This window comes from Capricornis sumatraensis, chromosome 1 (assembly GCF_032405125.1).
Source record: "Capricornis sumatraensis isolate serow.1 chromosome 1, serow.2, whole genome shotgun sequence".
NCBI classification, from domain to species: domain Eukaryota; kingdom Metazoa; phylum Chordata; class Mammalia; order Artiodactyla; family Bovidae; genus Capricornis; species Capricornis sumatraensis.
In genome coordinates this window covers 259,204,477-259,490,171 of record NC_091069.1, presented here as the reverse complement: position 1 = coordinate 259,490,171, position 285,695 = coordinate 259,204,477, and the positions used below count along the sequence as shown (strand labels likewise).

At 50.3% G+C, this 285,695-nt stretch overlaps 1 protein-coding gene across 1 annotated transcript; it reads left to right on the top strand.

Moving 5' to 3' along the window:
• Nucleotides 1–46,293: 46,293 nt before the first annotated feature.
• Nucleotides 46,294–277,979, top strand: RFTN1 (raftlin, lipid raft linker 1). The gene is made up of 10 exons (XM_068972288.1): nt 46,294–46,411; nt 62,497–62,649; nt 133,317–133,503; nt 168,864–168,972; nt 202,518–202,860; nt 211,856–212,059; nt 228,101–228,216; nt 265,704–265,807; nt 266,790–266,871; nt 276,389–277,979. Exons 2-10 carry the CDS (start codon nt 62,505–62,507, stop codon nt 276,788–276,790), a joined length of 1,692 nt encoding a protein of 563 aa, XP_068828389.1. The 5' UTR covers nt 46,294–46,411; nt 62,497–62,504; the 3' UTR covers nt 276,791–277,979.
• The last annotated feature ends 7,716 nt before the right edge of the window (nt 277,980–285,695 follow it).

Sequence of the window (285,695 nt, the reverse complement as noted above, 5' to 3'; positions counted from 1 at the left end):
AGTGGAGGTGATGAAATTCCAGTTGAGGTATTTCAAATCCTAAAAGATGATGCTGTGAAAGTGTTGCACTCAATATGCCAACAAATTTGGAAAACTCAGCAGTGGCCACAGGACTGGAAACGGTCAGTTTTCATTCCAATCCCAAAGAAAGGCAATGCAAAAGAATGCTCAAACTACCACACGGTTGTACTTATCTCACACGCTAGCAAAGTAATGCTAAAAATTCTCCAAGCCAGGCTTCAACAATATGTGAACTGAAAACGTCCAGATGTTCAAGCTTGATTTAGAAAAGGCAGAGGAACCAGAGATCAAATTGCCAACGTCTGTTGGATCATAAAAAAAGCAAGAGAGTTCCAGAAAAACATCTACGTTTGCTTTATTGACTATGCCAAAGCCTTTGTGTGGGTCACAACAAACTGTGGAAAATTCCTCAGGAGACAGGAATACCAGACCACCTTACCTGCCTCCTGAGAAATCTGTATGCAGGTCAAGAATCAACAGTTAGATCTGGACATGGACTGGTTCCAAATTGGGAAAGGAGTACATCAAGGCCGTATATTGTCACCCTGCTTGCTTACCTTATATGCAGAGTACATCATGTGAAATGCTGGGCTGGATGAAGCACAAGCTGGGATCAAGATTTATGGGAGAAATATCAATAACCTCAGATACACAGATGACACCACCCTTATGGCAAAAACAAAGAGGAACTGAAGAGCCTCATGATGAAAGTGAAAGAGGAAAGTGAAAAAGCTGGCTTAAAACTCAACATTCAAAAAACTAAGATCATGGCATCTGGTCCCATCAGTTCATGCAAATAGATGGGGAAACAATGGAAACAGTGACAGACTTTATTTTCTTGGGCTCCAAAATCACTGCAGATGGTGACTGACTGTAGCCATGAAATTAAAAGACACTTGCTACTTAGAAGAAAAGCTATGATGAAGCTAGACAGCGTATTAAAAAGCAGAGACATTACTTTGCTGACAGAGGTCCATCCAGTCAAAGCTGTGGTTTTTCCAGTAGTCATGTATGGATGTGAGAATTGGACTATAAAGACAGCTGAGCACTGAAGTACTGATGCTTTTGAACTGTGGTGTTGGAGAGATTCTTGAGAGTCCCTTGGACTGCAAAGAGATCCAGCCAATTCTTCCTAAAGGAAATCAGTCCTGAATATTCATTGGAAGGACTGATGTTGAAGCTGAAACTCCAATACTTTGGCCACCTGATGCAAAGAGCTGACTCATTGGATAAGACCCTGATGCTGGGAAGGATTGAAGGCAGGAGGAGAAGGGGACGACAGAGGATGAGATGGTTGGATGGCATCACCAACTCAACGGACATGTGTTTGAGCAAGCTCTGGGAGTTGGTGATGGACAGGGAGGCCTGGCGGGCTGCAGTCCATGGGGTCGCAAAGAGTCAGACACGACTGAGCGACTAAACTGAAGTGATAGGGTAGGTACTCCAATCAGTATCCCCATTTCACAGTTCAGAAATATTAATAAGAGGCACAGAGAAGTTCAAAGTCATACAACTGGTAAAGTTAGAATTTGAACCTGATAATGATATTCAGTGTCTTATGATAAAATAGTGGAAAAGAATAGGGTAAAGAATATATTGTACAGAGTATGTGTAACTGAATCACTTTGCTATACAGTAGAAATTAGCACATTGTAAATCAACTATAGTTCAGTAAAATAAATTGAAAAAAATTTGAATCTTGCATAGTAATAAGTTGCATAATAATAAGTTTTTAGGGAGCGGTACCAGCACTGATTGGGTTAGGAGTGAAACCTTATTCAAGAATCTGGACTTTTCTATCTTCTGACATGTAGAAGGTCATCCTGTGATTTCTGCTTTTACTTTCAGAATGTTCCCTCCTGGTCACAAAATGGCTACATCTCTGAGGATCACGTTCTTTCCAAGCAACGTCCAAATGCCAAAAACAGAAGGATTCTTTGATTTCTTCTTCTTTAAGAAATGAGGAAGACCTTCCTAGAAGTTTCTCTGGCTGACTTCTTGTTGGCCAGAATTGTGTCAAGTGCCCTGTCTTCAACCAGTCACTGACAAGGTGTACAGAACTATAGTCTGGGACAGGGACGAATCAAGATTTGCATCTTGACACCCCCATTGGGCCGCCCTCCCAGAACCTGTTGCTGCTCCGTTCCTGAGCAGAATCAGTTTTCCTGGGTTTGTTTTTCAATATTGACCATGTTTAAAGTCTTTACTGAATTTGTTATAATGCTGCCTCTTTTTATCTTTTGGTGTTTTTGTCACGAGGCATATGGGATCTTAGCTCCCCAACCAGGGATCAACTTAGATCCCACACCCCCTGCATTGGAAGGCAAAGTCGTAACCACTGGCCCACCAGGTAAGTCCCTATCTGTTAACCAAGGGCTAGGGCATGGCTACTGGGTTGGTGACCAACAGCTTCTGCAGAATTCCCATTAGCCTCTGTGAAGCTCAAGGTCAGTGACATTTCCCCTTTCCCTGGTGATTCCATGCCCTTAAGATTTCTCCTAAGCCTTCTCTTTGATTCCTTCTAGGACACGCTGCAGCGTATACAGGAGATTTTGAAATCCTGTTACATAGCTATTTGCAAAACCCCGTCTGCCAACTTCTCTCCTGCCTCTGTTTCCCTCTGCGGATCACACGGGCACATGTGCCTGTAGCCTGACCTTGGCGTGTTCACCGTGATTACAGATTTAAACTGTAAGCCCCAACACTCATAAAATCCTAGTCTCCCTGTAAAAAAATTCCCCAAAGTGGTGCTTAATTTCACATGCTTGCCAAATCCTAAATCCCGAAGAAAAAGCTGATTTACCTTTGCGCTGAAACTGTAGTTCAACAAAGCTCTTGGCTTTGGGGACACACACTGGCGTCCCGGGCAGCACCTTACAGCGGTGATTCATGTTAGGGCTCTCCCTGGTATTTTAGTGTCGTTGAACTGTCCTGGCTAAAGAGAAGTGGGCGAAGGTTTCTACCAAAGTGTCTCAGGCAGGCTCTCCAAGTGACCAGAGTGAAGGCGTCTCGGGACAAATCCTTTTACTCCATGTTCAGACGGGGGGGTGTACTGCCTGGGACCTTGTGAATTTTCCTTTTCCTTCCATCTTTCTACACCCTGCCCCAAGCCCATTTTAACGTATTTCTGGTAATGAAAACAAAACCACACACACTTCACCTTCTAAAAGGCCGATAAAAGCCATTCACTTCAGAATCTGAGGCACATATCTGTAAGCAGCTGATCACTGAATCGGGAGGAGAAGGGGACGGCAGAGGATGAGATGGCTGGACGGCATCACTGACTCAATGGGCATGAGTTTGAGCAAGCTCCGGGAGTTGGTGATGAACAGGGAGGCCTGGCATGCTGCAGTCCATGGGGTCGCAAAGAGCCAGACACGACTGAGCGACTGAACTGAACGGAGATGGCCACTGAATCTACACGATGATTGTCCTGCAATGACTCTGGAACGTCTGTGAGGTGACTGCGGCTTCACAAAAGGCCAGCTTTGGTCAGAAAGCTTGTGGGAGTGAGCTTCTTGTTAGAGAAAGGTAGGGAGTTTCCCAGCACACGAAGGATTCAAGCAGAGGGTAGTTGACCTTGTGTCTAGCATTCCTGATTTCAGAGAGGCTGAAGGTAAAGAATTTAAGATCTCTTCCAAAGGATTCTAAGATGAGTCAGAAAAGACTCTTTATCCACGTGATGTTTTACAAATCATAAGACCGTTAGACACAGGTTTTATCTCACTTCACCTTCAAAACAATTCTCGGGGGGATGGGTTTAACACTTTCATTTTAGAGATGGAGAAAGGTTTAGATGGAAGTGAAGGGATTTCTCCAGACTCACATCTTTGAAAAGTGGATGGTCTTAGGACACTGAGGTCAGAAACAGGGGCACATTCACGACGAGAGGTCAGCCAGAAGCCGGCCCATTACTGAGGCACCAGCTCTGTGGCCCAGAGAAACATTTGTCCTGGCCATCCCTCCCTCCCCCGATCTCAGGCTGGGCCTGGGCAAAGCTGTGTGACCTCAGGGCCCCTTCTGGACCCCCGGTTACTAGAGCTCAGCGCTTCCTGTCTCCGCAGAGGTAGGGTGTGCGAAGCCCGTGGTTTAAACCTGCTCCATGCTTCAGCCTATTCCTGGAGTATTTCCTCTTTAAAAGGACCGCGGGCAGAGGCGCCCTAAGAAGGGGACCGTCAAGTGGGCATACGGCCTGGCAGCAGGGGCTGTTTCTGTTAGGGGGTCCTTCCAGCCTCACCACCCTGGCCGCCCCCCCTAGTCTGGGCCGTGAGAGCTCGGAGGACAATGCCTCGGCCCTGGGGTGGGGTGGGGAGAATGCTGGGGCGGGGGACAGGACGTCCGCTTCCAGCCCTCAGCCCCCGGCCTGCTAATGCTGCTGCGGGGACGGGCCCCTCATGTGAGGGCCTGGGAAGCAGGCTTTCTTCCACGCTGGCCGTCCTATCAGATTTTGCCCTATTCTGGTAATTCAATGGGAAATGAATCCACCCAGGAGTCTGGGCTGGCCTCTGAAAGGAAGGTAAACATAACAAAGAGAAAGTCGTTGCCAGTTGGAGAGACCACGCGTTCAGGAATAAACAGGAATACAGCCCAGTGGGAAAGCGGGCGTCTCACCACACCTGCAATCCAGACAGGCAGGGGTCCAGCCACAAACGGGCTTCGTTTCTGCTTTCGTTTCTGCTTTCATTCAGGTTGGTCAGCGGGGATGAAGGAGGGGGCAAAAAGGGGTAAATGGATGGTTTCAAAGATAACAGTGCTGGAGTACACACATATGTTTATTTTATATAAGTTTATATTTACATTTGATATAATTTACGCGTGTATATTTACTTCCAGTCTTGTTAGCTCCTAATGCACCAGGAAGTAGTTCCATTTTCAAAGAATCTGCAAAGAACTTTTTCCCTCTGAGTAGATTATCTTTGACAGAGTACGAGCTCTGGGTCTGTTGGCGGTAGGTTTTCTGACTCCGAGGGCCTGAGGAAACTGGTGTTCAGAGAGAGCTTGAGTGACTTGCCCAGGGATGCGCGGCTTGGGAGTGAGAAGCCAGATTCTCGCTCATTCTCCTGACCCGCCAACAGGGGTTTTTCTGTGTGTCCGGATAAGGCAAGGGGTGAGGGGGCTAGACAACCCCGCTACACAGCAGGGTAGATACATCCATATGAACTTTTGTGATTATTTCACCCCAAGGGCATCCTCCTGCTCAGACTGCCCTGGGGGCACCTGCTGGCTCAGAGGAGGGATGCTCAGAAATAAAAGTAGGCACAGATGTTTTCTGTCTCCCACACCAAGGCATTAGGGATATTGGAGCTTAAAAAGGAGAGCTCTCTGGGACTTCCTGGCAGTCCAGTGGTTAACACTCCATGCTTCCATGCAGCGGGTGTGGGCACCATCCCTGGCAGGAAACTGAACTGGAGCGCCAAAGAATGAAAGCTCTAAGTTTATGCCAGAAACAAGAAGCTTGGAAGGATAACTGAGATTGCAGAGATCGGGGAAGAGAGAGGCTTGCTCACGCTTATGTTCAGTCATGTTTTACTCTTTGTGAGCAAGACTGGAGTGTAGCCTGGAGCCTCCCAGGCTCCTCTGTCCATGAGCAAGACTGGAGTGTAGTCTGGAGCCCCCCCCAGGCTCCTCTGTCCATGGGATTCTCCAGGCAAGCATACTGGAATGGGTTGCCATTTCCTCCTCTTCGGACCCAGGGATCGAACCTGCATCTCTTGCAGGCAGATTCTTAACCCTCTGAGCCATCGGGAAAGACAAAGAGAAGGGCTTAGGGTCCAGGAGAGTCTGGGTGTTCATACATCTAACTGAGAAGGGCGGCTTGGCACATATATTTCACATGTACCCAAGGGGCAGGGGGGACCACAAACCTCACAGCAGCCTTGGAGACAGAGCAAGGAGATGGAGCTCTGCATGGACCAGGGACGGACAGCCTAGGACAGCGAGGACATCTCAGGGCCCTGGCAGAGTGCACACTGACCAGGGACCAGGCGGCCCCTGCCTATGGTCCCCACAGTTCCCCACATGCTCTGTTGCCGTGTGAGCCCCTGGAGTGTAGAAACAGCCCCAGGAACCGAATACACTAGAACCATACACAATCACGGTTATTTTTGTTGTTGTTTAGAAATCCTCAAACAGCTGTAATTTCATGTTGTTCAGTGTGATGTCATAGGAACCCCAGAAATGGCTGCAATTTTGTTTCCATCACCCAGTGCGGGGTGGGGAATGAAACAGAAATCAAATTCAGTCACAGCCAAACAAAAACTTGGACTTGCACCCCCTCCCAACCCCCTCTTGCTTGGGGGCTGCACTGCTCACACCAACACCAAGCAGTTCTTGGGATGCCCAGTGGTTCCGATCTCCCCCGGGAGAGCCTGGGATGTCTCTCCAAGACACTTGGCTCTAATTAGAGTGGATTCTCCTCCACAACCTGCCATTCCCGGCCGTGTACGTTGTTTCCTGTTTTGGATGGAACACTTGCCAAGCAGAGAGGACGCATTCTCCCCTTGTAATTCAGTCCAGCTGACAGTCTTCTCTGCGGCACACAGGAGGACAGGGTTGGAGGATGCAAGTCATTTTAGAGCGCAAGCAGGTCCCTAGAAATCGCCACCGTGGATTTGTAAACAGGGTCAGTTTTGCTGTGGAGGAACGGCAGCAAGGACAGTGCCGGGAAATTCGTCGGCACTCACGCCTGGTGTGACCCTTAGGATGAAGTGTAATGTGAGGCGTCTGGAAGCGATTGCCAGGGAGGTTGGAGGGCGTGGCCCCTCCAGGAGAAGCCGTATCTAGGCGCAGTGCATGACTCATACGGCCAGAGGGCCAAGGACAAGTCGCTAAGGCAGTGGCTCTCAAGTTGCTGCCCCAGTGCATGCGTGGCGGTGCCGCAGGAGAGTTTGGATTTTCAAGGGAAATGTGTGCACTTCTCAGACTTCCCTGGTGGCTCAGACGGTCAAGCATCTGCCTGCAATGTGGGAGACTCAGGTTTGATCCCTGGGTTGGGAAGATCTTCTGGAGAAGGAGATGGCAACCCACTCCAGTACTCTTGCCTGGAAAATCGCATAAGACAGAGGAGCCTGGCAGGCTACAGTCCACGGAGTTGCAAAAAGCTGGACGCGACTGAGCAACTTCACTCACTTTCACTCACTCTCAGATGTTGAATAAAATTTCTAGCTCAGGATAGCATGTGTCTCAACTTTAGATTATGACCTCGTGTCTTTGTGAAGCTGGGTTTCAGATCATGACTTTGCGAATATTAATGTGGATTAGGAAATGACAATGTTTGTATCCAATCTGAGTCCAGGGTCTGAGAAATCAGCCAGTGCCCAATAGGCTCACATAGCCCATGATTAAGAAACTGTGATGTTTTAAAATGAAATTAAAATATTATTGCTTATTTTGATGCATTTGTATTATTTTTTAAAGTCACTACTAAGTTGTTGAGAGACATAATTATTAAATCATTTGAAACTAACTGATTAATAAACAAATTATAGATTATTTCTTTTGACCTATAGGTGTGGTGAGAAATTCCTGAGATGGTACGGGAGCTGTGGACCAGGAAAACTGGGGCATCTCTGCTCTAGAAGCTGGGCAAGCTCAAATGAACCTGGGTCCCTGGATGAACCACCCTGCATTGACGTCTACCTTAGACGGTCATACGAGAGAAAAACAAACTCTATTTTGTTTGAGTCATTGTACTTGGGAGCTCTTCGTTATAGCAGCTCAGCCTGTTTCCTTGCTGACACAGCAGGGCTCAGTAAATGTTTGCTGGTGAATAGACTTGGCATTGATTTCCTCTATAGTTTCATATTTTGGATGTGCTTGTGGAACAGTAATAAGAAATGAATTACGAATATGTGTGTAAATATATGCAAGAATAGGGGCCATGGGAACTATAAAAGAAAGAGGATGGGACAATCACTGGTCATTTGACTTGGGATAAGTTCCTTGAAAGCCAGGTTCTTCCTCTGTGAAATGGAATAACTTATATACCTTGTATCCCTTGTGGAGGTAGAAACTGGATAAGGTAATAATCATGAAAATATTTTGAGGATTATTATACAAATGAAGTAGCCTTCATTATTGTAACATTTATGAAAATACTAATGACTCAAGGGCTATTTTAAAAGGGGCTTGTCTGTAAGAAGGAAAGCTTAAATTAGTGGAAACTCTAAATAACTGGGCTTCTCTAATAGCTCAGAGGGTAAAGAATCTGCCTGCAATGCAGGAGACCTCGGTTCAATCCCTTGTTTGGGAAGATCCCTGGAGAAGGAAATGGCAACCCAGTCCACTCCTCTGGCCTGGAAAATTCCATGGATGGAGGAGCCTGGTGGGTTACAGTCCATGGGATCACAAAGAGTCAGACACGACTGAGCAACTTCACTGGTTAAATAATCGAGTTTTTTCTTTGTGTGTCTGTGTGTCAAACTTCGCTTTACTGAACTAGAGAAAAGAGACAACAGGAATCACTCTTGATGCTGGCAGCTCTAGGTCCCCTGCTCCCAGCCCTCTCAGCCCCGAGGCCTGGGGGGCCGCCTGCCCCCAGGGGGCTCTCCCACTTGTCTGGACCAGGAGAGGCGTCCCCCCTGGAAATCTGCCTGGGGTGGGCACTTTCAATGTGCATTTCACTGCCAGCTTTGCAATGAGCAGCCAGTGCCCACCGTGGCAGCAGTGACAAGACTTGACATCTCGGGAGAGGACCCGTGAAAGAGTAACGCAGAGCCACGGCGCCACACGTTAGCAGCAGACCCACGACGTAGGCACGACTCCGGTGCAGCGGCCGCACAGCAGTAGGGGGCAGGCGGCAGGCCTGCGGGGCCGGCGCCTTCACCCCCAAGATCAGAAAGAGCCCACTGAACGCTGGTGATCACATGCTCTGGGACAGTCAAAAGAAGGCACTGAAAGAGACAACGTTTTGAAAACAGCAAAGGCTTCCTGGCCCTGGGCGGACCCCGGGCCAGACACAGCGGGCAGCAAGCGCCAGCGGGCACCCGGCACCCCCGGGGCCGCTCCCGGGCGCCCCAGGCCTCCCACTGACGGGCCGGCAGCGAGATGAGCCTCGCTGGGATCTCCGCCCTGGGGACAAACAGCGGCGCTCACGGCCCCGGCCGCCTCTGGCCGGGCCACCCGGCGCCTCCCCGCAGTGGTCCAGGGCGACTCGGCCCCCGGGGTGGTGGCCGTGCGCCCCGTCAAATGCCAGGGGCGACGGCCGGCGGTAGCTCCCGAGCGCGCGCCGAGCTCCGGGCGCGGCGGCCATCTTGTAGCCAGGACCGGCCCCTCTGAGGCGGCTCTGAGGCGGCTCTGAGGCGGCTCTGAGGCGGCTCTGAGGCGGCTCTGAGGCGGCTCTGAGGCGGCTCTGAAACTCCGGCAGCGGGTGGCGGACCATGCCTTCTTCCAGGAGGGGGATCTGGGCGCCAGGGAGCAGGAGGGAGCGTTTGGGGGCGCGGGAAGCCCCTGTAGCGCCTGGCTGCGGCGAGCCCACCTTGCAGGCCTGCACGTTCGGCGGGACGCCCAGGGCCGGCGCCTTCCGGGCTCAGCACTGCGCTGGGCCGCGGTGCGCGTCGGTCCCCGACCGCCTGCTCACGGGGGTAGGGGAGCTTGATGCGGCTTGAGGGGATCAGCTCATAGTTCTCCATCTCCCCTGTGGTCCTGTTTGCAGACCCAGCATAGAAGCCTTTGTGGGCAGGCTCAGGTGAGGGCGTGCGTTTCACGGAGGAAAGGGCGGCCATGAGGCGCTGGAGGAAGCAGCGTGTCAGGTAATGTCGAGCAGGTAACCACCGGTGCAGGGGAAGAGCCCTCAGCTGGAAATACTGGTCAAGGAGCCCAGCGTTCTTTCTTTTTCTTTTTCTTTTTCAAACTCAGCTTTATTTGCTCCAAAGCAGGTAAGTGCTGCCATTTACAGGCTCGGTTTTAACATGTAAAGAATCAGTTACTCCAGCCCCAGTAGCTTACCTAATTATGTGGTATCACTACCAATAAATGCATCAGGGTTCCAAAACATTGAATTCTCTTAAATAGTTAAGCGGTCTTAGTGTCAAACTGAAAATGTTAGTCACTCAGTTGTGTCCGACTCTTCAGGATTTCCCAGGCAAGAGTACTGGAAAGTGAAATGAAAGTTTCTCAGTTGTATCTGACTCTTGGAGACTGCATAGTCCATGGAATTCTTCAGGCCAGTATACTGCAGTCGGTAGCCTTTCCCTTTTCCAGGGGATCTTCCCAACACAGGGATCGAACCTGGGTCTCCCGCATTGAAGGTGCATTCTTTACCAACTGAGCTATCAGGGAAGCCCAAGAATACTGGAGTGGGTTGCAGTTTCCTTCTCCAGGGGATTTTCCCAACCTAGGGATCGAACCCAGGTCTCCTGCATTGCACGCAGACTGTTTACCGTCTGAGCCACCAGGGAAGCCTCTAAGTAGTTAAGCAATCTTCCGTTTTATTGATAGTTTTATTTATTAGAAATCTTTCATGTCTTTGTCAATGCCATTGTTAATCCCTACTTTACCTCCCCATGTGGATTCTTGTAATAACAAATTAGCAGGACCCGATTTTATGACATTTTGGGGTAGATAAATCAGATCCAAGGAACCCAGGAAAGAATGATCTGAGAGGTGACCCTAGAGGGGTACCTGGACCAGACGTTGGTCATTCAGAGGCTGTCTGGCATCCACGCCCCTTTGGGACTGCCCCCTTTGAGGGGTCTTCCATCCTGTGGGGCCTTAGAGCTAGGAACACAGTCAATGGATGAGGCTCTGTCGCTTGGGCTCAGCGGCCTTTCCAGGCTCTGAAGCCTGAAAGCCATGGGGCAGCTGTGGCCTGGTGCTTCACAGGCTGAGGAGGGGTGTGCAGGTCATTCCGTGCTTTTCACAACCCCCTTGGTTCTGGGGCCCTAACCTGCCGTCAGGTCAGCCAGCCCCAACGTCCTTCCAATCACAGCCTGCTCTGTCCAAGACACCCAGAGTCAGGTTTTGTTGTTGTTGTTGTTGTTTATTTATTTATTTGCTGTTCAGGTTCTTAGTTGCAACACCTGGGATTGTCTATCTACATTGTCACATGCGGGGTCTTGAGGTGCACAGTGTGCTTGTGAACTCCTTCGCATGTGGGATCTAGTTCCCTGACCAGGAGTCAGTTTTTTGTAAAAAAAAAAAAAAAAAAAAAAGTACAGATGGCCTGCTACAATGCCCTTTTCCGAATAGTTTTTGATCCACAAACACTTTCCGAGCCAATCTACTGTGTTATTGATGCTAAGTGTTTAATAAAAAGGAAGTCAGAGTGATTTTAGAAACAAGAGCACTCAATCCTGTCTTGATTGGGAATTCCTGAGTTGAAGGTTTAAGATGTATCTGGAAAAAGTCTGTGGGCTCTTAAAATGTAGCCATGTTTCCATAATTGATATATTATGCCTTTTTCATATTCTCATCTGTGTGTGGCTGCAAAAATCATAAAGAAATCTTTCTCTTCCCAGAGGAGAACTCCTCTGTGGAAAAGTGTTGTTTTTTTTTTTTTTAAGCCACAATCGTGCTTCTGAGAATGTTTATCTCACTTTACTAAAACCTCATGGGCGTTCTTTATTCTGACACTTATGACTCTGAGTAAGAACACCATCCATCTTGGGAGAAAAAACATAAAGAGAACATTTCTTTCCAAATATGCTTGCTGTTCAATTTCAAGTGTGTATATAGTAGAGAAGGGGGAGGATAGATTTTTCTTGAAACTTTTGAGAGGCTAGTTATTCAACATTGTCTATTCTAAATTACCTTTATCATCTAAAAATATTTAGAATTTAGGTCTTTGAGGGTTGATCTTCTTGATGTTAGTGTTATTTTCAAAGGAAATGGGTATGACACCAATGGCTATGTTTGGGCTGTGATATTTGTTCTGAAGGAGAGACAGTAATTAGGAATGCAGTCTTGCCTTTTTGTGTATGGAATTTTTTTATCTTACTTTAAAAGAAAATTGTTTTTGGCCGCACCTGGTGGCATGTGGGATCTTGGTTCCCAGACCAGGGATTGAACCCACACCCCTTGTATTAGAGGGCAGAATCTTAACCACTGGACCACCAAGGAATTCCCATTTACCTTACCTTCTTAATGTTTGATTCAGCTTTGTCTCTGATGATCACCTGGTTTGATCACTTCCCTGGTCACCTGCTTCTCTCCAACTCCACTGTCGCAATTTGGTTCAGGCTGCTGCCGCCTTCCGCCCATATTAACACCTTTTATCTGCTTTCATTGCCTCTATTCTCACCTTCCACTCCCAATTTCCAATCCATTTTCAATAGCTAGCAAAATCTGCTAAATACACAAATCTGGTCATTTTATCATCTGTCAAATATCATTCAATGTCTTCTCATTATTCTTAGGGTGAAAAAATCCTTAACCGACTGGGAAGGCCAACATTATCACTTTGTTTTTAGCATCTAAAAATGCCTAAAGATGAAAGGGTCCTATAGTTCATTATTGCGAACAAATTCACCAGAGTTGGGTTTTTTTAAATTTCATAACTTGCAATGACTTCATTTTTCAATAACTTTTTATCAGTAAATTATTTCTGTCAAATTTCATACTTTTGAGAAGGGTGAAAAAAACCCTGAAATGGTGAAGCAATAGAAATGACTCATTCATTTCTAGAAAGATGTTGAAACTAAGCAAAAATGTTTAAGTTGGCAAAAGTTAGAGCCAAGAAAAAGTAGAGAAAACAGCCAAAACCCATCCATCAGGAGGTGCCTGGAAGTGCCCACATCCAGACTGGAATAGGCAATCCCAAAAGTTGCAGAATGTGTGGGCAAATATATCTTTGACCTAGCATCATTTATTTTCTTAAGGGAAATGGATCTGTGTGTGTGTGTGTGTGTGTGTGTGTGTGTGTGTGTGTGTGCACGTGCGTGTTGTGTATATCAGTGGGAAATAAAACAATATTTATGTCAATAAAACAAGATTTTGGGATGAGATTGTTTAGCAACTTCCTCGGTGAGCATACATGATAAGAACACTCATAATGAGGGAGCCACAGGCAGACACTTAACGCCAGAAATGAACAACTCTCCTAGTTCGGGACTTCAGATGCATCGGCCATTGAGTACCTTCCTCAATGTCAGCCCCAGTCTGCCTACAAGGAAGGAGTCGTGTAAAACTCTGTTTTTTTATTCTTCTGACGAGAAGTGGTGGATCGAGGTGCACCACTGCCTGCTGTAACTTGAGGTTCAGGAAATCTCCAAAATGGAAGAATTGGCCATAAAAATTCTTCCGTCTGAGCTGGGGGTACATTCTTTAGAGAGCCAGTGACAACACCTTTATTTTCTGGAGGAAAGATCTGGAGACTATCACAGGCTAGGCCCTTCCTGGGAACCACACAAGGGTCTGTGTTTCACAGTGTAGTACATCTACTCCCGCTTCAAAGATGAAGAGATGGAGTCTTGGAAAGAAAGTAGACATTTCCTCTGTGCTCAGCATCCTGCCCCTTTGTCTCTGGTTTTCATTTTGAGGGACGTGCCTCCCTCAGTCGTGGTGGGGATTCGGGGGACGCTACTACTCATGTTCTCCTGCTCTTTTCTAGCCAAGCCTGTGTGCGTCCCAAAGAATCCCAATCTTGGTAAAATACCACATAGATGGAAACTGGTTGGAGCTCTCCTAAAGTGGCAGTTCCCATGAGCTTCCTTCTAGTCTTTCTAAAGCAGGATTCTTCAGCTTTTCATCTGATGCTTCCTTTCTGATCTAATTAGTCCAGAGTCAATCTGTTGCTTGCAGTCATATGTCCTTGGCTGAGACAACAGGCAGGAGCTCGCCTGCACACTTTCACACTGCTAGGCCCAGTCTTTCTGCTTCCTTTGCTTGGTGCTTGTGGTTATGATTTCCATGTACTGCGTGTGTGACGCATGTGGATCTCACCCTCTTTTCCACACCAGGAGAGTGAAGAAGGGGGAGTGTGCTATGCTGCCTAGGCACAGCTGCCCCAGTTCAAGGCCATGGATTGGTGTTTCTCAGTAAAGCTGCACTGCACATGAGCTGAGCTCCCATCTCAGTGTGATTTGAAGGTGACCAGATAGACTGGTAGCCTTCACATATCCATCCCCTGAGCTGCTTCTGTGTCTGAACCTACACCATGAGGATCACTAGCTATTTCTGACAGTTCTTGTCGAGTACCATTAAACTTAAACTAGGGGTTCAACTCTCTTGTGATAGAGGTGTGTATTTAGCATCTGTTGATTGACTGATTGTTGTTGTTCAATCACTAAGTGGTATCCAACTCTTTGTGACCCCATGGACTGCAGCACACCAGGCTTCCCTGTCCTTCACTATCTATCGGAGTTTGCTCAAATTTGTGTCCACTGAGATATTTATCTCATCCTCTGTCGCTCCCTTCTCCTTTTGCCTTCAATCTTTCCCAGTATTAGAATCTTTTCCAATGAGTTGGCTCTTTGCATCAGGTAGCCAAAATATTGGAGCTTCAGTTTCAGCATCAGTCCCTCCAATGAATATTCAGGGTTGAATTCCTTCAGGATTGACTGGTTTGATCTTCCTGTCCAAGGGACTCTCAAGAGTCTTCTCCAGCACCACAATTCAAAAGTATCAATTCTTTGGCACTCGGCCTTCTTTATGGTCCAACTCTCACATCTATACATGGCTACTAGAAAAACCATAGCTTTGACTAGATGGACCTTTGTTGGCAAAGTGGTCTTTTCTTTTTAATATGCTGTCCAGGTTTGTCATAGCTTTCCTTCCAAGGAGTAAGCATCTTTTAATTTCATCGCTACAGTCACCATCTGCAGTGACATTGGAGCCCAGGAAAAGAAAATTTGTCACTGCTTAAACTTTTTCCCTTTCTATTTGCCATGATATCATGGGACTGGATGTCATGATCTTAGTTTTTTGCTTATTGAGTTTCAAGCCAGTCTTTTTACTCTCTTCTTTTACCTTCATCAAGAGGCTCTTCAGTTCCTCTTCACTTTCTGCCATTAGAGTTGTATCATCTGCATATCTGAGGTTGTTGATATTTCTCCTGGCAATCTTGATTCTGGCTTGTGATTCATCCAGCCTGGCATTTCACATGATGTACTCTGAATATGTTAAATAAGCAGCCTGAATATACAGCCTCATCATATTCCTTTACCAATTTTGAATAGCTGTTGCTTCTTGACCCACATACAGGCTTCTCAGTAAACAGGTTAAGTGGTCAGGTCCTCCCATCACTTCAAGAATTTTCCACAATTTGCTGTGATCCACACAGTCAAAGGCTTTAGCATAGTCAATGAAGCAGAAGTAAATGTTTTTCTGGAATTCCCTTGTCATCCATGATTCAGCAATTGTTGGCAATTTGATCTCTGATTCCTCTGCCTTTTCTAAACCCTTTTACACCTGAAAGTTCTTGATTCATATACTGCTGAAGCCTCAGCATAAACTTGCCAGCATGTGAAATGAGTGCAACTGTACAGTAGCTGGAACATTTTTTGTCATTGCCCTTCTTTGGAATTGGAATGAAAACTGGCCTTTTTCAGTCCTGTGGCCACTGCTATTTCCCAAATTTGGTGGCATATTGAGTGCAGCACTTTAACAGCATCATCTTTTAGGATTTTAAATAGGAATTCCATCACCTCCACTAGCTTTGTTCATAGAGATGCTTCCTAAGGCCCACTTGACTTCATACTGTATGTTATCTGACTCTAGGTGAGTGACCATACCATCACGCTTATCCAGATCATTAAGACCTTTTTGTATAGGTTTTCTGTGTATTCTTGCCACCTTTCTTAATCTCTTCTGCTTCTGTTAGATCCATACCATTTCTATCCTTTATTTTGCCCATCCTTGCATATCTCCAGTTTTCTTGAAGAGATCCCTAGTCTTTCCCATTCTTTGTTTTGCTCCATTTCTTTGCATGGCTCATTTAAGAAGGCCTTATCTCTCCTTGCTATTTTCTGGAAATCTGAATTCAGTTGGGTATGTCTTTCCCTTTCTTCCTTGTATTGGTTACCTCTTACTTATGCAGTGCTTTTAAGTTAAATATTATTTATCACAATGGGACATGTATACATCTGAATAATAGTGCCATAACCCTGTGGGAGACACGTAAGAGGCTGAGTTTATGGACGGTATAGCAGGCAGGTGGATTTGAGGTTCTCCTTGCACAAACTGTATGCCCCTACCCGCCAAAGCCTCATGTGCTACAGGTGGGGAACCAGTGTAATTATCCCCGCACTATTTGTTATCACATCAGAAGGATTCACTCATCAGAGAGCAGGGGTCACGAGGAACAGCACCCGGACAGGGCAGTTGTGTTGGCGTCGCCCTGCTAGAGGAAGCGTGTTCTGCAGGCACCTCTGAGAGAGCTTTGAGTTGAGAGGTGGCCCCAAAGACAAATTTTGATGTCTTATGGTTTGTTTGGGTTTCTTGGAGGCAGCTTCTTTGGGAGTGAGCACTGGAAATGTAGTAAGTACCAACTCTGATTTTAGGAACACCAAATTTCTTGCTAAAACTGCCACGTGCTTGAAAACTTGGGTCCACAGCTGGGGTTTGGCAACTGTACCCTGTGTGTTTCAGTGCTGGCTGAGTCTAAGGTGCATAGATTGTATAAGAGATTTGTGTGGGTGGGGTTAGTGGAGGGTGGGAAACCCAGTCTGCAAGGAGAGAAGGCATGTTTGTTTAATCTTGTTTGAGAATTGACCCTGTGGAATCGATTAAAGAAACTCAGCTAAAGTTGGAGTCAGCCAGGCCCATAGGGGGAGCTCTCCTGCCCCACCATGCATCATCAGTTACTCCAAACAGGAAGAGATTTAGACCTAGGACTCCATCAGGAAGGTACTTCTTCTTACTGTCCAGCCAGAAGAAAACTTCCTTCTGTCCCAGGGCAGTCCAGCCGATTGGAGACTGTAGCAGCTTAACCAACGGAGAAGTCTCCATACTTTGGTACCCCAGCTCTTCCAATGGGCTCTTTGGTTATCACAGTCTGCCAACTCCCAAAAGCAAGTTCCTGTTCCTGGTTCTCTGGATTTTCCCATTGTCTGACATATTTCTCCAATCCTGATTTGCAATTACTCTGGTTATTCCAGAATAAATTCACTTTCTCTGGTAACATAACTATTAACAGTTATTACACTATTTAACTTATATGCACAGTACATCATGCAAAATTCTGGGATGGATGAAGCACAAGCTGGAATCAAGATTGCTGGGAGAAATATCAATAACCTTGGATACACAGATGACATCACCCTTATGGCAGAAAGTGAAGAAGAACTAAAGAGCCTCTTGATGAAAGTGAAAGAGGAGAATGAAAAAGTTGGTTTAAAACTCAACATTCAGAAAACTAAGATCATGGCATTCAGTCTCATCACTTCACGGCAAATAGATGGGGGTAACAATAGAAACAGTGACAAACTTTATTTTTGGGGGCTCCAAAATCACTGTAGATGGTGACTGCAGCCATGAAATTAAAAGATGTTTGCTTCTTGGAAGAAAAGCTCTGACCAATCTAGACAGCAAATTTAAAAGCAGAGACATTACTTTACCAACAAAGGTCCATCTAGTCAAAGCTACGGTTTTTCTAGTAGTCATGTATGGATGTGAGAGTTGGACTATAAAGAAAGCTGAGCACCAAAGAATTGATGCTTTGAACTGTGGTGCTGGAGAAGACTTTTCAGAGTCCCTTAGACAGCAAAGAGATCCAATCAGTTCATCCTAAAGGAAATCAGCCCTGAACACTCACTGGAAGAACTGATGCTGAAGCTGAAACTCCAATACTTTGGCCACCTGATGCAAAGAACTGACTCACTAGAAAAGATCCTGATACTGGGAAAGATTGAAGGCAGGAGGAGAAGAAGACAACAGAAGATAAGATGGTTGGATGGCATCACCGACTCCATGGACATGAGTTTGAACAAGCTCTGGGTGTTGGTGATGGACAGGGAGGCCTGGAGTGCCTCAGTCCAAGGGGTCGCAAAGAGTTGGACACGACTGAGTGACTGAACTGAACTTATAGTACTTGAATTGACAGCCCCAAAATGGAAGAAAGGAAGACATGGAAAAAGAAATACTTAGCATGTGACTTCAACCCAGCCCCAGGAGCTAATAATAAAAGCCAGAATTTAGTGATAGTGGCAGACAGCATATCCCCTCACTTAGCTCTCCTAGTGACTCTGTCACAGAAACAGTTACCACTATTGCCATCTTAGAGAGAAAAAATGAGCTTTGTGATGTTAAGGGGCCTTCTCAGACTCACATGCCCAGGTCTGTTGCTCTTAGAGACCCAGCCTCCCCACCACAGTGACTGGAAGCTTCTCCAGGGCTAACTGTTAAGGAAGGTGTGTCCTGCTACATGTATCTGTGGGCACAGGGCCTAGCTCCAGTGAGTGAAACCCAAAGAGGATATTTTTGGCACCTCTATGTTATCAGCTTTGGGAATCAGGGAATCAACCAACCTCAAGGGTGAGGCACTATTTCAAGGAACCAGCATGCATCTCAGCTGTGTAAACTGGAGACTCAGTCTTTTCATCTGTAAAATGGGGACAGCAGTATTTTCTATTTTAGAATCATTTTCAGTTCGAATGCTAGAATTTTTTTCCACAGTTTATTGTGATCCACACAGTCAAAGGCTTTGGCATAGTCAATAAAGCAGAAGTAGATGTTTTTCTGGAACTCTCTTGCTTTTTCCATGATCCAGCAGATGTTGGCAATTTGATCTCTGGTTCCTCTGCCTTTTCTAAAACCAGCTTGAACATCAGGAAGTTCACGGTTCATGTATTGCTGAAGCCCGGCTTGGAGAATTTTAAGCATTACTTTACTAGCATGTGAGATGAGCACAATTGTGCAGTAGTTTGAGCATTCTTTTGCATTGCCTTTCTTTGGGATTGGAATGAAAACTGACCTTTTCCAGTCCTGTGGCCACTGCTGAGTTTTCTAAATTTGCTGGCATATTGAGTGCAGCACTTTCACAGAATCATCTTTTAGGATTTGAAATAGCTTAACGGGAATTCCATCACCTCCACTAGCTTTGTTCGTAGTGATGCTTTCTAAGGCCCACTTGACTTCACATTCCAGGATGTCTGGCTCTAGGTGAGTGATCACACTATCGTGATTATCTGGATCATGAAGCTTTTTTTTGTACAGTTCTTCTGTGTATTCTTGCCACCTCTTCTTAATATCTTCTCCTTCTGCTGGGTCCATACCATTTCTGTCCTTGATTGAGCCCATCTTTGCATGAAATGTTCCCTTGGTATTTCTAATTTTCTTGAAGAGATCTCTAGTCTTTCCCATTCTGTTGTTTTCCTCTATTTCTTTGCATTGATCGCTGAAGAAGGCTTTCTTATCTCTCCTTGCTATTCTTTGGAACTCTGCATTCAAATGGGAATATCTTTCCTTTTCTCCTTTGCTTCACAATAAACTTCACAATAAACTGTGGAAAATTCTGAAAGAGATGGAAATACCAGACCACCTGACCTGCCTCTGGAGAAACGTATATGCATGTCAGGAAGCAACAGTTATAACTGGACATGGAACAACAGACTGGTTCTAAATAGGAAAAGGAGTACGTCAAGGCTGTATATTGTCACCCTGCTTATTTAACTTCTGTGTAGAGTACATCATGAGAAACGCTGGGCTGGAAGAAGCACAAGCTAGAATCAAGATTGCCGGGAGAAATATCAATAACGTCAGATATGCAGATGACACCACTCTTATGGCAAAAAGTGAAGAAGAACTAAGAAGCCTCTTGATGGACGTGAAAGAGGAGAGTGAAAAAGTTGGCTTAAAGCTCAACATTCAGAAAACAAAGATCATGGCATCTGGTCCCATCACTTCATAGGAAATAGATGGGGAAACAGTGGAAACAGTGTCAGACTTTATTGTTTGGGGCTCCCAAATCACTGCAGATGGTGACTGTGGCCATGAAATTAAAAGATGCTTACTCCTTGGAAGAAAAGTTATGACCAACATAGATAGCATATAGAAAAGCAGAGACATTACTTTGCCAACAAAGGTCTGTCTAGTCAAGGCTATGGTTTTTCCAGTGGTCATGTATGGACGTAAGAGTTGGACTGTGAAGAAAGCTGAGCGCTGAAGAATTGATGCTTTTGAACTGTGGTGTAGAAGAAGACTCTTGAGAGTCCCTTGGACTGCAAGGACATCCAACCAGTCCATCCTAAAGGAGATCAGCCCTGGGTGTTTATTGGAAGGACTGATGCTGAAGCTGAAACTCCAGTACTTTGGCCACCTCATGTGAAGAGTTGACTCATTGGAAAAGACCCTGATGCTGGGAGGGATTGGGGGCAGGAGGAGAAGGGGACGACAGAGGGTGAGATGGCTGGATGGCATCACTGACTTGATGGACATGAGTTTGAGTAAACTCTGGGAGTTGGTGATGGATAGGGAGGCCTGGCGTGCTGCGATTCATGGGGTCGCAAAGAGTCGGACATGACTGAGTGACTGAACTGAACTGAGAATGCTAGAAAACACAGACTAATGGCAGCTTAAACAGGAGAAGTGTGTTTTTCTCTCATATAAACAAATTCTCGAGGCGTGCAGTCCAGGACTCACGTGCTGCTCCCTGGTGATCACATACCCAGGCTTCCTGTGTATTTGTTTGGCCATCCCACCACATTTCTTCCACCTCATGGTTCTAAAGGGCTTCTCTATCTCCAGCCATTATATCTGCTTCCATTCATCTGGAAGGAGAAAGGAGCAAAGGTCACTTCCTTTAAGGTCACTCTCTTCCTGGAAATTACACATGCCCTTTCCATTTATATCCCACTGGCCAGAACTCAGCAAATGCCAAATCTAGTTGCAAAGGATGCTGAGAAATGTTTTCCTCCTGTGAGGCTAAAAGTCAGGAGTTCCATTACTAAGAAAGAAGGTGAGAATGGGTATTGAGGTTGCTGGAAGGATGAAATGAGTTGCTGCTGCTGCTGATAAGTCGCTTCAGTCATATCTGACTCTGTGCAACCCCACAGACAGCAGCCCACCAGGCTCTGCCACCCCTGGGATTCTCCAGGCAAGAACACTGGAGCGGGTTGCCATTTCCTTCTCCAATGGATGAAAGTGAAACGTGAAAGTGAAGTCACTCAGTCATGTCCGACTCTTCGCGACCCCATGGACGGCAGCCCACCAGGCTCCTCCATAGTTAAATGTAGGTAAGTTATCCAGCAGAGGATCTTCCTAGCACTCAGGGTATGCTAGGTAAACACCAGTTGTCAATCTTTCTTTCCTTCCTTTCAGTTCAGTCGCTCAGTCGTGTCAGACTCTTTGCGACCCCGTGAATTGCAGCACGCCAGGCCTCCCTGTCCATCACCAACTCCCGGAGTTCACTCAGACTCATGTCCATTGAGTCGGTGATGCCATCCAGCCATCTCATCCTCGGTAGTCCCCTTCTCCTCCTGCCCCCAATCCCTCCTAGCATCACAGGTTCCCTATTAAACATCCCTTCAAAACATTCCAGTGTGGTCATATCTGCTTATTATGAACAAAAGGCCAATCAAACGTATCTTTTGGAGCTCTTATTCTTTTATAATTTTTGTAATTTTGTTGTAGGAAAGATTAATTTTTTAATCTTTTAATTTTTAAAATTCCCTGTTGTTCTTGAAGATTTGTTAGTAAGGAATCCTTTTTCTTCCTAATGCTGTAATCCTTGGCTCTCTGCTTTCCCTTAAGGTAATTAAGGCCCATCATGGAAGACAAATAAAAATGATGTCAGTGTCACAATAAAGTGTGATAACTGCAAAAGTAAAGAACCGCAGTCATCTTTTCTTGGCTTGGAGTCATTATTGATGTTCATGCTGTTTTCCAAAAGGTGAGTAAGGTCTGCCCCGTACAGGCCACTAGAGCTTAAGTGAATCAGTTCCCGCTCTAAGCTTCAGCTCTACTCCAGAGAACAAGACTGTGAGGGCGCGGAGAAGGCAATGGCACCCCACTCCAATACTCTTGCCTGGAAAATCCCATGGATGGAGGAGCCTGGTAGGCTGCAGTCCACGGGGTCGCTAAGAGTCGGACACAACTGAGCGACTTGACTTTCACATTTCACTTTCATGCATTGGAGAAGGAAATGGAAACCCACTCCAGTGTTCTTGCCTGGAGAATCCCAGGGACGGGGGAGCCTGGGGGGCTGCCATCTTTGGGGTCGCACAGAGTCAGACAAGACTGAAGCGACTTAGCAGCAGCAGCAGCAGCAGCAGCAGCAGCTCTCTTTAGACGGGGCTCTGGTCCGCAGGCTTCCCCATCCCTCGCTGGCCACTGTAGCTGTTTCCTTACCTTTCGGCCCCTGCAGGGACTGGAAACCAGAGGATCTCCATAGTCTCCTCCAGAAGCTGAGACTCCTCGACTCAGCATCTTAAAACCTGGAAGGCAAAGACAGAGTCTCAGAGATTCAGGCTCAGTCAGTATTTCCATATAGAGCTAGGAACCATCCAAGTCAAACTAGTAAACAGCAATGTTCTCCGAGAGATGCTTGCCTCTCACAGAGATGTTTTGTCTTTCCCCTTGACACATAATTTACAGTGTTCCGCATCCTCCCTGTGCATTTTTATATTCTGGCTCATTTTTCGAAGGCAGAGACAAAACAAAACCCATGAAAGGGGATGAAGAAATTGCATGGTCAGGAGCACAGAGGACATGGGATAATGCGTACTCAGAAGGACAGTCTGAACTTGCAGAGGAACTATCTGTTCTTCAAAACAAGATAATCTGAAATAAATTCCAGGAAAATATGTCAGGTGGAGGCTGAGTCTGCTGTTGTTTCGCACAGACCACATTCAATAAAACCCTCTTCTCTTGATGGGACGTGATGTTCTCAGGGAGCTGGGAGGTTTATTTAAGAAATTTAAGATGGCCACATAGTCGCTTGAAATCACACATACATGTTTAGGTGCTGTTGACTCAGAGCGCTTCGCCTGTGTGTGCCCAGTCCCCCAGGCATGTCTGACTCCTTACGACCCCGTGGACTGCAGCCCACCAGGCTCCTCTGTCCATGGGATTCTCTAGGCAGGAGTACTGGAGGGGGTTGCCATTTCCTCCTCCAGGGGATCGTCCCAACATAGGGACTGAACTCTGAACCCTCATCTCCTGCATTGGCAGGCAGGTTCTTTACCACTGAGCTGCCTGGGAGCTCTTCATATGGGACGTTAATAAAATACAGCAGCTGGATGGTGATTTTTAGTCCCTCTGACTACTCACAGTTGTCTTTTATGCATTTCCTTCATTTTTTACTGGCCTAATAATGCAAATCGGAGAAGGCAATGGCACTCCACTCCAGTACTCTTGCCTGGAAAATCCCATGGGCGGAGGAGCCTGGGAGGCTGCAGTCCATGGGGTCGATGAGGGTCTGACACGACTGAGCGACTTCGCTTTCACTTTTCACTTTCACGCATTGGAGAAGAAAATGGCAACCCACTCCAGTGTTCTTGCCTGGAGAATCCCAGGGACGGGGGAGCCTGGTGGGCTGCCATCTGTGGCGTCTCACAGAGTTGGACACGACTGAAGCGACTTAGCAGCAGCAGTGAGGGCGAACTGGGAGGACTGATGGAAGGAAAATGTCTCCACAGACTCCTTGGCATCTTGCACACCCACCTCAAGGGATAACTCTTTTATTTTTCTATCCAGAAGACTATCAGGCTTAGTTGGAGATTTTTATTGAGGCTTCAGGTTCAGGACATTTTATTTTCTGTAATGATAAAAAGCAAGTACTTAATTTCTTCAGGATAGCCCCAAACTGGAGATATAGCCCAGTCCCTCAACAAAAGAGTGGGTAAACAAAGCCTGCGTGTTCTTACACAGGCACACTGCTCAGCGATCAAAAGGAAGGATCAACTCACATCCATAGCCACAGGGATGAATCCCGAAGCACTGTGCTGAGTGAAAAGAAGCCAGCCACAAAAAGTACACAGTGTATGATTCCACATATTTGTGGCAAAATTAATCTGTGGCGGAAAAGAAAAACAGAACAGTGGTTGCCTCTGGAGAGTGGCAGCAGGGAGTGACTGAGAAAGGATCTGAGCAAATGTTCTGGAATGTTCCAGGGTCCTCCACTCGGGAGCATTTCTGACAGTGGTTATTCTGCGTATCTGGCGGAATTCTTTCCTCACATCTGTGGCTCCATCAGACTGTGGGTTCCAGGAGCCAGGGTCAGGAGGTTTGGCTAGCACAGTAGCTGGCTTGGAGCAGAGACCACTTAACATTCAATGAAGGAAGGAGAAGGAGGGGGCGGCAGTCACGAGGGTGTACCCAGCTGACCCCCCAGGCACCGGGAGCACAGATGCCCAGGGCCCCCATCGCTGTGCCCAGAGGTGGAGGCCGCCCCATGGCCAGGAACCGAACGCAGCAGGACCCTGAGTCAGTCCTGCTCCTGAGGGAACATGGGACCCCCGTGTGGCCCACTTATTCTCAAAGACTCCCTCACAGAAGCAGCCAAACCTGCTTTGGACCACAGAGCAGCTTCGCAGGCTCCCACCCAGTCTTCCTTCCCTGCCTCCTCCCCCGGGTCTGACTTGCTCCCCACAGGCCCGCTCTCCAAGTCCTTCCCAGTCCATTTCTCCTGTGGGAATTTCCTCTGATAAAAATCTTCGCGAAGTGCACCCTGTCTTGGCGTCTGCTTCCTAGAAGGTCCAGATTCCCGGAGCGGGAGGGAATGCACGTGTGAGGGAGGGAGCCAGCTCTGGCTCGGCCCGCAGATGCAGTGTAACTGCCTGGCGTAGGACGGCAGCCCTGTGCTGACTTAGGTTCCTCTGTGTGGCAGCTCGGTTTCCTGACCTCAGCTCCTGCCTCCACGATCAGCTTCCTGAAGCAAGGAGGATTGGCCGCTGTCCTTTGTGTAGTTTCTGCCTTTTCCAGAATAGGAGAGCAGTACACGGAGGAAGCAAATTTCTAGACCCTCAACTTTAGCCACGCAAAGGATGAGAAAGCACCGTCTTCTAAACTAAGCCACTTCGTAAATGGCTCATGACCCACTGCAGGTCAGCTGAGTGATTCTCAACCACCATTTAAGAAAAAAAAGTGAGAGTCACTCAGTCGTGTCTGACTCTTTGTGATCCCATGGACTATACCATGGAATCTCCAGGCCAGAATACTGGAGTGGGTTGCCTTTCCCTCCTCCAGGGGATCTTCCCAACCTGGGGATTGAACTCTGGTCTCCTGCATTGCAGATGGATTCTTTACCGTCTGAACCATCGGGGAAGCCCAAGAATACTGGAGTGGGTGGCCTATCCCTTCTCCAGCGGATCTTCCCAGCCCTGGAATCGAACCGGGGTCTCCTGCGTTGCAGGCGGATTCTTTACCAGCTGAGCTATCAGGGAAGCCCTAAGGAAACAAGGAAACCAAATTAAACAGAGCAGAGCAAGGTGTAAGAATTAGGATCCATCACAGAGAGGGGCCAGTTTTGTGTGCTGGATGTTGTTTTTATGGACAGGTGTGTTTGTAGCAGGTTGGGGGTTGAAATGTGTTTCTTAGAGGTGGTGAGTCATGGTCCAAAATGTTTAGAAAACTCTGGTCTCCTGGCATCATCTCGTTCAGCGTTGCTCCAGGACACGTTTCTCCACCAAAGTGCTCCTTTCTAAAGGGATTTCCTAGGTAAACTGATACGACAGCTCAGAGCCGACAGCTGACTCAAGGAAAGAAAATCTCCTGGGGTGGCCTCAGCCTGCGTGCAGGCTCACAGGAGTTGGGGATGTTAAAGACTGCATCCGCATCATCAATGTCACTGAATGTGCAGGGCTTTCCAAACCTGTCTGAGCTCTAAATGCTTCCTCCCTCTTATATTTTGAATCATCCCGGAGCACCTATATTTCTCTCCCACAGACAGGACTGTGGAGAGAGACTGACCCAGCTCACGTCCGCTCCGAGGATTCCTCACCACACTGTCCTCATTGGTGGGATGAGGGGACCGGGATGGGGGCTTCTGACCACCCACTCGGATGATAATTGTGTATGCAGCTGCTTCTTGCACTCAGAGACCCACTCAGGAGTGGTGGGCACCTACGGGCTTTTCCCTTTATTCCCCCAAATGCCCCCAGGACATATTTAGGCTTTTCTGCATGAAGTGCATGCATCTGCCTGGCAGTGGCCGTCACTATGTGACCCCTGGACCATGGCTCACCCGGGGGCCCAGCTGTGACCTGTACCTCGTTCCTCTCGCGTGGGAGACGGAGTTAACAGTTAGGTGCTCTCCAACACATGAAAGTCATGCCTGTCGGCCCTGCCACCCTTTCACAGCTGGCAAGAAGGGTGGTCTGACTTTGAGGACAGTCTGGGAGTCAGGAGGTCCTGTGTCTAGACTATGTCTTTGCTGTAGGGCCTGGGCAAGCCCCTAGGCCTTATGGATAAAATCAGGTGTCAGCTTCAGTGGTCACACTGACACAGCAGTAGAGGCGGAGTGGGCCTCAGAAGGCTTTAGTTTATGTCTTTGGTTGAACAGACAAACTGAAGCTCAGGGAGGCCAAGTAATTTTACTAGGCCACACAGCACAGGTGGGAACTCAGATGTCTAAATCCTGATTCAGTCCGTTCCCATCTGACCAGGCTGTCATCCTAAGGTCCCTTCCAAGTATTTTCCAATATATAATCAGAGAAGAGGGACAGGTAGTACACACAGCTCACCTGAGAGGTCTTTAAACGGCCGCTAAAGAAAACCGAGGGGAGAGTTACAGAAACCACACTTGTTTAATAGCAGTGGCTCAGAGGTTAAAGCGTCTGCCTGCAATGCGGGAGACCTGGGTTTGATCCCTGGGTTGGGAAGATACCCTGGAAAAGGCAATGGCACCCCAGTCCAGTACTCTTGCCTGGAGAATCCCATGGACGGAGGAGCCTGGTGGGCTACAGTCCACCGTGTTGCAAAGAGTCAGACAGACTGAGTGAATCCTTAGTAGTAGCAGTATATTTGCATACATGATATTTCTAAGTGCTTTTAAAAATCTCCTAAGCTCAGTATAAGTAAATGAAACATTTTTCTTGTTTCCCTTTGGCAAACTTCTTCTTAATTCCAAATAAATGGCATTTGCCTTGTTGGCTGTTTGTCTAACCTCTTAATTAATCAAGAATCTCAGGTACAGTGGGTGGAAATCCCGCCACAGTAGTTTGGAAAGAAGAGGACCCATGACTAACGTGAGCGGAAGTCCACGCACAGTCAGAGCCAGAGGTGGGGCTGCAGTCTTGCTCTCACAGGAGTGCTGAGCTCTGCACACCGCTACGTGGTCGCGGCGTCCTTTTCTGCTTCTGAAGATGTACTTTCTGCTTTGGGGGAAGACATTTGCCAACAGCCTGTTTCCAGCTCTTTCACCAAAAATGGTGACTTCTTTTTCTCTACCTCTAAATAAACAATCCTAGGGAATAAGTCAGGTTGGTCCTGCTCGGGTCACATGACCCCTCTAAACTGTAGACCAATCGCTGGGGCCAGGTGGTTGGGTTATGATAAATGGCTGGGCCCAGGGCATGTGCCTACACACCTCTGGCCAGGATATCTCTCTCCTGGGAACACTAAGATAAAGAGCCAAATGTGAATGGCTAGTTGACTTAGAAAGTTGAGATGGTGTCGGAGAGACAAGTGTTCTGCCCAAATTGCAGGAATGAACTCCTTGCCTGGAACCAATATTTACTTGTCCACACTATGTTCACAGGTGTGTATTTGTAAAAATAATGCAACACAATGATCAGGTTGGTCTAACTCCCATTCTCAAGCCTTTCCCTATAGCTACTTTTTAGCTGAAGATGGCCAAGTTATGTAATTCTGACCAATAAGACACACATTTGTGTTTATTCTGTGAGTCTTGGAAAAGCATACACTTTCCCCAGATAGGTGTTATTCCTTCCTCCATCCTTCTTTTTTCTTATGGAAGATAGGTGTAATACTTGGAGTTGTGGCAGCCTTCTTGGAAATATGAGGGAAAGGCCAAAAGAATTATAAGCTTCAAACCAGAGCCAGCAAGCTGTTGCCTTGAGACTTTTTGTTAAGAAAGAGAAACAATCCCCTATTTGTTTAAAACACTAAAGTCAGGTTTTTTTGGATACTTGCAGCCAAAATATTCCTAACTGATAAAATGGATAAATGGCATTCCTTGGTAGCCATAAATAAAATCTTAGAAGTTGTAGAATCTGGTATAGGTCTATATATCTTTTGGTTTTACTCTTTGAGGTTTCAGTTATTCACCCTTTCAAACTTTGGGGAAGATGAAGAAGACGCAGTTCTTTTACCCAGAGGAAGCTTACAATTAAATAGAGCTTAAAATTTAGGCCAGTGTTGAACAAAGAATTCCTTATCATGTTTAATTCCCTAATGCTGCAATTAAGCCCATTTGCTTTTTATCTCATCTTCAGTAGAGCTCAAGAATGGCTAGTTACCATCTTTTTAAATAAGGAAGACAACTTAATTAAAAATACACTTCAGTCTCTGTGGTGTGTGTGTGTGTGTGTGTGTGTGTGTGGTATGTGTGTGTGCGTGTGTATATTTCAGTTTGTTTTCCCTGGTTAATTAACACCAAATTTTTTTACTTTCTTCAGAGATTTTATTTTTCAAACCTCTAATCTTAATGTGAGATTTGATCAAGCAAAAGCTACAGTTAAAGAGTTTTTAAAAGTTAGTGCGGTCACTTAGGATCTCTGGTTTCTCTGAAAAATTGTAAAGACTTTTTGGCCTCCTGCTGTCAAGTTCCTTAAACCCCGAAGCTGGAGACACAAAGCCTCTCCCGGGTGATTAAACCTCCATGCTCATGACTCTGGCTCCAAGTCCTGTACTCAAGATCGTCCCTGGATAGAGGAATCAGATGCATCTGACCCTAAATGAGGTCTAATGGCCTTTCATGATCATTTAACCTTGTCCTAGTTCACCAGTGACTGTGTTCTCCAGTCGTGCTCAGGCATGTCCGACTCCTTTCGACCCCGTGGACTGCACCCCACCAGGCTCCTCCGTCCACGGAATTCTCCAGGCAAGAATACTGGAGTGGGTTGTCATGCCCTTCTCTAGGGGATCTTCCCGACCCATGGATTAAACTCTAGTCTCTTGCATCTCCTGCACTGGCAGGCCGATTCTTCACCAACTGCACCACCTGGGTTCTCCACGTGCTCTATAATTTCCCCTGTGAAGGGTATTTCCCAGTCTTGACTTATCCCTCTTCTTCTAGCACCTGTCCCCTGGTCTTCCTGTAGCACTGCCCCTCCTTTACTTCTGATCCTTGTGCTTCCAGGGAGATCAACACCATCTTTCGCTCAAGGGTGAGCATGTGACTCAGGCTGGCCAATCAGAGCCTCATATCACCTTGGCCACGGTAACAGTTCAGGATGCCCATGTGAACCACGTTGGGCTCCTTGAAGCTAATGACGTTTGTTGCAGGAATGATTGATAAAGGAAAGCTCTTTCCCCACAAGGGTTACTGAGAGGAAAGGCTATGGGCCTGGCGTTATTGGCAGCCATCGTGTCACCAGACAGGACACATCTCCTGAGAAGACAACCCGAAAAAGGCAGGAAGAACGGAAAGACAGAGAGCCACATCTTGAAGATATCTTGGAGCCCCGGATCCAGCCTGGATCAGCACTTTCTACTGACTTTCTCATTTCATCATCCAAAACCCTTCCTTTTCAGCTTAAGCCGATCTTAGTAGATTTCCTACCCTGAAACCTGCATGTCTCCTGAGCGGGTCCCCAAATCCTGTTTGGATTTGACACCATGAATGTGGCATGAATGCACCTCCCACTCAACCCTTAGCATCTCCCAACCTAAGGGTGGACTCCTGGACTTACTTGAGACTCAGGCTTTTCCTGCTGGTCCCGATAGACATTAGCCCCTGAATATGCCCGCAGAGGCCCTTACACCTTATTCAGATTCCTAGTGATTCTTCTACTAACGTCTCCCATGGCAACCCTTACCTGAGAAGTACCCTTGGCCACCTGGAGCTGATTCTTTCTGAGGTTCCTGGGAGTTACAACACCGCAGCCACGACTTCTTTGAGCTAGCAGTTGACTCGCGTGGGTGTGCTTCTTGGATGCAATGTGGGCAGACAGCACAGAGCAACGCTGGCTCCAGAGCTCCTCCCAAGACGGGGCAGAGGCTAGAGCTCACATGAAACCACACCTCACCTGGTGTCTCCTTCCCTGTTCCTTCATAAGTGATTGCACAAGAATCCTTGTTTCCAGCTCTGCTTCTAGAGAACCTGGTCTCAGTTTGGTTCAGTTCAGTCACTCAGTCGTGTCTAACTCTTTGCGACCCCACGGACTGCAGCATGCCAGGCCTCCCTGTCCATCACCAACTCCTGGAGTTTACCCAAACTCATGTCCATCAAGACAGTGATGCCATCCAGCCATCTCATCCTCTGTCGTCCCCTTCTCCTCCTGCCCTCAATCCCTCCCAGCATCAGGGTCTTTTCCACCGAGTCAGTTTGTCGCATCAGCTGGCCAAAGTATTGGAGCTTCAGCTTCAGCATCAGTCCTTCCAGTGAACACCCAGGACTGATCTCCTTTAGGATGGACTGGTTGGATCTCCTTGCAGCTCAAGGGACTCTCAAGAGTCTTCTCCAACACCACAGTTCAAAAGCATCAATTCTCCAGTGCTTAGCTTTCCTTATGGTCCAACTCTCACATCCATACATGACTACTGGAAAAACCATAGCTTTGACTAAATGGACCTTTGTTGGCAAAGTAATGTCTCTGCTTTTTAATATTCTGTCTAGGTTGGTCATAGTTTTTCTTTCAAGGAGCAAGCATCTTTTAATTTCATGGCTGCAATCACCATCTGCAGTGATTTTGGAGCCCTCTGGCAACTTGTAATTTCCAAAGATGGCGACCACAATAACTCACCTCACATGTTCTTCTGACAACTCAACTTACCTCATTGAGGGGTGTCGAGGTCCCTCCTCTTGAATCTGGGTGCATGTGTGATTGTTTTGAGTGACAGAGTATGGTGAAAATATGCACTGTGATTTCCAGTGGGGCTTCGGCATTTTGTCGTGATTTGTTGTTCAGTGACAGAGTCCGGAGCCCTAAGACATCTCGGTCCTCAGCCTTTATCCAAGTGCACGTGATGGCCTGATCTTTTCTGGCAGTCCAGACAAACCAAGTTCTGGCAACATCTGTTGGTAGTCCCCCTGGCAAACATGCCTGGAAAACCTGTGGCTTTCCAGGATTCTACCGTCTGGAAATGGGACAACGCTGTCATTTGTGGGTTATCATTGTCATTCCAACACCCAGGAGGATTTATGTATCAGGAATAGATGACGCACTAGTCATTGTGTGGTCAGGCAGATGAGTCAGGGGCTGTATTTTCCCTTCTGAACACATTTCACTTGTAATATTAATAATGCTTTTTCTGGGAAACTCCCAGACATCAAGGTTTGAAAATCCTGAAACAGATGTTCATTATGTCTCAGTTTTGCTTAAGTAAAAATGCTAATGAAAGTTTCTTTTGAGTGTTATAATAAGAACCAAAAATAAGAACTCGTGGGTGAGGTAAGCTAGAGGTTCTCAAAAAGTAACAAGAATGTTTATTGTCATTGTCCCTTTTGTGAGCCAAAGGGCTCTCTATTCAAATGATCTGCAGCTTGAAGGAAACAATATGCAAGTCTCACAAGGTATGCGTGTGTGTGTTTTAAAAGCTTAGTGATTTTTTTCTTGCATATTCTAATGAACATCTTTAAAATAGGAAAATGAGCATCTAAAAAATATAGCTCCAGTTTTAAAAAAGAAAATGGCCTTTCCTTGTGGCTCAGCTGGTAAAGAATCCACCTGCAACGCAAGAGACCTGGTTTTGATCCCTGGGTTGGGAAGATCCCCTGGAGAAGGGAAAGGCTCCCCACTCCAGTATTCTGGCCAGGGGAATTCCATGGATTGTATATCCATGGGGTCACAAAGAGTTGGACACAACAGAGGGACTTTCACTTTAAAAATAATGTAGAGTCACAAAAAATGAGTGCCTCCCCAGACAGAACACCGCCTGACTTCTGGGCTGAGTTGTGTTTTGTAGCAGGGAAAGATGTGGGAAGGCATGAGGGCGATGAGGAAACTGTTGGGGGGTTTCCTTCCAGTTATTAACTTCACACTTAAGAAAACAATCTGTATGCCATTGAAATTCCAAGATTTCCATTCGTTCATTGCCCATTTTCTCATATATCTCTACAGCAGCAGGAACTTGGCAGCATAAAGTCTGGAAGGAGGTGGAGGAAAAAGCCTGGTGAGAGGGTCCTGTTCCTGATCCTTTTCTTATGCCCCTTTGTCCCTGACTGTTTTGGTTAGCTACTGCTACATAACAAGTAACCCCCAAACCTGTGACAAAATAACATTTGGTTTTCATCATGGTTCTTGTGAATAAGGAGGCACAGTCAAGGCCGGGTGGCTCTGGGGGTGTGCAGTGCGGGGCTGGCGTGGCCTGGGTCTGGCTGGGCGTCCCTTCCTCACTCTCCGTGCCCTCAGAGCCTCTCTGCGTGCTCTCTGTGTTGGCTGGTTGGGTTTCCTCACAGCATGGAGGCCTCAAAGCTATTGCACGACGTGCACGGGGGCTGTGTGGTCTGTGAGGGAAGTTAGCTTCTAGCTACCGAAGTCACAGGGCTTCACCTCTGTCACACTCTACTGGTTACAAGTGTGTCATCAACTGCTCAGAGTAGGAAGAGGGAAATTAGACCCCCCATTTGATGGGGGAACGGCAAGGTTCTGGAAGAGAACGAGAGACAGGGGGTAGTGCTGCAGGCCGTCTTGGGAAAACACAGCCAGCTACACTGCCCAGGCCTGACTCCTCGGGGCTCCAACGGGCTCTGTGAGCTGCTCAAAAGCCTTTTTCTGATTTTCTTTTCACTTTAAGGTCGTCAGAGCCCAGAACTCTGGTGTGCAACAGGAACCCTGCCTGGCACCCTTGCAATGATTTAAAATGAACTTTACTTACAGATTCTTGGCTAGAACCTCTAACTGGCATTTAGAGCAAAGACAGAGCAGAGGGGGTGTAGGAGCCAGAGTTTTCCTCCTCAAGATGGTCAGATCTCTCTAATGATCTTGAGAGGAGTGGACAGGTGAGAAGAAGACCTTGCCTGTTGTGTCTTGACCACTGGAGTCTTGCCTGCATGACTTTACTAGCTGTGTTTTTAGGAAGTGATAACACTTGTAAAATTTGATAATTCCTTAATAATAGCATTAGCACAGAAACTAATGCTTGGACAAGAAGGCGGATGTCTGATGCTGGCCTATTGCTGGCCAGTTGTTGCTTACCAAGGCCGCAGACCAAAACCAGGATTTACACCTGTTGAAAGCCTCTCATGCTCTTAACCCAAAGTGCCAGGGCTGTCAACCTGCCTTCTGATACTTGGTCTTGGAAGTGCTAGGGCTGAGAAAACAGGTTCAGTGGTGACTAATAGAGAGCTCTGTTCCAAAACTCCCATCTCAGCTTAGCAGAGAGATGACAGACAATAAGAGGCAGGAAACTGGGCATTTAAACTCTCTACATGTGTATCCAAAAGGGACAGGGAAAACAAAATGAATTAGCAGGAGTAAAAACATGGGCTTTCCAAGAAACATTATTAATCCAACATGTAAGTACCTACTAGCTCCTGGAATGAATGGAGCTGTGGTCTGAAGGTGTACATCCGCTCAAAATTCCTATGTTGAAACCCTAACCCCCAAGGTGATGGTAACAGAAGGTGGGGACTTTGGGAGGTGATTAGGTCATGAGGGTGGAGCCCTCATGAATGGGATTAGTGCCCTTATAAGAGAGGCCCCAGAGGGCTCCCTGATTATTTCCACCATGTGAGGGTATATTAAGAAGGTGGTTTTTCAGGAAGTGGGCCCTCATGTGACAATGAATTTTGTTGAGGGTGGGGAATGATCAAGGACTTCTGAAGCTTCCGGAACCATAAGAAATCAATGCTGTTTATAAGCTACCTGGTCTACAGTATTTAATTACAGCAGCCTAGATAGACTCAGACAAATGGTATTCATCTGTTTATCCTGTTCATTTAGTTTTTCATTCCTTTGCTTATTCATTCACTCATCATATGATTTCATAAGCCAGAGAACTCCAGGAAATGGAGAAATGACTAGTTAAGAACGAGCAGACCCCTTGTGCGGTTGGGGAAATAGGAGAGGAGTAAATGGCTACATATCAGGCAAGGCACTTAAATCTCTGTTAACAAAACCTCTTGAAGGAAACCCTTTTAAAAGAAATCCTATTTGGAAATGTTTTTTAAAAAGCATACATCTTGAGAAGCTGTGCTCCACAGCATACAGCCTGAGCCATATCCTAATGGTCAAGCGTTTCTTTCTATTCAGCCCAGGGAGAAGTCAGAGGAGGACCTTATGTTTGTTTGCTAATCATCAGTGTCAGCCTTCAAGTGTCTAGTCCCCCCTCCATATCACACACACTTATACTATCATAGTAGGCATTCAGATACGCTAAAATAAAACTTGAGCTTCTATAACAACATTTCCGGGGGCAGACGTGGTGGAAATTTATTCCAAATCAGTTTCTGAATTGCTCAGCTCCCTGGACTTGCACAGGGGTTCTGGGGGGTTCACACTGTGCCAAAGCCTGGGCAAGGTTAGTAAACCTGGTCTCGTCATCTGCTTCCAGAATGGCTTCTGCTGGGTCGCTTTCGCATCCTCAGTTGCCTATTGTTTTGTGCTGCTCTCTGCTGTATTAGGGCTTCCCAGGCGGCGCTAGCAGTAAAGAACCCGCCTGCTAATGCAGGAGACCTGAGAGACTTGGCTTCAGTCCCTGGATCAGGAAGATCCCCTGGAGGAGGGCACGGTAACCCATTCCAGTATTCTAGCCTGGAGAACCCCATGGACAGAAGCGTGGCAGGCTACGTAAGGTCCATAGTGTCGAAGAGTCGGACACGACTGAAGCAATGTAGCACACCTGCTGCATTATCCCTAAGATTTGTCGCAAAGCTTCTGTTGGTCCAGGTCTCTCAAATTCTTTCAGTATCTAAAAGCATTTTTGCTGCTTCTGTGACTTCACTTACTACAGCAACCTTTGTGGGGCTTTTTCATCACTTCTGTGCTTCCCTCAGGTCTCAGAGTCATTCTGTTTCTTTCACAGAACGGTATGTTCATGGTTTTCCTCAGATCCATCTGCCCAGACAAACCATGCTGGGTACCACCCTAACCTCAAGCTGGGGAAGAAGCCATGAGACCCTTCTGTACTGGAGTTCTGCCAAACACAACTCAGGTTTCTATTACACAACCCACCATTTTTATTTCAGATATTCAGTTTTAGAATTTTCATTCGGTTCGTTTTTGTAGTTTCTGTTTCTTTGCTGAGACTTCCTATCTGTTCCTTCATTACAACCATATTTTCCTTCATATAGTTATATTAGCTGTAGTATACTTGCAGTGGGGCTTCCCAGGTAGCACAGTGATAATCTACCAGCCAGCGCAGGAGACACAGGTTTGATCCCTGAGTGAGGAAGATCCCCTGGAGAAGGAAATGGCAACCCAGTTCAGTAGCCTTGCCTGGGAAATTCCAAGGACAGAGGGGCCTGGTGGGTCCATGGGTTGCAAAAAGTCGGACATGACTATGTGACGGAGCATGCCACACCCACTGATAGTTATAATAGCTGCTTTCACATCTTATTTCAGCACGTGGCTCATCTTCAGGTTGGTCTTCACTGATTAACTTTTATCTTGGGTATGGATACTTTTTCCTTTTCTAAAAATGTCTAGTAATTTTGAATTGTGTTGTGGACCTTTTGTGAATGATATATTGCCAAGACTCTGGATTCTTCTATATTACTCTCAAGAATACTATTATTATTTTTAATGTTAGCAAGCAGTTAACTTTGCTGAACTAAAATTCCAAACTCAGTCACCTTTGCAATGAGCACTGCTTGGAATCTTGTTCAGGGGTCAGCCAGGGGTCATGCGCAGTTTGCTGCTCCCCAGCCTGTGGCAGATGCATCATGGGAAACGCTGGGTGGGAGGAAGCACAAGCTGCGATCAAGATCCCCGGGAGAAATATCAATAACCTCAGATATGCAGACGCCACTGCCCTTATGGCAGAAAGAAGAGGAACTAAAGAGCCTCTTGATGAAAGTGAAAGAGGAGAGTGAAAAAGTTGGCTTAAAATTCAGCATTCAGAAAACTAAGATCATGGCATCCAGTCCCATCACTTCATGGCAAATAGATGGGAAAACAGTGAGAGACTTTATTTTTGGGGGCTCCAAAATCACTGCAGATGGATTGCAGCCATGAAATTAAAAGACGCTTGCTCCTTGGAAGAAAAGCTATGACCAACCTAGACAGCATATTAAAAAGCAGAGCCATTACTTTGCCAACAAAGGTCCATCTAGTCAAAGCTATGGTTTCTCCAGTAGTCATGTATGGATGTGAGAGTTGGACCATAAAGAAAGCTGAGCACTGAAGAACTGATGCTTTAAAACTGTGGTGTTGGAGAAGACTCTTGAGAATCCCTTGGACTGCAAGGAGATCCAACCAATCCATCCTAAAGGAAATCAGTCTTGAGTGTTCATTGGAAGGACTGATGCTGAAGTTGCTGCTGCTGCTGCTAAGTCACTTCAGTCTTGTCTGACTCTGTGCAACCCCATAGACGGCAGCCCACCAGGCTCCCCTGTCCCTGGGATTCTCCAGGCAAGAACACTGAAGTGGTTTGCCATTTCCTTCTCCAATGCATAAAAGTGAAAAGTGAAAGTGAAGGCACTCAGTCGTGTCCCACTCTATGTGACCCCATAGACAGCCCACCAGGCTCCCCCGTCCATGGGATTTTCCAGGCAAGAGTACTGGAGTGGGGTGCCATTGCCTTCTCTGGATGCTGAAGTTGAAACTCCAATAATTTGGCCACCTGATTCGAAGAACTGACTCATTGGAAAAAAACCCTGATGCTCGGAAAGATGGAGGGCAGGAGGAGAAGGGGACGACAAAGGATGAGATAGTTGAATGGCATCACTGACTTGATGGACATGAGTTTGAGTAGACTCCAGGAGTTGGTGATGGACAGGGAGGCCTGGTGTGCTGCGATTCATGGGGCCACAAAGAGTCGGACACGACTGAGTGACTGAACTGAACTGAGTCTGTTGCTCTCTTATTTCTGCGATTCTGCCTCTCACACTGCAGCTACTGTGATCACTCTGAACTCTGTCCTTTGATCCCTTAGCTGGTTAAGAGTGGATATCTGTCCAAGTTTTGGCTGTCTTGTAGGGGGAGCCTGGCCTCCGGTGAAAAGCCAAAAAAGAATGGAAAACCCACCCATGGGTGTCTGCCTATTTTCAGTTGCTTTCCACTGCCTCCAGAGTTACTTTTTGAGTTTATTTAGAGTTTCTATAGGAGAGTTGGTTCAGTACAAGCTACTATAACATGCCAGAGTAGAATTTGCTGCCTTCCTTTTGAATAAACAGTGAGAAGTGAAAGTGAAAACTGCTAAGTCCTGGCTGACTCTTTGTGACCGCATGACTGTAGCCCATCAAGCTCCTCTGTCCATGAAATTCCCATAAAGAATGCTGGGGTGGGTAGCCATTCCCTTCTCCTGGGGATCTTCTCAACCCAGGGATCAAACCCAGTCTCCTGCATTGTAAGCAGATTCTTTACTGTCTGAGCCACCAGGGAACCCAAATAAACTGCAGGGGCAGGATATTTGGTCTCCCTTTCTCAGGGACTTACAATGTCCATTCATTCCCACTTCTCACATTTTTGTCCCTGCCTGCAGCCTAGGGTTATAGCATATAGTTTGAGAAGTTGGGGAGATTTTTCTCTGCCTAAATTTTTTCCCCTAAATTTTGAGTCCCTTTGGATAAAATTTTCATGACCTCAAAAGGTTTTCTTTGCCACTTTGGTAAAACAACCATTCCCTGGCAACCATAGATGCCTTATAATATATATACTAAATGGTGTGTGTCCTCAGTCGCTCAGTCATGTCCAACTCTTTGTGATCCTATAGACCGTATCTGCCAGGCTCCTCTGTGCATGGGATTTTTCAGGCAGGAGGACTGGAGTGGGTTGCCATTTCTTTCTCCAGGGGATCTTCCCAACCCAGGGGTCAAATCCATGTCCCTGCATTTCCTACTTGGCAGGAGATCTTTACCACTGAGATACGTGGGAAGCCCATATTATACAGCATCTATATGTAAACATATAAAAATACAAATATATATAAATAGAGAAGAGATAACAGGAAGTATTGGGATTGAAAAGAGCATCAATATTTCAAAAAACATTATTCCTCCATATCAAGAATGACACCTATGCGTGGTGGTGCTTAGTACACGTGAGACTGAGGGTACCTGATATTTAAATCAACAGTTGTGTTTAAGCCTTCTTAGTTGATTTATTCATTTAAACATGCTTCACACACACACACACACACACACAAAACATTTGAGAGCCTATTATTTGTTAGGCTTTGTGCTAGGTAGTAATTATGCAATAAAAAGTTGTATTTATTTTAAAAAATTCAGATCTCAGCAAACATTAGGAGGGAGGCATAAGGCAGCCTAGAATTAAATCTCACCTGCTCTATCAAGCAGATGTAAAGCAATACAGATGCTGTTACTTTAAAGTCATTTGGGATAATTAAGATAGCACAAAATTTGGATTAAAACAGCCTAAGTTTAAGCCCCAGTTCACCGTTTATTAACTACTACCTTGGGCCAATCTCTCAGCTGCTGTGAGCTCTCCTTTCATTTTCAATTACTATTAACTGTTGAGCGTTGCTAGACTGGAAGCTTTCTGAGAATAGGGCCTGTTCCTTCCCCACTGTATCTTAGCCTAGTGTTGGCACCTACTAGGTTCTCAAGAAGTGCTTTAACATTAAATGAACAAGTAAACAAGAGCTCTTATTGCTTTTTCAATATGGACCTTTCTAGCTGGACATCTTGAGAATTACCAGGATTCCAGGTTAATATAGGAAACAGTCCTCTAATTGGATTCCCAGCTCCCAGATATACCCGTGATGCCTTCCAGAGCATCTGATGGATTCTAATAGGTAATGATTAGGGTACTGTGTGGAATAAACAAAGGACTTGTAGTCCATTTGTGGACTAGACTGAGGAGCAGCCACCATACGGAATGTTGCCAGTGGCCTCGTGAGACAGAGGCGAGAGCTCTGGAAAGTCTCGTCCTAACCGTTAAGTAATTGCTGTGGAGTGACATACATCACCTCTGCTCGCAACTCGTCTGTCAGAACTAGCCATATAGCCTCTCCCAGCCTCAGTTCAGTTTAGTTCAGTCGCTCAGTCATGTCCGACTCTTTGCGACCCCATGAATCGCAGCACGCCAGGCCTCCCTGTCCATCACCATCTCCCGGAGTTCACTCAGACTCATATCCATCGAGTCCGTGATGCCATCCAGCCATCTCATCCTCGGTCATCCCCTTCTCCTCCTGCCCCCAATCCCTCCCAGCATCAGAGTCTTTTCCAGTGAGTCAATTCTTCTCATGAGGTGGCCAAAGTCCTGGAGTTTCAGCTTTAGTATCATTCCTTCCAAATCCCAGGGCTGATCTCCTTCAGAATGGACTGGTTGGATCTCCTTGCAGTCCAAGGGACTCTCAAGAGTCTTCTCCAACACCACAGTTCAAAAGCATCCATTCTTCTGCACTCAGCCTTCTTCACAGTCCAACTCTCACATCCATACACGACTATTGGAAAAACCATAGCCTTAACTAGACGGACCTTAGTCAGCAAAGTAACAACATCTCTGGTTTTGAATATGCTATCTAGGTTGGTCATAACTTTCCTTCCAAGGAGTAAACATCTTTTAATGTTATGGCTGCAGTCACCATCTGCAGTGATTTTGGAGCCCCCCAAAATAAAGTCTGACACTGTTTCCACTATTTCCCCATCTATTTCCCATGAAGTGATGGGACCGGATGCCATGATCTTCGTTTTTTGAATGTTGAGCTTTAGGCCAACTTTTTTGCTCTCCTCTTTCACTTTCATCAAGAGGCTTTTTAGCTCCTCTTCACTTTCTGCCAGAAGGGTGGTGTCATCTGCATATCTGAGGTTATTGATATTTCTCCCAGCAATTTTGATTCCAGCTTGTGTTTCTTCTAGTCCAGCGTTTCTCATGATGTACTCTGCATAGAAGTTAAATAAGCAGGGTGACAATATACAGCCTTGATGTACTCCTTTTCCTATTTGGAACCAGTCTGTTGTTCCATGTCCAGTTCTAACTGTTGCTTCCTGACCTGCATACAGATTTCTCAAGAGGCAGGTCAAGAGGCCGGGAAAAGCAATCCTACCACGAGAGCGGAAAAAGAGGACCAGAACTATTTGGGGAATGGCACTGATGGTGATCATAGTCCTGCTTGGAAGGAAAACCCTGAGGGTCCACTCACGTCCATCAAAGTACAGGTCTGATGGGAGGCTGGCAGGAGCATCTTCACACTCTTGGATCTCCTAACTCCCCGCAGGGGTGGGGCGGGCGGAGCCCCACTCTCCACCTCAAGGGCTTCACGGCATCCTAGGCCTTCAAGTGAGGACTGAACTGAACTCAGGGAGTAAGAGTCATGTCCCTGGATGACCCGCAGGCCGCGCTCTGGCTGTCGATGGAAGCTCACGGCCGGATGTCCGGTTCTAAGGGTTGCTGTCCGGTTGTATGCAGGGTCTATGGCGTCGCACAGAGTCGGACACGACTGAAGCGACTTAGCAGCAGCAGCAGCAGCAGCAAGTGGCTGTGGATGGATGACTCTCCTTTGAGCGGAGGAGCTGGGTTTCTGATTTCTGACTCTGATCGGTCCACAAGTCCTACAATCTGCCACCCTATGGACACAGCCCCTCTATTTCTGCTCTCTCTGCTCCAGCCTGACAACTTCAGTCTGTTCCTGGAAGGCGTGTGTGTGTGTATGGGGAGGTGATGGGTGGTGGGGAAGGAAAGGAGATATGATAGGGAACAATGGTTCTATCTGGTTTCATATTTTTCCAGAGTTTTTCATTTCATATTTGGACCTTGACTTTGGAAACCCCAAACCCAATAATCTGGCTTTTTTTTCCCTGGTGTTTTCATGATAACTTCCCTTGGTGGGAAAGCTTCTAAATGATGCTTTCTCTGAGCTTCTCTGGTGGCTGAGACGGTGAAGAACCCACCGCAGTGCAGGAGACCCAGGTTCAGTCCCTGGGTGGACAAGATCCCCTGGAGGAGGGAATGGCCACCCACTCCAGTATTCTTGCCTGGAAAATTCCACAGACAGAGGAGCCTGGTGGACTATGGTCCATGGGGTAATAGAGTCGGACTCGGGTGAGTGACTAACACTCACTTTCTTTCTAGCTGTCTAAATCAGTAAGAATAAGGTTGGTAAAGTGTAACAAGAAATGCAGTGCAGTCCAGTGGAGTATTACCCCGCCATAAAAAGAAAGAAATGTTGGCATTTTCAGCAATATGGATGGATCTAGAGATTATCATACTAAGTGAAGTAAGTTAGACAAAGACAAACATTGTATGATATCGCTTACACACGGAATCTAAAAAAAAATACAAATGAACTTATCTACAAAACAGAAACAGACCTACAGACAGGGAGGACAGGTTTATGGCCACCAAGGGGGAAAGAGGATGGGAAAGGATAAAATTAGGGGGTGGGATTAATATATACACACGGCTATATGCAAAGTAGATAAACAGCTATCCTCCGTATCTTTTTATAATCTAAGGGGAAAAAACCTGAAAAAAATATAAACATATATATATATATATATATATATATATATACACACACACACATATATATATATACACATAAAGCTGAATTACCGCCATACATTTGAAACTAACATGACATTATAAAGCAACGATACTAATTTAAAAAAAAAAAAAGAAAAAGAGGGAAAGGTTTCTAAAAAAGGAATACAGTGGAGGAAGGGAAATCAAATCAATTAATACATCAAAATATTACATCATTTATTTAATGAGCTATTTCCACAATCTCCTTTATTTTCTTACATCTGTGGAACATATAGACTTCCTACATATTTGCATATATATATATATATATATATATTTAGGAGGAGAAGAAGACGACAGAGGATGAAATGGTTGGATGGCATCACCGACTTGATGGACGTGAGTTTGAGCAAACTCTAGGGAGTTGGTGATGGACAGGGAAGCCTGGCGTGCTGCAGTCCATGGGGTCGAAAAGAGTTGGACATGACTCAGTGACTGAACTGAACTGACATATTTCTATCTCAGGTAATAAAGTTTGTTCCCAAATGCAAGTAAATAGGTGAGTCCCACTAGTGGGATGACCAGTGCAGAGGTATGGCTCTTAGTAAAGGCCAGCAGTAGCAGTGCGCTTCACACTGTATTCCTGAGTCTTGCACCGCTCTTTGCTCCAGAGAGCAAGTTCTGTCTCAGCCACAGGAGGGCCCTGCTTCCCTGAACTGCCTGTCTGACAGACTGGGAATTCAGAGATAAAACGAGGAGTGGATTCAGGAGCAGAATAACCATTAAAAAAAAAAATACTGGGGTGAATGGAACATTTGGCAATCATTCAAACATTTCCTGAAACTGGTGGTGTCTGCGGGTGGCATTTGCAAAGTACTAGTCTGACTACACTTTGGACAAAAGTCCCTGGCCTTGGCCATCAATGCAAACATACGAAACATCCTGACAGGCTCCCTGCCCCGCCCCAGTGCACACTCCCACGTGGCTGAGCGGCTGCAGGGCACGTCTGGACGCCGGCCTGAAGGGGCCCTGCTCCACTGGGACCAGGGGCGCCATGGACTGGCACGGGGTGTGTCTGCAAGCGTGTGCCCATCGCAGTGAACACAGGGCAGGGGGCTCCTGTGAAAACCACTGGATCTGGTGCGCCTTAGAGAAACTCCTTAAATGAAGCAGTATTGCCCGACACAGGGCCAGCTTTCTGCAGCCATTCAGTGTGGAGTGGCTGGCCAAACTGTGATCTCACTGTGGCTGCAAACCCACTTAAAATACTAACAGTGATGATAAAGATGAATAATCCCTGCACCTCCAGGGCATATATGAGTTTGCTTATCTCTCCTGTCAGCCCTGAAATGTTGCTGTTCAGCTTCCCTGGAGAAGATCTGGTTTTGGTGGTCCTGCAAATAAACAATTAGGTCAGTAGCTCTTCAGGCTCTGTAGCTTCTGATGGGTCTGTTTTCTGCAGAAGTTGCTGCTGCTCTCCACACAAGGACAGGAACCCAGCGTTTTTAAGTGAAGTTGGTGAGAGGGGATGAGTGCAGTGCGGGGGCGGGGGGGGGGGAAATCACGGGCTGGGGGTGGGGGTGGGGAGGGGAGGTGGGCAGGACTGAAGGTTAGCTGGGATTTTCCCTCTCAGCCAGGCTCAGCGGAGCTGCAATGCATCACAAGTGCTCCGGCGGCGGTACCCAAGGCCTTAATCATCTCCAGAGTGAGGCGATGCTGCTGAGGCTGAGGGAGAGAATTGCTCCAGCGGGGGGCTCCGGGAACCAAGCTTTTACAGGAATTGCACAGTCTAGCCATGACTGCTTCTCACGCTTGCCTAGGCTCGCTTAACTCCTCTCCTTTCCACAGCGGGTGTGAGGAGAACCAGTTTCCCCATTAACTTGGGGCCTGCATTTTATCGACTGCAAACGCTCACGATCCCAGCGCTGGGGCCATCTGTGACCTGTCGGGCCATAATAGCTTGGTTTTCCCCGTGTTCGGCTCCCTCCTTGAGTACTTAGTGTTAAATCATAGGGGGAGGAAGTGTGAGCAGAGGAAAAACAGCACCATTACATGACCCCCGATGAGACCGCTGTGATAGAATTAAAAGCTGCCGCCCTAGGACATTCTAACAGATGACATTGTGAGGTTGCCAAGGTAACCCACCAGGATACAGCTCCAGCATCTTTGGGGTTGATGCTGGGTAGATGAGGTCAGTCAGAGGTGAGGCCCAGCTGCCCAGGGTGTATCCCTTGGCTGGCCAGTCCACGGCAGTCAAGAGGAAAATCAAGGCTGACCTCTACGAAATACAAATGAACCCAACCTCGTCCCCTCATTGGCTATTCCAGGTGAAAGAGAAGCATCATACTCCAGGTAACTGATCAGTGTATGTTACACGGGGCTGAAAAAGGTCCGGATATGAATGACTCACCCATCCACTCCATGTATGTGGATTAAACACCTGCTGTGTACATCCACTCCATGTATGTGGATTAAACACCTGCTGTGTACCAAAGAGGAAGCATCAGAATATCTAGGGGGAAAGGTCAGTTTTAGAAAAACCCTAAAAAACTGCAGGTCCAATCAGGGAGACAAGATCATTTAAGACATTTACACACTGTCAGTACTCAGGGAAAGGTTGAGTGGAAGAAAATGAAAACAGAGTAACTTATTAACCCCAAGGACCTAGTGTTTAAAAAAAATGCAAAAATGGTATAGAGTGGAAATGATTTGCTTAAAAGAAATCAACCTTCTCCCCCAAACACAAGTTATGCGGCATTCCTCTTTTTCCCTTTTAAATATTCCGTGTTTACTCTGAACTGCTGGTTAACACCTAGAAATGTTGGTTTCTTTCTCCCATGTGAGGATCAGAAAGATTTCAGACGGACCCTGCCTTGCAATAACTCTAGGCCTCGGGCATATAAATAACAAAGATTCCTCCTTTTGGTCTTATAGGTGGGTGTTCAAAACCGTCCCTGCTCCCAGAGGACACCCTTTCCCGCATGATACTGTCTGAGTGGACCTGGGCTATCGTCTGATCCCGTTTCCTCCCAGATGGCAAGCCAAGCAGGGGAGAGACTGGGAGAGCCAGCGTGGTGGTGAGCGACACCAGCCAGGGGGGCTGGAAAGGGAAAGGGGCAAAAAACACACACACACGAAGTGGGAGGTGGGGGGAAGGAACACAGAGCTGGGATGGCTAGGGCAAAAGCAAACAGGAAAGTCTTCCAGAAACTGTGTTTACAGGAATTCCTGAAAACAAAATAGGGCTTCCTTACCCCTGGGGGTGTCATCAGTACCAGAAGGACACCATTAGAACACTCCGGTGCCTACACTAGCCCTCCATCCTGTGGGCTCCAATGCTTGAAACCCCCTCTTTGCCCAATCAGAAAATGTAGACAATTAATTAGATGATGTCAGTTGGTGACGGACAGGGAGGCCTGGCAGGCTGCAGTCCATGGGGTCGCAGAGAGTCAGACACAAAGTGAACTGAACGGCTGTCTTACTGCAGCCCCCTTAAAACAACAAGAGGGTAACAGCTAAGTTATAGGGTACGTTCCTCAACACTTTACTTATAAAACCCACAGGAAAGTGCTACCTAACAAAGGAGAAAACAGGCCCAACGCCGGTGAGTCACTTACCCACATCACACAGAAGGCAAATGCGGATGGAGGCCCAAGGCCCACCCTGAACCCTGGCTCTATGGCCTGGGTAGTAACCCTGACATTTTAATTCTGCTGTGTTTAAAACGCTCCACGAAAAAAGACTTACAACAGGCCCACGGCCGCCCATCTCGGCTTCACTAAGATAGCCCTGATATTTTATGCATCTAACCGCCTCCTCGGGCGGCCTGAAGTTGGTTCCCTAGGTTTTCCCACATCTTCTGGGCACCTGCAGTACGTGGGCGAGGGAGTGGCAAGCGGACAGTGGCACTAACCGGCTCCCTAGGCACTAAATGCCCAGCAAATAACTCAAGCACCCAGGGACGAGCCCGCCTGCAGCATCGGGAGGCAGGAGGGTCTCTCAACCGTCCTACCTCAGCGCCCTAGGAGGGCACCGGTGGAGTTGGTGGGGGAGGGGGTCCGCGTCCCCTACACGCGCTCCTGATCTTGTGACCTCGGTTACCAGGGGTCGAGGGGGGGCGGGGGAGCCACGGGGCTCGGTGTGGAGGCGCGGCGAGGGTCTGTGGCTCGGGCGCCCGTGGGCAGCGCGCGGATCGCGGGGGCGCGGAGTGGGTGAGGTTCGCGGGGAGCACGGTGGGCGCGGGGCGAGGGCGGGGCGCGGGGCGCGGGGCGCGGTGGCGCTGCGGGCGCGGGGCGCGGTGGGGGCGCGGGGCGTGGTGGGGGCGCCTTGGGGGCAGAGGCGCGGTGGCGCGGCGGGCGCGGGGCGCGGTGGGGGCGCGGGGCGAGCGCGGATCGCGGGGCGCGGGGCGGACGCGGTGGGAGCGCGGGGCGTGGTGGGGGCGCCGTGGGGGCAGCGGCGCGGGGGCGCCGCGTGGGAGCGCGCGGTGGGCGCGGGGCGCGCCGGCGGCTCCCCCGAAGATGCCGCGCGGCGTCTGTTGCCCGTGAGTTCAGAGGAAGAGGAAGTATAGGCGGCGGACGCGCGGCGGCGACGGGGGCGCGTCGGGGCTGCGGGCGGAGCGCGCCGGGCTCTGGGCGCCGCGAGCGGGAGCGCGGCGGCCGCGGGCTCTCGGGCAGGACGCACGCAGCGCTCGCAGGGGGGACGGACGCGCGGGCCCGCCTCGCAGCCCGCCCCGCGCCCACCCCCTGTCGCCCACGCCTTCCCCCGCGCCGCCCCCTCTGCATGGCACAAACTTTCCTCCCGGGACGGAACACGCTGTCTCCGGGAGCCCCTGCGCGCGCCCTCTCGCCGGCTGGCCCCGAGCGGTAGGTGGGCGCCTGCGGGACTCGGGGCGGAGGCGGGTGCAGCGGCGCGGGGACCCCGGCGGGCGGGGATAGCCCCGCGCGGGACGCCTCCCTGCAGGTTGCGGGGGCCTGGGCGTGCTGCTCGGACGCGCCGGGGCCCCCTCGTCCTCTGCGCCCGGACTCGGGTTGGATGGGGCCGGGGGCCGGCTCCGTGGGACGCGGCGGTCTTGGGCCAACTTTTCTGAAAATGAAAGAAAGAAATCAGCCCTGGCGCGCTAGGGTGAGAGGCACCCCCAGAGCGGTCTGTGGGGGGTAATGGGCTCCGCCGGCCCGGGGGCGCCGGGGGAGGAAGCGGAGGGGAGGCTTCGAGGCTACAGGTGGGTCTGGGACACTCTGCACGGCGCCCTCCGCGAGGGGCGGGCGGGCGCTGGCCCCGGAATCCGGGTTCAGGAGGGGAGGCGGCGGGGAGCTGGGGCGGGGTGCGTGCGCCCCCCGAGGCGCGTCCGTCCCGGGGCAGGGCTGACGGCCGCACGGCCCCGGAGGCGCTGAGACTCGGGGCGCCGGGAATTCCCGGCACCGAAAACCGCTGTCTCGCCTTCCGTAGGGGGTTTCTTCCCTCGTCCTCGCCGCTTTCTTAGGCCCCAGAGTGGACCTGGGTCAGGGCAGGGTGGCGGCGGCGGCGGCGTTTATTTCGGGAAGCCCCGCGGGCGCGCATGCCCACCGCGCCTCCTGGGCCCGGGGCTGGTGCCCTTCACCTGCACGGCCGCTGCCTTGGCACCGAGGGCCGCGTGGAGGCCGCGGGGCTGTAACCCGGGGGCGCTGTCTCCTGGCTCCCCTGTGTGGCTGCCGGTGGTCCCCGGGGACGCTGGGTGGTGTCACCGAGTTTGTTAGGGGTTTTCAAAACAAAAAGTTAAAAAAAAAAACCCAACAGTTTGGCACGGGTCCCTGTGTTTGAGTGACTGCCCTGGCTTCCAGCAACACTCCCTTCTTGTAACTGGTGGTACAGCTGTTTTCAGATGCTGGGCGCAGTCTGGCCATGGGGTGTCATCTCAGGATAAGTGAGGCCCGGGCCAGGAAGGAAGGCGGGTGTGGTGTCAGTGACCTCTGCGCCTGTGGGGAGGGTGTGCGCTGCACCCCCGCATGTCCTCATGCCCGGGTACCTCTGCAGGGCTGAATTCCCTACCAAGTTCAAGTGACCCCCCATGTCACCAAACTCGGCAGAGGGATTAAAGCAGCAAGCTGACTGGGACTTTTCGGTGCATGTGTGTGCTAACCTCAGTGAAATCACTTTAACCTCAGAGGGAGCTTTGCTTCCTCTTTTGCCTTCAGTGGGGTTTCTGGTCTGAGAGGCAGGGCGTCATCCCTCTGTCGCTGGGTTAGTTTTTCTTTGTCTTTTGGCTGCTTGGACCCTGGGGCACATGGAAGGGGAGGGTGTTGTGCAGTTAGCTAATTGATCTGGTGCAGGAACCGAAAGAGAATAAATTGGGAATACAAGTCAGTGAGTTCTTTTTCTCCCTCTGGAGCAGGAATTTTTGGCTTCCATTCAAATAATTGCTTTGTCTGTAGGGGAACAGGCAGAAAATCTTTGGCATGAGTGATGTGAGTTCCTGTAAAGCTACTTGCATTCTTCCAGCCTTAACTTTTCAGCAGAACTGAAATTATGTGGGCCCTTGGTTTGGTGGGCATGGGTGTCTTGTTAGATCTCTGAGTTGGTGGGCTAGGGAGACGATCCAGGGACTCATCCAACGCCCAGGTCCTTGTAAAAAATATAGAAAACTTGGAAGAACAGTGGCCAGCCAGACACCGGTATCTAGAGGCCATAATTTTGCAATACTGTATTGGCTTTATTATACGTCTGTCCATCTGTTCATCCTCTGTCCATCTGTCAGTTCAACTTTCTGTTTTATGCATTTTAAATTAAATTACAAACATTGGTACAGGTCACCTCTAGAAGTTTTGTTAGAGTTCAGTATATGTTCATGACTTTCTTAAGGTGAAATTTATACATACATACCTATCTACATATAGTGAAATGCACAGATCTTGAGGGTAGCATTTGCATAATGTTTTGACAGATGCCTATGCCTGTATAACCCTCGTCTGTAATCAAGGTAGAGAATGTTGCCCTTGCCCCCAGAAAGTTCCCTCATCCCCATTCCCAGTCAGTCTGTGCCCCCACCCTTTTTTTTTTTTTTTTTACAATCACTCTAGTTTAGCCTGTTCTTGAACTTCATTTATTGTAGAAATCCACAATATTGTGTAAAGCTTATTTAACTCAGCATGTTTTTGAGATTCACTCATGTTTTATGTACCAGTACTTTGGTCCCTTTTTTTTTTTAATTGCTGAGTTAAGATCCAGGATCAGTTTATACCAGTTTATGTATTCCCCTGTTAATGGACACAAGAGTTATTCCCAGGTTTGGGGAATGAAGCTGCTGTGAATATTTGTTTATGAGTCTTCCTAGGGACATGTGCTGTTATGCCTCATGGGTAAATGGAGTGAAATTGCTGGGTCATAAAAGAGGTGTATGTGAACTTTATAAGAAGCTTTAACTTCTTCCAACATGATTAGACCATTTTACACTCCCATCAGCAAGGAATACATGTGTTGGATTCCAGATACCACAGCTCATTTCCCTAGCTCAAAGTCAAGAACACGATTGACCAGTGTTCTTCTGAGCTCAAAGGTGCCGAAAATCGGGAGCACTCGAGACAGTCTGGAGCGTGTTGTTTTCGTAGATGGAGGAGCTAAGGGAAATCCCTGACTCCTCAGGTAAATGGGTTCACTCTTAAATTATTGTGCATGACCAGACACATGTTTTATTTTTAAAGGTCTTCAGAGAAGGGATTTCCATAGGGGAATGTCCCCTTGGTTGTGAAAGAAGATTGAGTACTTTCTATATAAAGAAAAATACCCCCCCCACTCCAACCTCGCAGAATTCCACCGAAGTTCTGCTTTGACACTCCTGGGGGATTTCTGATGCGTTGGTCTGGCTGCCTGGAATCCGGTGGAGATTCCCGTTGGATTTCTCTGACTGGGGCAGCTGGCTGTTGAAAGGCATCTTGTGTGCTCCGTGAGACAGGTCAGATTTGACTTTTTGAAGGCTCTGAGAACGCTGCTTTTCTGTTAAAGAGATTCGGCCTGTCAGTGAGAAACGCAGCCTGTCAACACCCTTCTTCTTGTCCCGGCTGAGAAAACGGGCCGTTCCCTCTCCGGTCCCCTCTCGTATTCAGCCTTTAAGGAAACCTGGTCTTCGCGATCTGGGAAGCAGGAGTGGGGCGTCCTGCTGACGCGGGCCCCAGGGGGAAGCCTTTACATCTCACCAAGGTGCATCAGTGGGGTCAGGGGACGTGTAAGAGATTGCGAGACATTGGACTATGTTTGGGGACTGTTCCCCTCGTGTGCCAGCCTAGTACAGCGCTTGCCACAGGGCAGAGGCTGTGAATAACCCTCATGGTACCCATCTGGGAGATTACCTCTCTGGAGGCTGACAGGGATCGCCAAGATGTCAGGACCCCAAGGCGTATTTTTACTGGAGGCCACTGTACTACCGCCTGGGAAACAGGTTCAGACTATTAGGAAAACTTAGCCAACTGTAAACTTCCTTTCTAAGTAACACTGTTCTTATCTTAGTATAGATTTTACTATTGTTATTAACAGAATACTAATTATAGCTACCCCGTGCCAAGTGCCCACTTCGAATCTAACTCTCATGAGAGGTGGGCGCTAATCTTATCTGCACTTTGGCTCTGAGGCACCTGAAGCTCAGCAAGGTTAAAGAACTTGTCCCGAGTTCACATTTCCTTCCTATTTCCTGGACATTGAGGGAAGGGACTCTGACGTTCTGGTTTCACAAATGCAGGTCGCGTCCGCAAGCATAGGTTTCCAAGGGCAGGAGGCCCTTGTAGGATAGAATGTAAACTGGAGCGGGGACGAAGCTGCAAGAAACGACGCACTGGACTCACTTTCTCAAGTCTTTTGTCTGTTTCTTCCTGGGGCCCGGATGGAGGTACTTGTTTTGATGACAGTTTGAGGTATTATTAGTTATCTGACTATAATTTTATCGTAGGGAAAGAAAGACGTTGCCAGCTGTTTAGTTTGAGTGTCTCTCACTGAGCCACCCAGTACTGTAGCTGCAGTCTACAGGTGGCTATTTACATCTGAATATCAAGGAATCAAAGTGAAATAAAATTAAAAGTGCAGTTCCACAGTCTCACCGGCCACCTTTCAAGGGCTCTGGAGCCACATGTGGTTGTTGGCTACTGTTCTGGACAGAGAAGTGGAATATTTCCAGCCTTGCTGAAAGTTTGGTTCAATGGCGCTGCTCCACAGTGAGCGGTTCTCTTTTGTCCTTCCGGGTAAGAATTGGCAACACTCTTGGCTAAAGCTTAGGCTGTTTTTCACTGACAAAGAGATAAATTTAGCCAGACGTTTCTTTTATGTTTACCTTTTAAAGGTGTGTGTGTGTGTGTGTGTGTGATCTTTCCTCCCATTCACATTCAGTTTTTGACATAAATTTGAGTTTCCCTTTTCTCCTGGGCCTCTAGAGGGGCTTACGTTATCATCATTGTGTATTTTACCAAGAGGCTTTCTCTGAAAAGATCAGTACAGCGGGCAAGGGATGGCCACGGCTTGAAGCCCTGTTAATTCCTTGCTCTCCAAAGAAGAATTCAGTTCAGCTTTTAAATATGCATTTGTGTTACGTACTCCCTACCTGGGCTGAATTCACGAAGAAAAAGCGTTCTCAGCAGGGCCAGGACCAAAGAGCTAGAAAATTAGGTCACATTCTACGTGTGATGGCTGCCTGCCAGGCCTGAGGTGGAGGAGACACCCTCTGGGGTACCTGAGGGCGCTGTGTGGGGGTTTTCCAGCGTCGAGCCTGCCCCCGTGGGGTAGGGGGTGCTGGAGGGCCCTCAGGTTGTAGCTGGTGGCGCAGGGTGATGGGGAGGGGGCCTGGCTGTCCCCCTTAGGGGCGTCCACTACTCAGGCTGGGTTCAGAGGAGTGGGCACCAGCCCACGGGTGTTAGTGGGAAAGCCAGACCTGCCAGAGCTGGGCAGTCAGCATCAGCTATGAGTGCGCATCTTGTCTGATGCTCACCAAGTCTCACGCCGCTTTATGAAGCTGCGTTGGTTGTTTCCACACCGTTCAGCCAGGAAGCCAGAGGCACTTTACTGACCGTGCTCCTTTGGCTTTTAAAACTAAACTGTCCCTAAACTGTGTTGTTCCCTAGGTGGACCCCGTGGATGGGCAGCGTTTATTCTTTGTAAAGGATTATCAGCTTCCATTTGTGCATATGTGTGTGTTTGTGCAGGTGTGTTTGTGTGTGTGTGTGTGTTGAAACTCCCTACTTTATATTTCACCCCCAAGGAAATTCTTCTAAGGAAGCCTTCAGGTTTTATGGAGTAACTCCCAAATTCCTCAGATTTGGAGAAAGTTTTGTAATAGACCTTATCTGTAAAGGTGAATGAGAAGAAATTAGGTTAATCGCAGACTCTGGTTAAGAGAACGTGATTATATCGTGTCTTATAAAATTTTGAGAATGCAGAGTACAGTAATCAGACTATCCATTTAAACACTTCTTTAATTTGGAGAGGTCTTTGGGGGTCTTTTCCAGTTCTTCGGACACTTTATAAGCACCAAATTACGGCAGGTTAACAGGAATCTTTATCATGGATAACAAGTAATATCCATGATAACAACTAATAGCAACTAATTATTAGATAACAACTAATAAGGATTAACATTCAGACAGTTGTTTTTAGATGCCTGCTGTTGCTGCTGCTGCTAAGTCACGTCAGTCGTGTCTGACTCTGTGCGACCCCATAGACAGCAGCCCACCAGGTTCCCCTGTCCCTGGGGTTCTCCAGGCAAGAACACTGGAGTGGGTTGCCATTCCCTTCTCCAGGGGATCTTCCCAACCCAGGAATTGAACCGAGTCTCCTGCACTGTGCTACAGCGATAGTACCTTGCGTGTACTAAGTGCTCAGAGAAGAAGGGTTTGATGGTTATTTTATGTATCAAGGTGTCTACACAGTGGTCCCCAGTGTTTGGTCAAATAGCGGTCTAGGTGTTGCCCTGCAGTATTTTTTAAAGATGTGATTAACATTTGAATCGGTAAAAGCAGACCTGTCTCCATAGTATGAATATGTCACCGGGATCTCCGAGGGTGGGGCTTCAGCCTTGGGGGCTCAGTGCCGCTCCATCCCCTCTGTCTTTGGCTTCCTGGTCCGTTCTGTAGATTTCAGACTGCCAGCCTCCAAGTCCAAAGACAAGTCCACACAAGAAACCCAGGAGGAAGAGCTGGCTTTGGGGCCAGGATGTTGAGTTCTGTTTGGGGCGTATCCTTCTGGAAGTGCAGGGAAAGAAAGTTCTAGGGGGAGATGTTGGAATGGGAGGGTGAGACTATGAGCTGGAGTTGAAAAGTGGCCAGGTGGAGAGGGGCCTGACAGCTAAGGGGAGAGGAGGCAGTTAGGGAACTTTCTTGAGCGACACGTCCAGTCCTATATTGGAGGGCCCCAGACTCTGTGCTGAGACCTTCCAAGGCATTGCAGCAAGCTTGTTGGATGTCTCTTTCACTGCCAGCCAGAGGTGGTTCACAGTACCAGCATCAAAGGGCCCCACTTCCTTTTGATGATGTCATATCTTTGAGAAGCTGGATTTGGGGTGGTTGCTAAGGTCATTGTGGAACAGGAGATGGCGGGCGGTGGGGCTGTCTAGTGTCATTCTGAGGTCTGAGAAGTTGCCCAGTGCACACTTCCCAGTAGTAAGTAATAATGGTACTTGAAAGATGCACAGAAAGATTTTTTTGTTTGGGTTTATGTATTCTGTTCTTTGCAAAGACTGCTAAGTTGTTTGGACATAATAATCAATTTGTTTGGACTTGACTACTTAATGAATCAAACCTCGCAGCCTAGGGGTGCTGTGAAAAGACATACACGAACACTGGGGATCATACACGCCATGACCTGAAAGGTGTCAGAGCCTTTTCCCTGTATTGTTCTGGGTATTATATGTAGCGTGTTCAGGCGTGAGGAGCAGGGCAGAAGATAGGGGACAAAGGGGCCGGCATGAAGACTGCACCCCAAAAGTGTTTCTGCAAAAATAAAAGCTGAGAGCAAATAAAAGTAAGCATTTGTTAAATCGCGATGGTAGGTGCAGAGATGTCTCATTTTTTCATCCTTGTCCATGTATTTGCAGTGCTTAATAATGAAGGCAGTTTGAAGAGAGAAGAATGAAGGAGGTTCGGGTAGAAATTTGGGGTGCACTTGTGTGGGAGGAAAGCAGAGAGCCTGGAGAGGGATGACATGATATCCTAAGAGGTTCAGGAGAAACGGGCTGAAACCGAGGAGGTCCACAAGACCACCCTCCTGTAGACTGCGGTTCCCAGCCCCTGGCTATGCACTTCAGACTCAGGGCCCCAGAGGCCTGGGTGTTGGGAGGTTGGAGAGGTCAGGAGCGGGAAGAGATGGGGTTTCCTCTGAGCCTGGTGCTTCTTAACCCTGGATGTCAGTTCCTGTCAGTTCGGGAGTCTTAAATAGGGATGGTTGGCGCATCCGAAAGGCCTGGATGTCTGGACATCCAAACAGCTGTCAGGGACCTGGCGGGCAGCCGGGACGGAGAGCCACCTCTGTGGTCCAGGCTCTCGGGAGCTTTCCTGTGGTTTAGACGTTGCTGAATCACATGGAAGTGTGGACTCGGACAGGCAGGTCTGGGTGGGCCGTTCCCATGGGTGGCGGCACTGCTGGTCTGAGGACCCCACTTTGAGTGGCGGCCTCTTGGGAGGGGGCCGTTTTCAGCTAAGGGTGGTTGTGATGGACGCTCGTTGGAGAGCAGAAAGGTAGTCTGGATCTGTCTCCGCCGGGCATTTTCTTTTGATAAATACCCCTCTTTCTTTTTTTTAAATCTTTTTTCCCCCATATTTTTGCTGTGTAGCATTTTACCCCCAAACTTGGGAACGGAACACAGTGAATGTTTATCGCCTCTCGGGGCTCCTGTGAGTCAGGAACCCAGAGGCAGCTGAGCTGGGTGGCCCTGCCTGGGCCCTCTCCTGAGGCTGTGGTCAGGATGCCGGCTGGCCCGAAGGCTGCTGAGCGATGCTCAGTGTGAGTTCGCCCGGGGGCTTCACCGTGCGGTTAAGAGAGTTGCCTTCCCAATACGGCGGGGCTTCCCAGGTGGCTCAGTGGTAAAAAACTCACCTGCCAATGCAGGAGACGTGGGTTCGATCCCTGGGTTGGGAAGATCCCCTGGAGGAGGAAATGGTACCCCACTCCAGGACTCTTGCCTGGGAAATCCCATGGACAGAGGAGCCTGGCGGGCCACAGTCCGTGGGGTTGCAGAGTTGGACGTGACTCAGCGGCTGAGCACAAGCACACGGAATTGGCAGCCGGCTTCCCCCAGGCACGCCCACCCTTCTGCCGCATCCCGCTGGCCGCAGCGGCCAGCCCCAGCCCCGTTGAGTGCAGGGGGTGCTCCCTGGTGAGCAGGAGGATTACTGAGGCCCATCTGGGAGGCTGGCTGTGATACACCTGGATGTCTCCAACTAGGAAAGGAATGCCCGTCCAACACGGAGAACTTGGAAACTATGAAAAGCTGTAAAGTGAATGTCTCCCATCACCTCGTGACCCAGAGGAACGTTCTGTGAGCGTTGTGGTCCCTGTTGTGTCAGTTAAGAAAAAAGAACGCGTGGATTTCATGTGCAGAGGCACACAGGCTCTTGGAAACACCGTGACCCAGTCCCTCTCATACAGATGGTTCTTTTCCTTGGCGTCAAATCTGGCACACTGTCTGTGGGTCCCTTTCAGTTACGCTTGGGTTTCTCTCGTAGACAGTTTGTAGGATATCAAGATTTGACACCATCCAAATAGCTGGTTGGGTTTTCAAATTTTCATACATTTCTGAGTGAAGAGAAATGTTCTCATCATGTAAAAACTTCTTAATTTGGATCATCAGTTCTTGCTTTGGGTGCCTGAATGATGTAATAAACACGCTCGAGTCTTCAAATATAGGATTTGAGTGAAGAAATAAAGAATGAGTTTGCCAGCTGATCCGGCATCATTGCCTGTAATTGCACCATCTCTGGTTACTTGTCATGAGCTGTTGGCAGTTGTTAAAATTAGCTTTACAGTCTGCCTCAGATTAGCAGCAAATGTGGTAAATGAGAGCTCACTCTTAATGAAACTAATTTGTATTTGAAAATATAACTACATTTATTGCCCCCATTATTTAAATACATGCCTGCTAGTTGGTAGTAAAAATGAACTTTAAACTGAGTTGTTTTTTTTTTTCAAATCCCAGATGAAAAATAATCTTTTCAGAAGGTGATCCTTTTCAAAGTGGTTTTCCAGTGTTGTATGGGCATCTGGGCTTCCCTGATAGCTCAGTGGGTAAAGAATCCACCTGCAATGCAGGAGACCCCGGTTCACTTCCTGGGTTGGAAAGATCCCCTGGAGAAGGGAAAGGCTACCCACTCCAGTATTCGGGCCTGGAGAATTCAATGGACAGTATAGTCCTTGGGGTCTCCCAAGAGTTGGACACAACTGAGCGACTTTCATGGGCATCTGGGTAAATATTTAAAAAACAAATTAGAAATACTTTAAAAATAAACATTTCAAACATTTGAAACGACACGGTGGAACTTCTGTGGCAGTCCAGTGGTTGAGACTCCGCCTGCCAGTGAGGGCGGTGCTGGAAGGCAAGTTCAGTCCCTCATTGGGAAGCTGGGATCCTACACGCCTTGTGATCAGGAAGCCAGGGCATAAAAATGGAATCAGTGTTGTAGCAAATTCGATGAGGGCTTTGGAAATGGTTCACATAAAAAATCTTAACAAATGAGTAAAATGATACAGGATATCGTGTCCTGTTGCTGATCTGGTATTTCTGGAACCAGGTCTCTGGGGATGTGCCCTCTGTTTGATTTCACAGTGGATTTCCTCTGAATGCCCTGCACCCCACCCAGACATCTAGAACCACCAGCCTCCCTGTAGCATGTGTATCCCTTTTCTGTCTCCTCCTTTACCTGTGGTCTCCTCGAGGGTATGACCTGATCTTTCCGTTTTTATGTTTCCTAATTCAGGGCAGGACTCAAAGCAGCTTATAATAAGTTTGCACTGAGTGAAAGAATGGGTGAACTTGGAACATAAATTCCCTCCCTCATGGAGCTGATAATTCCTGCACGAAGCTGGTCCCCATATACACCAAAGACACACTTCCTTCTGGGCTTGATTCAGAGGAACTTGCTTTTCCAGAATGTCACCAGTTGGAGGGTCTTTGCTTCTGGGTCATTTGCAGTGTCTAACGTCCTGTCCTTGCAGTTGGGCCTCAGAAGCCCCGGTGGTTATCTGAGTCTCCTCCCCAGTCAGCATCCAGTTCCTAATGACATTTAGCCCGTTTCTAGTAGAGAACTGGAAGGATATTTTGTCTCTTTCCTTGCTGTCTCACCATAGGAGTGGGGAAAGGCTTTCTTTCTTCTGCCTTTGAAGACCTCTCGGATGGGTTTTCTTCATGCCATTAGAATGGTATCGTGTGCATATCTGAGGTTCTTGATATTTCTCCTGGCAATCTTGATTCCAGCTTGTGATTCATCCAGCCTGGCATTTCACATGATGTACTCTCCACAGAAGTTAAATAAGCAGGGTGACAGTATATAGCTTTGAGATACTCCTTTCCCAGTTGTGAACCAGTCCACTGTTCCATGTCTAGTTCTAACTTTTGCTTCTTGACCCACATACAGGTAAGGTGGTCTGGGGTTCCCACCTCTTTAGTAATTTTCCATAGTTGATTGTGATCCACATAGTCAAAGGCCTTAGTGTTGTCAGTGAAGCAGAAGTAGACGCTTTTCTGGAATTCTCTTGCATTTTCTATGAGCCAGGGAGTATTGTCAGTTTGATCTCTGGCTCCTGTGTCTCTTCGAAGCCCAGCTTGCGCGTCTGCAGGTTCTTGCTCCGTGTGCTGCTGAAGCCTCGCTTGAAGGATTCTGAGTATTGCCTTTCTAGAGTGCCAGGGCTTCCCCAGTGGCTCAGACGGTAAAGAATCCACCTACAATGCGAGAGACCTGGGCTTGATCCCTGGGTTGGGAGGGTTCCTTGGAGGAGGGCATGACAACCCACACCAGTAGTCTTGCCTGGAGAATCCCCACGGACCGAGGAGCCTGGCGGGCTACAGCCCATGGGGTCGCACAGAGTCGGACACGAGTGAAGTGACCAAGCAACAGTACGGCATGTGAGATGAGCGCAGTTTCTACAGTAGGTGGAGCGTTCTTTGGCATTGCCCTTCTTTGGGATTGGAATGAAAACTGACCTTTTATGGTGCTCTGGCCACTGCTGAGTTTTCCAAATTTGCTGGCGTATTGCGTGCAGCATATTAACAGCATCATCTTTCAGGATTTGAAATAGCTCAGCGGGAATTCCATCACGTACATTAGCTTTGTTCCTAGTGATGCTTCCTAAGGCCTGCTTTGCTTCACATTCCAGGGTGTCTGGCTCCAGGTGAGTGACCACACCATCACACAAGACGGCAAAGTGGTTGTCTGAGGAGGCTTTACAAATAGCTGGGGAAGGAAGAGAAAGGAAAGGCAAAGGAGAGAGGGAAAGACTCACCCAACTGAACGCAGTTTCCGAGAATAGCAAGGAGTGGTGAGAAGGCCTTTTTCCGTGAAAAAGAAATAGAGGAAAACAACAGGATGGGAAAGACTAGAGATCTCTTCAAGAAAAGTGGAGGCATCAAGGGGACGTCTCATTCAAGGAAGGGCGTGATAAGGGACAGAAATAGTATGGACCTAACAGAAGCAGAAGAGATTAAGAAGAGGTGGCAAGAATACCCAGAAGGACTATACAAAACAGGTCTTGATGACCTGGACAACCACGACGGTGTGGCCACTCACCTAGAGAAATGAAAGCTGCTGTCCACGTAAGAACGTCTCCACGGGTGTCTGCAGCCACTTTGTTTAGCATTGACCCAGACTGGAGAGACTCCAGATGTCCTCCCGGCATGAGTGACTAGAGCAGGCTCGTGACAGCAGGCCAGCGCTCAGCCCCGGAGGCGGCTGGCCGGGATCGTTTGGCCCAGACTCATGTATAGGTTACGTCTGGCCTGACGCATCATGCCCAAACTGAGAGGCCTGAGACAGCCACAGTGGCATATCTTGCTCAGGAATCTGCTGATCGACAGGTCTTGGGGAAACAGCGCATTTCTGCTCTGCGTGGTTTCAGCAGCTTGACTGAGGCAGAGGCTTGCCTTCCAGGGTGGCTCCCTGGGACGCAAGTCGGTGCTGCTGGCTGTCGGTTCCTCCCGACATGGGCCTCTCTTCGGGGCTGCTTGAGCTTCCTCCTGGCATGGTGACCGGGTTCCAAGAGCAAGTTTCCCAAGAGTCGGGCAGTGGGTGCTCCCAGTTTCTTACGGTTCGGGTCCAGAAGCTGGTACTGCATCATCTGACACTTTCTCTGGCAAGCAGACTGCAAGGAGATCTAACCAGTCCACCCTAAAGGAAATCAGCTCTGATTGTCCATTGGAAGGACTGAAGCTGAAGCTCCAGTACTTTGGCCACCTGATGTGAAGACAGCTCTCACTGGAAAAGACTCTGATGCTGGGAAAGATTAAGGGCAGGAGGAGAAGGGGACGACAGAGGATGAGATGGTTGGATGGCATCACTGACTCACTGGACATGAACTTGGGCAAACTCCAGGAGATGATGAGGGACAGGGAATCCTGGCGTGCTGCAGTCCATGGGGTCCCAAAGAGTCGGACATGACTTGTCGACTGAACAGCAACAATAAATGGCAAGCCGACTGCAAGGAGAGCAAACCAGTCCATCCTAAAGGAGATCAACCCTGAATATTCATTGAAAGGACTGATGCTGAAGCTTCAGTACTTTGGCCACCAGATGTGAAGAACCAACTGATTGGAAAAGACCCTGATGCTGGGAAAGATTGCAGGCAGGAGGAGAAGCGGACGACAGAGGATGAGATGGTTGGATGGCATCACAGACTGAATGGACGTGAATCTGAGCAAGCTCCGGGAGGTAGTGAAGGACAGGGAAGCCTGGCGTGCTGCAGTCCGTGGGATCACAAAGAGTCGGACCCGACTGAGCACCTGAATGACGGCAGCAGTGGCCAGCAGTTGCGAGCCCAGATTCAGGGGAGGTGACGGAAGCCCCATCTCTCGATGCAGGAATGTCGGAAGGGCCAGACGTGAAAACAGTCACCCCGTTTACTTTCTGTCCTGCTGGAGACCTTGAGCCCCGAGGGAGACACGCTCAGGCTGAGACCCTCACATGCAGCCCTGCGGACCCCATCTGCCTGAATCCGGCCGGGGTCTGTCCTTCTCCTCCCTCCTCCTCCAGCCTCACTGCCCTGCGAGGCCCAGAGCCAGCCTTGGCCCAGCTCCCTGTGGGGTTCCAGCGCGAGGGAACCACGCATGGGAGATAGTGAAATCTGCGAAACGTGGGTGATGACGGGAGGCACTGCCACGCCTTCATTCTCCGCCTTTCCATAAGCCAGTTTTCATGACTTGCTGGAGCACAGTAGGGGCTGTAATAGCCATTTGCGGGGTGCTGTCCAAGCCTTTCCTATTTTGACAGGGGTTGCGTGAGTGGGAGGACACGGGAAGGAGCTGGGAGGAAAGCAGCAATGCCGGGAGCCGGCCAGGGAGGGCCCCAGCCCGACCGCGAGAGAGGAATGATTCACGCTGCACACTTTTGATGGCGGTGGCTTGGCAGGGTCTCCCTTCCCAGGGAGAACAGTGCTTTAGAAGCGGTTGCTTAACCGGCGCTGCCGGTACCCCCAGAGAAGTGAATGCCTAGAATTGCAGACCTCGAGGACTCACTGAAGCTACAGTGCTGCTCCTGGCTGGTCCAGTGTCTCATCACATGGACGATGCGTTTGCCCAGAGCCTCATCGCGTCCTGGGAGTCAAGCACAGTCCCTTTGGGGTGGACTTGGGGGCTCAAGTTTGGATGGTGTGATTAAAGCTGACAATTCACAGCTTGTGAAATGGGACTTTTTCTAATAGTTTCTGGCACCCCCTCCCTCCAGTATCAGATTTGTCTATCTTGACTCATCCCAGTAACCCCCTCCTCCTTTTTTCCCTGCTGTCAGGAACCTGTCCTGGAGAAAAGAAATTAAATCATACTGAAGTGTTAGGGTCTACCAGGAGCTTGGTGTGGTGTCCTTCCCAGGGAGAAGGCGATGGTGGTTTCAGAGGCTGCTGAGGCAGAGTGTTCTCAAAGGAAGGAGTTTCCAGTGCTAGAATTTACCTAGTAGGATGGCAAGAATGGGAAGACTTTTGAGGAACGGTTTCTTTGCCTCTTGCCCGCGTGTTAAGTCACTCCAGTCGTGTCTGACTCTCTGCAACGCTGTGGACCTTTGCTCACCAGACTCTTCCGCCCATGGGATCCTCCAGGCAAGAAAACTGGCGTGGGCTGCTGCGTCCTCCTCCATGGATTCTTCCCGACCTAGGGATCGAACCCACGTCTCTTACGTCTTTTCCACTGGCAGCAGGTTATTACCACTAGCACCACTTGGGAAGCCCCCCCTTTTTTTCTTACTTTCTTGGAGGCCCCCAAACATTCAGGCCTTTGTAGGGAGAAAGGTGAGTGAGTGACTGGTAAGCCTTCGGGTATTTCCAGTTCTGTTCTGGTGGTGATAGCGCTTATCTCCCCAGCTTACCTGTTCCCCAGCACTTGGGGGCCTCCCTGTCCACTTCTGCGTTGGCCCAGCGGATGCCCGTCAGCTTGCTTTCCAGCAGTTAAATATGCAGCCTCAGTGCATATCAGCTATTATATCAGCAGAACTGCAGAGTATTTTACAAGTAATCAGTTCATGCAGATGGCACATAAATCATGTCTGCTCTGGCCCTTTGGACACTAATGTTCCCTTATTAAGGCATAAGTAAGCCTTCCTGTTCTCATCCATCCTCCCAGACTTTTTTAAATTACTGACAAGTAGCGCCTGGTGGTTGCTCCGTCAGCCCCATCGTCCCTCCCCAGCTAAGTTGCTTTTGTGAGGTTCGTCTTGTTTCTCCGGAGCTGGCCAAGTTGCTGTAGGAAGCGGGGTACCTCCGAATGGCCTGAGCCCGAGGAGACTCTTATCTCTGAGAGGAAGTGGCCGCCGCGTTTCTGTTTGTGAGAGTCTTGACCAGCTCGTGTTTATGTGAAACGTGCCCTGAGGACAGCCGTGGTGCTCCAGGGAGGAGGGATGGATTAGCCAGGCTTGGTCATGAGGGGTAACTGAAGTCCCCGCTGGCATCTGTGGAGTGGACGCGGAGCCGTTTCGCGAACGCCATTCTGCCTAAAGCAACAGAGACCGGGCCCTGTTTCTCAGCCCCTGGAAGACCGGATGCCCGGGCCACCCTCGAGTGCGCTCTGTTTCAACACTTCTTCCTTTTCCTTCCAAACCGTGGCCGCAGCTCTTCGCTCCGACACACGTGGATTTCTGCTTCCAGTTTCTCCTGCCCCGCTGCTCGTGTTCGCCCAGTCTTCACTTTGGTCTGAAATGACTCTCAGAGTCTGGAAGAACCCCTGGGTTCTTGTGGTTTGGTCTCAGAGAGAATAAACGACTTTTAAACAAGGCCTGTAGAAACACCGCCGTCTACTTTGAGAGACGTTTTCTGAATGTGAAACATGTCTAAATAGTTTCTGTTGAGGGTGGAAAGGACTTTGGAAACTGCAACAACAACTTAGGGTCCTCTTTTAGAGACTGCTGCGGAGAGACAGGCTGCCTTGTCTTTTTTCTCGGATGGGCTGACACCGTCATGCAGGACGTTGCTTTTTAGACCTTCTTTTCTAAGATCATGTGTGCAGAGTATAGTGGGGCTGAGGCACTCTGAGGTGGTGTTTTCCTCAGGTAGGGGAGAGAAATGATATGAAACAGGCATGTTTGGGGCGTCAGTTCAGAACCCCAGGCTGGCTGGCAAGGGTGTCTTAGCAGCGAGAGAAGCCAGCCTGAGCAGGGAGCCTCCGGGGTGCAGGTCCTAGATTAGATCCTGCTCTGGATTTCAGCCAGCCTGGGGTCCTTTATGTCTGCTTCCGGGACGTGATGGTCTTGCATACAACGGTGTGGAAGGACAGCATCTCAGAACAGAGATCATTCTCTTTCTCCCTTTCTGCCGGCAGCTGCTGAGATGGGGTGCAGGTTGAACAAGTTGGAGAAACGTGATGACCGACGGCCTGGAAATATCTACTCGACGTTGAAGAGGCCCCAGGTGGAGACCAAGATAGATGTGTCCTATGAGTACCGCTTCCTGGAGTTCACCACGCTGAGTGCCGGTGAGCCCGGGCGCTCTGCCCAGTGTGGGCTGGGGAGCCTGGGGGGCCTGGGAACAGGCTGGGGAGCCTGGGGGGATGGGGGGCTGGGGACAGGCTGGGGGGGCCAAGGGGCCTGGAGGACAGGCTGCGGGTGGGGGGCTGGGGGCCAGGGCGGGGGGCGACTGACGGGTTTGCCAAAAAAGGACTGCTCTCAGGGAGCCAGGTGTCTAGGTGAGAGCTCTCACTTTCTGCAAACTAGCAACTGGTTTAAATGGTAGCGAATTAAAACCAGGTGTGGGCCAACTGGCACCCGGGGCAGGGTTGAACGCGGCCCATGGGCCTGCCCGCTGGCAGAGCGTTTCACGGCAGGCCAGGTGAAGGAGGCCGCGGCCGTGTCTCCTCGTGACCGTCTGTCTGTCCTCCCACCTCCCCCCGACCTTGTCCATCGTGCTTGGCCCTGCCTCACCCCCGCATCCCAGAGGCTCTGCATCCCAGAGGCCCTGCATCCCAGAGGCCCAGGGGCAGCTGATGAGTGAGGCCCAGCGTTTCCATCCGGAGCATTTGCCGAGCACCGGCTGGCTGCAGAGACGCGGGTGGTGCTGCCGGGACGTCACGTGGCCTGTCCTGGTGTCTCTCGTCCCCACGGAGGAACTCGACAAGCTGTGCCTGCAAGGTGGAAGCACGTAAACCAGGCTTTTGGAAGAGGGACTAGGGCGTTCTTCCTTGTGTGTGGGGGGGGGTCCCTTGAAGCGGGGAACCCAAACCGGGCACTTGCTGACATGGACTTCTGAAGACTGACTTTCTCCTCCCTGTGAACGTGTTAAGCTTCTGATAAGAGAGGAGAATTCGTGGCTAGAGCCCTCCGAGGGGTGGGTTCAAGTCCTGGCTCTGCTGTGGACCGGCATCTGTGCAGCGGGTGCTGGCACGGCAGCCGTGGGGGGCAGCAGGGGGCACGCGTGCGGCTCCAGGTGGGCAGCTGGCCTCCCTGCCCACTCCCCTCCTCCCCGCCGCTGCCTGACCACCTCCACGCGGGGCTGACGCCGCTCCCTGAGCCCCGGGCGGGGTGGGCGGCTGGGCGTCTCTGCAGGGGCAGCCTGGGCACCCCTCACAGCCCCCCAAAGCCGACCCCTGGCTGTTCCCCTGATGAACAACCCCCTTTGTCCTCAGCGGCCAGACCCGACACCCCACTCATTGAGAACCGTGCCTTCCCCTCCTCACCCACAGTTTCCAAGCCTCTTAAAGCGTCTTCCGAAAATGCTTGTGATGTCGCTGACGCAGTGTGAACGAAGCTGAACCCAAAAGCATTCGGAGCATTGCATCAGCCAGTATTTGCTCAGTGAGGACTTGAGTGCTTTCGACGTGCTGAGCCTGGTAGAGGGGTTAGGGGAAAGCCAGAGTGTGTGCAGGAGAAAAGACCGAAAGGGAACATAGCAAGATGGTAAACACGGATTGTTAGGTGCTGAGATGAGGGGGTTCTTTCTCTCTCTTTTGCGGTGCTGTGCATCGCGGTTCTGTTCCTTTCATCACCAAGAGGAGTGGCGTTTTGCTTTCCTTGGTGATCACCTCCCCACCCGCGGCCCCTGCAGCCACTCATTCGTGGCTCATTGCCAGAACTACCTTCCTGACCTCCTGGCCTGTTTCTGGGCCGCCCTGTGCTCCAGGCACAGCACCTACACGGCTCTCTGCGGTTGGATCACGTTTTGTTGTCTGAGTATAAAGTGGACATGTGTCCACTGGAAAAGGAAAACCCTGGAACGACCCTCGCTGGTCTCCCTGCTTCTCCCCTCTCCCGCCGCCCTCGGATCTCGCCCCTGCCCTGACTCCCGACCCCGGGGCACCAGCTTCCCTCCGCCTCATCCTCCTGCCGTCTGTCCTGTGTGTTCTGCCGCTTGGGCCTCGATGTTTCTCAGCAAGCCCCCAGGCCTCCTCAGGGCCTTTGCGCTGCCTGTTGCCTCTGCCCGGAAGTCCTCCCAGATACACCTTGGGCTCAAACCCTCAACCCCCTTCTCTGTGAAACCTCCCTGACCCCCTGTTTAAAATGTCTGCCTCCCCCGTCTTCCCACCCCCTTCCCCTCTTGCTTATCCTCCTGGGGAATCCTGCCATCAGCGTGCTCTATGTTTCAGTCGTTGTAATCTGTTTCCTTGTCTGTCCTCTGACTTCCTTCATCGGAAAGCGGGATCCCTTCTAACAGGAGCAGGGCTGTGTCTGTTTCCCTGCTGCTGTATCATCATCGTTTAGCACAGTGCCCGGCGCATAGTGATCACGTTGAATGAATTCTCAGTGTATATTTTTGTCCTGCTTTTACGCAGCTTAATGTTGTACAGTGAGGCACCCCTTGTGGTCCCATGTGTTCCTAAAATATGGTTCAGTGGCCCTAAGAGCTTGAATCACTCAGGGTACCGTAATTTATTTTGGGTCCCCCTTTTTGGACATTTAAGTTATTTTGGGCTTTGGGCTATTATAAATAATGTTGTGATCAGCAGCATTGTACGTAAATCTCTGCGTGCATTTCTGATTATTTCCTCAGGAATACTGAGATGAGAGATGTGGGTGTTGGGACCCTTAGTAAATTGGCACCTTGCCCCCTGGGTGGGACCTGCGGTGCAGCTCAAGTCCCGCCACGCTGAGCCCTTTGGCCGGTTCCCCGGGTGATGACAAGGGGGCTCCCGCTGCTGCTCAGGCCGTGCGGACCCCCTCCCTCGTCTCTGGAGGACCACATGCTGGGGCCCTTAGCTTTGCCCGTTGTCCCCACCAGGACTCCCCCCTCCAGCTTCCATGTTCTGGCGCCATCAGACCACCCTCTGCACAGGGCTTGCCCCGCCCCCTGTTGCCAGCATCCCACCCTGAAGCCCTTTCTTCTGGACAGCCGTCCCGTCAGAGTCACAGTTTTCCGCATGGCTGTCGCTCATCCTCACCGTCTTTACGATCGTACGTTAAACTCTCGTCTTTCCTTCAGGGCAGAGACTAAGCCTTGCCCACCTTTCTGTTCATCCCTCTGGTTCACGCCTTCTGGCCGGGACAGACAGTCGTTCTGGACAGCTGGGCTCCAGGAGGCCTGCGGGGTTTCCCGGCAGCCTGTCCAGGCCCTTTTCCAGAAGGTCTCCTGGGGTCGTCTGTCACTGCTCTGTAATGGAGCCTTCTATGTACCAGCTCCTACAGTGGGGCCATTCACCCCCGATCTCATGTTTTAAACCCTTTTCAAACTTTACCGATGTGTAACTTCAGCACAGCACGCTGCATATCCTTAAAATGCCCAGACCCAGGAAACCGTCACCTCATCAAGACGTTGGGGCATCTTCACTGCCCCCCAAGCGTCCTCCTCCTCCTGAGTCCAGCCCTCTGTCCCCTGACGATATGCTTTCTGTCACTGATTTCATTTTTCTAGAATTTTCTATAAACGAAGTTCTTTCACTCCGCGTATTTTGAGATCATCTATGTTGTCCGGTGTGGCGGTGGCACACCTGTTCTTCCTCCAGCGTGTGGACTCACCACGGTGTATCTTTCTCTTCACCTGTTGATGGACATTTGGGTCATTCTTAGTTTGGGGCTTTTACGAATTAAGTTGCTGGGAACACTTGTCTTTGTGGGCTGCTTTGGTGGTTTTATCACCGCTGTAACCTAGGGAGGTGTGTGGGTACACTTGTTTTTTTCTTTTTTTTTGCAGAAGAGGAAATGGTCATTCAGAGAGGTTAAGTAAGTTTTCTAAAGACGCGGTGCTGGGAACTGATTAGGGCAGAAGCTGACTCTGGGTCTCTTGGGCATCCAAGCTCATGTGCCGTATAAGCTGCAAGGTCCCAGGTGAATAGGCCTGAACAGCAGTCAGCACGTTCTTGCCGTAAAGCTTGTGTTACCGTGTAGAGGGGCTGAGATACCCCTCTTCCGTGTGGGGTTGCCACAGGAGATTTTTGAGGAGCACTCGATGTCCTTTCATTTCATAGACGAGATGCTTGTCCGACTCTCACATTCTCCAAGGTGGGGATAGGGTGCTGTCCACTTCCACCTGCTGCCTTAGGAAGGGGGCCACACGCAATTTAAAAAAACGTCAAGATCAGAGTCCGCCCTGTTTTTTTTGCCCCTCGCTCAGAGCTTGTTGCTTTTGTGGATGATTTTGGAACTTGCAACCTCGCTTGTTGCGCTGACGGAGGCGAAAAGCAGCAGGAAACTCACCGCGAAGCGTGGAAGCTGCCAAAAACCTCAGTTCTGGGTGATTTGATTGGGCCTTCAAGTTTCAATTAACTCTGGTCACCGAGGGGTGAACCTGCCCTGCGACGGGTTTCCTCGCAGGTGGAGGCCCATAAAGCATCACAATTCCTGCAGAACCGTGCCTCATTAGCCCTTTTATGCGTGCGGCTTACCAGCTTCTCGGTGCCAGGCCACTGACACCACTCGAAAGCTACCTGGGAGAATCCATGGTATTTGGAACAGGAGCAGCTGGCACAGTCTGCGACCCATAGGGCGACAGTAATGCCTCGGGCATGACCCTTGCCTGACTGGCCCCGCACTGTCCAGGACAGGAGCCACCAGCCATGAGGCAGTTTAGTATAACAATTAACACTGAATGACAGTGAATGAATGAAATAAATATATGAATACAAGTGAACGAAATGTACGAAAAAAAAAAACATGAATCAAAGTAAAAATCCATTGCTCTGCCACCCCGGGCACACGTCATGCGCTCAGCAGACGTATGTGGCTCGTGGCTGCCGTGCTGGGCATCGCAGGCAGAAGACTCACCCACCAGAGCGGACGGTCCTGTGGGGCGGGGCTCTCCCGGTTGGTTTTCGAGGGAGGAAGAGTCGGTTCCAGCTCCGACTCTGCACGCCTAATCCGGTTAACGTCCCGTTTGCGCTATGCACGCTTGCTCCCGGCTTCACTAGGGGCCGTAGGATGACAGTTCATCGGCGTCACACATATTTACCGACTGTGGACTGGACCCCGCTGTTGTGTCCGGAGCTGAGGCAAAGTGCTCCAGATGATATTTGTTTTTAATCGCGGATCTGGAGGCTGAAGGTTCATGACTGGGGGGCCCGCAGGGCCGGGTTCTGGTGAGAGCTCTCTTCCTGGCCCATGGACGGCCACCTTCCTGCTGCGTCTTCACCCCTGAGTGCGACAGCACGCCCCCTTCCTGGCTATTCTTCCGAGGACATTGGTCTTCTGGGAATAGAGTCCCACCCTTATGACCTCGTTTCCTTAGTTACTTGTGTCGCGGCCTGCTTGGTTGTGTCTGATTCTTTGCAACCTCAAGGAGTGTAGCTCACCAGGCTCCACTGTCCATGGAGTTTTCCAGGCAAGAATACTCGAGTGGGTTGCCTTTTTTTTTTCCTCCAGGGGAACTTCCTGACCCAGGCATTGAACCCATGTCTCCCGTGACCCCTGCGTTAACAGGTGGATTCTTCACTGCTGAGCCACCTGGGAAGCCCCAAAACGTGTCACCTAAGTTACCTCCTTACCCTCAGTACTCTCACCCTGGGAGCTGGAGCTTCAGCATTTGGGTTTCAAAGGGACACCATTCAGTCCATACCACTGGTCTAGCCTACTGGTCTGCATTGCTTCAGCGACTTACAGATGAAGAACCAAGTGACTAGAGTGCTGGTGATGGAGCGGATGTGGTGGAAGTTTCCTTTGTTGGAAGATGTGTGTGTCAAGGGAGGTTTGAGACCTGCAGCTGGATTTGGAGTCAGCCAGGTAGAGAATGCTGGGTGCTGGAGAAGCTCTGAGGGTCCCTCAGCCTGCAAGGAGATCCAACCAGCCTCTCCTAAAGGAAATCAATCCTGAATAATCACTGCAAGGACTGATGCTGAAGCTGAAACTCTAATACTTTGGTCACCTGATGTGAAGAACTGACTATTGGAAAAGACCCTGATGCTGGGAAAGATTGAAGGCGGGAGGAGAAGGGGATGACAGAGGATGAGATGGTTGGATGGCATCACCGACTCGATGGACATGGGTTTGAGTAAGCTCCAGCAGTTGGTGAAGGACAGGGAAGCCGGATGTGCTGTGGTCCACGGGGTCACGAAGAGTCGGACACAACTGAGCGACTGAACAACAGGGTGGGGAATGAGGCTGGGAACCAGTGATCTTTTCAGGCAAAGGGGACAACCTGTAGGAGGGGCCAGAACATACAGGCAACACTGCACACTCGAGAAGCTGTGGGCGGTTCAAGTTGATTGGCGTGTGTCCTTTGAGGGCCAAATGACTGAAGGTCTTAAGTCTTGGACCGAGGAGTCTAGTCTCTCTCAAGAGCTCTAAAGGCTCTTGAGATGGGGCTAGGGTAGGTGACATAATCAGATTCGTGTTCTGGAAAGCTGGCTCTGGGCTGAGAAAGAGAAGGGATGGAAGAGGTAAAACTGGGGGAGAGGAGAGCATCCTGAAGCTGTTGCAGTCATGAGCAGGGAGTGAAGGTGGCTGTCGGGACTAGAGGGTGCGTGGGTTTGAGAGAAGTCAGCGGGTGGGCCCAGGGCCTGACTGGCCAGTGAGGGGGTGTTGGTAGAGGTGGAGGTGGCTTAGCTGGGCACCTGGATGGCTGGCACGGGGGCTGCACAATCAGTGCTCTGATTCTGCTTTAAAGCACTGACTTTTAAAAAAATTCAAATAGAGTTGCTTTACACTGTCATGTTAGTTTCGTCTGTACAGCAGCGTGAATCAGACGTATTCATACCTATCTCCCTCCCTCCTAAGCCTCCCTCCCAACCCCCCTCCCACCCCCCAAGGCCATCACAGAGCACCAAGCTGAGTTCCGTGTGCTGCGCAGCACCTTCCCACTAGCGATCTATCTTACACATAACAGTGCATATATGTCAACAAAGCATTTCCTTTTTAAAAAGTTTGTTTATTATTTATTTTTCATGGGCTGGATCTTTGTTCCCTGGTGGTCCAGTGGATGAGACTTCATGCTCCCAACGCAGGGGGTGCAGGTTCTAACTCTGATCGGGAACTCAGATCCTACTTACCACACCTGGGCCGGTGCACCGCAACTAAAGCGTTTTCAGATAATGCTCGCAAGGAGCCTGAGAGCCGGAGGGAAGGCTCTCTCCCTCTCGCTTTCTCTCTCTCTCTTCAGACAAGGAGATTGCCTTGACAGGTAGTAGTACTAAGTGGGACCAGAATCCAGTGTTTGAACTCCCTTCACACAGGACCTTTCTACTGCACGTGGAAGGGAGCTCTCAGACCTCCAGAGTGATGTCTCAGCCTAAAAAAGAACTTTCCTGGGGTCTAACTTACAAACCGTAAAATGCACCCATGTGAGGTGTATGGCTTGATGAGATTTGGTAACTGACACGCTCTTGTGATTACCACCACACCGAGGATCTAGAACGCTTCCATCGTCCCGAGGATTCCCTGCCCCAGACCGCCGCTGATTGGCCTCCGGTCGCTGTAGATTCACCTGCTCCTTCTAGAATGGTATAGCAGTGTCATCAGACAGCGTGTATGCCTTTGTGTCTGACTTTAACTCGGCGTAGTGCTTCGGGGATTCATCCATGCCGTTGTGTGTATCGAGAGCTCATGCCGCTGCGCTTCTGCGCTGCGTTCCGTTGCGCTTCTGCGCGGCATGCCGTTGTTTGGATGAGCCGCAGTGTTTTTAATCATTTCCTGTTGAACACTTGGGCTGTTTCCAGTTTGGGGCTATTCTCAGATAAGCTGCTATGAATGTTTGTGGACGAGTCTTGTGTGGACCTGAGTTTTCATTTCTGTTGTGTAAATACGAGGGGTGGGATTTCCGGGTTGTGTGGCAAATGTATCGTTTACGTTTATGAGAAACTGCGCAACTGCTCTCCAGAGTAGCTGTACCATTTTACATTTCAAACAATACATGAGGGGTGGTGGGGCTTTCCCAGCTCTGTGGTAAAGAATCCACCTGCCAAAGCAGGAGACGCAGGAGATGCGGGTTCGATCCCTGCATCGGGAAGACCCCCTGGAGCAGGAAGTGGCAGCCCACTCCAGTGTTCTTGCCTGGAAAATCCCACGGACAGCAGAGCCTGGCGGGTACAGCCCGTGGGGTCGCCGAGCTGGACGAGGCTGAGCGCACGCGCCGCACCTGTTTGACGGAGAGCGAACTCCTCTACATGTGATAATTACAGGCGCTGTGTGTTCAGTACCTGTGTGTGTGTTTGGGGAGGTTATAACACGTGACTTGCCGTAGGCCACCAAGCAGCTGGATGTTTGTAGCAAATTCCATCATCTTCCTGAGCAGCAGAGCCTTCACTTTGGTCTGCTTTTGATGCCTGAATTGCCTGCGCGCTGTGGTGGGTTTCAGCTGCATTGAAGGGCTTCACCATGAAACCACGGAGAAGTGCCTCACGCTCCGCTGCGCGTCTGCCTCAAGCGCGTCTTCTGTTTCTCCGCTTAAATTCTTGCTTGTAAAACATTCCCATGACACACATTACAATTTCTAGGATCAGCTCACATTGCCACATTTTTAAAATTCCCGTCTTTGTGGTTTTCCTGTCTCAGAGGTCTTGAAGAGCTGACCTTTGGGGCTTTTTGCTCAGACATTGTGCTGACCAGGCTCATACTTGGGTTTTGACTGCCAGCATTTTAGCCTTAAGCCCTGTGGATAAATTTTGGGTGGTCATGAGAATAACACAGGGTCACATTCATTATTCAAAACATGTATATTGTGCAATGAATCATTTAAGGGTCCAATTTTTACTTCACTTCCAGTCTGAGTAATCTTATCCCTAAGCACGACTGCAGAAGCAGCTGCTAATCATTGTCTCTTTAAGTTGTTCTTTTAATCTCTCCTCCCAACTGGGATAGAGTCACCCAAAAAGATGGATCACAGTTTACTTTAAGGTCTAAAAACTAGCAGGTTAAAGTGTTTTGGGGCCAAGAGCCTGGGTGCTGAGTGACTTGTTATAAATCTTGGTGCTGCTAGCCTGTCGGATTTCATGGGTTGGTGGGGGAGGTGCTAAGAAAATTCTAAAATGTCATAAAAAATGATGTTAACCTCCAGAGAAAGACTCCGGGCCTTAAAAATGAATCATTTTACTAAAGGCATGGTTCTCTAACTTGGTAGTGAGTCAGAGTCACCTGAAAAGCCCTTTGAAACTGAGACTCCTGGGCCCCAGAATTTCTGATTCATTAGTCTGGGGCCGAGCCTGGGAGTACTACTGTCACAAGTCCCCAGGTGAGGCTGATACGACTCATCTGGGGACCACGCTGAGACCCTCCCAAGACCAAGTGGGCTGCAAGTGTCTTTGATTTGAGTGGAGAAGGACGAGAGAAATGATACTGGTGTGACTTTTTAAAGTATGAAATAAACTTTAGTACATATTTGCATATGTAACGATATATTCTGACTAGTTCAGATTTTATTTCCCTGAAGTAGCTTGCCATATATTTGGAAGGACAGGCCATACTCCTTAAACAAAAATGCTACCAGTGGAGCACAATGATTCCAACTTTGGTTAAAAGGTTCCCATGCCGGGCTGCACCCCAGGCCGCTGAAGTCCGTCTTGGGAGAGGCAGCCAGGCCTCGGTGCTTTTTGAGACTGTGGGTGAAGCCGTGGGCAGCCGTGCTGGAGGGTGAGTGGGAGGCACTGGTGAAGTGCCAGGCGGTCAGTCCCAGCCTGGGTGTCCCAGCCTGGATATCCCAGCTGCTCACCATCAGGAGGGTCACCTGTCCTGAGGTTCCGTTTCCCTTCCGCCCTGGGAGATGTGTGTAAGTCCTGCCAGTCACCTCCAGCTCCCTGAAGCCTGGGCTCTTTCCCCAGCGCGCCGAGCAGGAGATACCATGTAGTCTGAGAACATGTTGTTCCCAGGAACAATTGTTCTCCAGCTTTAGCTGGAACGACAGGATCGCCGGGTGGGCTTGCGGGTTCAGACTGCCGAGCCCCTGTCCGTGGTGTTTGCCATCTGGACGTCTGGGGAGAGGCTCAGGAGTTTGCACCTCTCGAAAGTTCCCGGGTGACACTGCTGGTTGCCGTTGCTGCCGCGGGGACCGCCTTGAAACCCACTGGACTGGCCCGTGGGCAGTAGGTTCCCACCAGCAGCTGCAATCATTCTCCTGGCCTGAGTCCCCCACGTCTCCGTTGTCACCAAAACCCAGCCTCCCCAGGGCCTCCACAGACTTCAGTGGTTGGCCGTCAGGAAAGCCAGTGTTTCTAAACTGGCTTCCTCCTCTCCGAGCAGACACGCAACACCACCTCGCTGGTCCTGAGGTGGGCCTTCCGTTTCTCCCCTCTGCCTCGGCGTGAACCATCCACCGTGGAGCACCACCCCCCACCAAACCCGCACACAGCCCAAGGCTCCCCGGGGGTCCCGGCCTGCTTCACGGTCCTAGAGAAGCTCCATCTGTTCTAGGCTGCCTTCCCTGAGAGCTCAGCCCTCGGGGGTGACTGGCCGCTGGGGAGGGGGATGGGAGCGCGTGGGCTTGGGGATGAGAGGCTGTGTGGTTGGGAATGACTGTTTGCCGGGAGGCTGGGCTCAGCTGAAGGCTGAGGAGCGAGAGGGGGCTCAGTCCAGCCGCTCAGTCGTGTCGACTCTTTACGACCCCACGGACTGCTGCACACCCTGCCTCCCTGTCCATCACCACTCCTGGAGCTGGCTCAAAGTCATGTCCATCGAGTCGGTGATGCCATCCAGCCATCTCATCCTCTGTCGTCCCCTTCTCCTTCCACCTTCAATCTTTCCCAGCATCAGGGTCTTTTCAAATGAGTCAGCTCTTCGCATCAGGTGGCCAAGGTATTGGAGTTTCACCTTCAGCATCTGTCCTTCCAGTGAATAATCAGACTGATTTCCTTTAGGATGGACTGGTTGGATCTCCTTACAGTGCAAGAAGTCTTAAGAGTCTTCTCCAACACCACAGTTCTAAAGCATTAGTTCTTTGGTGCTCAGCTTTCTTTATGGTCCAACTCTCACATCCATACATGACCACTGGAAAAACCATAGCCTTGACTAGACGGGCCTTTGTTGGGAAAGTAATGTCTCTGCTTTTTAATGTGCTGTCTAGGACATTAGCTGTCCTGCTGACATTAAATGTGCTGCTTTTTAATGTGCTTCTTCCAAGGAGCAAGAGGTGGGGGTCTAGGGAACAATTTTGTGCTGGCTAACAGGTGTGTTGCCAGTGGTCTGGGGTCTGCAGAAGACCCTTCTTGGACCAGGGTCTTGACTCCTGAGTGTCTGTGCCCTTTCCTCTTGTCCAGGGTTGAGGGGGAGGCGTAGGCCAGCGGGGGGGACAGTCAGTGTACTGTGGGTTGACCAGAACATGCCAGGCATATTAGGGGCCCAGTCACACCCACAGCATCTAAGCAGACCTTTGTTTTCGTTGACACAGCTCGTCACGTCTAGCTGGAAGCACTGCTGCTTAGCAGAAGGTCTGTAGGTGTACTTGGGCCTCGGGCCACATGCCCAGCCTCCTCCTGGTCCTCCTCGGGAAGGCTTTGCTTTGATTAGGTCTCTGCCACCTCTGTTCCCTGCACCCCATTTCTTCAACTTACTGCCCTCGCCAGTGTGACCAGACCCATAGAGATCACCTCGATCCTAGGCATATATTCAGAGAAAGCTGTGATTCAGAAAGATCCATGCACCCCTTTCTTCATGGCAGCACTATTTACAGTAACCAAGATAGGAAAGCAACTTAAGGTGTCCATCGACAGATGAATGGATAGAGAAGATGTGATACACACACACAGACACACATACAGACAGAGGAATGCTACTTAGCCGTGAAAAGAATGAAATAATGCCATTTGCAGCAATGTGGATGGACTTAGAAATGATCACAGCAAATGAAGTGAGCCAGCCAAAGACAAATGTCATATGACATGCTGGTTTGTGGAATCTTAAGGAAAAAAGGGACGCAAGTGAACTTATTTACAAAACAGAAAGAGTCACAAAGAAGATAAACCTATGGTTACCAAAGGTGAAAGAGCGTGGGGGGAGGGGTGAATTGGTAATTTGGGATGAATGTATCCACACTATTGTATGTAAAATAAATAACAGCAGAGACCTACTTGTGTAGAGAGGGATCTATACTCAATATTTAGTAATAACCTGTAAGGGAAAAGAATCTGGAAAAGTATACACACACACACACACACACACACACACACACACACACATACATATGCATGTACGTATATGCAACTGAATCACTATGGTGTATCCCTAAAAGTAACATGGCATTGTACATCAATTGTACCCCAATAGAAACATCAAAGAGAAATGGCCTAGAGGTGATCGCAGAGAACAGTGCTGATGGACTGAGCCTGGGTGCCGTGGGCCAGGGTGCTGGCTGACCCCTGACTGCAGGCAGCTGCCTGCTCTGCAGGTGTGAGCCCCTGTTTCAGGGAAGCCCTCAGCTCCGGGAAGGAAGGAAGAGCCCTGGGGGATGGGTGGTTATTTGCATTACAGGAGGATTCTCTGTTTAAAGTGGCTTTCTCCATGGGGTTCCTTTCCTGGAGCCTGAGTGCCCTGAAGTGTTTGTTTTGCCATCCATAACGAGGTATTTATTACCGCTCTAAGTATGATGCCTGCAGCTTTAGAACGAAACAAATTCGTCTGTACCATTTGCTGCCCTTCCGCAGAATCCAACATGAAGGCTCTGATGTTGATGGTGTATTTTTTTTTTTTTCACGGAAAACAAACAAACAGACCTCGAAGCAAAACATCAAGCCAGGAAGGAGGGTAAACGGAAGCAGCCCTTGAGGCTATGGCATAAGGCAGGGGTTCCCAGTCTGCGTTGGTGGGATGGCTTTTCATGTCTCCCCGAGGTGAAGCTCGTCCCTGAGGGGAGGGTCCTCCTGCTGCAGCCCTGAATCTTGGTGGCAGAAGGCCTGTCTGCGTCTGTGCCCTCTGTGGTTGGCTGAGGTTGTCCGTAGGTGGTGCGGTGTGGACAGGAGCTGCGTGTGGTGATGAGGGTATTATCACCGTGGGTAGTAGTAACAGCGGTGATGACTGCCAGTGAGCCACACACTATGCCTGGGGTGAGTTCATCCTCAGGGCATCCTGACTTTGGAGATGAGGAAATGGGCCTCAGAGAGGTTATCCAGCATGCCCACGGTCACACAGCATGTACGTGGTGGGGCAGGCATCGGAACTCAGACAAATGCTTTGCTTGTAAGCAGAGCTGGCTGTTGGGCAGGCCTCCTGGGCACAGCCCTGAGGCTTGGTAGGCCCCGATCTGTGACCCCAAGACCCCAGCAGCCAGGGCTCTGCCTGGGCCGAGCGCTGCTCTAGGGAGAACTTACGCACATGGTTTGGTGACTCACAGGCAGTGGGGGTGAAAATAGCCGCTGAGTGTGATGCCGCGTGGGTTGCCGCATGGCTTCCTCGTCTTCGTCTCAAGTAACCGGCCACAGCCCTGGAGGTGACTTTCAGTCCCAGGTATGGACAGGGAGGCTCAGGCCCAGGGCGATTCTGTGCCAAAGCGCCGGTCTCCCTGCTGCCGGGGCCCTCAAGACCTGGGGATGGGGAACCACGTCAAGATCACGGTGCCCATGACCTGCTGAGAATCACCAGTGTTTGTGTTTGCCAAGATCACGAATATCGGTCCCTAACCCGCTGCAGTGGAGTGTGGCCTTCCGTTTGTTACTGGTTTTGAATCGGGCTGTTTGACCTCCAGCTCAGGTTTGGAGGCCAAGTGTGAAGCGGGTGCGTGTGGAAGGCTGCCAGGCAGTCCTAGTTTTGTCGGCATGCCAGGCTCGGAGCTCGCCCTCTGCTGAATATAGACTCCTCCTTTGCTGAAAATAGTACGGGCAGTAGGTAGGGAAACATTTTTCTTTCCTGGAAAATCGCTCCCTGCGCCTCTTGGTTGCCTTGACTTCTGTGAAACCATCTGTTCCTTCCGATATAATTTCCAGACTATTAGATTAAACAGTTGCTCCTGCCCCACTCTTCAGCTTCTGTTTCCTTTCTCTGTTCATTAATAAATTGCATGGCGGAGTTTTCATGGCAGGGGCGGGGCAGCGTGGCGTGTGTGTATTTACTTAATTTCAGCTTGGGCAATGGCAATTGTTGGGGCCTGTGAATTTCTTTGATTTCCTACATGTGTTTCATTTTTGTTTTTACTTTCTGTAATTGCTAAGAGTTGGTTGCATTTTTTGTTGTTGTTTTTGTTGTTGTTATTGAGACTCATGAAAGGAAGTCAGTTGTGTGAGTTAGGAGCTGAGGTTCTGGTGGGGAGGCATGCTAAAGACAGATCCTGTTTTTAAACAGAAGATATGAAGAATTGGTAAGGAAATCGGCTCCCATAAAACATGTCTCACTGCAGATGAATACACTCGTACGGAGTCTTCAGGGACTTTTAAAGATAAATGAGAGAATATGCATGACGTGGCTTTAAGCTTTTCTGAGCACAGCTCCTGTGTTCATCTTCTGTATGGCTGTCACTTTTGCGAATGCAACCAAACCTGCTATTAGTATTCATGTTATTGTTAGGTATTCACTAATGGAGGTCATACGATTTAAGAGGGACGAGGGTGTTCTTTGCATTCCTTTCTTAATGTAAAAACTCTTCTTGCTGTTTCCCCAGTCTCTCGGTATCCATGCGAGGAAACAGCACTCAGTCTTGTGTGAAAATGGGCTCAGAGGGCCGTGTGTGTGTGTGTGTGTGTGTGTGTGTGTGTGTGCAAGCAGTAAATCTCAGCAACTTAAGCCTTCCTTCAGTAGAATGAAATTCCTTGGTGATGACTGTGATGTGTCAAAACAAAACCAAATTCTTTTTCTGTAGGGATTCATAAAAGTGGCACTGTGGTCATGATAATAATTTTTATCTCATTTGGTTAAAACAGAACAGAAAACAAGTTAATGTGCTATGCATCCTGTTAACCATGGTTATTAGCTCTATTGCTTCAAAGAATTTTTATAGAAATGCTTTAGACAATGCTTGGACCGGATTTCACGCATGCTTCGGAAGAAAGGTGGCCTGTTGAATTTTATCTATGAAGTGTTTTCAAATAGTGTGAAAATGTAGGTGATTCTGCCTGCAGGTCACTTGTCACTGTCATGAATTCTGGAGAGTCATTTTCTCAGTTCTGTGTTTCAGACATGCCTTAAGCTGTTCTTTGTTTACAGGTCAGATCTCCTGATAAATAAAAATGAGGTATGCAGTTGGTACTTGCTGGAGTCGTCAGCAGCTGAGGTTTATTTCTATTCTGTTGCATAAACATGCTTTTCAGGTACACATCTGATTCATATGGAGGAGGATGCCTTCTTTTGACAGTCTTATTGGGCCCTCCTAAAAGAGGAAGGGGGTTATTTCAGTTGGGCATCTCGGGTGTAAATTCTGAGTTGGTTGTTAAGCGTGAAGACAGTATGGAGCCATATGGAATGCGTGTTGCCTTTGATGGTGATCTGTTCCTAAGGGAGCTGGCATACTTGGTGGGTGGACTTTCTTTAATGGAGAAGGCAGTCCTGTCTGACAGGGTTATTCAACATGAATTCATTGGATATTTATTGATTACCTGCCCTTTCTCTGGCTCCAGGCTGGGCCTGCACAGATGAACGAGATGGCGAGGCCTCCTATCATAGGAACCGGCGTCTGAATCCTCCCTGTGCAATTCAGCCTTGTTACTGTCCCAGCCCAGTGCCCATTTTCCCATATCCGGAAACCAGACCACTGGGGCCACAGCCTTAACAGAGTCTGTGTGTTATCCCGGGAAAGCATCGTCCTTGATTTCCCATGGTTTGTCTTTGACTCGGTGGGCCCTGCATGGCTGGAGACTTGTCTGTTCTTTGGTGGGAACAGGAAAGCCCTGGAGATCTTAGACCAGGTGCGATCCCTTGCCTCACCCCCCCCTGCCGCTTGGGAAACCCTTGGATTAGTGGCACAGCCATACCAGCTTCCTGGGGCTGGGGACTCATCAGGGCTGTTTGTGCCCATGGACTGAGCTTTGCGGGGCTTAAAAGAAGCACCCAGCGTGCCCTGGGCGCGTGCTGCAGGCTTCCAGCCTGCTGTGGCTAAGAACTCTTGGTGAGACACGGTATGTTGGTCTAGAGTGAGATGAACGTTCCTCCAGCAGCCTGGGCTGAGATGGTGCTGGAGAGCTGATGGGCGGGAGGAGGGCACCGGGGCTCTGCTGGATCCGTGCTTTATCTTCGAGGCCGGTGGCCCAGCTTTGCTTGTCTAAAACCAATCTGGAAACTGTAAATTAGAGCAGAAACTTGCTCTTTTTTTTTCTACCTGGTGGTTTATTACCGTGGACTTCATACAAATGGCTTAGACTAAAATTGCTAAAATCCAAGACAGCTTTTCTCTAAGAGTGTTTCCTTTCTTTGCTGTAAGTGAGAAGCCAGAGGCAGCTTAGTCAGGTGATGGGGGCCAGTGCCCCCAGAGAGGTGGGCCAGCCAAGGTTGTGTGCTGGGAACTGCGGCGGAGTCTTAAGAGTCCTGGGCAGGGCTTGGAGTTGAGAGCCAAGTTATTGAAGGTGCAGACAGCTTTAAACTCACCTTTTCTGTGTATTGGGCTTCCCTGGTGGCTAAAGAATCCGCCTGTACTGCGAGAGATCTGGGTTCGATTCCTGGGTCAAGAAGATCCCCTGGAAGAGGGAATGGCCACCCACTCCAATACTCTTGCCTTGGAATTTGCACTCTAAATTCCATGGACGGAGGAGCCTGGAGGGCTGCGGTCCATGGAGTCCCAGAGCCAGACAGCACTGGGCGAGTGATCGTCTTCTGCTTACTGGTTGTATGATACTCAGCAGCATAGGGGTGCCCTCCAAGCTGTCCCCCAGGGCCCCCTGCCTCCTGGGGGCTACCCCTCTGTGGAGCCTGCTGCCCTGGGTGTAGGAGAACCCAGTGACAACTCGCTTCTTGGGAAAGTGAGGGGATGCCACTTCTGAGACTAGATGGTACAAAGACGCTGGCCTGCGTCTCGGTCTCTCTGGCTCCCTTGCTCCTGGCTTCTGAGAGCAGCCAGCTGCCGTGTTGTAAGCGGCCCAGGGGAGAGACTCATGTGGGCTCCTGCCGACAGCCAGTGAGGAACGGGGTCTCGTCCAGCAGCCCTGAGGACGTGCATGCACCAGCACCTGTGTTCGTGAGCATGGAGGTAGGTCTTCTCCCAGGATCACAAGATCCTTCCACCCTGGCTGATGCCTCAGGCCACTCATCAGAGGCCTGGAGCCAGAGGCACGCAGCTGGGCTGCCCCTGGATTCCTGACTCAAAGAGACTGCCAGCTAGTAAATGTTTGTTGTTTTAGGTCACTGTGTTTTGGGATAATTTGCTACGTGTCCCTGCAGGCAGTTTAGGTTACAAGTCTTGCTTCTTGGACTTTCCACGTGGTCCAGGGGTTGGGAATCCACCAGCCGGAACAGGGGACATGGCTTCGATCCCTGGTCTGGGAAGATGCCCCGCGCTGCGGGACAGCTAAGCATGTGTGCCGTAACTGCTGAAGCCCGTGTGCGCGAGAGCCGGTGCTCTGAAACGAGTGAAACGCAATAGTAGACCCCACTCAGTGCAGCTGGAGAAAGTCCGTACGCAGCGTTGTAGACTCAGCACAGCCAAAAATAAAGAAGCAGATAGTTTTTTTAAAAAGAGGTCTTGCTTCTCTATGAGAGGCAGTGTTGTGAGTAGTTGAGAGTGCAGACTCTTGAGCCAGACTTCAAACTCTGGTTCTGCCGCCAGTTAGCTGGGTGACTTTGAGAAGAAGGTCACTTTACCTGTCTGCTACAGGGTCGTCGTCTGTAAAGGGGGCATGTTGATTTCGGCTTCTAGCGTCTTATGTTCTAGGAAAACTAGCTTGAAGAGGGTTGGATGGGTTTAACAGACACAGTCCACTCTTTCTGCCATGATGAGTAGAAAGAGGGGCCACTTGAATAGCTTTCGTGACTCTTCCAGCCTCTTAGACGCCTGTCCTTGGACCTAGGGTGGTTTTCCAGGGGAAGGGGCAGCTGACATGTAGCCCCTGGGGGAGGGGTGCTCGAGTCTCTTAAATAACAGCCGGTGACAGGGATGCTCCCTGCCCTGGGTGACCTGCCAGTCCAGAAGCAGAGGACCACCGCCTGTTTTTCCATCCCTGTCTCTTCTTTGATGCCGTGAGCTGTGTCCATAGCATCTCTAATTTCACGTCGTGGGTCTTGCTGAGCGGAGTGCATCTCTTCTCAAGACTAAATTCTGTGTTTAAGAAAAGCCTTGTGTTTTGCCGTAGTTATTCTTCGGCCTGTTTGTAAATCAGTCTCTAAGCCTGGCTTCCAGCTGTGAAAGTCAGGACTTGTGACATCTTAGCCTGTCGATGAAATGCAAATGGGCCTTCCACAGGGCCCTAGCGCCCAGAAGTTCATGACCAAGAGGAGTTGGAAGACTTGGGTTTCTAGAGCCATGAGCTTGAGAACTGTTCCTCGCTGATACCAGTGTCTTCACCCCCCCACCCCCAGAGAAGGCGATGGCACCCCGCTCCAGCACTCTTGCCTGGAAAATCCCATGGATGGAGGAGCCTGGTGGGCTGCAGTCCATGGGGTCGCTAAGAGTCAGACACAACTGAGTGACTTCACTTTGACTTTTCACTTTGATGCATTGGAGAAGGAAATGGCAACCCACTCCAGTGTTCTTGCCTGGAGAATCCCACGGACGGGGGAGCCTGGTGGGCTGCCGTCTATGAGGTCACACAGAGTCAGACACGACTGAAGTGACTTAGCAGCAGCAGCAGCAGCAGCAGCAGCCCGCCAGCCAGTGACCATGCCTGCCGGTCAGTCGTAATGAGCATCCCTGCTCCTGCAGGTCCCCGGTCCAGGGCGGGCTGTTTAATTGTGACTCCAATATGATTTTTCCTCTTCTGCTTTTCTCTTTCCTCTCTTCTTCCCCACTTCCCTGCTTCCTCACGCCTCCCTCCTTCCCTTTCTTCTCTCCTTCCTTCATCCCTGCTCTGAAAATAAGTACCAAATTTTTGCCCAGGGAAAGACAGAAACATATATAGATGAGACTCTCTCTCCTCAGTGTCTGAGTCGGTCGTGTCTTCTTACTGTTTTTGCTTTCTCTGCTCTCTAGCAGGAAAATGAAATTGCGTTCGATGGACGCGCTCTCCTGCAGGGAACCCAGGGTTCTGTCACACCCTTTATGTGAGCTCCTGGTTGTGATGAAATGGGGGAAGTCTCTGGCAACCTTAGACAGAATCAGCGCTGGCAGTTTATCCACTGTCAGGAAGGAATATAATAATTTACTCATTTTCCCCATTAAAGAAACACCAGAAGAGCTGAAGCAGCTGATGCCTTCGGAAGACGGGTGTGCTTTAATGGAGACGCCATTAATAATTTATTTTCATAATGTAATAGTTGCCATTTTTGTGACCAAAAAATTTGTTTCAACTCTGGCTTTATGGATGAAAGTAGGACCAATTAATACTGAGTGATGACAGCCTCCCTGCAGAGAGAAAATGGGAAATCTCGGTGTCGTCATCCGCCTTGTGACTGAGAAATAGCTTTTCTTAATTGTATGGAACAGAGAAACCCACAGGGATGTAATTCATTTCTCTCCAGCTTGCGATGTAAATTGAAAGTCAGGAGGAATAACCACAGGCTGATGTGGGGACATGGACGCAGCCACTGAACTGGGTCTGACTCGGGGGGGGTTGCTGGAGAGGAGAGGACCACTTCCCCCATGCCGGACCGTCTCGGTCCTCGGCTCCCGTCCGCCGACAGTGTTCTGGAGCTTTCTGCTGGAAGGCTGGCTCGCACGTCTTGGGGCTCGTCGCGTCCCTTCATCCCAGTCTCTGCCAAGTGCCTTCTCCTCAGGGGGCCCTTCTCCTCAGGGGGCCCTTCTCTCAGACTTCCTGCCTGAAGTGGCCCCTCCGCTCGGCCCGTTCACTCGCAGCCTCCACCAGCCGCTTCCCTCCTCCGAGGAGCTCGCCGTCGTCTGAGGTCATACTCTTGAATGCTTGTTGTTACTTGTGGGGCCCCGCCACTAACGTAGGCTCCCCAGCAGCGAGGCTCTACTGACTCACTGCAAGCCTTCCTGATGAGCGCACTTGTTGAATGAATGAACAAGTGATTAATGTAAAATTTCCAGGGTTGCAGAATAATTCAACTCTCTTGAATGCACAGCAGCCTCCCTGAAGGGTGTAGGCAGGCAGCGCAGTCAGAGCTGTGGCTCTGAGTGTGCTCTGGTGCCGTTCTTCATGTGTACCTGAGCGGGTAGCCAGCAGTCCCAGGGTGTAGCCACGCCACCGACGTCCGTCCCCAGACCTCCTGTGACGCGCTTTCCGAGGAGCCTGAACACCTGGTGGCAGTGATCACAGTGCCTGCTTTGTTCAGCGGCTTCTTCTTGTGGGTTTTAAGCGCCTGGAGGATCGTGGCTGTTCGTATCACAGTAGCTGCACTGTCTTCAGCACCTCCTGCTGAGCTCCATGAGGCTGCTTTGGGGAGCAGGGAGAGATGCCAGGTGGGAGGCTGGAGCCAGCTGCCGCCCCCAGGATGAGGCATCATGAGCAGAAGATGGAGGTCCCTTCTCCCCTCACCTGCTGTCCAGTCCCCACCTAGAGCCTCCCCCGCAGACTTGATGGGAAGTTGGCCAGAAGAGGAGGAATGCTGTTTGCAGATTCCAGTTCACAGTCAAGATCGGGGTCTCGAAGGGAGTTGGGAACCGAGGCGGCGATGCAGTGACCAGCACAGTCCACCTCTTCGTGTTTTCCATGTCCACACAGCCTTCTCCACTTTTAACTCAACATGATGACGGAACAGCTCCATTTCTACCTGACAAGTGACAGCGCCGCTTCACACCAGTGGTCCAGCTTGCCCTGTGATCTGGAAGAGCAGACACAAGGCCCCAGGGGCTGTGTCCTTCTCTGGGTGATGGGGGTTATTTTTCTGGTTCAGTCTGAAGGATAGGGCATATTCAGCTGGGACCAGGGGAACCAGGGGACAAGTCAGCCTTGCCGCCACGACTGCGGCGACTTGGCTTTGCCTCTGGCCAACACCTCACCTGGCTGGGGTTCTTTGCTTGCTGTGGTGATCTAGGAATCAGAATTCTTACTACTTCTCCTCTGCCCCCATCTCCCCAGCTGCTTTAGTTTCCCATTAGTGTGTACTCTTAGACAAGAGAAGCTCCAGAGACTCCCCTGGGCTCCATTTTTGATGACGTCCAGTTTCCCCTTGGAAACCAGGATCACTCAGCCCAGTCACTACAGGGGCCGCTTCTTGGCCTCTGGCTTCTGTGGCATTGGTCTGGCTTCTGTGGCGTTTCTGGTCATCCAGAACAGCCAAGGGGTGCTCCTAAATTCTGGCTCAGTGATGCCACGGCTGTGTGGTCTCTCTTGGAAACCTTGACCTCCAAACCGGCAGATCGAAGCTGTGGGACCAGGAAGCAACAATTCCCCATCTGTATATACTAGGTTTAAAAGAGGCAAGGAGCCCTCCCTGCTCCCACCCGTGGTTGCTAGAAATAGAGCCGATTCGGTTTATAGTCCTTGTCCTGCAGGCATGAACTCCAGCTTGCCTGGATGTCTCCCACCTGGCTCCACAGGGCATGCTGGACCAATGCATGGTGTGTGTGTGTGTGTGTGTGTGTGTGTGTGTCTGTGTGTGTGTGTCTGTGTGTCTGTGTGTGTGTATGTCTGTGTGTGTCTGTGTCTGTGTGTCTGTGTCTGTGTGTGTCTGTGTGTGTGTGTATGTCTGTGTGTGTGTGTCTGTGTGTGTGTCTGTATGTGTGTGTGTGTGTTTGTGTGTGCTGGACCAATGCATGGTGTGTGTGTGTGTGTGTGTCTGTGTGAACCATGCACAGGATTTTGCAAACACAGTGGTGGCTGAGGCTCTTTTGATGACATGGCCCTGCATGGTGAACTGCTGGTTTAAAAAATTGCATTGGATGGAAGCCTGTTTTTTCCTCACTTCTCCTGAGTGCTTTGATAAGGCCGTCAGACACCCATCGATGTCCAGGCCAGTGTCTCTCAGTGCTCCAGGGCTGGCTGCCTTTTTGAGGGTGTGCTGGCCTCTTTCTCACGGCCCCAAGATCAGCCTGTGTTTATCTTGGAGAAAAGGGGGCAAATAGCAGCAGCATTAACTAATTAATCAGAGGCTATTTATCAGTCCATCAGCCTGGACATCGGGGAGTCACCCTGGTGGAGTGATTTAAAAGTGTGCGCTTTGGGGGAGCGCAGATCTGGGCCTGAGGCTGCAGGGCTGGTGGAGAGCGGTCTCTCTTTTGCTCTGTGACCTGAGTGAGTTCCTTAGCCCCTCAGGGTCTCAGTTTCGTATCTGTAAAATGCCAGCTGATTCCCCGGGGCTGTTAAAGCTGAATTGAGTTGTCAGATAAGTCCTTGGGTAGCACCATGATCAAGGCTCGGAAGACGGTGGCTGTGTTCATCATGTCAGTGCAGAGTCCGGTAAGAATAGTGTCCAGAAGAGTCCAGCAGGGGTTGCTGCCCAAGATGGGAGTGATTGGAGTGATTCTTTGACCTTCCTTCCCTTCTCTGCAAAACGAGATCGTGTGTCCTTGGTGACCCCTGTCCAGGGTCCCATTCACCTCTAGCCTGGTGGCACACTGGGCTGGGCCACCTGGGGTGGGACTCTGCGAGACAGAGCCGTAGGGGTGTGGTCCAGCCCAGGCCACGGGGCCCGCAGGCTTCTGACGAGACACTCCCCCTCTGAGGGAGAAGCCCCTGAGCGGGAGAGACGTGTGATGCTTGGCCGAGTGGAGAGCTTGCTGGAGAACAGAGCCTCTGTGGACCTTACCTCGGGCGGCTGTTCGGTCCTTGGCAGCTTGAGTCTTGCTTTATCAGCAGGTGTAATGGGCAGGTCTGGTGCCTCCCCAGCATCGTGGCTCGTGGCTAGTGTAGGACCTGAGGCCTTTGCCTCTGGCCAGCAGTGTTGAACCGCTCGGCCGAAGGGTCTGACTGGGGAGCCGTGGGCTTAGAAGCCACACACCCTGGGCTCAAATCTCAGCCTCGTGACACAGAAGCTGGGTTACTCCGTGTGTGTGTGTGTGTGTGCACGCAGGTGATGGGAAGTAGGTGTTATGGATGAAGACGTTCGTGGCCAATGGTTATTTCCCGGGAACATTTAGGAGGGAGGGAGGCCTCTGAGGTCCTTGCAGTTCCAGAACCTTCCAGCTGAGCCCCCTTTGCGCCTCCTGCCATAGCCTTGTCAGAAGTTCCTGGAAGCTTTGGGTTCCTCCGGGTTCTCACCCTCCTCTTTCTGGCGTCAGTTGCCTGGGGCCTCGTGCTGAGGAATTTTTAAGGATGTGACTTCCCCTCTCGAGATGAGGGTGGGGAGTAGGCTCCTGGCTCCGGCTTGAACCTGCCCGTGTAGACATTCTCCACTACTTTCACGCACCCGTGTGTAGTGAATTCCTGGTTTTCGTTTCTTGCTCACAGGGAGACGGAGGGCTCTGTGGGGAAGGATATCGCTTCTCTCTGTGGCTCCCTGTCCCACATTTGTTGGGTTTTTTTTAAAGGCAAAATCTTGAGTTTCATAAACAATGATAATACGCATTATGGCAGGCAAAAAAAAAAAAGAAAAAACCAAAAAAGTGACTTTCGCTTCTCAATTCCCAGGTGGTTTTTTTTTTTTTTAACAGCTTAAACTTCTTAATGTTGTGTCAGCTGTTAGAAAACAGGAAGGAAAAGAAGAGAAAACCAGTGATGCGGGAACTGTAAGCAGGTGGTCCTTGCTGCCCTCAGACCAGAGTCTGCAGTGGGGTCCTGGTGGAGGCGTGCTGGCCGCCGCTCTGAGGCTGGGGTCCTGGAACAGGTGTGCTGGGCCGCCGCCCTGAGGCTGGGGTCCTGGCTGGGCCGCCGCTCTGAGCCTGGGGTCCTGGCGGAGGCGGGCTGGGCCGCTGTGTGTGAGGCGAGTTCTGAGGCTCTGGGTGGCCCTGGAGACAATGCCTGGGAGGAAGGCACTTGTAAACTGCCGTATACGAAACAGATGAACAGGAAGGTCCCGCTGGGTGGCACAGCGAACTCTCTTCAGTATTCTGTAATAAACCATGAGGGCTTCCCTGCTGGCTCAGCGGTAAAGAATTGCCTGCCAGCGCAAGAGATGTGTTTGATCCCTGGGTCGGGAAGATCCCTTGGAGGAGGAAGTGGCAGCCCACTCCAGTATTCTTGCCTGGGAAATCCCATGGGCAGGGGAGTCTGGTGGGCTACAGTCCATGGGGTTGCAAAATCGTCAGACCTGACTTACAGGCTGAACAGCACCAACAATAAACCATAAAGGGGAAGGATATGAAAAAGAACCTATATAGGCATGACTGAGTCACCTTGCTGTACATCAGAAACTAACCCAGCATAGTAAATCAACTCTATTTTAATAAAAAATTTGAGAAATCCATATACATTTCCCAGGATCACCTTCTTAAAACGATGGTTTCCTTCGAAACCACATCCTAAGACCTTCCAAATTCAAAGGAAGAAAAGGAGGATGTTTACAGGACAAACATTCTACTTTTAGATTTAATTTTTGGATCAAACATGTGACATGGCAAGGTTGGCTTTCTATGTATTTTTCACATTTTAGAATTGTGCAGGAACTTGAAATAACCAATTTACTGTGTGTTTGTGTCTGTTTTGTGAACAAGTGGTTGAAAACAGGAGCACGGATCCAGGTGTTACTCCCAGCTCCTGGGCAGACTCGTCAAGTCACCTCCCCTCTCACAACTCCTATTTACTAAGCACTCGACTCTAAGCCACAGAGGCCCTGAATGTGAATTATCACCCTAATCCTGTGAGGCTGATACTATTATGATCAACAGTTTCCAGTAGGAAAAGTGAAAGTGAAGTTGCTCAGTCATGTCCAACTCTTTGCGACCCCATGGACTGTAGCCTACCAGGCTTCTCCGTCCATGGGATTCTCCAGGCAAGAATACTGGAGTGGGTTACCATTTCCTTCTCCAGGGGATCTACCCTACCCAAGGATCAAACCCAGGTCTCCTGCATTGGAGGCAGACACTTTAACCTCTGAGCCACAGGAAACTGAGGTAAAAAGAGGCTACATGGCTCGTGGAGGGAGACCCAGCTTCTGTGTCGTGAGGCTGAGATTTGAGCCCAGGGTGTGTGGCTTCTAAGCCTACAGTGATGGCCACAGTGCACACTGCCCCTCCCTTCTGCACAAAACAGGCTCTGCCACGTGTCTCAATTTTGTTTTCTAAAAAGATGCGTGAAAAAAAATTGGGGGTGGCATATGGGCTTTACAGGCTTTGATTTATCATAACACATTATTATTTGTGTTCTGAAGAGTCTCAAGACTCTTGTCCCTTGGACTGCAAGGAAATCAAGCCAATCAATCCTAAAGGAAATCACTCCTGAATATTCATTGGAAAGGCTGATGCTGAAGCTGAAGCTCCTGAAACTCCAACACCAACTCGATGGACATGAGTTTGAGCAAGCTCTGAGAGTTGGTGATGGACAGGGAAGCCTGGTGTGCTGCAGTCCATGGGGTCGCAAAGAGCTGGACAAGACTGAGCGACTGAACTGAATTGATGTGAAGAACTGACTCACTGGAAAAGACCCTGATGCTGGGAAAGATTGAAGGCAAGAGGAGAAGGGGATGACAGAGGATGAGATGATTGGATGGCATCACCAACTTTATGGACGTGAGTTTGAGCAAACTCCGGGAGTTGGTGATGGACAGGGAGGCCTGGTGTGCTGCAGTCCATGGGGTCACAAAGAGTCAGACATGACTGAGCAACTGAACTGATTATTATTTGTCTTGGTGATTTATTTAAAAACAAGATTTTGATCATAAATTCAGTCCTTGAGTATAACTTGTTCCTTGAGAAAAAGTCATGTATATTAAAATGGTTTCTTTTAATGTATGGTTTCTGGAAACAGGTGTGAGAAGCGGAGGCCACCTAAATTCTTATGTTAGGTAGAGCATATGTGAAACTCTTCAAAGCTCCTTTTCTTGCCTGACCTTGCTTCAGCTTTGAACAACTCTGACGTTGGTTGGACAGTATAGTTCTAAAGGAGCTGCTCTAAAATTCTTGTCTAACTTCCGGGTAAGTGTGGGGTGGGTCCTCGCCGATTGTCTTTTTTTCCTTGAGCGTGAGCCACATATGCACTTGATTTTGGAACAGTTTTGGATGGTGTGCGGGACATTCTGTGATGTTGTGTCACGGAGACTCTAGATTCTGCTGTGTTCGTCTGATGAGGGTCGGTTTTCCTGTTTGTTTCAGCCTGCAGTTTACTTGACTGGTCTCGAGCTGTGAACTCTGTTTCTGAGGTGGGGGCTTCAGGGCTCTGTTCTTCCAGCCTTGACGGGGCTGGCTGGAGAGTGCTTCGGGCACGCGTGGTCCAGGGGTCAGTCGGAGATGTGGACGCAGTTGATACTCAGAATTTGAGATGCCCTCTCTCTGGCTCCCTCCTTCCTGGGATTCCTCCTTCATGTTCCAGCAGCAGAAGCACCCCAGGATTCTGTCTCAAGTTTCTCCAAGCCAGCAGAACTCTGAGTTTCTGGGTTTTAGTTGCCCCTGCGGCAGAGGCCAGGACTTGAACTTGGCTAAGAGCTGTAAATAACAGGAGCTCCTTGAACACCCTCTCTTCCGAGTATCACCTACGCTTCAGTGCCTACTTGCCTTGGCTCACTCTCCAGAGCCCTCAGATAGATTTTCTCTCTTTCCTTGGTTTTGTCCTGTACCTTAGTTGTCGTCTGCGGGAGACTTGATCTGATAGGGGCTTCCTCAGCCTGTATACAGAAGTAGAGCTGGAAGGACAAATATCAGTGTTCACGTTTTACAGATGGACAGATGAAGCACTGAGGAACCCACCCCGGAGCCTGTTAGTAAGGACTGAATACAAGTTTCTGGGGCCGTGGACCGCTCTCATCCACCTCTCTCCTCACGAGGACTGGCTCAGCAGTTGTCCAGGGGAAATTTCCCTTTCTGCTTCAGTGCCTTTGGAAAGACACATGAGGGCTTCCTGCTGATGCTGATAAATCGATCATCCGTGGAGGGCTGGAACTCCGTGTGCTGGATGGGGCATGTTTTAAGGTCTCTGATTGATCCAGGTTTACAGTTCATGCTTCTTGCTGCTAACTCCGTGACCTTACCTCTCTGAGCCCACAGCAACATGGGGTCTCTGCCAGGGTGAAATGAGATGCCGTATCCAGAGGGCCTGGTACAGAGCAGACCTTCAGGAGATGTCTCCGAGTTGACAGGAGGAGTCCTTGGGGTGACTTTTCTGTGCTTCATCCCCCCATCTCCCGCGGCACTGGCCTTGGCTCTGCATCCAGGCGTTGGTGTTGTGGGAGGAAAGAGAGAAAGAAAGAAAGTGAAGCCACTTAGTCGTGTCCGACTCTTGCGACCCCATGGACTGTAGCCCACCAGGCTCCTCCGTCCATGGAATTCTCCAGGCAAGAATACTGGAGTGGGTTGCCATTTCCTCCCCCAGGGGATCTTCCCGGCCCAGGGATCGAACCCAGGTCTCCCGCATTATAGGAGGTTTCTTTACCGTCTGAGCCACCAGGGAAGCTGACATGGGAGGCGGGGAGAAGGGAAACTCCCCTTTCAAGGTGAGCAGGCGTCTGCCAGGCCCAGGGTCTTTCTCTGTGGAAGTCTTGGGGGACCCAAACCCTGGTGTCTGCCCTGAGCTCCCCTCTGTTCCCCTGTCCCCCCGCTCTCCTTCCCTGGGCCAGGCTCGTGCTGAGGGCTGTAGACTTGCCTTTAGAAGGCCTCTCAGCACTGGCTCGTCCCGCTGTTCCTGTGACTGGTGCCCAGTGTTTGTCCTGCCCCAATGACAGTGCCTGGCTGCTGCTGGCAACTTCCGCCATTGTGAAAGCCTTAATAAGAATGATCAGTTCAGTTCAGTCACTCAGTCGTGTCCAACTCTTTGCACCCCTGGCCTCCCTGTGCATCACCAACTCCCAGAGTTTACCCAAACTCACGCCCATTAAGTCGGTGATGCCATCCAGCCATCTCATCCTCTGTCATCCCCTTCTCCTCCTGCCCCCAATCCCTCCCAGCATCAGACTCTTTTCCAATGAGTCAGCTCTTCGCATGAGGTGGCCAAAGTGTTGGAATTTCAGCTTCAGCATCAGTTCTTCAATGAACACCCAAGACTGATCTCCTTTAGAATGGACTGGTTGGATCTCCTTGCAGTCCAAGGGACTCTGAAGAGTCTTCTCCAACACCACAGTTCAAAAGCATCAATTCTTTGGCGCTCAGCTTTCTTTATAGTCCAGCTCTCACATCCATACATGACTACTGGAAAAACCATAGCCTTGACTAGATGGACCTTTGTTGGCAAAGTAATGTCTCTGCTTTTTAGTATGCTGTCTAGGTGATAGACACTGTTGTAGAATACTTGCCAACAACATCCCAGCAGCCACCGGCAGCTTGGACAGCATTTTACTACATGCCAGGCCCTGGTTGAAGCCCTTCACATATATTGACTCCTTTAATCCTCATAACTCTCCAGCTGCCTTGTACTGTGATCATGCCCATTTTACAGATGAGAAAACTGCTAGGGACTTGGGCCCAGGTACCTAACTCCAGAAGCTGTGCCCTTGGCCACTTTGCTGAACAGATTTTTTTTTTTTCACATGCAGCCGGGTGGGCACCTGTGGCGCTGGGACCCTGTTATTCGTTTACTTACTTGGACCTGGAGTAGGCAAGGAACTCAAGGGCCGTGAAGGGCCTGTGGCAAAAGGAAACCCCCACCCCACCGGCTGGGGGCCTGCAGTCGGATGTGGTTCAGGCCGGCCGCGCGGGGGAGGACGGGCTGGCCTCCTGCTCTGGGAGGGGTGGCCGCATGCCGCCCTCGCGGGCCAGCTGCAGGAAGGGGAAGCTCGTGTGCCCTTTTCTGGCTGGGTCTGATTTCGTGGCATTCGCTGTCTCCCTTATAAATATTTAATTGTTCCACTGTACTGGGGCGTCGGGGCCTAAGTCATCTTTTACGACTGGTGAAAATGGGCTCAGCTGGAGTTGGTCTCAGCTCGTACCAGTTTCCTTACCATTTCCAATCCGAGATCTGATTTTAGCCTTATCGTTCCGAGTCAAGTTCTGTTTTGTTTTGAAGCGTGTTTTGAAGCACGAGCTGGGTTTAGTGAAGATATGCTTCAGCCTTTTTCTCCCCACCATCGCTCTACTTGGCTGACTCTGGCACTGAACATCTATTCGAAGGACAGTAAACGTTCGAAAAACATCTGCAAAGCCTGGAATGGGGAAGAGCAGGCACTGACGGGGGTGAGGGCTGCGTTCCAAGCCATGGGGTGGGGCAGACGGCAGAAAGGGAGCCCTGCCCGCCCACGAGAGCTCTGGGCAGACCCCGCACCTCAGGAGTCAGCAGCACGGATTTGCAAAGTCCCACAGAGAAGTTTCCAAATGAAAACGATAAAAAGCCTTGTCGCCTGAAAGGGAGTGAGGTATGAGCCACATCAATTACGCTGATGGGACTTCTGGAAAGCGGGAAGCGTGCCGAGGCATCGCCCACTGTGGTGGAGAAACACGTCTCACCCGGTTGCCCTTAATGGGTCTGAGGTCTCTGTATGTATGGACGTTTCCCCGTGTTTCGAGTAAGCGCTTGCTGAATCGGGTCTCTGAGTTTGTGAAGAGGTTTGATTTGTGACGGGCCTGGCTTATGAAGAAAAGATGGTGATCATGCGTGCAAACGGTCTGCTGAGGAATTAAACTTGGGGCTTAGGAGTGAGCCTGCTTCTCCCAGCCTCCTTCCCCGCAGGGTGGTCCGCAGGCGGGCGTTGCTGACCTGAGGGGAGTGAGGGGGCGGGGCGGGGAGCTTTACAGCCCCTTCCTGGGGGTCTGCCGCGCTCCCTTTGCTGTGAGCAGCGCGCATCCTCCTCTGTAGAGAGAAGGTTGGGGTACTATTTGAAAATCAGAACTGTGCTTGAGGTCCGGCTCTGAAGGAGACGAGGGGACCGCTGGTCCCCGAGAAACTGCCTTTTTGTAAAAGAAATCTTATTTTTTTGGGCTGCAACACGCGGCACATGGGATCTTCCTTCCCTAACCAGGGATCGAACACAGTGCCCCTGGATTGGGACTGCGCAGTTTCTGCTGGACCGGCAGAAGTCCTGAAACTGCTTTCTTGATGGAGTTTATCGGTGAGCAGAATGGGATATTCCCCTGCATTCTCCCATGGGCTTCCTCGACCACCAGTTGGGAAAATGAGAGTCGATGATGTCAGAGGTCTCTTCAGATTCTGTGACTCAGAACTTTTATTATCCTAAGTAAATGACTGTAGGGCTTTTTATCTCTAGTACAGCTTTAGAATAAAATAATTTTTCGGGGCAAAGTCAGAAGGAGGCATGTGGTCCTCGAGTAGCGCTTCATTCCTTTGCACGTTGGGAAGGTGGGATGGTGTGCTTTAAAGGGATTCTTTATTGCAAAAGCAGAGGGGCAAGGAAGAGAGGCTGGAAGGTGCGTTTGGGGGAGACCCGAGATTGTGGAGCCCCGCGGACGCTGCCCTCGGGGGCTGGGCCTGCAGGCTTAGGCACAGGGCAGCCACTGCAAGGTCCAGGGCGTGAGGGTCGCGGAGCGCTGGGCTTGCCCTGGGAATGAGGGTGGGTCCTGCCCTCGCCTGCCTGTCTCGGGCTCCGTCAAAGCAACAGGAGGATTTGGGGTGCTGTCAGTGTGGCCTCGAGGGCCCTTCCCTTAGCCAGGTCCGCCGTCCTCACCACGGAGAGGTACTTATGCTGCTTCGTGAGGCCGTGACTCCAGGACTCTGATGCGTTCATCTTCCTCCCCGCTTACGCTTGGTCTTGCGCTCTGGAGACCTAAGTGTGTTTCACCTGGGGAGACGGCGCTTCACAGGTGGCAGGATGGGGGCAAGCTCAGCTCAGCCTTCTGCACAAGATGTGTGAAACAGAAAAGGCTAACTGTGCCCGTCAGGTGTGTTGTGTATGTGTATAGGTGTGTGTGTGTGTGCATATGTGTGGGTGTGTACGTGTATAGGTGTGTGGGCGGGTGTATGTAGGTATATACGTGTAGGTATGTAGGTATATGTGTGTAGGTGTATGTGTGTAGGTGTGTAGGTGTATGTGTATATGTGTAGGTGTGTATGTATATACGTGTAGGTGTGTAGGTATATGTGTGTAGGTGTATGTGTGTATGTGTGTAGGTGTATGTGTGTAGGTGTATATGTGTAGGTGTGTAGGTATATATGTGTAGGTATGTAGGTATATGTGTATAGGTATATGTGTGTAGGTCTATATGTGTATGTGTATAGGTGTGTAGGTGTATATGTGTATGTGTGTAGGTGTAGGTGTGTAGGTATATGTGTGTAGGTCTATATGTGTAGGTGTATGTGTGTAGGTGTATATGTGTAGGTGTTTAGGTATATGTGTGTAGGTATATGTGTGTAGGTGTATGTGTGTAGGTGTGTAGGTGTATGTGTGTAGGTGTATATGTGTAGGTGTGTAGGTGTATATGTGTATGTGTGTAGGTGTATATGTGTAGGTGTGTAGGTATATACATGTAGGTATATGTGTGTAGGTGTGTAGGCATATATGTGTAGGTATGTAGGTATATGTGTGTAGGTATATGTGTGTAGGTGTATAGGTGTGTAGGTGTATGTGTGTAGGTGTATAGGTGTGTAGGTGTATATGTGTAGGTGTTTAGGTATATGTGTGTAGGTATATGTGTGTAGGTCTATATGTGTATGTGTGTACGTTTGTAGGTGTATGTGCATGTAGCTGTGCAGTGTGTGTTGTGTGTGTGTGAGATAATTTTGGCGATCTTACAATTCTGAAATTTTTAGCATCCATAATTGACGTGGGGTGCTAAATTGTGCCACTCATTAGATTGTACCATTTATTAAAAAGAAGCGAATTACCATGTGCTTGTATTAAGCCAGGGAGGGGGAAAGGAAGATGGCCTTTCTCTCAAGGCCTTAGGTTTGAAACTGCATCAGATTTTTTTTTCTGCTGTGTTTTGTTTAGTCACATATTGTGTGTGTGCATATATTGGTGTCCTTCTGAGTTGCCGTCCTCTGTTGGGGCCATTTTTTCCCCCTGCTCAGGGACTGCCTTGATGAAAGCTCTCAGCAATCACATGGATACAGACTGAGCACGTTCATCAGGGCCCTTTCATTGCTCTGCCTTACCTGTTTATTTTCTGAGCAGCAACAACGAAAGAAGACTCCCCTACCTCAGAGCGGCATCCTTGACTACTCGCCGCCCGTTGTTCCCTACCTCAGAGCGGCATCCTTGACTACTCGCTGCCCGTTGTTTCAGCAGATTTCCAAGGTGACTGCTGAAATTCCCCGAACATTCCAAAGATAGGCGAGTCCTTCCCTGTGTTTTCTGGGACTCCTCCTTTTTCCATCTTGGGGCTGTCTGGTTGAAAACCATCGCTCTCTCGTTGTTGTGTTCATCTTTAAAAAAGCTTATAATAAGTCACTGTGATAGGAAGCAACTCGTGACTAATGGGGAGGCAGCTGGACTGGAAACCTTGGATGCGGTCTTCTCTTGGAAGCTGGCTTGTAAGTCACGAAACCAACGCCCGCTCCCCGTGTGCTCCGTGCTGTGATCGGTCGTGCCTGACTCTGCGACCCTTTAGGCTGTAGCCAGCCAGGCTCCTCTGTCGGTGGAGTTTCCCGGGCAAGAATACTGGAGTGGGTTGCCATTTCCTTCTCCAAAGTTCCCTGGACCCGTATAAAATAGGCTGACAAACTTTTTCTGTGAAGGGGAAGACATTAAGTAGTGAGGGTTTGGGGAGGCCCTCTCACAGCTCTTCAACTCTGCCCTTGTAGGCCTGCAGAATGCAAAAGCAGCCCCCCGCAGCGGGCAAGAGAGCAATGACAGTGTGCAGACCTGGCCGTGCGCTGGACCTAACCTGTGGGCCGTGGTCGCCAACCTCTGGTTTCAGATATCCATGGAACGAACATTGCTCCATTTTTCTCTTATGGGTTTGTAAGTTTGGTTCAGTTCAGTCAGCTCTTCGCATGAGGTGGCTAGAGTATTGGAGTTTCAGCTTTAGCATCAGTCCTTCATGAATATTCAAGACTGATTTCCTTTAGGATGGACTTGTTGGACCTCCTTGCAGTCCAAGGGACTCTCAAGAGTCTCCTCCAACACCACAATTCAAAAGCATCAATTCTTCGGTGCTCAGCTTTCTTTACAGTCCAGCTCTCACATCCATACATGACTGCTGGAAAAACCATAGCCTTGACTAGACAGACCTTTGTGGGCAAAGTAATGTTGACCACAGCCTTGTCTAACTGAATGAAACTAAGCCGTGCCATGTAGGGCCACCCAAGACGGACGAGTCGTGGTGAAGAGTTCTGACAAAACATAGTCCACTGGGAAGGGAATGGCAAACCACTTAAGGATTCTTGCCTTGAGAACCCCATGAACAGTATGAAAAGGCAAAAAGATAGGACACTGGAAAATAGGTTTATGAGGGGAAGGTTAAATGTTGTAATGAAAGCACTTCGAGAAATTTAAGGGAGGGTTTTCTGTTTTGGGGTGAGATTGAGTAGTTTGGGGCAAACTAATGATCCCGGCAACCAAAGAAAAGCCGTATGAAATACTTTTTAAGAACCATTCTGTTTAAGGCCTCTGAGAGGTGTTGAGACAGCGAGGCCTTGGTGGGGGAGGGTGCTGAGGAGGTAAAGACTGGGGTGCAGGGCCTGTTTGCGGGGGTTGGAGGACGCAGGCACAGAGGACGCAGGAGTCCTCCAGCTGAGAGCCAGGCCCTCAGAGAGGGAGACCAGCTCGCTCCAGATCGGGGCACCGAGCCCCCCACACCGGCTCCGTCTGCTCAGCGCGAGGGAAGGACAGCCATCTCCCAAGGAGGCACCCTCATCACAAGTCCCCTCAAGCGTTAGTACATGGTGCTGGCATTAGTCAGAAGTTACTGTCATGCCATTGCAACTAAAAACACAAGAGGAAAACAGATAATAGAAACAGACTCACAGGTGAACCAGAATTAACTGATGTGTGATTTAGCGGGGGAAAAGAAAAGTTTACAAAAAACTATGATTCATACGCTCAAGAGAAAAAGTTTTAATGGAGAAAATAGGGGCAAAGATGAAAAACTTCATAAGAGAATTGGAACCTGTAAAGAACCAAGTGGAATCAAAGGATCAAACAAATCGATAAAGAATCTGTTTGTGGGAAAGTACCTGAAATGACAGCATGTGGAATCAGAGAAGACCAGATGTAGCAGAAGACAAGAGTGAGCTGGGGGAAGGTCAATGGAAGTTACTCACACTGAAGGGCAGGGAGTTAACAGCGGAACAAACAGAAAAGAGACAAGTGGGTCACGATGAGAAGGTCGAAGGTACGTGTACCTGGAGTCTCGGGAGAAGACAGGGACAGATGGGACAGAAGCAGCATTTAAAGAGATAATGGCTAAGAATTGCCCCCACACTTGTGAGCCGCATCCGCCCAGAGAAGCTTTGCCAAGTCCAAGACCATGAAGACAGAACATACGTAGCGTGCTGAGTGGATGAAGATGCTGTGAAGGGCACACGCCACGCCGGCACTTTAGATTTCTGTCACCAGTGGGTGAGACCCGTCGCAGCCTCACGGTTATGTGCTCACCTCATATTTATGTACTTGCCACTCCAGTATTCCTGCCTGGGAAATCCCGTGGACAGAGGAGCCTGGCAGGCTGCAGTCCCTGGGGTTGCGGGAGTCGGACACGACCGAGCGACTAAACCAAACCAGCGCCATTTGCAGCAACGTGGATGGACCTAGAGACGGTCGTACTAAGCAAAGGAAGTCGCAAAGAGAAAGACACATATCATATGATATCATTTAGTGCGGGATCTAACCTGTGACGCACATGAGGTTACCTACAGATGAGAAAGATTCACAGACGTAGAGAGCAGATTTGTGTTTGCCAAGGGAGTGGGGAGGGATGGCTTTGGGAGTTTGGGATTAACAGATGCAGACCACTACACAGAGAGTGGATGGACAATAAGGTCCTACTGCAGAGCAGAGGAGAGTAGATTCAATATCCTGGGATAAACCATAATGGAAAAGAATATGAAAAATATGTGTATGCCTGTATATGTGTGTGTGTGTATATATAAAGCTGAATCACATTGCTGGACACTGGAAATTACCACAACATGGTAAATCAACTATACTTCAATAATTTTTAAAAAATGTATTAGTTTTTAATTGAAGGGTAATTGCTTTACAATATTGTGCTGGTTTCTACCAAACATCAGTATGGAACAGCCATAGGTTTACCCACGATGTCCCCTCCCTCTTGAACCTCCCTCGCACCCCCTTCCCCATCCCACCCCTCTAGGTTGTTACCGAGCCCCGGTTCGAGTTCCCTGAGTCGTACAGCAAATTCCTGTTGGCTGTCTGTTTTACACATGGTCGCGTATGTTTCCGTGTTACTCTCTCCATACATCTTTTAAAAGGCAGGATGTGCCCGGAGCTGCACCAAGCGAGTCACACGCGTCCTCTCATTTAGTCCTCGGACACCTCTCTAAGACACGTGCCATTATTGCCACCTTCGTACGGATGAGATCTCTCAGGTTCGGAGAGGTCAGCACTTGCTGAGGTCACCTTGCAGCTCATGAGGGGCAGAGGCGGGATTGGACGCGAGCCTCTGGGCTTTGGAGCATCTCCCTGAACTGCTGCGAGTCAGCGGCTGCATTTCTGGTCGGGCTGCTGCTGGCAGCTGGCTTTTAGACCTTGGGCCCCGAAGTCCTATGGCCCTATGAGTTTTTATCAGGAAAAAAAAAGAAACCCTTCAACCTGGATTATTAGGATATGACACGCTGGGACTTCCCTGGTGCCCAGTGGCTGTGACTCCACGCTCCTGGTGCAGGGAGCCTGGGCTTGATCCCTGGTCGGGGAGCGAAGACCTCACATGCTGTGCGGTGCACTCAAGGAAGGAAAAAACAGCGGCGAGAGTAACGTGTTGATCTGCCAGGCAGGGGAGAGAATTCGCTTGCATTGCTTGCAGACAAGGCTGGCGTGGGCTTACTGCGGCGCGTTTTGATATTTGCTGATGGTGGAGGCGTTCTGGAAGGAAAAACTACTGGATTCACTGGCCAAACCTATACCGTCTGAGTAAATTTGAGGTAATGACTCAGATTATTGAGACCCTGCCTGCCAGATAATGGAGGAAACTGGGGTTATTGATTTGAAGTAGCTAGGTAATTGGGTCTGCCTCCCTTTGATAATGTGAACACGGTCATCGTGTATAATTGTGTAATTGCCTGAAGGGGCCCTATTCTTTCTCTTGAATCGTCTGTTACTGTTTGTGGTCTGGCCATTGGGGTATAGCACATTGGGTTATTACAGACAAATTCCGGTACTTAGCTTGGCTTTCCTAGTGAGACATACATGCATAGATGTGCACATGTTTATACACAGGTGTGGAGCTGTATGTTCATTTTTTAATTAAAAATGGATATATAGAGGGGTATTTTAAAGTTTGATTATTGCTGATAATTTGTGTAAGAGTTTTAAAGAAGTATTTGCCTCCAAGGCAAGCCACCTTCGAGTCTATTTGAGATTGACCCCTCTTTTTAAGAGAATTTTCATTGACCCACCCCCACCCCCTACCAGAAAGTCTGTATTTGAACGTAGCAGAGATTATTCCTTGACAGAGATGGTCAGAGGAAAATTAGGTTTGTTAGCTGCGACCTAATCTTTGCCTAACGAGGTCTGTGTTGTGGTTTTGATTTTGAAAGAAAAAGTGAAAGTAAAGTGTTCGTTGCTCAGTCATGTCTGACTCTCTGCAGTCCCATGGACTGTAGCCCACCAGGCTCCTCTGTCCATGGAATTCTCCAGGCAACAATACGGGAGTGCGTTGCCATGCCCTCCTCCAGGGCATCTTCCTGATCCAGGGATTGAACCCAGGTCTCCTGCATTGCAGGCAGACCCTTCACCGTCTGAACCACCGGGGAAGCCCTTTGCTGTTGAGGCACGCACGTTTCTCTCCATCCTTCCTGAGCCTGGCACTGGGCCCTGCCTCAGGGGCCTCCGAGGGCTTTTCCATCTCACTTTCCAGGATGACTGGTGTCTTCTGGGATCCCTCCATTTGACTCTGGGGCTGACCCTCCTGTGCCTGTCGTTTTGTTTCAGAAGTCTGGCCGGTCGACGGTCGGGGCTGCCTTCTGAAGGGTAAATTTCTGGAGGACGGGGAGCAGGTGGAGAGGGAGTGAGTGGGTCACATCACAGCTGCAGAGACAGCGCTCAGAGGTCCTGACGTCATCAGAGTCTAAAAGGTTCTTCCTGGTTTCCGACCTTCCACTCTGAACTTTGGCTTGGAAAATGAGGCTCACGATTCTTGTCTCTTGTTTGCATAACAGGTCTCTGATATGATACTTCTACCTTAGCAAAAAAGGAGAAAACTGGGAAGAAAATGTCAGTGAAGGTGAAATATTCTGACTGAAATGTGCGGCTCTGGTCCTGGCTGGTGGTGTGGGTGGTTGACCCCGCTGATCTGAATATTCTGTTTCCTGCTTTGATTTGTTTGCCCAGGTGTGGTCAGGCGTTAAGAGGGCTTTTCAGACAAAATGGGCTCAGCACATTCTGACGCGATGCCCACCTGGGCTCCCTGAGGCCTTCCCTCTGGGCTGTGGGTTTATTTATAACATGATGGGCCTTGAGGGAAGGAGAAAGGAGGAGATTGTTTCTAGAAAACCAGATATGGTTACTCAAATCTCCCCATGTGCAGCTCATGACTAGCCTCCAATAAACCTGCAAATATCAAAATACACATAATAGAAAAAAATCACATTGCGCAAGGGGAATTGAGACAGTCTTGGCGTCGCCCTGGGTGAGAAGATTGCACGTTGGCTCTCCTCCTGCAGCGCATTATTCTGCATTGCATGTGTGCTCGGGCGTATCCCACTCTTTGAGACCCCATGGTCTCAACCTCTGTCAGGCTTGCTTCTCTGTCCGTGGGATTTCCCAGGCAGAATACTGGAGTGGGTTGCCGTTTCCTCCTCCAGGAGATCTTCCTGACCCAGGGACGGAACCTGGGTCTCCTGCCTTGGCAGGTGGGTTCTTTACCACTGAGCCACCTGGGAAGCCCAGTGTATATTTTGCATACTACTTATCTGATTGTGTCTAATATTCATGTGGATCTGGGTCACTGTTAAACCTCAGAAAAATCCAAACCAACGCCATATCCACATGCACTGTTGAAATCAGCCAATCACCTAAAAAATTCATGCGTTCCAAAGCATCTTGGTTTCGGTTATCTGCGAAGAAAATATCACATTTAATTTCCTTAGTTTTTTGTTTTAGTCTGCAAATGTCAAATAGCTCCAAGTAATAGAAACAAAAAAGATAAACACAATGTATATAAATATGAGAGTTTACTTTTTTCTAACATTTAGACAAATAGTCACGGTCAACATTCTACAATAACATGTTCATTTTCAGTCTTTTTCTATATCATGATGATACTGACTAGGTCCTTAAAGATATGAGTGACAGCTAGTTAAGCAAGTGAATTCTAGGAAAACTAGAATTTTAAAGAAAATTTTGAGTGTAGATTTGAGTTTGGTTTTTAGTTTCCAGTCTTTTGACATATGGGAAATGAAAAATTGTCTTTCATTTATGGCAAAGGACTTTTCATCTCTGAGTTTAGAGGTCTGAAATACTTTGTGAACATTACTTAGTCCTTTTTGGTTCTATTAAGACTAATTTCATTCAGCAAAAACCAGGGTGTCCTGGTTTGTAACTTTAGAGAATTCCTGAAGCCGGGTATCATGTTTTTAATTTACTCTTCAGATTTTATACTTTCAATCTGGTAGGAAAAGAGATGAACAAGCTCTTTATGTGTGTAAAGTAAGAGTAACTATAGCTTGAGACACGCTTCAAAAGCGGCTGAAGTTTATGGAAAGTGGCTATGGTTTTGAGAATTATTTTGACTTCTTTGTGCTTTGGGTTCGTTTTGTATGCATTTGAGTTTTTAGTTGCTGAAATTTGACATCTAAATAAGAGGCTGTTACTGTGCTATGTAAATAGAACGTATGGGTCAAATGCTTGTCACTGTGGATGTTGAAAGGACAATTTACGATTTACAAAGACGGAAAAGCTCGATAAAGGTCTATATTGAAGAGCTGGTGCAATAGAAAGCTATAGATAGACAGGCTTCTTGCAAACGAACAGAATCAATGACATGAGGGGAAATTGACTTCTCTGGTAGGAAGATGTTTTCCAGATGTCAGCAAGGACAATATTGTCGCCTTTCCTCTGCCCTCAGGAGGCTAAGGACTCTACCACCTGAGCTTAACTGGACTGTGGTGGTACCACAGACAGGCTCTCTTGGTCCATTGCTAGCCTGCTGGGCTGCGTGGCTAGACACCTTGTCTGGTTTCGTTTTATCTCCTTGGCACCGAGTACAAGCCTGACACAGAGTAAAGTGCTCAGCTCAGTCCAGCCGCTCAGTCGTGTCTGACTCTCTGCGACCCCATGGACTGCAGCACGCCAGGCCTCCCTGTCCACCACCAGCTCCCGGAGTTCACTCAGACTCACGTCCATCGAGTCAGTGATGCCATCCAGCCATCTCATCCTCTGTCGTCCCCTTCTCCTCTCACCTTCGATCGTTCCTAGCATCAGGGTCTTTTCCAGTGAGTCAGTTCTTCTCATCAGGTGGCCAAAGTATTGGAGTTTCAGCTTCAGCATCAGTCCCTCCGATGAATAATCAGACTGATCTCCTTTAGGATGGACAGGTTGGATCTCCTTGCAGTCCAAGGGACTCTCAAGAGTCTTCTCCAACACCACAGTTCAAAAGCATCCATTCTTTGGTACTCAGCTTTCTTCACAGTCCAACTCTCACATCCATACATGATCACTGGAAAAACCATAGCTTTGACTAAATGTCTCTGCTTTTTAACATGCTGTCTAGGTTGGTCATAACTTTTCTTCCAAGGAGTAAGCGTCTTTTAATTTCATGGCTGCAGTCACCATCTGCAGTGATTTTGGAGCCCCCCCAAAATAAATTCTGTCACTGTTTCCACTGTTTCCCCAACTCTTTGCTGTGAAGTGATGGGACCAGATGCCATGATCTTCGTTTTCTGAATGTTGAGTTTTAAGCCAACTTTTTCCCTCTCCTCTTTCACTTTCATCAAGAAGCTTTTTAGTTCCTCTTCACTTTCTGCCATAAGGGTGGTGTCATCTGCATATCTGAGATTATTGATATTTCCCCCGGCAATCTGGATTCCAGCTTGTGTTTCTTCCAGTCCAGCATTTCTCATGATGTACTCTGCATATAAGTTAAATAAGCAGGGTGACAATATACAGCCTTGATGTACTCCTTTTCCTATTTGGAACCAGTCTGCTGTTCCATGTCCAGTTTTAACTGTTGCTTCCTGACCTGCATACAGATTTCTCAAGAGGCAGGTCAGGTGGTCCGGTATTCCCATCTCTTCAAGAATTTTCCACAGTTTGCTGTGATCCACACAGTCAAAGGCTTTGGTGTAGTCAATAAAGCAGAAATAGATGTTTTTCTGGAACTCTCTTGCTTTTTCGAAGATCCAAGGGATGTTGGTAGTTTGATCTCTGGTTTCTCTGCCTTTTCTAAATCCAGCTTGAACATCTGGAAGTTCATGGTTCAGGTACTGTTGAAGCCTGGCTTGGAGAATTTTGAGCATTACTTTACTAGTGTGCAAGATGAATGCAGTTGTGTGGCAGTTTGAGCATTCTTTGGCATTGCCTTTCTTTGGGCCTGGAGTGAAAAACTGACCTTTTCCAGTCCTGTGGCCACTGCTGAGTTTTCCAAATTTGCTGGCATATTGAGTGCAGCACTTTCACAGCATCATCTTTTAGGATTTGAAATAGCTCAACTGGAATTCCTGGAGAAGAAAATGGCAACGCACTCCAGTATTCTTGCTTGGAGAATCCCAGGGACAGGGGAGCCTGGTGGGCTGCCGTCTATGGGGTCGCACAGAGTCAGACGTGACTGAAGTGACTTAGCAGCAGCAGCAGCCACTGGAATTCCATCACCTCCACTAGCTTTGTTCGTAGTGATGCTTCCTAAGGCCCCCTTGACTTCGCGTTCCAGGATGTCTGGCTCTACGTGAGCAATCACACCATCATGATTATCTGGGTCGTGAAGATCTGTTTTGTACAGTTCTTCTGTGTATTCTTGCCACCTCTCCCTAATGTCTTCTGCTTCTTTTAGGTCCATACCATTTCTTTCCTTGATCAAGCCCATCTTTGCATGAAACGTTCCCTTGGTATCCTCTGATTTTCTTGAGGAATCTCTAGTCTTTCCCATTCTGTTGTAGGTGCTCAATAAATGTCTATTAAATTAATATGTCTTAATGGCAAAAAAAACTTTTTGTAAGGATCGTTTATATATTCATCTTATTCTCCACCTCACGATGACGGTTGTAGTTAAATTTTTGTTTCAGGCAGCATTCCCCATTTTTGCTTAGAACTGAAACAAAAATGGAAATTTTATTATTTAAAATTCACAAAATTCAACAAGTTGTTTGGTAAGTTTGTGATCCTTGTACCTCTGAAATTTGAGCTTAAAACCGCATTGAGACTTTTGGGGTACCTTGTATATTGTCAAAGAAGGTACACTAACAGCTGATGTTTATTAAATACTTCCTATGTCTTAGGTGGCTGACCCTCTGGATTTCTATAAAGATCCTGACGGGTAAATACTGTTATTGTCCTTTTTATATCTGGGGAAGCAAAGGCACTGGGAGGGTAAGTAACTCACCCAATGCCAGCCAGTAAGTGGCCGAGCCAGGATTCGAACCTGGGATATCCCACTGTCGAGGCTGCACCTCTAACTAAGGGCACCGCCTCTGGGAATGACGGGCTTGAATAAGGTATTTGTTGACGGGATCACACATGCACCCAGGCAGGTCCGTCCCTTAGTGAAGACATTGCACAACCCTGTGTAGAAGCGGCAAGTCGTCTGTATCAGCAGAGGCCATAAATCAAACGTGGTGAGCTGTAGGAGACTCAAGAGCCCGTTTTCTTGTCATTGAAAGTTGCATACATACTTTCTGAAGTTCTCTTAGAGCTGGCATCTGTTAGCTTGTAAACATTTATGGACGCGTTGAACACAGCGGGTGTTTAGATTTTATGGCAGAAGTGACTCTCGAAGCAGTTGTCATCTCTGCGTTAGCCAGAGCCCACCAGCTCTCAGAGTGTGGTCCCTGGGAGTCCCTGAGGACAGAGCTGTTTTCAAAATAATACTAAGACCTCTCTTGCCTTTTTTTCTCACTCTTTTACGAGCCCATGGTGGAATTTTCCACGGGTTACGTGATGTGTGATGACGTCATCACTAATTAACGTGTGCTCAGATACTCTTGTTTTAAAATTTTTCTAATATTATAAATATCACTAGATATAATTCACATAAACAAAAACTCTTAGGGAACCTCCCAGAATTAAAAAAAAATTTGGGGGCGGCCCTATGCTGGGTTTGCTCTGCAGTGCATGGGTTTCTTTAGTTGCACTGCATGGGTTTAGCTGCCCTGCTGCGTGTGGGAGATTTTAGTTCCCTGACCAGGGATCAAACCTGGGTCTCCTGCATTGGAAGGCAAATTCTTAACCACTGGACCACCTGGGAAGTCCCTCCCAGAAATTTTAAGACTGAAAAAATGATTCCTTTTTTCTTAGAGTTCTCAGTGGAGGGTGGTTATTGTTTCTTGTAATAAACTTATCCCAAATCTGAGTTTGCAATCCTTTTCCAGGGTGTAAGCAGTTCGGCAAAATGAGATTTGTCTTCAGAAGACAAAACCATTCTTCCCTTTTGAGCTGCTTGCATCTTTTAGGAGAATCCCTAAGCCCTGAGCAACATATTTCCTAAAAGAAAAGGTGTGCTTTCTCCCTTGGTTCTCTGAAGATTGGGTCCTCTTTCTAACTTGCAGTGTGTACGACCCTCGTTACTGTGATTGTTAACAAGGCAGCCTGCTGAGCGCCAGAACCCATTTTTCTGTGTGATCAAAACTAAGCGGCATCCCTCCTTCCTGACCTCTCCTCCACTCCACTTGGAGGCTTTGAGAATTAGCTGCTCTCAGATTAAGTGCCCTTAATCAGCTCATCTTATATTACAATGGGAAGTTTCTCTCCTGTTCCGCAGAGGGCTTGATTTTCATTTGATATCTGCGATCATAAGAATAGTAAGTGGATTCCCAGGAAATTTCATGAAGAGGAATAATAATGCAGAGACGGGGTGGAGATTGTGGGGATGTGGAGCTAACTGATTAGTTTAGAATCTTCTAATTTCCATGTGGAGTGGAGGAGCCCCGTTTGTCTTTCTTCCCCTTGGCATGGCATCCTCACAGATTGTCTGATGTTCATTAGCATCTCGACAGAACAGCTGATGTCTAATTCTGTTGAGTAGGAGTATCCATTGTGTTTTTGCCATGTGCATTTATTACTTCATGATTAGATTATTTGGACTCTATTAGCTGATTATCGGAGAGCTGGGGAGTGAACTCAGAGGAGAGAAGACCTCTCGGGGTCCTAAATTTTCAGTGTCACTGGTCCTTTGAACACAATGGACAGCTCCTGCCCCGGTGCTAACAGATTGGACTTTGGGCGCCATAAATGCCTGGTGTGAATGCCCTCTCCTAATAAAACTTTTGGGCAGAATGCTCCCTTCGTCAGAATTTTCCTCATCCTGACGTGCGGTCAGCTTCATTGTCTCCTGTCCATCATGCCTGGTTTCTCGCCTGGTTCCAGGGTTAATCTGCACGCTTGTCATCCTGGAATTTTTATTTTCCTGCCCCTCAGTCTGTGTGTGGAGACTTTCCGGTGGATTTGAAAACCACACCCGCATGCAGAGCTCAGGCGGCCAAATGGTGTTCGTTTGCCAAATAAGCCTCTTCAGTGTCCCCCACCCCCTAAAATAACATCATTCCTGCAAGTGACAGTCGCAGGAAATCATCACAGGGCAAGTCCGCCTCACGGCCCCTCAGCAGCGAGCAAACCTGCTTGACCAAATGGAGCCAAACCAAGCCGAGCCCCGGGGCTGGCTCCCGAGGATGCTTCCGCGCCGCTCCCGCAGCCCGGTGGTACCCGGTCCCCGCCTGGGGGCTCCATCACACGCCCACACGAGGCTGGTCCTGGAGGCGGGACTGTGGCCAGCAGCCTTGGTTTGTCAGCCAGCCTTGCCTCATCTCTGGAGGCCCAGGGTCTCAGGGGAGGTGGCGTGCTGCAGAGGAAGAGGCGGTTTCACCCATTTGTCCTTCGCAGTGACGGACTGTGTGCTCACTGGGTCCTGTTTCATCGTGTTTGTCTGCTGAGAACTTGCTGAGTTCTGGTTATTAGCTGGGCAGACGGGAGCCGGTTACGAGGGACCAAATAGGCAAGATGAGGTCTCGGTCTCTCTGGGAGACACCCTAGAAGTTGCGGGTGCTCCAGGTGGTGTCTGGAGGGAGACTGGCCGTGGGGGGAGGCTGAGGAAGAGGGCTGGGAGAATTCTCAAGGCAGACCTGGAACCGGGGAGGGGAAGGGCGGGAGGCGGGGCCTTGTCCGCCTGCATGGATTCACGTTCTGCCACCGCATAGATGTCACCCATCGACTGGGAGCTGTTTCCTGTGAGCTCAGCCTTGGCCCCACAAGTCCTTTCCAGAACATGACTCCTGAAGCCTCATACAGAATCCTCCTTGAGCAGAGGGAGCCAGGGAAGCCAGTGGCCCAAGCTGTTGAGATGCAGCTCTGACCTGGTGCATAGGGAGGGGCCTGGGGATGTACCCCACCCCTGGGTGATTCTACTGGGGAATAGGCCTTGACCACCCAGGAGGGAGCGTCCCTGACAGCTCAGCTGGTAAAGAATCCGCCTGCAATGCGGGAGACCTGGGTTCGATCCCTGGGTCGGGAAGATCTGGAGAAGGGATAGGCTATCCACTCCAGGATTCTTGGGCTTCCCTGGTGGCTCAGCTGGTAAAGAATTTGCCCACAATGCGAGAGACTCGGGTTCGATCCCTGGGCTGGGAAGATCCCCTGGAGAAGGGAAAGGCTACCCACTCCAGTATTCTGGTCTGGGAGAATTCCATGGACAGTCCATGGGGTCGCAAAGGGTCGGACTCGACTGAGCGACTTTCTCTTTCACCCTTGAGGTGCTCAGGACTATGTCCCTGGAAGGTTCAGTACCGTAAACTGTGCGCACTTTACTTTTGTTTATATGCAAAGTGGAGTGAAATTTCTAGGCTTCAATAATTAGAGCCAGGCTTTTCCTCTACAAAGAATGTCCAATAGTATGCTGCTGCTGCTGCTAAGTCGCTTCAGTCGTGTCCGACTCAGTGTGATCCCATAGACGGCAGCCCACCAGGCTCCGCCGTCCCTGGGATTTTCCAGGCAAAGAACACTGGAGTGGGTTGCCATTTCCTTCTCCAATGCATGAAAGTGAAAAGTGAAAGTGAAGTCGCTGAGTCATGTCCAACTCTCAGCGACCCCATGGACTGCAGCCCACCAGGCTCCTCCATCCATGGGGTTTTCCAGGCAAGAGGACTGGAGTGGGGCGCCATTGCGTTTTCCTTTCAACAGTATAGACCGTCTTACTTGCAGAACAGAGGTAGAGATACAGACACAGAGAAGAAGCGTAGGAACACAACGCGGGAGGCGGTGTGGTGAGCTGGGAGGTGGGGAGTGACATGCACACACTCCTGTGTATAAAACAGGTCAGTGACCAGAACCTACTGTAGGGCTCAGGGAGCTCTCCTCCATGCTCTGTGGTGACCTAAATGGGAAGGAAACCCCCAAAAGAGGGGCTATATGCGCACATGTAACGGATGCACTCCCCTGTATAGCAGAAACCAGCTCAACATCGCAAAGCAACTACACTCCAATAAAAATTAAATAGAAATAAATGTTTATAAATGTATATTTTTGATGTGCAAAAGAATAAAGCACATACTCCAGGTTATTCTATTATTAAAAAAAAAATAATAAGACTGTCCAGTAGGATTTTCAGAAATTGTGTGGCGATCGGGAGAGTTCTTAGTGTCTACCCTGTGCATTGGAGACGTCCGGCTGGCCTGGGCTCCCCAGAAGTGGTGATGAGTCCCCCATCCCTGTGATAACTGACAGTGCCCTGGTCTCTAAAATGTTCTCTCGGAGACAGCCATCCCTCGTGAGGACCGCTGGACTGGGAAGCGTGGGGCCGGGGGTTTGGGGCGCTGTGCCAGCCTGTGTTTTACCCGGATGGTTAGTGTAGACAGTGTAGGTGGAGGGCAGCCTGGAGGTCAGGAAAGCTGAGGTGGTGGCCGTGCAGAGGAGGCAGCCTCATAAAGGAGGGTTCACAGGAGGCTTGGCAGGAGAGGCGGCCGGCTGGATGCAGAGAAGAGCGAGAGGCGGAGGAAGCCCCCATGTCGTTTCCGGTTTCGGGCCCGCGTCGCCCTCGGCTGTGATGTTGCAAACCATGCGGAGGCGCAGGAGGCAGGGCAGGCGCGGGGGCCGTGAACGGGTTTGTTTTGAACATGGTGAGTTTCGCTCCCCTGTGGGACTTGCCAGGGGGATTTTTCTGAACCATCTTCAGATGGAGACTTAGGAGTGTGGGCCACGTGGAATCGTCAGGAAGGTAACGGTGCTTGGTGCTTGCAGCCGCAGCACGGATGAGGCGTGCTTGGGATGTGTGATTCCTCCTGACCAGTTGGGGGCTGGGGTCACAGGGACACCGGCAGTGGTGGCCTGCGGGTATTGGAGACCGTGACTCTGCTGTAACTCTCTCCTGGAGAAGCAAATGGCACCCCACTCCAGTATTCTTGCCTGGAGAAGCCCATGGACGGAGGAGCCTGGTGGGCTACAGTCCATGGGGTCGCAAAGAGTCCGACACGACTGATAGGGGGGCTCTGCGGGGAGAAACCTCAGTTTCCCCTTTTGCAAAACCAGTCTTTTAGAGTTAGAACTCTAAAGTTCCAAAAGCGTGTGTGTTTTTTGAATTGTCAAGAAAGATATTTTATTAGGCATCAACACAAAGAATGTGCAATCTAAAGTTGAATAGAGTTGACCTGACAGATAAGAAAGATTATTTCAGTAGCTTTAGGAGAAAGAGGGCTCCTAGATGTCTAATTCATCCTCTTACGGGGCTCTGGACCCTGCTCAGACACACTGTATTCCTGGCCCTCAGCCCACGTGTGCAGGACTGTTCTGGGGGCCAAGCGCTACCTGGCACCATAGTGGAAACCCAGTTCAAAGCACTCATTTACCTTAGGGGCTAGTGGTGCCACTCTTAACTGTAAATGGAGTTTTATATGAGCCCAGGCTTTGTATTTAGAAAGGATGCATGTAACCCAGAAGCCTCAAAGTTTTAGAAGTTTTGATCACATACACTTTTAAAACTTCTATGTAAAAAAAACAGACAAAATTGCAGTATAAGCCCACCTCTGCAGAGATACTGCAGTTTAGTGCCAGATACCACAGTAAAGCGAGTCACACAAACGTTCTGTTTTCCCAGTGTGTATGAAAGTTATGATTATACTATACTGTAGTCTGTTAATTGTGCAAAAAGCATTATATTTTAAAAAATGTATATTTCTTAATTAAAAAGTACTTTATTGCTGAGAATCCCCCGGCAGTACAGTGCTTAGGACTTAGAGTTTCATTGCCATAGGCCCTGGTTAGATCCCTGGTTGGGGAACTAAGATCCTGCAAGCTGAAAAGTGCAGCAAAAAACAAAACAAGACCAAAAAACAAGCTTTACTGTCAAAAAAGGGCTAACCATCATCTGACAATATGGGGTTGCCACAAATCTTCAATTTATAAAAAACATAGTGTCTGTGAAGCACATTAAAATGAGTTATGCCCATATACATATCAGACAAAGGACTAGTATCCATCTTAAAAAGCAGAGACCTTTGCCAGCTAAGGTCTATCCAGTCAAAGCTATGGTTTTCCCAGTAGTTATGTACAAATGTGAGAGGTTGGATCATAAAGAAGTCTGAGTGCTGAAGAATTGATGCTTTCGAATTGGTGCTGAAGACTCTTGAGAGTCGCTTGGACTACAAGGAGAATAAACCAGTCAATCCTAAAGGAAATCAACCCTGAATATTCATTGGAAGGACTGATGCTGAAGCTGAAGCTCCAGTACTTTGGCCATCCCATGCAAAGAGCTGACTCATTGGAAAAGACCCTGATGCTGGGAAAGATTGAAGGCAGGAGGAGAAGGGGGCAACAGAGGATGAGATGGTTGGATTTAGATTCAGAGGACATGAATTTGAGCAAACTCTGGGAGATAGTGGAAGAAAGAGGAACCTGGTATGCTACAGTCCATGGGGTCACAAAGAGTCCGATACAACTTAGCAACTGAATAAGAACAACCCATCATAGAGAAAATCTTACTGCAAATCAGTAAGAAAAAGATCAGCTGAGTTACAGAAAACTGAGCAGCAGAATTGTTACCTGAAGAGTCAGACATATGTAATTGTACATTATATATAAAGATTCTAAGCTCACTATCAACTGTAGAAATTCAGAACGAAACAGCATGATCAGTTTTCACCTACTGGATGAGTGACATGGGGAGACAGGCATAGGTTGGACTGGGAATGGTCAGACTGATGCATAGGGCAATCTGGGAACTCCTATCAAATCTTGAACCTGTGAAGATGTTTGAAGGTGGGTGTTTGGGGATGTGTTAATGACGACACAAGGAGAGTCGAGGTGAATGAAGAAACGCTGTTACAGCGCCACCTGTCCTGTCCCCCCAGTACCCGGGGCGCTCAAACTAGACACCGGTCAAGCTCTCTGTGGAGGTCCACCAAGGCGCCTGTCACTTCCTGGCCGTGACCTTCCCCCCCCCCCCCCCGCTTCTGCACTGTGGGCAGGAGTCCAGGGACATGGAGAAGGTCAGCAACATGTTATTTGCATTTGCTCACCTGAATCCGTTCTCACTTTATAAATGTCTTTGAACTGTGAAAATTTAACTTTGCAAACTGGATTTGCTTTGAAACAGTTGCTTTGTTTTTGCTTGCCATACCCTGAAATGAGGCAAGTCTGGTTTCTGATGGTTATTTATAAGCACTAGGTAGCTATTCTTATTTTTCTGGTTCCCAAATTGTAGATTTCCTGGCTCTGAACGTGGTGCACACATCCACGCTGTGCTTTTTTCCCCCCCATCATGATTACACTGCCAAATTCATGGAAGAAATCAACGTTGCATTTCAAGGAAAGGCTTTGTTGTGCTCAGCCTTTCAAGGAAAACACTGATCCAAGCAGTTGGCTATTCATGAATCAGAAACAAACTCCAGAGCCTGGGAAGGGAGCCCACAGTTGTGCAGAAGCAAGGAGACAGCGCCCATCGGTTTTTTGGAGTCTTTTGTTCTGACCCTGCTGCACCAGCTACACTTCTGTGGTGTAGTGGAAGGAGCCGTGGCGTGTAGTCCAGGGGTCTTGCAGAGTCTTGATTCTGCTGCTAGCTGTGTCTGTAGCCAGTTGTTTGATACCGTGGGGGCATCATGTTATGATCTGCACAGTGAGGGGTGGCCTGGGCAGTTAGAGAAGCTTCATAGTGTCGAGGTTAAAGGCTTGGCTCTGAATGCCTGAGTTTGAATCTGAGGCCACCACTTACCAGCGGTACCACCTTGGGAAAGTTACTCAGCCTCTCCGATCCAGAGTCTTCTCATTTTTAAAGTGGAGACGGTAATACTGCATCTCTCATTAATGAGGATTCGTGTAAAACACAGGAGACCATGTCTGGCATGAAATGTATGTTCAGAGGAAGTTAGTATCGTTGTCGTCACCGTTGTTAGCATTATTTCTGAAATAACTTCTCTCGTCTGTCATCATCATCGTCGTCTTTCAGGGCTCTTTCAGCTAAAAGAATCCTTTGAAACTGTTCTCAGAAAAGCAGGTTAAAAGTAGTGTTTAAATTGTAAAACACCCAGTGGGAAAGGATGTGAATGCTGGCCAGGTGGCAGCTGACTTGTCTGCAGCCTGACTTGAGCTGAGCTCCTCACTGACAGCTGTCGCTCTCCCCCGGGGTATTTTCTGTTCCCCGTCTTACTGAATGGCTTGGCCACTCCTTCATTGTCACTGTTGAGACCATAATTGGTCAGTAAATCAGAAACCTTGGTTTGTCCAGGGACTCATCCTCCACCTGTGTGCATACGCTGCTGTTTAGTCGCTGCTGTGTCTGACTCTTTGGCGACACTGTGGACTGGAGCCCTCCTCTGTCCATGGGATTTTCCAGGCAGGAACGCTGGAGCGGGTGGCTGTGCCCTCCTCCGGGGGCTCTTCCTTCTCCTGCATCGGCAGACAGTTCTTTACCTCTGGCGCCACCATGAAGTCGCCCTAATTGCCCAAACGACAGTTCCCTTTGCTTTGCAGACCGTTGCATAGTGTCTTCAGGGATCTGGCTGTGGACACAGAGCTAGTAGCAGAATCAGGACTCTCAAAGACGCCTGGACTGCGTACACACCATGGGGCTTTCCACTGAGCCACACAGGTGCATCCTTGGCCACTGGCCCACCCACCTCTGCCTTCGCCAGCTTGGAGACGCCACCAGCTTTCCACCCTGTGATTCCGTTCCAGGTTCCTGCTCTCTTTCTGCCTCCATCGTTTAGAGTTAAGACCCTGATCGGTAGTGATAACAAAGTATTAATGATACTCCCTTCTTACTGGGATGTGGGAACTGGACATCACGAAGTTCTCATCCCACCCCAAAGGAGCCAGACAGGGAAGCCCAGGAAGGGAGCCGGCTCCGTTAAATAGGAGTGTGACCACAGCGATGTGTTAAGTGCGTGAGGCAGAATTTGCATTTCTGGAATGTAACATAAATCACCCAGAAAAGTCCAATCCAGAGCACTTCCACGGACTTAACAAAACAGACTGGAGGGTCTGTTGATATTTCTGACGTGAATAATCTCAGCCGGGATGCTGGCTGGCTGGCGGCCTCCGAGGCTATTTCCAGTTTTGCCAGAGCAGGGCTGCTTTGCAGGTGAGATGCTCAGTTTGAGGTTTGCTGCCTGGCAGGGTGAGACTCAGGAGGGTGTTTGGGGCTGCAGACAGGGTAGGGGCAGAAAAAGATTGTGAACCCACTTGCCCCAGAGAGGTAAACACCTTAGGAGCTGGTGTGATGGTGTTACTAGGAATTCTCCAAGAGCGGATATGTAAGGGCTCAGGGGCCAAACATCAGATGTGAGGACTTCCCTGACAGCTCAGTTGGTGAAGAATCCTTCTGCAATGCAAGAGACCCAGGATCGATTCCTGGGTTGGGAAGATCTGCTGGAGAAGGGATAGGCTACCCACTCCAGTATTCTGGGGGTTCCCTTGTGGCTCAGCTGGTAAAAAATCTGCCTGCAATGCAGGAGACCTGGGTTCAATCCCTGAGTTGGGAAGATCCACTGGAGAAAAGGAAAGGCTACCCACTCCAGTGTTCTGGCCTGGAGAGTTCCACGGAATCACAAAGAGTCGGACACGCCTGAGCTGCTTTCACTATCAGATGTGAAGACTGTAAGAAGTTCTGCTTTTCCCCTCCAATTTGGAATAGTGACAACGAGTAAGAAGAAAAGATTTAATGTACTTGATGATAGATGACTCACTGATCCCACACTGTAAATATTTCAGCAGCTTTGCCCCATTTCTCCATGTTACAGGTTTATTTTTGGAAAAGAAGTGACTATACTGATGCCTGTGGCTAAAGGATGCTTAGTCAGGAGCTAAATTGGCAGCTTAATAAAAGTAGAGAAGGGATCATGCTTTTTTTTTTTTTTTAACTGAAATCAGCTTAAATAATTTAAAACAAAAGGTTCTAGAACAAATCTATCCAATAGAAATATAATGTGAGCCATGGATCTAATTTAAAATAAAAGTAGAGGAGGGATAATGTTTTTTGGATTGAAATAAGTTTAAAATAAAAAATTTAAGTAACTGAAACAAAAGGTTCTAGAACAGACCTTGTCTGATAGAAACATAAGATGAGCCGTGAATCGATTTTAAAGTTTTTTAGTAGCGACATTAAAAATAATTAAAGTAGGTGAATCAGTTGTAATATTATCAGTCCAACATGCGATCAGTAAAACACTCTGAGATATTTTACATTTTTTTTCTTTTTTCCACAAAGTCCTTGAAATCGTGTGTATTTCTCACACTTCCAGCGTATCTCAGTTCACACTAGCTGCATGTCAAGTGAAAAAGGGAAGCGGCGAGGAAGGGAAGGAACGTTAGAGAAAACTTTCAGGTCTCTTCTGAGCACGTAGATGCCAGTCAGGGCCTCACCGGCAGTCTCAAAGGCCAGGCTTCCTGGTGGTCCATTCCAGTAAATATCGTTGGCTGAATCAGAGAAGCCCTTTTCCTGCCTGGTTAATATCCATCTTTCTCTTCTTGTGCAGACTGTCATTGATAGATGGCATCTTTCTGGGTGAAAACACGATTTTTTTTTGCCGTGTTTCTTCTTTGTTCTATTACTGGTTCTATATCCGTTACCCATTATTCTACTTAATCTCATTCTCAGGCTTTCCCGCTTTTCCAATGAAATGTGTGAGAAGACAGCTGGGAAGGATTTTATATGCGTGTGTAGACCCAGACATCATCAGGGACCCCCTTTTATAATAGTGGGAACCAAAATGCCTCCTAAAATCAGTCTCCTGAGGCACCATTGACCGCCCCCAGCCCATATCTTACGTGGCAAAAAATAAACCAGAGATTGCTGAGGACAATTCTGCATGCAAATTGGTGAGCGGAGCCCCTGTGTACGATTTTCTGTTTCCATGCACCAATTTGGGAGTTTTCACATGAACGCGGTAATTGTTCATGCAAAGCGGAAAACGCAGGTGTGAAGCCTTTTTTAGAGCTTGAGAGCTGTCTGGTCTTATCCTCATTTGAGTGCTGTTGAATCTTTTGTGATGTCATACACATAATTTTATTTATTAAAATGCATTCACAATATATGGAGCTTTTGGTAAGTCTTGCAAATGGCCCATTGACTGTGCTGCTGAATACGTGTCTCCACCGCAGCAGGGAGAGGGGACCCACTGGTATGCATCGCTGGTGTGTCTGGGAACCGTGCCTTTGAAACCACGAGTGGGCTTCCTTTGAGGGTAGACGTGATACTAAGCCTGGAGATAATGAGATTTATTCTATCGTAAACTCTTCTTTTTTTTTCATGATTGAAGTACTGACATCCTATTTTTTTTTCAAATTTTGGTAAAGTGAAAGTGAAGTTGCTCGTTTGTGTCTGACTCTCTGCAACGCCATGGACTGTCGCCCGCCAGGCTCCTCGGACCGTGGGATTCTCCGGGCAAGAATACTGGAGTGGGTTGCCATTTCCTTCTCCAGGGGATCTTCCCGACCTCTGGATCGAACCCAGGTCTCCCGCATTGCAGGCAGACGCTTTACCGTCTGAGCCGCCAGGGAAGTTCTGGTAACGCATACACATAATATGAAAGTTAACCCTCTGACCTGTTTTTCAGTGTACAGTACAGTGGCATTAAGTACATTCGAATTGTTGGGCAACCGTCACCACCGTCCATCTCCAGATCTTATCTTCCTCAACTGAAATCCTATAGCTGTTAAACACCAGTTCCCCATTCTTCCCTTCCCCAAACCCTGGAAGCCATCATTTACTTCCTGTCTCTATGAATCCGACTATTCCAGGAATGAGTCTACAAATTTATCTGTGTAGTGACTGAATTTTGGACATTTTTGTACGAAGAGTCTGTTGTTCTGGCACCATTTGTAGGAAAGTTCACCTTTAATGTATTGATTTTTTTTAAATTTTTTGTCCTGTGGCATGTGGGATCTTAGTTCCCCGACCAGGGATCAGGCGCACGTCCCCTCTACTGGAAGTGTGAAGCCTTAACCACTGGGCCGCCAGCGGGGTCCCTAATTGCCATAAACTTGTAAAACTAGTCTGTGTGCATGTGAATTTTTATGCTTTTTGACAGTTTCCATAGTGAATTATTTTATGTTATTATATTCTGAAATGTAAGGAAAAAAAGCCAACTCTCCTAAGGCCCATTATGGTAATGACTCAGGATAAAAGGAAATAGTAATATGCTCTTCTGTCCCATGTAAATGCCAAACTGAAGTGCACTTACGCCCTCAGGGCACCAAGCTTTTGGTAAATTTCTTTTCCCCCCATTTTATGCTGCTTGCGGTTAAGATGCTTCGTCTTGGGGCCGTCTTCCGGCCGCGTCTGCAAAGTGAAATCCTTGCTTTCTTCCTTTGCTTCTCGGGTCGCCTCAACCTTCGATTCTTTTCCAGTGGCCGATTTTCACGTTTGGGAATTCCTGTGAGTCAGAGCAGCTGCTTTTCCCTCCTTGCTGCTCTTGCTCTTGCTCTTGCTGCTCCTGCCGGAGGGGGCAGAGGACGCAGGGCTGGAGGATGGAGGCGCGGTCCTCTCTGCTTGGGTGGCTGAGGGGCAGGGTTGAGGGGCAGCGGCAGCTGGCACTGTTGGTTAGGAGATGGTTTCTTGGAGAGGCCTGGTGGTGATGGTTACGCAGCAGTGTTCGTGTACTTGGAACTGTTGAACTGTACACTGAAATATGGTTACAGTGGTGAATTTTTATGTATCCTTTACCATGATTAAGAAAAAAATAAACTCCCTCTGGGTCTTACCCTGGGTGATGGTTTCCGAGGACTCATCATGGGTTCTTTCCTCGTGTTTGTGCTTGTTCAGTCCATCAGCCGTGTCTGACTCCTTGGGATCCCATGAGCCGCAGCACGCCAGGTCTCCCTGTCCTTCACTACCTCCCGGAGTTTGCTCAAACTCATGTCGTCTTGGTGTCATCCTGGCTAATTTACTTGGAGCCTAGGGTGTGCAGCACCTCCGAGTTTACCCCCCAGAGTGGCTGCAGGTGGCAGTTTGCACTGGCCTTCCTTTGGCAGAAAAAGTTCTGGTGTGGTCATGACGTGGTTGGTGGCCGTATCAGTCATTGGAGGAATTCTTCATTTAGTGATGATTGTTAATGAGCCTTCTCTAGGCACTCGGGGTTGGCCAGCCTGCTGGCGAACAAACCCAGCCTGGACTCTTGCCTGGCAGAACTTATTTATTGGGAAGGACAGAAAAAGATTAAATGAATAATTTGTATAATTAAAAGTGGTGATAAAATTATAAGAGCAGTGCCATCTAGCTTATACGGGAGCGCCATGTGTAAGTTTACATTTCCAGTAGCCACAGTTAAAACAGGTAGAAACGGGTGAGATTCGCTTTAATAAATTTTCTTTAGTCCTCGTATATTCCAAATGTTGTCATTTCAGCGTGTCAGTTTCTTAGCCTAGGTGTCTTGCATGCTTATTTTAATGCTAAGTCATTGGAATCTCATGTACATTTTCCACGCGTGGCACATTCAACTCAGACCGGCCACGTTTTCAGCCTTGAAGATGTTATGTGCTGATTATTACTATACCAGGCCTTGAGACTTTTATCATAGAAATCCATATAGGGTCTCATTTACATTCTGAATACTTTCATTTCCATATTGTTTGTACATATTCATTAGAGGCTGGTCTTTGATGCAATCAGTTTATTGTAGTCTCAGAATCAAGAGAGAACTTCCAGGAGTGTCAGCTAGAGAGCTATCACGCTCAATTAGGAAAAAGGGCATAAAATGCTGATAATTAGGTTCCCTTCTGACTGATACTAAGCTGTTTTTGGGTCCGGTGTGAATGAGTTTGGTTAAAAGTTTGAAGACTTGGTAATCCTTTGTGTCTTCTCTATAAAAAGTATATTTAAGTGTGTGAAATATCTTATTAATACTCTGGGTTCAGTTTCTAGCTGGTTGCTTTTAATGTTTGAGTACCCTCACTGTGAAATCTAAGCTGCACAGTACCTGGTATTGTTTTGTTTTTAATTACTTATTTTATATTGGAGTATAGGCAATTAACAATGTTTAGGTGGAGAGCAAAGGGACTCAGCCATACATATACATGTATCCATTATCCCGCAAACTCCCCTCCCATCCAGGCTGCTCCGTGGTCTGTGGGATCCTCCTGGACCAGGGGTCGAATGCGTGTCTCCTGCACTGGGGAGTCATAAGCACTTTGGGCTTCTGACCCCCATCTCAGAACTCACCTGATGAACATGTGTTGTTTCGTCAGTTATTGCTGGCTGGCCTGTAGAATCCGAGATTCGTGGAAGTATGAAGATGTGCTTTTAGTCGTACTGAGATTTCCCTCTTGAGTTTATCTGTGATATATAGTTAGTTCAGTTCAGTTCAGTCGCTCAGTTGTGTCCGACTCTTTGCGACCCCATGAATTGCAGCACGCCAGGCCTCCCTATCCATCACCATCTCCCGGAGTTCACTCAGACTCACCTCCATCGAGTCTGTGATGCCATCCAGCCATCTCATCCTCTGTCATCCCCTTCTCCTCCTGCCCCCAATCCCTCCCAGCATCAGAGTCTTTTCCAATGAGTCAACTCTTCACATGAGGTGTCCAAAGTACTGGAGCTTCAGCTTTAGCATCATTCCTTCCAAAGAAATCCCAGGGTTGATCTCCTTCAGAATGGACTGGTTGGATCTCCTTGCAGTCCAAGGGACTCTCAGGAGTCTTCTCCAACACCACACTTCAAAAGCATCAATTCTTCGGTGCTCAGCCTTCTCCACAGTCCAACTCTCACATCCATACATGACCACAGGAAAAACCATAGCCTTGACTAGACAGACCTTAGTCGGCAAAGTAATGTTTCTGCTTTTGAATATGCTATCTAGGTTGGTCATAACTTTCTTTCCAAGGAGTAAGTGTCTTTTAATTTCATGGCTGCAGTCACCATCTGCAGTGATTTTGGAGCCCAAAAAAATAAAGTCTGACACTGTTTCTACTGTTTCCCCATCTATTTTCCATGAAGTGATGGGACCAGATGCCATGATCTTCGTTTTCTGAATGTTGAGCTTTAACACTCTCCTCTTTCATTTTCATCAAGGGGCTTTTTAGTTCCTCTTCACTTTCTGTCGTAAGGGTGGTGTCATCTGCATATCTGAGGTGATTGAGATTTCTCCCGGCAATCTTGATTCCAGCTTGTGTTTCTTCCAGTCCAGCGTTTCTCATGATGTACTCTGCATATAAGTTAAATAAGCAGGGTGACAATATACAGCCTTGACGGACTCCTTTTCCTATTTGGAACCAGTCTGTTGTTCCATGTCCAGTTCTAACTGTTGCTTCCTGACCTGCATACAGATTTCTCAAGAGGCAGGTCAGGTGGTCTGGTATTTCCATCTCTTTCAGAATTTTCCACAGTTTATTGTGATCCACAGAGTCAAAGGCTTTGGCATAGTCAATAAAGCAGAAATAGATGTTTTTCTGGAACTCTCTTGCTTTTTCCATGATCCAGGGGATGTTGGCGATTTGATCTCTGGTTCTTCTGCCTTTTCTAAAACCAGCTTGAACATCAGGGAGTTCACGGTTCACGTATTGCTAAAGTCTGGCTTGGAGAATTTTGAGCATTACTTTACTAGCATGTGAGATGAGTGCAATTGTGCAGTAGTTTGAGCATTCTTTTGCATTGCCTTTCTTTGGGATTGGAATGAAAACTGACCTTTTCCAGTCCTGTGGCCACTGCTGAGTTTTCCAAACTTGCTGGTATATTAAGTGCAGCACTTTCACAGCATCATCTTTCAGGATTTGAAACAGCTCCACTGGAATACCATCACCTCCACTAGCTTTGTTCATAGTGATGCTTTCCAAGGCCCACTTGACTTCACATTCCAAGATGTCTGGCTCTAGATTAGTGATCACGTCATCATGATTATCTGGGTCGTGAAGATCTTTTTTGTACAGTTCTTCTGTGTATTCTGGCCACCTCTTTTTAATATCTTCTGCTTCTGTTAGGTCCAGACCATTTCTGTCCTTTATCGAGCCCATCTTTGCATGAAATGTTCCCTTGGTATCTCTAATTTTCTTGAAGAGATCTCTAGTCTTTCCCATTCTGTTCTTTTCCTCTATTTCTTTGCATTGATCTCTGAAGAAGGCTTTCTTATCTCTTCTTGCTATTCTCTGGAACTCTGCATTCAAATGCTTATATCTTTGCTTTTCTCCTTTGCTTTTCGCCTCTTTTCTTTTCACAGCTATTTGTAAGGCCTCCCCAGACAGCCGTTTTGCTTTTTTGCATTTCTTTTCCATGGGGATGGTCTTGATCCCTGTCTCCTGTACAATGTCACGAACCTCATTCCATAGTTCATCAGGCACTCTATCTATCAGATCTAGGCCCTTAAATCTATTTCTCACTTCCACTGTATAATCATAAGGGATTTGATTTAGGTCATACCTGAATGGTCTAGCGGTTTTCCCTACTTTCTTCAATTTGAGTCTGAATTTGGTAATAAGGAATTCATGATCTGAGACATAGTCAGCTTCTGGTCTTGTTTTTGTTGACTGTATAGAGCTTCTCCATCTTTGGCTGCAAAGAATATAATCAATCTGATTTCAGTGTTGACCATCTGGTGATGTCCATGTGTAGAGTCTTCTCTTGTGTTGTGGAAGAGGGTGTTTGCTATGACCAGTGCATTTTCTTGGTGAAACTCTATTAGTCTTTGCCCTGCTTCATTCCGCATTCCAATGCCAAATTTGCCTGTTACTCCAGGTGTTTCTTGACTTCTTACTTTTGCATTCCAGTCCCCAGTAATGAAAAGGACATCTTTTTTGGGTGTTAGTTCTAAAAGATCTTGTAGGTTTTCATAAAACCGTTCAACTTTAGTTTCTTCAGCATTACTGGTTGGGGCATAGACTTGGATAACTGTGATATTGAATGGTTTGCCTTGGAGACGAACAGAGATCATTCTGTCGTTTTTGAGATTGCATCCAAGTACTGCATTTTGGACTCTTTTGTTGACCATGATGGCTACTCCATTTCTTCTGAGGGATTCCTGCCCGCAGTAATAGATGTAATGGCCATCTGAGTTAAATTCACCCATTCCAGTGCATTTTAGTTTGCTGATTCCTAGAATGTCGATGTTCACCCTCGCCATCTCTTGTTTGACCACTTCTAATTTGCCTGGATTCATGGACCTGACATTCCAGGTTCCTATGCAATATTGCTCTTTACAGGATTGGATCTTGCTTCTATCACCAGTCACATCCACCCCTGGGTATTGTTTTTGCTTTGGCTCCATCCCTTCATTCTTTCTGGAGTTATTTCTCCACTGATCTCCAGTAGCATATTGGGCACCTAATGACCTGGAGAGTTCCTCTTTTGGTATCCTATCATTTTGCCTTTTCATATTGTTCATGGGGTTCTCAAGGCAAGAATACTGAAGTGGCTTGCCATTCCCTTCTCCAGTGGACCACGTTCTGTCAGGCCTCTCCACCATGACCCGCCCATCTTGGGTTACCCCCCAGGCTTGGCTTGGTTTCATTGAGTTAGACAAGGCTGTGGTCCTAGTGTGATTAGATTGACTAGTTTTCTGTGAATATGGTTTCAGTGTGTCTGCCCTCTGATGCCCTCTTGCAACACTTACCATCTTACTTGGGTTTCTCTTACCTTGGACGTGGGGTATCTCTTCATGGCTGCTCCAGCAAAGCACAGCCGCTGCTCCTTACCTTGGACGAGGGGTGTCTCCTTAACGCCGCCGTTTCTGACCTTCAACGTGGGATAAGCTCCTCTATATATAGTTAAGGTGTTAACAGTTGTGTTTTTTGAGAGTGGGTTGCTGATTGCCTGGGGGCAGGGGAGAGAGGAACCGTGAATACGTGCCTAATGGATTTGCAGTTGCCTCATTTCAGAACTAGGAACAGGTGATGATCATATAACATTGTCAGTCAGTTCAGCTCAGTTCAGTTGCTCAGTCGTGTCCGACTCTTTGCAACCCCATGAACTGCAGCACGCCAGGCCTCCCTGTCCATCACCAACTCCCCGAGTTCACTCAGACTCACGTCCATCAAGTCCGTGATGCCATCCAGCCATCTCATCCTCTGTCGTCCCCTTCTCCTCCTGCCCTCAATCCCTCCCAGCATCAGAGTCTTTTCCAATGAGTCAACTCTTTGCATGAGGTGGCCAAAGTACTGGAGTTTCAGCTTTAGCATCATTCCTTCCAAAGAACATTGTAAATGTATTTAAATGCCCCTGACTCATTCACTTTAAACGAGTGACTTTATGGTAAGTGAATTTCAGTCCGATTAACAGAATATACAAGAATACATGGTGTTGTAATGATGTGGTCTCCTGAGTCTGGATGTGTGTGTTTCTTTCTGTTTTGTTTCAGAAACATGAATTTGTTGATAAAAAGTTAACAAGAATTTGAATTTGAAGACCCTAAGATGAAGGTTTATGCCCCAGATTTAGAAATGATACCAAAGACATGGGCTGCAAACCTTATTTTAAAGCTCAAATTCCTTTCTTCACTTTATACAGTGAAAAACCCCACATCGAGCAATGATTGACTTTTGTGTTTTGCTGAATTGGATCTACTGCAAAGCCAGGCAGATTGAGGTCATAGAAATGGTGGCCTTCAAGGGACTTAGAGGGAAAAAGAGGATTTGGTTGAACAGTCTTGTTATCAGCTTCACCTGAGCAGGCGCTGACCCCTGGGAGATGGTGTCTGTCTCTGATTTTGGGCTCCTCGTATTGACAGAGCCATTAGTGGATATAATTAGAAAAGCAGAATCAGAGTTTGAGTAATCGGGCTAAAGCACAAACGATTGCTGGGCACAGACGTGGGGGCCGTTGCGGCTGGGCGTGGCTGGCCTGCTGCAGGGACGTGAGTGACCTGTGAGGTCACCGGTCATTGTGCAAGCGCTTTCTTTCTTGTGTTGGAAGCTGGTGTGTGTGTGCACTAGGGTGCTTCACTCGTGTCTGACTCTTTGCGACCCCGTGGACTGTAGCCCGCCAGGCTCCTCTGTCCATGGGATTCTCCAAGCCAGAACACTGGAGTGGGTGGCCGTTCTCCAGGGGATCTTTCCTTCCCCATAAGGAAATCTGAAGCAGCAGCAACATCGCTTTGGCTCTTCTGCAGATGTCTGAAAGGCCTCATTTCTAGGGAGTCAACAGGGCTGCAGAATGTTTTTGTTAAACAAACATAGTCATAGCAAAAACAATCTACTTTATCCCAGGAGTGTCAAGAAATATGTGGTTTTGTGGATTATGCTTTTCCCCCTGTTTCATTCCTTTCTTTAAAAAAAAAAAAAAAACCTCCTGGAATAATGGTTTATTTATTCTTACGGAATTAGTTTCTAAACACTGAAGAGCCAAACACTTATTTCAAAAGACCTTTGGACTCTCATGTTACCCGAAATACCTTTCCAGCAGTGCTTTCTGTGTCTTGATTTTTTAAAAAAAAAAGCCTGTTATTGGTAATTGAATGAGGACAAAGCAAAGATTTCCAAGGGGTTTGAAATGCAGTTATGTGGTCCTAACCTCTTTGTTCTTATCTACATCAGTATAGAAAAGGGAGGAACTGGGGATTAACATATACACACTACTACAGACTCTGATGCTGGGAGGGATTGGGGGCAGTAGGAAAAAGGGACGACCGAGGATGAGATGGCTGGATGGCATCATGGACTCGATGGACATGAGTCTGAGTGAACTCCGGGAGATGGTGATGAACAGGGAGGCCTGGCGTGCTGCGCGATTCATGGGGTCGCAAAGAGTCGGACACGACTGAGCGACTGAACTGAACTGAACATATAAAATAGCTTACCAGCAAGGACCTACTATATCTATAGCACAGGGAAGTATACTCAATGCTTTGTAATAACCTATAAGAGAAAAGTGAAGTCGCTCAGTCGTGGCCGATTCTTTGCGACCCCATGGACTGTAGCCTACCAGGCCCTTCCGTCCATGGGATTTTCCAGGCAAGAGTACTTGAATATAAGAGAAAAGAATATGAAAAAGAATCTCTCTCTCTATATATATATATGCATGTATCTGCATTGCCTTACTGTACAGCTGACACTGACGCAGCATTGTAAATCAGCTAACTCTGGTCTTCAGAAGTGTGACGCACACACACAGTGGCCTATTACACAGCCTTAAAAAAGAAAGCAGTCCTGATACATGCTGCAGCGTAACTTTGAAGAAATTATGCTAAACAAGGAAGGTCAATCCCCAAAGGACCACCATGATGTGATTTCACTTGTACTCGGCACCTGCAGGAGTCAGATTTCATAGAGACAGAGGCGAGCAGAGGCTCACTCCCAGTACCTGAGGGTGTCACCTTGCAGACGTGGATGAGTCACGATTAACGGTGGAAGCAGCGCCTGACTGGCGGTCCCCCCTCGGCAGTGTCACCGTCTGGGGTGAGAAGGAGGCGGGGGGTGTCTGTCCTCCCACGTTCATCGAATGCCTCAGCCAGACTGCAACCTACCAGGTCTTGGCTTTGGGCCATGTGTGTTGATCGCTCGGTCGTGTCTTGACTGTGTGACCCCATGGCCTGTAGCTCGCCAGGCTCCTCTATCCATGGAATTCTCCAGGCAGGAATACTGGGGTGGGTAGCCATCTCCTTCTCCAGGATATCTTCCCAATGCAGGGATTGAACCTGGGTCTCCTGCATTGCAGGAGCCGTGGGAAGCCACGTGGGGTTGAAAATGAAATGGGACTGGCTTGCCAGAGCTGAGGATTAGGAGTTTCTACGAGGGTCAAGAACTGTGAGTTCTTGGGGGCCAGAATTAGAAGCTCTGGCACCACTGGGCCCCCGAGCCCCTTGGTAATCATTTGACTGGGAGGAGAGGGTGCCGCTCTCCTGATGAGGTGGGGCTTCCACCTCCTGGTCTGTCCCTGGCTCTCTGTTTTGCTTACCCTATCCATCGGACCCTGGGGCCTCAGATCCTGGCCTTGCAGTCTGTCCCAGGCCCAGTACAGGTCACGGGATGAGACCCCCTCTGCTCAGGCTGGAGAACTGGGGCTTTGCATGGCGGCGGGGCAAGTCCCCACGTGGGATGGCGTCGGCTCCCCGAGCATGGGACCCCGGCTTGCAGACCGAGCGCTGTTGGTGAGCTCTGTGAAACAGGACAGTTGAGAAAGTGGAGAGGAAAGTGTGACCTTCGAGTGGGTGCCGGGCCCTAGCCTGGAGAGTCACACTGGCTAAGATGGTCCCATCGGGGCTCTCTCCTCCAGTGGTGCGGCTTCTGAATAAGTGCGTCCGTGTATCTCGGGCTGTGCTGAGTCTCCGTGGCTGTGCGTGGGCCTCCTCCAGGGGTGGCGAGCAGGGCTTCTCTGGAGTTGTGACGCGCGGCTCCTCGCGGTGACTTGTCAGGTTGCGGGGTGCCGGCTCTGGGGTGCTTGGGTTTCAGTAGTTGCAGCTCCCTGGCCGGAGGGCGCAGGCTCGATAGTTGGCGCATGTGGGCCTAGTCGCTCCAAGGCGTGGGGGATCTTCCCGGAGCAGGGATGGAACCCGTGTCCCCTGCGTGGGCCCGCGGACCCTTAACCCGCAGCTACGGGGGAAGCCCTTCAGCGGGGAGTCTCGCCCGGCCACGCCAGCGACGGGTTCTTTGCCCGCCTTTCCTTCTCGCCGCCCGCCGCCCGCGTGTGACTGTTCCTTCTCCTTTTGGCTCTGGTCGGGAGGACCCTTTCAGTTCACACTGGAAATAGTCTATTCTCCAATGTCACTTTCTCGTTAGAAACTTATAGCTTAGTCTCCAGATCCAAATATTAATATCGTTGCATTTGAAAGTTGGACGCTCCTTTCAGAATGGCCTGTCAGGGGTCTTTGCTTTCCAAAGGAGGGACCCAAGAGACAGGGTGGGAAATATATGACTTGCCCGAGGTTATGTAATTTGTAAGCGAAATCAGGCAAATATTACAAAACAAAAATAGTGGAGAGGCTATTCTGATGGGAGGGGTGGGGAAAATAGACCAAGAGGCCACGTTTGGTATGTTCATCCAAACACATAAGTCATTCTTTCGTTTGTTTTCCCAGTAATAATATTGGGGAATTGGTCACTTTACAAGAACAGGGCTTTTTTTTTTTTTTTTTTAAGGTTAAGGTTCAAGAAGAAACATGGAGTTAAGGCCTTTAATCATATTTACGATAGGGGCCTCTTTTTTTAAATTGCCATAAGATGGTTGAGATTCACTTTTGTTTGTTTTTTAACCATGAAGATCAACTAACTTTGACAGCATGCATACCAAAAATTAAAGCCATAAAGTCCCTGAGTTTTGACAGGAGATGTTATCTTTAGATTTGGAGATAAAAATTTAAAAGGTGTTATGTTTTATTCAGGAAGCGTTTAGCTGTAACGGGGTTGATTGACTAATATTTTTAGTGCCCTGATTGGGGGGTGGAGATGAAGGGGTGCAGGGAGGTTGGGGAGGCTCAGGGCCCCAGGGCTGATCCGTCCTCAGCGTCTGCAGCCATCCAGGCCCCGGGGCCAGCTCTCCGTCCACCGCTCCCCGCGCCACTGGGCTTGGCCATTTTGAGCTTCATCAATCACACGTGCATCACCCCACGTGATTCTTACATTGACTCTGTGATGGAAGTAATTTCCGTTTTATGTGCAGAAACTGACCATTCACATGTCCGTGCTTGAGGCAAAAGGAAAATCGATAACACTGGTCCTGTCTTTATTAACGTTTCTGATAGTGGACTTCGGGCATTCATTTTCACTTTTTAGCATACTGCATTCAACACTGATTTGTCCTGGTTGCTGGGTTTTGGTGCCCTTTGAATTTTGCACCTGCAGTAGTGTCTCTCACCTGTTCTCTGCTAGTTTCTATGCCGCCCTGGGCCTGGGGTGAGCATAGATTGGGGAGGGGGTCTGTGCAGGGCCCATGGTGGGCCTGGGGCTGCTAGGGGAGGGACCACCAGGGTCTCAGCTGTGTGGGGTTGGAGCGCGGGTCACAGGTGGGTGTGTGCCCTTAGATCCAAAGGTCCCCTGCCCAGTGGAGGAACACCAAAGGGAGACTATATAGAAAATTACTCCTGTTGTTCAGTTACTGAGTTGTGTCTGACTCTTTGCAACCCCATGGACTGCAGCACGCCAGGCTCCTCTGTCCTGCACTATCTCCTGGAGCTTGCTCAAATTCACGTCCATTTAGTTGGTGATGCCATCCAACCATCTCATCCTCTGCTGCCCCCTTCTCCTTTTGCCTTCAGTCTTTCCCAGCATCAGGGTCTTTTCAAGTGAGTCAGCTCTTCGCATCAGGTGGGCAAAGTATTGGACTTAGGCTTTAATTTCCTGGAGGGGTTGTGAATACATGGAAAAAAAAAAAAAGTGAAAGTGTTAGTCACTCAGTGAGCCCAACTCTTTGCAACCCCTGAGTCAGAGTTAGGGACTCAGTAGTATCCAACTCTGCAACCCCACGGACTGTAGCCTACCACCTGTGTAGCCCACCTGTGTCCATGAATTTTCCAAGCAAGAATACTGGAGTGGGTAGCCATCCCCTTCTCCGGGGAATCTTCCCAACCCAGGGATGGAACCCAGGTCTGCTGCGTTGCAGGCGGATTCCTCGCCGTCTGAGCCGCCAGGGAAGATGTATATGGCTCCAGTTCTGATGCAGTAGGTCTGGGGTATCCACTCCGGTGTTCCTGCCTGGAGAGTCCCAGGGACGGGGGAGCCTGGTGGGCTGCCGTCTATGGGGTCACGAAGAGTCGGACACGACTGAGCGACTTCACTTTCACTTTTCACTTTCATGCATTGGAGAAGGAAATGGCAACCCACTCCAGTGTTCTTGCCTGGAGAGTCCCAGGGACGGGGGAGCCTGGTGGGCTGCCGTCCATGGGGTCGCACAGAGTTGGACACGGCTGAAGCGACTTAGCAGCATCAGCAGCAGCAGGTCTGGGGTGGTGCCCGAGAGCCTCCGTTTGTAGTGAGTCTGGGTGCAACCTCTGCTGCTGCTCAGAAGGGCAGGCGTAGAGGAACCCTGCTCCAAAGCCAGGGTCCGGGGCAGCGGCACGCCTGGCCCGCTGCGTTTCTGTGCCTGGGAGTACGCTCTTCCCAGACTTACCTTCAAGTTTTTTTTTTCTTTTTTTTTATAACTCTGACACCTTATCTAGAACTACTCTTAAAGGGAAACATTGCATGCTTTCCAGCTTTCTCCATCAGCCTTATCTTCGTCAGTGTTACCATGGCAATTTCTCCAGGATGCTGGGCATTTGCTTTAGAATAAACCATTGCTGTAGGTTTTCTTTTCCTATAAATTTCGTGTGTGATGTGTGGAATGAGAGCTATAGTGTCTGACTTTAAGTGCATTCTTAAATACCCTTAGATTTCATCTTTAGCTTGTTTTTAAAGTAACACATTATTTTTTAAAACACATAAAATTTTTAAATAATATTTTTATTTATAAAGAAGAAAATTAAAATGTCTCCTAAGCCCTCTACCCAAACGATTGCTGTTGATGGTAATAGTGTTAAAAGTGCAAAATAAAGTAAAATCTACCTTTCCATCCTCCCCTCCCTTCTCCAGTCTCTCCAATATTGGTGTTTTTGTGATTTCTTCCAGAAAAAGAGATCTTTATTCATCTCTGTCTCTTCTTCCATTTTCTTTAAATGTTAGTATCCTGTGATAAATACCACTAGACCGCTTGTCTCTTAACTTAGTCGTGAATCTCGGACACATTTTCACTAGCGTGTAATCCTCTTAACAGTTCTTAGAATTCATCACTGGGGTGTCCTCGTGTTGAGCTCGCCCTGCAGTGAGGAGCCTCTGACGCTTGCTTTGGCAGTAATCCCGTGGTGAACATCTTTGCCCATGTATCTTGAGATACATTTATGTGTCCAGCGTAGGCATAATACCCAGTGGTGAGGTTGTTGGATGAAGGGTGAATGCTCTTTTAAGATTGAAGGCAAACACTGCACGACCCTCCACAAAGGTTCTCCCCTGAGCCACGACGAGCGAGACTGTTACCCAACATGCTTGCCCACGATGAGTATCATAGAAGTCAAAGGAGAAAAAAAAATCTATTCAAATAGCAATAAAATAGAAAATAACTAGGAAGAGACTTCATGAGTGTGCAGTATCTGTGTGAAAAAAAATGTAATATGCATCTGAGGGACCCCAGAAAGTCCTGAATAAATGAAAGCCATGCCATGTTCTTGGATGGAAACTTGGGGCATGATGAAAATATCCATTCTTGGGGTGCTGACGTTGTTTACTCTCTGTAAAATATTGTTTGGCTTCAATTTCCAATTCCTATGGATTAAAAAGAAAATCAGATAGTCTGAGGGGAGAGTGATAAGTTAGGAATCTGAGATTAATACATCAAACTGCTACCAACAGGGCCCTGCTGTGCAGCACACGGGGCTATATGCAGCATCTTGCAATAACCTAGAATGAAACAGTTTGAAAAAGAATAGCTATACTGAGATGTGTATAACTGAATCACTTTTCTGTACACCTGAAATGAACAAAATGTTGTAAATGAACTGTATTTCAATTAAAAATGAATAAAAAGAAAATCCATTCTCTCTCAGCTATCACTTGAACACGATCTAATAAAAATAGCAACAAGATTGTTTTTGAGGGGTAATTTGATGAGCTTATTTTAAAGACCACTTGGAGAAACAAATACACAGAAAGATTCAGAAAATAAACAGGAAGACAGGAAAATTGAGAAAATAACATGACCAGATTTTAAAACATAATATAAAATTTTAAAAACTTGTATAATATTTCTATAAAATATAATATAAAAATCGTTAGAGTAGATTAATGGATCACAGCTATAGACTTAAATATACTTAGGAATATAATATATGATAAAGACCACATCTCAAATCAGTGAGGAAAAATGGATAAACTGGGGGTGGATGGGAAATGTTGAATTCATATTTCATAAATTCCAATTGGAACAAAGATTCACTTGTAAAAAGTGAAATAGTGTTATAGGAATTCATCAGAGAATTGTTTATAATACAGGTTTGTTCTGTGATCTAGACTTAGAAGCTACTGAAGACAAGATTGACAAATTCAGCTTCATTTAAAAAAAAAATTCTTCACGGCAAAACTCATGTTACACAAAGTCAAAAGACAAACGACTTGAGAGGTATTTGCATTATCACAAATAAGAACTGGATTTCCTAATATGTTAAGAATTACAAACCAACAGATCAATAACCCAGTTGACAACTAGGCAAAAATTATGACTTAACAGAAAAGACAACATAAATAGCATTTAAACGTGAAATGTTTAATACGAAAAACGTACAAATTACACAACAAGAGAATTATAAATTACCACCTCCTGGCAATCATTTTTTCTCTGTGACATTAGCCCAGCATGTGGGAAAAGAAATGGGCCTCCCAGGTGGCACTAGTGGTCAGGGACCCACCGGCCGAAGCAGGAGACGCGGGAGACACGGGTCTGATCCCTGGGTCGGGAAGAGCCCCTGGAGGAGGGCACGGCAGCCCACTCCAGTGTTCTTGCCTGGAGAGTCCCAGGACAGAGGAGCCTGGCGGGCTGCAGCCCACAGGGTCACAGAGAGTCGGACACGACTGAGCGGCTGAGCACAGTTGATGAAAATGGATGTGAAGTTGGGTTATAAACATGATGCTACCATTTGTGTAAAAAAATGAGAAATGTAAACTTATTTACCTGTGCACAAATTTAGCAGTTGTTTAAGTGAGTGAAAGTGAAGTCGCTGAGTCGTCTCGACTCTTTGCGACCCCGTGGACTGTAGTCCACCAGGCTCCTCCATTCATGGGATTCTCCAGGCAAGAGTACTGGAGAGGGGTGCCATTTTCCATAGCAATCGTTACATGTGTACCCAAAAAATGGATAGTATTGATTGCCTATAGGGAAAACAACTAAGACATGGGGGATTGGGCAGGAATGTACACTTTTCACTTGAATCTGGTAACTTTTGAATGTTGTCTGCCCTTCTCAAAAAGATTTTAAAATCATTCAGTAGGTGAAAAACATTTATTTATTTTGATATGCAGAACTCTAATCTTGAGTTAATTTGAGTGTCCTTTCAAATAGTGATTTCCTTTTTATGCTTTTTAGACAATTACCTGTGCATATCTTCTGCCCATTTTTCTTTTCTTTCTTTTCATTGTTTGTTTTGCAGACTAGGGAAATAACCCCTTTGTCTTCAGTGGCTTATCAGGGTGGGCCCAGTTCGTCTTTGGACTTGGTTTGGCTGCAGCTTTTTGCTGCACAGCAGTTTTATATTTGTGTGCAGCTGTCATTGTCTTCTGATCCTCCTTCTTTCTTATCTTTTGAGGGGGTGGAAGTGACTTTTCCAGTGTTATCTCTGGGAAGTTTGGCCCTACATCCAGTTCAGTTCAGTACAGTTGCTCAGTCATGTCCGACTCTTTGCAAACCCATGAATCGCAGCACCCTATCCATCACCAACTCCTGGAGTTCACTCAGACTCACGTCCGAGTCAGTGATGCCATCCAGCCATCTCATCCTCGGTCATCCCCTTCTCCTCCCACCCTCAATCTTTCCCAGTGAGTCAGCTCTTCGCATCAGGTGGCCACAGTACTGGAGTTTCAGCTTTAGCATCATTCCTTCCAAAGAAATCCCAGGACTGATTTCCATTAGGATGGACTGATTGGATCTCCTTGCAGTCCAAGGGACTCTCAAGAGTCTTCTCTAACACCAGAGTTCAAACGCATCAATTCTTCGGTGCTCAGCCTTCTCCACAGTCCAACTCTCACATCCATACATGACCACAGGAAAAACCATGGCCTTGACTGGACGGACCTTAGTTGGCAAAGTAATGTCTCTGCTTTTGAATATGCTATCTAGGTTGGTCATAACTTTTCTTCCAAGGAGTAAGCGTCTTTTAATTTCATGGCTGCAATCACCATCTGCAGTGATTTTGGAGCCCAAAATATAAAGTCTGACACTGTTTCTACTGTTTCCCCATCTATTTCCCATGAAGTGATGGGACCAGATGCCATGATCTTCATTTCCTGAATGTTGAGCTTTAAGCCAACTTTTTCTCTCTCCACTTGCACTTTCATCAAGAGGCTTTTTAGTTCCACTTTCTGCCATAAGGGTGGTGTCATCTGCATATCTGAGGTTATTGATATTTCTCCTGGCAGTCTTGATTCCAGCTTGTGTTTCTTCCAGTCCAGCATTTCTCATGATGTACTCTGCATAGAAGTTAAATAAGCAGGGTGACAATATACAGCCTTGACGTACTCCTTTTCCTATTTGGAACCAGTCTGTTGTTCCATGTCCAGTTCTAACCGTTGCTTCCTGACCTGCATATAGGTTTCTCAAGAGGCAGGTCAGGTGGTCTGGTATTCCCATCTCTTTCGGAATTTTCCACAGTTTATTGTGATCCACACGGTCAAAGGCTTTGGGATAGTCAATAAAGCAGAAATAGATGTTTTTCTGGAACTCTCTTGCTTTTTCCATGATCCAGTGGATGTTGGCAATTTGATCTCTGGTTCCTCTGCCTTTTCTAAAACCAGCTTGAACATCAGGGAGTTCATGGTTCACATATTGCTGAAGCCTGGCTTGGAGAATTTTGAGCATTACTTTACTAGCATGTGAGATGAGCGCAATTGTGCAATAGTTTGAGCATTCTTTTGCATTGCCTTTCTTTGGGATTGGAATGAAAACTGACCTTTTCCAGTCCTGTGGCCACTGCTGAGTTTTCCAAACTTGCTGGTATATTAAGTGCAGCACTTTCACAGCATCATCTTTCAGGATTTGAAACAGCTCCACTGGAATTCCATCACCTCCACTAGCTTTGTTCGTAGTTATGCTTTCTAAGGCCCACTTGACTTCACATTCCAAGATGACTGGCTCTAGGTGAGTGATCACACCATCGTGATTATCTGGGTCATGAAGATCTTTTTTGTACAGTTCTGTGTATTCTTGACATCTAGCTTTGACTAGATGGACCTTTATTGGCAAATAAATGTCTCTGCTTTTTATTATACTGTCTAGGTTGGTCACAGCTTTTCCTCCAAGTAGTAAGGCTCTCGATTGATACCATCTCGTCCTCAGAGCCTTTGGATGAGTTGGAAATTAACCAGCTGTTTGTAGGTTTCCCTGAAGATGGTAGTTGAGAAGGGGACAGGCTCTTGAGTGGGAGGTGACCTGGAGGTTTTCTGCTGGGCCGAGTGGCGCGGGACGTGGGCAGGGCGTGGTGGCCGGGTCGGTGGGTCTCTGATGCGCCTCCCCTTCTCTCTCCCCCAGCTGAGCTCCCGCGGGCCTCGGCCGTGAGGCTGGCCTCCCTCCGCGACCTGCCCACCCAGCTGCTGGAGCTGTACCAGCAGGGCTTTTCGCTGGCGGCCCTGCACCCCTTTGTGCAGCCGACCTCTGAGCGGGAGAAGACGCCCCTCGAGCACATCTTCAGGGCCATCTTGATCAAGAAGACCGACAGGTAAGGCCCCTGAGGGCGGGTGCTCACGCAGTCACCAGGTGCTTGGATATGTGTTGGATGGAGGAGGAGGGGGTGGGGGGGAAGGGACCATGCCCCAGGGGGCGTGCGTGTTTGGACGGCTGCCCTGGGAGCTCAGACAGTAAAGACTCTGCCTGCAGTGCAGGAGACCCAGGTTCAATGCCTGGGTTAGGAGGATCCCCTGGGGGAGGAAATGGCAACCCACTCCAGTACTCTTGCCTGGAGAATCCCATGGACAGAGGAGCCTGGCGGGCTACAGTCCACGGGGTCGCAAAGAGTCAGACACGACTGAGCGGCTGAGCACCACACATGTGTGTTGGGAGTTTACATCTGTTTCCAGTGCCTCTGCCCTCTGATGGGTTGAGACCGAACATCAGTCAGCTGAAGAGTTTCATCGTGTCCTGCAGTGGGGAATTCATACCGGATTTACACTCAGCTAGAAAAGTGTCTCCTTGAGGACGTGCGCTCCCAAAAGGAAATAGCTAGTAAAAGTATAATGCTGTTAATCTGAAAAGCATGGCTGAAGAACACACTAATTTTGGTTAAAGGCTGTATGCAAATTTTATGTCTTCCTCCAAACTCTAAAAATACTTGAACATTCTGTCAGTACATTCTATCAGTCCCTTGGGAGGAAACACAAAATTCACTCGAATTAAATGCTGTGATTGATTTGGTCTTGATTTGAATTTTCAAGGCTTGGACGATGTTTTTCAATATGGCTTGTCCAGTGATGCTTACTCTTATATTTTTATTGGGTCTAATTAGGAAAAGGAGAGGTGGAGATTGGTTTTTCAAAAGGAGCTATATGAATTTTAAATGCTTTTAAAAAAATAATGAAGGGGCATGGAGGGATAAGTTTGGGATTAACATATACATACTTCTGTATATAAAATGTGGCTTCCAGCGTCACTCTAACAGTAAAGAATCTGCCTGCAATGCAGGAGCGTGGGTTTGATCCCTCGGTTGGGCATGGCAGCCCCCTCCAGACTTCTCGCCTGGAGAATTCCATGGATAGAGGAGCCTGGTGGGCTACAGTCCGTGGGGTCACAAAGAGTCAGACACGACTGAGCGACTAGCTCTTTCACGTCCACATATAAAATAGACAACCAGCAAGGACCTACTGTATAGCACAGGGAACTCTGCTCCAGATTTTATAATAACTTATAAAGGAGGAAACTGGAAAAAGAATATACAAAGAATTTATATGTACATGTATATGTAAAACTTTGCTGCACGCTTGAAACTAACACAGGACTGTAAATCAACTATACTTCAATTTAAAATGAATAAGTCAAAACAATGAAGATGGGCTACAAAGCACATTATATTTCTGCTGCTTTCATGAAAGTAAAAATTGAATGCTTGGCAAAGGAAATCGGATCTGTCTTTTGGCCAGTTATCAGGGAGTAACAACAACTTGTGCTGTGTTTTATAGAGCATTTTCTGTGGTATTTTATACAGAAAGTGGGACAGCTGTCCGTCTTTCTCTCTTGCTTTGCCTGATGAACAGACGTTTGGCTGGTGATCTCAGGAGGGCCAGCTGGGGGACCAGAGGCTGTGTGACAGAGCCCCAGCCCTCTTTCCTGGCCAGCAGAGTTCTTCAGCTTTTCACAGCTGATGGAGCCCCGTGTCCGTGTGTGTTAAAATTTGAAGTGAAGGGGGCATCCGCCTCTGCTCCTGCCCAGAATTACCGTGGTTTCTGCAGAGCCAAACGTTTCTCAGCGTCTGCTCTGTTTGCGCGTTGCTTTCTTCGTGTTGAACGGCGGTGGGTCTATCTCTGGTCAGTCACAAGATGAGCTTGTTCTGGGAGCCCTAGTGGTTTTAAGGCCTCTGACACACAGGCCGTGCATCGTAACAGCAGGTCACTGTCACTGAGCGCTCACTGTGTGCCAAGCTTCGTAAGCGCAGAGCATCCGCACAGTCAGCCTATGAAGCGGGCACTGTTCTCAGGCACCAGCGCGATAGAGACCTGTTACATACGCAGAAGCTGAGGCACGGGCGTGGGGTAGGTTATCAAGGAGGCAGAGACGGCAGCCAGCGTCCGCCCAGGCTCTCAGCCCTGACGAGAGGCGCCTGCTGCGTCCCTGCACCCCGGATTCCTGTGGCTGACCCCTTCATGAAGAAAGCGAAAGGGGGCATCTTTGATTTTTAGATGAGGTGGTAATTTCAATGCTTTCCCTTTTCTCTGTATCAGAATTCCAGAAGAGAGACAAAATAAGAGCAACTTCCTTGTGCCTTCCTGGTTGCCTCAGGCACTCACTGGGCTCTGGGGTTTCTGATCCTTAGGCCGTGCCGTTGGTCTTAATGTGTGGAGGGGACAAGTCCATCCAGTCAGGACACAGGACTGCCCCTCCGTGTAATTCTGCCGCAGGCGCTGCTAGCATAGGGCTGGCCATGAAGTCAGCAGGTCAGAAATGGACTTGATTCTAATGTGAAGGTGGCTGCTTTTTTTTTTTCCTTCCCTGCTATGCAGCAGCGCTTCTCAAACTTTGACGCATCTCCCGCAGATACTGTTCAGATGCAGAGTGTGAGTCACAGGGTCTGGGGTGGTGCCGGGGTCCAGCCCCGGTGGATCCAGGGTGATTCGAAGCGTGGACGGTGTAGGCAAGAGGAAACTTATTTATTTATTAATATAAGATTAGATTATGAAGAAATAGTGCAGTAGGAAAATTAAGTGGAGAAAGGAGGCTGAATAACTTGGCTTACGGGGAAGACCAATAAAGTCTCAGGACAAGAGATTTGCACCATCTACGTTGGGCCACCGGCGCCCACTTGAATATCGAAGGGTGCCCTGCCTTAGACTCCCTTTCGCGCGGGTCTTAGAAGCCAGGACAAGTGAGTAGACGTGGTGAGCTGCCCCACTCCAGATGGGAATTCAGCCTGAAATTAGAGTAAAGAGGAGAGGGAGGGAGAGGGAGAAAAAGGAGAGAGAGACACGGGGGGAGCCAGATTCCCAAGAAACTAGGCCGAGAGACTAGTCCGAGAAACTGGTCCATCCTTTATTGTTCAGAAGGCCTTTTATACTTTTGATAATGCATGGAGATCAATGGGTAATACAAAGTTATGCAGTGTTAGCAGCCCAAACTCTTATCAAAACCAGGCTTTTCTCTCTGCATACCTAGTTGTATACACAACTCTTAGGTAATTTACATCATCTTCTGGCCAAAAGGGCCAATTAACATTTTACAGCCTTTTTTCTGATAAGGGTTTGTCAACCAGAAGACTTATTTGTGTTGATCTTCCCAAAGTCTGGTGCCATTCTCAGAAAGCACTAAATAAAGTTACATTCTTACATAGCAAAGATACGCCAGTTTATAACAAGTGAAAGGAGTACAGTGATTTACAACAAAAGAAGAGTAATTAACTCAAAAGTCTAGTGTTGCTAACATCAAAACTGCTATATATCTTTTTCCATATCCCGTTTACATTGATTAACATCCTCCCAGGTGCCTAAAAGATAAAGAATATGGAGGCCTGGCAGCAGTCATTGAGTCAACAGTGAAAACCTTCTACCAAGATGATTTTTAGCTCTCTAGAAAAGGCTCTGTATCTTTAAGATGCTTTTAAGCTTTGTACCTCTCGAGGTTGGGGGGTTGTAAGCAATTCACAAGCTGTAAGAGGTCCGGGGGAACCTGTTAGGCAAGCTAGAGAGCTGTCAGAGGGGTTTAACTGAAACATCCCTTTCAAATGCAGAAGACTAAAGCCCTGATTTGACTTCTTCCAGAGAATATCAGAAGAGTGGAAAAGCAGGCCAACTCTGGTCTTGGGGGTGGATGCTCAGGAAATTCCAGGGGCAACCCCTGAAGCCTGATCACATCCTTGCGTTTTGTCAGGCTTTCTTCCGCATGACCTTGTCATGGGCGGGATTCCTCACGCTGGCCCCTGGCAGGGTGGGGCCTGGGACCCATCTCTAACACGCTCCCTGGTGGTGAGGGTGCTCTTGGTCCATGGACAACACTTAGAGTAGCCAGGGCACGAGGACCTGACTCCTCCTTGTCTGGCTCCATGCCTGGCACTCGTCAACAACTCCTGACTCCCTGGGAGAGTGTTGAATACCAGGAAAGGGGAGAAGGAGCCCTGGGTTCTTGGTCGGAGGACCGGTTCTGCACTGCACTCGGCTCCTCGCAGGAGGTGTTGAGTGCAGGACACATCAGTAGATTTTTCTGAGCCCCCGTTTTTTAGCAGGTACGATGTGAGGTTTGTACTAAATAATTTGTGAGACTGGAGCCAACTCTACATTTTAGTGTGACTGGATGAGGGGGGGCAAGAAAGCTGCTCTGTGGGAATCAGAAATAAATGATCCCTCTTTGTGAGCAGTTCGTTACCAGGCAGTAGTAAAGTGGGGCGTTCACTGGGGGTTCTCTCCTCCTCCTGAGGGCAGGCCCTGAGCTAATGAGCTGGCTTTTCAGAAGAGAAAATGGGTCAAGCTATTTAAGTACGGAGGATTTTGAAGAAAGGAAAGATGATGTGCTCCTTGGCTGTGAGTTCACTCCAGTCCGGAGTGTCCGGACCACCTGCCTGAGTGACTTTAGTGAACACTTCAGCTCTTTAATAAGCAGATACACAGAGAGAATTGCTTGGATATTCCGGTACCAGATCTTTGCAAGCGCTCCTCCGCTTTAAAGGAAGTGCAGAAACTTGGTAATTTGCCAGGTTCGGTAATAGCCATGATAATTTGCCATTCTCCTGGAAAACATGACCAAGAGAATTTCCCCTGCTTCCGCTTCGTATTGGTGGGAAGCGGTCGTTATCCAATTTTAAAGGCTGGACGTGTTCTGCCCTAGCAAATGCAGCGACTCCATACTTTTGCATCATGAGGAAGAACACCCCATGCTATGAAAAACAAATAAACAAAACCCAGCTGCACATTTTCCAAACCAGCCAGGAGTTTAAGGAGTAAAAATGAAGCAAAGGAGATCTTCAGTGATTAATTTTTAATATGGGCAGTTACTGGTATTTTTTTCGCCAAGTCTGCCAAAGTCCTATCGGCTATACATGCAGGTCAATGAAATGATTAGCTCTCAAAGAGCAGATGAATGCCTGATTAATATTTTCCAAGTGGACGTCATTGAAAGAGTGTGCGTAAACTTTCTAGATTACCTTCTGTTTAAATCAAGCTCATTGGCAAGAATCATCATGAGATGATTGCTTGGAATATCAACCTTAATGTATTGAAGTGAAAGTCACTCAGTTGTGTCCGACTCTGCAATCCCATGGTCTGTAGCCCACCAGGCTCCTCTGTCCATGGGGATTCTCTAGGCAAGAATACTAGAGTGGGCATCCTTTTGCTTCTCCAGGGGATCTACCCAACCTAGGGCTCAAGCCCAGGTCTCCCGCATCACAGGCGGATTCTTTACTGTCTGAGCCACCAGGGAAGCCTTCCAGGTACCTGCAGTTTAACTGAAAAAATAAGATGCCCCTCATGTGTGGGAGTTTGGAAAAAGGAGAAGTCACCTCCTGCTAGAAAGAAAACCACAGAAAGGTTTCAGGAGGAAACATTTCTTTTGGATAGTAATATGTACAAAGAGGGAAGAGTTTATTTAAGTCTTATAATGAAATATTTTCTAGTGAGGTTTGAGCAATTAGAGAGCATCACTGACAGCCTAACGGTATTATTCAGTTCAGCTCAGTCGCTCAGTCATGTCCAACTCTTTGGGACCCCATAGACTGCAGCACGCCAGGCCTCCCTGTCCATCACCAACTCCCGAGTTTACCCAAACTCATGTCCATTGAGTCGGTGATGCCATCCAACCATCTCATCCCCTGTCATCCCTTTCTCCTCTTGCCTTCCATCTTTCCCCGCATCAGAGTCTATTCCAATGAGTCGGTTATTCATACCAAGTGGCCAAAGTATTGGAGTTTCAGCTGCAACATCAGTCCTTCCAATGAATATTCAGGACTGATCTCCTTTAGGATGGACGGGTTGGATTTCCTTGCAGACCAGGGGACTCTAAAGAGTCTTCTCCAACACTACAGTTTAAAAGCATCAATTCTTCAGCGCTCAGCTTTCTTCGTAGTCCAACTCTCACATCCATACATGACCACTGAAAAAACCATAGCCTTGACTAGATGGAGCTTTGTTGGCAAAGTAATGTCTCTGCTTTTTAATGTGCGGTCATAGCTTTCCTTCCAAGGAGCACACGTCTTTTCGAACCCTGTGAACTGTCTTATTAGTTATTCCCAAAGCATAGTGCGGTAAAGTTCCTCCAAGCCCTCTGCCACTTTGACAAATACAACTTCAATCCATGAAAAACTGTATGATCTTTTCTTCTGAAGATTCTGATAGCTGCCATTTCATCTGAAGATGACAGGTCAGACCACACATCTGACTCAGTTGCTCCTGATCCTGTGCTGAACGGAGTCAGTCAGTGACTTTGAAAACTACCTTGAGGAGAAGTAGCTGTATGTGAGACACGTGATGATTAAGAGTGTCTGCACTGCCCTCTCTTAGCCCTTTCTTGGGAGCAGTGGATGCTTTGTAACAGACAACATCGTTGCATCCAGTTTGATTTCGAAGTACAGTTTAAGTTGTCCTTCATTTTTTCCTGGTTGGTTTTCCTCCGAACAAGGTGCCAGAGCTCTTAAAACTTGATGGCTAAGGGCAGTCAGTTATTAAAATGTCACCCTGAAGTTTTGTGCGTGTGGGTTTAATTCTAGGTTGTTTGATGTCTGTGGACATTAAGTACAGAACTGCCTCGTGCTGCCCCGTTCTTCAGCCGTTGAACTGTCGTGCACACGCGAAACTAGTTCAGGGTGTCATCCGTGTGTTTTTTTCATCGCTAATGGGTTGAAGCCATTTGGGCGCGGGTCCCCTGGAATAATGCCTTATATGGTGCAGGGAAGCGGGACACGTGCGCCCTCTGTCAGCTTTCATCAGGCACCTTCTGGCTTCGGGCCACGGAGCGGGGCACGCAGAAGAGCCGCAGCTAATGCGGGGCTGGGATTCTGAAGCTCTGGTGGAGGGTGAAAAATGCATATAATCAAAGCTGCCCTTGAAAATCTCTTTAATTGCCCTTGAAATGTAATCCTGTGGCATCTCTCTGCCCGACGAGGCAAGCTTTCCTCCAGGACTAGATCGGATTGGTGTTTCCAACAGTGAGCCCCGTGGGGAGGAAGTCAGTTGGTTTGGGTTTATGGTGAGTGCTGGGTCACACCCGGGGTGGTGAGGTGCTCACGCCCAGAGGGGCGTTTGTGGGAACTGAGATGGGGGAGCCTCCTCTCCCCACCCCAACCCCGCTCACGTCCACTCTGGAGCACACCAGCCTGTCGGCTAGAGTAACTGGCATGTTTTAAGTGGTAAACGTTTCTGCCCTTTTGGTTAGATTTTCCTAAGGTGAATGTACAAGAGCTCCCAGCTCTCAAGAATCTTCTCCGCTAGGAGAATGAAAGTCTTCATGCCAATTGTGTGGGTGCCCAGCTCCATCTTGATTTCTCACCTCTGCCCTGGAATTTGTGAACGGAAGGGCTTTAGCAAAGGAGGCCCCGTGGCTCCCGTGTGCTCTGGGTCTGGACAGATGGGCAGATTGGAGCAGGGGCCCCGGTGCTGGGAAGGGCCTTCCAGGGTCTGGGGGCGCCTGGAGAAGCAGATCCCGGGTGGCGATGACGTGGGGTGACTGGAGCCGAGGTCTGCAGGGAAATGCAGGGCCTGGGGCAGGGGGCCTCTGGAGGCCGGGCCAACCAGTTGGAGCTTCAGGCTGCAGCCAGTGGGGGTCCACTGCAGCGCCTTTGTTTTGTTTTAGAGGCACAGCCGCTCGAAGTGCCGAGGTTTCAAAAGTCTGGAGAGGAAGCCTGCAAGGGGAAGAAAGTGGGAGCTGAAAAAACAGGGCGCCCATTATGGTAGGAGGTGATGGGTGGTTAACGTCGGTCATGCTAAGAAGGTGAGGCTATGTGTCCCGTAGGGAGAAACACTGGGTTTTATATTTAGGGAGAAAGGGACAGCCTGGAGGGAAAGGAAGAATTGAAGTCTGAGTGAGCTTTTTTCTTTTTAAATTTATTTATTTATTTTAATTGGAGGCTGATTCCTTTACAATACTGTGGGGGTTTGGCCATCCAGCGACGTGGATCAGCCACAGGTGCACACGCGTCCCCTATCCTGAACCCCCCCACCTCCACCCCATCCCTCAGGGCGGTCCCAGCGCACTGGTCCTGAGCGCCCTGCTTCATCTGAGTGTGCCCTTGATTCCGGGTGGCCGGGAGGAGGAACTGGAGAGGGCGGCGGTGGGCAGGGGAGGGGCCGTGTCTGGGTGGGAGTTCCCCAGCTGCAGACCTCAGAGGGGGCTTCACGTGCAAGCAGCTGCGATTAAGGCAGTGCTTCCAGGAAGAGTCCATCAGGGAAGGGGACCCAGGCAGGGAAGGGGAGGGGGCTGGCGCGGGCCGCTGGGCCTCTGGAGGGCGGCGAGTCCACGGGAGGTGGGGGCGCTGGTTCTCTTGCCCCTGCATCTGGGGGCTGTTGTCCGGGAGCTCCTCAGGATTCCTCCAGGTCTGGGGTGCACCCAGCCGAAGCAGAGCCAGTAGTGAAGCCTGCAGAAGCTGGGGGATGGGGGGACACTCAGAACCAGGAAGGGGGTGGAGGGGACCTGGCTGGGAAATGGAACGCATCCTTCCCGGGAGGAGATGAACAGCATCAGTTGGTTGCATCATATTTGTGGCTGTTGCTGGACACACACCCGCTGGGAGGTGTCCCCTGGGCAGCCAGGAGCCAGGAGAGAAGTCTGAGATGGAGGGAGGCTTCGGGGGGGCTCAGGGAGGTTGGGGTGAGGACTGGCCCACTCCTGGGATGCTCACCGTCTGACCAGAGGCTTCCACCGGTACTTAGGAGGGACTGAGTGGCTCGCCGGGCCTTCCCTGGTGGCTCAGCTGGTAAAGAATCTGCCTCCAATGTGGCAGACCTGGGTTCGATCCCCAGGTTGGGAAGATCCCCTGGAGAAGGGGAAGGCTACTCACTCCAGTATTCGGGCCTGGAGAGTTCCATGGAGTATATAGTCCATGGGGTCGCAAAGAACTGGACATGACTGAGTGCCTCGCCGAGAGCCATGTGGAGCTGCTGTCTTTTGGACCGCCCGTGTGCATGGAGCCTGGGAAGGGTCTCCTGTCCAACCCCACCAAGCAGGCTGTTCTCCCAAGTAGTTAGGAGCGGCAGACAGGCTGGATGGAGCCAGCTCTGGCTGCTCAGTGTCAGGAGTTGCAGACAGAGACAGTCCTTTGAGCTTTTTGCTGTTTCGCTTCTAGGAAAGCAAATCACAAGTGTGTTCAGCTTTCCCCCTTGCTTCCCCTTCTTGGGTCGGGACTCTGAAATCTTGACGACTCTGCCTTTGTTCCAAGACAGGGTTTAGAAATGCCGGGGCCTACGGGGGCCAGGCTCCTTGCGTGGGGACCCCTGGGTGAGCCCAAGCCTCAGTCTGCTCTGCTGTTGCCCAGAGTCCCAGGTCTTGTAGCTTTCTACAGAAAAGCCAGAAGTCTGGGTTCTTATGAGAAGACTTCTTTTAAACTGTTGCCTGACTCTTGCAAAGTAACATTGTGTGTCCCTGACCCACCCTGCCGGTCGCTGCCTTGAAGATTTCTGTGTGATGGTTGCTTGGGGCGGGGGTGGGGGGGCGGCTCATCACTCCTTTGAGTTGCGTGTTCTTTCACACTCAGCAGGCATCACCCTTCCAACTCCATTATTACTCTTTTTCATACATCTGCCCGCCTCCCCCCTCCTGGCTCAGTCTTCTTCCGTCTTTGATTCCCATGATTTACTTACTAGAGTGCCAGGTGCGGAGTAGGTTTGGCCCCACTAGAATTTTTCTGCATCAAGTGGAATAAAACTACGCTACTATCTTTCACTGAACAACCATCAAGTCACTGAAAGATGGATTTGTCTTTGGTTTACATATTTAACCAGTACCAGAAGTGCATCTTGTTAACGTAGCCACCCAGCGTGGACCCCAAATAATGGAACCACACACACACACACACACACACACACACACACACACACACACACTCACACGCACACACACTCACGTACACATACACTCACACACACATACTCACACACACACACATACACACTCACACTCACAGACACACACACTCCCACACACACACACTCTCACACACATACATACACAGACACAGACACACACACACTCACACATACACTCACACACACACATACACATACACACACACACTCACACACACACACACGCACACACACTCACATGCACATACACACACATAACACACACACAGACACACACACATACACATACACACTCACACACACACTCACACACAGACACACACACTCCCACACACACATACATACACAGACACAGACACAGACACACACACACATACACTCACACACACAGACACACACACACATACACATACACACACTCACACACACATACACACACACTCCCACACACACACACTCACACACACATACACACACTCTCACACACACACACACACACACACACACACACACACAGACACAGGATCCTATTATTGCCCAAATAGCAGTGGTTTTTGCCACAAAGGTATGTATATGTTATTTTTCGCTCTTTTTTTGGATTGTTTTTAAAAAACAGCCAAACACTGGCCTTGAGAGGAAGGCAGTCTTTGCAGACCTTAAGTGGAGTGCAGACGCCTTCCGTCGCAGTATGAACAGGCCCTCAAGATGCGTTCTGCCCTTCCTGATCCGTGCCTGCCTCACGGGCACCTGACTCACGGGACTGACCTTCCCACACCCTTGCCTCTGCCCCGGCCAGGGATGGTTTCCATCAGAGGGGCAGAGAGGCGCCTGCCCCGCTGCTGGTCTCCCTGGTAACCAAATTCAGGCCGTCTGCCGTAATGCCCCCCTGACTGGCAATCCTCTCCCCAGCCCCCGGGTGCAGAGCATGACCCCACGCGCTGCTGGCCTTCAGCCGCATGTGGTGGGGGTTCCCTCCAGGACTGTACTGCAAACGGATGAGCATCCCCCTCCAATCCGTGAAGCCACTGCTGTCTCTGTGGTCTTTCTTTGGTAGTAAGGTCTTAAAGGCAGGCAAGCGCTGGCCTTGTTCGCCGGCCTTTTCTTGTAGCCCAGAAGATAACGTGAACATTTTCGTTGGCATTTGAAAAGGGCAGAATTGGGAAAGTACAGAATTCTGTTGGGACAGAACAGAAGATTCTTTTAAAAATTACAGCCGAAAGTGTCCTCTTTAAGGGGCCCTGTGTCTCTTAGTGTCTAATTTTACCAATTACTTTGACTCTTGGGAGAATTACAGGGCTTCTAGAAAGGGGTTTCTTAATGAAATGGAATACACAGGAGGGAGGGGTGCCTTCTGGGACGTGCCCTAGAAAACGCTCACACGCGAGCTGGGCTTCAGCCTGGAGCGTCTGACTGTCGGAATCGCACATGGGGAGGGCGCCTAGCGCTGGGCTTAGGGTGATTGATTGACACGTGCTGCTGTCGGGGGGTGGGGGGGGAACCACAGCAGCTGGCTTATTCCCAGAGAGCAGACATGCAGGAAGGGGGGACTCGGAGTTCTTTTCTTAAACCTGGTAGGGAGAGAAGGTCTTTGTGTTGTGCGGAGGCCATCGTCTGGGGTTCCGATTTGGGAAGGACCCCGATCTTTGCTCACAGTGCTCCCCCGGCCCCCCGTTGCTGGCGTGGGAGCATCCGCATCAGCTTTCGAAAGCTTCCTGAGGTGTCGGGAACTTGATTAGTTCCCGGGGGCTGCTGCCTCGCCCCCCACAGAGCTGCCCGGCTGCTCCCAAGACCTCCTTAATGTATCCCTCCTATTTCCTCCTCTCACTCCAGGGCGACACCCTTCTCCGGCGTGTGGAAGTTTCAGGATTCACTGTTAATTACTGTTTGCACTTTCCAATCTAATATGTCGGCATATAGCCACACTTGGGGAAAGAGAGGTTTCTTTTCCCCCAATCCACACCTCTAAATGGCTTGCCTGCTTATTCTCCTTCTGTCTCTCCACGTGTGGGATTTTATCCCAGGTTGGGATGAAACTGTCTGATCGCTGTCCTGGATTGCCTGTGTCTTTCCCCACATGTTCTACTTTATTTATTTTTTGCCTCCTCTGAGAGAGAATTAACATACTAGCAGCTTCCAGTGTTTCTCGGAAGTCGCTTAGAATGGCGGAAAATAGCAAGCAAGGGACCCCAAACGCAGAAAGTACAAGCAACTCCGTTTCTTTGAAGTTTCCTATTGATCTTAAACCCTGTGCAAATACGACAGTACTGTGACGTGTCTGTGTTTGTTTTAGAATAAGGTAAAGAAGAGCCCTTTCCTCCCAAGCACCCACACACCCTTTAAACGACGGTGGACTCCAGGAAGGTGCGTCTGCGGCATTGTGCTGGGCTGTAGGGACACGCGCTGGCACGAGGGCTGTGTGTGCCCAGTGTCGGCGGTTGGGTGCAAACAGCGTACTCAGATGTTAGACTTTTGTATTTGGATGCTTATTCCATATTAAATTTAGGAACTCAGAGTGTCTTCCTGGCAAGGTCTGTTTTTTTGTCTGTCTTCTCTGTCAGTTAGTAGTAACTTCAGTTCAGTTCAGTCACTCAGTCGTGTCCGACTCTTTGTGACCCCATGAATCGCAGCGCGCCAGGCCTCCCTGTCCATCACCAACTCCCGGAGTTCACTCAGACTCACGTCCATCGAGTCGGTGATGCCATCCAGCCATCTCATCCTCTGTCGTCCCCTTCTCCTCCTGCCCCCAGTCCCTCCCAGCATCAGAGTCTTTGGTGTATATTGCTGAAGCCGAGAAGGCTATCACGGGCACTATGAGTGTCGGGCCTGGAAAAGGCTCGTACTCCTTCGGGTTTGCATCTTTGGCCATGAATGGAGCCGCAGGTGAGAAATAACTCCCAGACCCACAGGAGTACCTTATTAGTGATTGCAACATTCTTGAGATTCTGATGCAAGGATTATCTCTATGATCTCTCCAAGCTGCTTTCTGTAATTTTTTTAATGGTTGAAAATGGAACCATTTTACAAAGAGGTGGATGCTGTAATGTGATTAAGTGGAGTACATCATTTCATTTGCTTCCTATTCAGCCACCATGAGGTGGAACATGAAATGGCTACCGAGACTTTAGAAACCCAGTTAGTATAGTAACTGGTATTCGCATCACACCTGTTTCCGAGGGCCTGCGAGTACTTAGCCTCATTCCTGTGTGTGTTAAGTGTTACAATTCAGTCTCACCACGGTCCTCACGAGGGCTGTTTTGTGTTGTCCTTCCTTGTGGAAAGTACTCTCATGCGTTCAGCAGAGGTTTTAGACTCTGTTTTATAGCTGAAAAATAGAGGAAGTATTGGCGTTATTCCTCACTTCTGTCTTATGTCCTAAGATGAGGCTGGAGAAGTCACAGATGGCCTCTCAGGACCGGAGTGTGGGCTGGGCGAGCGGGAGGGTTGGTGGAGGTGGGGCTCACGGCTCAGGAACGCATCGTCTTTGGTTTCATGGCCCCGGAGCTTATGGGAGGGTCCTCTGAGAATCCCCCGAGTCCTCTGGGCTGTACAGTACCTGTCCAGGCTGTGGGACCACGAGCCTGGTCACCCCCACGCTGGTTTCAGGATGTGGGGCCGCTGCTGCGAACCATCGGGAGACGCCCAGACACCTCCGTTCAGCAGCTGGCCGGGCCTTGTCAGTGTCTGCACTGAACGCTGCTGTACCGGAGATGGGCCCAAGGCCATCGGTACCTTGTTCCCTCTGTTCCCTAAAAGCCGGAGCAACGTGAACCTACCACGCGCCTGTGTTTCTAAGGCAGTGACCCTGGTCAGGTAAGAGAGAATGAGGTGAACGCAGTCTATGCTCTGGGGGGTTTATAACAGACCCAATTTGTCGAAGTCTTCATGATTTTCATCCTCAACTTCTACAGTTCTAAATCCCTAGAATTGCACTGCCAGGCAACCTCAATCCTAACAAACAGGAACAAAAGCCCGCTTTCATTGTGAAGAACGTTTATGTATGTTTGCAGGCACGTTAAAAAAATTTAATTTTATTCAAGTGTCGTTGATTCACATGCTGTCTTAAATTCTGCTACACAGTGAAGTGATTCAGTTGTACATATAGGTAGCTTATGTAAATATTCTTCATATTCTTTCCCATTGTGGTTTTATCCCAGGATATTCGGGATAGTTTCCTGTGCTGTAAGCAGGACCTTGTTGTTTATCCATCCTGTATATGATACGTTTGCCTCTGATGCTCCCAAGCTCCCGATTTATCCTTCCGCTGCCCCATCCCCCTGGCAACCACAAGTCTGGTCCCTGTGTCTGTGAGCCTGTGCTGTTTTGTAGAGAAGTTCCCTTGCGTCGTGTCTTAGATTCAAAGGCGCTTCTTAACATGACTTACCATTCACTGGCCATGATGCTGATCATGTATTTATTGCCGGAGCCAGAGCCCTTTCTCTTTGCTTTGTGATGCGCCTTGTCTTTCCTCTCAGAATCCAAGATGTGGAAAACAGGGCTCAGAATGGTGACTTGCCACAGTCACCCTTCTGATGGCGTGGAGGAGCCGAGACTCCCCCCAGGATCTTTCCGCATCTAACACTTTAACTTGATAACCATGAGGGTTCGGGTAGGAGTTTTCAACCTTCGTAGCTTTTCAGCCGTTGACCTTCTGGGCCAGAACCTGTCCTGTGAGATGTAGGGTATTTGGCATCATCCCCCCCTCTACCCACTGGGTCTTGGTAGCAAACACCTCCCTTCCTGCCCTTGCAGTTGTGATGATCAGAAAAGTCTCCTGACCTTCCAGATGTCCCTGACGCGCAAAACTGCCCCCGCTGAGAACCCCTGGATTAGTGTAAGGGTGTGAGGCCGAGCGTCTACCTGCATTTCCTTCTCCTTTTGCCAACAGCATTTATTGTGCTCACCTAACGTAGCCGTGGAATGAAACGCCGCCTTTATCTTGGGTTGGATATCTGCGTATACCCTGATTTGCTTCTGATTCTCTATTGTCCCTTTGATCTGTTGATTGAGTTTTGTGCTAACACCATGCTACTTTGATTACAATGAGTCTGTCGTGTGTATTAACGTCTAGTCAGGCACTCTTCTTCTCCTGCAGGACCCTGGCAACTTTTACATATTGATTTTCCCATATTTAGTCTATGCTTGTGTCCTTCAGTTCCTAGTAAACCCTGTTGAAATTGTAATTTCATTTACATACTAATCTGAGAAGAATTTCTCCCTTGTGTTTTTAAGACCATCAGTGTAAGCGTAGTCACTCAGTCGTGTCCAGCTCTTTGCAACCCCATGGACTGTAGCAACCAGGCTCCTCCATCCATGGAATTCTCCAGGCAAGAATACTGGAGTGGGTTGCCATTCCCTTCTCCAGGGGATCTTCCCATCCTAGGGGTTGAACCTGGGTCTCCCACATTACAGGCAGATTCTTTACTGTCTGAGCCACAAGGGAAGCCCACTTTAAGACCATGGAGTTCAGTATTATTGTCAGAAGTTAATTTTCTATTTTAGAGCTTTCTGATTATTCTGAAAATTCTACACAGTCTAGACCAGTGGTTACCAAAAGTGGGCACCCATGTTAAAAGATAGCTGAGACTTACGCTTATCTACATTGAAAACGAGGAGAGACGTTCTGCGTTAGTGACATCGATGTTTAGCATTCAGGTTGAAGGTAGTGCCCAGGCTGGGTGCAGGTCTCAGAGGGGCCCTGTGCTCACAAAGCAGGTTGAGGGTTCCTGGAGGGGCCTGGGTTCAGGGAGCTGTTTCAACTGAGAACCCAGGAAAGTGGATTTGTGGATTCTTTTGTGTAGTTTTAACTGAGTTAGCTCTCATGACATAGACACATGGTTAAAAAATTCCTGTTAAGTGATTGCAGATTGAGGAGAATACAGAATACCAGTAATGTAAATGTGAGATTCTCTTTCACACACACAGACACACAAAACGGCCACATTGACCTGTCTCTTCACTGTGTGGAAGAGCTTTCTTAGCGACATAAAAAAAGCTGGTGCCTACCTATTTTGATCTGACAGAAGGTGACCAGAGAATTTTTAACCTCAAGATGACATTTTGCAGTGTGGATTTGCGTCCACTGTTGTTGGCAGGGAATCTCATTTCCCTGGAAATATTAATTTGGAATATTAATATTGGAATATTGGTTATTAATAAATAGTAACCTATAGTGATTATAGCATTCCCTGGTGGCTCAAACAGTAAAGAGTCTGCCTGCAATGCAGGGGACCTGGGTTCGATCCCTGGGTGGGCAGGTCCCCTGGAGAAGGCAATGGCAACTCGCTCCAGTCTTCCGGCCTGGAGAATCCCACGGACGGAGGAGCCGTGGGGTCACGAAGAATCAGGCACGGCTGAGTGACTTCACCTGCATTGTGACTATTCTTTCTGAATGCTGCTCATTTCGCCTGTGTCTCATCTGCTAAACGTTTAGTGCTGCGTGTGTTGCTTTCTAACATACGTAAGATGCTGGTACTGTCGCCCTCAGGAGGCCGTTACGATGGGCCGTGTGGTTAGAAAGCTTTGGCGACCGCCGACTCGTGGTTCCCGGGCCACACCAGCGGCTCCTGGAGCACTTTTGAGTCTGTGAGGTGCTCCACGCACAGTATCTCCTGGGAGCCCCTTAGAAACGCGGATCCCAGCCCCGACCCGCTGCGCTGGCTCCCGATCTGCATTTTATCAGGATCCCAGGGGTCTGTATGCGCGTCGGAGTCTGAGAAGGGCGCTCAGCTGTGCTTTTCTGTCAGGGAGCCGCTAGCACTCACACGTGCATGCACGCACAGCCGCGTATCATCTAAAGTTTAAATAAAACTGAGTGCTCATTTCCTCAGTGGCCCTGGCCACGTCTCAGGTGCTCAGCAGCAGTGTGTGGGTTGCGGCTCCTGCTCGCTCAGAGATGGAGCACATGCCCTGTGTAACTCAGCAGGTCCAAGGGCGCCAGCAGGAAGACCCAGAAAAGGAGGGAACCATGAGCAAACCTGAAGTGGGAAGTGTGCGTTATCTGTAAGTGAAAAGGAGACTTCCTGGTGTTTCGCCGGACGTGGCCTGTGAGAGTCTTGGGAAGGGCATTCGTGTGTGGAGCTGCAGCTGGCATGTATGTCTGCAGATGTTGTGACTCTTCTGAGCCAGTAAGTACCGAGCAGACCCGCCTTTATTCGGTGTTCTGTTGAATAATAAATACGCATTATGAAAATAATATTGACGCATCAGCACTACTCTTCATCGTTTCCATATTGTTCAAGGCCAGGAGGAGCCTTGCAGAGCTCATGCGGAAGCAGGACTCTGCCCCAAGTCCCGTTTCGTGCAGTGGGGCTTCTCTTAGCTGTAGTCCAGTGTGGTGGAAGTTGAATTTCTTTCGCAGCAGCGTTACACAGGGACCACTGGGGCAGAGCTTGTTTGCTAGCTTCTTTACTTGCTTCACGGTTAAAGGTGAACTCCTTATGTCGTGCACTTGCTGATGGCTTATCAACCAGAGAACACACAGAGCGAGGCAGGATGTGGCAAGGTTTCTGTGGAATAAATAGCAGGCGTGGCTGGTTAGGCGCCCATGATGCTTTGCACCCACTGGCAGTGCACAGCTCCCTGCGAGAGTGTGTGGTTAGGGTCCCACTTGCACCCCTCCCCCCATCCTTTCTGGAATGTTCCTGGGGATACCAAACCATTATCTGCAGTTGGGGTGCATGTCTGTTGGTGAAAAAAGAAGGGAGAAGACAGGGCAGTGACCCCCTCAGGAGTTCTTTCTTTTCCTTCTGCTTCCTACTTCAACACTCCCCTGATAAGCTCCATAATTAGGTGCTTTATTGAAAAATTCACTTGGGTTTGTTCACTTGGCTTTTTTCTTCCTCAAGCATTTCTTGTTTTTCAATAAAGTAGGTTTACATTTATTGATTTACTTATGTATTTCCTGGCCACCCTTCTCAGCCTGCAGTAGGCAGGACCTTGGCTCCCTGAGCAAGGATGGAGCTGGCACCCTCTGTGGTGGAAGCACAGGGTCTCAAGCGCTGGATGGCAGGGAAGCCCTCGGCAGGCATTTCTCAAGCGTCCCTGTTAGAGGAAGCTGTGGGCTCCAGCAGCCTCTTTTATTTTTTCTGTAGATTTGGTTCATTTTGCAAAGAGGAGTTCATGGGAATTGTCAGTACTGTTTTCCCTGTTGAACTAGAGCATCTTTGGGGAGTGGCAGTCTGTCCATCTCCCCCGACCCCAGCCACCGCCAACTGCAGAGATAAGAAACACCTCGAATCTTTCTCCCATCCAGCCACTCCTTCTGCAAAAAGTCTTAGCTCTCATTTCTGCTCTCCCAAAATATCCTTTCACCTCTGCCTCAGGATACCCAGCGATGCTTGCTGTGTCTTCTTAGAATCAGCACTTTCCTGTCTTCTTCTAAGACCACTCATGACTCCTCAGGATGAAGGCCAGGCCTGTCCTGTTGCAACCCCTCCAGTTCCTTCCACCTGCACTTCTTCCTTTCTGCTCAAGCGAGGACTACATCTCAGACCCACTCCAGCAGCAGACGCACCCCTTCATCTGTCAGGCTTGCGTTTACACCAGCTGAATTATAGCAAGCAAACCTTGCCTTCCTATATCTTTTACCAGATTGACCTATTTATTCCTTCCATCATGTAACTCATGTGGGTTTTTTTTTTTTTTTCATCTAGATCCTCACTAACTTCCATTCTCAGTGGCTGGAATGTCTTACCCATGGTCCCAAGACTGATGTTCTCACAGCTTCAAAGACTCAGCTGACATGCTCCTGGTGTTTTAAAACTTTCCCTGATCCCTGACTCTAGAAGTAACTGGACTTTCATAGCTCTTCTCTATGGTTGGAGAAGGAAATGGCACCCCACTCTGGCACTCTTGCCTGGAAAATCCCATGGACGGAGAAGCCTGGTAGGCTACAGTCCGTAGGGTCACAAAGAGTCAGACATGACTGAGTGACTTCACTTTTCTCTGTGTTTAGAATAAATAGCAGTATTGGGTAGATAGATGCCTGTAGATGCCAAGTTTCTTTTTTAATTGTTGAAGTGTGATTGATTTACAAAATTATGTAAGTTCTAGTGTAAAACATAGTGACTCCCAGTTTTTAAGGATTACACTCCATTTATAGTTACTGTAAAATGCTGGCTATGTTCCCCATGATAGCCACATGTATATTCTTATAGCTTATTTTATGCACAGTAATTTGTCTCTGAAACCCCTCTCCCTAAATCGCTGCTCCCCATTCCACTCTCCCCACTGTTAACCACTGGTTTTTCTCCCTCCGAGTCTGTTTCCACTTTGTCAGAATTTGCTTTGTCTTTTCGATTCCACGTTTAAGTGATAACTTGCAGTATTTGTCTTTCCCTGTCTGACATTTCACTAAGTGACATGCTGGATTGTTAAGTTTCCTGAGAGTGGGCTCTAACTCCAGCCCTACATGTGGTCGGTGGCCAAGCAGATGATGAAGAAAGGGACGATAAATGAGATGTATTTATTGCCTTCAGTTTTACATAAGCTTATGAAGCTAGAAGAAACTTTCTTTTTCTTTCACTCATGGGTCTTTTTCAGATCTGTAGTTCATTTTCCTCCCTATTACTCCTTAAAACACACACACACACGCAGAACACCATTCTGATCATTTTCCTTGAACCTGACATTGCCTTGAGGGAAATAGCTTAAAATCCCTTCCTGTTCCCAGAGACAGAGAATTTGTTTCTGTCAGCTGACATTTAGTGATTTTTATTTCCCTCGTTGGAGAAGTGCCTAGTGATCTAAGCTTGTGTTTGTCACCATCTCTTTCTGACTGTTCCTAAAAGAGGCAAAAGTAGCCCTATTGATGAACGAGACATTCCCCCTCGTTTCTTTGCATAACTCAAGTTCAAACTGTACTTTGTGTCCTGGGAAAAGAAGATGTTGCTTCAGCTCATGGTCTTGGAAGCTGTCTAAGGGATTAATGAGTTGGAGTGAGATCTAGTACATGTTTATTATTTAAAAGACATGTGTATGATAGATTTTATTAACGTGTTTATTGTTGAAGCTGATAGTTTATAGTAGTTTTTTGACCGGCATCTGCTTGTTAGTGGCCTGATTTCAGATCTGTCCATGAGACCAAAATAGGTATTCAACTTACTCCTTGGCCTTTCATCGGAATAATATGAGGATTAACCCTTTTGCCCGTGATCATGTTGAATGTTTAAAGCACCCAGAAGTGTTGCAATCATGGCTTGCAAGCACGTCCTTTCAGCGGCTTAGAAAAGGGTTCTGTCCCAGCCGCCGTGAGATCAGGCAGGTCAGCGTCAAGTCCTGATCCGGGTCACGGGAAGAACTGGCCGAGTCATCCCCAGGGGTGACGTGCCGGGCTGGGGTTTCTGGGTCAGCAGTCCCGATGCTGAGCCCGTGAGACAGTCTGCTCCCTCTTATCTCTCGCCTGGCGTCCAGCCTCTGTGACTCACAGTGGGGCCCTGTGTTTGGATCCCAGGGCCCAGGGCCTGGTGGCCAAGAGGTCAGAGTCAATCCCAAAGACGTTGGCTTACGTGCTACTCATAAACACTGCTCAGAGCCAACATTTGACGTCTGTGGCCAACATAAAAGCACAACGTAGTAGCCTCTTTAAAAGAATTGGAAGGTCTGGCAGCCCTGACCCGGAGTTTCCAGCGATGGCTTGGCTAGAGCTGCCCGTCTCACCGAGCGTTTCCACTGTCCTGGCCGGCCCCTCAGTGTGACCGTGGTGACTTGGCCTGACCCGGGCACTGGGGCTTTTCCTGGTTGGTCACGTTCGTCTGCGGCCACGTTGCTCTCAGAAATGGTGATGTGGAAGGGAGCCAGACTGGACCCTGTGTTCGCAGAAAGACAGGAGGGATCATGTTTCTTGGTGGATGTGACGACCGATTTACTGTCTTTTACGTGAGAGCGAAGCAATTAGATTATGTGCTTTGGTCAAAAAAATACCCTCTTTCCCTCAACGTCCGTGGGCCCTTTGAGGTCGCTGCCCTTGGTCTGACCTTCTGGCCCTCCCTGGGGAACGACCACGTAACCCTTGGCGGCGGTGATGGGCGTGAGTCTGCGTCTGAGTGGTGCGGGCAGCGTGACACGGGGTGAGTGACCTTTCACGTGGCTTGAAACAGCCCTGCTGTGTTCTCCTCTGAGGGGCCCTGTCCGTATGTAGACTCTCTGCCGCCCCGCCTCACCTTCAGGAAAGGTCTGTGCTCACACACTCAGCGTCTGAATCTGGTTTCACGTGTTGTTTGATGAGCGTTTTTCCGAATTTTCTGACATGGCTGTGTTCAGGGTTGGCCCAGGTCCCGTCTGTACGGTTTGGGGTGAGGAGGACGTTCTGGAGATGACCGTGGCGACAGCTCACAGCATCGTGAGTGGACTTGGTGACGCTGCACGCTCAGAAGCGGCTGAGATGGTCGGCGTGACGTCACGTGTGTTTCACCACGGGAGAAAGTAAGAAGAGCGAGCACAGCAATGAGTGGGGAGCACGTCCGAGCGTTTCTAGTGGAAAGAGGCTCAGACAGGGTCGTGCATTCCTGTATTTCCACAAGGTCGGGTCCTTTTCCTGGGAGCCTGGTCCTCTGAGGAGACTGGAGGAGACACAGCTGGTCTCTCCAGGTCCCCCTGTCTGTGTTTCTCCCTTCCTACTGACTCGTTCCGTTATCGCTGAGGAAGACCTCCAGGAAAGGGGCGGCTGGAACACAGGCCGTGAGTTCCCAGCCCGGCTGCCCGCTAGAATCACTGCGGTGTTTGCAGAGCCCCGTGGCCCAGGCTGCCCCTCACTCCAAGTAAAGCAAAATCTGCGGGAGCTCCCCAGCTGAGCCCGAGGCTGAGTGCGGCCGGGGTGGAAGATGCCCGCCTGAGGGACACCCGGCCTGAGTCACTGAGGCCAGGGTTTGCTTGTTGACCTGCTCCAGGGTCTAAAGTTGGAGCACGTCGAAGAAGATTATTCTTTTTTTTCCCTCGGTTCAGTTCAGTCGCTCAGTCGTGTCCGACTCTTTGTGACCCCATGAATCGCAGCACACCAGGCCTCCCTGTCCATCACCAGCTCCCGGAGTTCACTCAGACTCACGTCCATCGAGTCGGTGATGCCATCCAGCCATCTCATCCTTTGTCGTCCCCTTCTCCTCCTGCCCCCAATCCCTCTCAGCATCAGAGTCTTTTGCAATGAGTCAGCTCTTCACATGAGGTGGCCAAAGTACTGGAGTTTCAGCTTTAGCATCAGTCCTTCCAAAGAACACCCAGGACTGATCTCCTTTAGAATGGACTGGTCGGATCTCCTTGCAGTCCAAGGGACTCTCAAGAGTCTTCTCCAACACTACAGTTCAAAAGCATCAATTCTTTGGCACTCAGCTTTCTTCACAGTCCAACTCTCACATCCATACATGACCACAGGAAAAACCATAGCCTTGACTAGACGGACCTTTGTTGGCAAAGTAATGTCTCTGCTTTTCAATATGCTGTCTAGGTTGGTCATAACTTTTGCAGTCACCATCTGCAGTGATTTTGGAGCCCCCTCAAAAAAAGTCTGACACTGTTTCCACTGTTTCCCCATCTATTTCCCATGAAATTTATTTTTTCCCTCAGACCCAGTTATTTCACTCATTGTCTTCTTATGATTTGAGGAGCATCCTAAAAAAATTTCTGTGTTTATTTGGCTGTACTAGATCTCACTTGCGGCAGGCAGGTTCCTTTAGTTGTGGAGTGTGGAGTCTCATTCACCGACCAGGGATCAAACCTGGGCCCTCATGTTGGGGGCAGAGAGTCTTGGCCACTTAAGCTCAGGGAAGTCCCTCGAGGAGCTTCTTACCTGAAAAGGATGGTCAGGCAGGGGTGGTGGTGCAATTTAGGACAAGAAACGCTGACTTTAAACATGACAGAATCAAAGCAAACAAGCATCCTCACCCCTAGCGTAGCTGATGGCTTGCTTTCTTTTTTGAAAAAAAGTAAATTACTATTTCTAATAATTTCAGGTTTAACAGAAATGTTTCAAAGAAATTAAAGAGAATTCCCTTATACCCTTCGCCGAGTTTCTGCCATCATTAATATCTTACATTACTGTGGTACATTTGTCAAAACTTAAGAAATTGACATTGGTACGTTGCTGGTAACTAAATTGTGAATTTTATTTGGATTTCATCAGTTTTGCAGTTAATGTCCTTTTCTGGTTGTGGGACTCAGTCCAGGATACCATAGCATTTAGTTGTTATGTTAATGATTAAAAAAAAATATAAGCTGGACTGTGAAGCGCTAGTTGCTTCTCCAGTGTCTTACCTGGTGGGGAGTGCTCTGTTCATGCGCTTTGCTGATGCTTTATTAAGCTGTGCTCTGAGAACCTGAACTCATCTTGTCTTGTTCACTCTTGGCTTTCAGGACCTCACATCTGTGCTGTGTGTGTGTGTGTGTGTGTGTGTGTGTGTGCACGCTCAGTTGTGTCTGACTATCTGGGACCCCATGGAATGAAACCTGCCAGGCTCCTCTGCCCACGGCACTTTCCAGGCGACAATACTGGAGCCGATTGCCATTTTCTTCTGCAGGGGATCTTCCCAACCCCGGGATCGAACCTGGGTCTCATGCGTTTCGGGCAGATTCTTTCCCATTGGAGCCACCAGGGAAGCCCTCCATGCTCTGTAGGCTTTTATTCCCTCTGTCTTTCAGAGACTCCCTTTGGAGTGGCTGGAAAGAGCCCCTCCCAACTCTGCAGTGTGTTTAGTTGGGGCCCCAAGACATGAGGTGGATCAGAGGCCCTTTTTAGCTAATGTTTCCTCCAGGCTGGTTCTGAGAAATGACCCAAAGGTACGAGGATGGTTTTTTTTTTTTGAAGCCAAGATGTTTGGAACCCACATCTTAGACGAATTTCACCATCAGCCCATTTAACAGGATGCTATGCTAAGTCACTTCAGTCGTGTCCCACTCTGTGTGACCCCATAGACGGGAGCCCACCAGGCTCCCCCATCCCTGGGATTCTCCAGGCAAGAACACTGGAGTGGGTTGCCATTTCCTTCTCCAATGCGTGAAAGTGAAAAGTGAAAGTGAAGTCGCTCAGTCGTGTCCGACCCTCATCGACCCCATGGACTGCAGCCTTCCAGGCTTCTCCTTCCATGGGATTTTCCAGGCAGGAGTACTGGAGTGGGGTGCCATTGCCTTATCTGATTTAACAGGATAGTCATATATTAAATTTGAACAGATTTCTTTGCAAAGCCTTTTTTGCCATAGGGTGTATCAAATCTGCAGGTGTATCACTGTAGATGGTGACTGCAGCCATGAAATTAAAAGATGCTTACTCCTTGGAAGAAAAGTTATGACCAACCTAGATAGCATATTGAAAAGCAGAGACATTACTTTGCCAGCAAAGGTCCGTCTAGTCAAGGCTCTGGTTTTTCCAGTGGTCATGTATGGATGTGAGAGTTGGACTGTGAAGAAAGCTGAGCGCCGAAGAATTGATGCTTTTGAACTGTAGTGTTGGAGAAGACTCTTGAGAGTCCCTTGGACTGCAAGGAGATCCAACCAGTCCATTCTGAAGGAGATCAGTCCTGGGTGTTCTTTGGAAGGAATGGCTAAAGCTGAAACTCCAGTACTTTGGCCACCTCATGTGAAGAGCTGACTCATTGGAAAAGACTCTGATGCTGGGAGGGATTGAGGGCAGGAGGAGAAGGGGGACGACCGAGGATGAGATGGCTGGATGGCATCACTGACTCGATGGACGTGAGTTTGAGTAAATTCTGGGAGATGGTGATGGACAGGGAGGCCTGGCGTGCTATGATTCATGGGGTTGCAAAGAGTCAGACAGGACTGAGCGACTGAACTGGGCTGTATCAAATCTAGTTTCTCTCTTGGGTTTTCAAGAGGATAAGTCAATTGAAGAGAATCTCATAAGTATGTGAATGAAGCGATAAGCCTGGCGGCTCCTCCCTCCCCCAGATGTGCCCCCTGGACGTGACCCCGGACAGGGCGTCCTCTCGGTTTCCTCTCTTCCACTGTAGTTGCCCTTTCCTTGTCTCCGTGGCTGCTTTCTCTTTCCTTCCCACCTTCTTCAGGGTGGAGGGCCCCCAGGCTCAGTCCTGACTGCTCTCCCTCTCTTAATTAAGATCTCATCCAGTCTTGTGGTCTGACTACCATCTGGAAGTTGCTATCTTGCAAACTGACCTCCCTAGCCCTGTCTCTTGAAGTCCAGACTCGAACAAAAGTTTGGTTCTCTACTAGACATCTCTGGGAGAAGGAAATGGCAGCCCATTCCAGTATTCTTGCCTAGAGAGCTCCGTGGACAGAGGAGCCTGGTGGGCTGCCATCTATGGGGTCACACAGAGTCGGACACAACTGAAGTAACTTGGCATGCATGCATGTGTTGGAGAGGGAAATGGCACCCTGCTCCAGAATTCTTGCCTAGAGAATCCCAGGGACAGAGGAGCCTGGTGGGCTGCCATCCATGGGGCTGCACTGAAGCGACTCAGCAGCAGCAGCAGACATCTCTGCTTGGCTGTCTGCTGGGTGTGTCAAGTTCAGGACGTGGCACACCAAATTATCCCCGGGACACTGCCCCCACAGCCTTCCTTCCTCATCATAGTCCTGGCAGCATCATCCATTCTCTGCTGCTGGGGCAGAACCCCTTGGAGTCATCCTTATGTGCTTGCTTGCTTTCACACAAACTCTTCATAAGGAAGTCTTAAAGATTCCACCTTGAAAATATATCCAGAATCAGTACTTCCCACGATTGTCACACTGCTACCAGCCCACTTTGGGCCACCACCTCCCACCTGGACCGCTGGGTTAGTCTCTTAGCTGCCCCCTGAAGCCAGATGGATCCTTTCTTACGATGTTTATTTTTGCTCATTCATTTATTTGGTGGAGCCGGGGCCTAGTCGCGGCACTCAGCAGCCTTAGTTGCAGCACTCAGACTCTTAGTTGTGGCAGGCTCTAGTTCCTTCACCAGGGACAGAACCCAGGCCCCCTGCATGGGGAGCGTGGAGTCTTCATCCCTGGGCCCGTGGGGAAGTCCCCAGAAGGATCCTTTTAGAATAAATCAGATCCTATCACTTCTCTGTTCAGCATCCTCCAAGGACTTCCCCTGTCGTTCTGAGTAAACGCCAGTGTCGTCACTGTGGCCTGTGAGGCCTCTGCTTTCTGGCTGCTCACTGGCTCTCTGGTGTGTCTCTTCTTCCTCTTCTGCCGCTTGTTTAGTGAGCTGCAGCCGCAAGGCCTTTCTGTACCGTTTCAGGCCTTTGCCCTGGCTGGTCCTCTGCCTGGAAGCTTGCTTCCCGGCTGTCAGCACGGCCAACTGCCTTGCCTCCCAGAGACCTTTATCCAGGTGTCACCCCCTCGAGGAGACTGCCCTGAGCCCCTCACAGAAACTGCGTAGACACTGCCCCCCGCCCCGCCTGCTTCTCCTTACCTTGCTGGCTCTGTTTTCTTTAGTGCTTGCCGCCGTGGGACGTGCTGCAAGTACGCATGGGTATTTCTCATTAGCCGCCTGTCCCCTTCCACCCGGCTGTGAGCTCGCTGAGGGCAGGGTTTCGTCTGCCTTGTCTGCCGACCCGTGCTAAAGAAGACTGTCTGCCACGTGACAGTAGCGTGGTCGGTATCTGTTGTGTGCACGAGTGATTAGGGACCACGATAAAGGCCAGGAGTGCACTACCAGATGATAGGAGTGGTTCGGCAGCTGTTCGTGTATGAGGACCCCAGAGTTCTTGCCTGGCCTTGTGCTCAGGGCTGGGCGTATTTTTGTCTTATTTAATCTTGACAGGGACGCCAAGAGATGACTACTCGTTGAACGGTGATGGAAACCGAACCATGAAACATTTAATCAACTGTCCAAAGGCACACCTCTGGGAGCCATCTCTAGGTAGCTCTAGGTCCTGTAGCCTCTAATAAACCTAGAGGAAACTGTGGCGGGGAGGGGTGGAGGGAGGTGGGGAAGTATATTTCATTGTTAGCAATGCTCTTCTCTGAGTGTCTGCATGTAATCTCGCTGTATTTTGTGGTAATTTCCGGATAAGAGAGGCTTTGAACTGAAGTGAAGTGAAAGTCACTCAGTTGTGTCTGACTCTGTGACCCCATGGACCCCAGTCCATGGGGTTCTCCAGGCCAGAATACTGGAGTGGATAGCCTTTCCCTTCTCCAGGGGATCTTTCCAACCCAGGGATCTAACCCAGGTCTCCCACATTGCAGGCGGATTCTTTACCAGCTGAGCCACCAGGGAAGCCCCAGAGAGGCTTTGGCTGGTAGTTAATCCTGCATCTCCAGAAATGCAGTCTGTGTCCTGCTTTTTTTTGACTATTTAGACCCAGATCTTTCTGTCCCTTAGGGAAGTGGAAGCCTGAATGGGGGCTTCAGTCTAGGGGGAAGTTTGGTGGTTTCCAGTAGCCTTTTCCAGGACAGCACGAGGACGAGGCCTTTGGGGAAGCGTAGGTGGAGTTCCCCTCCCCCCAGGAGGGAGACAGATGGTGCTGAGCCAGGGATGCGTCTTCAGGATTCCTAGCACCTCGGCTGGCTGCAGGACCCCTCCCCTGCCGTGCTGTGGTCCCTTGGGGGCCAGCCCGTAGTTCCTGGATCCACTTCTAGGGCATGTCTGCTTCTTGATGCCGGGGTGGTCCTTGTCCTCCGGGACTTGAAGCCCTCGTCACGTGGCAGAGGCTGTTCTCAGGAGTCTGGCTGGATCCTGGGGCCTAGACTTGGCCCCCAGGAGGAGGCCTGGTCTGAGCATGAAGCTGCTGTGTCTTCCTTCTTGGCCACTGCGTGAGTTTTCTTTGCTCTGTGATAAGTCACCGCCAGCCTAGTGGCTCAGACAGCATGCGTCGATGACCTCAGTTTCTCCAGCTGTTCTGGGTTCTTGGCTACGGGCCTCGTGGGGCTGCAACAGAGGTGTGGGCTGGGGCTGCGGCCTCAACAGGGCTTGGCTGGGGAAGGCTCTGCGCCAGGCTCCCTTTGGTGGTGGGCAGAATTTCATCTCCTAGGGCTGAGATCCCTGCTTCGCGCCGGCTGTTGCCCACACAGCCCTCTCACAGCCTGGCGGCCAGCACAGGCAGCGAGTGGCTCACCCCTGCTAAGACGGAACCTTTCAGTGTCACGTCGTCACAGGGGGTCACCCGTCCCCTTGCCTGGCTCTGTCTGTGAGAAGCAAGCCTCAGGTCCTGCCCTCTCTCAGGGAGGGATTGTAGGAAGACGTGAACGCCAGAAGTCGGGGGGGGGTCACTGGGGGTCCCCTTAGGGCACATTCACCCGAGCAGCCCGGTTACTGCCCCCCCTCCCGCCTGACCCCCAGAAGGTGCCCAGAAGCGCCCTCTGACGGCGCTCTAGGCAGATGTCACGCTTTTGTGGATTTGATGCTGTTTTTCGTAGGACCAGTGGCAAGGAGGGACTCTACTGCCTACCCGGGGTTCCCAGGTGGCGCGGCAGGAAAGAATTCACCTGCCAATGCAGGAGACACGAGAGATGCAGGTTCGATCCCTGGGTTGGGAAGATGCCCTGGAGGAGGAAATGGCAGCCTACTCAAGTATTCTTGCCTGGAAAATCCCATGGGCAGAGGAACCTGGTGGGCTACAGACGGTGGGGTCGCAGAGAGTCGGGCACGACTGAACACAACAGCCATCTCGGGCTGGCACCTCGCTGAGTGTGACTTGAGGGCGGGTAGCCAGCGTCGGTCCTCAGAGCCCTCAAGGGCCTTGCCATCTCCCCTGCCCTGCAGCCAGTCTTCACCGTTCCGACCCTTTCATTTAAGCTGTGGAGTTATTTCTAAAGGCGGGGGCCCTCTTAGCTGCTCGTGTACTCCTCTGAAATGCGTGGGTTTGCTCTCAAGTGACCGAAGAGCAAGACAGAAGTCTCCATCTTTCCTCCAGCATGTTTGCAGCGGTGCCGGCTTCTGCCCTTCTGTGCTGCTTTAGGTTCAGATGTGACTGAGTTACTGCTCTGATGAAATGAACCAGAGCTGCCTTCCTCCTCAGAGTATGTCTTGTTCCAGAGCAAGAACCGGTAGCTAGTAGACCCTGTCCTAATGACTGTCCTCTGGGGCTGGGCCCTGAGTTTCTGAAAGAGGCGCCCAGCTCCCCTCCTCTCACTCTGAATGTTCCGCAAACGGGAAACAAGGCTGACTTTCTTGTGTTTTTGCTTTCTTACTGGAAGACTCTTTTTTATTGGAGTTGATTTATGATGGTGTGTTGGTTCCACGTGTACACCAAAGTGATTTAGTTATTTCCTTAGATTCTTTTCCCTGATGGATCAGAACAAAATGCTGACTGTTTACATCTTGTATATAGTAGTATGTATCTGTTAATTACAGACTCCTTCTTTAAACCTCCTCATTCTGTCCCTTGCTTTCCCCTTTGGTAACTACAGCTCCATGTTTGTGAGGCTGCTTCTCTTTTGTAAAGATGATTTGTATGGTTTTTAAATACTTTACACATGAGCGAAAATAACAATATTTGTCTTTGTCTGGTGTACTTTACTGAATATGATAATCCCTATGCCAATCCAGGGAGAAGGCAGTGGCACCCCACTCCAGTACTCTTGCCTGGAGAATCCCAGGGACGGAGGAGCCTGGTGGGCTGCAGTCCATGGGGTCGCATGGAGTCGGACATGACTGAGCGACTTCACTTTCACTTTTCACTTTCCTGCATTGGAGAAGGAAATGGCAGCCCACTCCAGTGTTCTTGCCTGGAGAATCCCAGGGACGGGGGAGCCTGGTGGGCTGCCGTCTATGGGGTCGCACGGAGTCGGACATGACTGAAGCGACTTAGCAGCATGCCAGTCCATGTTGCTGCTAATGGCATTATATCCATTCTGTTTGTAGCTGAGTAATGTTCCATTGTGCATATATGTGTCTGTGTGTCTCTCTGTGTATATATGTGTCTGTGTATGTGTCTGTGTTTGTATGTGTGTGTGTGTATATGTGTCTGTGTGTGTGTCTGTCAGTGTGTATGTGTATATGTGTGTGTGTCTGTGTCTGTCTGTGTGTGTATATATGTGTGTGTGTCTGTCAGTGTGTTTGTGTGTCTGTGTGTGTCTCTGTGTGTCTGTGTGTGTGTCTGTCAGTGTGTATGTGTGTCTGTGTGTGTGTCTCTGTGTATGTGTGTCTCTCTGTGTGTGTATATGTGTGTGTGTCTGTGTGTGTGTGTATGTGTGTGTCTGTGTGTGTGTCTGTGTCTGTGTGTGTGTCTGTGTGTATATATGTGTGTCTGTGTGTGTATGTGTGTATATGTGTGTATCTGTGTGTGTCTATCAGTGTGTCTGTGTGTCTGTGTGTGTATATGTGTGTGTATGTGTGTCTGTGTGTGTATATGTGTGTCTCTGTGTGTGTCTCTGTGTATATGTGTGTGTGTCTGTGTGTGTGTCTGTGTGTGTGTATATGTGTGTGTCTGTGTATGTGTATCTGTGTGTCTGTGTGTGTATATATGTGTGTGTGTGTCTGTGTGTGTCTGTGTGTATGTGTGTGTCTGTGTGTATGTATGTGTGTCTGTGTGTGTGTGTCTCTGTGTATGTGTGTCTCTGTGTGTCTGTGTGTATGTGTGTGTATATGTGTGTGTGTGTCTGTGTATGTGTGTGTCTGTCTGTGTGTCTGTGTGTCTGTCTGTGTGTGTCTGTCTGTGTGTCTCTGTGTCTATCTGTGTGTGTGTGTCTCTGTGTGTGTGTCTCTGTATGTGTCTCTGTGTGTGTGTATATGTGTGTGTGTCTGTATGTGTGTGTCTGTATGTGTATCTGTGTGTGTCTGTGTATCTGTGTCTGTATGTGTGTCTGTGTGTGTCTGTGTATATGTGTATGTGTGTGTGTCTGTCTGTGTATATATGTGTGTGTCTGTGTGTGTGTCTCTGTGTGTGTGTGTGTGTCTGTCTGTGTGTGTGTCTATGTGTCTGTGTGTGTGTGTATCTCTGTGTGTGTCTCTGTCTGTGTGTGTATATGTGTGTGTGTGTCTGTGTCTATGTGTGTGTGTGTGTGTGTATGTGTCTGTGTATCTCTGTGTATATGTGTGTGTATATGTGTGTCTGTATGTGTGTGTATATATGTGTGTGTATGTCTGTGTCTGTGTGTATCTGTGTATGTGTCTCTGTGTATATGTGTGTGTGTCTGTGTGTGTATATGTGTGTGTCTGTGTGTGTGTCTGTGTGTGTGTGTCTGTGTGTGTGTGTGTATCTGTGTGTATGTGTCTCTGTGTATATGTGTGCGTGTCTCTGTGTGTATATGTGTGTGTGTCTGTGTGTGTGTGTATGCACACCGCATCTTCTTCATCTACTCATCTGGAGTTTAGATTGCTCCCATGTCTTGTTGGACTTCCCTGGTAGCTCAGCTGATCAAGAATCTGCCTGCCATGCAGGAGACCTGGGTTCGATTCCTGGGTTGGGAAGATCTCCTGGAGAAGGGATAGGCTACCCATTCCAGTATTCTTGGGCTTCCCTGGTGGCTCAGACAGTAAAGAAACTGCCTGCAATGCAGAAGACCTGGGTTCGATCCCTGGCTTGGGAAGATCCCCTGGAGGAGGGCATGGCAACCCACTCCAGTACTCTTGCCTGGAGAATCCTATGGACAGAGGAGCCTGGCGGGCCACAGTCCATGGGGTCACAAAGAGTCAGACGTGACTGAGAGACTCAGTTCAGTCCACCTCAGCCTGGCAGGCTACTGTCCATTAGGTCAAAGGGAGTCAGACACGACTGAGGGGCCAAGCACAGCACAGCCCTGTCTTATCTGCCGTAGACAGCGCTTCAGTGAACGTCGGGGTGCATGTATCTTTCTAATTATGTTTTTCTCCAGATACGTGCCCAGGAGTGGGATTGCAGAATCACATGGTAGTTGTATTTTTAACTTTTTGAGGAAGCTCCAAGCTTCCCTTGTGGCTCAGCTGGTAAAGAATCTGCCTGCAATGCGGGAGATCTGGGTTTGATCCCTGGGTTGGGAAGATCCGCTGGAGAAGGGAAAGGCTGCCCACTCCAGTATTCTGGCCTGGAGAGTTCCATGGACTTCATAGTTCATGGGGTCACAAAAAGTTGGACACAACTAGGCAACTTTCACTTCCAGCTTCCAAGGAGCCTCCATGCTCTTCTCCAGAGTGGCTGTACCAACGTACATTCCCACCAGCAGTGTGACGAGGTTCCCTTTTCTCCACACTCTCTCCAGAATTTATTGTGATGGCCGTTCTGACTGGCGTGAGGTGGTATCACTGCAGTTTTGATTTGCGCTTCTCTGATAATTGGTGATGTTGAGTGTCTTTTCATGTACCTGTTGGCCGTATGGATGTCATCTTTGGAGAGACACCCATTTGACTTGAGCTCAGTGATCACTATCTTTCACCCTAGTCATTTAAAATGTCAGTGGGTATTGGTAAATGATCTCGTACAGTCTGATGTCCCCATGTGACAGCAACTGGGATCGCCCATCCTAGGGCTTTCTTCCTGCTGCTCCTGTCTTGTCTGAGACCCCCGCAGGACACACATGACAGTGTGTTGGCTAAGTCTTCTCTTGAAAAGTCTGGAATCTTCTGCTTTAGCTCCTCTTAGCATGTCTTTTGTTCAGAGCAGGGTGAGAATAACCCGGGGAAAAAGAACATGGTGGGGGGGGAAAGGAACACGAGTCAAACCTCTGAGGAAGTTTTAAGGCGAGAAGGGTGGGGGTTCAGAATTCGTTGATTCTTTCGTAATTAGTTTATTCCAGCAGAGCCAGTCTAGAATCAGTCGATTCTTTTACATTTCAAAAGTCCGTGTCTCAGTCTCTTCCCCTGAAAGGATTTGTTAGTGGGGAAATTAAAATCAAAATAAGTTATTGACACTTGCTTACCTAATCACAGTTGCACATGTGGGGAAATCCAAATCCTCTTTAACTTTTCCACTTTTGAATTTTTTTTTTTTTAATTTTAGCGTTATTTAAAAAAACCATCTGTTTATCTCTTTGTGGCCGTGCTGGGTCTTCGTCGCGGCATGGGCCTTTCTCGAGTTGCGATCCTCTGTTGTGGATGTGGGGGCTCCTCTCGTGCATCGTGGGTTCTGGGGCTCGCGGACTCAGTAGTTGCCACACGTGGGCTCAGGACTGGAGGCTCCCGGGCTCGGGGGCATGGACTCAGTAGTTGTGACTCATCGGTTTAGTTGCTCTGAGGCACGTGGGATCTTCCTGGACGAGGGATCGATCCTGTGTCTCCTGCATTGGCAGGCAGAGTCGTTGCCACTGAGCCACCAGGGAAGTCCTGAGTTTAATTGTTCATGGCGGCATAAATCACTTTAGAAATACTTCTTAAAATATTATAGCAAATAGGCATGCAGAAATTGTTTGCTTGTGGAATATGCGTGTCTCGAGAGTTCAGTGTGGAGGTGTCTGTCTGGGCTACCCTGGCTCTCACAGGGCGGCTGCAGCTGCCCCGTGGGGACCCTCCTGGGTGGGTGGGAGCGCCCTGCCCTGCCCTGCCCTTGGCCTTGGAGAGGTGCTGTGTACGCGGCGTGAGCCCTGGGGAGCCTGCCCTGGTCTCCCAGGCCTGCCCCCCCACCCCTGAGGAGAGGGCCCAGTCCGTGAACCTGTGGCTGCCGTCTGCCTCCTGTGGTCTGATGTCCCACTGGGCCCACCAGTCCACTTCCGTTTCTGACCGCCACGTGGCTCCCAGGAGTCCATCGCCCCCGAGTGTCATCCTGGGGTCCCTCAAAGGAGAGGCGTGAGTGATGAGGTTTCCCGCTGGTGACTGCTTGCTGCTGGGTGTGTCCAGAGTTGGGTCACGTGCACGTGTGTGTGGCGTGGACAGGGAAGCAGCCCACCACCTGCGGGCGCCTCTGTCTTGACTGCAGGGCTAAAGGTGTTTGCTGGGGGCAGGCCTTCACGGCCGCTCTTGTCCTCCGATGCCTGCTTCACTGCCTTGGAGTCTCTGTTTTTCTGAATGGAAGTGTGGTTGATTTACAGCATCATGTTGGTTGCAGGTGTACAGCAAGGTGGTTCAGCTATATATATAGTCTTTATTGCACATGCGTGTACACGGAAAACTCATTTGTGGTAAACAGCCATACATGTATGTGTCATACGTGTACACGGTGCCTTTTTCTTTTCTGTGAGGTGGCCCCATGCATTGCCCTGGCATCCTGAGCTGAGGATTTCTCAGGACCTTCCGCTGAGGATATGGGGGCCTCCTGGAGAAGGGCCGGCTCCACAAGGAGGCTGGCTGCAGCCCCCCACAGCTGCCGCACCCAGGGAGGCCGGCCCTCCGCCTGTCGGAGCCATGGAGAGCCGACAGTGTTCTCAGCGAGAGGGCCTTGGGAGGAGAGACCTGGGGAAGAACACGCAGCAGGGGCGTTTCCCGAAAGAAAAGCAAAGTCACACGGGCCTGCCAGCCCATTGCCTGGAACCCTGCACAGAGCAAGCTCCACCCTGCTGACAGAGACTAGGCGGCCCACACGGCCCACACTGCTGCCCTGACAGCCCGTTACACACATGTGTGCATATACGTGTGTGTGTGCATAGTATGCGCTTCCCTGGTGGCTCAGACGGTAGAGGATCCGCCTGCAACGCGGGAGACCCGGGTTTGATCCCTGCGTCGGGAAGATCCCCTGGAGGAGGGCCTGGCAACCCCCTCCAGTACTCTTGCCTGGAGACAGAGGAGCCTGGAAGGCTACAGTCCATGGGGTCACAGAGTCAGACACATGTACATGTGTGTACACACATACATATTCTTTTCCAGATTCTTTTCCTCTGTAGCTTATTACAAGGTAATGAGTCGGGTTCCCTGTGCTGTGCAGTAGGCCCTTGTTGGTTATCTATTACATAGACGTGTATATGCTAATCCCAAACTCCTATTTACTAATTTACGCCCCTCCCCCCGCGCCTTATAGTCTTTCTTTAATGCATTTTCAGCTTTGATAGATTTTGCCAGATTGCCCTCTGGAGGGGTTGAATTCTTTAAAAAAATCTTTTCCAAATGATTTTTACAATTTCTGAGTGACACACGATTACACTCTCTTCCAAAAAGAGTGGCGAGATTAGCGATCCGGCAGAGTCCCTTTGGTCGCCAGCGGCGTCCACGCCAGGCTCCCACCCGGGCCGTCCGCATCCCCCAGGGCTCACTGCTGTCCGAGGTGGTTGGTTCACCCTGCGTCTCAGTAGCTCTGTTTCTGTGCCCTGCGGGTGGAAGCCACCAACAGGAAATCGACATGACTGGAGTGCGTGTGAGTGTGTGTGCACTTGTTTAACAGACAAGCCATATTGTACTGAACCCATTGTTCCTTAATGATGCATTTTCCGTGATAACTTGTCGTAGAGGTCTTTCCGTGATGTAGATCCCTAACCCTCTATATTATTTGAGTTGTTCGCCATCAGTTATTTTTTTCAAAACTGTCTTTTGGGTGATTTGTTTAAGGAAAAAAGTCAGGATTTCATTAAACGCCCCAGTGATTAAAAAAAAAAGAAAAAAATATATATAGTGCAAAATCTCGACGTGTATATGTATTTCTCTTCTCAGATCTCAGAATGCTGATCTTCACAATGAAGGCTACATCTTGGAGTTAGATTGCTGTTCTTCCCTAGACCACCTGACGGACCAAAAAATCCTCCCAGAGTTCATTAAAAAGGTCAGTGCTGCAGTCGATGGACCGTGGGATGGGTTGGCTGGGCATTCGCCCGAGGGGACTGCGGGTGGGATGCGCTCCACAGGCCTGCTCTAACCTGGGGCTTCGGGAGGCCTCGAGGGGGCCGCCCCTTCCTGCTCAGGCTGCCCCTGACCCTGGAGCAAGGTGGCTTTCCCCACTCCCAGGAAGCCAGACCCTGTGTTTTTAGGGATGGAGTGGCCTTAATAGCTGGCAGGCCTGCTGGCCCCATGGCCAGGAAGCCCTTCAAATCCTCAAGGCGGTGTGAGCCCCCAGCTCCCAGCTCCCACTCACCCTGTGGGTCTTCACGGCCGGGAGCCTCCTCCTGTCCTAGAGCGAGCGGGAGTGTGCCACCGTCCAGTGACCACTGGCATACGATCACCCTGGGGAAAATTGCCTCGTTGCAGGGGGTTCATTTCCTGCCCACAGATGTGTCTGGGTTTGAACTTCTGTTTGGGCCATATGAGGTTTCCTGCTTAATTGCAGGGTGCACTCAGTTTCGGTATGCTGACATTTATGGTGGGAGGAATGTCCTTGCCCAAACTGGGGTAAAGTTCACCGTTTAATCCTCACCTTCTCCTCCCTACCCAGGCTTCCAAGATCACTGGCAGGTCCCCGTCCTGTTGAGGTGATCAGGATATGTTTGAGATACAGTCAGTCAACTGTTGTTGTTGTTCAGCTGCTCAGTCATGTCTGACTTTCTGCAACCCCATGGACTGCAGCAGGCCAGGCCTCCCTGTCCTTCACTATCTCCTGGAGCTTACTCAAACTCATGCCCATTGATTCGGTGATGCCATCCAACCATCTCATCCTCTGTCGTCCCCTTCTCCTCCTGCCTTCAGTCTTCCCCAGCATCAGGGTCTTTTCCAATGAGTCAGTTCTTTGCATCACGTGGCCACAGTATTGGAGCTTCAGCTTTGGTATCAGTCCTTCCAATGAACACCCAGGACTGATCTCCTTTAGGATGGACTGATTTGATCTCCTTGTACTCCAAGGGACTCTCAAGAGTCCTCTCCAACACCACAGGTCAGTCGAAAGCATCAATTCTTCGGCGCTCAGCCTTCTTTATGGTCTCACATCCATACATGATTACTGGAAAAACCATAGCTTTGACTAGATGGACCTTTGTCAGCAAAGTAATGTGTCTGCTTTGTAATATTCTTTTTAGGAGCAAGCGTCTTTTAACTTCATGGCTGCAGTCACCATCTGCAGTGATTTTGGAGCCCTAGAAAAGAAAGTCTGTCATTGTTTCCCTTGTTTCCCCATCTGTTTGCCAGTTGATTCGTGAATTAGTGAATCAGTCAACAAGTGAGCTTATTAGTAAATATCTTAGGTGGTCAGCATTGGGCCAAGAATGGTACGGTGTGCTGGCATGCAGAGAACAAAATTGTCGTGGTTTCTGCCCTTGTGTCCATACAACGGGGGAATCTCTTTTGAACATGAGTGATGAGCCTGGGCAGGAGGGAAGCGGTGGAGACCCAGAGTGGTGTGGGGTCAGGGCGGTGCGTCAGGCCGAGACGGCAGGATGAGGTCTGATGGGGCTGCAGAGGGCCAGGGTGGGGGCTGGGGGGTGGGGGGTGGGGGATGGGGGCGGGAGCCCTCCCAGCAATGCGAGCAGCCCGTGGGAGGGACAGAGCAGAATGAAAGGGAAATCAGGGCCTTCTGCACGAAAGGGGCCGTGAGAGGCGGGAGGACAGGCTAGGACTCAGCGGCGGAAAGGCGGTGGGAGTCGTGGAGAGTTCTGCAGAAGAGTGAAAGGACGGGGTGGTTCCTTTACACAGCCAGTAACTCTGGGTTTTTTATCGGGGGGAGGGGGGTCACTCTCGGCCTCCCTCCCTTCACCCTTGTTCAGTGTCCAGGCTCTACAAGCACCCGGGGAATCATCACTCAGGTGTGGTGGGAGCCAAGACCCACAGCCCAGGAGTCAGATGACCTCTTTGGTCAGACATTTGGGTAATTTTACTCGGACAATGGAAGATTCCTTCTGCTCTGCTTAGAATTCAGAGGAAAAGCAGTTTTTGTTCACACGTCCATAAGCCTGAGAACACGGGTGCTTTCGTATCTCTAGGAGATGTCCGTATTAATAGAGCCATCTTCTTTGGATTTGCTGTGAATGACCTGTCCTCATAAACTTGGCGGAGACCTTCTAGAGGTGGGATTTCCCCCATGATCTGAGTCCTGGGGAAGAACAGTTGTAGAAATGGTTTTTGTAATGAGGATTCAGATGCTTAGAATATTTGAGGGCAAGTTGGTAGGATGGGGCATAGGTTCTGGCCATACCATCCAACAGGCTCTTTTAAAACCGCGGGATTTGGCGCTTTTGTCTTAAGCCAACCAGACCCTTGCAGGACGGGCCCTCTCCCTCATAGCCATACAGGTCCTGAGCCTCCTGGTGGGTGGACGCCCAGATGCTGTGTGTCTGCGGTTCCTGCAGGTGGGCGTCTGTCTGTCCAACAGGATAGAACCTCAGAGTTATGATGGGTGTGTCCTGAAAGATGTCGGCTACTCGTGGATTAACTTTTACTTTCGTCCCACCGTTCTTTCCCCTGCGACTGACTGTGTGTGGGGAACAGTATCTCCTGCTTTGTTCAGTATTCGGTTAGATCAGTCGTTGACTCCTGCTCCTTCTGTGTTTGCATAAGAATTCTGTTATTAGCATTTAAAAAAGTTTTTAATTTTTTAATGAAATATAGTCGATTTGCCATATCATGTTAGTTTCAGGTGTATAGCGCAGTGATTGTTATACATGTATATGTACTTATATATGTACACGTGTGTGTGTGTATATATTCTTTTTCAGGTTCTTTTCCCTTATAGGTTATTACAAAATATTCAATATAGTTCCCTGTGCTATACAGTAGGGCCTTATTGTTTATGTATTTTATATATAGTAGTGTGTATATTGGAGAAGGCAATGGCAATCCGCTCCAGTACTCTTGCGTGGGAAATCCCATGGACAGAGGGGCTGGGTGGGCTGCAGTCCATGGCGTCGCGAAGAGTCAGACACGACTGAGCGACTTCACTTTCACTTTTCACTTTCGTTCACTGGAGAAGGAAATGGCAACCCACTCCGGTGTGCTTGCCTGGAGAAACCCAGGGATGGGGGAGCCTGGTGGGCTGCCGTCTACGGGGTCGCACAGAGTCGGACACGACTGATGTGACTTAGCAGCAGCAGCAGCAGTGTGTATACGTCAATCCCAAAGTCCTCATCCGCCCCCCATCCCGTCTGCCCCACTCTCCCCTTTGGTAGCCGTGAGTTTGTTTTCTGTGTCTGAGGGTCTGTCTCTGTGCTGGAGATGAGTTCGTCTGTATCTTTTTCTAGATTCCACATAGAGTGACATCATGTGATGCTTGTCTTTCTGTCTGTGTGGCTGACATCACTTAATGTGACAATCTCCAAAGCCTTCTGTTTTTAACATTTTGCAAATGATACACTTTTGAAGCCCACCATGCCACCATGCCCCTGCCTTACCTGTACCCCTGGTTTTTCAAATAAACACGCCGGGGTTCAGGCAGGCTGGACAGTCCTGCGCACACGGGAAGCATGAGGTTTCTGGCCCGTAACCGGTCTCCAGCTTGTCCCAGAGTCTCTCACCCTGTTTTTCTCGATGGAGACACAGTTCGGGGTCACGGTCAGCAGAGTGGGAGAAGCCCCCAGCCCACCCTGAATTGCCCAGGTGTGAAGGTGGCCTTGCCGTGTGTCCCTGCCCCATCTGTGGCTGGGGGCTCCCCCGGGAGGCTCTGGCCCATCTTGCTCTCAGTAGTGGCTGCGGCTCTGGTTTTTAGGCCTGTGACCATGAGCACCAGGAGGAGCAGGACAAAACGATGGGACTGGGCCCCTCCTTCTGCTCCTGTTTCTTGTTGTTGGACGTGATTTCTGGGGAAAACACCGCCCCTGGTGCAGCAAGGAGAGGGGCTTGGGGGCTCTCTGCGGGGCCAACAGCTGTTCATCCGATGGCAGGATTTCACATGGGTGTAAAATCTGTCTGTCATCACATGGGAGGAAGACCACAGGAGTTCCCTGGGAAGAAAGATAGTAAAAAAAAAATCTGTGTATTTTCCGTAAATATTTGGTCCCTACACACACACACACGCACACACGGTGAAGACACTTGTTAATTGCCATTCACTCAGGCCAAGATGAAGCTGTGTCTCTGGCGGCTACTGCCTACAGCCATTCCTTTTTATCTGGGTCATTATTTTGTGTGAAATAATGGCTCCTGTTCTTATGACAAGTAGATCCATCTTGCGATGAGATGGTAATTAGCTCATTTTGCCGTTGTGCCATCATCCAGGAGAAGCTCATCTCCTTCTCCGCACAGTAGAATTAAACTCAAAGCTACTCTAATTTTTTCCTGAGGAACAACGCCTCAGTATTGTTTTGTTTTGTTTTTTCTGCCAAATGTTGTAAATGAGCAGCACCTTTGGATAGAGAACATAGATAGAGGGAGGTGAAGGATATCTCATTATTTTCCACAATTAGGAAAAATAAAGCCATTTGTACCTGCGTCGTGTAAAATGAGCTGAAGGTGCCAGGATTCACAGCCCCGCCTTGTCACGATTTTGCACAGGGGGTGAAGCGAGTGGGTATAAAGACGACACTCTTCCTTTCCGTGTGGCCCAGTGGTGTTCTGGGCTCTCTGATCGAATTAAATCTGGGCTCGTGCGTTGCGTTTTTCCCCTCGTATCCCGCTGTGCCCCACGCAGCCGGCCCTGGATGTGAATTATTTATTATGGACTGCAGAACATTTAAGATGCAGATTTATGGGCAGACTTGGAGAAAATGTGTTTTCCAAACCCTAGAACCGAATGCTCGAGAGACGGATCTGCAGAGCTGGGAGAGTGTCAGCGCTGTCTCCTTGCTTTGAAACAAGGATTCAGCTGGCCATGTCCTCCCGGGCCTGTGGGACCCTTCGGGGATGCCCTGTCCTTGAGTTCCCCGAGGACTGTAGAGCAGCTGGGGTGATGTAGAATGAGGCGCCTACACGTTCATCTTCAGAGGACTTTACATTCTTCGAGCTTCCTGGGAACGTGCCTGGGTGTTTGGAAAGCACTTGAAACGTTGCAGAATCGTGCAGCTTCTAGCTTGGGTTGCACGGTATTCGCGTCCCAGGGGCCACGCTGGCAGGGATGGCTCCTTTCTAGACGGAGCTCGAGAGGGCCGGGGCTTCTTCTCAGGCTGGGACTGCAGAGCGATGAGCCCGGCTGTCGTTCCGTGGTGGGAGGGGGTGCAGGGGGGTGCAGGGCTCCAGCCGATGGCCTGGGGGCTGGGGAATGACGGCTCGGAGCGGTGAGTGAGGGATGCTCGCAGAGGGGAGCGGCCAGGTGGACAGTGCTGTTGCTGGTGTGGACAGAAGTGTGGCAGAAAGGCTCGAGGCTGCAAACAGGCCGCGACTGGCCTGGCTGGAGTGTAGGATGGAGAGAGGGGGAAAGAAGCCTGTTCTGTGTGTGGTTCTTCTGGTTACGGGGAAGGGACCCTGCTCACCGCTCGGCGGGGAGTGGGGCGGGGAAGGGGGGTTCTTACTCTGAAGGTGCAGAAAGTGACCTGGAGCCTTGGGTCCAAGAACAGGGACTCCCCTGGGGCAGGAATAAGGCAGGAAGAGATGAGATGGTCTCTGTATTCCGTGCTGCTGGCATCTGCCTATGCGTCTGTAGGTTGATTGAGTTTTACCTGAGACTTGACTCCCAGAGGGAAGCCCCCAGATTCAGATCCCCTGCTGAGGGGCTGTGACAAGCACTATGCTCTCAGCCCCCCTCTCACTGGTCTGAAGGCCTGTCCCCATTTTATGGGTGAATAAACTAAGGCATGGTTTGCTCGAAGTCAACCCGAAAAGGAGGAGTGGGTTGGGACTCAGTCTGTCTGGTCCGGGGGCCACACTGCGAGCCCCGAACCCTGCTGCCTCCTCTGGGGAGCCCTCGGGGCCCGAGAGGGTGCCGTCTGAGCCCCAAGGGGGGGGTGGACTTGGAGGCAGCTGGGTGTCCCTGTGTCTGGTACGTGGGGACAGACTTTGGAGCAACTTGAGGGCGTCTCCTTGGGGGAGGCTGGGGCTCTGAGCTTGGCTGCCTGGGGGAGAAAGTCTCACCCCTGCCCTGGTCCCCCTGGATGTCAGGGCCTCACCCCCAGGCCTCAGGTTCTGCCTCTCTTTCCCAGATTCACTCCTTTTACAATGAAGCTGCGGAACATAGTGATCGAGGCGTAGAGCAGGGTGTTGGCTCTCACTGGACCACGGAGCCCTTAGAATGTGGACGGGGGGCTGGCTCTCACTGGACCACGGACCCCTTAGAATGTGGACGGGGGGCTGGCTCTCACTGGACCATGGAGCCCTTAGAATGTGGATGGGGGGCTGGCTCTCACTGGACCACGGAGCCCTTAGAATGTGGACAGGGGGGCTGGCTCTCACTGGACCACGGAGCCCTTAGAATGTGGACGGGGGGCTGGCTCTCACTGGACCACGGACCCCTTAGAATGTGGACGGGGGGCTGGCTCTCACTGGACCACGGAGCCCTTAGAATGTGGACAGGGGGGCTGGCTCTCACTGGACCACGGAGCCCTTAGAATGTGGACGGGGGGCTGGCTCTCACTGGACCACGGAGCCCTTAGAATGTGGACGGGGGGCTGGCTCTCACTGGACCACGGAGCCCTTAGAATGTGGACGGGGGGGCTGGCTCTCACTGGACCACGGAGCCCTTAGAATGTGGACGGGGGGGCAAGGGAGACAGGCCCCTGCCGGGTACTGGGGGATGCAACATGAGGTCGGAAACCGGGGAGTGGGGGGCAACATGAGGTCAGATACCAGGGAGTGGGGGGCACCTCGGATCAGACACCAGGGAGAGGGGGGCACCTTGGGTCAGATACCAGGGAGAGGGGGCACCTCGGGTCAGACACCAGGGAAAGGGGGCACCTCGGGGTTGGAAACCTGGGGCCTGGATTAAACTGCAGGCATGGTCCTTTAAACTGCTTCCGTCTTAGTTCTAGAGAAGTCGACAGGTGCTTCAGACCTGCGGTTTGACTATGAAACTCCGCCTGTGGTTTCGAAGTCACTCACTGTTTCTTGTGACTGGTTGTTGAGTATTCCAGGCTTCATATCTCCAAGTGCTATGCGGGGTCTCGTTTTAATTAGTGCAAGATGCCGACCCAGTGTGAAAGGGAAACTATGTTAAAAAGCTTCTGTTTCCTCACTGTTCCCCACCTGCTCTGAAACCTAGGGAATCACGATGTTTTTCTAAGGCTGCTTTGGCAGGACGAGGGTGTGTGGTTCTAGCCATGAGGGTGCCCTCGGTGTGGAGGGAGGCTGGCCGGGGCAGAGAAGGGGCCGGGGGCCGGGGTGTCCTGTTCGCCGTTGTGTCTCCAGAACTTAGTGCATATTTGTTGAATGATCGAACAAATCGAAAGTGGGAAGCAAAGAGCTGTATCATTGAGACTCTGTGTCGTAGAAGCGTTGGAGGCTGACGTGATGCTCGGTGACTGGTGAGGTGTTGAGGGGGTCTTCCATGAGGATAAGGACCATGTGGCCCCGAGGAGCCGGTCGGGACAAGAGGCAATGAGGTTGGTGATGCTGAGGGGCCCGGGAGTCAGGGACCCTCGTGGGAACATTCCAGAAGGCAGCTGGAGCTCGGGAAAGGGCGGCAAATGGGGATATGGTCGACCGAGGGCAGGTGAGTTGGCAGGGAAGTGGTTCGGGGGGTCGTCCCGGGGGGCACGTGCCCACCTCCCGTGGGCGGGCACCATGCCACCTCAGTGCATGGCTGTCCCGTGAAGAGACAGAGCCAGGACCTCCTGAGGTTTCCCGTGGCGTGGCTGGCTGGTGGGTTGGCTTTGTTTTAGAGGCGTGGGTGAGGCTTTTGATTTTCTGATCAGGGAGTCTCTTGGTTTCTGCATGTGAGGAGGTGGATGCGTCACGGAGCTGCAGGCTCCTAGCCCAGGATTGCTCAGGCCCTCCTGGTGGAGGGCCGGGTTTTCTCTGTGTGTCCAGTTTTTTCCCGTCTGTTGAGGAGCAGCCTCTGTGAGACGCGGTGGCGCACAGCAGCGGTGGCGAAGAGCTGGACGAGGGTCTTGACGCTCCCTCTTGTTTCGTGTCCCCGTCTCATCTCAGGCTGGTAGCAGACAGTTGTGCTGTACAAATTCACTCATCTTTGCAGAGGAAAGAGGGGAGAGCTCCGGCGAGAAGCCAGAGAAGGAGGGAGAGGAACTTTTAAAAGAAGCAGGGCAGAAGGGAGAGATCGGGGGCACCGCAGCAGCAGGACGGGGGTCCCGTTGGAGCTCATTCTGGGGCTGGCCCACAGGCTTCGGCCACCAGAGGCCACTCATGAATCGTACAGGAGCAGTTTTAAGGGTGGAGCAGGCAGAGGCCCCTCGGCCGTGGGTTTACGAGTAAGTTTAGAGGACCTCCCTGGCAGTCCAGTGGTTAAGACTCTTCACTTCGAACTCAGGGGCGGTGTAGGTTCGATCTCTAGTCAGGGAGCAAGGATCCCACTTCCTGAGGGGTGTGGCCAAAAAATACAGAAAAATAAAATAACACCCCTCACCACCACCAAAAAGGGGGCTTCCCTGGTGGCTCAGATGGTAAAGAATCTGCCTGCAATGTGGGAGACCTAGGTTCAATCCTGAGCCGGGAAGATCCCCTGGAGGAGGGCATGGCAACCCACTGCAGTACTCTTGCCTGGAGGATCCTATGGACAGAGGGGCCTGGAAGGCTACAGTCCGCGGAGTTGCAAAGAGTCGGACACGACTGAGCCACTAAGCACATCACCAAAAAGAGTAAGTTTAGAAAGAGAGAAAGAGTGGTTAAGACAGGGTCCAGGCCTGAGATATTCTGGTTAGGTTGTTTTCAGTAGGCGGTTTGAGCATCTGTAAAAGCTGAAAGGCACTGGTAGAGAAAAGCTGAGGAAGTCAGAGGTGATAAAGGGAAGGCAGGCCCGAGGTGGGCTGAGCTGCGCACAGGGCATTGGACCCCCTACCCCTTGAGGCTGGGGGGTTGGCGGGAGGGCGTCCCAGGCGGGGAGGCTCATGGTGGAGGGGGTGTTGCAGGAGCCTGGAGGCCTGTTTGCTCGTGAAGTCCCTCTCCGGCTGTAGTCACTGGCGGCAAGCTTGCTGTTCTGAACAGCAGGAGGTTAGTAAGAAGGGCCTGCTTGTCTTGATCCCTCCCCCCGCATGAGACCAACTCCTGTGCTTCATTTTTGCCCTATTCTGAGCCCAGGGTTCCTTCCTGTTTCTGTGACCAGACCTTTGAGGTGGTGTCCGGGGAGGCTTCCGTGAGCCAGTCCTGGTCACAGGAGGCTTACAGCGCGGCGGGGAGCGGATCGTCACATGGTGAGGGTCGTGTCGCAGAGGGTCGTGCCCGGGAGTAGAGCCCGGTGCGGGTGGGTGGGAGGAAGGGGTGTGCGCCAAGCAGTGTGTTTGCCCTGAGCTCTGAGGGGTGAAGGGGTGAGCACAGCAGACACCCAGACACCGTGAGCACTGGACGTGCTTGGGGCGCGGCCGTGGGGTGAGGGGGGCGTGACTGCTTAGCAGAGCACAAAGGAGGCCGCCGTGACTGGATTGCGGAGCTCGGAGGTGCAGCCAGGGCGTTAGGACTCAGGTGAGTGGGACCTGCGGGCCAGGCTCGGGATTGGGGTCTTTCTCCCAAACACAGGGGAGAGCCACTGGGGGGCTTTAAGAAGGAGCTGGAGCACAATACCAAACTTATCTTTAATTTGCCTTTTGGACCCTTGTGGCTCAGCTGGTAAAGAATCTGCCTGCAATGCAGGAGACCTGGGTTTGATTCCTGGGTTGGGAGGATTCCCCTGGAGAAGGGAAAGGCTACCCACTGCAGTGTTCTGGCCTGGAGAATCCGATGGACTGGATAGCCCATGGGGCCGCGGTCGGACACGACTGAGTGTCCATCACTTTCACTTTACCTTCCGGAAAGATCAGAGTGGTTGCCCCGTGGAGACTGGATTGGGGGCCGGGGTGGGCGTGGTGAGGACCCTGTTGGAATGTCTCTGTGTAGGTGGTTAGGTTGTAGCTTAGCTTACGGTCGGAACAGCACCACGGCAGAAATGTGGATGGATTGAAGGACTGTGGAGCCAGAGGGGTTGCCGGGGCTGCTTACAGGTTGGGTGATGGCGTGGTCGGGAGTAGACAGGCTGATTGGGCTCGTGCCACTGAAGAAATGGGGGGGCTCTGCTGAGATTAGAAAGTCTGGGCAACAGACTGTGGTTTCTGTGCTCCAGGACTTCAAGGCAGGGGTCTGGGCTGGAGACGCCGGCTGGCAAATGGCAAGTGATGCTGTGGTCATGATGAGATCACTTAGGGAGGAGGAAGCGGGTGAAGGAGGAGGACTTCCATCTGAGCCCTGGAGAATTCCAGCATCCGCTGCTGTGCAGAGAAGGGAGGCGGGAAGTGAGTGCTGGAGAGGTCCTGGGGAAGCTGGGGAGTGCGGGTGATGGAGGCCAGAGTGATTCAGCAGGTTGCCTATTGGTGGCTCTGAGACCGAAAGGCAGAAATAGCCATCTGCGATCTCACGGAAGCTGATTTTGGTGGCCGTTGCTCTGCTGATACCTACTTCACCAGGCCTGATCCAAATGTCTTTGAGTTGTCATTAAACACCACAGGCCCTTTACCCTGAAGAACTCCTCTGAGTTCCTCTGTTCTCCCCAGGATGGTTCCGAGATTTTTTATTTGTTTCGCTTTTAAATTTAAGGGGCTCTTTCTTTCTTTCCACAGGCTTGCTGAGCTTGCTTCATTGTTCTCCTTCATGTAATGTTTTCAGCAACTGAATTTTAATACCTGACTTGAGGGTTAGACCTTGACTACGTAAAAAAGGGACTGAAATTTTATGTAATTTTTTAGCCTTCAGAGCACATTTCACATGAAAGAAAATGATAACAGACCTTATCACTCAATCAGAAGAAAAAATCAACTTGGGATTTCTAAAAATGGCGTTTAGATGTGCAGAGAACAGGGTGGCCCGCGGCTGCCTCTGTGCTCAGCCTTCAGGCCTGCAGGGGAATCACCAACTCCAAGCAGTCAGAGACTCTCCTAGGGGCCAGTGGGGCGCACAGAGGCTGGAGGGGGAATGGGAAATCTGGTCACCGGAGCGAGGTGACCAGATCTGTGCCCGGGAGCGCTTTGTTCCAGAGAGAAGTGAGGCCTGGGCATAAGGCTGGCCTCCCAGGGGGCCCCCCACCCTCCCGTGCCGCTTCGGGCCCCTTGCGAAGCTGCTGCTCCTCCGTCCCAGCTTGACTTTACCTGAGGCCAGGCGTTAGGTGGGCGGGAGGCCAGCCTGGGGGCTCCTGCAGGTGAGGCCTGGCTCCCAGAGCTGCCGAAATAGGTCCCAGAGAGAGTCTGCGATAGGCAGGTCGGGATGACCGCCAGGTCTGGGCTTCCACCGCCTCTGAGCCGTGCTTACGACAGACAGCCATGTTCCTCTGGGCTGGCGGGGTGGTGGTGGGGGGGACCAGAAACACTGAGGATCTGAGCAACTTCCTGCCGAGCCATCGCTTCTTGATGCATGCTCCTCCTGCAGTATCCGTTGGAAAAAGAGGTTCTTCAGTCCAGAATGTTTCGGAAACAGGCCTGGTGTAAGCCCTCCTGAGGGTCCTGCTGCTCCTCAGGAGGAGTCAAGGCTCTGACAAGGTCTGCTTTACTTAGCTTAACAACTGGGGATTTCTCAAAGGTCGTTTAAGAACTTTACCCTTGCTTCTCTTTCTCCCCAAATACCTCCGTATATCTTGGTGCATGCTGGCGAAAGTGTTCCAAGTCAGCAAGGAGCTCATGGAACCCATCCAGAGCATGGACGGGCACAGGCGGCCAGCAGGCAGCGGGGGCGGTCTCCTCTCTTTTTACAGTGGCTCCTAACATTAACTGTCTCCTCGGCATAGAACTGTCCTAAGCCCCCAAGACTGGGGTACCTGATTGTATTTTCTTGCTTCCACTAAAACAAGTCTTTCCACCTGGACTCTTGATGTTCAGTTCAGTTCAGTGCAGTCACTCAGTCGTGTCCGATTCTTTGCAACCCCACGGACTGCAGCACGCCAGGCCACCCCGTCTATCACCAACTCCCGGAGATACTCACTCATGTCCATTGAGTCAGTGACGCCATCCAACCATCTCATCCTCTGTCGCCCCCTTCTCCTTCCACCTTCAATCTTTCCCAGCATCAGGGTCTTTTCCAGTGAGTCAGTTCTTCATATCAGGTGGCCAAAGTATTGGAGTTTCAGCTTCAATATCAGTTCTTCCAATGAACACCCAGGACTGATCTCCCTTAGGATGGACTGGTTGGATCTCCTTGCAGTCCAAGGGACTCTCAAGAGTCTTCTCCAACACCACAGTTCAAAAGCATCAATTCTTCGGCGCTCAGCTTTCTTTACAGTCCAACTCTCACATCCATACACGACTACTGGAAAAACCATAGATTCAACTAGAGGAATCTTTGTTGGCAAAGTAATGTCTCCGCTTTTGAATATGCTGTCTAGGTTGGTCATAACTTTCCTTCCAAGGAGCAAGCATCTTGGTGGAACTCTTTCTTAGTCCCCATCCACACCTCCAGCGGAGGGGAGATTTGAAACTGGGCAATTAAACACTCCCCTTCTCTCGTCCCCGCCCCCCGCCCCCGACAGACACGTGCTTGGTTCCTTTGTCACCTTCCGTTTCTTTAATAACAGACATAGCAATCTTTAACACCTGATCAGCACAGACTGGGTCCTTGGGTCTGTTGAGAGCTGTGGACTTGTAGACGGCGTTTGCTCTGCTGTCTGGGTTGGTCCCAGCTTATCTGACTTTGGTCTTCGGACTTCTCTCCCCGTTTCTGCTTTCTCCCTGCCCTCACCCCACCCCTCCGGACATCTTCTATCATAGTTGTTCATCAGATCTTCAAATATATTGGGTTTTCCAGCTTTTGATTTTCATTCTTTTATCTCTCTCCTATAGTCCCTGATCAAAAGTGGCATTTTCAAATTATTATATACAGGATGGATAAGCAACAAGGTCCTACTGAACAGCACAGGGGACTATGCTCAATATCCTGTAATAAACCATGGTGGAACAGAATATGAAGAGAATATGTATAAAACAGAATCACTTTTCTGTACAGCAGAAATTGACACAACATTGTAAATCAACTGTACTTCAATAACATTTTTTTCTTAAGGAAATGGCACTTTACTCCTTAGCTGTGCTGGCCAATAGGAATATAATTTGAGTCCCCTGTATCATTCGGGCTTCCCTGCTGGCTCAGATGGTAGAGAATCTGCCTGCAGTGTGGGAGATGCAGGTTTGATCCCTGGGTCAGGAAGGTCCCCTGGAGAAGGGAATGCTGCTGCTGCTGCTAAGTCAGTTCAGTCGTATCCGACTCTGTGTGACCCCATAGACTGCAGCCTACCAGGCTTCTCCGTCCATGGGATTTTCCAGGCAAGAGTACTGGAGTGGGGTGCCATTGCCTTCTCCAGGAGAAGGGAATAGCTACCTGTTTAAGGAAATGGCAACCCATTCCGGTACTCTTGCCTGGAAAATCCCATGGACAGGGAAGCCTGGTAGGCTGTAAGTCCTTGCGGTCGCAAAGAGTCGGACACGACTGAGTGGCTTCACTTTCACTTTCCAGCATTCTTGCCTGGAGAATCCCACGACAGAGGAGCCTGGCGGGCTACAGTCCAGGCGTTGCAGAGTCGACACAACTGAGCACCTAGCACTCTCACTTTCGAATTTTCTAGCAGCCCTGTTAAAAAAGTAAAAACAAAGGTGAAATTAACTTTAGTAGTATATTTAGTTTAACCCAGTATATCCGTAATACTATGTTTTCAGCATCCAAGGAGATGCTTTATGTTCTTAAAGAAAACACAGTGTTGTATATATTTTATACTTGTGTCATCTCTGTTTGGATGCTAAATTTTCAGCAAAGTGAAATGGCCTACAAAATAAAGTCGTGTTGAGCAGAAAAGCAGTTTATATAGCTTAAGTTTTTAAATTTAAATTCATTAAAATTCAATAAAATTAAGAATCCAGCGCCTTAGTCACACCTGCCACGTTACCCGTGTTCAGAGGCCGTGTGGGGCTGGTGGGTACTGTCTAGGACAGCACCGTTTGTAGGGCTCATTTGTTTAAACAGTTTTCAGTTCTCCACGTTTTCTGAATTGACACATAATATTTACAGTCCTGAGTCTCATCAGCCCCAAGGAGAAGGAGTGTTTATTAGATAACTGAAGAAGATTTTGCCCATGGAAAGATGCAAAAAATAAGTTGGGTCATTACTATATAACGTTTGAGGAGTATATTTGAAATAATTAAATTTCCCTTTAGAATATTAATTATTTAGTTTCCATGCATATTTTATATTATCTAAAAATACGTAAATTTGGAAATAGTACTCCCCCACCCCTGTGTTGCATGAACGTGTTAGCCGCTCAGCTGTGTCTGAACTGGTCCATAGCTTGGATGGTAAGAATCCACCTGCAGTGCAGGAGACTTGGATACGATCCGTGGGTCAGAAAGATCCCCTGGAGAAGCAAATGGCAACCCTCTCCAACATTCTTGCCTGGAAAATCCCATGCACAGAGGGGCCTGGCAGGCTACTCCATGGGGTTGCAAAGAGTCGGTCATAACTGAGTGACCGACAGTTTCATTTTCCCCGTGTTTACATTTCGTGAAACAATTTCATTCCTACACTTTTCATGCCTCTTTGCTCTCAGTGTTTTCTGTCATCGCCAGAGGGACTTCTGGGAGCTTCTCACACAAGTTTCAAGCTCATCAGTTTTACTTTCATCCAAATCGTGTGGAATTTGGCCCTTTTCAAATTCAAGAACGATGCTATCACTGCTCTTAAGTCCTAACAGCCCATCCATTTAACATTAGGATGGTTGCTTTTTCTTACCTAGCTCATAAATGAATGAGAAATCTCTGAAATGCAGCTGTTTAATCTGTGTTTCTCTTTTTTAAGTCTCTTTATTAAAAATAGCAAATACAAAAAATAAGAACAAATACGGGAGGATGCATAAATCGTAAGTGGACAACTCAGTGGGCGTGCACAGAGTGGACGCACCTGGGTAACCAGCACGCAGGTCAAGCGGTAGAACAGCCAGGGCCCTCCTGTGGCGACTCCCATCACTCCCCCGCTCTCCTCCCCAGAGGTAGCTCTGTCTGGTTTTTAGCACCGAAGCTTAGTTTGCTTGGTTTGGGACTTGATGTAAGAGTGGCCTTTATAAATCACATCTTTTGCTCAACACTATGTCAGACTTGTTCACGTCCCAATGGTTCATTTGCACTTGTGTATAGAATTCTTTGCATTGCTTTGAAACGTGATCTTTAAGAAGCATGCTTCCCACAGCTCCTCACAATTTTTTTTTTTAATGCTATAGGAATTACTTAAAGTTTTTGTAGAATGTATTCCCCTCCTTTTAAAAGTCAAGTCCATCAGATGACTTCAGTAAATGCCCCCAGCCAGCTTGAGCTATTCTGCTTTTCCCCAGTCAGTGTTTGTTGCTCAAAATAAAGTGATGGGGTCGTTGTGTTGTGAGAGACTTTGTGAAAGTCTGTGAATGCAGGAAGTAATCCCTCTTTTCTGAGAAGGGACTCTTTGGGAGTAAAACCCAGGGACTCCCCAAGTTGCATCCAGGAGACGCAGCGTGTGACCTGTGGACTGTGCATTTCCCCTTTTAGCTCGCTGTGAATTGGGCCATCAGGTTGTGGTTATTGAATCTGGCCTCACTGTTGGCAAGGGACGTCGCTTTTATGGACCTTTTCCTCCTCACTATTTATCTGCTTGGCTGACTCCTTCCTTTCCTTCAAATCTTTGCTCAAGTTCACCTTCTCAGCACCCTGACCGTCGTTTTATTTATTGTTAATTGAAGTAGAGTGGGTTTACAGTGTTTTCTTAGTTTCATGTGTACAGCAAAGTGATTTAGGTACACACACACACACACACACACACACACACACACACGTTCTTTTCAGATTCTTCCCCTATAGGTTATTACAAGATATTGAGTAGCCTTTCATGTGCTCTACAGTAGGTCCTTCAGGTCAGTGCAGTTCAGTCGCTCAGTTGTGTCCGACTCTTTGCGACCCCATGGACTGCAGCACGCCAGGCCTCCCTGTCCATCACCAGCTCCCGGAGTCCACTCAGACTCATGTCCATCTAGTCGGTGATGCCATCCAGCCATCTCATCCTCTGTTGTCCCCTTCTCCTCCTGCCTTCAATCTTTCCCAGCATGAGAATCTTTTCAAATGAGTCAGCTCTTCACATCAGGTGGCAAAAATGTTGGAGTTTCAGCTTCAGCATCACTCCTTCCAGTGAATATTCAGGATTGATTTCCTTTAGGATGGACTGGTTGGATCTCCTTGCAGTCCAAGGAACTCTCAAGAGTCTTCTCCAACACCACAGTTCAAAAGCATCAATTCTTCAGTGCTCAGCTTTCTTTACAGTCCAACTCTCATATTCATACATGACTACTGGAAAAACCATAGCTTTGACTAGAGGGATCTTTGTTGGCAAAGTAATGTCTCTGCTTTTTCATATGCTGTTCAGGTTGGTCATAGCTTTTTGTCCAAGGAGTAAGCGTCCTTTAATTTCATGGCTACAGTCACCATCTGCAGTGAATCTGGAGCCCCAAAAATAAAGTCTCTCACTGTTGCCACTGTTTCCCCATCTATTTGCCATGAAGTGATGGGACCAGATGCCATGATCTTCGTTTTCTGAATGGTAAGTTTTAAGCCAACTTTTTCACTCTCCTCTTTCACTTTCATCAAGAGGCTCTTTAGTTCCTCTTCGCTTTCTGCCATAAGGGTGGTGTCATCTGCATATCTGAGGTTATTGATATGTCTTCTGGCAATCTTGATTCCAGCTTGTGCTTCCTCCAGCCCAGCGTTTCTCACGATGTACTCTGCATAGAAGTTAAATAAGCAGGGTGACAGGATACAGCCTTGACGGACTCCTTTCCTGATTTGGAACCAGTCCGTTGTTGTTCCGTGTCCAGTTCTAACTGTTGCTTCCTGACCTGCATACAGGTTTCTCAGGAGGCAGGTAAGGTGGTCTGGTATTCCCATATCTTGAAGAATTCTCCACAGTTTGTTGTGATCCATACAGTCAAAGGCTTTGGCATAGTCAATAAAGCAGAAGTAGATGTTTTTCTGGAATTCTCTTGCATTTTCAATGATCCAACGGATGTTGGCAATTTCATCTCTGGTTCCCCTGCCTTTTCTAAATCCAGCTTGAACATCTGGAAGTTCTAAGTTCACGTACTATTATCTATTTTCCATATAGTAGTGTGTATCCCTGATAGCTCAGTTGGTAAAGAATCTGCCTGCAGTGCGGGAGACTCTGGTTTGATTCCTGGGTTGGGAAGATCTGCTGGAGAAGGGATAGGCTACCCTCTCCAGTATTTTTGGGCGTCCCTTGTGGCTCAGCTGGTAAAGAGTCCGCCTGCAATGCAGGAGACCTGCGTTAGATCCCTGGGTTGGGAAGATCTGCTGGAGAAGGGAAAGGCTACCCACTCCAGAAATCTGGCCTGGAGAATTCCATGGACTGTATAGTCTATGGGGTTGCAAAGGGTCGGACACGACTGAGCCACTTTCACTCCCACTTTCGAGTGTGCATCTGTTAGAAGAGGACCTCCCTCCCCACCCGAGGGCTGCCCTTCATTCTACTCGATTTCTCTGGCATCTCTTTCGCCTCCTAAGATACATTTTTACTGAATTATTGTATTATTTCCTGTCTCTCTTGAGTGTGGGTCATAGAATAGACGCTCAATGGATATTCATGGAATGACAGTAACAGCCGCGGATTCCCGAGGCTTCAACGGTGTTAGAATTGTATATAGAGAGATGCTTTGGGGGCTTTCTTGGTGGCTCAGTGGTAAAGAATCTGCCTCCAGCGCCGGATCTGCAGGAGATGCAGGTTCGATCCCTAGGTCGGGAAGATCCCCTGGAGGAGGGCATGGCAACCCCCTCCAGTATTCTTGCCGGGAGATTCCCATGGACAGAGGAGCCCGGCGGGCTGCAGTCCTTGAGTCGCAAAGGGTCAGACATGGCTGAACAATGAAGCAGGAGCTCAGGTGGGTGGTTTTGGACGTGAGGCAGGGCGCCGAGGAGACGAATGTGCGCGTTTTCTCCTTCCTGTCCCTCACTTTGGGGGTGGTTGAAACTTGTTGAGCCAGGGCTCCCTGGAAGTGACTTGGAAGGGTTACAGTGTCACCGGTTTGCCGGCCTTCTTCCCGCCGGGCGTGTTTACAAATACGGAATTGGCTGTTCTTGCCAGAAAAGTTTCCAAAGTGACATGCCTGGTGTGCAAAAAAATCTGTGTTTTCTGGGAGAGGCCCTGGTGTGAGCGCTGATTATGCAGTGTCGGTGAACACACGTGGCAGCCGCCGGGTTTACAGCCGGGGTTGAACGTCCCCGTCTGGATTGCTGGGAGGTGCCGAGCCGCCTTGAGCACTGAGACCTCCTGTCTGCCGGATCTGTGTGCGATCCAGCACGGATAACAAGTGTGGGAGTTTGGACAAACCTCGAGGCACGTGGAGGGTGGGGCGCCTCGTCTGAGGGCTGGGGCTCTATCCTGGCAGGCGATTTCTTTTCCCCAAACTGGAAGGTTTCAATTTTATTGCTTGAGATTGTGTGGAATCTTTTCGGAGGGCTTCAAGAGCCGTTGTGACAGGTTTACAGCCCATGGAAGAGTTTCTCCTCCTCTGCCTTTGGGAAAATTCCCCCTCAGAGAGCTGGGTCCCCTTAGGACCCGTCAGCAGTGCTGAGGCTGGCTTGGGGAGGAGGGGGGCACTTTGCACGCTAAGTACCCAATTCCTGAACCTGATGAGCCACCTCCAGGAGAAATCTGGAACTTAAAAGTCCAGTTCCAGAATTTTCTCCCACCTCCAGTAAAGCAAACGTGTTGCTTAATGAATCACGGACAGGTTGGTGGCACACAGCATTTTCTCAGACTCTTGGTTTTCTTCTCTTTCAAATGGAGACAAACATTTCTCCTCCCCCCACCCCAGCCCCCTGTGACCAGCTTTCTACTCTGTGTTTCCGACTTTTGCAGATTCCACATGTCAGGGATATTTGCTTTTCTTTGTCTGGCTTATTTCTCTTAGCGTGATGCCCTCCAGGTTCATCCAGGTTGCTGCGAGTGGCAGGATTGTTCCTTTTAATGGTTGGCTCGTGTTCCATTGTGCACATGTAACACCTTTCCTTTAAGTAGGGACATTATTGGCGGCAGGGTACACGTTATCGACGGGGAGAGTAAGGATGTTATCAGCGGGGTGATAAGGATGTTACTGAACTCAAGGAGGTAAAACAAGTTTTATGAAGAAAACTGCTTCCAAGAAAGAAAGATTGGGATATGGTGGATACAAGGAGTACACATCAAAAGAAATACCCCTGAAGAGATGGAAAAGCGTTAAAAGCAAGTGTTTAAATATATTCCTGGTAAAAAGTAAGGTTAGCTTTTGCTGGAACTTTTCATTGTTCTGTTGGCATATAAACTTCATTTCAAAGACTCCCTGGTTTAAATGCGAGGTGCACTGGCCACTCTAACTTCTGAGGTGCTCCCCAGAGGGCAAGGAAGGAGTCTCTTTAGGACACCTTAAGAATACAGATGGATTTTTCCCCGAAGCCTCAAGCACAGGATTTCCCTGTGGCTTTTTCCAAGTCCGGTGGAGGCTGGGAATGCGGGCGGTGTTCTGTGTGGTTCCTAAGTAGTAAAGCATCATCACTAATTCATGGGCTGCGCATTGTATCTTGCAATAAACAAGAACCAGGCTTCTCTGAGCCTGTAGTTTTGCTCAGCCGGTTAATCATGTAAGGTGCGCTGCAGGGGCCGCGCTTAGCTCCCCACACCCCCCTGCCTGCCCCCGACCCCCGACCTGCTTGCGCCAGCCATTCAGGTGGATCATCACAAACGGAGAGGCTAATTACAGACTGCTCTTACCTCGCTATTAAAGCAGGTCCCTGGAGGCCCGCGCCTTGCAAGTATTTGTGTTGTCCTTGTTTACATTTCCGCATGTTTGCAAATGCTCCTGACTGCCTGCTTGATAAAGGACTGTGGGTTTTGCTCTAAGAAATGACTGCAGTCTGGTATCTTCCCATGGGTATGAATTAGTGAGGATTACTGTATTTTAAGAGGATGTCTGTTGCCGTGTAACCACCACCTCAAAACCGAGTGGTTTACAGCCACATTCATTTATTCTGCTCACAAATGTGCAGCTTGGGCAGGACTTGGCAAGACTGCTAGCCTCTGCTCTCCGTGGCATCCCCTGGTCAGTGGCTGGGGATTCCACTTTCAAGATGGTGCACTCACAGCGTTGGCAAGCAGTTGCTAGGCTACAGGCCTCTCCACAGACGAGTGGGGTTTCCTCAAAACATATGGCTGAGTTCTTCCCGAAAAGCAAGGTGGAAGTTCGTGGAAATGTTATGACCAGGGCTCAAAAGTCACATGGTGTCCTTTTGACTTTGCTCATTGGTGGAGAGCCATACTGGTCCAAGGAGATGGATATAGACTCTGCCTCTTGATGGGGGAGTGACAAGGTTCTAGCAGGTCATGGGGGTTGAGAGATATCTTTGGAAAATATAGCCTGCCACAGACGTGAATTCAGACATCTGTGTTCATTTACAGTTCATTCTACTAGGAGAGAACTTTGAGACCATTTAGGGCTCATAGAATTAAAAATATGAAGGCATGAAGTGGAAATAAGGAGTTGAGTGTTGAATATGAAGGGCGTTGAATTATTGGGCATTGGAAATCATCTTTAAGTGTAATTCTCAACAGTTGTTAATGGAAAATCAGCCCCTTGAAAAACAAACCCCTATGTGTTACTCAAAGAGATCACATATCTTCATGAGATCTGAAACTCTCAGATCATTTTCATCTCCTAGAAAAGCCATCCCAGGGTTCTTCAGGGTATTTACAAAAAGAACAACGAACACTCATTTCTTTAGCACTGTAATGAAAACCATCCCCAAGTACTTAGTTTCACTGTTCTGTTAACCATGGGAGTTTCAAATGCCATTCAGACTGAGTTGTATTTTTGTTGGTCTGGAGTCATGGGGACCAAAAAGGGTTTTTAACCAAGGGTTAAAACTGGGACAGCATTGGTCCAACCACACTATCTCAATATTTTGTTCAAGTGCCTTTCATTAATGCTTTGGAGGCCTATGTAAATCAGGGAATGGTGGGAAAAAAGTCACGAATTCTGGATGTTAAAACAGCAGCGTAGTGTGAAGGAAAACATCTGCTCCTGGTTAAACTTCTTAAAACTCGGGTTCTTTTGCCTCAGTCACTTAACTGTGGTGCTGAGATTTGAGTTCCATGAAGACTCTCAAATTGGTTTTCCAGAACATTCCCAGGAGTGTTATTAAGCCCTTGAGGTTCTTTGTCCCAAGCTTATAATTCCAGGGTCACTGCAATTACCAAAGAATAAAGTTGGGGTTTTCAGTACAGCCGGTCCAGGATTCCAGATTCCAGCTGGTCTTTCTTTGCTTTGCTTTTCTGGAAATGCCCTATCTTATCTCGGGCAGTGCCTTGTGAAAGAAGGCCCAGTGGAATGCCCAGCTAGGAGGCTTTTTTGTTTTCGTAACTTTGATGAGAATTACTGAGACAGAGGTGACCCTGGGTGTCTGTCTGGGTTTGCTTGGACAGTTCTGGCTCATGCCTCTCGTCACAGCATACCTTTTGCCTTCAGAAGTGTCAGCTTGTTCAAAGTCCGGACAGCAGGTCGCCGATGCTTTGACGCGTCGCATCGCGCCTCGTCGCATGTCACCCGTCGTCCCCACCGCCGCCTCGGCTCTGGGTCTCTGTCTCCCTCGTCCGTCCTTTCCCATGGCAAGCGCAGCCTCTTCTGACCTCTCCCACGGGCTCTGCAGTGACCCCTGGGCCCCGCGCCCTCGCTCTGCCTCTCTCCCCCAGCCCCCTCCCCATCCGTACCACATCCTGCGGAAACATCAGTCCTCCTTGGGAAAGGCCTGATTACATCGCTGCGGCCAGAAGCTGTGATGGCATCTCATTGCCTACAGAGCAAAATTCCAGACTCCAAAGACTCTCTTGAAGATCTAGCCCCAGTTTTCACAATGTGGCTTAGAGGGTAGGACGTTCTGTTGCAAATACAATCTGAGCAGTGTAACAAGTGGGAATGTGGAGCCTAAAGCCAGGCTGACTAGGATTGAATCCTCCCTGCGATCTTCTAGCTGTGTGCCCTTGGGCAAGCTGGGCAGCCTGTCTGTGTCTGTTTTCTAATCTGTAGCATGCGAAAAATTAAAAAAACCTGTTTTTTAAAAAAAATTTTATTGGAATATAATTGCTTTGCAATGTTATGTTAGTTTCTGCTGTACAACAGTACAAAATAGTTATATATGTATAGCTATGTATATATATATGTATCTTATATATATGTAAGGGCCTCCCTGGGGGCTCAGTGGTAAAGAATCTACCTGTAAGGCAGGAGACCTGGGTTCGATCCCTGGGTGGGGAAGATCCCCTGGAGGGGGGCATGGCAACCCACTCCAGTATTCTTGCCTGGAGAATCCCATGGACAGAGGAGCCTGATGGGCCACAGTGCATGGGGTCGCACAGAGTCCGACACGACTGAGCGCCTGAACACGCACAGCACACACATGCATCCATCCGTTGCCTCTTGGACCTTCCCACCCCACCTCCTTCCCACCCCTCTAGGTGGTCACAGAGTACCGAGCTGAGTTCCTGTGATCACCAGCAGCCTCCCACTGGCCGTCTGTTTTACCCATGGCCAGGTATATACGTCACTGTTACGTAAGGATGAGATGAGGTAATCCACATAAAGCTCTTGAACAGCTTTTGGCGCAGGGTAAGCGCTCAGTAAATGGAAGCTACTGTGATGACGGCTTTTTGGTGCAGGATGTTTGCCCTGCTTCGTGTAGCTGAGCACACTTTCTTCCCGTTCACGTTGCTGGCCTTGTTCCTTCTTGGATTCTGTCCCCCAGGCCATGCCTGTGTGCAGAGTCCACCTGCGTTTCAGGTCGTTTTACCAGCCATGCAGCCACGCAACTGGCAAGCGGCAAGTCTGGTGCATATCCTTGACTTTCCCATGCGACTCTGATGAAAGTCTATGCAAATGCTTGCTAACGTGAGATGTGGGGGATTTGATGGCTCCATTGTCTTTGTGGGCGTGCCCCGGCCTTAGTGGCAGCACGAGTCGGGGGTCTTGTAGCCAGGGCAGGGGATGCAGACCCTCCTGAGGTCCTTTGACTTGGAGGTCCCTCAGTTTTCCTGCCTGGATGATGCCAAGCTCTTTGCTTTTGCTCCAAGATCCTGGTCTGAGCACATCCATGCAAAGTGCTGCTGATGGGCAGACGTCGACGAGATCAGGCGTTTGCAGGGCCCATGCAGCTCTGCCAGAGGAGAGACCCCCGTCCACCCCAGTCCCTGCCCCCCTGATCTGGGTGCCTGTGGCATGGCAGACTGCCCTGGGAAGGGGCGAGCTCGGGTGTGGACATTGACTCCAGAAAGTACTCTTAAAAAACAATCTTCAGTTATACTGCAATAAAGCTGAGAAAAGAAATCCAGAGCAGAGCTGAGAAGAACATAGCCCAAGACAAGGAGCTGAATGCTGTGTCCACGCAGACAAAATAAGCTAGAGTGCTGGCCCGGGGTCCACTTTGACCAAAATGTATCAACATTGTTGTGATCGGTGTGGTCTTAACTTGCTCGGTTTTGTTTGGTTTAAATATCAGTTGCCTAATTTTCTCTTCTTCACTTGTGTACCTGTGGGTACTGAACAGATTTCAAATTTTATTTCCCATGAGATGATATATCTGCATAACAGACATTAAATCCTAATTTTTTCTGCCCTGAGATTCCTCTTCTTCTGAAAGCGGCTTTGTTCCCACAGTCCAGCTGTGTGATTTCCACAGGAGCCACCCTCACGCTGGCCAGAGCTGATTGGCCCCGAGATGAACACCTGACCCAAGCTGAGCCAATCAGAGCCCTTCCCTGAGATTTTTCACTTGTGTGGACCCAGGACATTTGGATAGTCTGTCTCCAGTGGCTAAGCCATGAGCAGAGAAACTCAGAAGTTGGAAATGGCCATATTTTCTGCCCCATGGAGAAAATCGGTCCTACAAGAGAAAGAAGAAGAATGCTAACAAATTTTTTAAAAAGACATAGGGCCAAAACCCAGAGCCATCTTCCTGACTATGGTGGATATTCTGGTCCTAAGATTCTACTCTGGCTGTGCCCTGCTGGCCACTTGGGTCACCGTTAGAGCCTTCCCCAGAGATAGGCCTTTCCTTGCTCCCTTTCCATCTCTGATTTACACTTTTGACATCAGGTTGGGATCTTCTGGTGGTTTGGTTTTCACAGGGCATTAAGAGCTAGTTAAAGAGACGTCCCTGGTGGGCCAGTGGCTAAGACTCCACACTCCCAATGCAGGGGGCCCAGGTTTGATCCTCAGTCAGGGAACTATATCCCACATGCTGCAACTAAGACCCAGCACAGCCAAATAAGTAAATAAATAATTTTTTTTTTAAAGAGCTAGTTGAAGATTTTTGAGAGTTGAGAGCTTAACAGTATATTCCCTCTTGGGTCTACTGATTTCCCAGGAATGACATTTTAGGTGAACAGTGAAATTATAGGCACAATCTAAGTGAAAGCACCCAGCCAGTTAATAAAGATAATGAAAGCCAATAAAACTCCTTTTATCAGAAATACTTCCCCTAAACAGTGTCACCAAAGGATGAACTTGTTCTCTGCTCCTATCCCAGCGCTGGACTCCATCTCTTCCTTTTGTTTTTAAGGGAGTTTACAGTTTTCCAGGTTATTCTATAATTTCTCGAGCATCCCACCAGATCACTGCTAGTAGCTGAGGAGAATAAAACCTCTTCTCCCAACTCTAGCCCTGCCAGGGACTTAAGAGTTAGTAAGCAGTGGTCCTTCAGACTAAGCGCAGGCAGGTTGAGAAGGAGATCAGATGGACTTTCAGAGTCTCTAGAGTGAGACCAAAAAGTATTGAATCCAGGAGGTCAAGGATGGTGCCTGTTTGCTTCCCCAGGACCTCGTTCTCAGCACATAGTAAGTAACTGAGTAAGTAATATCTTCCTCAGTAAGTAATATCTTCGTCAGTAAGATACTGAGTAAGTGATTAGTGAGTGAATTAATCGTTATTATCCCCATTTTACAGATTAGGAAACTGAGGCTCAGATAAATCAACTGGGTCAACCAGTGACATAGCTAAGTGCGTGGCAGGGCTGAGTCCAGAGCTTTAAGCCTCAGACTGCTTGTCTCAGGCTCATTCTGAGACCTGTCAGTCATTGAAAGGGAAAACCACAACCCCAGAAGGCTGCAGGATCTTTCCGTGCGGCCTCGCGACTGAGCTGACGGCAGCACTGGGTAAAAGTTTCAGTTCCTGAAGCTGTGTGTTGACACGTCAGAACCAAAGACCGCTGCAGACTTGAGCTAAAACCTGTGTTGTTTTTGAACCTCCATTTTCGGAAGGCTGTACAAGAGCTCAGGCGACAGAAGATGAGAAGGGTTGTGTGTGTGAGTGTGTGAGATAAAATATTCACCGTGAAGACTCACGTGTGACTGTGCAACCAGAACAGCGTTTTTGCGTCTGTTCTTGACATATGGTTCGTGCCTCTGTTTGTAGGTTCCCTTTGTATGTCACGGGCCCCCAGAGACTTTAAAATGTCAGCTATCACAGGACGGTGGCCCCTGAGTTACAGCGGGGGCTCAGAGTGGCCGGTGCTCTGGTTTGGGGTCCGTTTGGATGTCTTTATGTGTGAGGCTCGGTCTTTGCCCTGTGTTATACGCCTGTGCAGTCACTGTTGAAAACCCTGTTTCTGTCACTTGGTGTTTTATACGGTTTTTTATGCTCTGTATCGGCAGTGTCCAGTAGGGCTTTCTGTGGTGACGGAAATATTCTGTATTTGCACCAGAAGTTCTATATTTGCATTCAGTAGGGCAGTCGCCAGCCACCGGGGCCATCAAACACTTGAAATGTGGCTGCTGTGACTGAGGAATTGAATTTTTAATTTTATTTTATTTGAACTAATTTAAATTTAAATATTAACAGTCACACTTGGCTAGTGGCTACTATCATATCGGATAGCGCATCTTTATATTTTCAAAAAGTCAGTAAGTTTCTGATTCCCAGCTGTAAATAGCATGATAGTTCTAGGGATTCCAATAAGTTCATCCGAAAGTTGGAAATGGCCTATAGACATGAAGTCTACCAATTAAAGACTGAATTCCTTTACCGTAAAACATGGCAAGGAGGCTTCTTTCACCCAGGCAACAGCAACTACAGTCCGCCTTCTGTGCATGCCAGCCTCTCCTCTGGGACCTGTAATCACCACCCGACTGAGTCCTTTCCTTTGTTCCTGTCCGGGGCCCACTTCTCTCCCTGCCTTTGGGGACCCCTGAGCCAGCCCTTCCTTTCACGCTCGGTCTGCTTTCGGTTTGGAGGTAATTCATCAACCTGCTGCTACAGTCCTCTTCCCCTGATTCCCTCCATCTGCTTTTCTCCTGTGTGATGTTTCTCCAGAGAAACAGCTCATAGTGTTAGCTATCCGTCTGTCTGTCGAGACTGAAGTTGAGATTGACTTACGTGGCTGGCCCAAATGACTGTGGGAGCTGGGCTGTCCCAAACCTCCAGGGCCATGTGGTAGACTAGAGGTTTCGGGTGAGAGTGATGCTGCGGTCTCAAGTCTGCAGGTTGAAGCCTCGGGCAGGTTTTCTGGAGGCAGAATTCCTTCTTCTTTGGAAAACCTTGCTCTTCGCTTTTTAGGCCTTCAACTGATTGGCAGAGGCCTGTCCACGTTATAGAGGGTGACTTGCTTTACTGAAAGCCAGGGGACTGTAGATGTCAACTACATCTAAGAGTATCTTTACAGCAGTATCTAGACCAGTGTTGCAGTTAGTCACTGTAGTTTTATCCGGGGTGACACATAAAATGAGCCATGACACCGTCTTCATTAGATTCAGACCGAAGGGTCCTCGACCGTCGCTGGCCCTTCGCCTGGGCCGTCCCGCTTGGCCTGTGGGCTCCGGTCCTGTTGGCTAACAGCAGGGGTGCTTTCTGCTGCCTTTCTTGTGGCACATGTGGCTTCCATGTTTACCAAACCCAGTCAGGACCCCGTTTCTCCCGTGCTGGTTTTACCCTCCTTGCTAAATGTACTCTAAACAAGTGTGTGCGTAAGACGAGACAGAGCACGTATTTGCACTCAGCAGCAGCAGCGTGGCATTCATTTTGAGAGGAGAGTAACAGACAGTATGCCCTGGATTTTCAGGGACTATCCCAACATCATGGTGTTACTTTTAATAAAAATGATTCTTGAAATATTTAACCAAAGATGATATCATTTTCTGATGCATTGAGACTTTTTATACAAAGAAAGTTTTTTCAATAGAAAAAAGAAACCAAAAACAAAAAAAGAGAGAGAGATAAGAAACCTTTTTCACGTCATTATGTCTGGTTCTAGGTTGGCCGAGTATAATTATCACATTTGTTCTTACTCATCAGAGTTGAACGAAGTCTTGGGTCAGTTGAAAACTGTCTTGTTTAATCTTTGGTGCTTAAACCAGAAGTTGTTACTCTTTTAAGTGTTGGGGATGGGATTGTTCTTAAATGCAGCTGATGTGATAAAAAGGTGGATGAGGGTGTATTTCAGTTAAATCGTGTATTTGAGGGGCTGTTAGGACAGTCTGGGTTGTATAATGTGAAGGAGTGCTGCCATTCAGGAGCACTGGTTTGCGTGAAGATACTCAGGGTCGGATCCAAGCTTTGCCATGATCTAGTTGCAATTGTTAGAGAAATTATGTGGGCGTGTGTGTGACAGTCTGTGAGGAACTCCTTCCCCAAGGTGGCTGGGATATTCAGGCTTTGATCTTCTGTATGGATTCAATTCCTTGCTCTTGAAGACCTGGCCCAGCTTGACGCCATGGTGGTGTCCAGCAGCAGCCGGTGAGTCCCTGAAAGTAAAGTGACCTGGATGTCTGGGGGACAGGGGTGGGGCTCCAGAAACATCACAGGATGGTTTGGCAGGACAAGGTGAGTGGATACATGGGTTACAGAAAAGAAGGAGCTGAAGAAGAGGCACCTTGACCCCAGTTTGAGACCCACGGTGGACCCATCGTCTGTGGTCACTGGCCATGGAGGTCTGAGCTGCAGAGAAAAGGCAGGGCTGGGGAGTCCACACTTGGGAGTAATGAACACATGACTAGTGGCTAAACCTGAATGAGTACAGGGGGTTCCCATGGGCGTGAGGAGAGCTGGTGGTCAGAAGTGAACCCTGATGAACACGTCTTATGCCTGCCTTTCTGAGGTTTGTGAGACTTGCTTAACAAAGGTTACAAATGAAGGAATGAGTGAGAAACAAGTAGAGTTTGGTTTGACACCTCTAGAAAAATCAAAGGTGTCACAGCCCCTAGGGTCTGGCCGAATATTGATCTTTATAAAATCTAAATGTGGGTTTGCTGGTTAAGAAAGACTGCTCACCCTTTCTGGGAAACAATTTGGCAGCCTGTACCCAGCCTTTGAGGAGCTGATATCCCCTGGCCCTTCCATTCCACGTCTGGGAATCCACCCCAGGAGCTGCAGACAAAGATTCGGGCGCAAGGATGTTTCACGTTCTTGAGATACACGTTCCCTGGAACGCTTGCCGTGGAGAGAGCCAGCGTCTTTACCATTTACCCTGAGCAGCTTTTTAAGAGTTTTGATTATTAAACAATGCTAGGTGTAGGATACAGTTTCATTACTGTTAAAGATAAAAGATGAGCATTCAAAGAAACCTGTGCTTTGCCCTTGGAAACCCCCCTCCTTGGCTCTCCAGAGCTGCTATGTTGGGTAAGTTAGGGACCTGTTGCTGCCAAATGGAGTCTGAGCCTTTGCCGTCTTACCATCTGGGGATATCCATGGTATGGCCCTTGTGATGTCTTGCCCAGCCTCATTTCTGGGCGCTCCTGGGTTCTCATGTCATGTCCCAGAAATATTTCCAGAACTTTGTTCACTCCTCAGGCTGTTGCCCACCATCAGGCCTTTGACCATGAAGATCCTTACCTGCACTGCCCTGTCCCTTTCTCTCACCTGTCTGGTGAACTCCTATTCATCCTTCAAAGCCTCCTGCAGGTTGAGTCCCCAAGTAGGTTTCTTCCAGCACCATATTTGGGGGAGAATCCGAATGAATGTTGTAGGGGAGGCTCACACACTCCAGCTCTGCCACTGCCTTCACCTTTTCCAGCTGTGTCACTCTGCTTCATTTGTGGTAGCCCTGACCTGCTGTGAGAAGGCCTCAGTGTCCCCTTCAGGCAGAAACAGTCACTTTCTATGCCTGTATATCCATTACTGCACTTTGCTTCTCTATGAAAATTTTCTAAAATATGTACTTCTTTTCAGTTATAAGAAGTTATATAAGGCAATATAAGTTATAGAAGGCAATGGCACCCCACTCCAGTACTCTTGCCTGGAAAATCCCATGGACAGAGGAGCCTGGTGGGCTGAAGTCCATGGGGTTGCAAAGAGTTGGACACGACTGAGCGACTTCATTTTTTTTTTTTCAGTTATAAAGGTGATATGTATGCTTGTTAGATAAATTTTGAAAATTTACACATACAGCTATGATAATGCTGTTTTAAAAGCTTAGAATCTTTATTTTTTATGTAACATCATAACATAAGCATTATTCTGCCATGTTAGTATAATTATTTTTAAAATCTGTTTACACTAATCAGCTGAGTCTTTTGACAGTTAAGACTCCTATTTTGTAGCCCCAGCACCGAAGCATGATGCTGTTTTGAGCCACTGTAGGAACTTAATAAATGTTTGTTGGTTTCTTGGATTTTAGAGCTGAAACGGAGAAGGCACTGGCGACCCACTCCAGTGCTCTCGCCTGGAAACTCCCATGGATGGAGGAGCCTGGTGGGCTGCCGTCCATGGGGTCGCTAAGAGTCGGACACAACTGAGCGACTTCCCTTTCACTTTTCACTTTCATGCATTGGAGAAGGAAATGGCAGCCCACTCCAGTGTTCTTGCCTGGAGAATCCCGGGGACGGGGGAGCCTGGTGGGCTGCCATCTATGGGGTCACACAGAGTCGGACACGACTGACGTGACTTAGCAGCAGCAGCAGAGGTGAAAAATCAGTCAGTCTCCATCCCTACCTTCCAGGAGTCGTTCTGGAAGAAGAGACACCGATCCAGGCAGTATTTAATGTGTCCATTCGCTCCTTGATTCAGCAGGTCCTAATTGATCACCTACTGTATGTGGGCAAATTACTAGCAAGTTACTCTGCTCCCTTACTGACCATGACTTACTCCGTTCTGTTTCTCTTTTGCCTGTGCTGCCGGGAACCTCGGAGATTAGCTCCCCTCAACCTCAGGCTGTTTGGTACAATTATCTCCTCATTGTTTTGTTTTTAAAAACTTGGTGACCTGTGTCTTCTTTTGGAAGCTTTCTAAAACAGTTTCTAAAAATAGGTAGATATCACAGATTAATGGGTAGCAAATGAACTTTCAGAATGGAAATGATGACTTCAAGGTTTTAAAAAAAAACTTTTTGAAGTGTGAACTGAGCCAGCTGCGGGGATTTGTGTGGACACGTGCGTGTCAGAGAACTGGACGCTTTGACACGTGTCCACTTGGCCTTGTACTTAAGAGTTAGCTTGGACCTGAGCCAAACCTGACTTGGAACCTGACTTCCCACAGCTCACTTTAGGACTTGAAATGGCTCTGGGCTTCAGTGTCCTCATCTGAAATGAAGATCAGGAGACCGTGTAGGGTTGTTCGAGGATTAGGCCAAACCATTGATACAAAAAGCATGGTGCAGGGTTTCACACACAGCAGATCCATGGTGATCATTACTGCCTAGCACAGGCTAGACTTTGGAAGGACAGACGCTGAAGCTGAGACTCCAGTACTTTCGCCACCTGATTCGAAGAACTGACTCATCTGAAAAGACCCTGGTGCTGGGAAAGATTGAAGGCAGGAGGAGAAGGGGACGACAGAGGATGAGATGGCTGGATGGCATCACCAACTCGATGGACGTGAATCTGAGTAAACTCCGGGAGTTGGTGATGGACAGGGAGGCCTGGCGTGCTGCAATCCAGGGGGTCACAAAGAGTCGGACACGACTGAGCGGCTGAACTGAACTGGGCTGTGCGTTCGTATTACTGCTCCAGATCATTTTCCAGAACGGCCAGGGCTGAACTAAAATGACCTTCTGCCGTAAGTTAGGGTGGGTCATCCGTGGAGCGGGGCTGAGGCTTGCTTCTCCTTTAAAGAGGAGCTCGTGCTGGTGTTTCTTCAGTTCAGTTCATTCAGTCGCTCAGTCGTGTCTGACTCTTTGCGACCCCGTGAATCCCAGCACGCCAGGCCTCCCTGTCCATCGCCACCTCCCGGAGTTCACTCAGACTCGCGTCCATCAAGTCGGTGATGCCATCCAGCCATCTCATCCTCTGTCATCCCTTTCTCCTCCTGCCCCCAATCCCTCCCAGCATCAGAGTCTTTTCCAATGAGTCAACTCTTCGCATGAGGTGGCCAAAGTATTGGAGTTTCAGCTTCAACATCAGTCCTTCCAATGAACACCCAGGACTGATCTCCTTTAGAATGGACTGGTTGGATCTCCTTGCAGTCCAAGGGACTCTCAAGAGTCTTCTCCAACACCACAGTTCAAACACATCAATTCTTCGGCGCTCAGCCTTCTTCACAGTCCAACTCTCACATCCATACATCACCAGTGGAAAAACCACAACCTTGCCTAGACGGACCTTTGTTGGCAAAGTAATGTCTCTGCTTTTTAATATGCTATCTAGGTTGGTCATAACTTTCCTTCCAAGGAGTAAGCACCCTTTAATTTCATGGCTGCAATCACCATCTGCAGTGATTTTGGAGCCCCACAAAAATAAAGTCTGACACTGTTTCCACTGTTTCCCCATCTATTTCCCATGAAGTGATGGGACCAGATGCCATGATCTTCGTTTTCTGAATGTTGAGCTTTAAGCCAACTTTTTCACTCTCCTCTTTCACTTTCATCAAGAAGCTTTTTAGTTCCTCTTCACTTTCTGATGTTTCTTACTCCTTCTCAAATGACAGGAGAGGGTCACTGCTGATGCCTGGCGGCTCTCTGAGGTCATCCACTCGGGGGTTGGTGACTGAGCTTCCCAGGCTCTACGGTCTCCCCTTCCTGCTGCATCTGTAAAGTGACCTGAGCCCCCTTGCCCAGCACGTCCCCTAACGCGCGTCTTCTAATTTCGGCCAGCTCTTGCTTCTGTTTAGCTTTTACTTTCCATTTGTCTTTCACTTACGACAGTTACATTCAGTTGCCTGCGGTGGGGGCAGGGTTGCTTTCTCGGGGAGGGGAGGGTTCACATGGCCGAGAACTCAGTGCACCCATGTGCCCCCCGTCTGGAGGCTCAGGAGGTGAGAAGGTGCCACTTGTCACCTGGACCGGATGGGGGTGGAGAGCTGTGGGGCACCGCGTGCAGTGCCCGCAGGCTGGGCATGGTCTTCAGACATCCGTGCTTCCCCCAGGCTGCTGTCCTCAGAGGTGCCCTCTCTCGGGGTGTGCCATCAGCTTTTGCACACTGGTGATTCTCACCACCTTTGCCCTTCTCTGCCAGAGCAATTGTTTCAGAGAGGAAGCTCTTTGGGTCATAAAACGTCATCTGGTAGTTAGTGTGTGGTTATGTAGATGTGTTGAGTTAGATAGTAGCCTGATTAGCAGGAAGTAGGTGATTCATCAGAAAAAAAAGGGATCACACACAAAAATAAACTCTTAGCAAAATGAGCTTCCTCTTTCAGCCTTTTTGTTCCAGCTCATCCTTTTAGAACCCTCAGCTTCTTAGGAAAAATTACTAATTGGGGCTAACGTAGCATTTCACAGAGAGGCCATCCCAGCCCTTCACAGTCAAATGCTTTATTTATTAATTTTTTTACAGTTTAAGAAAATAAGCCCCTCTCTATCCCCAGTCAGGCCAGACTTGGGGTGTGGCCACCACCTTGAGGAGGTGGAGCCTTGGCCAGCTTGAGAGATTTCATGTTCAAACAGGAACACCCAGACTTCCCTGGTGGTCCATTGGTTAAGACTCAGTGCAGTGGGGTGTGGGTTAGATCCCTGCTTGGAGAACTCAGTTCAGTTCAGTTCAGTCGCTCAGTCATGTCTAACTCTTTGCAACCCCATGGACTGCAGCACACCAGGCCTCCCTGTCCATCACCAACTCCCGGAATCTACCCAAACTCATGTCCATTGAGTCAGTGATGCCATCCAACCGTCTCATCCCCTGTCATTCTGTTCTCCTGCCTTCAGTCTTTCCCAGCATCAGGGTCTTTCCCAAGGAGCGAGTTCTTTGCATCAGGTGGCCAACGGATTGGAGTTTCAGCTCCAATATCAGAGAACTAAGATCCCATTTTCTGTGTGGTGCGGATGCGCGCACGTGCGCGCGCGCACACACACACACACACACACACACACACACACACACACACACACACACACACACACACACACTGGGAAACATCCCCCGAGGCCTCCCTGAGGTGCCACGTGTGCCCCCGCTCTGATGGAACGTCCCGTTTACCCGTTTCCCTTGGTCTGGTTTGCCTCACAGATCCAGGAGGCTGCGAGTCGGGGCCTGAAGTTCGTCGGGGTCGTGCCTCAGTACCGCTGCCCCGGGAGCCCTGTGGGCGGCTGCCCCCCAGCAGATGACCAGGATGAGACACAGGAGCCTGGCCGTCATGGGGCTGCGGAGGAGCCGGGGGCTGCAGACGTTGCCGCGGGGACGGACGGAAGCCCGGAGCCCGGCCAGGGCCCAAGAGGGGGGACGTCCGCCTCCCAGCAGCCTGGCTCGTCCCTGGGCGAGGGGGATGGCGCAGAGTCTCCTGCTCAGGGGACTCCGGAGGGACCAGATGCTGACCCGCTGTCGGAAGGGCCTGGAGAGCCGCTCGTGGCCAGTAAGTATGTCAGCGCCGGGACTCAGAGCCACGTGGAGAGCGGCCGCTAGCTTTTCAGTAATCACCGGGGGCCTTTTAGGAAAATGAATGGAATTCGAGTGTAGAGATGGCAGTCCATCAAACAGGAGAAGCTGTCGAGCTGTTTTCCGGGCCTCCTGACTCTTCCTTCCTGACTGGGCCTTCTGGAGGTGGGGGCTGGGCAGACCACGGGACGCTGACTTGTCGCGGCTCCAGAATGTCGCCTGTGCGGCAGGTTCTAGGACGCAAGGTGTTTTCTCGCCCACGCCCAAGCGCTGCCTCCAGGCGCTGCCCCCAAGCGCTGCCCAACGCCCAAGCGCTGCCCCCAAGCGCTGCCCAACGCCCAAGCGCTGCCCCCAGATTACCCCGTGTGACCCCAGGAAGCATAGTGATGGCTGGGCACCAGTGCAGAAAGCACCTTCCACGCCTAGTCCTCTTGTTTTGAATTTCTGCCTAAAGAAGGAAATCCAGAGCGCCGGCTGAGGGCGTGGCATGAGGTGTGCAGGAAGCTGCTGATTGAGCCCTTGCGCTGTAAACTGCCAGGCTTCAGGGGGGTCTGTCTCATGAACAGACCAGTACCGTGGAGCACGCGCGGCCAGGGAGAGGCCACCGGGAAGTGACTGCTCTGAGCCACGCTGTTTAACAGCCGCTGGGGCATGGACTTTAGTTTGGAGATTTCAAATAACGATGCAGGAAGGAGGCTGGCAGCCAGCGTTAACGAATGCTTCCTTCTTCCTGTGACGTGGATGGCCCGTTTGCATCGTTGCCGCCTTTGCGGCTGAGTACACTGAGGTTCAGAGTCCATCCGTCGCCCAGGCTGGAAACAGATCTGCTGGATGAACCCAGGCTGGCTTCCCACCTGCTGCTTCCTGTGTGATGCTCAGACAGGTGATCAGAGTTTACTGAGGCCCTCAGACTGCAGGCAGTGAAGCTCTTCCTTTCCCCGTGATTCCCTTTCAGTTTCCTGCTCCAAGAAATCTTGCGTCCTGCTGTTTCCTGGAAGCCAGGCCCTGGTACGAGCTGTCTCCCCTTTGGAAGGTGACGAGTGACGAGACTGATGGGAGGAGGCCCAGGTCTTGGGGAGACTTTCTCTTTGGGCCTTTCTGGATCATCTCCCTGGTGAATGTTGTTGTTGGTGGTGGTTTTGCTGTTAAGTTGTGTCCGATTCTTGTGATCCAGTGGTCTGTAGCCCGCCAGGTTCCCCTGTCCATGGGATCCTCCAGGCAAGAATCCTGGAGTGGGTTGCCATTTCCTCCTCCAGGGGATCTTCCCCACCCAGGAATCGAACCCGGGTCTCCTGCATTGCAGGCAGATTCTTTACCGACTGAGCTATGAGGGAAACCCCTAGTTAATGTTATTATTTATATACTAATTCTTGAGGTTAGCCTCTTATAAATGATGAGAAACTGCTTATGCTTTGAGAACAGAAAAGGGTGAAGGAGCTCCCTAGAGGCCCAGTGGTTAAGACTCTGCCCTTCCACTGCAGGGCACACAGGTTCAATCCCTGGTCAGGGAACTAAGATCCCACATGCCACACGGTGCAGCAAAAAAAAAAAAAAGCGGGTGAAATAGCTTTTCTTGTTATGTCACAGATCCCCAAAAGAAAACTGTGGGATGGTTAATTCTGGGGCTTGTTTGCAAGGATGACTTAGAAGGGGAGATGTAGCCACCTCACTTCTGGGAGAGATTCGGACTAGTGTTTCATCAGGGCCTTGGTGTGTGGAGGCTCAGACGGTAAAGAATCTGAGTACAGTGCAGGAGAGGAGGGTTCCATCCCTGGGTCAAGAAGATCCCCTGGAGGAGGGCATGGCAACCCACTCTCTTGCCTGGAGAATCCCATGGACAGAGGAGCCTGGCGGGCTACAGTCCATGGGGTTGCAGAGAGCTGGGCATGACTGAAGCGACGGAGGACGCATGCCAAAGGAGGTGTCATTTAAAGCACTCCTAAGTAGGAGCCCTCACGACTGGGGTACAGGCCCCGTCATCCTGACCATTGCCCCCAGCTCTGCATGGAGCCCTGGCTTTGAGAAAGGAGGCCATCGATACGCAAGGGCCCCTCAGGAGTTTCTGATGTTCCCTGTTCCGGAGTGCACCTTTCTCCAAGACTCCCTCCAGACCGGCCGCCTCCTGGGGTTGAGTAACTTGTCCCAGGACTGTCCCCCCAGGCCCCCCGCTGTCCTGCAGCTGTTCCCTCCCTCAGACCCTTCCCCATCACTGGGCGCACAGAGAACCCCCCCAGCACCCAAGGGTCTTGGCCTGCACCTCGTTTCCTCAAACCCCTGTTCTCTCCTGGAAAACCAGAACCTTCTGAGGAATGCAAGGTTCAGGTGCGTCTGGAGGTGGTCAGGCCAAGAGCGTGTGAGAACTGCAGCTGGGAGGGGTGACGGTGCCCCTGACCCCCCGTCCTGCTTGGTAGGCGGCTGTCTGTCTGTCTGTTATCTGAGCGTGGCTCTTAGCTCTCTGCGTGGGAGGCCACAGGACTCCGAGACTTGGGCAGCTCACTGTGACCATTACTTCCGGTGGGATAAATGAATCTTTGCCTCTTTCTCATCAGCCAGTGAACACACAGGGGCCCTGGTGCCCAGGCCTGGCCTCACAGGGGACAGAGGACAGTCATCATGGTGACAGCCCTCCAGGGCCTGGGGCTCAGCTGGCCTGTGTGGCCGTGCGTCCAATAGCTGTATGACGGAAGATGCTCTTACTCTGCCGGTGTCGCAGAAACAGGAGGTGGCCTGTGTGCCCTCCTAGAGTCACACTTTATCTCATAGTCTGAGCCTTAGTGCTTCCCTGGTGGCTCAGCTGGTAAGGAATCCACCCGCAATTCAGGAGACCTGGGTTCCATCCCTGGGTTCCATCCCTGGGTCGGGAAGACCCCCTGGAGAAGGGAAAGGCTACCCACTCCAGTATTGGGGCCTGGAGAATTCCATGGACATATAGTCCACAGGGTCGCAAAGAGTCGGGCACGGCCCAGCGACTTGCACTTGAGCATCAGCTGAGCATAGTTTCCGCCTCCTCAGAGGCTGGCCAGGGACGCTGTCCCCGCTGGTCAGCTGGCCTGGCCCCCAGCTCAGCCTAGTTCCTATCCTGGTTGTTATCCCCTCCGTCCTGGGGCTTCCACCGCACCCAGCACCCCGGCCCCGCTCTCAGCCTCCCTCCACTCAGGGGCCCCTAAGGAGGGCCAAGTGCTTTAACTCCGCTTCCTGCTGGTGGGTTGAAATAGGCAATCACAGCAAGACAATTAAAAAAGAGTCCAGAGGGCGTCTCCCTGCTCCGCCCCCGCTCCGCCTTAATTCATCCCCTGTGTGGCACTGGGGGCTCATCGAGGCAACACCGGAGGCTGGCCCCTTCACCCCCAGGCCGCGGGACCCCTTCGTCCCTACGTCCACCAGGGTTTCGCTTGTCCTGGGAGCGTCCTGTCGGCTCTGTGTCCATCTGGGCGCCCCCCCGACCCCCCGGGCTGCGGGACCCCTTGGGTCCAGGGCTTGGCTCCCCAGGTCCACCCGGGCTGTGCTCGTCCGGGGAGCGTGCTGTCGGCTCTCTGTCCATCTGGGCGCCCCCCTCCAATCCCCCCAGGCCGCGGGACCCCTCGGGTCCAGGGCTTCTGCCCCCTACGTCCACTAGGGTCTCTCTTGTCCTGGGAGCGTGCTGTCGGCTCTCTGTCCATCTGGGCGCCCCCCCGACCCCCCGGGCTGCGGGACCCCTCGGGTCCAGGGCTTGGCTCCCCACGTCCACCTGGGCTGTGCTCATCCGGGGAGCGTGCTGTTGGTTCAACGTCCGGCCGGGCGGGCCTCCTCTGAGCCTCACTGCAGCGGGCTTCCCTCCACACCTCCCTCGTTCCCGGCTGCGGGTGGACGCAGGGCCCCCGGGAAGAGCTGGCCCGCCCCACCGCTGGGTTCCCAGTCCATTTCTGTGCCCCGGGGTGGGGGAGGCAGCTTCCTTCATTGACCGTAAACAGGCGAGGGGCAGAGCAAGACCAGGGCTCGGGAAGCTCAGAGCCATCGCTGGACCGTATTCCTTGCCTTCTCCACGGGCCGCCGTCCTCCCCGCCTGGTCTCGGGCACTGCAGCGTCAGTAGGAGAAACGAGGGGGCCGCACAGGTTCATGCAGATTCAGCTTGTTCTCATGCCACCCAAGTAATAACGAGCGTTGTCCCCGAGTTTCCCTTCCTCCCTGCACCGGCTCACTTGAAATGTCCAGAATGCAGAAGCCTGAGCCGGATCTCTGTGTCCTTCTCCAGGGCCTTCTATGAGCAAGCCTCCTGGCAGGCAGCTCCTTCTGGGGGGATGCTCCCCGAGTCTGCCCTCCCTCACCGGCCGGGCCTGGTTCTCCCCTCCTGGAACCCACCCCCCGCCGGACAGCTCTGCCCTGGGGTCCGTGCGCCCCCCGCCTGCCGCCATCGTCCTGGCTGTTTGCACTCAGTCCATTAACAGCAACCACTGACCACCTCCCCGGCCACCCTCGGGCGTCAGCTCCCACTCTCTGTGTGCTGATGGAACCAGCCTCTCGTGAGGTTTGGGAAACAGCTGGGGGTTGGGGGGTTTGGAAGAGTCTTGACTGATGTTGAAGCTGAAACTGCAATGCTTTGGCCACTTGATGCGAAGAACTGACTCCCTGGGAAAGACCCCGATGCTGGGAAAGATTGAAGGCAGGAGGAGAAGGAGACAACCGAGATGGTTGGATGGCATCACCGACTCGATGGACATGAGTTTGGGTAAACTCTAGGAGTTGGTGATGGACAAGGAGGCCTGGCGTGTTGCAGTTCATGGGGTCGCAGAAAGTCGGACATGACTGAGCGACTGAACTTGCCACTTGCCGGCTTGCGATTCTGGGGAATCCATTTAAGGCTTCTGAGGTAGTTTCCCTGTGGAGGTGGGCATCGCAGGAGATGGTGGCGGTGACGACGCTCACTGACAGCCTCGCGTCCCACGGTTGCTGTGCAGTCAGCGCGTCCCACACTCTGCCTGCCAGCCGACCTCCCCAGGCCCAGAGGTGCCCCACGCTGCACCCACGCCGGAAGCGGCATCTCCCCTGCCCCTGGCACCTGGCTGGTCCCTGCCTTCCCAGCGTAACCTTTGGACCCTGCCCTCCTGCTGTGACCTCAGCTGACCAGCACCCTCCGGCCCCAGCTCCCCAGGCTGGATGGGGAGAAGGAGCCGGCTGGCACATCGGCTGGGGTGGAGGGACAAGTAGGCATCAGACTTGGCCTGGGAGCTCATGCTTTCAGCCCAACTCTGAGGCCCCCTCCCACCTGCTGCCTGGAGGTCCCCCGGGGTGCCAGGACCCCGTCAGCTCAACCCGCGGGTCGCCGCTCTCCGGGGCCCCAGCTGCAGACTGCAGGCATCCGTCCCGTGCCTACGTCCCTACTGCCTGGTACCCACCTCAGACCCGGGCGTCTACCTTCTTCCTCCTCATTCCCGGGGAGCCTAGCAAGGCCTTGGCAGGCCTGGCTGTGGGCACCCCACGTCCCCCGCCCCGGCCACTTGCACTTTTCTGGCTGAGGTCAGTCCAGCGAATGCAGGTGCAACCCCGGCCGTGTTTTCTAGACTGCCACCTTTTCTGGACACTGAGGTTCTAAATGTCACCAGACCAGGCCACCCCCTGTGTGCAAGGGGGTCAGAGGAGACGAGACAGAAAGAGAAATACAACACAGAACCGTCTCGGAGCTGCTTGGGTGCCCTGCCAGGGCCGGCCTGCAGCCATCCTCAGAACATTCTCAGAAACAATGCCTTCCCCCTCCTTGGGGACTCTGTCCCGTGTCTGGAAAAATCTTCTAGCTGGGGTCAGGGCAGAGTCAACGAAGCAGCTCAGAAAATGTAAACACGCTTGGTCTTCTTTGTGGAGTCCCTGGTGGCCGCTCCCGTGAGGATGTGTACTGCAGAGCCGGAATATTAAAACATCAAAGGGCATCGTTTGGGGACAGTTTCTCTTGGCTGGTTTCCGGGTGAGGACCGTGGCTGGGGAGCCGGCGGGACAGAGGCGTTTACTGCAGGGCTGGGCATCTGCAAGCAGGTTTCTTCTCATGCTTTGGAGGCTCTTGATTCCAGCAGCCTTCCCCTTTCCCTTCCCTGAAAGTTTATTTCTGTCTCTGGCTCCGGCCCTGCTCCCCGGGGAGGACCCGGGTGGGGAGCTGGGTGTGCTGTCAGCACCCCACCACAGGCCCGGCCTGCAGGCTCTGCCTTCGCGGCCTCGGGCCTGCACCCACCTTCCTCTTCGGCCTTCCCCTCTTCTGTTTCCTCGTGCGTGGGGGAGGCTGCGGCTCTGTCTTGCCGTGTGACCGGGGGTCTTGCTGTGTGGCCAGGTGCTGGGCTGCTTCTCAGTTCCCCTTGCGGAGGCCGTGGCTTCTTTTTCTTCTTAGTTTGTGTGCCCTTGGGCTTGCTTGATGGTAGCTGAGCGTGGTGACGGATGCTCTGGCCCACCTTGGGGGTCACCTGAGGACAGCTTCCCTAGCCTCTGCCTACAGGTGTTCTCTGGAATGGGCAGGTGCCTCAGGCATTAATGCCCCAGGAATGGCCTCAATCCCTGAGGACAGACGCCCACCTTCCTTGCGCCTCACAGGGCATCACGCGGCATCTCCGGTCCCCAGTAACCTGCCCGTGGATGCCTGCCTTGGCTTTCGTCTCCTCCTTGTTTCTTATCCCTGCTCCCTCACTCTTATTGTCTGGGATTACTCCCCAAAGAAACAGCTTGCACCCCAAAGCTTACAGGGTCTGCTTTTGAAGAGACGAAGTCGAGGCCTGGCTCCCACTCTTCCCTTTCAGCAGCTGCAGCTCTTGCTTGAACCCCGACTCCTTGGACTGGAAAAGGGCACTTCCTGTCCCATCCCCCAGCCCTCATCCCCTTGCTTGATTCTCTTCCTTTACAAACCTTTCTTGGCATGACGCCATGGTTAACGCTTGTATTTGAAAGTCGCAAAATAGTCAGGGGATCGCTAGCTCCATATACCAAGAGCTAGTTTCTCCCCTGAAAGCACTTGCCGGCTGCCTTTTCGATGGCTTCCCGAGTCAGGGAAGTGGACCGAGAACGTAATATGGGGTGGGGATGAGGACAGCGTTGGTTGTGGGAGAGCCGGTGGCTGTTTGTGAAGACGCGGGCCCTTCCTTCCTCATTGATTCTAGCCCCTGCATTGCTCGAAATGGCCTGCCCGTCGGCTTCACTGTTGCTGACAGCAGAGTCTTTGGCCCGGCATCGCTCCCTGAGGTCTCTGCGGGCACTTACTCAGGTGGGGCTGTGGAAAGACTCCCTTTGTCCCAGAATACAGTCGTCCTGTGAGATAACTGGAGGTGCTACGTGGGGAAACGGTTTTGGTGTGAAAGCGCCTCACCATTTGTTCCTGTTTGTGGCAAATGGTGATGGTGTCCCTTCTGGTCGTGAAGCTCCATTTCCTGTTTAAGCACACTTACCTAGATAAAGAGATAAAGGAAAGTGGATCCATTTTCAAAGGTAATGTATTTGGAGACTGGAAAACTGGGAAATAAACATGGGATGCAGTGTCCCAGAATGTGGGGTCCAGGCAAGGTGTCTCCTACAGGGAGTGTGTGGGTGTCCTTTGTCCTTTTTGCTAATGTCCGCCATTGTTTATGACCTTTAGACTATTCCTTTGGCAGAAGGGTGGGGATTTTCTTATCTGAATAGATATTTTTGGAAACCAAAGCATGTTCCTGAGTAGACTGTGTAAGCAAAGCTTTTTAAGCGGGGTGGATTGTTGGATGCTCAACTAAACGAGTAACACAAAAATAGGCCTTCAGCCTCAGATTGAAATCCCAGGTATTTGCCTCCGGAGGCTGCGGCTGCTCACTCGTGGCCTGCCGCACGTAGGGCGGGAGGCAAGGGTCAGCTGCCGGGTGGCAGTGAGCAGCGATTTTTACAGAGCCCAGCCATGAAGGAAGGCCCGGGAAGCTGCGCCTCACTCTCAGGGCTCATTGGCTGTTGGAGCGACCTTACCACTCCAGGCAGGAACCCTCATTTACTGGAGCGTATTTATTTTTACATTTCAATGATGTATTTTTGATGAACTTGATTAAGTTTTATGCGTTCGGCCCCGGGAAACGCCACTGCAGTTTATAAATAGTGAATTCAGGGAGGTGCAGAGTTCCTGGAATTACGGCAGTATTTTTGTTTTCATGTGCCTCTGTGCGTTTCCTTAAAAAAAAACCAAAAAACAGATCAGCTCTTGCCCCAAAACATGTCTGCTTTTTCTTTTAAAATACACCGTTGTGTGAATTTCTAGAAATGTCTACTATATCCTTCTTTCAAACACCTAACCATACAAATTAATCCCAGCTAACAGCTGTTCATCATATGTCATATTCAGAACTGAGTCCTGTTGACTAAAAAATGCACAGCCTGAGAGTTTCAAGTTACGTTTTATTGGGGACAGAATGAGGACTTAGCCTGGGAGACAACATTTCCAACAGCCCTGAAAAACGGCTCCAGGGAGGCAGGGGGAGAGGTCAGTGTAAGATACGAATTTTGTGAAGGAGATATGTGTGGTCAGTCACGCATTTTGGTAGAGGCTTGCTGCTAGCCACAAGGAGCAGATGCCACCGGTAACGATTTTAGTCCTTTTCTCGATTTGAGGAGATGCAAGAATTAGGCTCATGAAATGCTCTCTTGAAAATACCTATCTACAGGCTTAACCTGCCAGATTTTTGCAGAGCAGAGAGTAAGTACCCTTTCCTGGTCTCCGCTCTGAATGCCTCTCGGGGTGTGGAAGGCCCCTGGCTGCAGTGGCCGAGGGCGCAGCTGACCAGGGCCGGTTTCTGTCGGCAGGCCCCGCAGCATTCAGCCTTCGAGGTCCGTGTCACTTTCAAGGCTCCCTAACACGCTGCTTGGGTTTTCTTGGTAGGCAACATGCAGCCTAGCAGAATGCTGGCCTTTGATGCCCTGCCTGCAGGTTCCTGCGAGATCGCACCCTGCCCGATACGGCAGTCTGTCCCCATTTAACCCCCTGTCCCCCGTCCTCTCTGCATCCCCGCAGAAATGGAGATCTTCGCCCTTTTCAACAAACCGAAGAGCCCTCAGAAGCGCCGGCAGTATTACCCTGTCACCGTTCCTCTCCGGGTCTCCAAGAACGGCCCGACGGTCAGCGGTCTGGACGCCAACTGGCTGGAGCACATGAGCGACCACTTCCGGAAGGGCGGCGTCCTGGTGAACGCGGTCTCCTCGCTTGGCTTGGTCCACGGTAAGGACCACGTCCCCACCCCACCCCCCATCAAGTGGCCCTCCTGAACTCTGCTTTTCACGCCTGTCATCTCAGCCCACTTTCAGAACCACCCCCCCACCCCACCCCAATTCAGAAAGTTCCGAGGGTCTGATTTCAATTCACACATCTGGAGGAGTCGTTCACAAAAGCCCACACCCGTGCTCGCCCAGCCCCTCTAGGAGTCAGCCAGGTCTATGTGAACACCATGGAGAAGGGGAGAAGGGGAGGGGCAGTTTCATTTCATCATGGTGGCCTCCGATGAGGTTGCTTTTAAAGGCTTTTAAAGAGATTATTCCTGGGGTTTGTTAATTACCCCCTAGGATCCTGCCGCTCTGAAAGTGCAAATTGTTTGTAGACATCATTACAGTTTGAAGTAACAGTAGCAGCACCTTGGAATTAACAGCAGATGAGTGAACTGAACAGCTGGGTTTCTGTAAACTCCGTCAGGATACACACTGCTCCAGGGTCTCACTGCGCCCAGCGGCCCTGCCAGTAATGGGTTCTCTCTGGGGGTTTGCTGCTCAGGCAGCAATATTGGTGTCATCTCCTCTGAGGCAGAGAGAAAGCTTGTCCCAAATGGGTAAATGTGTCAAGCAAAGAAGGGGTTTTCAAGCTAACACGAAGGTGGCTTGAGTCGCTAGGGTGCATCAAAACCCAGAGACCATTTGGGGCATGGGGCCAACCTGCCAGCACGTGTGGATCTTGAGGGCTGCCAGTCAGCAGGATTCTTGAGCAAGTGAAATGTGAAGTAACACCGAATCCGTTGATCCCAGTGAAACCTGGCAGGGGGCACCGACATTGAGCAGTTTTCTCTCTAAAAATTGGCAGAGTCAGGAACAGAGATTGGATTCTGTATTGTTTGCAATCCTTGAGCTACTAGCAAACATCCTTGGAAGAGGCATCGGTCTTCATTCTGAGTGCCCATGCGTGTAGTCATCCGAAACTTTCAGAGCGTTGTAGAGCGCGAGCCAGTCTGGTCCAGCGCAAAGCCTTTGTCACTGTCTGAACAGCAATGTCTAATGGTGACGGGTCCACGCAGTAGCAGCAGGCATTGCATAGCACCGTGGCCCACGGCCACTTGTGGACGGAAGCAGGATATAAGATAGGAGGTGAATGGGCCACTGGGACTTGAAGATGCTCTGTCTCTGTGCCACCAGCCGTGAGTGGCCACTGACCACTGGAGATTTGGCAAGTAAGACTGATAAACTTAATTTTTACTTCATTTAATTTTTATTTATTTCCCTTTCAGTAGCCATATGAGGCTCTCAGCTAGTGTGTTAGACAGTGCAATTCTAAAGCGTATTTTCTTTCTTTTTTAAATAACTATTTATTTGTTTTCGCTGCGCTGGGTCTTCGTTGCTGTGTGCAGGCTTTTTCTAGTTGCAACAGGCAGAGGCTCCTCCTAGTTGGGCTTCTCTGGGGTGTGGGCTTCGCTTGTTTCAGAGCATGGGCTCTAGGGTGCACAGGCTTCAGTCTCTGTGGCCTGCAGGCCTCGGTCGCTGTGGCCCGTGGGCCTCGGTCCTTGTGGCTCACAGGCTTAGTTGCCCCACGGTATGTGGAATCTTCCCAGACCAGGGACGGAACCTGAGTTCCCTGCCTTGGCAGGTGGATTCTTAACCGCTGGACCACCAGGGAATTCCTAGAGTATTTTTCATTAATACAACTAAGGAAGAGTCAGTTCCGTCCCCTGGCGACAAGGTCAGTAATCTCCCTGGGCGCCAGGAGGCCTTCCCTGGGCCTCTTGCAAGAGTTCTTGCAAGCTGGGGGCTGTGCTGGCTAGTTGGAGACGCACCATCTGACCCCAGGGTACGTGCTCAGAGCAGACGGCTACAGCCTCGTTCACCGGCGTTGGAGGGCCCGGTGGGGACCCTTTGCCTCCTGCTTCCACAGGGACACCCCGTCATGCCTCTCCGGGCACACGGCGACGGCTCCTTTTATCTCCTCCTTGGCCCAGAGAGGCGCTCTGTGGCTACGCGTGGTTTTAATTCTCTGCCTGGGAAACCGAGGGTTAATTGTGCTAGCCTCTTAAAGATGGGCAGGGAGGCGTGGGGGCCAGGAGCCGCCCGGGCAGCCGCTGGGCCTGCTCCACCCTTGGGGGAACTGGGGCTTCGGCGAGGAGGTTTTCTCTCGGCCCTTTCCCTGTCAGGGGCAGCCAAGCCCCCGGAGAAGACACCGTGAACACGAAAGTCTGTGCAGCCCTTCGGTGCCTGTCTGGCTGTCGCGCTTCGGCGTCCAGGCTGCGTTCTCAGCTCCACGCCTCCCCTCTCCTCATTCTCCAGCCGTGAGTCCAGAAACACAGACAGCGCACGCAGTCTTTCTTCACATCTGACTTGAGTGTTAGAAATGCCTTTATAGCCTCCCTTGGCTTCAGCTGCACGAAATCCAGCCTTCCCGCCTCGAAGGCAGAACATGAAATTTCCTCTGGCACGTGAGTGGGAAGCCTTGCATGGAGCCCGCGGCGTCTCCACAGCAGGGCTGCCCTCGAGTCCTGCTCCCCCGGCTGCATGTCCCTGTCCCCGGAATACGTGCAGACTCCTCACATCAAAATGAATCTAAACCCACTCAGCATTCCGACAGGCTTTCTTCCTGATCTTTTTGAGAGCCGGCGGGGGCGGGGGGGGGGGTAGCACGGGGGAGGCGGTGACCTGGGAGCAGAACTTACTGGGTGAGGGAGTTTCTGCCCTGGAAAAGCCCAGGCTTTCCGTTGGCCAGGGAGGAAATACGCTCTTTTCCCAGAATTAAAAAAAAAAAAAAAAAAAGAGCAAGCTAATCATCATTATAAAAGGAACCTATTTCTAGTAGGATAATTAGTGTCCTTAGAAATAAACCTGGCAGAGCCGGGAGCACGTCTTTAAGCTGTTCGCCATCTGGGAAAAAAAGCACCAGTCTTCTGAACTGGATATTTGTGCTTCAAAATATTTTCCACAAAATTATAAAATGCCTGAGAACTTTGTCCCATAAATTAGGTGATGTTCAGCTCAAAAGAATCCAGCTCAGTTCAGTTCAGTTACTCAGTCGTGTCAGACTCTTTGCAGCCTTATGGACTCCAGCACACCAGGCCTCCCTGTCCATCACCAACTCTCAGAGTTTACTCAGACTCATGCTCATCGAGTTGGTGATGCCATCCAACCATCTCATCCTCTATCAACCCCTTCTCCTCCCACCTTCAATCTTTCCCAGCATCAGGGTCTTCTCCAGTGAGTCAGTTCTTCACATCAGGTGGCCAAAGTGTTGGAGTTTCAGCTTCAGCATGTCTTTCCAATGAATATTCAGGACCGATCTCCTTTAGGATGGACTGGTTGGATCTCCTTGCAGTCCAAGGGACTCTCAAGAGTCTTCTCCAACACCAGAGTTCAAAAGCATCAATTCTTCATCACTCAGCTTCTTTATAGTGCAACTCTCACATCCATACATGACTACTGGGAAAACCATGGCTTTGACTAGACAGACCTTTGTTGGCAAAGTAGTGTCTCTGCTTTTGAATATGCTGTCTAGGTTGGTCATGGCTTTCCTTTCAAGGAGCAAGCGTCTTTTAGTTTCATGGCTGCAGTCACCATCTGCAGTGATTTTGAAGCCCCCAAAAATGAAGTCAGCCACTGTTTCCACTGTTTCCCCATCTATTTCCCATGAAGTGATGGGACCAGATGCCACGATCTTAGTTTTCTGAATGTGGAGCTTTAAGCCAGCTTTTTCAAGAATCGAGTTAAGACTCCTGTTTTTGAGTCCTTACCTCGCAGCACGTGGAAAGGCTGGTGCTGTCCTCGTGTTTGAGCCTCTGCTCGTGCTCCCGGGCTCCTCTCCTGAGAACGCGCAGGTGTCCTGGGCTGGGGAGGCTGTGCTCTGGGGCTCTGGGGAACTTCCCGTGTGGCTGAAAGGGGCGCCTAGTGGTGGTCCCGGGGCCCTGGCAGTCCCCGTGCACTGGTGCATCCTCAGCAGCCCGCACGCCTGCTCCTCTGGCCTCAGGTACTGTCGTGGTGTCTGTAGAGCTGGAGGCACTGAGAGGTTAAGTCGTTGCTGTGGGTCCCGGCCACTGATTGGCAAGAAAGCCGTGGGAGAAGGGGAGAGGGGGGCTGCGCTGGCGAGGGGTGGAGCCCGTGGGGAGAGGGGAGCTGCCCTTGGGGAGGAGGGAGTCCCGGGGATGCTCAGACGGCAGGATGGCCAGGCTTGCAGAGACACTGCAGCCAGTGAGATGAAGGCCAGAGCCCTGCTTCTCGAGGGTGGGCGAGGCCGGCGGGGTGGCCCTCTGCGGAGCTGGCGGCCGCTGGGGGCTCGGGCGGGAACCGGAAGTCTAGGGTAGGGAGACCCACCCAGAGCTTGTTTCCCACCAAGGGCTCCCAGGCCTGCGGAGTCCCTGCCGCCATCACTGGGGGAGATGCTGCCATCGCTGGGGCGGGGGTGGGGGGGGCGCCCTCACTGCGGGAGGAGGGAGGAGGGAGGCGCTGACCTCACTGGGGGAGGGGGAGGGGCCGCCCTCTCTGGGAAGCAGCCACCGCCCCTGTCCTTGCCCCGCAGTTGCCTCCCTTTGTCCCCCTGGCCCTGGCCTTGCTCTGCGTCCCTCTTGCCCTCCCCTTGGCCTTGCCCGTGGCCTGTCCCTCCCCTGTCTCCTCCCTGACCCTCTGACCCTCTCTCTGCCCTCAGCTTCCTCTCCCTGCCCTCACCCTCACCCGGCCTCTTGCCTCGGGCAGCAGCATCTCTGTGAGGCTTACATGTACTTGTCTCCCATCATTTCTAAAATGCCCTTTGCAGCCCGTTGTCCAAACCAGATTCCAGTCCAGCAGCAAGTGCCACATATGGAAACTACATCCTCGACTCTCTTTGACCTGAGAGAGTTGTTCTTCAGGACCCTGCCTGCTTCAGATTACCCTAGCCTCTCACACTGTCCTGCATTCGGGATGTGTCCAGCCAGTGCCTCGTGGTGGTATTTTATTTCTCCCACCTCTGTCACCTATAAACTGGAATTTAGTTCTGAGACCTTGGTACATTAAGCACTTAGGACTAGGGTACATTCCGGATGCTGTTGTTTGAAAAGCTCTGCCACATTGGATGACATGTGGTACCTGGACAGCCCTCCTCTTCTGCCTCTTTGAAGTTTGGGTTTTCCTTAAGACTCTCTGATGCCCCAGTGTCATGGCATCCAAATAGCATTTGGTATTTAGACCACATTTTTGATGCCTAGAATAAGCCAGATGGCCTTATATTTGCAAAATAGGTATGTAAAAACATGTGCATATTCCAAATAAAATATACATAGGGACACATTGTAGGCAGACATATTTTTCACCTTTTTATTTCGCATTGAGTGTAGCTGATGAACAGGGCTGTGATAGGTTCAGGTGAACAGCGAAGAGACTCAGCCATACATAGACATGAGCCATTCTCCCCTAAACTCCTCTCCCGTCCAGGCTGGAGGCAGACATATTTGCAAGTCCTTGGGCAAGGCCTGCTTCCTATGCTTCTTAGCGTCCCAGTGTGTATACCCTGTGGTCTGTATGCAGAAAGCAAGCAATGAAGGTTTGCAGGTGCTGCTCGCTCGTTCTGAGTGCCAAGGAGAGCGGTGTTGGGATGAGCCTCCCCAGGGCCCTGCAGGCTGGGGGAGCAGGGGAGGGGGAGGTTGCAGCGAGTTCACGGCCACTCCTTGGCCAGCCGCAGGCTCCAGGCATGTGGGCTCCATGTTTGCAGAAGAGCTGCTGAATAAAGCAAACGGTTTCACTAAGATTTCATTTAGGCTATGAATGCATTTCCCCCTCTATCCGTGGCATGTCTTTAAGGAAACTTTTTCCTGAAGTATAGCCCACATAGAGACACTATACAGTCAACAAAAACAAGACTGGGAGCTGACTGTGGCTCAGATCATGAACTCCTTATTGCCAAATTCAGACTGAAATTGAAGAAAGTAGGGAAAACCGCTAGACCAATCAGGTATGACCTAAATCAAATCCCTTATGATTATACAGTGGAAGTGAGAAATAGATTTAAGGGCCTAGATCTGATAGATAGAGTGCCTGATGAACTATGGAATGAGGTTCGTGACATTGTACAGGAGACAGGGATCAAGACCATCCCCATGGAAAAGAAATGCAAAAAAGCAAAACGGCTGTCTGGGGAGGCCTTACAAATAGCTGTGAAAAGAAGAGAGGTGAAAAGCAAAGGAGAAAAGAAAAGATATAAGCATCTGAATGCAGAGTTCCAAAGAATAGCAAGAAGAGATAAGAAAGCCTTCTTCAGCGATCAGTGCAAAGAAATAGAGGAAAACAACAGAGTGGGAAAGACTAGAGATCTCTTCAAGAAAATTAGAGATACTAAGGAAACATTTCATGCAAAGATGGGCTCGATAAAGGACAGAAATGGTCTGGACCTAACAGAAGCAGAAGATATTAAGAAGAGGTGGCCAGAATACACAGAAGAACTGTACAAAAAAGATCTTCACGACCCAGATAATCATGATGACGTGATCACTAATCTAGAGCCAGACATCTTGGAATGTGAAGTCAAGTGGGCCTTAGAAAGCATCACTACGAACAAAGCTAGTGGAGGTGATGGAATTCCAGTGGAGCTGTTTCAAATCCTGGAAGATGATGCTGTGAAAGTGCTGCACTCAATATGCCAGCAAGTTTGGAAAACTCAGCAGTGGCCACAGGACTGGAAAAGGTCAGTTTTCATTCCAATCCCAAAGAAAGGCAATCCAAAAGAATGCTCAAACTACCACACAATTGCACTCATCTCACATGCTAGTAAAGTAATGCTCAAAATTCTCCAAGCCAGACTTCAGCAATACGTGAACCATGAACTCCCTGATGTTCAAGCTGGTTTTAGAAAAGGCAGAGGAACCAGAGATCAAATTGCCAACATCCCCTGGATCATGGAAAAAGCAAGAGAGTTCCAGAAAAACATTTATTTCTGTTTTATTGACTATGCCAAAGCCTTTGACTGTGTGGATCACAATAAACTGTGGAAAATTCTGAAAGAGATAGGAATACCAGACCACCTGACCTGCCTCTTGAGAAATCTATAGGCAGGTCAGGAAGCAACAGTTAGAACTGGACATGGAACAACAGACTGGTTCCAAATAGGAAAAGGCGTACGTCAAGGCTGTATATTGTCACCCTGCTTATTTAACTTATATGCAGAGTACATCATGAGAAACGCTGGACTGGAAGAAACACAAGCTGGAATCAAGATTGCCAGGAGAAATATCAATAACCTCAGATATGCAGATGACACCACCCTTATGGCAGAAAGTGAGGAAGAACTAAAGAGCCTCTTGATGGAAGTGAAAGAGGAGAGCGAGAAGGTTGGCTTAAAGCTCAACATTCAGAAAACGAAGATCATGGCATCTGGTCCCATCACTTCATGGCAAATAGATGGGGAAACAGTGGAAACAGTGTCAAACTTTATTTTGGGGGGCTCCAAAATCACTGCAGGTGGTAACTGCAGCCATGAAATTAAGAGACACTTACTCCTTGGAAGAAAATTTATGACCAACCTAGACAGTATATTCAAAAGCAGGGACATTACTTTGCCGACTAAGGTCTGTCTAGTCAAGGCTATGGTTTTTCCATTAGTCATGTATGGATGTGAGAGTTGGACTGTGACGAAGGCTGAGCGCCGAAGAATTGATGCTTTTGGACTGTGGTGTTGGAGAAGACTCTTGAGAGTCCCTTGGACTGCAAGGAGATCCAACCAGTCCATTCTGAAGGAGATCAACCCTGGGATTTCTTTGGAAGGAATGATGCTAAAGCTGAAGCTCCAGTACTTTGGCCACCTCATGCGAAGAGTTGACTCATTGGAAAAGACTCTGATGCTGGGAAAGATTGGGGGCAGGAGAAGGGGATGACCCAGGATGAGATGGCTGGATGGCATCACAGAGTTGATGGACCTGAATCTGAGTGAACCCCGGGAGATGGTGATGGACAGGGAGGCCTGGCGTGCTGCGATTCATGGGGTCACAAAGAGTCGGACACGACTGAGCGACTGAAGTGAACTGAACTGACACAGATCCTGAGCTCAGTGGGTTTTCACAAGGTGAGTGCACCTGCGTGACCAGCCCCAGATCAACAAACAGAGCGTCCCAACCCATCAGAGTCTCTCTCACAGCCTCGTCGTGCTCTCCCCAAGGCCGACGGCAGTGCTGGTTGGAAGCGTCATGGATGGGCATGAACTTTGGATGGGTGGAGCCTGCCCTCCTTGTGTTTGGCTTCTTCCCATCATTCTCTTTGAGATTCATCCCCATTCTTACACATCATTCGGATCATTTTTTCTCACTGTGTATGCACTCTCTTGTGTTGATAGATACAGCGTATCCATTTACAAGCATGTTCTTGGTCTTTCTTTGCCCCCTGCGGGAAAGGATGGCTTCTGCACAGATTTGGTCCCCAGCAGAAGCTATAAGGCCATCTCACTGCAACTCCACTGGGATGCACCCAAAACACGAAGGCGGGGTGCACAGCCTCGTGGTCAGAGCACGCCCACTCTATGAGACCAGGCTGTCCATCGCCCCCCACCGGCCAGAGCAGAGCCCTGGCACATCCCTGTGGTAGAAAAATTAAGTATCCGTCAGCTCTTGAAAGAACAAAGGCTTTGGAATCAAGGAAACCACATTCAGATCGAGATTGGCCCTTGTGTGCACTTGAACGTAGACATGTGACTTCGGTCCTGTGGCTTCCGTCCACGTTCTCACCGCCCAGAGGGACACATGAGCCTTGCAGAACTGGGGAGAGGATTCACTGAGGAGCCATGAACGCGCCTGGCAGAGGCCTCCTCGCCGGCCTGCACCAGATCAGGGCACTTCCTCCCCATCGGGGCATCTGGTCAGGTAAATGGCACAAATCGTAGTCTGACCCTTACTGGCACTGAAGCGGGGTTCCGCCTCCTCTGGCTTATTTACCGCTTCCAACAGGGACTGCAGGGAAGGAAGGCAGGCAGGTTGAGAGCAGATGTGAGGGCTGGAGAAGCAGCAGGGACAGACTCTGGGGTGTGAATCAGGAGTGGCACGCACCATTGCCCAGATGGGGTGATTCCATTTGCAGGGGGTTGCGTATCCGTATAACCCAGGCAGGTAGGGCTGTGAGGTTGGTGGAGGCCACTCCAGGAACCAAGGTGGTGCCCTGACTACCATGCTGGTAGGGAAACGGGATGTCAGGGGCCAAGGACATCTGGGATGCCAGTGACACCAGTATGGGTAATTTAGACCATCTTAGCGAATTATTGGAGAAGGCAATGGCAACCCACTCCAGTACTCTTGCCTGGAAACCCCCAATGAATGGAGGAGCCTGGTAGGCTGCAGTCCATGGGGTTGCTAAGGGTCAGACACGACTGAGCGACTTCACTTACACTTTTCACTTTCATGCATTGGAGAAGGAAATGGCAACCCACTCCAGTGATCTTGCCTGGAGAATCCCAGGGACAGGGGAGCCTGGTGGGCTGCTGTCTATGGGGTCACACAGAGTCGGACATGACTGAAGCAAGTGACTTAGCGTATTATTGAGTTGGCTCAAAAGTTCATTCAGGTTTTCCCATAAGATATTACAGACAGAGCAAATGAATTTTTCAGTTCAGTCGCTCAGTCATGTCTGACTCTTTGCGACCCCATGAATTGCAGCACGCCAGGCCTCCCTGTCCATCACCAACTCCCAGAATTCACCCAAACTCGTGTCCATTGAGTCGGTGATGCCATCCAACCATCTCATCCTCGGTTGTCCCCTTCTCCTCCTGCCTTCAATCTTTCCCAGCATCAGGGTCTTCTCCAGTGAGTCAGCTCTTCATATCAGGTGGCCAAAGTATTGGAGTTTCAGCTTCAACATCAGTTCTTCCAGTGAACACCCAGGACTGATCTCCTTTAGGATGGACTGGTTGGATCTCCTTGCAGTCCAAGGGACTCTCAAGAGTCTTCTCCAACACCACAGTTCAAAAGCATCAATTCTTCGGCGCTCAGCTTTCTTTATATTCCAACTTTCACATCCATACATGACCACTGGAAACACCATAACCTTGACCAGATGGACCTTTGTTGGCAAAGTAATGTCTCTGCTTTTTAATATGCTGTCTAGGTTGGTCATAACTTTCCTTCCAAGGAGTAAGCATCTTTTAATTTCATGGCTACAGTCACCATCTGCAGTGATTTTGGAGCCCAGAAAAATAAAGTCAGCCACTGTTTCCACTGTTTCCCCATCTATTTGCCATGAAGTGATGGGACCAGATGCCATGATCTTCGTTTTCTGAATATTGAGCTTTAAGCCAACTTTTTCACTCTCCTCTTTCACTTTCATCAAGAGGCTTTTTAGTTCTTCTTCACTTTCTGCCATAAGGGTGGTGTCATCTGCATATCTGAGGTTATTGATATTTCTCCCGGCAACCTTGATTCCAGCTTGTGCTTCCTCAAGCCCAGCGTTTCTCACAATGTACTCTGCGTAGAAGTTAAATAAGCAGGATGACAATATACAGCCTTGACGTACTCCTGTTCCTATTTGGAACCAGTCTGTTCTTCCATTTCCAGTTCTAACTGTTACTTCCCGACCTGCATACAAATTTCTCAAGAGGCAGGTCAGGTGGTCTGGTATTCCCATCTCTTTCAGATTTTCAGAGTTTATTGTGATCCACACAGTCAAAGGCTTTGGCATAGTCAATAAAGCAGAAATAGATGTTTTTCTGGAACTCTCTTGCTTTTTCCATGATCCAGCGGATGTTGGCAATTTGATCTCTGGTTCCTCTGCCTTTTCTAAACCAGCTTGAACATCTGGAAGTTCACGGTTCACGTGTTGCTGAAGTCTGGCTTGGAGAATTTTGAGCATTACTTTACTAGCATGTGGGATGAGTGCAATTGTGCAGTAGTTTGAGCGTTCTTTGGGATCGCCTTTCTTTAGGATTGGAATGAAAACTGACCTTTTCCAGTCCTGTGGCCACTGCTGAGTTATCCAAATGTGCTGGCATATTGAGTGCAGCACTTTCACAGCATCATCTTTCAGGATTTGAAATAGCTCAACTGGAACTCTTTTACCTCCCTCCACTAACTTTGTAGTGATGCTTCCTAAGGCCTCATTGACTTCACCTTCCAGGATGTCTGTCTCTAATGAGTGATCACACCACTGTGATTATCTGGGTCATGAAGATCTTTTTTGTACAGTTCTTCCGTTTATTCTTGCCACCTCTTCTTAATATCTTCTGGTTCTGTTAGGTCCAGACCATTTCTGTCCTTTATCGAGCCCATCTTTGCATGAAATGTTCCTTGGTATCTTTAATATTATTGAAGAGATCTCTAGTCTTTCCCATTCTGTTGTTTTCCTCTATTTCTTTGCAGTGATCACTGAGAAAGGCTTTCTTTTTTCTCCATGCTATTCTTTGGAATTCTGCATTCAAATGGGTATATCTTTCCTTTTCTCCTTTGCTTTTTGCTTCCCTTCTTTTCATAGCTATTTGCAAAGCCTCCTCAGACAGCCATTTTGCTTTTTTGCATTTCTTTTCCATGGGGATGGTCTTGATCCCTGTCTCCTGTACAATGTCACGAACCTCATTCCATAGTTCATCAGGCACTCTATCTATCAGATCTAGACCCTTAAATCTATTTCTCACTTCCACTGTATAATCATAAGGGATTTGATTTAGGTCATGCGTGAATGTTCTAGCGGTTTTCCCTACTTTCTTCAATTTCAGTCTGAATTTGGCAATAAGGAGTTCATGATCTGAGCCACAGTCAACTCCCGGTCTTGTTTCTGCTGACTGTATAGAACTTCTCCATGTTTGACGGCAAGGAATATAATCAATCTGATTTTGGTATCGACCATCTGGTGATGTCCATCTGTAGAGTCTTCTGTTGTGTTGTTGGAAGAGGATGTTTGCTATGACCAGTGCGTTCTCTTGGCAAAACTCTATTAGCCTTTGCCCTGCTTCATTCTGTACTCCAAAGCTAAATTTGCCTGTTACTCCAGGTGTTTCTTGACTTCCTACTTTTGCATTCCAGTCCCCTATAATGAAAAGGACATCTTTTTTGGGGTGTTAGTTCTAATGAAATTTTGGGCCAACCCAGTAAAAGGAGAATAGTGACGTTTTCTAATAGACCATACATCGGCCAGTTGTCATGCCGTGTGCGGTTCAGGCTGGCCTTGGCAGAGGACTGGCACCTAGGGTGGGCTGAAGGGAGCTTGCTTGGCAGGGTCTTTGTGTCCCAGAGGCTGCAGAGGATGAGCAGGTTTCTCACAGCATTTACCTCTTGGGGGAACAGAGCGAGTCTCCTTCTCCCACACCCTTCTTGTGTATCATAAGCTTGGAAAGTGAAGGTGGCCTTTTGCCCAAAGACCGGCATCAAATATTTATACAATGCCAGGGCCAGCAGCTTCCTGTGCACAGTAGGGAAGCATCTTTACTTTAATAAAAAATGCAGTGATAATGGAGTGTTTTCTGTCGATGGAGGGTGAGTTAACCTTTCTGCAGGGGGGCCTCTCTCTGAGAGCGACCTTTCAGTCCCAGCTCGGAGCATACGACAGCGAGGCTGAGCCGAGAAGGTGATGGAGAGACGGGCGGGGGGTGAAGCTGTCCAAACAAGGGGCTCTCTAAAAGCCCGGCTGTCTGCTCTTTGTGGCTCATTGAGTTTTTTGCTGTTACAGATGACCAGATTTTGACAGCCACTCTGAACGTGCTGGGTAGTTAAGTGGGTGAATCAGCACTCTGGATTCAGAGCGGAGCAGTGGGCTGAGAGGCTGGAGGTGGCACTGAATAAGGAGGATGGTGAACAAGGGCCCGGTTTATTCCTGCTTCCCGCCCCCAAGCCTGGACCCCACAGCCCTCCTCCCTGTGGGCGAAGGAGGGGAGGCCAGGCAGGGGTTAGGAGAGCAAGCCCCCTTCCCTTATGGACCTCAGCTGTGTCATGCTGGGCATTCTAATACTCGGAGTGCGTTGGCACATTTAAAGGACTTGGAGGCTTACGGTAAGGAGATCTGTAGCTGGAGACTTTGAAAATTCGGTGTAATATATTTTGTAGAAGCCTTGTAGGCATGTGTGCTGTGTTGATATAGTACTGAAGGATCAGTGAGTATCTTCCGGTCCCAAGCATCCCCAGGTCAGGACTGGGGAGAGCTTTGTTCACAAGGGCTCCATAGGGTATCCCTACAGCAGCAGGGTCTTCCGCTGGACCTGTGTTGCCCAAAACTTAAAAAGTGAGACAGACTATTGCCCATGCTTGTCCTGGACCCCAAAAGACTAATAATACGGTTCAGCCGAAGAGTAGTTCTGTTCTTTGTTGCTCACCTTAGTAAAATGTATCTTAGAAGGACATTGGACTTGGGAGGAACTTTTCAGCAGAGTGAATGAGAGAAATAAGGTTAGTGCTTTTGCTAAGGCTAGTTGATAACAGACTATTGGTTTAGGAAAGGAAATTAAAAGCAGAGCATGGTACTGATTAACCCACAGGGATCTTACTGGAAATGGAGTGCGGTTCTGTCAGGTAGGAATAATATAAGAGGCTACCGTGCTCTAGGAATTCCCTTCAGAGCCGTGGTTTGTTGAGTTGATCAGGCCCCTCTCTCACTCTGGAATAATCAGCAATATCCCCCAGGTATTCCTGGTCTCGAATTTCTTAAGTTTGGATCGAGCCTTGTAACGGTCAGTTATTGCCACAATGATGCTGTGTAACAAACCACTCCAAAGCACCCGTATTTGCACATTGGCTGGAGCAGCTTTGTTGAGGCAGCTGGGCCCACTGTCAGGTCTGAGGGTCAACGGATCCAGGCTGTGCTCCACTGGGGCAGGCGAGCTGGGGCACGTCCTCTCAAAGTGGTGGCAGAGACATGAGATCAAGTTCAGCCATGCCCATGTTTCTCAAGCCTCTGCTGAAATCCCACCGGCAAGCAAGTCACCTGGGTCAGCCCCTAGTTGGCTGGTCTCCTCCCCACCACTAAGCTGACTTGGTCTTGACTTTCTTCTCATGATTCTGCTGCTCATCTGGCCCTTGGTGGCACCTCATTCACTCTGCAGTCCTATTCAAGCTGTGTCTTCTCCCTTGAACTCTCAAACCCCATGTTCCCAGCGGCTTGCTTGCAGTTAGTTCATATCTCTTCTCAAACTGGTGCATCCTACTCTCGACACTTCGGTCAGAAACAGCAGGACGGTTTCCTCCAACTCCACACGCCTCCTCTCCTAGCCCACTTTGTATTCTCGTAGCATTTGCCTCCTTGGACGTTATGTCATCATCTCCCTGCAGGGGGAAGCTCTATGGGAGCAGGGTCTTCGTTTATCACCCGTGACCTCAAGGGCACCTGGTGCATAATAGGTGCTCAGAATAGACTGAAGGAGGCAGGGTCTCTGGAGTGAAAGAGGATGGACTTTTGTCTTTCAGGCTTCTTAGACCTTGCTAAGTTGTTCTCTGGAAAGCTTGTGCAGTTGAAATTCCCTTCGGCGCTGGAAGCTTTTTCTATACCGTAAAGGTGGTAAGCAGAGCCATCTATTCGTTACTTATTTTGTTGTTGCAAATAAGATGCATGTTTCTCATCCTGATGGCTGTTTTGGTTTTGCTTGTGAGGTCTGTTGGAAGTCAGGCGCTGAGGGTCACTGTGTGTGTCCATCTATCTGTCTTCTTGTGACTGCTGGACAGTGCAGGCAGTTTCTGAACTCCACTGTGACTTGGGGCTTTCTGGATATGTCTCCCTTCCCTTCCAGATGAAGAAGAGCTCACATTCTTGCGTGAACTGCCCTTTTAAAGGAATTGTCCTTTATACCATTAAACATTTTTCATGTCTGTTGCCGTAACCAAACACCATGGGCTGGGTGGCTTGAGCAATGGACGTTTGTTTTCTCATGGTTCAGGAGGCTGCACACCCATGGTCAGGGGGCTGCAAGTTCTGTTTCCAGCGAGGTCCCCTTTCCTGACTTGCAGATGGCCACCTCTGTGTCCTATAGCCCTTCCTCTGCACACGGTTGGGGGGCTGGGTGGGGGGCCGCTCCTGTGTCTCTTGCTCTTCTTCTAAGGACTCCAGGCCTGTTGGACTAGGGCCCACCCTTATGATGTCACTGAACCTTAACTACCCCAGAAAAGATCTGTCTCCAAATATAGTCACTTTAGCGATCATAGCGTCAACGTCTGAGTTGGGAGTGGGGTTGGGGACGGAGGTCAGTCCAGGAGGGTGTGACGGAGCAGTGATTTGTATAGTACTGACCGGCAGGAACTCTGTCCCCACTCCCCCTTCACAGATAAGAGGACAGGGCCCTGAAAGGGTCATTTTCCCTTTCCAACACAGCACGGGCCCAACCTGCTTCTGAGTCCATTCCTCTATTCCACACCGCCCCTCATCTACGGGAATGCAGGGCATTTAGGAGCCATTTACTAAATGCACCTTCTTGAAGGTCTGCAGGGGCGAGGACCCCGGGTGTATTTTTCTTGACACTTTCATTGCCTGAGGCAGTTCTGCATCGTTTCGTATGTGTGATGTACAGAACTCAGAACCTTACCATTGATACGCCCACGGAAACGTTTTCAGTGGTAAATCATTTGGAAAAAGTCCCCCTTCCCCCAGGCTTCACTTCCTGACGAGAGCGTCCTGTGCTCGGCACGCACGCCACGCAGTTGCCAAGGAGCCAGCGCCTGTGGACCTGGTCTGCGAGCCCAGAGCTGCTGTGTCCCACCCAGCCCCCCTTCTGAATAATCTCTCTCCCCTCCATATCGTTTTCTCCTAAAAACTGTCCCTGAATGACTGCGTTTCTCCCCCGCCCCCGGATCCATTCTCCCCAGTGCTTCCTGATGCTGGAGCGTGAAAAGGAAGGTAAACGTGTGAAATCAAATGGTGATTGCTAACAATGAGATTTGGGCTCATAAAATCAAGGATATTATTCAAAACTGCGAGGTAAATGAGTCTCATTCATTCTGATGGGGCTAGACTCTACGGCTGTGTGTGCCTTCTTTAATTAACATGCTGAAAAGATGTTCTGATTGGGATTATTAATGAATGCAGTGAACATTTTTGCTGTTTGTGAGGCTTCTGCCACAGACGGTTTACAGCAACCACCACCCCCCGCCCCTTGCTTTTTCTTTCTCCACAGATTCCTTGCACGACTTGACAGATGGAGTGTTCATCTTTGAAGCTGTTTCCACAGAAGACAGCAGAGCCACGCAGGGCTACGACGCTATTGTAGTCGAACAGTGGACGGTTCTGGACGTAAGTGTGGGGCTTGGCTGTGATGCTTTTTTGTTTGGACCGCGGTGGTTTCATCCGCTCACTCCTCCGAGCGAGGCTGCCCCTCGACAGCAGGTGGACGGCTGGACACCCCCAGGACCCCTGTTGTCCTTGGGGACCCTCCTGTGCCCCCCAAGGTTGGGGAGGGCCCCCCACTTTTCCCTTTCAGTAGAAAACACACATCATGTGTGCCAGACCACTGGGCAGAAAAGAGTCCTCTTCACTCGTCTGAAAGGTCTAAGTGACGTAAGTGAGGTAGACGCATGGGTTGTGGACCCCGTAAGGAGAGCGGCATCATCACTGGAGCATGACCCTCTGGGCCCCCTCTGACAGGGGCCACAGAAATTCATACACCAGAACAGGAGTATACGCGCCTGTGCTCTGAACCGTCACGGTGAGTCTGAGTGAGTGCTGTGACGGCTCCCGTTTTACAGATGAGGAGACCGAGGCACCGAGCGGTTAGGCCCCTGGCCCATTAGGTGCTAAAGGACGGCTTCGGCATGTTGACCCGGAAGGCCAGCAGTCTGGGCTCTGGGCAGAGGAATTCCTCAAGCTGTGTTCTGCTGGGGTTTGGGAAGAGGTGGGACATTTCTTAGGTTTGCTGGTGTAGATTTTAAAGCTGTGAAACCGTGGATGTTTTAGACCCATCTCTCGCCCACCCAGCACCTGGGGTGATTGAAGCTAGGGGACTGCTGTCTGAATGCTCTCGAGCCACCTTGGGAGCACACTGGGTCGGTGGGCTCGGGGGCCCCGCCAGACGGGACCACCTGTGCCACAGACGAGGAAGCGGCTCTCTGTGAGGAGTGAGGGCACGGGGACCTGCCAGCCCTGTGCCAGCTGGCGGCCAGCCCCCGGGCACTGTCGCTCCCAGCCCTTCAGCCTGTGGCCGTCCTGAGCAGAGCTGCTGGGGGCAGCCTGCCTCGGAGCCAGGATGGGCAGTAACTGCTCGCAGGTGTGGCAGAACAGAGTCCACGGACAAGCTGTGATGATCAGAAAGGGGAATCCCAGCACAGCAACCGGGCCAGTCAGGCTAGGGACCGAGAGTCCCGCGGTCCTAGGTAGAGAGGAAGGTGGGAGTGGGTGGTGACCTGGTCTGCCGCCCCCTCCACCAGGGACCCCCACCTGACGTGGGTCCCCGGGGGCCTCCATGCACCTGACTGGAAATGGGGTGCCAAGGAAGTGAGACGCTTGAGAACGAGAGTCCAGTGTGGGCAGTTCATGGCCGCACCCCGCGTGGGGACCCTCGTCAGCTGTGAGACGGCAGTCCGTTCACCCAGCCCGCCTCCGGGGGTGGGTGCAGGCTCTGGGTGGTGGGACAGGGCGGGCGGCAGGTGGGCGATCTCAAGGACCATCCAGACGGGCCCGAGCTGGCCACCCGCCCCCGCGTGCTGCAGCCCACTGGGACACGGGCTGTGTCGGCAACGGAGGCGTGGCTACCGCAGAAACACGTGCGCAATTTTGCACATGCGAGGTTGGCGGCAGCGCCGCAGGGACCCGCGTCAAATCCCTTGTTCTCCGCCCATTAAAATGGCTATTAAAGGGGGACTTTGGTGGCTCAGACGGTAAAGCATCTGCCTACAATGCGGGAGACCCGGGTTCAATCCCTGGGTCAGGAAGATCCTCTGGAGAAGGAAATGGCAACCCGCTCCAGTACTCTTGCCTGGAAAATCCCATGGACGGAGAAGCCCGGTAGGCTACAGTCCATGGGGTTGCAAAGAGTCGGACATGACAGAGCAACTTCACTTTTGCGGTTTCCTCAGGAAAGATGGCTAGATGGCAGTGATCCGGAACTGCCTACGAAAGTGGTTCTCAGAGTGTGGTTCCGGGGTCAGCAGTGGCAGCAGCCCTTGATGAGGTGTTAGAAACACAGATGCTCGGGCCCCACTCTGGACCCAGCAAATCCGAAGCCCTGGAGGTGGGCCCAATTGTGTGTTGCTGCTGCTGCTGTTGTTGCAGAGGGTGGGGTGGGCTTCCCTGGTAGCTCGGCAGGTAAAGAATCCGCCTGCAATGCGGGAGACTCTGGTTTGATTCCTGAGTCAGGAAGATCCGCTGGAGAAGGGATAGGCTACCCACTCCAGTATTCTTCGGTTTCCCTGGTAGCTCAGATGGTAAAGAATCTGCCTACAACGCAGGAGACCTGAGTTCAAGGTCTGGGAAGATCCCCTGGAGGAGAGCGTGGCAACCCACTCCAGTCTTCTTGCCTGGAGAATGCCATGGGCAGAGGAGCCTGGCAGGCGACAGTCCATGGGTCGCACAGAGTCAGGCACAAGTGAAGTGACTTAGCACGCACGCACACCGGGTCTTAGCTGTGGGATGTGGGATCCAGTTCCCTGACCAGGGATTGAACGCAGTCCCCTGCTTTGGGAGCATGGAGTCTTAGCTACTGGACCATCAGGGACGTCCCGCCATTAGAGTTATAACAAGCCCTCAAAGTGATTCTGAAGCTCACTCAGTTCTAAAGAACTAATGTCTGAAAGAACAGTACAGACACTCCTTTCTCCAGGCGTCTATGGTAATGTGATATTTGATGCAAAGGGTGATGGGAAAAGTACCCCAATGATTCGTCTTTCTTCAGCGTTTGCAGTATTGAAATTTCAAAATGTGACCTTGATGTGTAACTGGAGGGAATGCCTACAGTCTGAAATATCTGCAGGAGGGGGATTTGGTTATAAACTTAAATAAGGACACGGTTGTCTTTTCTTCCCCCTTGTCCATTTTTAAAATTACTATTATTTTTTTGATTGAAGTATAGGTGATTTACAGTGTCATGTTAGTTTCAGGTGTATAGCAAAGTGATTCAGTTTTATGTATATTCAGTTCAGTTCAGTCGCTCAGTCTTGTCCGACTCTTTGCAACCCCATGAATCACAGCACGCCAGGTCTCCCTGTCCATCACCAACTCCTGGAGTCCATGCAAACCCACATCCATTGAGTTGGTGATGCCATCCAACCATCTCATTCTCTGTCGTCCCCTTCTCCTCCTGCTCTCAATCTTCCCAGCATCAGGGTCTTTTCCAATGAGTCAGCTCTTCACATCAGATGGCCAAAGTATTGGAGTTTCAGCTGTAACATCAGTCCTTCCAGTGAACACCCAGGACTGATTTCCTTTAGGATGGACTGGTTGGATCTCCTTGCAGTCCAACAGACTCAAGAGTCTTCTCCAACACCACAGTGCAAAAGCATCAATTTCTTCCATGCTCAGCTTTCTTTAGTCCAACTCTCACATTCATACATAACCAGTGGAAAAACCATAGCCTTGACTAGACGGACCTTTGTTGGCAAAGTAATGTCTCTGCTTTTGAATATGCTGTCTAGGTTGGTCATAACTTTCCTTCCAAGAAGTAAACATCTTTTAATTTCATGGCTGCAGTCACCATCTGCAGTGATTTTGGAGCCCAGAAATAAGTCAGCCATTGTTTCCACTGTTTCCCCATCTATTTTCCATGAAGTGATGGGACCAAATGCCATATCTTCGTTTTCTGAATGATGAGCTTTAAGCCAACTTTTTCACTCTCCTCTTTCACTTTCATCAAGAGGCTCTTTAGTTCTTCACTTTCTGCCATAAGGGTGGTGTCATCTACATATCTGAGGTTATTGATATTTCTCCCAGCAATCTTGATTCCAGCTTGTGTTTCTTCCAGTCCAGCGGTCCTCATGATGTACTCTGCGTAGAAGTTAAATAAGCAGGATGACAATACACAGCCTTGACGTACTCCTTTTCCTATTTGGAACCAGTCTGTTGTTCCATGTCCAGTTCTAACTGTTGCTTCCTGACCTGCATATAGGTTTTTCAAAAGACAGGTCAGGTGGTCTAGTATTCCCATCTCTTGAAGAATTTTCCACAGTCTATTGTGATCCATACAGTCAAAGGCTTTGGCATAGTCAATAAAGCAGAAATAGATGTTTTTCTGAAACTCTCTTGCTTTTTCCATGATCCAGCGGATGTTGGCAATTTGATCTCTGGTTCCTTTGCCTTTTCTAAAACCAGCTTGAACATCTGGAAGTTCACGGTTCACGTATTGCTGAAGCCTGGCTTGGAGAATTTTGAGCATTACTTTACTAGCATGTGAGATGAGTGCAACTGTGAGGTAGTTTGAGCATTCTTTGGCATTGCCTTTCTTTGGGGTTTGAATGAAAACTGACCTTTTCCAGTCCTGTGGCCACTGCTGAGTTATCCAAATATGCTGGCATATTGAGTGCAGCACTTTCACAGCATCATCTTTCAAGGTTTGAAATAGCTCAACTGGAATTCCATCACCTCCACTAGCTTTGTTCGTGGTGATGCTTCCTAAGGCCCACTTGACTTCACATTCCAGGATGTCTGGCTCTAGGTGAGTGATCACATCTGGGTCATGAAGATCTCTTTTGTACAGTTCTGTGTATTCTTGCCACCTCTTAACATCTTCTGCTTCTGTGAGGTCCAGGCCACTTCTGTCCTTTATATTCTATATACTTTATGTACACTTTCCATATTCTTTTCCTTTATAGGCTTACAGAATGTAGTTTTCACAGTTGGTCCTTGTTAGTCCCCAATCCCTCCCCTTTAGTAACCATGTTTGTTTTCTATGTCTGTGGGTCTATTTTTGTTTTGTATATACATTTATTTGTGTCTTTTTAAAGATTGCACATGTAAGTGATATCTCATTTGTCTTTGGCTTACTTCAGTTAGTGTGATCATCTCTGGGGCCATCCATGTTGCTGCAGATGGCATCATTTCATCTTTTTTTGTGGCTGGGTGATATACCACCGAACATACATGCACATCGTCTTTATCCATTCAGCTGTCAGCAGATGTTTTCCTTTGTTTTCCAAGCCACCCAGAAGTTGCTTCTTGCATTGTGCCAAAGGGTAGACCGGTGTTTCTCAAAACTGGGCTTGTATCAGAATCACTTGGAAAGCTTTTTAAAAGACAGACATCCAGACTGTCGCCAGAGTTCCCCACTTCCACCAGCTGTGAGAATCGGCCCCCGCTTGCAGGAGCCACGTGTGTGCAGGTCTTACCGGCGCCACCCAGCAGGGTCCAGTCCGGGTGGCCTTGCCTCTGACCCAGCGGTCGGAAGAGCTCTGTCAGCCTTGCCGCAGCCCCCAGACGGCTCCTGCCCTGCACACACGTGCGGGCATCGTCCAGCTCCCTGACCGGGTCCTCCAGGCCGGGCCCCTTCCTCTCCTCCCCACCCTTTCGGCCTCTGGGAGGACCTTTCCGTTCAAGCCTGGGCAGGGCCCTCTTGGCTTGTGGTTGGCCCTGCTTGTCTGGCAGCCGCTATCCTGCGGGAAGCTCCCAGGGCTCTAACCGCAGAAGACCTCTGAGCAGCTCTTTTTCTTCTCAGAGCTGGGACTGGCTTGTCCTCATCCGGCCCCTTTACTCCTGGACACGCTGATTCCTCAAACCCTGGGTGCAGGCATGCCTTTCTAATTCAGCCACGTCTTCCTGGCCTTCCTCTCTCTCTCTCTCCCTCTACACACACACACACACACACACGCACACATGCACACACTTTCATTAGAAAACCTACGTGGCTGTTCACAGCTCTACAGACAGTGTAGTAGGTTGCAAAGAGAATGTGGATTCTCGAGTCTCCCCTGGGTAGGCGTCCTGCTCTTTTATTTCTCGCCGACTGAGTGTGAGAAGGAAACCACCCCCACCCCTCGCCCCGTCTGCTTTTCCATTTTTCACTTGTGCAAATGAAGACACCAGTAACCACCTCTCCAAGCCGATGAGAATGAAAAGAGATAATGGATTTAAAAGCGGTGAATGTTTATAGTAAGTAAATAGGGCTTGCTTTCTTCAGTCACCTGGGATCTTCAGATAGAAGGGTCCTCGGCCTGTTGTGTTAACCTCGTCCTAAAAGCACAGAGGAGGCTGGACTAGGGAACGTGTGCAGTCAGAGGCCAATATAATAATTGCATTAGTGTCGGTTGGAAACCCCCGGCCTAAGATTAAAGGCAGTTGTGAATGGGACGAAAGCCCATCCAGAGGGCATTTGGGATGTGTGTTTTCTTTATGTTCTTTGAGCTGACTTAATTTACAGTGTGGCGTGTGAGCAGAGGGGGTAGTTCTCCGAGAGGAAGGGAGACGGTGCAGACCAACAGGTGAAGGGGCAGAGGCGAGCGCTGGGCTCCCCGTGCCACGGCCTTCAGCCTGCCCGCCCGCCAGAGCCGCGGGGCCAGGCGCTCGGGGGCCGTGGGGCCTTCTGCATCTGCAGCCCTCTCTCCTGCAGTGTCTGCGAGCTTCTTGTGAAACCTGCTACCGGAACCAAGCATAACACAGTGAGGGGAGCACCTTGGGCCGACGCAGTTGGTGTGGGAGCTGGTGGGTAAGTGAAAAAGTCATGCGAAAGAGCGGAAGAGCATCATTCGGAGGGAAGGGCTGGGAGTGTGGGAGTGCAGACGCAAACTAGCATGTGTAGGAGGGGTAAGCAGCAAGCTCCTACCGTATAGCGCAGGGAATTAGAGTCAGTATCCCGTGATAAACCACAATGAAAAAGCGTATGAAAAGGGATATATATGTGTGCAGCTGAGTCACTTTGCTAGACAGCAGAAATTAGCACAACATTGTAAATCAACTCTGATGCAATTTTAAAAAAAGAAAAAATCATATTCACATCTTATCCAGTTTAGTATAAAATATGGAAGCGCCCATCCGTGCGCCAGTCTTTTGGAGTTTGGGGTCTGCTGGTTAGAATTCTGCTTCATCCTTCTTTTATAAACCAAAGTGTGCCGTAACCCAGAGCCAGCGTCAGTGTCTTTAACGTGCAGCAGAGGGCCCTGACTGCAGAATCCTTCTGCTTCTGCTTTTTCCTGGTCTTGTCCGGCTCCACCCCTCCCCACCCACCCCGGACAGTGGCCGCAGTTGTTGTTTCTTATCCAGCTGTCCTTTGTCAGGTCTCTTCAAAGCGTTCTACCTAGTTTTCCTGGAAACAACTTTTGTTGCACTTCCTATCCACTTTAAATAATTTAAATTAAGACATGGAGCTGTGGTAACAGGTCTGACTGACCTGCACAGGTGTGGGAACACAGCAGGCTCACCTGGAAGTGCTCAGCTGTGCATCGTCCGGGATCTGAAGGGCCTCCTGGAGAGCCGCCTGCCTCCTGGGCTTCTCGTGCAGCTGGAGACAGGATGGGCTTTGGGGTCCTCCATTCAGTTCAGTTCAGTTCAATCGCTCAGTCGTGTCCGACTCTTTGTGACCCCATGGACCGCAGCACTCCAGGCCTCCCTGTCCATCACCGACTCCCAGAGTTTACTCAAACTCATGTCCATCGAGTTGGTGATGCCATCCAGCCATCTCATCCTCTGTCGTCCCCTTCTCCTCCTGCCCTCAATCTTTCCTAGCATCAGGGTCTTTTCTAATGAGTCAGCTCTTTGCATCAGGTGGCCGTAGTATTGGAGTTTCAGCTTCAGCTTCAGTCCTTCCAATGAACACCCAGGACTGGTCTCCTTTAGGATGGACTGATTGGATCTCCTTGCAGTCCAAGGGACTCTCAAGAGTCTTCTCCAACACCACAGTTCAAAAGCATCAATTCTTCAGTGCTCAGCCTTCTTTATGGTCCAGCTCTCACATCCGTCCATGCCCACTGGGACTCCCCCGTTAGAGCCCCTGAATCCCCGTAGGTTTCATCCCGGGCGGTGCTGTCCTCAGGGGTCTCTCCTTCCTCTACCTGTAGGTTCGATCTGCTGTTGAATTGCCTCCACGGCATCTCCTCCCTTTGGTTTCTGCCCTTTTTCCAGCCTACTGAGACATTTGTGATCAGGATAGTATCCTACATCTGGGGATCTTCCCAGCTCGGGCTTCTCTGAGCCTTTCCTGTGTCAGGCTGCTCCTACCTGCCTGGACTCAGGCAGACTGGCTGGAGGCCTCAGCCCTTCAGCGTGCTGCGGAAACCTTTCCTTGGTAACCCCAGCCCTGTCTGCAGAGGTTCAAGATGGCCTGTCATTCCACCCAGCAGTCCCCATCCTGTCCCTGAAGGACTCAGGAGAGGCTTGATACGAGGCATTTCTGTAACTGGAACCACTCTGGGGTACCCTCCACCCCCCGCCCCCGTACGTCCCCCTGTTCTGCATGGACTTCTGCGGGCTTCTGAGGGCCCATCTTCTGTTTCCATGGGCTCCCAACCATCCCTCTAACGGTCCACACTGGGATTTGCCAGGGAGTAACAGCAATGCCTGCAGTATCTAGAATTCACCACCTTCTGCTTCAACAAGGACGCCAATATTTGTCCTTTTAAAACCATCTGGCTTTTTTTTTCTCTGCCACAGTTTCTCCAAGATAATTATTTTGGTTCTGAGATCATAGCCTTTAGTGCCAACAGCAGCAGATCTCGGCCTTGTTTCTGTGATACGGGAGATTTTCCCGTGGATGATTGCTGCCGAGAAAGGACCAGGCCTGCCCTCCCAGGCGGCAGTTCCACTGCGTCCCACCCAGAGCAAACCACAGCTCAGCGGAGTCTGCCGGTGGCTGGGTGAGGGAGACGTCTCTCCTCCCAGCGTTCCCTTTGATCAAGTTCCTCACTTCCACTTCTGATAGTGACATGCCAGTGTGTGCTGAGCACTGCTTCCTTAAAATGGAATTCTTCTTGGCTTGATGAATTTTAAATTCATCATTAAAACAATTGAGGTTGCTTTGGAAGTCAGGTTGCCAACCTCTGTGAAAAGTTTTCAACGCCCACCCCTACCCATGATTTGTGACATCCACACGTGACGTCCATCTCTTTTGGAAAAACACAGGCATTTGTTCACCAGAAGGCAGATAGATACCAGGACATGATTTCAGCATCGTTAGTAACGGGCAAAAGGAAGTAAGGTGCGTGTCCATCAGCAGGGGAATGGTTGAACAGAGGATGGTGCCTCCTTACCGTGCATGCGGTCATTCTGTATGAACTGACACGGAAGGAACTCCGGGAGATGCTGGTCACCGAGGAGACAAGTTGCAGGTTAACTGCGATGGTTACCTTTATGTGACGGCCCGTCAGGCTGGGGCAGCCAGTGGTTTGGTCAGACACGCGTGTAGATGTTGCAGTGGAGTGTACGACTGACGTGCAGGTGAGGACACTGGACCCTCCGTAATGTGCGTAGACCTCATCCAGCCGGTTGAGGACCTCAAGAGCGGGCCTGCCCTGCAGAGCTGGACTTGCCAGCCCCCAAGTCGTACAGGCCAGTTCCTCTAAATCAGAATCTCTGTCCCTGTCTGTCCTTCTGTCTGTCTAAAAGTCTGTCTCTGTTCTCTACCTGTTCTGCTGGTTCTGTCTCTCAGGAGAACCCTGACCGATACAGAGATACCCTCACCAGTGTGATACCTTTAATGGGGAAAAAAGCATCACAAAATAATATAATGTATATTCTGTGGGAATATGCAGGCGCAGAGAAAGGCCTGGAAGGACTGCCATCAAGTTGGCGAGAGTGGTTACCTATGACTGGGAATGGAAGGGCAGAAGGTGGCTTTACCCATAATAGTTTATGTATAGAATTATTCATTCACTTGAGGAATCAAAAACTTGTTTTTAGAAGATAGCTAGTTCTGTATCCCCACAGCCTTTCTTCTCTGAGGTTTTGAGAGAGAGAGTGAAGTCGCTCAGTCGTGTCCGACTCTGCAACCTCGTGGACTGTAGCCCACCAGTCTCCTCTGTCCATGGGATTTTCCAGGCAAGAATCCTGAAGTGGGTTGTCATTTCCTTCTCCAGGGGATCTTCCCAACCCAGGGATTGAGCTTGGGTCTCCTGCATTGCAGGCAGGCAGACCCCTTATCATCTCAGCCACCAGGGAAGTGGGTAAGGTGTATTTAGCTGTATTTATTGAACCATTTTATACACCTAAGGCTTTAGGTGTATTTATTTTCTCCTTGTGGAAAAGAAAGTAAAATAGAAATTGAGTAATTCCACTTTCTGTTGTCTTACATGTCTTTTCTCTTGTGTAGCTTCTTGTTTTGAACAGAGTTTTTTATTCGAGTAGAGTTACAAGGTTCCAGGTATATGGCAAAGTGGTTCAATTATTTATGTCATAGTCTTTTTCAGATTCTTTTCCATTGTAAGTCACTGCAAGATATGAATACAGTTCCCTGTGTGGTGGAGTAGGACCTTGTTTATCTGTTTTAGATACAGTGCTATGCATCTGCTAATTCCAAACTCCCAATTTTTCCCTCTCTGTATGGCAGCCGTAAGTTTGTTTTCTACATCTGTGAATATATTTCTGTTTTGTAAATGGCTTCATTTGTACCATTTTTAGGTTCCACATATAAGTGATATCATATGATATTGCCGTTGTCTGACTTCACTTGGTATAGTAATTCTTATGTCCATTTATGCAGCTGCAGACAGCATTGTTTCATTCTTTTTTATGGCTGAGTAGTTTCCATTGGGCTTCCCTGGTGACTCAGTGGTAAAGAATACACCTGCCAGTGCAGGAGATGTGAGTTCAGTCCCTGGGCTGGAAAGATCCCCTGGAGAAGGACATGCCAACCCACTGCAGGATTCTTGCCTGGGAAATCCCGTGGACAGAGGAGCCTGGCGGGCTGCAGTCCATGGGCTCACAAGAGTCCGACACCGCGTAGTGACTGCCCACAAGTATCCCGTCGTGTATATGCCCCACATCCGTATCCGCTCTTCTGTCTGTGGACCGGTAAGTTGCGGCTGTGACTCGCCCAGTGTAAACTGTGCTGCTGTAAACACTGGGATTGAACGTAATTTTAAAATGTGTGTGTATGTATATATATATATATTAGCTATGACAAACCTAGACAGCATATTCAAAAGCAGAGACATCACTTTCCTAATGGAGGTCTGTATAGTCAAAACTGTGGTGTTTCCAGTAGTCATGTAAGAGATGGACCATAAAGAAAGCTGAGCACCAAAGAATTGATGCTTTCAAATTTGTGTTGTTGGAGAAGACTCTTCAGAGTCCCTCGGACAGCAAGGAGATGAAACCAGTCAATCCTACAGGAAATCAACCCTGAATATGCTGCTATATTCAGAGTATGTACCTGAATATGATGCTAAACCTGAAGCTCCAATACTTGGGCCACCTGATGCTGAGTCACAGGAGCTGACTCATTGGAAAAGCCCCTGATGCTGGGAAAGATTGAAGGCAGGAGGAGAAGGGGGCGGCAGAGGATGAGACGGTTGGGTGGCATCACCGACTCAGTGCACATGAGTTTGAGCAAGCTGCAGGAGATAGTGAAGGACAGGGAGGCCTAGTGTGCTGCTGTCCACGGGGTTGCAAAGAGGCGGACACAACTTAGCGACTGAATGACGTGTATATGTAGGTAGTCAAATGTACCCGATCTCATGCGAGACTTGGCCTTCTTTCTCCTTTGTTGGCTTTGCCTCCCTCTGCCGCTGTCTCTGGGGTCAGGTACTTCCCTTCTACCCTTTTCAGTCTCCACAGACTGATCCATTCTCTTAGCTGCTTCCAGCTCTTGCTCTGGACTCACATGTCCACCTGGAGCCAGCCTCCCTTGGAGCACTTCTAGCCGTGGGGCCATATTAAACCTTCTGAACTTTCGAAATCCTTCTTCTTGACTCTGGAAAGGGCTTACAGTGCTCTTTGGCTGTAAGAGACTCGTCGGAAGACGGCTTAGTTTGTATGGTCTGTGTTCCCTAGGTTAATTGTTTTCTTCCCCAAATGATGGAGATCACATTTTACAACAGTGACTTAAAAAAGCCACTCTCCGATCACTGAGTCCTCTTTTATTTTTTATTTTTGGCTGTGCCAAGAGGCTTGTGAGATCTTAGCTCAGGCCCTTGGCAATGCAAGTGCAGAGTCCTAACCACTGCACCACCAGGCAGGTCCCAAGGCCTGAGTCCTGAGTCCTGACTTCTGATCTGACTCTCACCCTGTGCTGGGAGGGCGGAGCCCAGGAGGGCCGTGTGGTCCTCTCTCGTTCTTGTCAGGCAGATGTTTTCCTCTGCCTCCTCCTCGTCAGCAGCAGCCTGGCGTGGAGGTCATGAGTGTCACGTGGCTTGCAGCAGCGACAGCACAGAGACGAGGGGGGATTGGATTCGTGCCAGCCCTCCGTTCCTAAGATGCGGCTGGCCCTCAGCGGAGGATTACGTAGGAGTAAAAATAATTTAGGGTGAAGGGGATTTGTGGGCACAAAACGGGGAACCCTCAGGGAATCGGGGAACCCCAGAGGGTCAGAGGCTCTTCGCTGTCCTAGGACAAGAATGCAGAGGCCCCAGCCTGTGGGGAGCCTCCAGGGGGGAAGGGGACTTCCTGCAGACATGCAGCAGGGCGTCCAGGCCGGGTGGTGTCCTGCTAACAAGACGTTCGCGGGCAGAGCCGAGCTGACCAAGGCCCCTGGGCCCAGTGGGCTCCGGCGAGGTGGCCACAGTCAGGATGTGGATGAGCCGGGGGCGTTAGGAGGGGCTTCCTGCCGGAGGGACGAGGGGCGAAGCGGAGGAGAAAGCACGTCTGTTCGTTCTCGTCACCATTAGGAGACACAGAGGACCCTGCGGTGTTCCTCTGGATCCCGTCTCGCTTGTGCTTCACTTCCTCTGTGTCTTCCCTGCCACCTGCCACTGGTACCAAGCCTGGGGCTCGGGCAGGGGGAGCCAGCAGTGCCTGGAGGTTCAGATGCCCCTGGGGTGGTCCATCCCCGAGGGGGTAGTGTGAAACCCAGGGTGGTCCATCCCCAAGGCGGGGAGTGTGAAACCTGGAGAGGTCCATCCCCGAGGGGAGGAGTCTGAAACCCGGGGTGGTCCATCCCAGAGGGGAGGGGTCTGAAACCCGGGGTGGTCCATCCCCGAGGGGGGGAGTGTGAAACCCGGGGTGGTCCATCCCAGAGGGGAGGGGTCTGAAACCCGGGGTGGTCCATCCCCGAGGGGGGGAGTGTGAAACCCAGGGTGGTCCATCCCCGAGGGGGAGGAGTGTGAAACCCGGGGTGGTCCATCCCCGAGGGGGAGGAGTGTGAAACCCGGGGTGGTCCATCCCCGAGGGGGGGAGTCTGAAACCCAGGGTGGTCCATCCCCGAAGGGAGGAGTCTGAAACCTGGGGTGGTCCATCCCCGAGGGGGGGAGTGTGAAACCCAGGGTGGTCCATCCCCGAAGGGAGGAGTCTGAAACCTGGGGTGGTCCATCCCCGAGGGGGGGAGTGTGAAACCCAGGGTGGTCCATCCCCAAGGCGGGGAGTCTGAAACCCGGGGTGGTCCATCCCCGAGGGGGGGAGTGTGAAACCCGGGGTGGTCCATCCCCGAGGGGGGGAGTCTGAAACCCAGGGTGGTCCATCCCCGAAGGGAGGAGTCTGAAACCTGGGGTGGTCCATCCCCGAGGGGGGGAGGGTGAAACCCAGGGTGGTCCATCCCCAAGGCGGGGAGTCTGAAACCCGGGGTGGTCCATCCCCGAGGGGGGGGAGTGTGAAACCCGGGGTGGTCCATCCCAGAGGGGAGGGGTCTGAAACCCGGGATGGTCCATCCCCGAGGGGGGGAGTGTGAAACCCGGGGTGGTCCATCCCCGAGGGGAGGAGTCTGAAACCCGGGGTGGTCCATCCCCGAGGGGGGGAGTGTGAAACCCGGGGTGGTCATCCCCGAGGGGAGGAGTGTGAAACCCGGAGTGGTCCATCCCTGAGGGGAGGGGTCTGAAACCTGGAGAGGTCCATCACTAAGAAGGGTAGGACTATGAAAGCCTGGCTGCCCGTCGTGGGGGACACTTCTGAGCACAGCGTACCCCAAGACGCCCGTGAGTCAGGCTGAGTTTCCGTTCAGGGGCTGCCGCGTCAGCTGTCCCCTTGCTCGCTTCATCAGCTTCCCTTCCCCCTCGCTGGGACCCTTGCCTTTGCAGGAACTTGCAAGTAACTTTCGGGTCTGCTTCTGCGGGATCTAGCCTAAGACAGACTGTGCCGTTTAAAAAATACCGTGTGATGATATGAATTGTGGTGCAAATTGAGATAAAGTTATTATGGGTTTTATCATTTGAAACAAAATTCTTGCACTCCAAAAGCTTATACATTAAAAAAAAAAAAAAAAGACCCTTCCTCCTACCTCTGGCCCTCCGGTCTCTAGCTCCTTTTCCCAGAGGCAGCTCTTCCCCGAGGTGCCCAGGGAGGGTGTGCACACGCAGACACGGGTAGTGGGCTGACCATGCCCCCCAGGGGTGTCAGGCTCTAAGCCCTGGAACCTGTACGTGTTAACCTCATTTGGAAAAAGCGTCTTTGCTGATGTGATCAGAGTTAAGGATCTTGGGGTGGGGGATTATTCTGGATTATATGCTGGGTCGTACGACCAGTCTCATGGTACCTAATGGGAAGGAGGGTCAGGGGATGTGAAGAGAGCTCAGAGAGTTGAAATGCTGGCCTTGAAGCTCGCAGGGACGCAGCCGCAAGCCCAGGAAGGAGCCGGCCATCCGCAGAGGGGAGAAACAGGAAACAGATCCCCGCTGGAGCCTCCAGAGGGGGCGTTGCCCTGCTGACACTGTGCTTCCGAGCGCCGATGCTGACCGTGGCCTCCAGCACTGGGAGACAAAACGTTCTGTTGCTGTAAGCCACCAAGGTTGTGGTCACGTGTTAGGGCAGCCCTGGGAAATGGACGCAGCACGCACAGACAGACCTGCAAAGGAGCCCCGGGGTGTGTGCTTGCCGGGCCGTCTGTTGCGGGAGAGTCTGCGGATGACTGTGTGGTCCAGGCAAGCGCTGGGCTTGCGGGCTGAAGGGGACGAGGAGGGAATCTCTCATCAGAGAGCCCTGCGTCCAGCCTGCTGGCCCCGAAGTGATGCGTGTTTGGAGAAACGGACTGGAAAGAGGAAGGCAGACAGAAGCCTGGGGGAGCGGTCCCTAGGTGAGCAAGTAGGGGTGTTCTTTGGGAGTATCACTCAGGATGCTTTCCACTGTCCGCGCTGAATGTCCGCCTGGCCGTGGCCGGGACGGCCGGGGTCTGTCATCGAGTTTCCCTGGGCAGGAAGTCTGGAGCAAGGCGGTGGCTGCAGAGTCAGCTGTTTCAGTGGCTTGGGGACATCACCAGGGACACGGGTGCCGTCACCTCCTGCGTCCTGCTCCTTGACGTGTCTGCCAGGCCTCCTCTCACGACCCCGACCCCCAGGCAGCTGCAGCAGATCCGAGCATCTCATGGGAACATGACGCCGATGGGGAAGAACAGGGCGTTTCCTGCCATGCGCCCTTTTTTATTAGCAAGCAAGACCTTTCCCAGGAACTCCCAAGCAGAGTTTCCCTTGGGTCCTGTTGGCCAGGGTTGGGTCCCAGATGCAGGTCACTCTCAAGACCATGATGAGCTGGGGCTGGGGAGGGGCTGGGGACCTGGGCTATTGGCTTTGGAAGCCAATGGTTTGCCACTGAGTGGGAACAGAAGGCAGGCACGATCCTAGGAGTATTTTAAGGAAGACAGTTAAACTTGGACTTGGTGACAGCTTATGGAGTTAGGGGTTAAAAGGAAGAATTTGACTTTTCCTTTCTATCTGCACTTTTTTCTTCCATAAACTAGATGGCCCTACCTGTCCAATTCCCATATTTCACTTCCTGCTCACAGTTTAGTTATACACTAAGTTAGACTTTTTAAAAATGTATTCAACAAATAAATATTGAGTTCCTACTGTGTGTCAGCTGCTGTGAAATGTGATGAATGGTGGAAATTCAGGCAGAAGGATTGATTTCTTTAACCGAGGGGAGGGAAGTCATTAAAAATGAATGCCCACCCCCTGGCCTTCCCATGCCCGTAAATAACTTCTCTTCCTTGTCAAGCTTCCTGAGGGGTGGTGAGAGGCCCTAAATCACAAGGAACCTTTGAAGGCTGATGAGAGCGGAGGGGCAAGTGTGTGGTCTGGTGAAGACCCCAGGACACAGCAAGTTTAGAGCCTGGGTGCAAAGGAAAGGAGAGGGAAAGAAATCATCCCGTTTTCAGAATCATGGGACAAGCGCATTTTTTAAAAGTGGTATGCTTTAAGCCATCCCGTGCGTGCTGCAGAATGATAAAAAGGATTTCACCCTCAATGTGAAAATCAAGAAAGGCTTTATCTTCAGGCTTTCTCGATGTGTTTGGAATTAGAAGGGTGGGAAGATGATTCTAGAAGATCTTTAAACACACACACACGTGCACTGCATTGTCGTATATTTCTGGAGGTCAGAAGTCCAGGTGAGCTCAACTGGGTCTGCTCCTCCGGGTCTCATAAGTTTGAAATCAGGGGGTGGCAAGGCTGTGGTCCTTACTGGAGGCTCTGGTGGAAGGATCTGCTCCCAGGCTCATCCAGGTTGCTGGCCTGATCCAGCTCCTGGTGGTTATAGGACTGAAGGCCTTGCTTCCTTGCCGGCTGCCAGCCGAGGGCTGGTCTTTGCTCCGAGAACTGCCTGCACGCTTTCTCGCACAGTCCCCGTGGCCCTTCTGAGAATGTTTTAAATGCGCAGCCAGCCTGGGAGCCACAAGTGAGCGCAGGGCCAGGGCCAGTGCTTCTCTGAGAACTTAGTACATGAGGTTAGTGAGCGTAGCAGGTTGGCGAGCATTCTTCTAAGGGATCATTAAGCGCTACTCCTTGGAATTTGTTCTTTTTAAGTCCAGTTGGCCGAGAATTTTAGGAAAACCAAATAAAAAGGAAGGGTCTATGAGGGGAGCGAACCGGTTGAGGGGCTACACTCTCTAAGAACACCTTTAACCGGGTGGAGGGTTTCCTCCGTGGGCCCGGGGTTGCCCTCCTGTGCCTCCTGCCCTTTCCACATCTTGGTCAGCGTCCTGTGTAGAAGGTGGGGACCTCTGGGAGGCCGTGGAGCATACAGGGTGGCCGTCAGCATCCCAAGAACAGAGGTGCTCTTCAGCTCAGTTCAGCCGCTCAGTCGTGTCCGACTCTGAGACCCCATGAACTGCAGTACGGCAGGCCTCCCTGCCCATCACCAACTCCCGGAGTCCACCCAAACACGTCCATCGAGTTGGCGATGCCATCCAACCATCGCATCCTCCGTCGTCCCCTTCTTCTCCTGCCCTCAGTCTTTCCCAGCATCAGGGTCTTTTCAAATGAGATGCTCTCAGACTCCACAAAAAATCATTCCAGTTGCACATGGAGCTGGGGGGAAGGATTGAGGGAACCCTTGCGCGTGAGGGGCGGGCACGATTCTGGATAAGCTGCCCATGGCAGTGGGTTCCAGAGCTGCTCTTTTTTGCGTCTGTCTGCTTCTGCATGTTGGGCTTCCAAATTAGACTTCATTGGCCTTTGTGGAAACTCTTTCACTGCTTCTTAAAAAGAAGAAGAAGAAAGGAAAGAAACCAAACCAAAACCCTTGAGAACTGCTTCTCTAGTCCAGCTTCGTTTTTGAGTAGGGTTTCCTGGCTCCTTAAACTCCTTCCAGTCTCATCATCTACTAGTTTAGCAATGTTAGGTCAGAGCCAGTTCAATAAAATGCAATAGGATGCATTTAAGTATGAAAAAAATCAATTGTATTCAAGTGCAGAAAAAAAAAATCAATAATACAGAATGGAGAATACCTGATTTGAAAGCAGTCCTAGTGAAGAAGTTTAATGCAGGTGAAGAGCGTGCCCACCGCTCCCCTCCCGTACTCCAGTGCTCTGAACTGGGGCCCAGCGGGGTTCTCCAGATCCTGCCTGCTCACTGAAGTCCCTCCATCTGTGTCCTCTCCAGCCCTCTACCGAGTCCCATCTGCACCCTTCCTGGTGCACCTCTTTGTGACGTCATCTGTGATGTCCTGGGCTGGATCTGTGTCCCCTTCCTTTTGGCACTTACCATGTTCCACCTTCCTTTCAGTTCAGCTCAGTTCAGTCGCTCAGTCGTGTCTGACTCTTTGCGACCCCATGAATCACAGCACGCCAGGCCTCCCTGTCCATCACCAACTCCTGGAGTTCACCCAGACTCAAGTGCATTGAGTCGGTGATGCCATCCAGCCATCTCATCCTTGGTCGTCTCCTTCTCCTCCTGCCCCTAATCCCTCCCAGCATCAGGGTCTTTTCCAGTGAGTCAACTCTTCGCATGAGGTGGCCAAAGTATTGGAGTTTCAGCTTTAGCATCAGCAGGTGGCTCAGACGGTAAAGCGTCTCTACAATGCAGGAGACCCAGGTTCAATCCCTGGGTTGGGAAGATCCCCTGGAGAAGGAAGTGGCAATCCACTCCAGTACTATTGCCTGGAAAATCCCATGGACAAAGGAGCCTGGTAGGCTACAGTCCATGGGGTCGCAAAGAGTTGGACACGACTGAGCGACTTCACTTTCACTTTCTTTCTTTCTACCAATGAACACCCAGGACTGATCTCCTTTAGGATGGACTGGTTGGACCTCCTTGCAGTCCAAGGGACTCTCAAGAGTCTTCTCCAACACCACAGTTCAAAAGCATCAATTCTTTGTTGGTGCTCAGCTTTCTTTATAGTCCAACTCTCACATCCATACATGACCACTGGAAAAACCATAGCCTTGACTAGACAGACCTTTGTTGGCCAAGTAATGTCTCTGCTTTTCAATATGCTATCTAGGTTGGTCATAACTTTCCTTCCAAAGAGTAAGCGTCTTTTAATTTCATGGCTGCAGTTACCATCTGCAGTGATTTTGGAGCTCCAAAAAATAAAGTCTGACACTGTTTCCCCAGCTATTTCCCATGAAGTGATGGGACCAGATGCCTTGATCTTCATTTTCTGAATGTTGAGCTTTAAGCCAACTTTTTCACTCTCCATCTTTCACTTTCATCCTTTAGAGTTATGTAATTTTTTAAAAAATATGTGTGTTATTGAAGCATAGTTGGTTTATAATATTGCATAAGTTTCCGGTGGACAGCAGAATGATTCAGTGATAGGCATATATGCGTTCTTTTTAAATACTCTCTCCCGTTATGGTTTATCATAGGGTGTTGAATGTGGTTCTCTGGGGGGCACAGTAGGACCTTGTTGTTCATCTGTCCTCTGTGTGATCGTTTGCATCTGCTAATTCCAGCTCCTAATCCATCCCTCCCCTGACCCCACCTCCCTTTTGCCCCTTTGGGAACCGCACTCTGGTCTCCGTGTCCGTGAGTCTGTTTCTGCTTCATAGATAAGTTCGTTTCTGTCGTATTTTAGATTGCACATACAGGTGATATCATATAGGTGTCTTTCTCAGTGGCCCGACTTCACTTAGGATGATAATTTCTAGATCCATCCACGTTCTGGTTTTTCACTTGCTTTGCCTCAGTTTCCCGGGTAAACTGTGAGCTGCAGAGGGCATTTTTCATTCTTCTTCATGGCTTAGTAGTATTCCACTATGTCTGTCCACGTATGTGAAGATGTAGCGTACATGTGTATCCGTATATGCCATGTCTTCTTTATTCATTCATCTGAGGGTGGACGTTTAAGTTGCTTCCATGTCTTGGTTATTGTAAATGGTTCTGTTGTGAACACTGGGATGTGTGCATCTTCTCAAATTATAATTTTGTCTGGATGTATGCCCAGGAGTGGGATTGATGGATCGTATGGCATAGAGTTATTTTTCAATTGCTCTGCAAACTGCTCGAGTCAGGAACTAGCTGTTTCTAATATTCTTGTTCCCTGGATCCAGAATAACTCCTTTCGTGTTACAGCTTCTCGTCCAACACTGGTTGGATGGATGTGGAACAACATGAGGTTGCTGCTGTGTTTAAAAGATAACTGACCGTGTTGTGAAATGTACACGGGAGGTTCTTATCCTCTGGTCTGCATTGTGGTCCCGGCTGACTGGGAGGGTTATGCCCACCACACTGCTGTGTTTGCCAAGAACCACAGACAGAATGGGGGGTGGGCAGAGATGGGGGACATTCCTGGAAATGGTTGAAAGCGTTGGGCGTGTTTACATTGGAGGAGGAAGACACACGGGGAGTCGGGAAGCTGATTCCACGTCTTTGAAGGGCAAACCTCTCTGATAAGGGGACAGGCTCTGTGTTCCTTGCCTGCAAGGGGAAAGCTGGCTCCCCTTGGGGAACTCTGGTGGAGCCAGCTGCCAGTGGAAGTGGCTGGGGCATGCCACTGCTGACCCCAGGTGCCATCTCTCAGGGGTGATGGAGGTGACCTTCCTGAACCACCTGGGGCCTTGATATGAACGCACATTCCCGGGCACCAGCCCCGGCAGGTCAGAGTCAGGAGGTCTGGGGGTGGAGATTAGGGATCTGCATGTTAAAAACCCAGCCAGGAACCACTGGACAGAGAACCACCCTGGTCCCTTCCAGCTTTAGTAAACTAGGATGCATGGGCCAACTACCGCTTTTAAGCCCGTGGCCTCTTTGAGGCAAAATTCTTAAACATCCTCTTCAGCTCAGTGGAAAGGGGCATCATTTGGCAAATTAGACAAGAAGGCTCAGAAGCTAGTCTAATGAGGCCACGTTTTTTAGTTTTTTCCTTATTGCAAAAGTGATGCGTGGACAGTTCCTCAGAACGTTCCGCATCATTACCGTGTGACCGACCTTGGGATTCTACTCCAAGACGTACATTCAAGAGAAATGAAAATGTAGGTCTGCGTAAAACCCTATACATGAGTCTTCATGGCAGCATTAATTCACAATATCCAAATAGCAGAGACACTCCAGGTGCCCATCAATTAGTGAACAAGTAAAATGTGTGCCATGGGGTATTCTTCAGATAACTTTTTATTGAACTTATGATTCTTTGGGTCCACTCAGCAGTTCTTCTGCTCTGGAGCAGCTTAGCGGACCTGTCCTGGGCTCTGAATCAGGTGATGGGAGGATCCAGGTGGCCTCACTCGTGTGTCTGACAGTTGGCTGGCTATTGGCTGGGCCAGCAGGGCCCTGTGGGTCTTAACGTCTAGGGGGCTAGCCTGGGCTTCTTCAGAGGAGGGCAGTCACAGGGCCCCCAAGAGCCCCAGGGTGTGAGCTTACTTGTCTCATTTGTTAATATCCTGTTGATTTGTTAATATCCTATGCATTTCCAAGGAAAGTCTCAAAACTAAGCTCAGATTCATGAGACTGAGTCGCAGACCCTTGGACTCTCATCTCCTAGTAGGACCACCCGCATCAGTGCAGGGGCACAGAGGCTGAGCAGGGCGGAGCTGTGTGTGGTCAGCTTAATAATTTACCAGTCTTTGCTAAAGCATCCAGTGGCCTTAGTGGTCGGTGACCAGCGTGATTCTGCATTTAATTTTCATGCACGAATATACTTGCCACTTCCACATACAGAAAGGTCAGAAGGTTGGTGTCACAACACCCTGGCAGATTAACTCCCATTTTTAATGGCAAACTCCTGTCTCGTTAGTGTTGGATGTGATTCACAGCAGTTCTGATAAGATTTTGCGCATATAAGACAGTGGTGGCAGAATCTACCCCAGAAATGCTGGGAAAGGAGCATTCATTCACCCACTCACCCATTCTGTGCCAGACAATTCCCTAGTTGCTTGGGATCCATCAGGAATAAGATAAACCCCTTGCCTTGGCAGAGAATGCATTCCAGGAAAGGAGATAGTGATATGTAGATAAACTCATCAGTGCTGAGTAGTGATCAACACGGTGAAGTGTAAGGAGACAGAGGGTAATAGGGGATGTCCTCCAGGACCCCAGGGAGAGCTGGCCAGTCTCTCTGACACCATATTTATTTTCTGGACCTTGGTTTTCTTAGTCAGCTCCTCCCCTGATGGGTCACAACCCAGATGCTGGTGGAAACCAGCGGTGCTCCTGTGACGGGCTCTGGTGCAGGTATCTCCTGGCTGCATGGGAGGAATCCAGAGGGAACTGAAGGACTCTGGAGCCCGGGAGCTGGCTGACAGGGCTCTGACATGTCCTGAAGGCTGGATGTTCCCACCACCGTCTCCCAGCCCCTCGGAAGCCCTAATGTCCCCCTAGCAGGAGCAGAGCCCTCAGAGGACATGCTGAGGATTTGCGCAACGTAATTTGACTTAAGGGAAGAGGGGACGATAAGGAGATGGGGTCCAGTTAGCATCCCGGTAACCCTGGCAACAAGAGGCTGACAGTTGGGTCACCACCGAGAAATTATTGACCAGAGAGGATATTGACTGAATGCTGAAGTGGCCCCTTGAATTTACTAGATGGAGAAAGTCGGGGAGGGAAAATGGGTTGTTTTGACTGTTGTGCAGTGAGACTTTCTTTTCCGAGTGACCGTGCTTTCCAGCCCTGGTGTTGCTGGCCGCCTGGTGACAGTTGAGTAGCCCTTAACTTCCATTTCCTCTTCTGCTGTGGTTTTGAACCAGCCTTTGCTCAGGGACATCCTCTGGGCCAGTGTTTTGTGATTATTGGTTAGCAGTCAGGAAGGAGAGCTGGTGATAACTTGGATGTAGTTTTAAGTTTGAGAGTTTTAGCTGACACACTTTCCCCCCACCGCCACCACCAACTCCAAAATAAACCCCTTTCCACTGCATACTTTGGGAAGGCTGTTTTTAAATCCTCTCTTTTCTGGGTTGTAGATACAGTAGAAAAATAAGATTTAAAACACGATCCCCCGTTGACTTCATGTCTAAAGACAAAGTGACAAATCCCAGCTACTCCCAGAAAGCCCAGTTTCCTCTCACTCCTCCCAGAAAGTGGAAGGAACTTGGCGAGCCCGCGGATGGAGAAAATGTTTCTTGTGTAATTGTTATCAAACAAAGCTGTTTCCAAGTCTGCCTGTCGGAGAGAGTGTGCTCACCCCCGACGCAGTCAGCGTGTGTGTGTAAAATGTGCGCTCCTGGAGGACGCGGGCAGCGGAGCAGCCCGCGGGGTGTGACGGCTTTGAGTGCTCGGAGAGCAGCACCTGCCCCTTGACGGTCAGGATCCGCCCCAGCCGTGTCCCCTTAGCCTTGGCCCGTCCAGCATCAGTCAGTGCTGCAGTTCAGGTACTCAGTTGTGTCCGACTCTCTGCGACCCCGTGGGCTGCAGCACGCCAGGCCTCCCTGTCCATCACCAACTCCTGGAGTTTACTCAAACCCACGTCCATTGAGTCGGTGATGCCATCCAACCATCTCATCCTCTGTCCTCCCCTTCTCCTCCTGCCCTCAATCTTTTCCAGCATCAGGGTCTTTTCCAATGAGTCAGCTCTTCACATCAGGTGGCCAAAGTATTGGAGCTTCAGCGTCAGCATCAGTCCTTGCAATGGACATTCAGGGCTGATCTTTGGGATGGGCGGGTTGGATCTCCAGTGGAATCAGGGACCCCTGGTCGTCACACACCTGACCTGGTTCTCACTCTGCCCGGCAGGCAGCTCTGGTGGGCGTATGCAGCCCCCAGCCCCCTTCCCCATGCCGCCCACCCGGCCTGGAATCCAGGAGAGGGCTACCTTGCCCGGCAGGTTCAGGCTCCCTGCCAGCCTGGCGCATGTGGTGGGAGGCAGCCGACAGCATCTCGAGCTGGCGCGTCTGCCCGTGTGTGTGTTTATCTCTCCCTCCCAGAGCTCGCTGGTGGCAGTGCCCGGCCTCGTGGTTCCTTGTCACCAGTGATACTTTGGGGCTGCCGTGCCAGGCTGGGTCCCCGTGCGTCTGCCACGGAGGAGACGAGGGTCAGATGCCGCCAGCTCTGAGCGAGGTGAGACGTTAGCCAGCCCGGCTCCATTCAGCGGTAGCCGTTACGGTCTCTCTCGCGCACGGTGTTGTCCGACGAGGTGACTTTCCCTCTGATTTTCCTCCCAAAGATCTGCCCGGGGAATTGGCTCTTTCTCAAATGATCGTGATCAGTGTTCACTTCTGCTGTGGAATGAGGCGTCCCAACGCTTGGCGAGCTGAGATGAGCAGCGTTTACTGTTGCAGTGAGCGGGCAGGTCCGCCGGGGGTTCCTGCTCATCTGGCCTGAGCTTTTCTGACCTCACTCTGCTTGTGCATCACTGGAGGGTCCACCGGCGGCTCCGCTGGCTCAGGACGGCATCTCTCCCGTCTGCCGGTTGCCTGGGCCTCAGGGCTCCCGTCCTCCAGCAGGCCAGCCTGGGCTTGTCCCCGGTCGCCTGAGAGCAGGTAGAAACAGCAAGCTCCCTCGCAGCCCAGGCTGAGAGCAGCGTGAGGTCATGTCTACCATCTGCTGTTGGTCAGAGCAAGTCCCAAGCCCGGCCTGGATGCCAGGGGTGGGGAAGTGGACCCTTTACGGGGGTTGCTGCATATGTACCTTGTCGAGAGGCCTGGATGCAGGCAAGTGATCACTGAGGCCATTCTTTGCAGACAGTGTGTCTCAAATAATAATAACAATCATTATTGCTATTCTGTTGCGCTCTCAAAGGGCTACCGAGTTTGCTGTTTTTCTTTCATGGTAGAGAAAATCAGGGTGAGATGTGAACGAACCAGCAGGGGTGGGTAAGGAGTCCCAGGAAGGAAGCCTTCCACACATCGCGTGCCTTTATTTCACCTGCCCTCTTTTCTGCATCTGAGAGCTAGGCTTTCTTTCCTTCTTTTCTTTTTTTTTTTTTTTTTAACATATTCTCTTTGAACGTTATGAAAGCCAAAGTTGTCGAAAATGAGACCGCCAGCTTTCTTAGACTCTATTATGTTGGCCTAATTACATATCAGCAAAATGTTGTTTCTGGGGCATTGTGTGTAAAACAAAGAGGGAAACGGCGTCTCCAGCGGGCCCCAGCATCGGCTGGCAGAAGCAGTGATCCCTGCCAGCCGTGGTCCCGGGAGAGGCCTCGGCAGGGACGGGGGCCAGGGAGGCAGGCCCGCTGCAGCTGCTGCTGGCTCAGAGGGATCAGGCCTTCCCCAGAGAGGGAGTCCTTCCGACCTCCTTCCTCAGCACACCCTGGCGGCTCCCCTCTGGGGAGGGGCCGTGTGTCTGCCCTCCACACCCCCTGGGCTAGGATTTCCTGCAGCAGCGGAAGAGGCTGGCGCAGCCTCGCTTCCCAGATGTCTGGCACAGAGCCAGACAGCGTGGATGCAGAGACTCCTTGGTGGACAGTGGCGCCCAGGAGAGCCTTGCTCCTGGGGAAGCCGAAGGACGCGGGGAGTTTCCCGCAGGGCCACCCCCGGGTTACGTGGCGCCCGCTTTCTATTTGATGGGGAGGAGGAAACGGCAGCCCACTCCAGTATTCTTGCCTGGAGAATCCCGTGGACAGAGGAGCCTGGTGGGATGCTGTCCATGGGGTTGCACAGAGTCGGACACGACTGAAGCGACTCAGCATGCATGCATGCATCTATTTGATAAAGAGAGGTGCAATATTGCCTCTTTCCAGCTTGGCCTTCCCTCCTGTCCCGTCCTTGGAGCTCTGCTTCCCATCGCCTGAGGGCATGATCTTTCCTTCCCCACGTGCTGTCGAGGCCAGGGTCTCTGCTCAGCCCAGGCCAAGTCACGGGGAAGCCCAGATTTCCCGAGAATGTCTTCACACACCGGCTGCTGCTTCTTGCCCCCCAAAGCACCCTGGTTGCGGTCTCCCGAGACCTCACTGTCCATCCCGAGCTGGTTTTTCAGCCTCCACGGTGCTTCCCTTCTCAAGGCAGTAGATGCTGGGGGTCTTCCTTCTCTTCCTTTGCCTGCACTGCACGGCGTGTGAGATCTTAGTTCCCGACCAGGGGTGAAACCCTTTCCCCCTGCGGTGCAAGCGTGGAGTCTTCACCACGCGACTGCCAGAGGAGTTCCTGCATCTTTCTTCTCAGATGTATGTCCCACCCTGGACAGCCCTCTGGCCCAGTTCTTCCCAGTTCAGTGCCTTTTTATCAACTTCTGCTCCACCTGCCCTGGAGACCCAGTCCTCAGTCACCCTCACCCCTCCTGAGCTGTCATCTGCCCTGGGCTGGCCAAGGCCTGCAAGTCTTCGTTTTCACCGTGACCTCTCCCTGGCTTTAGACTGTGTATCGGTGCTGGACTGCCGCTGTGACGAGTGACTGCAAAGTTAAGACAACACAGGTGTAGTCTCAACAGTTCTGGAGGCCAGAAATCCAGAACGTGTCTTAAGGGATTATAATCGAGGGGTGGGCAGGGCTGCTCTCTTTCTGGGACCGTCTGTTCCTCGCTTCTGACTTCTAGAGGCCAACTCGCTCGTGGTCAGGCACTCTGCCCTCTGCTCTCTGCTCCCCTCTCTTTCCCTGACTCTGACCCACCTCCCGCCTCCCTTCTAAGGACCATCCTCCTTTTTTTTTTTATGGCATCATGTGGGATCTTAGTTCTCCAGCCAGGGATTGAACCAGCGACCCCTGAAGTGGAAGCGCAGAGTCTTCACCCCTGGACCACTAGGGAAGTCCCTAAGGGCCCATTTGATTACACCGAACCCCACTTGTAAATCTTCCCACCAGGTGATTCGTGACTTCATCAATCTGCCAGATCCCTTTTACTGCACCGTAGAACGTAGCCTCTTCCCAGGCCCCAGGGCTTAGGATGTGGAGATGAGTGGAGGGAGTGTGTGGGTGTTATGCTTTCTGCCACAGGAATCGTTCCCTCTCGTTGTGGTCCTTGCCTTGGTTCAACACACAAGCAGCCATTACCACACCCCCCAACAAGCCATCACGTAGATCCTGCGTAATTCATTTAACAAGCCCAGCGTGCGTGGGCACAGGCGGCGTCCAGGGCTCTGCTATTGCGGACAGCTCTCCAGTGAACGTCTTTGTCTGTTTCTTGTTGTTTGTATATAGGATCGTTGCCAGAAGTGAGATTGTTGGGTCAAAGGGCAAACGTATTTGTAACTTAGACGCCGTCAGATCTAATGAACAGTGCCATCAAGTTGTTCTCTCTGAGGTTGAATCCGCCCTCCTGCCAGCCTCTGTGAGGATCCCTTCCTCCCCACAGCCTTGCCAGCTAAGTAGTTGTTAAACTTTTGGATTATTCCAATATGAGAGGGGAAGCTATGATATTTCAGGGCAGTTTGGGTTTGGACTTCTCTTGCTGTGAATTGGCATAGTTTCCTGTTCTTCGTGACCATTTGAATTTCTTTTTCTGTGACTCTTTTTGCATCTTCATCCCACCTTAAAAATTTGGATTACTGGATGTTTTTCTCATCAGTTTTTAGGAGCTCTTTTTTGGCTGTAATTTGAGCTACAAATCTTTTCCCATCTTGTCATCTGTCTTTTGACTTTGCATAGAGGAGCCTGGTGGGCTGCAGTCCATGGGGTCGCTAAGAGTCGGCACGACTGAGCAGCTTTACTTTCACTTTTCACTTTCATGCATTGGAGAAGAAAATGGCCACCCACTCCCGTGTTCTTACCTGGAGAATCCCAGGGACGAGGGAGCCTGGTGGGCTGCCGTCTATGGGGTCGAACAGAGTCGGACACGACTGAAGTGACTTAGCAGCAGCAGCAGCAGCTTACCTTTTGTCGTGGTGAAGGAGTTTATATGTCACCAGATTTATTATTTTTACTTTGTGGTTTCTGGATTCTAACCTATTTAGAAATGGCTTCCAATGGGCCCTTTAAAAATTTAAATAATAAAATTGTGTTGAATGTAGGGGATTGGACACCAGCATCTATTTCTTCTGAAAAATCCCAGTGAACTGATACTAAGAGAATGTTTGATAGACAGATGTGTGTAAGAGTCACTCCTGATTATTCATGGATTCCGTTCTTGCAAATCCTATTTGCTCAGACTTATCTGCAACCCCCAAGCCAGCGCTCTCGGTGCTTCCACAGTCGCTCCCACATGTGTGCTTTGTTGTTGCTGTTCAGCCGCTCAGCCATGTCCGACTCTGTGACCCCATGGACCGCAGCACACCAGGCCTCCCTGTCCATCACCAACTCCCGGAGTCCACCCAAACTCGTGTCCATCGTGTTGGTGATGCCATCCAACCATCTCATCCTCTGTCGTCCCCTTCTCCTCCTGCCCTCAGTCTTTCCCAGCATCAGGGGCTTTTCAGATGAGTCAGTTCTTCCCATCAGGTGGCCAAAGTATTGGAGCTTCAGCTTCAGTCTTTCCAATGAACACCCAGGGCTGATCTTTAGGATGGACTGGTGGGATCTCCTTGGTCTCCAAGGGGCTCTCCAGAGTCTCTCCAGCACAATTATGTGGCAAACGCGCGTGTTCCTGGCTCAGAAGCTCTCGTGCTGCACACAGGCTTGAGCTCCCATCTGCAGCTCACTTACGGCCGTGTTTTCTGGGCTTGTGCTCTTTGTTGGTGACGTCACCGTTCCAAGCGGTCCTCAAGCGTGGCACTGCGGCCCAAGCGCAGGAAAGCGGGCGTGGGCCTGACAGAGCGAGTGCACGTGTTAGGCGCTTTGCTCACGAGCGAGTTACGGTGCTACTGGTGTGAGGTTCAGTATTAGCGAATCCATGATATATACTAAACCCAGGTGTCTGTAAACAGAAAGGCTCATTAAACCAAGTTATGCACTAATCATGTGACAAAAAATCTGACCAGAGGCTCACAGGAAGCTAACCCTGTATTTCCCCAGGCTCAGTATCTGCTAATTCAGCGTTTGTGGTGGCATTGTAGTACATAATTCCCACAAATAATGAAAACTGACTATAGACGGTAGGCAGCTAGATGGATAGAGACATAGGCAGGTAGGTAGGTGGATGGAGGGATGGACAGATACATACATACATACATACAAGGTGTAGACAGGTGGATGGAAGGACAGACAGACGCATACATAGAGATGTACACGGGTGGATGGATGGATGGATAGATGGATGCCCATAAGAACAGAAAGACTGAAGAAGAGAAAGAGGACGCTGTGTGATTTCAGCAGATTTCTAAAAGATGGGAGGTGCATGGCGGAAAGCTGATTGATTGAGCACAGTGGTGGAAGCTGCGCCTGGAAGAGGAAGGGACTGTGAGGAAAGTGCTGCCCCTGGAAGCCTGAGCCCCTGCAGGGTGGCGGGATGCGCTGCAGAGCTGGAGGAAGGCGTCGGGCTGAAGTCCGCACACGGTGTGCTCAGATGCCTGGCTCCCACCTGTGCCTCGGGCGGCCCAGTAACTGTAGACACTGTCCACGGGGGTCAGACAAAGGGCGTTTTTAAGAAGGCAAAATGAAAAAGAAAGAGAAGTCGCTTGGTCGTGTCTGACTCTTTGTGACCCCATGGACTGCAGCCCACCAGGCTCCTCCGTCCATGGAGTTACCCAGGCCAGAATACTGGAGTGGGTTGCCATTTCCTTCTCCAAGGGATCTTCCCGACCCAGGGATTGAACCCAGGTCTCCCGAATTGCAGGCAGATTCTTTACCATCTGAGCCACCAGGGACGAGAATAAGAAAACAACAGGGGGGAAGGTCATAAAATTAAAACATCAATCCTACGTTTTGAGTAACAGGAAGTCTGGAAAGAAAAAGACAGAAATGGAGGAGAGCAAAATTATCAAAGAAAAGAAAAAAGAATACTTTTCAGAGCTGAAGGACAGGGATCCTTTGAGGGCAAAGCTATTGAGTGTACACACTTTGAGTAAAAAAGAAAAACAAAACAGCCACATGCAGGCTATAGTGTGAATTCTGGAACTTCATGGGGAAAAACATCCTAAAATGTTCCAACGCAGCACAGCAGGCTACACTCAGAGCTTGAGTGATCACACAGGTATCACAATAGCAGCGATGACAGAGAGAAGCTAGTGGAGGGATGCTTGGAAAGTAGTGATGGAAAAAGCGATCCCAGTCTAGACTTCTGTACCCAGACAGTTAGTTAAAGGTGAAGAGAAAGACGCTTGTAGGAATGCAGGGATGCAAGTAACTTCCAGGTCACTCTTTCCTAGGGAGCCACCAGAGGGTGTGCTCCAGCAAAACGAAGGGGAAACCCAGAAGGAGAAGGCATCCTCCCTAGACAGAGTGGAGGGAGAACCCGGGCCAGAGAAGCATCCACGCCAGTTGGAGCAAGGGCACAGAACGTTTTGGAAATGAGGCCTCCAAATGGGGAAAAAGTAGAACTGATAGCTTATGGTGAACGATGTCGGATTCGTGGTCTCCGAAGAAGATTTACCTTTGGGACCAGGAACCAGGTGTGATCACTCAAGAGCTTTTGTGTAGCAGTCTTATTATAAAAGTAAGAGAAGGGACAGAAGGAAGCTTCTAACATAAACATCAGAAGGGGGACAGAGAGTGCTCCCCTCGCTAGTGTTAGCAAGGGAGCTATATACTTTTTTAGTTAGTTATCACAGTAAATCAAGAGAATGTCTCAAGGCTGTGAAAATTTCACCACACCCACTCCCACAATTTACCTTTTAGGAGAACAGGATTAGAACTTAGCAACAGAACGATCTTCCCAGACCCACCTCTTTCAGAATCTTCCCCTTTATTGTGGTCCACACAGTCAAAGGCTTTGGCATAGTCAATCAAGCAGGAATAGATGTCTCTCTAGAACTCTGTTTCTTTCTCCATGATCCAGTGAATGTTTGCAATATGACCTCTGGTTCCTCTGCCTTTTCTAAAACCAGCTTGAACTTCTGGAAGTTCACAGTTCACGTATTGCCGAAGCCTGGCTTGGAGAATTTTGAGCATTAGTTTACTAGCGTGTGAGATGAGTGCAATTGTGCAGTAGTTTGAGCATTCTTTGGCATTGCCTTTCTTTGGGATTAGAATGAAAACTGACCTTTTCCAGACCTGTGGAAAATTCTGAAAGAGATGGGAATACCAGACCACCTGATCTGCCTCTTGAGAAACCTATATGCAGGTCAGGAAGCAACAGTTAGGACTGAACATGGAACAACAGACTGATTCCAAATAGGAAAAGGAGGACTTCAAGGCTGTATATTGTCACCCTGATTATTTAACTCATGTGCAGAGTACATCATGAGAAACGCTGGACTGGAAGAAACACAAGCTGGAATCAAGGTTGCCAGGAGAAATATCAATAACCTCAGATATGCAGATGACACCACCCTTATGGCAGAAAGTGAAGAAGAACTAAAAGCCTCTTGATGAAAGTGAAAGAGGAGAGTGAAAAAGTTGGCCTAAAGCTCAACATTCAGAAAACTAAGATCTTGGCATCTGGTCCCATCACTTCATGGAAATTAGATGGGGAAACAGTGGAAACAGTGTCAGACTTTACTTTTTTGGGCTCCAAAATCACTGCAGATGGTGATTGCAGCCATGAAATTAAAAGACGCTTACTCCTTGGAAGGAAAGTTATGACCAACCTAGACAGCATATTCAAGAGCAGAGACATTACTTTGCCAACAAAGATCCATCTAGTCAAGGCTATGTTTTTTCCAGTAGTCATGTACAGATGTGAGAGTTGGACTGTGAAGAAAGCTGAGCGCCGAAGAACTGATGCTTTTGAATTGTGGTGTTGGAGAAGACTCTTGAGAGTGCCTTGGAGTGCAAGGAGATCCAACCAGTCCATCCTAAAGATCAGCCCTGGGTGTTCATTGGAAGGACTGACGCTGAAGCTGAAACTCCAATACTTTGGCCACCTCATGTGAGGAGTTGACTCATTGGAAAAGACCCTGATGCTGGGAGGGATTGGGGGCAGGAGGAGAAGGGGATTACAGAGGATGAGATGGCTGGATGGCATCACTGACTCGATGGACATGAGTTTGAGTAAACTCCAGGAGTTGGTGATGGACAGGGAAGCCTGGTGTGCTGCGATTTGGGGTCGCAAAGAGTCGGACACAACTGAGTGACTGAACTGAGTGACTGACTGACCGAACCCATTCTCATAACATACATTCTAAGATATCAGGATTAGTCAGAGGTTTTCAGGAAGGAGAAACTGCCCTCAAGCACAATACATTGTTGTTATATAATCCTTGGTACAGAGTCTAGACTGAGTTGTGTGTTGTGTAATCATGAGTTCCAGACTTAGAGAAAAAACATTTTATGTGACTAAGGAATGTAGAGAAAAAAAAGGATGTTTGTCTTTTCCTCCTCCTTGAGAATTCCAGACCCCTTTCTCCTCCTCAGAAGCCCCAGACCCCTCTCTCCTTCTTGGGGACCCGGGACTTTATCAACCTGCCTCGGAATAGATTCTCTCAGTTCAGTTCAGTTCACTTCAGTCGCTCAGTCGTGTCCAGCTCTTTGCAACCCCATGGACTGCAGCATGCCAGGCCTCCCTGAAGTAATATATTAATATTTAGGCACATGGGATATTTACTGATGGGTAGGAAGAAGAGCAGAGAAGGCAGTGGCACCCACCCCAGTACTCTTGCCTGGAAAATCCCACGGATGGAGGAGCCTGGTGGGCTGCAGTCCGTGGGGTTGCACAGAGTCGAACACGACTGAGCGGCTTCACTTTCACGTTTCACTTTCATGCATTGGAGAAGGAAATGGCAACCCACTCCAGTGTTCTTGCCTGGAGAATCCCAGGGACGGGGGAGCCTGGTGGGCTGCTGTCTGTGGGGTCACACAGAGTCAGACACGACTGAAGGGACTTAGCAGCAGCAGCAGCAGTGACATAGACTTGATTTAATTACATGATCTCTCCACTGGGGGCACCAGGAAAGAGAAAGTAAGACACCTGAAGGGACACGCTAAGCCTTCATGTCCCATGGTAGGAGATCAAAAGATGCCTGAAGTTTATACGTAAGGAAATCGTATATAAACATGCCTTGCCAGTTAGCGCTGGGCGTTAGTGCTTTGGCAGCAGTTTACAACAGCCTCTGGAGGGCTGTTGCTTCGTGTGTCCTCTCTGGGAATGGAGGGAAAGGACCCCCCCCCCCCCAAGGCTGCCAGGAGACTAGCCCAGAGGTCCTTTCAGACAGGGAAACTGAATTCCCTTCTTCATCTCCAGTCACGAGTCAGGAACTAAGTGTCATCTTTTAAGCTGCTTTTGTCCCAGATCCTTCTAGAACGGAAACAAGGAGAAAAAGAGGTGCGCAGTGATACCAGCAAAGAGAATCGCTGGACCAGGGTGTTACCTAATATTCTCTGCTGCAGGGGCTTTTGGAAAGAATCAAAGGACACAAGTGTTTGTTAGTAAACGTGGCGTCGTGTTGTCCTGGCTTTGGAGGGTGGGGGAAGGTTGTGTTGGATGTCTGTTTCTTTAGTGGATTCGTGGCCACCGGAGGCAGGAGGCATCGTCGGGAGCAAAGGAAAAAGGGCCGTAAATAAAAATGGATCCCTTTTGTACGAAGAACCACAGGAGATGCGCCATTTTTTTTTAACACTCCAGGTGTGATCGGAGATGCCGCATCCACACAGGAGAGTGGAGAGTTAATTAAAATTTTTGCTCCTGTTCCCAGAAATGTCTTTCCGTTTGATCAGCGGGCCTGCTTTGGAGTGCTGCGTGTGCGTCTCTCCTCACTGGAGTGTCATGGAAAAGCAGATCAGAGAGCGCCTTCCATCCGACGCCTGCCCGACCCCCTTTCCTAGCGAACGGACTTGAAAGCCGCTTCCCCCAACTGCATGGGGCTCGTGTCGTTTTTAGAAACGTCATCTTTTGACTATTGGTAATATGCACACCGGCTTTGATACAGGTGCCTTTGGAAAACCGCCTGAACCGTTAATTACATCAAGGCCGCCCAGAGGGTTGGGCGTGGCAGGGTCCGCAGGGTGAGCCCCCTCCCCCTGCCCAGCCGGTCTGTGCTTCCCTTTTGCACCCGTGCTGTGACAGCCGGCTGGCAGCACCTGGCACTGAACCCTGGGCTGTCTCACGCAGGCCAAGTTCCGCTGTGTTTCTCTCTGTTTTCCTTCTGGTCTTTATGGTTCTGGACCGTCTGGCTGGCATCCCCCACCTTGAGGGGGAAGGCTGCTGGGGAGGAGTCCTGCTGTCCTCCTCTTGAAGATGGTGGAGGAGGAGAAGAGCGCAGAGCTTAGCCCGGCTCGGCAGCCCGGTCTGGGCAGGTGGGCCAGGCTGCCCCCCGGGGTGCCCATTGTCCGGAGCGCTGGGCAAGGAGGAGAGAACCGGGCCGGCCCGGACGCCGATGAAAGGGCTCCATCCTGCCGCTGGGCTTTGTGAGCGCCGCTGGTCCTGGTTGCCATGGCGACTGTCTGATTGTGGCGGGCCTGTCCTGGCGCTTGATGAAGTGGGAAGGCTATTCTTGATAGGCCCGAGTAATCACAACCTCGCAGAGCCCGAGTGTGGGTTTAACATTCTCTCCCTTCTCCTTAAATCCAGAATGCAGGGATGGGGGCCCGGGTTCTCAGGGTAAAGCGGCCGCAGCAGGCGGGGAGGGCGCTGCCCAGAGCCCGGGATGTAATGGCCCGGCGGGCCTGCCAGGGAGGGCTCCGTGTGCCGGGGGTGGGGCAGAAACGGGGTGGGGCCTGCGTGCGGGCTCCAGGGTCCGGGCCAGAATGGGCCCCTCCCGTCCCCCTCCGCGCTTGGTTTTTGCACCTGCCTCCCTCCCTTCCGCCCAGTCCAGCTGCCCCCGCACCGTGTCAGTGCAGAGCTGAGCCTTTCAGAGCCCCCTGACCTCTCTGCCCCTCGTGGAGAATGAGGGGAGGGCTAAGCTTCGAGCTAACAGCAGATAGATTCTGGTCACAAAACTGCAGACTCGTTTCTGTCATAAGAAGAAACCTGATCGATTCTCTAGGCAGTCTTTTTCAGACTAAGTTGCATCTCAACTATTAGAAGTGTTCTTTAAAAAAACCTCCTGGGTGTGTTTCCAAAGGATATGAAAACGCTAATTAGAAAAGATAGGTGTACCTCAGTGTCCATAGCAGCATGAGTCACAATTGCTAAAATACAGAAGAAACCCAAGTCAGTAGACAGGGATTAAAAAGAATGGCGTATTTGTGTGTGTACACACACACACACGACACACTATATATACACACACAATGGAATATTACTCAACCACAGAAAAGGATGAAACGATACCATTTGCAGCAACACAGATCCTAGGAGGTCTTATGCTGATCAGTGAAAGAAGTCCGAGGAAGAGAGATACTTTAGGTTTCCATTTATATGTGAAGTCTAAAAACTCAAATGAATGAATATAGCAAAACAGAAACAGCCTCACAGAGGTAGAGGGCAAACTAGTGCTTACCAGCGGAGAGAAGGAAGGGGACTAAGAGGTACAACTTATCATGTATAAAATAAGATACAAAAATGTCACGTACAGCACAGGGGAAGAGTATGTGATTTATGATCACTTTATGTGGAGTTTCCCTGGTGACTCAGCAGTAAGGAATCTGCCTGCCAATGCAAGAGACAGGTTTGATCCCTGGGCTGGGAAGCTCCCCTGGAGAAGGAAATGGCACCCCAGTCCAGGATTCTTGCTGGGAAAGCCCTTGGACAGCGGAGCCTGGCAGGGTTCAGTCAGTGGGTGGCAGAGAGTCAGACACGACTGCGCGCTCGTGGCTTACGTGGAGTACAATCTATTATGTGGAGTACAATCTATCAAGCTACTGGATCGCTACAGTGTGCACCCAGGAACAATGGAATGCTGCAAGTCGACAGCACTTCAGTGGTTTCCTTTGGCCACACCAGCATGCGGCATGTGACGCTTCAGCTCCCTGACCAGGAATATGTGCAGGGTCTGAACCAATAGACTGCCAGGCATGTCCTGGTCCCGTGCAGCACTTCAATTAAGAAAAGAAGAAACAGAACAGCCCCCTGGGCCCCACCATTTCTAAAGGAGTTTCTGATTGTGCAGGTCTAGGTGGGTCCCGAGACTCTGTTTGCAACAAGTTCCAGGGTGAGGCTGCTCACGGGCCCGCACTTGGAGAGCCGCTGCCACAGGCCTCGACTTCCCGTGTGCAGTGGAGGCTCCCAGGGGACAGGTGCCCGCGATGGGAGCTCTGGAGGCCCCGGGGAAGCAGGCCGGCCTGCCCCTCTTCTGTCTTCCGCCCCCAGTTCTGTCCCCAGAGACCCCCTCGCCACGGGCCATCCCTCTGCCCGGCGCCCGCCCGCTCGCTGTGGGGCTCGTGCTAGGGTCCCCCCTGGGAAGGGCCTCCCCTCCCCGCCCACCATGGCCCCCAGCCCCCGAGCCCCTGGAAGCCCGCCCTTACCCCAATGGCCCCGGCCCCTTTGCACTGACCGGCCAGCCTCCTGGCCCTCCTGCGGGCCATCTTGTGTTCGGGGGGTGCGTGTGTGTGTGTCTGCACGCGTGCGTGCCCTGGTGTCTGCGGGACGGGAACCCAGCGGCAGGGCTGAGCCGTCCCTCCCGTCTGCCCCTCCGCGGGCCTGTGGTTGTCCCGGCTGCAAGGACTCTGGATGCCTGTCAGGGGTGCAGGGCCCGGTGGGGCTGCCGTTGGAAGTCACCTGCCTCTCGAGAAAGCAGGGTGGGGGGCCCAGGCAGGGGCCTCACGGTGGGTCCTCTCCCTGTCCACCCCCTCCGTGTGTGTGTTGTGTGGTGTGTGTGTGTGGTATGTGTGGTGTCGTGTGTGTCTAGTGTGTTTTCTGTGTGTTGTGTGGTGTGTGTGTGGTGTGTACATTGTGTGTGGTGTGTGTGTGGTGCATGTGTGCAGTGTGGTGTGTGTGTGGTATGGTGTATTTGTGTGTGTGTGTTATGTGTGTGGTGTGTGTATGATGTGTGTGTTTGTGTGTGTGGTGTGTGTATGGTGTGTGTGGTGTGTGTGTGGTGTGGTGTGTGTGCGATGTGGTGTATTTGTGTGTGTGTTATGTGTGTGGTGTGTGTATGGTGTGTGTGTTTGTGTGTGTGGTGTGTGTATGGTGTGTGTGTGGTGTGTGTGTGGTGTGATGTGTGCGGTGTGGTGTGTGTGCGGTGTGGTGTATTTGTGTGTGTGTGTTATGTGTGTGGTGTCGTGTGTGTGTCTAGTGTGTTTTCTGTGTGTTGTACGGTGTGTGTGTGGTGTGGTGTATTTGTGTGTGTGTGTGGTGTGTGTATGGTGTGTGTGTGTGTGTGGTGTGTGTATGGTGTGTGTGTGGTGTGTGTGTGCGGTGTGGTGTATTTGTGTGTGTGTGTTATGTGTGTGGTGTGTGTATGGGGTGTGTGTGTGTGTATGGTGTGTGTGTGTGTGTGTGGTGTGTGTATGGTGTGTGTGTGGTGTGTGTGTGGTGTGATGTGTGTGTGGTGTGGTGTATTTGTGTGTGTGTTATGTGTGGTGTGTGCGGTGTGGTGTATTTGTGTGTGTGTTATGTGTGTGGTGTGTGTATGGTGTGTGTGTGTGGTGTGTGTGATGTGTGTGTGGTGTGTGTGTGCGGTGTGTATTTGTGTGTGTGTTATGTGTGTGGTGTGTGTATGGTGTGTGTGTGGTGTGATGTATTTGTGTGTGTGTGTTATGTGTGTGGTGTGTGTGCAGTGTGGTGTATTTGTGTGTGGTGTATGTGTGGTATGGTGTGTGTGTGGTGTGGTGTGTGTGCGGTGTGGTGTGTGTGTGGTGTGGTGTGTGTGCGGCATGGTAATTTGTGTGTGTGTGTGTGTGTGTGTGTGTGCGTGGCCGCTCTGGTTGGATGCAGCGACTTGGTTTTAGCTCAGATGCAGTGTAACTCCTACAAGACACTCTGACACCCACTGAGCGGCCGGGGTCACAGGCCCTGGGTCTGTCGTGGAGGCAAAGTGACTGCTTCTTCTTGAGTGACACTCACGGAGGCGATCTGTCCAGAAGAGAGTGAAACAAACGCTCAAACCCCTCGCCAATGGCACAGACCTGGGGCGGGGGGAGACCCCAGGATGGCACAGACAGACGGGGGGAGGGAGACCCCAGGATGGCACAGACAGACGGGGGGAGGGAGACCCCACGATGGTGCAGACCTGGGTGGGGGAGACCCCACGACACGCAGGCCTGGGCAGGCGTCGGGGAGTTGGGCCCCAGGCTCTTGCAGCATCTTCGGAGCTGGAGCGCGGCCCCCTTCTGCTTTGTTGGGTTGGTGGCCTGGTGCTCCCTCCCGGTCCCTGAGGTGAGGCAGCCCCAGCCCTGACCTGGCCTTTCTCCCCAGGGTGTGGAGGTGCAGACGGACTACGTGCCCCTGCTGAACTCGCTGGCCGCCTACGGTTGGCAGCTCACCTGTGTGCTGCCCACTCCCGTCGTCAGGACAACCAGGTACCAATAACCAGCTTACCTTACCGAAGCTTGCATCGTCCCGACCAGCTCTTCATGTGCGTGACTTGTAGAATGCTGTTGGCATCAGCTCTCCACCCGAGGAACGGCAGGCCCAGGATCTCAGAATCTTAACCACCCCTGCCCCAAGCACCCCCTCCCCACGTGGGCAGCTCAGCCAGTGACTTGCCGCCCAGCCTGTCACCGGGGCGGAGGGGGCCCAGGTCTCTCATTTGCAAAAGAGACTCAGCACCTAGTGTGTGCCCCAGGCTGGGCGGCCACGTTGTGTACAGTCTCATCTAGTCCTCAGAGCATTCCGGGAGGCAGGATTTTTTGTTGTTTGGGGCATTTATCCCAGTCTTACCAACCCTGAAAGGCCTTCTGTCTGTCTTCTGGGCTTGCTGTCAAACTAGTCCTGCTAATTACCTGTGAGGTGGTAAGCATAGATATCGTGCCCATTTTATAGATGAAACTGAAGCTCAGGGAGGCTCCGTCACAAACCCGAGGACACACTGCCAGCTGGAGCCTCAGCCTGGGCCCAGGTCCTCACTGGCCAGCCATCCCAGGCCAACCAGCACCGCCCCCCCAGCCTCATCCCCAAAGACAGACTTGGAAGAGCCCCCCACCCCCAGTCCGGTGTTCACCAAGGCCACTCTGTCGTCATTTGGCCAAGATGCCAGCTGTCATTTCACACCATGGGAAGGGGGGTTTTCAGACACGAAGCTGCCTTTCAGGGGTGCCCGCTTCTGTTGGGCCCGTGAGACAGCCCCCCAGAAGCAAAGGTGTGTGCTGTGGGGGGCTTTGTGACCTCTGACCTTTCTATCTTGGGCAGCCCCTTCCTTCCCTGGGCGGCTGGCCTGGATGAAGTTGGAGGTGGCGGCCTCTGTGGGAGGTCTGACCCCCCCAGCCCCCCAGCCCCCCCACTCTCTCCCCACCCCCCGTGAAAGGGGACTCATCCTCCGCTCCCGCTGCGTGTGTGTTGCAGGGAGGGGACCGTGTCCACCAAGCAGGTCGTCTTTCTCCAGAGGCCGTGTCTGCCTCAGAAGGTCAAGAAGAAGGAATCGAAGGTGAGCGACCTTGCCGCCCTCCTGGGCCTAGCTCCATGGAGCCCAGGGGACCCCTGAGCCCCCCTCCAAAATCAGCCACGTCACCTGCAGGTGGGGGCGCTGGGGGCCGTGTGGCCGGCCGCCTCCTGCGAGGATGCTTGGGCGGGCAGGGTTCTCGTTCCCAAGGCTGAAGTGGGGGGCTCGGGGAGGTGGCTGCAGACTGGGCGGGCGGGGTAGGGGGGTGCCCACACCCCACTCCTCTGCGTCTTCATCTCCGTGCGAGCTGGCCGGAGCTTCGGCCGGTGCCCCATCCCTGGAGCCATAGGAGGTTTGGAGATCCTGGCAGAGAGAACCTGCCAGAACGCCTTCCCGGAAGGGCCCGCCCCTCAGGGCTGAGTGGCCGCGGCTGGTGTGGATGCAAGGCGGCGCCCCTGCAGAGCGAGTCCCCGGGCCAGGCCGTGTCCCACCCTCCCGGGATGCCACCAGAACCCTCCTGGAAGCAGTGTACCCCGTGTTTCCCTGAGGCGGGGCCCAGGCCCTCCACAGTGGCCACACACCCCCTGGCTTTGCCCCAGAGGGTGCTCCTCCCAGGGGACCCGCAGGGCCAGGTGGCCGTGCCCTGGGGCCAGCTCGCTGTCCCTGTGACGGGCACGGCCAGGCCGTGGGGCAGAGCCCGCTGGACGCGCCCACCCTTCCCCTGGCACCGCCCCGGGCCCTGCTGGGGATGGGGGCCGTGAACAGGTTGGGGCCTCCCCTCCGCAGCCAGCACGTCGGGGCGGTGCGCGCCGGGGTTCTGGGGCGCGCTGTGCCGTCGCCGAGGGAAGCGCAGGTGGAAACCTGGGCGACGGGGCAGGGCGCAGGGCCGCTGTACGAACGTCCGTCAGGCAGGGAGGGTCCGGAGGGCGGCGGCCGGCTCCTCTGCCCGACATGGCTGGCTGCTTGCCCTCGGGCAGCCCGCGCCTTCCCGGTGGCTGGCTCAGCCCTGTGCCTCGCGGGCGCGGCTGGCAGTGGGCGCTGCCCTCGCTGTGACGTGGGGCGGCCCCCGGAGGGCGGCCTTGTACCGGCGCCGGCCCCTGGCCCCGCTCCTAAGCCTGCGGTTCGCCCTCCGGCTCCGGGAGACCCCGGGTGTCGGGTGTTAGGGTTAGGTGTCGTCAGCTCGAGGCCCGCTGACACCGGCCGCGCCCTCAGGCCGGGAAGCGCCTTGTTCTCTCTCTGCCCCACCGCGCCCGCCTGGTTTCACACCCGCTGCCTCATTTGGAGCCCTGTGCCTCCCCACTTCCTCTTGCGTAGAGAATCTCCTGCTCCCCCAGACCTAGACGGCCGCCTCCCTAGCCCTGAGTCGCCTCCGCGCGGCCAGCCTCAGCCTCCCCTGCCCTGTGGCTGCTGGCGACCCCGCACCCTTCCGCACCCGGGAGGGCCGGCACTTCTGCGGCCCAGGCTCCCTCCCCCCGCTGGAGCTCACCTGGGGCCTCGTCCCCTCCCCGCACGGCCAGTCTGTCCTGAAGGCATGTCTAGCTTTAGGTCCTTGACCCTCTGGAACCCCCTCGCCCGTCATCACCTGCCTGGACTACCCTCATCTACCGATGACAGGCCTCCCTTTCAAGTGCGTTCTCCACTCAGAACCAAAGTGATCGTCTACGAAGAGCAAACGGAGTCGTGGCACCCGGCTGCTTATGCTTCTAAAGCGTTGTGTGTTTCAAGATGAAGGTGGGAGCCTTTCCTGGGGTCCACATGGCTCTGTGGGGTCTCCCCCCCACCTCCCACCTCTGCCCATCTGATGCATCCCAGCCACCCTGGCCTGCACGCTCTCTTGGGTTCCTCGATGCCACAGGGCCTTTGCTTGGGCTGTTCCTGCACCTGGGATGCTTTCTTCCTTTGTATTTTCTCAGGACGGTGTTCTCTCCCTTTAGACCAAGCCAGGCTCTTCTGTGATTCACCAGGAAGAACCACGTTCCTTTCCTCTCTGTTCCTAATTATTTGTGATCAGTAGCTTATCCTCCGGACAAGGCAATGGCGCCCCACTCCAGTACTCTTGCCTGGAAAATCCCATGGACGGAGGAGCCTGGTGGGCTGCAGTCCATGGGGTCGCTAAGGGTCGGACACGACTGAGCGACTTCACTTTCTCTTTTCACCTTCATGCATTGGAGAAGGAAATGGCAACCACTCCAGTATTCTTGCCTGGAGAATCCCAGGGACGGGGGAGCCTGGTGGGCTGCTGTCTATGGGGTCGCACAGAGTTGGACACGACTGAACTGACTTAGCAGCAGCAGCAGCAGCTTATCCTCCCCAGTAGAATCGAACAGGAACTCTCTGAGATCACACCCTTTCTCTCTGCACTGCTGTATGCCAGGCCCCTGGCTTTCAGTTCAGTTCAGTCGCTCAGTCGTGTTCAACTCTTTGCAACCCCATGAATCACAGCACGCCAGGCCTCCCTATCCATCACCAGCTCCCGGAGTTCACTCAGATTCATGTCCATCGAATCAGTGATGCCATCCAGCCATCTCATCCTCTGTCGTCCTCTTCTCCTCCTGCCCCCAACCCCTCCCAGCATCAGGGTCTTTTCCAATGAGTTAACTCTTCACATGAGGTGGCCAAAGTACTGGAGTTTCGGCTTTAGCATCATTCCTTCCAAAGAACACCCAGGACTAATATTTAGAATGGACTGGTTGGATCTCCTTGCAGTCCAAGGGACTCTCCAGAGTCTTCTCCAACACCACAGTTCAAAACCATCAATTCTTTGGTTCTCAGCTTTCTTCATAGTCCAACTCTGACATCCATACATGACCACTGGAAAAACCATAGCCTTGACTAGATGGACCTTTGTTGGCAAAGTAACATCTCTGTTTTTGAATATGCTGTCTAGGTTGGTCATAACTTTCCTTCCAAGGAGTAAGCGTCTTTTAATTTCATGGCTGCAGTCACCATCTGCAGTGATTTTGGAGCCCCAAAAACTAAAGTCTGACGCTGTTTCCACTGTTTCCCCATCTATTTGCCATGAAGTGATGGGACCGGATGCCATGATCTTAGTTTTCTGAATGTTGAGCTCTAAGCCAACTTTTTCACTCTCCTCTTTCACTTTCATCAAGAGGCTTTTGGTTATTCCTCACTTTCTGCCATAAGGGTGGTGTCATCTGCATATCTGAGTGACTGAGTGAAGTCGCTCAGTCGTGTCCGACTCTTTGCGACCCCATGGACTGTAGCCTATCAGGCTCCTCCGTCCATGGGGTTTTCTAGGCAAGAGTGCTGGAGTGGATTGCCGTATCCTTCGCCAGGGGATCTTCCCGACCCAGGAATCGAACCCGGGTCTCCTGCACTGCAGGCAGACGCTTTACCGTATTGATATTTCTCCCAGCAATCTTGATTCCAGCTTGTGCTTCTTCCAGCCCAGCGTTTCTCATGATGTACTCTGCATATAGGTTAAATAAGCAGGCTTTTAGTTAGTACTCAGCAAACACTTGTTGAACCAGCGAATGAACAATCAAACTGCCGGGCCCAGGACGTGCGTGGTGTGTCTCGCACTGACGTTTAAGGAAAGAGTGCAGAATTCAGATGTCAGGGACGTAGCATATTTAGTCCTCGTTTAATCAGCCAAGGGGACAAAATTCTCCAAACTGGACTTTCAATATTTGAAAGAAACCTCTTTGTTCATCTGTGAGTGTGGCTTTCAGAGCAAATATTAACTTCCTTTGAAAGTAAGAGGTGCTTTCTGCGACCCAGGCGACATCTGTCTTCAGCTAAGCTACCGAAGTGGAGGCAGATACAGGCAGGTTTTAAAACGTGCGAATTCAGTCCACGAGCCCCGCTGATGTGGAACTCTGGACACGCACGCACGGCTGTGAAGAGGACTCTGCCTCCTCTGCACTTACTTCTGGCACGGACGGCTAGTCGGGGTTTTCTCGGTTTCCGCGCTGGCCGCACCCCCTCACCCCATTCGTGCTCTGCCCTGGGAAGGCCCGTCCGCCCCGCTGCACCTGCAGCGGCTGCTCTCTCTGTTGAGAGACTCGCCTTGGAACCGCTCAGGACGCGCCGCGTCCTCCAGCCTGGCGGCCTGCCTCTGGGTGTGGATGCCACCGACCTCTGCTCAGAGCCGCCCCGCGGCAAGCTCTCCCATCTCGGGGTCGGAAATACACACCACCCACCCTGGGACAGCGCGGGGGTTGATCCGAGTATAATTCAGAGTGAGCCTCCCGTATCCGAGGTTCCCTGAACCCAAGGATGGAGGCAACCACTGGCCTCGCAGCGCTGCAGTTCTTACTGCGGCGAGCCACCTGCGTTTAAGGGGACCCGCGTGGTCCAGGGGCCAATCGTCCTTCTGTTGTTCCTTCAAGACTGTGACTGTCCCGAGCACAGCAGTAAGGGGACCTGCGGGTGAGGCTGGTGGTGGAGGAGGCCCTCCCAGGGATGCCGGGCTGGGGTTGATGGGGGGCGTGGAGGGTTTGCGGGGAGGCGGTTTCCCGCAGTGAACTGGTGGTGGTCTCAGCTGTGCGTTCTCACACTATAGCCCATGAACCTGCAGAATTGGCATCACCAGGGAGCTTGTGTGAAGTGCTAGCCTCTGTCCCCTCCCCAACCCCCTGATCAGAAACCCCAGGATAGGGTGGGGACCCTGTGTCTGAAGGCGTCCCCCAGGTGATCCTGAACGCCCGCCAAGTCTGAGAGCCAGTGTCTCAGCTGAGTAGTTTAGGGCCCCTTCCCAGGCTCGCCATGTGGGTCTCCATTCAAATTTTATCATTATTGATTTTTTTAAATAGGCCTGTCAGGGTATGTTCAATGTAGATTTTTTTTTTTTTTAATCAGACACACCGAAGCATCTTTCACGGCAGTTAAATCTGTACTTCCATTAGCTGACCACTTGGTTTTAGGCATCAAGCCTTGATCTAGCAGATTCTGTCCTGAGGTCATGAAGTCTGAAAGCTGAGGCACGCACAAGCGGGCTGAGCTATTCCAAAGGCGCGTGGCGTCTCCCCTGGCCTCCAGGATTCCCTTCCTTCCAGAACGTGAGTCTGAAACCTTTTACCCACCAAGAAGGTGAAGACAGATTAGTGTAGAGTCAGAGAAACCTGTGTTTGAACTTCAGCTCTGCTGTTTTCTAGCTGTGTGACCTTGGGAGAGTTACTTCACCTCTCTGAACCAGTACATGCTCATCATAAAATGGTGCCAACAGTTCCTAGTGAGAGCACTGCTTTGGGGATTCAGGAGAAGGGAAACCTTGTCACAGCGTGGGACACTCAGAACCTTTAGCTTTTAGATTCTAGAGACCCTGAGTTTCAGCCATGGCTACTTCCCTGCTTCGTGAGAGTGCTCCCTGCAAAGGAGTGGGGGGCAGGGGAAGACTCCAGGCACAGCCTCCGGGTGACCCGGCTGCGGCCCCCAGCTGTGGTGGGCTGGGGACCCCCAGGAGCTTGGGGAGTCGGGGACATCACCACCCTCCAAGGACAGAGAGAATGGTGCCGTCCTTGAAGGCGTTTGGCTTGGCAGAGTTTTCCAAAGGACAGAAAAACATGGGTTGGAGTCATTCCCATCCAGCTTGGTGTGGACAGTCCCAAATCCCCCTCTGCCCAGCAGCCCAGGCGGGGCCTGGAGAGAGGGAGCGGAGCACCCCCCGCAGGCCTGGCCTGGCTGTGTCCTCGGTCGTGTTGTATCAGGAGGGTGGTGCAGCGTGACCCTCTGCAAGAATCCAGACCCGGCTGGGGGTACAGGAAACCACGCGTCTGCTGTTCGTTTAGCAAGAGCAGCCTCTGCAAGGACATGGGGTTCGCATTAGAGACTCGCTGGGGTCTGCCGCAGCTAAGAGATCCTGCGTGCTGTGGCAGAGACCCGGCACAGCCAGATAAATGCATGAATAATTTAAGAAGAAAAGAAAAGAGCCAGGGTCTGGGGTGGACTCTGGCCCAGGGGGATGGGCACGGTCAGGTGCACCAGCCGCCTGTGGGGGACGCTGGGAGTGGGCCAGCGGGCCCCCCGCACCCCACGGCAGGGTGAGTGGGTCCCCAACCCACCACCCACTGCGGGCTGAGTGGGTCCCCGAGGGTGACTCACCCCTCTGCGGGGTGAGTGGGGTCACCGGGACTGTGCATCCAGCTCCGGGGCGAGGGCAGCTTTTCTGGAGATTACTCCCTTGCCTAAGGACCGACAGCTACCAAATGCCAGAACCGGGGTCTGAACCGGGGTCTTAGCCAGCACGCCACCTGTGGGGTTGTGTTGTCTTATTTGGGGCCTTTCAGCCTAAGCAGTCTCACCAGTTTTGTTTTGACAAAAGCACAACTTCCTCCAACATCTCTCGGAGCTGACTGGCTCTCAGCTCGCTGTATAGGCCAGCTTAACGGGCCTTTTTGTAAAACCATGCAGAATGAGGAGTCTGACTATTTGGAGACACCCATTAAAAAAAAACTCTTCTGTGTGGGCTGGAAGTAAAGCGCAGCCGCACTCGAGGCAGCAGTAGTGAGCGAGGGCTGCCTGGTACCCAGGAGCCGGGCAGGGTCAGTCCGTGCTGAGGTCAGAGGTCCTGGTCCCGCATGGTGGTTGTGGGGCCCCAAGATGCCTGCTGCAGTCTCGGCTGAAGTGGGCACCTTCAGGGTGAGATCTGGGGGACCTCTCCAGCTGCAGAGGGGGTCCATTGTTGAAAGCTCGTGGCTTGGGTGGGAGAAACTCAAACTACCCCCCAACCTGAGGGCAGTCTGTCAGTCACTGTACGAGAGAAACCCCCAAAAGGAGTGTCTGGGGGAACCCCAGCCAATATTGTCCGTGAACTCGGTTGGGATTTGCAGGGCCGGCAGGTGGGGAGGACCAGATAAATGTTCAATCCCAACCTCAGGTCTTCCTTGGTGGCTCAGATGGTAAAGAATTTGCCTACACTGCAGGAGACCCAGGTTCGATCCCTGGGTCGAGAAGATCCCCTGGCAAAGCGAATGGCAACCCGCTCCCGTCGTCTTGCCTGGAGAATCCCATGGACCGAGGAGCCTGGCGGGCTACAGTCCGTGGAGCTGCAGAGTTGGACACGGCTGAGCGCGTAACACACACGACCTCAGCATACACACTTCACTGCTTTTCCTGTTCGTTGATGGAATATCCAGATTTGCTGGTCTTGTTCAAAAGGCGGTCAGCGCACTCACCCCAGGATGTGTTCCGTCTCAGAGCCCTGAGTGCCTCCAGGCAGAAGTCTTATTTGGGTAGGAAGACCTCTCCTGCTGAGAACGCCACAGAGGTGGCAGATTTTAAAGAATATACGCAGCACATTTTTGCTTCTTTCTGGCAAAGTACCCAGATATATCTGTGACGTGGTAGAGCCTTAGGAAATGGTTTTCCCTGGATGGTACAGCTGCTGGCGTGTAGCCTCACCAGAAGTCACTCAGACGGAAGGTTGCCTTCTCTTTCAGTCGCAAAAGGGCTTAGCTCCAAGTCCATATTTGGTGACACCAGTGTCTGCGACTCACGTGGAAAGAAATGATCTAAAGAAAGACATGTAACTTCAAGTGGAGCCGCGTGTCCGCGGTGGGGTGGCCGAGGCCGTCCCCCGCGGTCGAGGCCCCCCAGTTCCCTTCCCCGGAAAACCCGGGTCTCCAGCGGGGCCTCCGGAGCTGGCCCATCCCCAGGACCCTGTGGCTGCGGCGCCTGCGGGCACAGCCTGCGGAGAGGACACTGCCCCCCCACCCTGCCGGCGGAGCTCTGGGGCGCAGGGAAGGCCGCAGTCCCCGCTAAGCCGTTTGCAGAGCACGTGCCTCTCTCGTGAACACAGGGACCCACGTCTCCGCCTTCCTTCTCCGCCTCTCATGCCTCCGTGTCTGCCCCAGCGCCTGCGCCCGGATGTATCCCGAGTGCACAGGCTCCCAAACCGCCTGCCTCCAGAGCGGCTCCTGTTGTTAGCAGCTCAGCAGGACTTGGACGTTTTCCTCCTCTTTTCTCCCCAGATTAATCTCTCTTTCTGGAGCTCGGCCAGACCTGATGTGGGGATGCGCCCGCGCCTCCTCGCTAAGCCCCAGGGTGTTTTGACTCTTAAAATTAGAGGACCGGCTTCCCCCGACGCGCAGGGCAGCCAGCTTGGCCGGCGCTGCGTCCTCCCATTCAGCCGTCTCACAAAAGGGCGCTGAGCATCCTCTCTGCGCCAGGCTCCCTGCTGTATCCCGGGGACGCCGGAGCCGAGGACCGGTGGCGGCCCTGACGCTCTGAACAGACATCCAGCGTCAGTCGCGGTGAGCACAGCTGGTACATCACGTGCTGGACGCAGCGCTAAGCCTGTCGCGTGGATTGTCGCACCATCGAACGGACATGCACACCTTCTATGGCAGCGCTTGGCCCACTGCGGCTCGGGCCCAAAGGGGCCGGCACACTGCCTGACTTTGTCGATAAAGTTTTATTGGAACACGGTGACGCCCGTTTATATATTATTACCTGGACTGCTTTTGCGCTACAATAGCAGAGTCAAGCGGAGAAGGCAATGGCACCCCACTCCAGTACTCTTGCCTGGAGAACCGATGGTCGGGGGACCCTGGTGGGCTGCAGTCCATGGGGTCGGGAAGAGTCGGACACGACTGAGCGACTTCACTTTCGCTTTTCACTTTCATGCATTGGAGAAGGAAATGGCAACCCACTCCAGTGTTCTTGCCTGGAGAATCCCAGGGACGGGGGAGCCTGGTGGGCTGCAGTCCATGGGGTCGCACAGAGTCAGACACGACTGAAGCGACTTAGCAGCAGCAGCGTCGAGAGGCTGCAACAGAGAGCACGTGGCCAGAAGAACCTAAAGTCGTTCTCTGACGCTGCACAGATAGAGTCGCCACCCCGATTTAAGTTAGAGGAGCTCCCCCGTCGCAGAGATCAGAACGCGGACCGAGCTGGGTGGACTCTGCATGGGGCGGCCCCCTCCGCGGCGTCCCTGTGACCCCGTCCTTGTCCCGCTCTGACACTGACTGTGCCCTTGGTCCTGTCCGCTCCGTGGACTCCCCTGCCCACAGGGGAGCGCAGCCTGGGGCTCCCTGCGAAGCGGCAGCTGGGGTGGGTTTGGATGAGGTTTCAGGGGGAGTGCCGTGGGAATGCCGGTGGGGGAGGGGGACCGGCTGAGGGACGTGCTGGGCTCCGACTGGGCAACAGCAGTGGCCTGACCAGTGCTGGGGGGATCAGGAGGGTGGGCCGTTGTCCCCACAAGGCCTGGCCATTGGGCGTAGCTTGCCCCAGAAGGGAGTGGAGGCTTTTTGGGGGGCTCTCTAGCAGAGCGGGGCACGGCTGGCAGGGCCTGTCTGTCCTGCAACGGGACCTGAGTGCCCACGTTCTGACCCGGGTGATACCCTCAGGAAGAGCAGGCCCGTGTGCGCTCACCGCTCGCGGTTCTCCAGATGACAGGATTTCAGCACCTCCCCTCCCGGGCCTTTGGTATGGGGCCCTCTCCCCAGAAATTCACCCCTAGAGTCCACGCTGTGGCGGGGACTGCAGGCTCCCAGTGGGTGCGAGGTTTGGGCTGCGGTTGTGAACGCAGAGCACGTGTCCAGGGCGCTCCGGGGTCACGGAAGCTGCTTGTATTTATCTCCTATCTCCCCGCGATCTCCAGTTTCAGTGGCGATTCTCCCGAGACGAGATGCGTAACAGGCCGACGAGGAAATCCAGAGGGAAACTCCGTGCCAGGAGCAAGCGGCAAGCCGAAGAAAGCGAGAAGAACCCAGAAGACCAGCTTCCCAGAGCGGGAGACGCGGAGGGCCGTGTGCCCGGGCAGGAGGACTGGGCCTCCGCCGAGGGCGCGGCCCCCAGCCAGGCGGAGGGCCCTGCGGAGAAGCCGCGTCCGGACGGCCAGCCGTGTGTGGAGGGCGAGGCTGTGCAGAATGGCCCCTCGGGCCCCAGCCCGGCCCCGGCGGGGGGCAGCGCGGGGCTCCCCGGCCCCGAGCCTGGAGAGGATGTGGGCGCGGGGGCTTCCGCGGGGGTGGCTCCGGGGCCCGCGGCAGCTGAGCGCCCTTGAGCCTCACTGCGCGGGCGGGCTGGGGGCTTGTGCGCCCTGGCGTGGCGCGTTGCCTTTGGCTTGGCTTGACCCCTCCTGGTGAGCTTAATGAGTCCTCCAAGGAGGGCCGGGTCCCTGGCAGTGTTGGTTTCTGCACATCCTTTGGAAATGTGTTCTGGCCCCAGTGCTAAAACCCACGAGGGCGGGTCGTTCCTAGACCTCGGGGATGGGAGTCCAGTGCCGACCCTACCGCTCCTGGGAGGGGCTGAGCCACCCAGGGCCTGTGCCCACCCAGGGCCTCCAGGGGGCCCTCAGGCCAAACCCCCGGGGCAAGCCTGGCTGCCAGTCAAGGCGGACGTGGTCGTCGCCCCTACCCCCGCCCCGAGACACGGAGGCCTAGCCCCCGCTGTTGCTGCGGCTGCTGGGTTCTTGTAACACGCCCTCGAGCCCGTCCCCTGCTTTTCTCTAGCCCCTGGACCCTGCTGCTGTGGCGAAGAACACGACATTGGGAGGGGAGGTGCCCCACCTCCTGGCTTTTCTCCAAGTGTTCCCATAGATACTGGTGATCTGGAAACGCAGAGGGAATTCTGTGCGTGTACCCACTTCTGCAGAATGTCCACGAAAGTATTCTGTGTCAGTATTATTGCCCCCCCCCAAAAAAAAACATTTAAGGTTTTGTATTCAGTACATCCTAGGAACACACCTTCTTTCTGTTATTTCAGGGCCAACTGACTGGTGGGGAGCCTCTGTTGTGTGTTACTTTAATCAGTGTGTCCTTGGCCAAGTCGCTTCCCACGTGTGTTATGACGTGTTTATGTCCAGAAAATTCTGTGGAGGCTTTAAGTAGGTGCAGCTGCAAAGCCTGGAGATTGCCGGCCGCCATGACCAGCAGCCTGTCTCTCCTCTTTCTTGTTTAGTTACTTAAAGCAATAAATCGCCTACGAGTTTCAGTGTATTGCGAGCAGGAGTCTTTCTTCACGTCACACGGAAGAGTCGCAGCCTGGGGTCTGGGCACCCTGACCCTGGTCCCGTTCCTGTTTCCCGAGTCCCTTAACTCCTGGCACCAGCAGGAGGAGCCAGCTGAGCTCGCTTTCCTGTCTTTTGTACAAAGAAAATGAAAGCGGAATTCAGGTGCCACCAGGTAGGTCAGGCCACCCCCATCGCCCCATGGGGGAGACAGTACCTTTTTAAAACAAAAAGCCCCACGTCGATTACTAAGCATGCCTACAATCTTTTAAAGTCAATTATTCAGTGTGCAAATAATTTCTCTGTATGCAGATAAATTTTTATTTTTATGTATCTTTTCATCTGTGTGCAAATTTAGTAAAATAAAACATTTTAATAGGGCCGAATTAAAAACCCTAACATAGTCACATGGCAAATTTTCCTTTTATGAGCAAACTTCCCAGCCTAGGCCCCAGAGCTTAGGAGAAGGGATGAAGACTGTTCAAAGAGAAGATAGTCTTTTTTGCAGTTACACACACACACACACACACACACACACAATCAGATTCATTTCTTTTATAGGTTGTTACAAAGTGCTGAGCAGAGCTCGCTGTGCTATACAGCAGGTCCTTGTTGGTTACCTATTTTGTATATAGTGGAGTATATATGTTAATCCCAAACTCTTAATTTATACAGTTTCATAGGTAAGTTCACCTGTATCATTTTTTTAAGATTCCACGTATAAGCGGCATCTTCTTGCTTCTCTCTGACTTACTTCACTTACTGTGCCAGTCTCGAGGCCCACCCACGCTGCTGGGATTTCGTTCTTTTTATGGCCGAGTCATATTCCGTTGCACACGTGTACCACAGCTTTATCCATTTATCCGTCAGTGGACGTTTCGGTTGCTTCTGTCTTGGCTATTGTAAATAGTGCTGCAGTGAACACCTGGGTGAGTGAGTGAAGTTGCTCAGTCGTGTCCGACTCTTTGCGACCCTGTGGACTGTAGCCCACCAGTCTCCTCCATCCATGGGATTCTCCAGGCAAGAACACTGGAGTGGGGTGCCATTTCCTTCTCCAGGGCTTCTTCCTGACCCAGGGATTGAATCCAGGTCTCCCGCATTGCAGGCAGACACTTTAACCTCTGAGCCACCCGGGCATGTATCATTCTGAATTTGGTTTTCTCTGGATATGTGCCCAGGAGTGGAACTGCAGAATTGTATGGAAGCTCTGTTTTTAGCTTTTTAAGGGACTGCCATACTGTTCTCTACTGTGGCTACACCAATTTACATTCCCACCAACAGTGTAGACGGGTTCTGTTTCCTCCACACCATTTCTGGCATTTATTATTTGTAGACTTTTCATGAGGGCCATTCTGACAAGTTGAGGTGATACCTCATTGTAGTTTTGATTGGCATTTCTCTAATAATCAGCAATGTTGAGCATCTTTTTATGTGCCTCTTGACCAGCTTTATGTCTTTTTTGGAGAATTGTCTATTTAGGTCTTCAACCTTTTTTTTTTTTAAACTGGACTGTTTGCGTTTCTTTTTTTTTAAATTTAGTTGTGTGTATATTTGGAAATCAATCTCTTATTGGTAGCATCATTTGCAAGTATCTTCTCCCATTCTGGAGGTTTTCTTTTTGTTTTACTTAGAGTTTCCTTTGCTGTGCAGAGCTTTTTCATTAGGTCCCATTTCTTTGTTTTTATCTGTCTCTGACTAGGAGATAGACCCCAAACGGTCTTGCTGTGATTTCCGTCAGAGTGTCCAGCCTATTTTCCTCTAGTTTTATATCAGTCGTATCTAGCTTTACAGTTACGTCTTTAATCCATTTTGAGTTTGCTTCTGTGTATGGTGTTAGAGAATGTTCTAATTTCATTCTTCTAAACGTAGCTGCCCGGTTTTCGCAGCACCACTTATTGACGAGCTTGTCTTTTCCACACTGTGTATTCTTGCCTCCGTCCACACAGATTAACTGACCGAGGTGCGTGGGTTTATTTCTGTCCTGTCCCATTGATCCTGCTTTTGTGCCAGCGCCACACTGGATTGATGACCGTAGCTCTGCAGTATAGTCTGAGGTCAGAGAGCCTGGTCTGCTCTGCTCTCTCAAGATCGCTTTGACTATACAGAGTAAAAGAATATGTGCAGAAGCTTCCATACAAATTTTAAAACGTTTTGTTCTAGTGCTGTGGAAAATGCATTGGTAATTTGACGGGAATTGCACGGAATCTGGAGACTGCCTTGGGCAGTGTGGCCATTTGGACAGTGTGGCCATTTGGGCAGTGTGGCCACTCGGGCAGTGGGCAGTGTGGCCATTTGGGCAGTGTTCCTTCTTCCAATCCAAGAGCACGTTTTTCGCCTGTGCCGTTGTCAGTGTCTTTCATCAGCACCTTGTCGTTTTCCACGTACAGGTCTTTTGGCTCCTTATGTAGGTTTATTTCTAGGTATTTTATTAAGATTGTTCTTAAAAGATAGTTTTAAAGAAGATGGTTTTTTTTTTAAAGTTATTTTAAAATTACATTTTCCACACTTATACTCACAAATACCTACACAGTATTTTGATTTAGTTAGAATATCACCTCTTATTTCATATCTTAGAGGATCACAACTTTTGAAAAATAAGCTCCCAAAGTAGCAGGCTGGGACAAAAGCCACACACGTTCTTACAGCTCCGAGAGGCACAGGATACCGGCTGCATCTTAGGTGGGTGCCTTGCATCATAGAGCGGGGTATGTTTTCCAATAATTAAATTATATCCATGTGGGCAGAATTTGTTGTGGAAAGATAGTTACAGGTGAATGCAGCTAATCTGAATTCCTCGGGCGTGTGGCCCCAGCACGGAGCAAGCGGGGCTTGTTTGGCGGCTGCGCCTTGGTCACTGGGGGAGCTTAAAACACTCAGGACTTCCCTGGAGGTCCAGTGGTTGACTCTGATTCTGATGCAGGGGGCGTGGGTTCAGTCCCTGATTAGGGAACTGAGATCCCACAAGTTGTATAGCCAAAAATAAAGATCTCTGACACCTGGGGTGGGACTGGGGGGTTGCCCCTGGGGAGTGGCCAGGGCTTGGGGTTTGGAAACCGACCCCCCCACCCCTGCAAATTCTCTGGTGCAGCTGAGGGTGAGACCCGTGGCCCTGTGAGCTGACTCCCAGCTTGTTCCTTGTGAAATGAGACATTTCTGACGAAAGGTGAATAAACCCCTAAACCCCACTCCCTCCGTCCTGCACACAGCTGGTAAATATGGGGATTTCTGAAGGGAATTTTACGTTGCCAACGTTGCCAGGGAGGGACAAGGCCATCTTTGGCATTGCCAAGGCCCCGGGACCAGTGAAAGTTGCAGGATTTGGCGAGAGGCTTGTATGCGTGGAGACCAGCCTCCAGAGCTGCAGCTGTCACAGCAGGCCTGGAAGGAGCGGGCTGTTTTGAGGCGATCGAGTGATGGAAGTGGGGAACCAAGCAAGGGGCATGGGTCCTGTCGTCACCCCTGTGCAGCCTGGCGGGTTGTTCCTGACACACAGCCATCTCATCCCAACAGAAGCTCTGGGGCGACGCTGGTAGTCTTGGAGTATTTGTTGCTGACTAGTCACTCAGTTCGGAGAAGGCAATGGCACCCCACTCCAGTCCTCTTGCCTGGAGAATCCCATGGATGGAGGAGCCTGGAAGGCTGCCGTCCATGGGGTCACTGAGGGTCAGACATGACTGAGCGGCTTCACTTTCACTTTCCTGCATTGGAGAAGGAAATGGCAACCCACTCCAGTGTTCTTACCTGGAGAATCCCAGGGACGGGGGAGCCTGGGGGGCTGCCGTCTACGGGGTCGCACAGAGTCGGACACAACTGAAGCGACTTAGCAGCAGCAGCAGTCACTCAGTTGTGTCCAGCTCGGTGACCTCATGAATGTAGCCCGCCAGACTCCTCTGTTCATGGGGTTTCCAGGCAAGAACACTGGAGTGGCTGCCATTTCCTCCTCCAGTGTATTTGTTAGTGGTCTGTAGGTAACCAGACAGTGACCATCAGCCCAGTCGCTGAGTTTTTTCAAACCTCTAAATGGATTATACTTTAGAGTCATGCTCGAGGGGACCGCCTTTGAGAGGACATCAGGAGGAGACATTCTAATTCATTTCTTGTGAAGCATGTTTGATCAGTAATCTAAACATATTAATCACAGCCCCGCTAAACCACAAATCATCCTAGTTGAGGACGAGCTCTCAAAGGGAACAGTGGGACGTTACTGGCAGGAACAAGTTGCGAAGCTCACCGCCCACACCCAGCGCAGGGCGGTCGGGCTGGGCTCACCCGAGCAGGCTGAGAGCCGCAGTCAGGGTTAAAGTTGACCTTGTGAGAGGGCTGGGGAGGGGGCGAGGAGGGGGCTGGGGGCACAGGTGACCTGGAAGCACCCCCACGGAGAGGCTGGCACCGCGTGGGGAGTCTGGGTTTCCCGTACCTGCTCCCAGAGTGATGGCATCCCGTCAGATCAATGACAGGACCCACCAAGCTGTAGACTGGCTTCCGTGGCGGTGTCCCCACAGGTTTCTATTGCCAAACGTCACTTCTGCAGCCAGACCACAGCGAACGGTCCCCAAGCTGCGGGGCCCGCGCCCGGTGGGTGCTGGCTGCCCCCAACCCTGCATGACCAGCCCCTGTGCGTTCACCTGGGCCCGAGGGCTCAGACCACTCACTTTTCCAGACTTACGGCTTTAATTCCCTTGCCAGGTGCTGGGGGGACAGAGCCAACCCCTGAGCCCCTGGACCTCACGGCACACCCCAAACGGCTGCACAGGGGTGGTAACTGTGCTAAAGTGGGCCGCAGAGCTTGGTAGGCGTGACGGCGAGCGCTGGACAGGGCTGTGGAAAAGGTGAGCCCCGAGGCCGGGTGAGTGGTCCGCGGGGAGGCAGTGTGCCTGGTGGTCCAGACAAAGGGCGTGGATCCTGGGGCTGCATTACTGGGTAGAAGCCTGACAGCCACTTCCCAGGCGCGGGGGCCGGGTACTGCAGGTATGGCAGCTGTGAGGGTGAAATGAATACATGCGGAACTCTCGGAGAATGGCTGGTACACAGCAGGTGCTGCATGAACGTCAGCGAGGAGGAGGAAGCTGGGAGCGGGCTCTGGAGATTTCGCAGCTGCCCGGAGAATGAAGAGGTGCTGAGACTACCGGTCACGCCAGAAACAAGAATACTGTCTTTTTTTCAGAATTTTTTTTTTAATGTGGACCATTTTTAAAGTCTTTATTTAACTTGTTACAAGTTACTTCTGTTCTGTTTTGGCTGCAAGGCGTGTGGGAGCCCTGATCCCCCACAAGGATCAATGCACCCCTGTGTCGGGAGGCCAAGTTTTACCCAGTGCAGCACCAGGAAGCCCCATGAACACTGTCCTACTCAGACATTTCCTCAGAGGAATCAGTACTGCCCTTGTCAAGGACTTGCCTAGAACCTCTCTCGAGGGTTTGTTTGCAGGATTTGAACCACTCGTTCAGCATTATTCCACAGCCACTAACATGCAAGTCTCGATCACTTCCTTAAGACCCAGGCAATATGTCTTTTTAAGTTCTGGGGAGAGAGTCAGGATGTTTCAGAGAGTCAGCGAGGCAGTTGGCGGGGAGACTCCAGGTGAGGCATGTGTTTGTACGACTGTTTACCCTGGGTCAGGGGGCAGAGCCTACATTCTGCCCCCAGATGATTCAACAGGGATGCTGGCAATCACAGCCACGCTGGCCACAGCATCTCAGAAATGAGGCAAAGGGATTCATTCAATCCAGAGACGGTTTAAAATGCAGACGCCATGTTGGCTGACTGGTGAAAGATGCTTTTCATCCTACAACTAATGCGGTAAAACCTACGCTGCTGCTGCTGCTGCTGAGTCGCTGCAGTCGTGTCCAACTCTGTGCAACCCCATAGACGGCAGCCCACCAGGCTCCCCCATCCCTGGGATTCTCCAGGCAAGAACACTGGAGTGGGCTGCCATTTCCTTCTCCAATGTGTGAAAGTGAAAAGTGAAAGTGAAGTCGCTTCAGTCGTGTCCAACTCTGTGCAACCCCATAGACGGCAGCCCACCAGGCTCCCCCATCCCTGGGATGCTCCAGGCAAGAACACTGGAGTGGGCTGCCATTTCCTTCTCCAATGCAGGAAAGTGAAAAGTGAAAGTGAAGCCACTCAGTCGTGTCCGACTCTTAGCAACCCCATGGACTGCAGCCCACCAGGCTCCTCCATCCATGGGATTTTCCAGGCAAGAGTACTGGAGTGGGGGGCCTTTGCCTTCTCCAAAAAACCTACACATCCATAGTTAAACGTGCTGCTCACTAGTCATTAAACCCAATATGGCTTTGGATTTTTCTGCTGCCTCTAAACAATATAAAAGTCTCAGTGATGGTAAGGAACAGCCTTCACTTATCAAGGTGAGTATTAAAACGCTCCTTGTAATGGACCCCTGTGTCTGAGACTCCTCAGTCCTGTACCTCCCCTGTCATGGATTCTTCAACAAAAACAAGGAAATCATCCTGGAAGGAAGGACAACCAGCAAGCTTGCCAGTTCCTGAATCCAGAAACTGCCCAAGTTGCTGTGTACACCCTCCCTTCCTTGAAGCTGGGGAACTATCGATTCAGCCCTGTCTCTGTGCAGGCCAAAGCTGGGCAACTATCGATTCAGCCCTGTCTCCATGCAGCCCAAAGCTGGGGAACTATCGATTCAGCCCTGTCTCCATGCAGCCCACCTGAAGCCCCAGCAGGCAAATGTCTGTCATCTTCTCTCTTATTAATGGGGATTCCACCGTTTCTCTTGAGCCGCAACTCCAGAATTTAATCAGTGGCACAGTACAAGAGTCCTCTACATCAAACCAAACTTCTCCCTTGCTTCAGTCCAAGGTGATTTCGTCTTATGCTAGAGATGCAAACCACAGTCACTGTGACAATCAGTCAAGTGCCTGAGGACAGTTAAGACAGCCTTTGGTCATCGCTCATCAGAATGGCCAACCGCAGCTCCCCCGGGGTCCCCAAGGCCCGCTTTCCATCATGAAACCGTGGGACGGTAAGGCGGAAAGGGATTTCAGTTGACAGTCCTACCTGCTTGACGGATGACGGCAGGTCCAGAGACAGGCGCACCATGCAGGTCTCCGGACGCCTGGCACCGCGCTCCTGCCACCAGACCACACTCTCTCTACTCTTGCTCTCTAGGCGCCTGACAACGGAGACGCTAGTGGGATTTAAAAACCTCGCCCAGCGGAATGCTCTGCGATGGGGTGTTCTGGTTAGTTGAGTCTCTCTCGGAAGGCGGGGAAGAGCGGGCTTCCCTGGTAGCCCAGCGCTTAGGGCTCCAGGCTTCAAACACAGGGGTGTGTGCTCCAGCCCTGGTCGGGGAACTAGGATCCCGCAGGCCGCCGAAATGAAACTCGAAACAACCAGAAGCGAAGAAGACGGAGGAGAGCCCACCCCGTGGTGGTGGGAGAGGTTTGGGAACAAGGCCAGGGCGGAGTCTGTGCAGGGGAAAGTCCTCGGACAGGAGGGGAAGAAGGCAGAGTCCCAGACGCCTGGCCGTGTCGCTCCCCACCGGGTGGACCCAGGCAGGACCTCTACCGACCGTCACCTGCCTCAGAGGGGAAACGGGGCAGCTTCCTTCACATGGCCTGTTGCACGGAAACATTGTCATTTAATGAGACAAACGCCAAGTACTTCTGTGAAAGTCACTCAGTTGTGTCCGACTCTTTGCAACCCCATGGACTATACAGTGCATGGAATTCTCAGGCCAGAACACTGGAGTGGGTGGCCTTTCCCTTCTCCAGGGGGTCTTCCCAACCCAGGGATTGAACCCAGACCTCCTGCACTGCAGGCAGATTCTTTACCTGCTGAGCCACCAGGGATGCCCATCGCCAGTGGATCTTCCCGACCCAGGGACTGAACTGGGGTCTCCTGCATGGCAGGCGAATTCTTTACCAGTTGAGCCACACACTCCCACCAAAACCCAGACCACCACAGAGTTCAGGGTATCCCCAGAGTT

What these genes read in the sequence shown, in the direction of transcription:
- RFTN1 (XM_068972288.1), top strand. Translation starts at nt 62,505, where the DNA reads ATGGGGTGCAGGTTGAACAAGTTGGAGAAACGTGATGACCGACGGCCT. An exon ending in TTGATCAAGAAGACCGACAG is followed by an intron (nt 133,504 to 168,863) that starts GTAAGGCCCCTG and finishes TTCTCTTCTCAG; the next exon opens with ATCTCAGAATGCTGATCTTC. An exon ending in CTCGCTTGGCTTGGTCCACG is followed by an intron (nt 212,060 to 228,100) that starts GTAAGGACCACG and finishes CTTTCTCCACAG; the next exon opens with ATTCCTTGCACGACTTGACA.